The following is a 261,118-nucleotide window of genomic DNA, read 5'->3' on the forward strand; positions in this document are numbered from 1 at the left end:
CTTTCTTGAAGGAAGGAAAAATAAACCACAACACGTAGATTGCTTAGAAAAAAATTTTGGTCAGTTTAAAGTGCTATATACCTGTACCTATAAGGTAGATCTGCAGGTAAATAGCAGCACATAATTTGCACAGGAATAGCGAGGAATGTGTTGCACATCGAAAATACCTGCCCTTTCATTAGATACACAAAAACCACAAGAGACATTTTGACAGATATTCTTTTATCACAGTATAAATAATTTACAATGAAAAACCAAATTAATAAAGTGCTTTTCCGTGTGTCATCGCCAATATACAGACGTAGCCTGCCGCCTACAAGTATGATGTACAATTACACATGCATTTCAGAATCACTAAAAATAGCATTGCGTCAATTCATTAGGCCGTAGTAGTTTGTGCGCCATGCAGATGCTGTCACATTTCATGGTGGGTGCGGAACGGAGAGGATGGTTTGTTTAGCAGGCTGCATGAAGACAAGCATGGACAAACCAATAAATATAGAGAGTAGGGGGAGTAGTGTTCATTCGCTGCTATCGGCATGTTTAGTTCGGAGGTGAAGTGCTCAGTTGTCAGATTTCTCCGAGAATAAAGAGACCCTCTCCTCACAAGTCTGGGTCTCCACCGAGCTGAACTGAGACTCCATTGTATTCCATGCCAGGTCAGCCAGGAGAAAGTCGTCCATTGCAGTCTGGGTCTCGTTACTAGTCAAGAAGAGACTTCCGAGAGTATCAAAGGAGCTGTCCGTAGTCTGCGTTTCGGCACAGTTCAGCTGCACATTACTCTCGGGGCTGGGGCAAGGCAGCGATTTGCTGGTCGATGCCCCATCTGTGTGGCTCTCAGCATCTGAAGAGTCTGTGCTCATCGAGAAACTAGATTGCTTCAAGATGTTCCCCAGACGCAAGTGAGAACTATTGTCTAGAAAGTAGTTGAGGTCAGTTTGGGTTTGCGTATCAAACATTTCCATGCCAAGAAGGTTGGAGTTTCCTTTGTTCGTGAAAGGCTGGACTGAATCGTTGGAAAACAAGAAGTCCGTCTGCGTCTCGATATCCAAGTATTCAGAATTGAGGTTGCCCAACACACTTTCGTCCGTCTGCGTCTGGATGTTTGAGGCGGAAAAGAACTCATCTATGTCGAAATCTAGACTTGGGTTCTGGTTACAATTAGACGACAGGTTATGATCTCCGCCAGACATGGACTGGCCGGAAATGTTGTCCGACAAGATCTTTTCCAGATCACTCAAAAGTTCCATGGTTTGGGTTTGGTTATCGATCATGTTTTGTGGTGGGAATGTCCCATTTTGAGTGTTAAAATTCATGAAAGAGGTTGGCTTAATCTCCTCAACCCTTAGGTCTTTAAGGTTACTGGTTTCCAGAAGGTTTTGTCCCAAGGATCCTGAAATATAAGCTTGGCCCGCCTGGTTTGTTTGTGTAGATACAGTGTAAAGAGAGCTAGTGCTGGTGAAGTTACTGTCACACATGACAGACTGGTCCACCAGAAGAGGGTTGTCTCTCATCATAGAGTTAGTTTGGGTTTCCCGAGAAATTCCGTAAGTGCCACCAGGATTAATGGAGGCCTCCGAAAGAGATTTGGTGGGAAAAGCAGCACTTTCGTGAAGCGTCTGAGTCTCTACACTAATAGGTAGAGACATCTGGGCACTGATTGACAAGTCTGTCTGAGAAAAAGATGACACGCAAGATTCGGGAGAGGTCCAGGAGTTAGGAGAGAAGAACGACAAGTCGGTTTGGACATCAGACGTCGTTCTGGTTTTCGTAATCACAGTGTTGGAGATAGGGGGCTGTGATGCTTCAATATTGACCTGCACATATGTATTTACAGAACTACTCGATAAGGAAGTGTCGGTATCGATGCCAGACAGAACAGTCCCGTTATATGGCGGCAATATCTGTAATGTACTCATTACCGACCCTCGATTATTAACAGCCACCATCATGGGCTTCATAGAGCACTCTGCAGATGACACTAGGACAGGGAGATGGGCCAGTTGCACCACGGGTAGCTTAATTAAAGTCAATTTTGGTTTTGGTAAAAGAAGCTTTTGGGCTTGGTTTGACTGGATGCAAGGGATGTCGGTCACAGGGGAACTCTCGTATGTTTCATTTGTGGCAAGTGCCTTTATATCGGCCACCTGCTGGTTGACGTGTGTGTTGGCTGTGGACACGGTGGGCTGCTCTTCTAGCACAGTTTTCTGATTTTGCTTAGATGCTTCAAGTTTACGCTTCTTTACAGGTGGATCTCTGCAAGCAAACCAGAAATATATGTCATTGCCTATATTTTTCAATCAGCGGCATGTCACTTTCGTCTGTGAATGTAATGCAGGTTCATTACAAATTTCACTCAGTCAAGTATGGGTGGCTAAAATATACAAAAGTAACACTCAACAATGAAACTGCAACACCAAGAAGAAAAAAAAAAAGTTAGGGAATTCTGTAAATCATAGAATGGAGATATTAGTGATATACAAATTATGAAAAGAAAAAAAAAAAGTTTAAGAACATCTGGATTTATACAGCGAAGGGAATGAGCGCCACAAACAGAAGTCCCAGTACTTACAGCCTTGGTTGCCATCAGTGAGGTTAATGGTTGTCTGAGGAAGGTGCTGCCTCGCTGAAGGCACTTGGGCAAATCATCAAGATCCGCTACTGGCAGCTTCTGTGTCATCACAGACCAATAACGTCCCGCATGTGCTCGAAGGGAGACAAGTCTGGAGACGTTGCAAATTATAGTAGCACATTTAAGCTGCTGGCTACTCACACTAAACACAAGCACTTTGGCAGTGTCATGTTGAAAAATGGCTCCTGGAATACTTTGGATAAATGGCCATACAACTGGTTCAACGACCAAATCCATGTAATGCTAAAGGGTTCGTGTAATGGGTCTGAAGAAGGGGTCCAGCTATCGTATATTATGCCACCACCAAACACAGTCCTGGAGGCAGAACTGGTGCGATGTGCCATGGAGAAGGCATGGGTAAAACCAGTGGTACGGCCATTTCTCCAAAGTTTCCCAGATGTGTTTTAACATGACAACGCCAGGCCGCATGTAGCTTACTCTACTGTGAGTCGCCTGCGTGGCCTAAATATGCAACTGTGGCCTGCAAAATCGCCCATCTCGCATAGCGGGGACTTTGATGATTTGCCCAACATGGCAGAACTTTCCTCAAATCATTAATAACCTCATTGATAGAAGCCGAATATATATGTGCAGAGATATCAGCAAGTGCCGCTCATACTGCATAAATCCAGATGTTTTGCAAATTTTTTTTTTCCATTTTTTAATCATTTGCAGATCACCAACATGTTTATGCAGTCATGGCCAAAAGTATTGACACCCCTGCAATTCTGTCAGATAATATTCAGTTTCTTCCTGAAAATGATTGCAAACACAAATTCTTTGGTATTATTATCTTCATTTAATTTGTCTTAAATGAAAAAAACACAAAATAGAATGAAGCAAAAAGCAAAACATTGATCATTTCACACAAAACTCCAAAAATGGGCCGGACAAAAGTATTGGCACCCTCAGCCTAATACTTGATTGCACAACCTTTAGCCAAAATAAATGCGACCAACCGCTTCCGGTAACCATCAATGAATTTCTTACAATGCTCTGCTGGAATTTTAGACCATTCTTCTTTGGCAAACTGCTCCAGGTCCCTGATATTAGAAGGGTGCCTTCTCCAAACTGCCATTTTTAGATCTCTCCACAAGTGTTCTATGGGATTCAGGTCTGGACTCATTGCTGGCCACCTTAGAAGTCTCCAGTGCTTCCTCTCAAACCATTTTCTAGTGCTTTTTGAAGTGTGTTTTGGGTTATTGTCCTGCTGGAAGACCCATGACCTCTGAGGGAGACCCAGCTTTCTCACACTGGGCTCTAAATTATGCTGCAAAATTTGTTGATAGTCTTCTGACTTCATAATGCCATGCACACGGTCAAGCAGTCCAGTGCCAGAGGCAGCAAAGCAACCCCAAAACATCAGGGAACCTCCGCCATGTTTGACTGTAGGGACCGTGTACTTTTCTTTGAATGCCTCTTTTTTCTCCTGTAAACTCTATGTTGATGCTTTTGCCCTAAAAGCTCTACTTTTGTCTCATCTGACCAGAGAACATTCTTCCAAAACGTTTTAGGCTTTTTCAGGTAAGTTTTGACAAACTCCAGCCTGGCTTTTTTATGTCTCGGGGTAAGAAGTGGGGTCTTCCTGGGTCTCCCACTATACAGTCCCTTTTCATTCAGACGCCGACAGATAGTACGGGTTGACACTGTTGCACCCTCGGACTGCAGGGCAGCTTGAACTTGTTTGGATGTTAGTGGAGGTTCTTTATCCAACATCCGCACAATCTTGCGTTGAAATCTCTTGTCAATTTTTCTTTTCCGGCCACATCTAGGGAGGTTAGCCACAGTGCCATGGGCTTTAAACTTCTTGATGACACTGCGCACGGTAGACACAGGAACATTCAGGTCTTTGGAGATGGACTTGTAGCCTTGAGATTGCTCATGCTTCCTAACAATTTGGTTTCTCAAGTCCTCAGACAGTTCTTTGGTCTTCTTTCTTTTCTCCATGCTCAATGTGGTACACACAAGGACACAGGACAGAGGTTGAGTCAACTTTAATCCATGTCAACTGGCTGCAAGTGTGATTTAGTTATTGCCAACACCTGTTAGGTGCCACAGGTAAGTTACAGGTGCTGTTAATTACACAAATTAGAGAAGCATCACATGATTTTTCGAACAGTGCCAATACTTTTGTCCACCCTCTTTTTTAAGTTTGGTGTAGAATTATATCCAATTTGGCTTTAGGACAATTCTTTTTGTGTTTTTTCATTTAAGACAAATTAAATGAAGAGAATATTTCCAAAGAATTTGTGTTTGCAATCATTTTCAGGAAGAAACTGAGTATTATCTGACAGAATTGCAGGGGTGTCAATACTTTTGGCCATGACTGTACATCCTGTGATTTCCATAACTCCACCACTTTGATCTGAACCTTTTTCCAAATATGGTTCAAATCCAGAGGGAAATTTGCAGAAAAAAAGCAACACGATTTTGTGCAGGTCTGCTGACTTCTAGATTTGTTATGGAAAGTGTCTGCAACAAGTCTGAAATGTGTGAAGTTACCCCAATTTTTAAAAAAACAAAAAGTTTTAGTCTGGTCTTTACTGTATGGAAACCTGGACGATAAATAAACAAGACAGAAGAATCAACACCATCAAAATGTGGTGCTGGAGAAGGATGGTATCAATACCATGGATGGTAAGAAGGACAAAAATCAATATTGGAACAAATCAAGCCAGACATGTCACCGGAAGCAAGGATCACCAAGCTACGACTTGCCTACTTTGATTTCTTCGTATGATGTGTCCAATCACTGGAGAAGGACATCATGAAGACTAGAATGAAGAGGGCGAAGCGGAAGACCTGCAACCTGATTGCTTGATACTATCAAGATCACAGAGAAGATGGTGGACCTATCTAGGCTTGCACAAGATCGATCTTCCTACAGAGAGTGTTCATCCATCAAGGCGCCATGCCTCGAAATCGAGCTGAAGGCCATTAAATATTAATCTTACATATAATTCTTTTACCTGTGTTCAACAGGAATCTCGTGACCCATCCTGTGGGTATGTGATAACAGAGCCGTTCTGCTGGCATAAGGACAGCCACATGTGCAGCTGAACGTCTTCCCACAGTAGCCGATGTGCCGCTTCAGGTCCCACTCGGTGCCGTATGAATTTCCGCATTTGTCACATTTGTGCTTCTTTTCCGCGTGCATTTTCATGAAGTGCTGTGACAAGTAAGGTTATGGTAAGCTCAGATACAAAGGGAAAAAATATAAAATCCTAAAGAGAATCCCATCTGTAGTTTATTTTTTACACTGTGGTGGAAGGAGGAGTATCTACTGGACCTTTGGGATTCATGCTCTGACGACAAGGGGGGCACAAGTTTAACAATAAGGGGAGAGATTGCTTCATACTTCACCATATCCTCTTTCTTTTTTTTTTTTGGTGGGAGTGTTGGACATGCAAACCCTAAAAATGTGTGGTCCAATGCTTGCACATCTCAGGTTTTGTGTGAGCAGAAGACCTACCTGCTTTACACGGGAGAACTGTGAGAAAGGCCGGTTGGTTCCTCGCGGGCATCCTTCTATCGGACAGCAGTACAGCTTCTGTGAAGCCTTTAAATCTTTCCGTAATGTGGGATTTGTTATTCCATCCTGCAAAAGGAAAGAAAAAAAAAAAAAGTGTAAAGTATCGATCAGTAATAAGAAACATAGAACATAGTTTATAAAAATAAAATGCATCGTATTCAGCGTGGCATAAAATGTCACATTAAACGGCGCGCCCGAACAGATCTGATGGCACCAGGCAACGCCGTACACCTGCTCCCGAGAGGAACAGACTTAGGAGACTTCCGAAAGCACAAAGTAAGAAACTCCCTAGATGAGAAGAAGCAGCAGATGGTGACCATCAATGAGCTGAGACTCTTCAAGGACATCAGGAGGACAGATTTACTATGCTGGAGGAAAAATAAAAAATAATATAAAGTAACAAAGTCATAAGTCATCCCGTAACTTTCTAAAAAGAAAAAAAAAAAAAAAAATGCAAATTTGGAGAGGCTGTAAAGGGGGGGGGGGGTGCATTTTATAATCCAAATCTAGATTACCGAGGGAGAATAGGTGGGTGGCAGTAGTGGAGAGAAGGGTCACTGCTGCAAGAAACTGGTGGCGGTTGAGGAGGGAGGTGTCTGGCGGTGCGAAGCGGTGGCGGGATCTGGCCTTTCGGAAAGTGTTGGGGAGTCCCCGCACTTCCCAGCTATTTCACTGTGATGCACTTGGGGAAAAAGGCCATCAGAGGCGGAATACGCGCAGACTGATCTCTTGGAGCTGCCGCCAGCTTCTTACAGCAGCAACCCTGCTCCTGGGACCCCGCTCCACCGCAGCCGCCCTCCTGATAAACTACCATAAAAGCACAACACCATTAAAAAAAATGTTTCCCGTTTTGCTTCCCAAAATTTGGGGCGTGTCTTACGGTACTATAATGGGGGCTATACTAGACCTCCTTTCATAATCCACCCTAATTTCCCCATTATGTCCCATTTTGCCATATGTGTCTTCTATTCCCCAAAATATGGTAATTTGAGCTAAATAATTTTAGGGGCATTGGGTTTCATTCAATATTGTGCACCGTTTGCCTTCTACAGCCTGTGTCTCGCACAGTCTTTTGCCGGCTGCAGAGCGAGTTAACCGCGAATCTGTCCGAGCTGCTTTTGGATGGTCTGAAGGCGAGTTTGTAACTCTTATATCGGTCTTTTTCTGATCTCCTCTAATTTAATTTATGTCTATAAAGTTGAATGTGCAGCAAAAGAAAAAGTCTGTAAAAGCAAAACAGTACACCCTTTTAAATGAAACCAAATTCCATAAAAGTGATTTTTAAACAACACACGTCAGTAAAAATAAAGTCCCCAGAAGTGAACAACCCATATATTTAGTGAGAATCTCTAACATAGATCATCATGAGCACCATGCACTAGATCAGGAAAGCAGAACATATTTTTGGTCCGAGGGCCACATTGCCATACTGAACTAATCCCAAGGGTAGCAACATTTTTTTTAAATGGCTTGTTACATGAATACATCACCAGAAACACCATCAGTACATTAATACATCACCAGAACCAAATGGTGAGTATTTGATAAGGACTTGGAAAGTTTCTGCATTATAAATCAGAGTGAACACACCGAATTAAACTGATTTTTTTTGGACTATAGATGCATAAACGCACCAAATCCTCTTATAATCTCAAAACTCTACGTTCTGACACTAAGTTTTAACATGGCCAAGAAAGATGTTCTGAATTGCTACATGTATACAAGCTCAGAACCACCGTCAGCACATGAATGCAGCACCAAAAACAGTCAGCACTAGAGTTGAGCGACTTTGGTCGGAACGGGTTTCGTGAAACCCGAATGAAACAAAATAAGTTTCAGATGAAACTCGTCCGACTAGAGCAAAAAAAGTCGGAGTTTCGTCCGACTTTTATTTCCCATTGACTTGCATTGGGGGTCGGGTTTCGGACGAAACTCCGACTTTGTTTTGCTCTAGTCGGACGAGTTTCATCTGAAACTTATTTTGTTTCATTCGGGTTTCACGAAACCCGATCCGACCAAAGTCACTCAACTCTAGTCAGCACATGAACACAGCACCAGAACCACCGTCAGTACAGGAACACAGCACCAGAACCACCGTCAGTACAGGATGCAGTGAAAGAACCTCTATCAGTTCATGAATGCAGTGCCAAGCTCACTACAGTGATCAATTGTAATCAAATGTCAAAGCCATGTGGGTCGCCCTCCCAGGGCTGTGGGGTACTCGGTACCGGGCCGGTATCAGTGGGATGTGTCACAGCAGCGGTGACCCGGACAGTGGCCCTGGGCGCCCAAGTAATAGGAAGATGTGAATGGTGTAATGATGTTAATGGAATAGTTCGTGACGCCACCTGTGGTGTTCGGCAAGGGAGGTGTTAAGCCGACGCTGCAGACAGATCCTCCGGGACAGATGGTGTGGTGCAGCAAGGATGGTATAGCCCTCCACAGGCAGGGCTGTTGTCCCAGGGCAGTTTGGATATGGAGACACTTAGATGGTGTAGTGTCCGGCGCAGGGGATGTAGCAGTGCCAGGCAGACGGACGCAGGACACCAGGGCATGTAGTTCCAAAGCTTTACTCACAGTCTGTAGTGCCCGCTTCCGTGCCGTGTCCTCCGGGTCAGGGGCCCAGCCAACCTCCAGGCAAGATGGAATGCTCCCTTCCACACTCCGCCAACTTATGTGCCTTTTCTGAACGTCTCCTCTATAGCGCCTTTAAGTGTGAAGAGCTCCAGTACCGTGTTACACTGGAGTTCCTCCTGACTGATGTTCCCAAGAACTCTACTTGCACGGCAGACAGCTATAGCCTGCTTCGGGGACTCTCTACTCCTGAGTCCCGGCTCTCTATCCATGTTGCTGTTGTGCCCTCAAGTCTTAGATGGGAGTAGTACATTTACAGCCCACTACTCCACCGGTGTCTGCTGCAGAACCATTAGTGTCCATACAACCTCAGGGACCGGGCCCTGGCCTTGCGCTTATAACTTCTAGGCAGGGTTCTTCCTCTAACCCACGTCCTCGGTGTTCCCTTTTACTCCTATGTTCCGTACTTGTCTTTCCCTTCTATGGAAGCTCAGGCTTCAGGTCCTCATCCTTTTCCTTTCCCGTGCCAGTCGGCCCAGATCACTGAGGCAGCTGCAGCACTCCTTCCTCCATCCATTCTTCCAGGGATCCCCACTCCTCCCGAGGGGCTTCCTTCCTCACTGACCTCCTGTCAGACAGACCTGTCATCCTAAACCATCCCGCTCATATAGATATTCTGAACTCCACCCACCTCCCAGCACATCTAGTGTTCCAAGCAGGGAACCACAAAAGGTGCTCTGCTTCTTTCCAAAAGCAAGGATCCACAATGTGGTTGTGCTGAACTACTCTATTGTGTGGGGTGCGAGTGTTGGCGCGTGGTCAGGAGCCCCCAACTTACCTGGATGGAGGGGCACCACACCTTAGGAGAAGGTGCAGTACCTCTGTGGCAACTGAGCCTCAGGGGCGCCACACATGTACATCTGTATTGCATGAGCCCACATTTCCCAGCATGTCCTCAATAGCAAGGAGATGCAGGGAGCTTCATTTCTGTCTGAAAGACGTGAATACATTTCAATATGGGAAGAAGGAGCGGCGTCTCCAGGAGAGCTCTGTGGGCTGCACATCATCTGATGGGCCATATGTTGTGAAGGCCTGAACTAGATTCACCCATGCATGCTGCCAACATCAGTACCAGACTGCCAAGGATTTGTAATATTTCTAGCACACACCAGTAACATTTCCCATCTTCAAGTTCCTAGCTGGGGCCAGCGCCTTATTCTGCATCTGCTCTCCAAAAGTCTTTATAACTACATATGTAACATGCTCTTGAGATTCACCAGCGAGGACGGTAAAGATATTGATATGGACTCTAAAGCATGTGGGGAAAAGAAGACTTCATTCATTGGCCAAAAATCTATATTTTTTGTAGACTGGGTGGACCAAAATGGCCACCACCCTGCTTTCCAAGGATCTAACGTATAAACTTCTCCATAGCAGAGTCTTCTCAGCAATTCATTATGGTCACTGAACTACCAAAGATGACCGAAATGAGGATGCATGAACAGTAGGGGACCCCAGGGATACTGGAGCATTGAGCTTCATGATCATTCGCGCAGCTCCTTCTTCAGGTTTCTACAATGAAGAACAAGGTGGAAAGGGAGGTTATCCCCTACATGTTCTGGAGGGTCGCTGTGAAGAGCAGTCATTTCACGACGAAACTAAGAGTACAAAAGCTAACGGGGGATCCTGGGTATAACTAGCACCTGTGCACTACATAGGTGACAATTGCTGGGGTCTGACAACTGGGATACCCACAACCGAGGTCTCTTTTTCCCCCTTAAATGTAGTGGAGGCTGGTATGTCACTGGTCCCTATTTTAACCCCTTCGCGACACACGCCGTACTAGTACTGCTCTGCCGGAGGTGCGATTATGCCGAGAACGGTCCTAGGACAGCACAGCGATCGCACGGCCTCACACTGAGCGCCATGGCAATCGGGTGCAGATGTCAGCTGTATGTGACAGCTGACACCCCACAGCAATTCCCATGGATCGGTGCTATCACCGATCGTGGGAATTTAACCCATCTGATGCCGATGTCAGTAGTGAGAAGCATTGCGCAGTTAGGGGGCTCCCTGCGCACTCCCACCCCACCAGGATATCGTGATGCGATCACTTTGTTCTGGTGGTCTTCATGGAGACTCCCCGCCACCAAGGTGGCCACGGGATCCTTCCGGGTCCTGGAGGGAAGGTGGCTTGTGAGCGCCTGCTGAGAGGAGGCAGCCGGCATGCCTCCTTCCCTGCCTGTCAGATCAGCAATCTGATGTTATATAGTGATGTCCCATACTGGGACAATGCAATAAAGTGAAAAAAATAAATGTTAGAATGTGTAAAAAAAAAAAAAAAAAATTAAAAATCCCCAAAGGAAAAAAAATAAATATGAAAAAAGAGATATCCATCTCCAATAAATAAAAAAGAGCAATTTCTGAATTGCTGGTTTTTGTTCATTCTGTTTCCCAAAAATCGGAATAAAAAGCGATCAAAAAATGTCATGTGCCTGAAACTGGTACCAATAGAAACGTCAGCTTGTCCTGCAAAAAACAAGCCCGCACATGACTGTCCGACAAAATATGAAAAAAAAAATATGGCGACACAAACTAGTTTTCGCAATAAAACGCGTCTTTTAGTGTGTGACAGCAGCCAAACACATAGACCCCCATATAAATCTGGTATCGCTGTAATCGCACTGACCCGAAGAATAAAGTCGCCTAATCACTTATATCACAAGAGGAACGGTGTAAAAAAAAAAAATAAAACCAATTCTTCACCTGCTGTTGATTTTTTTCATTCTGCCTCCCAAAGATCGTAGTACGGCTCTGCGCTGAGCGCTTACACCAGGGTTCTCTCTTGAAATACGCGATTCAGACAGCACCCCCCGATGGAAAATCCCCTATAATGAGGCAGATAGAGGCATTGTGGGCACCACAGGACCTGTGATCTGGCGGTGTCTGTCTTTTTAGGATTGTATAAAACTGCCGTCAGCCAGTTTTGTGCACTTCTCAGAAGAAGGACACGGCTGAACAGAGGCCAGACGGAGTCCAGAGTAACTCTGCTGCCTCACTATAGGGAATGGATTTATCAGGGGTTTCATCTGAATCACGTCACTCAGATTTAGATGGAAACCCCGATGTAAGTGCTCAGAGTAGAGCGCAGGATAAATGTGATCCCAAACGTTATGTAAAATGTTCCCAATAAAAGCTTCCACTCAATCCACAAAAAAAAAAAACCAAGTGCTCACTCAGATCCGTCATCTGTTAATGGAAATATAGGGGGCTTCCACGTTACTGGTAGCACAATGACTCTGGAAAAGCGAAACAGCTCCTCACCCACCAAAAGAAATCCAGCAAATTCTCCACTGCCAAATCCAAATGCCCGCTCCTTCTGAGCCCCAGTGTGCCCAAACCGCATATAGTGCCCACATGTTTGGCATTTCTGTAGTGATGAGAGCCCCTATAATTTACAGGTGCTTGCCTCCAGAAGCATGAGCTGGGCATAATGCACTGGTCACTACAACGTACAGGTCACTACATTGTCAGATTTGCAATTTTCACTCAGCAACATCCACAGCTGATTGTTTCTGGAAAACAGCCATAGAGTCAAAATCATCACTACACCAGTAGATAAATTCCCAAAGGGGTATCATTTCCAAACTGAGGTCACTCGAGGGGGGATTCTGCTTTTCTAGCAATTAGGGGCTCTTTATATGGAATCGGCAGACTAGGATAATCGGCGCTCCAGGAGGGATATAGCGCTCTGTCCCTCCCGAGTCTCGCCGTGTGGCTAAGCAGTACTGTAAAGCCACATATGAGGTATTTCTACATACAACAGAAATTGTGGAACAAATTTTGGTGCCATTTTTACTGTTTTCCCAGTATGAAAATGTAAAGTCTGGGGCTAACACACCATATTGGTGGTAAAACTACATTATTTTTCTTCACTGCCCATGGGTATAAAATTCTGTGACACACCTGTGGAGTCAAGATGATCACTGCACCCCTAGATAAATTGAGAGACCTAGTTTGTAAAATGGGGTCACTTGTGGGGGGCTTCTGCTGTTCTGGCACCTCAGGGGCTCTGCCAATGTAACGTGGCACCCTAAACAAGTGCAGCAAAATCTGCGCTGTAATATGGCGCTCCTTCCTTTCTGAGCTTTGCACCGTGCCTCAAAAGTAGTTTTCGACCACATATTGGCTATCGGTGAACTCAGGAGAAATTTCTCCTTTTGCCCTTGTGAAAATACAAAGTTTGTAGCTAAAAAGATTTTTGTGGGAAAAATGTGACTTATTTTCACGGCTTAACGTTATAAATGTCTGTGAAGCACCTGGGGGTTCACGGTGCTCAATAGACATCTAGATAAGGTCCCTAAGGGGCCTAGTTTCCAAAATATTATGGGGGGGGGGGGTGTTTTCACTGTTTAGGCACATCGGGGGCTCTCCAAACGCAACATGGCGTCCGCTTATTATTCCATCAAATTTTGTATTAAAAAAAAAGTCAAATGGCGCTCCTTCCCTTCCAAGCCCCGCCGTGCACCCAAACAGTAGTTTTCCTCCACATATTGAGGCCTCATTAAGACCCCAAGATAAATCAGTATTTCTTGGAAATATTTTACACTATTAAAGGTGGATTCCCACCAACAGAACAGGTGTATGATAGGTGCTGGTACTAGCGGTGAGATCCACATCTGTCTCCTGTGGCTCTCTCCATTCACTTCAATGGAAGTCCTATGAAAGCAGAGATCAGCGGGCGTACGTCATTACCTCTCCACCATGGTGGTCTCTCCATGCCATACAGGGGATCCCAGTTATGGAGAGAAGAGCAGGTCTCGACAGAGGGGTCAGGGGTGATTGATCTGAAGGCTGGGACCCCCTGCCACCGGAGGGGATTCCAGATGTCGGACCCCCAGGAACCCTAAACTGATTTACCCTTAAGCCCCTTTTCTATAAAACTGCGCAACCCCTTTAAATCCCAGCTGTCAATGTATTTCCAGGAGGAACAACAGAGGAATGTAAAAAAAAAAGGCAGTTTTATTGCAAAGAAACAATGTATTCAGCAGGAAGGGAAAAGGGGCTTCAATGGGAGATCAACAGATGTCTGGTGCCTGGTGATGGCACGATGGATGGGCTAATAGGACCCCCGTGTGCTCCCGGCTTCCCACATCTGCAGACAATGCAGCAGCCATGAAATCACAATGTTACTCCTCCACAGAATTTGTGTTGCGATTATTACAAACCCCCCTCTTCAGTGTTGCTTTTTGGTACTTCCCAGAATTCTCTCACCTGCACTCCATGAGACTTCACCAAGTGCATGTTCAGAGCAGGGGGGTTAGGGAGCACTTTACCGCATCCATTCACTGTACACAGAATGTTTGTACGGACCTCCCGGGAGAGCTCACTCACCGACGGCTTCACAATCTCCCAGTGCTCGCAGGAGTACAGCGCCCGGACCCGGGGCACTCCGCGGGCCGCCATGCTACCGCTACAACGGCGCCGGCACCAAACACCTCCCCCCGCAGCCTAGGAGGACGCTCACTACCAAATCTACTTCCGGGGCGGGGCGAAGCGCGGGAGACTAACGCCATTGGAAGAAATATGATTCATTTGCATATGTAGGCGGTGCTAAGTCCTGGGCGTAGCTATCACTTGCCTGGTCGTGTTATGTGTGAGACGTTACTCCGCCCAGCGTGAGTAACCTTCCGCGTGGTGTTACTACACTGGTTAAATAGTTCCAACATTGCTATGTGCTTATTTTATTAGCCTTATTTACAGCCATTCAGCATAATAATCATGTATAGTGTGTCCTACATGATATATGATGGTATGAAGAAATAAACTGCATAGCTTACAGAAAAATGGATTTCCCCTTTAAGTGGTCTTACAAGTAGTTTATTGGGTGGTTCAGCCGTCCCTATCGCCCTAACACAAATATTTAATGGAAAAATGAGTATCCCCTCATGGTGAGGCCCGGGAGAGATCCGCCATAAGGCTCAGTCTTATGATTGGTGCTTGTCATGGGCTTAAAGGGGAAGTCACCACTACCCATCTCATCTATACTGTACAGCTCAAACTAAAGACTTCAAGTAGCATGCCTCTTCTTGGGGACAACTCTTCTGATGGAGGTCGTATAAGCTTAGCACAGGCCTGGCCTTTCACACACAACCTGTCCCAGTGTGTTAGGCATCAGGTTCCTGTCACTGCACAGCAGGAACCCCAAGCCTTGCCTTCGGCAGTCTCTCATTCCTCTCTGGCCACAGAGGAGGCTGCTCAGCAGACTCCTTGATCCCAGTGCTCTGCTCAGACCAGCTCTGTGGGTTTGGTTGCTGCTGCCACCTCTGGTACAGCTATACCAACGCATGCTGGTCAGCAGCGAGCTACTCCAGGGACTAAGTTCTCCTTTCAGTCCACTGAGCATGCCCGTGGGACGATATCTCATTGGAGATCTGAGGTCACATGCTCAGGTCCTTCTCCAGCTCGGATTGGACCATCAGGAGGGTCAGGAAGGTCCATGCGCTAATATAGAGAAAGATTTAGACCATGTGGAGTGAGAGTTGTATGCATGTATGAATGTGTGGCGCCCCCAGGAGTATGGCCGCCACAGAGGCTTTGCCTTTCTCCAGGGAAGGTAATGCCAGGCTTGGAAGCAGTGAAGGGTCTCTCTCGCAGTTAACCTATACATGCAACACAGTTCCACTCCAGGCCAGCAGGGGGAACTCTGAACCGGAATTGAAGGGAGGAGTGTTCTCTGAGGCCAGGAGGAAGGAGGAGTCAGTTAGTGTGAGGAGGGCCACGTATGCAGATGTGTGGAGAGAAGCTGGAGGTTGAGCTGAGGAAAGAGAGCTCCCTCACAGTGAGAGCGCATGAACTGGAGCCTGGTCTCTACGGTTGTACAGATACTAATGATCCTGCAACAGACACCAGAGGAGTAGGAGGCTGTAAATGCCCTACTCCCATCTAAGACTCGGAGGCACAACAGCACGGAGTGAGCCAAGAGAGGAATACGGCTACAGCTGTCTGCCATACGAGGAGTGCTAGTAGAAGAGAATTAGGAGGAAATTCAGTGTAACTCAGTACTAGGAGTACTTCACTCAAATAAGCGCTAGGAAGGAGACTGCACAGCCCATCTGCTGAGAGAGAATCCGTGAGTTGCTTCCAGGCTAGCCTGCTCCAATACCATCTGTAATCAGGACCCTGGACTGCATTTATCAAGTGAAGGTACATAAATTGCACCCCGCTGTGTCTTGTCTGCTTCCTACCCTTCCGGCACCGCTACATCCCCGTGCCAATCACATCTACATTGTCCTGGGACTATAGCTTCACCTGTGGGGAGCTTTTACATCTTTGCAGCACCCTACCATCAGTCCCAGAGGATCTGCATGCAGCGCCGGCTTAACATCTCACATGCCGAACACCACAGGTGGCGTCACAAACTATTCATTTAATACATTCCACCATTCAAACTTCCCCTATTAATTGGGCGCCCAGGGCCACGGACCGGGTCACCGCTGCTGTGACACATCCCGCCGACACCGGCTGGTACCGAGTACCCCACAGCCCTGGACGGGAAACCTAACTGTCTCTGGTGAATTACTAATTGGAAACCCCTACCCTACCTTTGGTACGCATGTGTTGTGCAGCCTAGCCTGTTAGCGCTCAGGCTGAGGAGCAAGTAGGATGCAGAGGCAGAGACTGGCATCAACGCCAAGTGGTGGCTTGGTCTGTACGCCACGGTTCACTTGGTCAACACTCCACGGTCGCCAGCGTCACTTAGTGGCATTCGCAGTTGTGACGCCGCACACTTAGTAGGTCTAGAGGGACTCTGACCCTGTGTCCTCGGGGCTGAGTTCTGTGACCTGATACTGAGCGCTTACCTTGCCGAGCTCTGTGAGCTTTAACAGGCTCCGGCATTTATGTTCAGCGGTAGTGCGGCTCTGTGAAGCAACAGAGTCCGCCCCTTTACACACCAGGTGACGTTAATGTGGCGCCCCTGAGGCTCAGTCGCCACAGAGGTACTGCACCTCCTCCTGAGGTGTGGTGCCCCACCATCCAGGTAAGTTGGAGGCTCCTGACCACGCTTCAACACCTGCATCCCACACAACACGGTAGTTCAGCAAAGCCACATTGCTTCTCTCTGCTTGGAGTGTAGCAGAGCACCTTTGGTGGCTCCATGCTTGGAACACGAAAAGTGCTGGGAGGCGGGTGGAGTTAGAATACATAAAAGAGCGGGAAGGGTTAGGATTTGTGAGGTCAGTCAGTCGGAGAGGCACTCAGAGAGAAGTGAGGAAAGGAGATCCCTGAGAGAGGGATGGACGAAGGAGGTGCTGCAGCAGACCTCAGTGACCTGGGTCTGCTAGCACGGGAAAGGAAAGAAGGAGAAAGACATTGAACCGAAAGCTGATCTTCCATGAGAAGGAAAGACTAGTAAGGAGCGTAGGAGTAAACGGGAACAGAGGACGTGGGTTAGAGGAAGAACCCTGCTAGAAGTTCTAAGCACAAGGTCGGGGCCCGGTCCCAGAGGTTGTATGGATACTAATGGTTCTGCAGCAGACACCGGTGGAGTAGTGGGCTGTAAATGCACTACTCCCAACTAAGACTTGGGGGCACAACAGCAACCTTGATAGTGAGCCGGGACTCAGGAGTAAGGAGTCCCCGAAGCAGGCTACAGCTGTCTGCCGTAAAAGTTAAGTTCTTGGGAACATCTGTCAGGAGGAACTCCAGTGTAACTCAGTACTGGGAGTACTTCACACTTAAAGGCGCTATAAGAGGAGACGTTCAGAAAGGCACATGTTGGCGGAGTGTTGGAAGGGAGCATTCCATCTGGCCTGGAGGTTGATTGAGTCCCTGATCCGGAGGACACGGCACGGAGGCGGGCACCTTTGTGTTTGCTACAGACTATGAGTAAAGCTTTGGAACTACAAGCCTGGTGTCCTCCATTGATTCTTGCGCCAACACACCCAGCACCGCTACATCAGGGTACCAGTTTCTACACCGCTTGTGCCTCTCCTCTACCCCTACATCTACACTGCCCTGGGGCTACAGCTCCACCTGTGGGGAGCTTCACCATCTTGGCTGCAACACACCACCAGCCCCAGAGGATCTGCAAGCAGCGTCGGCTCAACATCTCACTTGCCGAACACCACAGGTGGCGTCACAAACTATTCCATTAAATTCATTCCACCATTCAACTTCCCCTGTTAACTGGGCGCCCAGGGCCACAGACCGGGTCACCGCCGCTGTGACACATCCGGCCAACACCGGCCCGGTACCGAGTACCCCACGGCCCTGGGAGGGCGACCCATTAACCCGCATGTGTTCCTCTATTATACTGCCATATAGCATCCGCCATTACTGAGCAGCAGTTTACCATTCCTGCACGGTGGACCCTGGGCTGTGAACGCACCTTATTACCATCTTTATTATTTGGTGCGTTCCGCCAGCCCTAACATTATATTAGCGCCAGGGTCTGGCTAGTAATGGCGGACGAACAGCGATTGCAGCGGTATATCCAGCAGCTGGAGGGTAGGTTGGCGGCTCTTGAGCGCAAAACCTCAGCTGTGGATGCTACCACAATAGCTGTTCGGGCTGCTAGCACGGCTGCAGCTACTTTGTCCACTGCCACCCCTGTTCCGATATTATCCCGCCTCCCGCTGCCAGATAAATTTTCTGGCGATAGTAAGGCATGTAGGGGATTTCTGAGCCAGTGTGCAATACACCTTGAGCTCCTGGCTGCACGTTTTCCCTCAGAGCGGGCTAAGGTGGGGTTCATAATATCCCTCCTGTCGGACAGGGCGTTGGAGTGAGCCACGCCATTATGGGAGCGCGACGATCATGTGGTACAGAGTGCTCCACGGTTCTTGAGCACTATTAAACAGGTCTTTTTAGGACCTTGGGTCACCCATGATACGGCCCTCCAACTGTTGGCATCGACACAGGGCTCATCCATGGTCAGTCATTTTGCCATCCACTTCTGGACCCTAGCATCTGAGCTGGAGTGGCCGGATAAAGCCCTCATTCCTGTATTTTGGAGGGGGCTGGCTGACCATGTGAAGGACGCCCTGGCCACTAGTGAGATTCCTGCCACACTGGAAGAGTTAATAGCAATATCTACTCGCATCAACCTCCGCTTTAACGAGCGAAGGTTGGAGCGAGCCTAGTGTAGGCAGAGGTTTCGGTTGGCACCCACCTTCGCCAAACCTCTGGAACCACTGGTCCAGGCGTTCGAGCCACATGAGGCCATGGAGACGTCTCGAGGGGGATCCAAGTCCCGGACCGCTCGGGCACGCATGGTCTGTCATGTCTGCCGGCAGTCAGGACATCTCGCCTCCAGATGTTCTCGGCAACTGGGAGAGCGTCCCCGTTTGGTGACCTTGGGAGCTGGCTCACTAAACGCAGCGGTGTCTTCTTCTAAGTTGACCTTTAAGGGGACAGTTTCTATTCGCCCATCCACCCATGTGGTAGAGCATTGCGTGGATTCCGGGGCGGAGGGCAACTTCATGCCCTCTGCCTTCGCCCGACGGCACACAATTCCACTAGTTATGCTCGCCAAGCCAGTGACCATACAGGTGATAAATGGGTCGACACTACCATCACAGATAACCCATCAGACCATCCCTTTTACGTTATCTATGTCTCCTTCCCATCAGGAGATCATCTCCCTGCTAGTCATTCCAGAAGGAATTGACGAGGTCCTCTTAGGGATGCCGTGGCTATGGTATCGTTCCCCTCATATAGAGTGGTCCTCAGGGAGAATTCTGGGATGGAGTAAATCTTTTGTTGGTAGATGTCAAAGGGAGTGTGTTCAGGTTGCTACTACTGAGGTACCCGCAGATCTCTTATCCCTCCTCAAACACTATTGGCCCTATGCGGATGTCTTCTCCAAGAAGGTGGCGGAGACCCTTATAATAATAATAATAGTACATTTTATTTCTATAGCGCCGACATATTCCGCAGCACTTTACATTTCAGAGGGCGACCCTTCCACCTCATCGCCCCTATGACAGTCCTATCGACCTCTTGTACGGTGCTGAGCCTTCTCGGGGTCGAGTTTATCCAATCTCTCTCCCGGAGACGGAAGCAATGTCTCAGTATATAAGGGAGAATCTGGCAAGAGGCTTTATTAGGAAGTCAGTGTCACCTGCAGGGGCGGGGTTTTTCTTTGTGTGGAAGAAGAACGGAGAACTACGGCCATGCATAGATTACAGGGGTCTTAGCGCCATCACCGTTAAGAACAAGTACCCTTTGCCCCTGATATCGGAGCTTTTTGATAGGTTGCGGGGAGCTAGGGTCTTTACCAAACCAGACCTGCGGGGTGCTTACAACCTGATTCGCATCCGTGAGGGGGACGAATGGAAGACAGCATTTAACACCAGGGATAGGCACTATGAATATCTGGTGATGCCCTTCAGGCTCTGTAATGCTCCGGCCGTCTTCCAAGACTTTGTGAATGACATCTTCCGGGATATGCTCACCACCTCGGTTGTAGTCTTTCTGGATGATATCCTCATCTACTCTCCAAATATAGACTCCCACCGGAGAGATGTTTGCAAAGTCTTCAACCTCCTACGGGCAAACTCACTCTACGCCAAGTTGGAGAAGTGTGTGTTTGAGCAGGAGTCCTTACCATTCCTGGGCTATATCATCTCCGCCCAGAGATTGGCGATGGATCCTGCCAAGCTACAGGCAGTTATGGATTGGCAGGAACCTCATTCCCTCAAGCCGGTGCAGCGCTTTATGGGATTTATTAACTATTACTGCCAATTCATTCCTCACTTGTCAACCTTGGTAGCTCCCTTGGTAGCCCTCACCAAGAAGGGAGCAAATCCTAAATTGTGGTCAGAGGAGGTCTCCAAGACCTTCCTCTCTAATAAGTCTCATTTTGCCAGCGATCCCATTTTACATCGCCCCGATGTAGATAAACCGTTTATTTTAGAGGTGGATGCCTCATCCTTCGGTGCTGGAGTGGTCCTGTTCCAAAAGGACACTAAAGGTCTGAAGCACCCTTGCTTCTTCTTTTCTAAGACCTTCTCACCGGCGGAGAGGAACTATTCCATGGGGGACAGGGAGTTGCTGGCCATGAAATTGGCCTTTTCTGAATGGAGACATCTCCTGGAGGGGGCCCGTTACCCCTTCCAAGTCTACACTGACCACAAAAATTTAGTGTATTTACAAACCGCCCAGCGGCTAAATTCTCGCCAAGCCCGATGGTCTCTCTTTTCTCCCGTTTCGACTTCACCCTACATTTTCTTTCCGGTGAGAAGAATGTCCGGGCTGATGCGCTCTCTCGCTCTGTAGTGTCTGCAGAGGAGGAGGAGCCTTGGTTAATTGTACCATCTGAGAGCCTGAGGACGGTGGCTCCGGTCACCCTTGACTCTGTACCCCCGGGCAAGACTTTTGTCCCTACCTGTTTGCATCCGGAGGTCCTCTCTTGGGCTCACGCTTACAAGGCGGGTGGACACTTTGGTACAAAGAGGACAGTTGAGCTTTTGGCGAGGACGTACTGGTGGCCGCATATGGCCCGTGACGTCAGGGACTATATTCAGGCGTGCGTCTCCTGCGCCAAGAATAAGTCTTCCCGGCAATGACCCGCTGGGTTACTTTACCCCTTACCCATGACAGGCTCTGGGAGATGGCTGGCATGGACTTTGTGGTGGGTCTACCCAAGTCCAGTGGCAGCACAATTATTTGGGTCGTCACCGACCATTTTTCTAAAATGGTGCACTTGGTGCCTCCCACTTGGCTACCTTCCGCACGGGGCCTAGCAGTGCTGTTCGTTAAACACATTTTCCAGTTACACGGCATGCCAGACAAGATTGTCAGTGACCGGGGTCCCCAGTTCGCGTCTCGATTCTGGAGAGAGCTCTGTCGCTTGCTCAGTATTGAGCTGAATCTCTCCTTGGCCTATCATCCTGAGACAAACGGGTTGGTAGAGAGGGCCAACCAGACCCTGGTCACATATCTCCGACATTTTGTCTCAGCCAGGCAGGATGACTGGGCATCTTTGTAGCCGTGGGCAGAGTTCGCCTTGAACAACACTGTGGCCGATTCCACCGGCCAAACCCAATTCATCCTTAACTACGGCCAACATCCTTGTGTCCCGGTCCCCATACACGTGTCTTCCACCGACTCTAGGGTGGCAGACTGGGCGGTGGAGGCACGCGATATTTGGGACCGCACCCAGGATGCTATTCGGGCCTCTAAGGATAGAATGAGGGTCTCCGTGGATGCACCCCAGCGTCCTGCTCCAACCTTCTCCCCTGGCGACTTAGTGTGGCTCTCCACCCGTAACATCAGGCTGCGAGTCGAGTCCACTAAGTTCGCTCCTCGCTACATTGGTCCTTTAAGGTCCTTGAGCAGATCAGTTCTGTGGTCTATCGGCTGGCCCTTCCACCACACTTGGCTATCTCTGACACCTTCCACATGTCTCTTCTTAAGCCGGTTCACATGTCTCGGTTCTCTGAGTCATCTGCCGGAACATCAGACCTGTCCTCAGATGAGTTTTAGGTTAATGCCATCGAGGGATGCAGGGTGGTTTATGGAAAAAAGTTTTATTTGGTGGACTGGAAGTGTCATGGTCCAGAAGCTCGGACCTGGGAGGGGGCCCTAGGAGGAGGGGTAATGTTAGGCGTCGGGTTTCTGTCGCTGCACAGCAGGAATCTTGAACCTTGCATTCGGCAGTCTCCCATTCCTCTCCGGCCACAGAGGAGGCTGCTCAGCAGACTCGTCGATCCAGGCGCTCTGCTCAGACCAGCTCTGTAGGTTTGGTTGCTGCTGCCACCTCTGGTCCAGCTATACCAACGCATGCTAGTCAGCAACGAGCTACTGCAGGGACTAAGTCCTCCTTTCGGTCCACTGAGCATGCCGGTGGGACGAGCTCTCATTGGAGATCGGAGGTCACATGCTCAGGTCCTTCTCCAGCTCGGATTGGACCATCAGGAAGGTCCTGGAAGGACACGGAGGTATAAAAGGTTCGCATGGCCGCTCGGCCATGCGCTAATATAGAGAAATATTTAGACCATGTGGAGTGAGAGTTGTATGCATGTATGAATGTCTCTGGTGAATGACTCATTGGAAACCCCTACCCTTGGTACGCATGTGTTGTGCATCCTAGCCTGTTAAGCGCCCAGGCTGAGGAGCAAGTAGGTGGCAGAGTCAGAGACTGGCAACAACGCCAAGTGGTGGCTTGGTCTGTACGCCACGGTTCACTTGGTCGACACTCCACGGTCGCCAGCGTCACTTAGTGGCGTCCGCAGTTGCAACGCCGCACACTTAGTAGGCCTAGAGGGACTCTGACCCTGTGTCCTTGGGGCTGAGTTCTGTGACCTGATACTGAGCGTTTACCTTGCTGAACTCTGTGAGCTTTAACAGGCTCCGGCATTTATGTTCAGCGGTAGTGCGGCTCTGTGAAGCAACAGTCCACTCCTGTACACACCAGGTGACGTTAACCCCCATGTGTTCCTCTATTATACCGCCATATAGCGTCCGCCATTACCGAGCAGCAGTTTACCACCCCTGCACGATGGATCTCGGGCTGCAAACGCACCTTATTACCATCTTTATTATTTGGTGCGTTCCGCCAGCCCTAACACCCAGATGCTCTCATCCTCCCCTACAACAAGTTGAAACTGCTTCTGGTGTTCAGTATGACCAGGAACTGCCCTGATTCCTGATTGTTTTTGTCCCTCATTTTCATCTTTATGAAAGTTGGGCGGTATGGTTTCACCCTTAGCTTCATCTGGGGGTGACAAGGTGTGAAGCGCGCGTCAAGGTCTGAGGGGCTGCAGGTCTATAATTTTTGGTGGCGTCAGGATAGTTACGATTTACAAATAGTCATTCGCTATTGTTTTTGTGTTGCACGCTATACATTTTAGGCATTCCATTGCACATATTTAATGGTATTTATAGAAGAAAATGTTAGTGTTTACATATATTTATTAACTAACATTTAACAATATCTTCTGATCTTTCTCAGCATGGACCAGTTATGGTGTCAGCAAGGCTATTATATTGCCAGTCTTATAAAATGCATTTTTTTTCACTAGCACCCCCTGTGGCCCATTGTGTGTATTACATTCTCCTTGTGCAGTAATCCCACTGGGCATCTGGCACCATCTAGTGGCGCTTAGTGGTATTGTTAACACAACATCAGCTGCATGATACTTCAATCCAGGCTGGTTTTTTTTTCTGCCAGATCATTGATCCAGTCCTGATCACATACCTTTATCTTTTCCCTCCGGAGGTGTCACCTTTTCTTTCCTGTTCTGTGATCCCATTTTGATTTGGTTTAATCATGTTGATATTTCCTTACATGGGGACTCACTGAAAGGGATAATAAAGCTTAACTTTTATTCAAAATATAATCATAAATCGCCTAAATGACGTACAGCATGGTGCACTTGTGTGTATCATATCCCATAATAACGAGACACAGCAAAAAACACAAAGAAAACAAATATTTTCCCAAATGTGATCTATTACATTGCATAAGAACACGATGTGTCTGACTCGACGCGTTTTGCCCTTGCATGTCCAACATCAGAAGGTCACTTCAAGGGAGGGTCGATTCAACCAGGTGGTCCTAGATTTCTCAGACATAAGGTGACTACAGACTACATGGTCCTGGAGGTTTCCGCCTCATCAATAAGTGAGCGAGGCATGTATAGTAATTATCTTTCCAATATCCTCATCAATTTTGAGATTTTTTTGGGGGGATTGATGCTAGTGTCACTTTACATCTATGTTCATAGATAATGTGCTGAATTTTCAATACTTAAATACGCCTTGGTGTTAACACCAGCAGGTACCTCATATATACAGCTAAATACAGTACAGACCAAAAGTTTGGACACACCTTCTCATTCAAAGAGTTTCCTTTATTTTCATGACTATGAAAATTGTAGATTCACTCTGAAGGCATCAAAACTATGAATTAACACATGTGGAATTATATAATTAACAAAAAAGTGTGAAACAACTGAAAATATGCCTTATATTCTAGGTTCTTCAAAGTAGCCACCTTTTGCTTTGATTACTGCTTTGCACACTCTTGGCATTCTCTTGATGAGCTTCAAGAGGTAGTCACCGGAAATGGTTTTCACTTCACAGGTTTAATAAGTAGGATTTCTTGCCTTATAAATGGAGTTGGGACCATCAGTTGTGTTGTGCAGAAGTCTGGTGGATACACAGCTCATAGTCCTACTGAATAGACTGTTAGAATTTGTATTATGGCAAGAAAAAAGCAGCTAAGTAAAGAAAAACAAGTGGCCATCATTACTTTAAGAAATGAAGGTAAGTCAGTCTGAAAAATTGGGAAAACTTTGAAAGTGTCCCCAAGTGCAGGGGCAAAAACCATCAAGCGCTACAAAGAAACTGTTTAGGCGTCTGGTTCCTGCAGCGGTTCAGCAGGAATCCAGAGCCTCACATTCTGCGGTCTCCCATTGTCTTTCGACCACAGAGACGATTGCTCAGCAATCCCAGCGTCCCAGACTCGCTGCCCAGACCTGCTCTGTGGGTCTGGCTATTGCTGCCACCTTTGGGTCAGCAATGGCAATGCAGGCTGCTCATCAGCAAATCGCTCCAGAGGCTAAGTCCCTCCGACGTTCTACTGAGCATGCTCACGAGACAATCTCCCATTGGAGATCGGGAGTCACACGCCCAGGTCCTTCTCGTGAGCTGATTGGTCTATCACTGGGATCTGGAAGCTTCCAGAAGGTCCCGGCTATAAAAGGTTCGCATGGCCGCTCAGCCATGCGCTAGTGTAGTCTCTAGTTGCTAACTGTGTGAATGATGATGGATGCATGAACCTGCGAATGACTCATTAAGATCCCCTCCCTCTGATATTACGAATGTGTACAGGGACTTAGGCTTAGAGTCAGTGCCAGCCAGTGGCAAGCTACCAGCCACAGCACCATCTTCAACAGTGCTAGCGTCCGACAGTGCGCCTGCTACCGGGCATTGTCGCATAGCGGCTGTGTCAGTTGCTGCGCTGAAGTCTGCAGCTCCCCTTGGCGTCCGCAGTTGCGACGCCGCACACACGGTAGGTCTAGATGGACTCTGACCCTCTGCCTTGGGCCCAGCTCCTGTGACCATATACCGTGCGTGCACTTCTCTGAGACCTGTCAGTCCAGCAGGCTGAGTATTTAAGTTAACGCTTTAGCATCTCTGTGAAGTTTAACAGAGTGTGCAGACTGGATGACGTTCAACCCGTGTGCGATATACCGCCACATTCAGTGTCCGCCATTAGCTAGCAGCAGTGTTTACACCTTCTGCACGGTGAACCCCGGGCGGCGAACGCACTTTATGTTATTTTAGATTTAGTGCATTTCACCGTCCTTAACAGAAACTGGCTCACATGAGGACCGCCCCAGGAAAGGAAGACTAGAGTCACCTCTGCTGCGGAGGATAAGTTCATCCGAGTCACCAGCCTCAGAAATTGCAGGTTAACAGCAGCTCAGATTAGAGACCAGGTCAATGCCACACAGAGTTCTAGCAGCAGACACATCTCTACAACAACTGATAAGAGGAGACTTTGTGCAGCAGGCCTTTATGGTAAAATAGCTGCTAGGAAACCACAGCTAAGGACAGGCAACAAGCAGAAGAGACTTGTTTGGGCTAAAGAACACAAGGAATGGACATTAGACCAGTGGAAATCTGTGCTTTGGTCTGATGAGTCCAAATTTTAGATCCTTGGTTCCTACCACCGTGTCTTTGTGCGACGCAGAAAAGGTGAACGGATGGACTCTACATGCCTGGTTCCCACCGTGAAGCATGGAGGAGGAGGTGTGATGGTGTGGGGGTGCTTTGCTGGTGACACTGTTGGGGATTTATTCAAAATTGAAGGCATACTGAACCACCATGGCTACCACAGCATCTTGCAGCGGCATGCTATTCCATCCGGTTTGCGTTTAGTTGGACCATCAGTTATTTTCCAACAGGACAATGACCTCAAACACCCCTCCAGGCTGTGTAAGGGCTATTTGACCAAGAAGGAGAGTGATGGGACGCTACGCCAGATGACCTGGCCTCCACAGTCACCAGACCTGAACCCAATCGAGATGGTTTGGGGTGAGCTGGACAGCAGAGTGAAGGCAAAAGGGCCAACAAGTGCTAAGCATCTCTGGGAACCCCTTCAAGACTGTTGGAAGAACATTTCCGGTGACTACCTCTTGAAGCTCATCAAGAGAATGCCAAGAGTGTGCAAAGCAGTAATCAAAGCAAAAGGTGGCTACTTTGAAGAACCTAGAATATAAGACATATTTTCAGTTGTTTCACACTTTTTTGTTAATTATATCATTCCACATGTGTAAATTCATAGTTTTGATGCCTTCAGAGTGAATCTACAATTTTCATAGTCATGAAAATAAAGAAAACTCTTTGAATGAGAAGGTGTGTCCAAACTTTTGGTCTGTACTGTACATAGAGGCGCACTTCTGATTTGCTTTGGGGTTATGTACCTGTGTACTTCCCCTTCGGCTCTACCATTGGCTAAGTGAGCCAAGCCCCCTGTGGATGCACCATGGGGAAATCCTGACTACCTAGTTCCTATTGGTCAATACTGGAGCAATTGAAATGCGGCCAGGCTTTGAGTCACTGTGTAGGCGTGGCCAAGTCTTTAATTAACCGGCGTTTCAGCGGAGCCACATTGTAAATACTTATGCTTTAGCAGGACTCACCACGTATCCTACTGACTTGTGTATCAGGGGGAAGAAATTTCTGCACTAAATTAGAATATCATCAATAAGTTAATTTTTTTCAGTTCTTCAATACAAAAAGTGAAGCTCATCTATTATATAGAGTCATTACACACATAGGGATCTATTTCACGTGTTCATTTCTGTTAATGTTGATGATTATGGCTTACAGACAATGAAAAGCCAAAAGTCATTATCTCGGTAAATTAGAATACTTTATAACACCAGCTTGAAAAATGATTTTAACATCCGAAATGTTGGCCTACTGAAATGTATGATCAGTAAATGCACTCAATACTTGGTTGGGGCTCCTTTGGCACCAGTTACTGCATCAATGCGGTGTTGCATGGAGGCGATCAGCCTGTGGAACTGCTGAGGAGTTATGGAAGCCAAGGTTGCTTTGATAGCAGCCTTCAGCTCGTCTGCATTGTTGGGTCTGGTGTCTCTCATCTTCCTCTGGACAATACTCCATAGATTCTCTATGGGGTTAAGGTCAGGCAAGTTTGCTGCCAATCAAGCAGTGATACTGTTGTTTGTAAACCAGGTATTGGTATTTTTGGCAGTGTGGACAGGGGACAAGTCCTGCTGGAGAATGACCTTTCCATCTCCAAAAAGCTTGTTGGCAGAGGGAAGCATGAAGTGCTCTAAAATGTCCTGGTAGATGGCTGCGCTGATTTTGGTCTTGATAAAACACAAGACGAAGGTACGCCGATACGCGCTTCGGGGCTGGCACATCCCGGGAACCATAGCAGCAATAGAGGTATAGCACCGTGCCTGCACATTTAAACACTTTTGTTTTGCCTCTAGAGTTCTTTTTATTCATTTACTTACTCCATTAATTGTTTATCACTGCACTCTATTTGTGGTTATGTGTTCTGTTATGAATGAGTCACCGTAGGAGGCAAAAACAGAAATACTAGCTAAGTCCAGAAAACCAGAGAAGTTGGCAGCTATCGGATTGCAGACCCCTGAACCTAACAACAACAACTAGCAGTAGCCGTGGGGGGTTCCTACGGTGCCCTAGACCCCTCGATCACAGCCGGAGAACTACAGAGCCTAAAGACAGAAAGGGAAATCTAAACTGCCCCAGAGCAGACCCCAAAGCAATAGGCAGCCCCCAACATATAATGACGGTGAAGCAAGATGAAAAAACACTCACACAGATAGAAAGAAAGGCTGAGCAAATGATGGGGCCCAAGCTAACTAAGTAGGACAGAATAGAAAAGCTGCTGTCTGCAATCCGCCAAAACCCTCTCAAAAACAAGAGCCAACAGACTGATAGGGAAAAAAGCCCTGAAGACGCTAGGCTTCAAAAAGACTATATCAGTACTTAGGTATTATCTGAAGACAGAGCAAAAAGGAATTCAGCTCACCCAGCAGGGAAAGGCAGAAATCCAGAAAAACAAGGCAAAACAAAACCAAAACACAAATGCAAAAAGTAGAGCAGAAAACTTAGCTTTTGAGGAGCAGGAATCAGACTGGTCTCCAAGAATCCCTCTGAGTAATCACCCGCAAGGCAGAAGGGCGTCGGCTGCCTTATATCCAGTCAGCAATCCCAGTCACCCAGTCATCATCATTCTGCTCAGGTGCTTTGTAATCAGCCTCACTACCTTCCTTCACCAGAAGAGGGAGTTCATCAGACCTCAATGGTGAAGGGGAAAATGAACTCACAACAGTACCTCCCCCTTGAGGAGGGGTCACCGAACCCTCATCCACGCCACCAGGGCGATCAGGGTGAGCCCGATGAAAGGCACGCACCAATCTTTTGGCATGAATATCAGAGGCAGAGACCCAGGAATTATCCTCCTGACCATAACCCTTCCACTTAACCAAATACTGGAGTCTCCGTCTAGCCAGACGGGAATCCAGTATCTTCTCTACCTCATATTCCATGTTACCTTCAACTAATACAGGGTCCGGAGGTGCCACCCCAGGAACAACTGGTTCAACAAACCTCTTCAACAAGGACTTATGAAACACATTATGAATTTTAAATGTGACAGGAAGAGCCAAACGAAAAGAGACCGGATTAATAATCTCCAAAATCTTGTAAGGTCCAATAAATCTAGGCTTAAACTTAGGAGAAGCCACCTTCATAGCGATATTTTTTGATGATAACCAAACCATATCACCAACCTTAAACTGGGGACCAATGGTCCTATGTCGGTTGGAAAACCGCTGGGCCTTTTCCTGGGAGAGAGATAACTTATCCACCACTTGGTCCCAGATCTGGTGCATTCTCTCCACCACAGTGTCAACACCTGGGCGGGCAGAAGGCTCCACCTGCCCTGAAGAAAATCGAGGATGAAACCCAAAGTTACAAAAAAAAGGTGACATCAAAGTGGCAGAACTAGCTCTATTATTTAAAGCAAATTCGGCCAAGGGCAAAAATGAAACCCAATCATCCTGATCAGCGGAAATAAAACATCTCAAATACGACTCCAAGGTCTGGTTTGTTCTCTCCGTCTGCCCATTGGTCTGAGGGTGAAAAGCAGAGGAGAAGGACAACTGAATTCCCAGCTTGGAACAGAAAGTCCTCCAAAATCTAGACACAAATTGAACTCCTCTGTCAGATACAATGTTCTCTGGAATCCCATGCAAGCGAACCACCTGTTGCAAAAACAGGGGCACCAACTCAGAGGAAGATGGCAACTTAGGGAGTGGTACAAGATGAACCATCTTAGAGAACCTATCACAAATCACCCAAATAACAGTCATTCTCTGAGAGACAGGCATATCAGAGATGAAATCCATTGAAATATGGGTCCATGGCCTCCTGGGGACCGGCAAAGGCATCAACAACCCACTAGAGCGAGAACAAGGTTTAGACCGGGAGCAAGTCCCACAGGACTGCACAAAATTCCTGACATCACGAGACAAGGCGGGCCACCAAAAAGACCGACTCACCAGATCTCTAGTACCAAAAATACGTGGATGACCAGCTAATGCAGAGCAATGAACTTCGGACATCACTCTCTTCTTCCACTGGTCAGGAACATACAACTTTCCACTGGGACAACGCTCAGGTTTGTCCTCCTGGAACTCTTCCAGAGCACGTCTCAAATTGGGCGAGATGGCAGAAAGAACTACCCCTTCGCCTAAGATAGTAGCAGGCTTGGTCACCACAGGAGAATCAGCAAAGAAGCTCCTAGAGAGGGCGTCTGCCTTGACATTCTTAGTGCCAGGAAGAAAAGAGACCACAAAATCAAAACGTGTAAAAAACAAGGCCCACCTAGCCTGTCTAGGGTTCAAGCATTTGGCCGACTCCAGGTAAATCAAATTCTTGTGGTCAGTGAGGACCACGACTTGGTGTTTAGCTCCCTCCAACCAATGTCTACACTCCTCAAATGCCCATTTCATGGCTAACAGTTCCCGATTCCCCACATCATAGTTACGTTCAGATGGAGAGAACTTTCGGGAGAAGAAAGCACAGGGATTCATTTTAGATGTTACAGGATCCTTTTGGGACAAAACAGCTCCTGCACCAATCTCAGAAGCGTCCACCTCTACCTGGAACGGGAGTGAGACATCAGGTTGCCGCAAAACCGGGGCAGAAGTGAATCTTCGCTTCAGCTCCTGAAAGGAAGAAACAGCCTCCGGAGACCAATTCAACACATCAGCACCCTTTTTAGTCAGATCAGTCAATGGCTTGGCAATACTAGAAAATTTTGCTATAAATTTCCGATAAAAATTAGCAAAACCCAAAAACTTCTGGAGGGCCTTCAAAGAAGTGGGCTGAACCCAATCATAAATGGCCTGTACCTTGGCCGGGTCCATTTCAGTAGTTGACGGAGACAAAATAAATCCCAAAAATGAAATCCTCTGTACCCCAAAAAGGCATTTCGATCCTTTGACATACAGGGAATTCTCCCTCAAGATCTGGAACACAGTCCGAACATGTTCCACATGAGAATCCCAATCCTTGGAGAAGATCAAAATATCATCCAGATAGATAATCAAAAATTTATTCACAAAGTCTCGGAAAATGTCGTTCATGAAGCACTGGAAGACAGAAGGGGTATTAGTGAGCCCAAAAGGCATCAACAGGTACTCAAAATGTCCCTCCGGAGTATTAAACGCCGTCTTCCATTCATCCCCATGCTTAATGCGGATAAGATTATACGCCTCCCTGTGGTCAAGCTTGGTTAACTCTGGAGAATAGATCCGAAATCAGGGGTAACGGATACTGATATTTATTAATAATTTTGTTGAGGGCACGATAATCAATACAAGGCCTTAATGAACCATGCTTTTTGGCCACGAAAAAAAACCCGGCACCTAAGGGAGAAGAGGATGGTCTAATATGACCCTTCTCCAACGACTCCTTAATATAGGATCACATAGCCTCGTGCTCGGGTACAGATAAATTGAAGAGCCGACCCTTAGGAAATTTACACCCCGGGCTCAGTTCAATTGCACAGTTATAACTCCTATGAGGAGGCAAAGACGCAGACTCATTCTCACTAAATACATCATAAAAGTCCGCCAAATAGTCAGGAACATCATGCGACTGAGGAGAGGTGGAAAAAACCGGAGCCTCACTAAGGGCACACCGACAACCCCAACTCACCACAGACACAGATTTCCAATCCAAAACTGGATTATGAATTTGCAACCAGGGAAACCCCAGAATAATGGTATCATGCAAATTATGCAACACCAAAAATCTGCAATTTTCTTGATGGTCTGGGGCGACCCGCATTACCACCTGGGTCCAAAACTGAGGTTTATTTTTCACCAAAGGAGTAGCATCAATCCCCCTCAAAGGGATAGGCGTCCGCAGAGGTGTCATCGGAAATCCACAACGTTTAGCAAAATCCAAGTCCATTAGATTCAGGGCTGCTCCCGAATCCACAAAAGCCTTGGCGGAAAATGTGGACAGGGAGCAGATCAGAGTAATTGCCAGAAGAAACTAAGGTTGAACACCACCCACAGAAAACGTGTGTGCAAAACGTTTCTCTTGTTTAGGACAGACAGAAATAATATGCAAGGCATCTCCACAGAAAAAACACAGCTTATTACGCCTTCTGAACTCCTGACGTTGCTCCCTGGACAAAACTCTATCACATTGCATAGGTTCAGACACTTGTTCAACAGGTGGCAACACCTCTCGTGCAGTCCTGCGTTCACCAGAGGGAACAGGAAATCCCACCATAGTATCTTTTACGGCTTCTGACAAACCCTTCCGAAAGAGAGCTGCCAAGGCATTATCATTCCAGGTAGTAAGGACTGCCCACTTTCAGAATTTTTGACAGTACAATTCCGCAGAATCTCGACCCTGGTTCAATGCCAACAGGGTCTTTTCAGCCTGATCAATAGCATTAGGTTCGTCATACAACAACCCCAAGGCTTGAAAAATTGCGTTCACATTAGTCAGCATAGGATCATCTGGTTTCAAAGAAAACGCCCAATCCTGGGGATCGCCACGCAGCAAAGAGATGACAATTTTAACCTGCTGTGCGGAGCTCCCTGACGAGTTAGGCTTCAAGGCAAAAAATAATTTACAATTATTTTTGAAATTCAAAAATTTAGACCGATCCCCAAAACATACATCAGGTGTAGGAATCTTTGGTTCAGCAGCATGTGAATGAGCAAGGTAGGCGGAAATTCCCCGCACTTCCGCAGCGAGCTGCTCCACACAATCAGACAATTGCTTTATCTCCATTGAGAGAAAAAAAATTCCCCCTACGGCCTCAGAGATATAGAGGAAAGAATATACACACTTTTTTTTTTTTTTTTACAATTCTTTCCTGCTATTGAGTACCCTAGGATCTATGGTATGGTGGGTGATTCTGTTATGAATGAGTCACCGTATGAGGCAAAAACAGAAATACTAGCTAAGTCCAGAAAACCAGAGAAGTTGGCAGCTATCGGATTGCAGACCCCTGAACCTAACAACAACAACTAGCAGTAGCCATGGGGGGTTCCTACGGTGCCCTAGACCCCTCGATCACAGCCGGAGAACTACATAGCCTAAAGACAGAAAGGGAAATCTAAACTGCCCCAGAGCAGACCCCAAAGCAATAGGCAGCCCCCAACATATAATGACGGTGAAGCAAGATGAAAAAACACTCACACAGATAGAAAGATAGGCTGAGCAAATGATGGGGCCCAAGCTAACTAAATAGGACAGAATAGAAAAGCTGCTGTCTGCAATCCGCCAAAACCCTCTCAAAAACAAGAGCCAACAGACTGATAGGGAAAAAAGCCCTGAAGACGCTAGGCTTCAAAAAGACTATATCAGTACTCAGGTATTATCTGAAGACAGAGCAAAAAGGAATTCAGCTCACCCAGCAGGGAAAGGCAGAAATCCAGAAAAACAAGGCAAAACAAAACCAAAACACAAATGCAAAAAGTAGAGAAGAAAACTTAGCTTTTGAGGAGCCGGAATCAGACTGGTCTCCAAGAATCCCTCAGAGTAATCACCCGCAAGGAAGAAGGGCGTCGGCTGCCTTATATCCAGTCAGCAATCCCAGTCACCCAGTCATCATCATTCTGCTCAGGTGCTTTGTAATCAGCCTCACTACCTTCCTTCACCAGAAGAGGGAGTTCATCAGACCTCAATGGTGAAGGGGAAAATGAACTCACAACAGTGTTCTTTGTTTGCTGCACTGATTTATTTGCACTTTATATGACATCATGAATTATTCCTATTTTTGCTGTTTGCACATTATTAATATTATATTGGCACTAGCACTTTAAATATTTTTTTATTAGGTCTTACTCTGTATTGTGTGATATTATCCCAATATCCAGTATTAGTGCTTACTGTTGTCCCCGGTTGTGCCTTATCCATGGCATTGGCCTTCCCCTATTTTTTATTACATTTTATTATTTGATATTTATCTAATAAACTTTAATTATTGGACATATTCTCGGTTTCCTCCGTTGTTTGACTTGATAAAACACAGTGGACCTACACCAGCAGATGACATGGCTCCCCAAACCATCACTGATTGTGGAGACTTCACACTAGACCTCAGGCAGCTTGGATTGTGGCCTCTCCACTCTTCCTCCAGACTCTGGGACCTTTATTTCCAAATTAAATGTAAAATTTACTTTAATCTGAAAACAACACCTTGGACCACTGACAACAGTCCAGTTCTTTTTCTCCTTGGCCCAGGTAAGATGCTTCTGGAGTTGTCTATTGGTCATGAGTGGCTTGACACAAGGAATGTGACACTTGTAGCCCATGTCCTGGATACGTCTCTGTGTGGTGGCTCTTGAAGCAATGACTCCAGCAGCAGTCCACTTCTTGTGAATCTCCCCAATTTTTTGAATGGCCTTCTCTTAATAATCCTTTCAAGGCTGTGATTATCCCGGTTGCTTGTGCACCTTTTTCTACCACACTTTTTCCTTCCACTCAACTTTCCATTAATATGCTTGGATACAGCAGTGTGTGCACAGCCTGCTTCTTTGGCAATGACCTTTTGTGGCTTACCCTCCTGGTGGAGTGTGTCAGTGACTGCCTGCTGGACATCTGTCAAGTCAGCAGTCTTCCCCATGATTGTGGAGCTACTGACACAGACTAAGGGACCTTTCTAAATGCTCAGGAAGCCTTTGTGGGTGTTTCTTGTTAATTATTCTAATTTGCTGAGATAATGACTTTTGGGTTTTCATTGGCTGTAAGCCATAATCATCAACATTAACAGAAATAAACACGTGAAACAGATCACTCTGTGTGTAATGACTCTACTGTATATAATGTATGAGTTTCACTTTTTGTATTGAAGACCTGAAATAAAGTCACTTTTTGATGATATTCTAATTTAGTGAGAAGCACCTGTATAACACAGTGGATTTTACTGCATAAATGCCTCAATCGTATCTGCCCAAGACAGATTTGCTTTGCTAATGGTGACATCAACAATACTCTCCACTCAAACATAATAATAATATGGTGTGGATTTCCGCAACACGTCGATCATAGAATCATAGAATCGTAGAGTTGGAAGGGACCTCCTGGGCCATCTGGTCCAACCCCCTGCTCAAAGCAGGATTCGCTAAATCATCCCAGACAGATGTCTGTCCAGCCTCTGTTTGAAGACTTCCATTGAAGGAGAACTCACCACTTCTGGTGGCAGCTTGTTCCACTCATTGATCACTCTGTCAAAAAGTTTTTTCTAATATCTAATCTGTGTCTCCTCCCATTCAGTTTCATCCCATTGCTTCTAGCCTTTCCTTGTGCAAATGAGAATAAAGATGATCCTTCTACAATGTGACAGCCCTTTAGATATTTGTAGACAGCTATTAAGTCTCCTCTCAGTCTTCTCTTTTGCAAACTAAACATTCCCAAATCCTGCAACCTTTCCTCATAAGACAGGGTTTGCAGACCGGTCACCATTCTGGTCGCTCTTTTCTGAACTTGCTCCAGTTTGTTGATGTCTTTTTTAAAATGTGGTGCCCAAAACTGGACACAATATTCCAGATGAGGTCTGACCAAAGAGGAGTAGAGGGAAATAATGACTTCACGTGATCTAGACTGTATGCTTCTGTTAATACATCCTAGAATTGCATTTGCCTTTTTTGCTGCTGCATCACACTGTTGACTCATATTCAGTCTGTGATCTATTAGTATACCCAAGTCTTTTTCACATGTGCTGTTGCTTAGCCCTATTCCTCCCATTCTGTATATGCTTTTTTCATTTTTATTGCCCAGATATAGTACTTTGCATTTTTCCCTATTAAAAACCATTCTGTTAGTTGCTGCCCACTTCTCCAGTTTATTTAAATCTTTTTGAATCCTCTCTCTCTCTTCTCTAGTATTAGCTATCCCTCCTAGCTTTGTGTCATCAGCAAATTTAATCAGTTTAAATTAGTAGATGCGACTAATAGAATCGTATCTACAGTACTTAGTGCGAATGTAACCTAACTCTTAATACCAGTATATGAACAGCCTGGTAGCATTTGCTTTAAATAAGACATTCCAGAAACCCTGTTTTTCAGGAACCCATTGTGACTTTGTTCATCTTCAACTCCCTCGTTTGTATTTCAGACCTCACAGTGGTGTCTCCTCTACCAGACTTGCCCTCATTTCTGCCGCTCCAGGTAATAGAAAACTTCATTTATTCAACCATTATATTATTAATATGGGAATACAGCTTGTAATACGAAAAGGGTATTCTGGTCGGAAGAAGATATCACCTATCCAGTAGAGACGTCCACAAGATAAGCGATAACTTATAGATCAGTGGGATCTGAGCAGGCTTAGACTGGCCCATTGGAGAACAGTAGAATCCTCCGGTGGGCCCCCTCTTATATGAGCAGTACTTGGCACAATATACCTGAATCCCTATGTACTGACAAAGGCGGCATCTTATTAATTTAGCAATCTACCCAGTTCATTGTTATATAAATTTGCGATGGATGATAATGTCACATTTGCATGTAGCTGAAAAGTGTGACCCTGGAGCTGGTAACTGGTGGGCCTTTGGATCCTGAGTCCCGCAGCAATCTCCAGAAATGGGCACTTTTATCCTTGTTAGAATGTAGCAGCAGGTCATAAGATTAAATACCCCAACGGGGACAGTGATGATAATTTCTGCAGAATATCATGGCCTTTTATAAGTAAAATGGTAAACTGTATAGGGACAGAGAGATTGTATCAATAGTTCGGTTCCCATACGTTTTGTACTGGTCTTCTCTATCATTCCCTATGGAACTGCAAAAGAAAGTGAACTATGGCGCTCGGAAATCCCCTCGAGATTGAATTCAGCGGTGGTAGTGCATACACACTGTCGCGCCTTTCTATCAGGGGTAAAAGTGTCATATTCTGGTGACGGGTGCTGGTCCCATTCTTCGGGCCCTCGCTGATCTAGATCTAGTATTTATCACCTATCCAGTGAGTAAGTGATAGCGACTTCCAATTAGAATACCCTTTTAACTTTAGAAAGCTCTTGGCCAAATGACGGTTAATTCAAACGTTCGGCTATATCTCCCAACATTTTAACACACAGGAGCACTTGTTCTTGACAAGCGCTTCTGTGTTTTTTATGAGAAAGCCGCTGCCAGGCTCTTCTGGCGGTGGCTCATGTTGCCTAGAGGAAAATAATAGACAGTAGACAGTAAATGTAAGGGCATCGCTCATGTGAACCATGCAAACCCATTCAATATTGGCCCCAAAGAGGAGGAGGAACTGCGGGCCAGGGATTGCATTTCTAGTGATTGTGGTAGTTACCGCATTGGTGGATGAGAGCAAAACAGTGGCCGCCGTACATGTGATGAAAACACAAGAATTATAAATGGAACATTGTCCAAGGGGCCCTTGTTGCAGATTTTAAGTTGGGGCCCTAGAGCTCCAAATTATACCTTTGCTGATAAAGCAATATGATTTGCAGTTACAATTGAGTCTACGTCTTGTCTACCCATGAACCATCCTAATATATGAAGGACCACCTCCGTCAATGGTTATTTTAGTAGCTCCTAAAGCCCCCCATGCACATTAGTCTAATGTCAGCCAAACCCACCAATGTTGACGGGATTGGACGACAGTCTAATGTGTATGGGGGCCCTCGACAGGTGATGTTGGAGGACTGGAGAGGATAAGGATCCAGCTTGTCGAATTTTGGCTTTCGGAGAGATAAGCCACCACAGTGGCTCTCTCAAGGAGAACACAGCAGAGTCCGGGGGGTGATAGCTGCCGGTTGAAGCATCATTTGGCTGACAGCAATCTAAAGTGCTTGGGGAGCTGTAGGGTCCAATAGATATGTTAATTATGGCAGTAGCTTATCTAGGAGGATAAAAGGATTTGGCATTTGAATTCGAACTACTTGATCCTTCTCCTCTCTATGTCATCTATTGCCTCCATATACACTTGATGGTTGGCAGATTTATCCTACTTTAATACGTATGGGGGCCTTTTATAAGGCATTCTAAAAGGAACATCTCAGGGAAAAGCGATACTACTGCATGGTCTGACACGGGGTGCATGGAAACTGGATTGGATTGATCAATATTATTTTTTTTTGTTCTGCAGGAATCACAGATCAAAAAACAATGAGAAGATCCCTAGTGTTATTTTTCATAATTGCCACATTGATTGCCCTCCAAACGATTCACCCATTACTCATGTATCTGAGGACCAAATTTATTGCCACAAGCTCGGAACAAAGACCAAAGAAAAATCATCTCATCATTCTTTCCACCTGGAGATCTGGATCATCTCTGGTGGGTCAGTTCTTCAATCAGCACCCGGATGTCTTTTATTTGAAAGAGCCGTCTTGGCACGTATGGAAAACCATGTATCAAAACGATGCAAACACTCTTCATATGTCAGTAAGGGACTTGGTTCGATCAGTCCTTATGTGTGACATGTCTGTATTTGATGTCTACATACAAAATAAAAGGAACCTGTCAAACCTGTTTTATTGGCAGGCTAGCAGAGCGCTCTGTTCTCCTCCCGCATGTAGCTCCTTCTCCCGTACAGATATTGTGGATGAAACTGCTTGTAAGAAGACTTGTGGCCAATACCCATTTCAAAAAGTTGAAGACACCTGCATTACCTACAGTCATATTGTTCTACAAGAGTTTCGGATATTCGATTTGTCTGTACTTTATTCACTTTTAAATGATCCATCCTTGAACCTAAAAATCTTACATGTTGTGCGTGATCCTCGAGCCATTGCCAGATCTCGGAAGGAGCTAAAGGTTGATCTGAACTTTGACAATAGTATTATACTCCAATCCGAAACAAATGACTTGAAGGTGTTGCAAAAAATCTGTGAAAGTCAAGTTCAAATATACAAGACGAGCAGTTCTGCCGCCTTTCTGTTTCCTCAAGACCGATACATGTTCCTTAGGTATGAAGATCTTGTCAAAGAACCTCTTAAAATGGTCAGAGAGATATACTCATTTGCTAATCTCGAACTGCCTAAAAACCTAGAGCCTTGGATCGATAAAATGACTCGTGGGCCAGAGCAAAAGATGAGGAAACTTTACATTATTAACCCAAGGAACGGTCTGTACATGGCTCGAGCTTGGAGGACAGTGCTATCCCTTAAGATGATAAAGGAAGTACAAGCTGTATGTAAAGAGGCCATGGAAATTTTCAATTATCAAACTGTAGACTCGGAAAAGGAATTGAGAAATTTGAGCATGGATATTGTGCTACCAAGACGTAGCGATGATTTCATATGGGATATTAGATAGAGGGTATTTTTATAGAGGATGGTGCCATGCCCTTTTAGAATCAACAATTGCAAATCGAGCTTACGATACTTTCACTTCTCCAGGGACCAAGTAATCAGAAGATTCTAATAATTGTCTAATTGGTTAAATAATGCCCCATAATGTTTTTGAAATTTAGATAAATTTCGTTTTTTTTTCTCATCAAAACATCCTGATTTACACATGAAATCAGCCAAGTAAACAGCTGATACCACTGAAGGAAGAGTGCCCTACCAGAAGAGTGTCCTATGAGAAGCACATCCCATCAGAAAAGTGCTCCATCACAAGAGTGTCCCATGAAAAGAGTGCCCTGTCAACAGAGTGCCCAATCAGAAAAGGGCCCTGTCAAAAGAGTGGGCCATTAGAAGACTATCCTGTGAGAAGAGAGCCCCATGAGATGAGTGTCCCAATAGAAGAGTACCATAAGAATGTCCAAAGCGCATCCCGTCAGAGTGCCCAATCGGAAAAGTGCACTGTCAAAACAGTGCCTCATCAGAAGAGTGCCCTGTTGGAAGAGTGCCCCATCAGAATAGTGCCCTGTCAGGAGGGTGCCCTGTTGTAAAAGTATACCATCAGCAGACTCCCCTGTCAGAAGTGTGCTCCATTAAACAACACCTATAAGAGGCGTGTCCCATAGAGTGCCCAGTCGGAAGAGTGTCCCACCAGAAGAGTGCCCTGTCGAAAGAGTGTCCCATCGGAAGAGTGCCCTGTCAGGACACACATTCATTGTCTTTGGGACTGATGGAGAGTACTCTGCTTTATCCGTAAGTCACAAAGACAATGAACAAAGAGGTGGCAGAGCTCCATTCAGTGGTGGTATGTCTGAGCCCAATTCCTGGGATTAGTAGCGTCCCCAGTAGTCAGACCCCCAACCAATTCACAAGTTTTCAAATTATCACCTATTTTTTTAATGGTTGGAATAACCCTCTAAAGGGGGCTTTACACATAGCGATATCGCTAGCAATATCACTAAAGCATCACCGATTTTGTGACGCAGCAGCGATATTGCTATGTGTGATACTTACCTCCGACCGGCTCCCCCGCTGTCTGTCGCTGATCGCGCGAGATCACACAGCTCCATTTCTCATTGGGCGCTTCCTGCTGGGCTTCCTGCTGGCGCCGTCAAGCGACGCATGGACGCGGGCAGGAGGACGTCAGGATCGCCGCGTTTGAAGGTAAGTAACGACCGCTGCTGCATCGCTACATCGCTGGTGAGATCTGCCTGTGTGACAGCTCACAAGCAACCATTTAGCGATGCACCAGCGATCCTGACCGGGTCGTATCGTGGTCGGGATCGCTGTTGCATCGCTAAATGTAAAGGGGCCTTTAGACCTTGTAAAATAGTACATCCCCTATGTAAAATATTAAATGGCAAGCAAACATTCTATCCTTTGGCAAATCAAGTCAATTGTAAAGATTGGTATTTTAGCCTACAAATATTATCTACTGGATAGGTGCTGATTGTTAGATCAGTCAGGGTTCTCTACTAGCTGCAAGACTGTGACCAGAAGTAGTTGGATGGAGTAGTCCAACACTCCATTCATTGGGTATGAGAATAAAAGCCAGTTAAGAGCTGCCAGGTTCCATTAACTATTCTTAAAGGGGTGGGGACAATTTTTTATACTTAAATGCATGTATTAGGGCTAAAAATAATTTTTGTTATTTGGTTGCATAAAAAATGTGCACTGCTTACCTTCTATATTCTCTTTGTTGCACTATCTATTGTTGGCTGAAGAATGAGTTAGCTGATGATCTGTCAGTCAGCTCAGTCTGATAGTCCAATGGGAGAATTCGTAACTTTTGCCTATGTTTTTTAGTTCCTCTCTGCTGATTTATGACCAGAAGACCAGATAAAAAGTTATATGTGCAGGAAAAAAAAGAGCCTGTAAAAGTAAAACAATGACACATTTTTAATAGAAACCAATTGCAAAAAATTTTTTTTAGACCCAGATATATGCATTTAAGTAAAAAAAAAAGTCCCAGAGGTGAACCATCTCTTTAACTGAACACGTATATATTATCTAGTCCCCCATTTAAGATTTATTGTTCCCTTTTCATTAGTCCTTGTAGTAATAATAATTAATGTACCCAACTCTTTCTGCACAGCATCCCCACAGAACCTGGATTCCAATACCTCTCACGCCTTAAGTTCACTTTCCATCTTCAAGCCCGTCCCAGAAGAAGTAGTGACCAGGCTCCATGCTTATTCTTGTCCTACAACCTGCACCAGTGACCCTATTGCCTCACATCTCCTCCAGTCCCTCTTCCTGGCTGGCACTACCTTCCTAACTAAAATATTTAGCCTGTCCTTCTTCCGGTATCTTTCCGCCTTCATTCAAACATCATCATAAACCCTTAACTTAAAAGAAAAAACATCCCTCGACCAGAACTGCGCTGCTGACTACAGACCCGTCTTCCCTTCATCTCTAAACTCCTGGAACACTTGGTCCACTTCTGTCTCATCTGATATCTCTCTGATCACTCTCTTCTTGACCCTTTACAACCTGCTTACACTCTACTGAATCTGCTCTCACTAATACCAGGGATTGTCTGTCTGCTGTCTATCACCATGTTCTCCTTCTATCTGAAACTGAATCTCTCCAAAACTGAACCTCTAGTTTCCTCCCTCTACTAACCAACCTATACCCGATACTCCGATTGTCTTGGGTCATTCTACCATAACTTCCAAGGAGCACCCCCGCTGTCTTGAGGTTATATCTGACACAGAACTTTCCGTCATTCCCTATATGTAATCACTTACTCTTGTTATATGCATCCTAAGAACATCTCCAGAATCCGACCTTTTCTCACCTTTGCAATTCTAACTGTCACTCTTATTCATTCTCGTCTGAACTTCTGAAACTCTTGTGATGGGTCTCACTCTAATCAAATTTTCTCCTCTCCAATCCATCCTGATTGCTGCCATTTTTGTTTTTGCTGTCCAGTTGCTACACCGATGCCTAGACCTTGTGCCAGTCACTGCACTGGTTACCCATTCATTACAGAATACAATACAAACTTAACTCTCACATCCACCAAGCTCTGCACCCCCTACATCTTCTTCCTTATCTCTGCCTATCACCATACCTATGCCTTCCATTCGGTAACTGATCTAAAACTAACATTCTCCATAATCCGAAAGTCGCATCTCCGTCTAGAAGACTTCTCCCGTCCTGCGCCAGGGTCCTCAAATGCACTACTCCAAACGATCCGACTAACATCTTGTCAACATGTTTTTAAGTGTGTGTTAACACATCCTTTAAGGACAGGCTAATCTCCTCAACTCAACAACCTAACTCTCCCCTGTTCCCTTCTTCTAAATGTCAATCATAATGTGCTCCCTTGTATTCATCTGTCTCCACATCCTCCATGCCCCCCAATAGCACACGGTAACTGCACTTAAACAGGTACAGGCTGATGACGGATCCTGAAGCTTTATATGAAAACCCTTATTATAATGATTGACAGATTGTACATAACAGCACATCCTACCTGTTGTGTCCCCCTATTTCCTTATAGATTGTAAGCTTGTGAGAAGGACCCTCACTCCTCATGTAACTGGTGAACTATGTGTCACTTTTCTGATGTTTATTGTTAGTACATGCCCCCACTTAACTGTAAAGTGCTGTGGAATATATTGCTATAGAAATAAAAATTATTATTATTATTATTATAGCATGGCTGTATATCTTTCCCACCTCATTTACTGATGGCACATAGTCCAGAATCAGAGATTTTGATATGTCCAGTGTAATCTAGGAAGACATTACCAGGCTTAAAGACATCTTCCATAAATATGTACTTTTTACCTGGTGTAAATGCTGATGTTCTCCTGAATCCGGCGCTGTTTTTCTTTTGTTCCTGTGCCTCTCCATTCCTGAGATATGGCCTCCTCTTCCTTATATGTAAATCTGGTCTTTTTATCAAATTGGGTGTGGTCAGCAAGGACACGCCCACATAGAGAAGCTAAGGGCCACACCCACTTAGACTAAATTTTAATATAGGGAAGAAGGGGCCATATATCAGGAATGGAGAGGCGCAGAAACAAAAGAAAAACATTGCCAATTTCAGGAGAACAGCGGCATTTACATCAGGTAAAAAAAACCCAAACCATTTATGACTAGTGACAGGTCCTCTAAATTGTCACTGGAGAAACATTGTAAGCTTATAATACATGGCAATTAGATAAAACTATTTCACATAGAACAGATGGAGACACAGACCCTGATTCCAAAAATTTGCTATTTACTGGGCTACTTGCTGTAGTTTTGATATAATCAAAGTTTTATTAGCAGGAGATTATCATTAGAGGACTAGTAAACCTGCTGCCAGGTAGACAGACATATTCATGAGCTCAGTATACCACCGACCCCAACACTGATTGGCAGCTGTGAATAAGATCCATGGTGGATCGAAACGTGTAGTTGTTTCTAGTGCCCCCCAGCGCATCCTTTGCTGGAGAGGAGAAAGCTGATATGCTGTTATTTTAAATTTTCTTCAATAAAGCAAATTTTTTTAGTAGCTGGAATGATCCCTTTTTTTTTCTACTACCAGGAAGTTTCCACTTTTTACTAACACTAGTTCCCACCCACTGGGCTAGTTCTATACATTAACTGCATCCTACCCTATAGAATAAACCTATTGTCCTTCTCTTATGTCCTGTACCGTTGTTAAGCCACTTAACTATATGAACTACATTGTACATGAACACTTGAGATTACTTACACGCTATACATTCTTATCACACAATATAAAAGACGCACATCACTATTAACATTATACGGAAAACCGCATGATACTGTACACATAGCGCGATTGTTGCCTTCAGGGGCAGGAGCACAGCAGAACAGTCCATCAATCTTAAGATCTGCGAACAGAAAACACCAAAGTATAATAATAATAATGAAATTCAGGAAACAAGATCTGTACATGACTGTGAGCTCTACTGCATTGCAAATATTGTGCTCTGGCTTTGTGGGAATCATGTATGGATGTGGACTGTCTTACCCTGTTCCTGCCTCTAAAGATAACAGACGCACTATGTGAATACCGTCGTGCGATTTTATATGTAAAAGTAATGTGTGTCTAATGTAATATAAGTTCAAGGTAGTGGGCGGCCAAATGGAGTTCCCTAATGGACATTCCAACGTCTGGAGCCTAGGACCCGGGATAGGCACCATGGAGCGCGCCTGGTCTTCATAAGGTCGTTGGACATGGAGTTACATGGGGGGGGCAGAAGGCCAGTCCTGTGTGACCTGCCAGAGTGGATGAGTTCCTGGGGTTAATGGAGTCAGCGGGCTTGGGGGTAGTCCAGAATGAATGGGTGGCAGAACAGAATTGGAGTTGTGCTAAGGAGAAAGGAAGTCTGCATTGCTGTGCCCAATGCCATCTGTACCTGTGGCACCCCTGAGGGTTCAGTCGCCAAAGAGGTACTGCACCTCACCCAGTGATGTGATATCCCACAACCAGGTAAGATGGAGACACCTGACCACATTCCACACCTGTATCCCACACACCCATAGTATAGCAGAGCACGCTTTATGGCCCCTGCTTGGAACACAAAGGGTGTTGGGAAGTGGGCGGAGTTTAGCTGAAGAAGGGAACAATTATAGGATGTGAGGAGAGTTCCCTCAGAGGGAGGGAAGGAGAAGGACGTGGAGTTGCTGGACGGATTGGCTTTTACAGAAAGCTCCTTGGAAGTAAAAGTGGTTCTTCTGGAGGCACGGTTGGAGAGTATCAGTATCATGCGGTCCGTCAGCGTGGAGGAAGAACCAGGTCGCAAAAGGGTCTCAGCCCCTAGCCTAGTGGAGTGGACACCTAACTCAACTAGCAAGCTGACAGGTGTGGTCACTTTATGGGCCACAGCAACATACCACGGTTATTACTACCAGAAAGGCTAAAACCAACACACAAAAGATAACACAACGACCATAAGTCCCAATATAGAGTACAATGTTTATTGTTACAATCAGATAAAATCAGGTATTAAAACAGGTATCAATATATGGAATATGACAATTTTTGTACATATATTGAAGAAATATACAAATATTTAAAATTATATCTAGAATATGGGCAGTACCACCCCTATAGGACATACATTCACCTAGCAATGTAAAAATTGTAAAAAATGTGCATATGATTAACCCCTTCACCCCCAAGGGTGGTTTGCACGTTCATGACCGGACCAATTTTTACAATTCTGACCACTGTACCTTTATGAGGTCATAACTCTGGAACGCTTCTATGGATCCCGGTGATTCTGACATTGTTTTCTCGTGACATATTGTACTTCATGTTAGTGGTAAAATTTCATTCAAATAACTTGCGTGTATTTGTGAAAAAAACGGAAATTTGGCAAAAATTTTGAAAATTTCGCAATTTTCCAACTTTGGATTTTTATGCCCTTAAATCACAGAGATACGGCACCCAAAAAACTTGATAACTAACATTTCCCACATGTTTACTTTACATCAGCACAATTTTGGAACCAAAATTTTTTTTTGTTAGGAAGTTATAAGGGTTAAAAGTTGACCAGCGATTTCTCATTTTTACAACACCATTTTATTTTTAGGACCACATCACATTTGAAGCCACTTTGAGGGGTCTATATGATAGAAAATACCCAAAAGTGACACCATTCTAAAAACTGCACCCCTTAAGGTGCTCAAAACCACATTCAAGAAGTTTATTAACCCTTTAGGTGCGTCACAGGAATTTTTTTGAATATTTAAAAAAAAATGAACATCTAACTTTTTTTCACAAACAAAATACTTCAGGTTCAATTTTTTTTATTTTACCAAGGGTAACAGGAGAAATTGGACTGCAAAAGTTATTGTGCAATTTGTCCTGAGTACACTGATACCTGATTTGTGGGGGGAACGACTGTTTCGGCGCATGGCAGAGCTCAGAATGGAAGGAGCGCCGTTTGACTTTTTCAATGCAAAATTGGCTGGAATTCAGATCGGACGCCATGTCACGTTTGGAGAGTCCCTGATGTACCTAAACAGTGGAAACCCCTTACAAGTGACCCCATTTTGGAAACTAGACCCCCCAAGGAACTTATCTAGATATGTGGTGAGAACTTTGAACCCACAAGGGCTTTACAGAAGTTTATAACATACAGCGGTACAATTAAAAAATCATATTTTTTCCACAAAAATGATCTTTTCACCCCAATTTTTATTTTCCCAAGGGTAGCAGCACCCTAAAAGTTATTGTGCAATTTGTCCTGAGTATGCTGATACCCCACATGTGGGGGTAAACAACTATTTGGGCGCATGGCAGAGCTCAGAAGGGAAGCAGCGCCATTTGACGTTTTTGCCTGGAATTGAGATCGGACATCAATGTCGCGATTGGAAAACCCCTGATGTACCTAAACAGTGGAAACCCCCCACAAATGGCACCATTTTGGAAACTAGACCCCCCAAGGAACTTATCTAGATGTATGGTGAGAACTTTGAACCCCCAAGGGCTTCACAGAAGTTTGTAACGTACAGCCGTACAATTAAAAAATCATATTTTTTCCACAAAAATGATCTTTTCACCCACAATTCTTATTTTTCCAAGGGTAACAGGACCATAAAAGTTATTGTGCAATTTGTCCTGAGTACGCCGATACCCCACATGTGGGGGTAAACCACTATTTGGGCGCATGGCAGAGCTCGGAAGGGAAGCAGCGCCATTTGACATTTTTGGCTGGAATTGAGATCGGACATCATGTCGCGTTTGGAAAGCCCCTGATGTACCAAAACAGTGGAAACCCCCGATAAATGACACCATTTTGGAAACTAGACCTCCTAAGGAACTTATCTAGATTTGTGGTGAGCACTTTGAACCCCCAAGGGCTTCACAGAAGTTTATAATGCCCGGGTATGAAAATGAAAAAATCGTATTTTTTCCACAAACATGATCATTTAGTCCCCAATTTTTTTTAATTTCCCAAGGGTAACAGGAGAAATTGGACCCCCAAGGTTGTCCAATTTGTTCTGAGTACGTTGATACCCCATATGTGGGAGAAAACTACTGTATGGGCACACGTCGGGGCTCGGAAGGGAAGTAGTGACGTTTTGGAATGCAGACTTTGATGGAATGTTCTGCGGGTGTCATATGCGTTTGGAGAGCCTCTGATGTGCCTAAACTATTGAAACTCCCCACAAGTAACCCCATTTTGGAAACTAGACCCCCCACGGAACTTATCTAGATGTGTGGTGAGCACTTTGAACCCCCAAGTGCTTCACAGAAGTTTATAACGCCCGGGCGTGAAAATAAAAAAAATCATTTTTTTTTCCACAAAAATGATATTTTTGCCCCCAATTTTTTATTTTCCTAAGGGTAACAGGAGAAATAGGACCCCAAAAGTTGTTTTACAATTTGTCCTGAGTAGGCTGATACCCTATATGTGGGGGTAAAACACTGTTTGGGCGCATGGCAGAGCTTGGAAGGGAAGGAGCACCATTTGACTTTTTCAACGCAGAATTGGCTGGAATTGAGATCAGACGCCATGTCGCATTTGGAGAGCCCCTGATGTGCCCAAACAGTGGAAACCCCCCAATTATAACTCCAACCCGAACCCTAACACACCCCTAACCCTAATCTCAGCCCTAGCCCTTACCCTAATCTGAGCCCTAACCCTAGCCCTAACTCTAGCCCTAACCCTAATGGGAAAATGGAAATAAATACATTTTTTTATTTTATTATTTTTCCCTAACTAAGGGGGTGATAACGGGGGGTTTGATTTACTATTTATGGTGGTTTTTATTTTTGGCGGCTGTCTCACGCTAAAAGACGCTTTTAATTGTAAAAATAGTTTTTGCATCACCACATATTGAGAGCTATAATTTTTCCGTATTTTGACCCACCGAGTCATGTGAGGTCTTATTCTTTGCGGGACGAGTTGACGTTTTTATTGGTATCATGTTCGGGCACGTGACATTTTTTGATCGCTTTTTATTCCGATTTTTGGGACGCAGAATGAACAATAACCAGCGTTTCATGAATTTCTTTTGGGTGGTGCGCTTACACCGTTCCGCATGCGGTAAAATTGATAAAGCGGCCTTATTCTTCGGGTCAGTACGGTTACAGCGATACCTCATTTAGGTCATTTTTTTATGTTTTGTCGGTTTTATGCACTGAAAACTATTTTATATAAAAACTAATCATTTTTGCATCGCTTTATTCTGCGAGCTATAACTTTTTTATTTTTTTGCGGATGACACTGTATGGCAGCTCATTTTTTGCGGGACAAGATGACGTTTTCAGCGGTGCCATGGATATTTATATGCGTCTTTTTGATCGCGCGTTATTGCACTTTTTGTTCGGCGGTATGATAATAAATCATTATTTTTTGCTTCATTTTTTATTTTTATTTTTTAAGGGGTTCGCTAAAGGGGTTAACTAATGGGACAGTTTTATAGGGCGGGCCATTACGGACACGGCGATACCAAATATGTGTACTTTTATTGTTTTGGTTTTTTTTTATTTCCAAAAAATGAATTTATTAGGGAATATTTTTTTTTTTTAATTTATTTAGCGATTTTTAAAAAATTATTTTTACACTTTTTTTAACTTTATTACATTGTCCCAGGTGGGACATCACTGTCCTGTGACAGATCGCTGATCTGTCACATCACAGATCACTGTGACAGATCAGCGATCTGTCACAGGCACTGCACAAGGCTTCCTCCTTGCCTGCGCGTTGCAGGCACTGAGGAAGCCGGCTCCCTGCAGGCCCCCGAAGGTCGCTGTCGCCATCTTGGATTCGGGGACCTGCAGGGATGGAGCCCCCTGCAGCAGCGCTGCACATTACGCTGCTGTGGGGGGCTCAGGGAAGCATGGAGGGAGCCCCCTCCCTGCTGATGCTTCCCTTTAACCCCCCGGTACACCGTGATTATGTTTGATCGCGGTGTGCAAGGGGTTAACTTGTCGGGGGCGGTCCGTGACCGCCCCTGACACATTGTGCCGGGTGTCAGCTGTGATAATCAGCTGACACCCGGCTGCGATCAGCGGCGTTCACCACGTGGGCGCCGCTGATCGCGGTAGACGTACTATCCCGTCCCTGGGATTAAGTCCCAGGGCACATGGATGGGAAAGTACGTCACATGACAGAAAGGGATTAAATAAAGTGCAGTGCCCAGTGCAACTGAAAAATAGGTGTCAGTATGCCTATGCAGATCATACAAGTGATACTCAAAAAACCGTAAAGGTGTCACAGAATAATCTGTATGTCTGCTGACCAGGAAGACGGTATACCATAAACAAAATTAAAAAAGTAAATAATACATAACTTACAAAGTGTACTGTGTCAATTGTCAATTGACCCCCTGATGAAGGCATAGCGCCGAAACGCACGTTGGGGCTGGGCGTCTATCCCAGGAGACCAGGAACAATTGCCAAAAATTGTCATATTCCATATATTGATACCTGTTTTAATACCTGATTTTATCTGATTGTAACAATAAACATTGTACTCTATATTGGGACTTATGGTCGTTGTGTTGTCTTTTGTGTGTTGGTTTTAGCTAATTTACGACTGTCCCCATTTTATTTCCATTTTACTGGCAATAATCATATTTGTAACTTGATTTCATATCATATTATATTATTAGATTATTATTTCTTTGATTGAATTGCCAGCTCTCCTTACCTCTTTCTTTGTCTACCAGAAAGGCGGCTATATAGGATCAAAGAAACGGATTGTACACGTTGTCTGACAGGATTCGCAGCTGCTGGCCTGGGACATTAACTGTGAGGTGCTGGAAAAGAAGGAAAATGGAGAGCAGCATTGTGGAAACGGTCAGGGAAGGAATATACTGACAGGGAGTGCTGGAAGGGTGTACTTCATTTTAACCTGGAAGTTGGCTGGACCCCTCGCCTGGAGAATACAGCACTGAAGCGGGCATCCATCTGTACTGCAGACAGAACTGTAAGTAAAGCATTGGAACTGCATGCCACTGTGTCAGCTACCTTCTTTCTGCGCCTCCCACCTTCATACTACAGATGGACAATGACCCAAAACATAAAGCCAAAGCAACCCAGGAGTTTATTAAAGCAAAGAAGTGGAATATTCTTGAATGGCCAAGTCAGTCACCTGATCTCATCCCAATTGAGCATGCATTTCACTTGTTAAAGACTAAACTTCAGACAGAAAGGCCCAAAAACAAACAGGAACTGAAAACCACCGCAGTGAAGGCCTGGCAGAGCATCAAAAAGGAGGAAACACAGCGTCTGGTGATGTCCATGAGTCCAAGACTTCAGGCAGTCATTGGCAACAAAGGGTTTTCAACCAAGTACTAGAAATGAACATTTTATTTACAATTATTTAATCTGTCCAATTACAGGGTGGCACATGTTAAGGAGCTGAAACTCCTAGACCCTTCATCTAATTTTAATGTGGATACCCTCAAATGAAAAGTGAAAGTCTGAACTTCAACTGCATCTGAATTGTTTTGTTTAAAATTCATTGTGGTAATGTCTACAACCAAAATTAGAAAAATGTTGTCTCTGTCCAAATATATATGGACCTAACTGTACAAGTGTCTCCCCCGCACTGAGCCCCTAAGCACAGATATGTACCCCACCACCAATACGCTATTAGACATGCACCATTCAAAATACAAAACTGATAAGCAGCACTGTTCCCCCATTACCTATAGTCTCCACCACCCAATAATATGAATTATTCAGTCTGTGACTCTCCCAAATTAACTGTAAGGCTATGTGCACACGCTACGTTTTTGTTACGGAAAATACGCAGAGTTTTACAGTACAAGCAGAGCAAATGAGATCCCTGAAGTCTCATGCACATGTTTCTTATTTTTTCCTTGCAGATTTGTAGCATATTATAATCTGCTTAAATAATGTCAATTCTTGCAAAGTATTTCATCCATACTAATGAGTGGGGAGAAAATACACAACAAAAGCATGTAAAAAACGTGGCAAAAAAAAATTACGCAGCGTTCGTCCTGCCAATACATTAGGACATGCAGCAGAATTTTCTCCTGCAAATCCTGAACGTGTTCACAAAGCCTTAGTCCCTGTCCTGTGCCCCCGTCCCAATTCATTATAAATTTTTGATAGCATCATAATCAATTTGGGGAGAAGACGCTATCAGGTACTGAGCATCCTCCATCATCTCTCAATTCATTACAAGTCCCTGGTAGTATCTTGTATCTGTTCCCACCTTTCATCTCATTATAACGTGTCCTATGCATCTTACCCCCTCCTTCCCCCAATAAATTTGAAGTCCCTGATAGTGTTATAATGAATTGTGAGATGAGGGGAGGACGCTATTAGGGGCTTAGCACGCTCCTCCATAACCCAATTCATTTTACATCCATATCTAATTACTCCTCCCCCTCTCCCTGTCCATTATAAGTCCCCCTATTACCCTCATTGTCCTCTCCCCATCCCTTTTTGTCACCTCTTTCTGCATCCCATCATTGCCCTCTCCCCCACCTCCATCATTGTCCTCTCCCCACCTCCATCACCTCCATCATTGCCCTCTCCCCACCTTCATCATTGTCCTCTCCCCCACCTCCAACATTGTCATTTCCCCCACCCCCATCAAGTTACCAACAGCAGGCAGATAAAACCATGGAGCAAGTACAGACGATGATCGTTTCGCGCTTACATTGCGCTTCAACAGGTCATGACCTGTTGAAGCGCAATGTAAACGCGAAACAATTGTCGTCTGTACTTTCTCCATGGTTTTATCTGCCTGCTGTTGGTAACTTGATGCCACAATAAAGGATTATTTTGCACGGGACGGAATGTGCCTATCCACTTTCTTCTCTATGGATATACAGTTGTGGCCAAAAGTATTGACACCCCTGCAATTCTGTCAGATAATACTCAGTTTCTTCCTGAAAGTGATTGCAAACACAAATTCTTTGGTATTATTATCTTCATTTAATTTGTCTTAAATGAAAAAAAACACAAAAAGAATTGTCCTAAAGCCAAATTGGATATAATTCCACACCAAACATAAAAAAGAGAATGGACAAAAGTATTGGCACTGTTCGAAAAATCATGTGATGCTTCTCTAATTTGTGTAATTAACAGCACCTTTAACTTACCTGTGGCACCTAACAGGTGTTGGCAATAACTAAATCACACTTGCAGCCAGTTGACATGGATTAAAGTTGACTCAACCTCTGTCCTGTGTCCTTGTGTATACCACATTGAGCATGGAGAAAAGAAAGAAGACCCAAAAACTGTCTGAGGACTTGAGAAACCAAATTGTGAGGAAGCATGAGCAATCTCAAGGCTACAAGTCCATCTCCAAAGACCTGAATGTTCCTGTGTCTACCGTGCCCAGTGTCATCAAGAAGTTTAAAGCCCATGGCACTGTGGCTAACCTCCCTAGATGTGGACGGAAAAGAAAAATTGACAAGAGATTTCAACGCAAGATTGTGCGGATGTTGGATAAAGAACCTCGACTAACATCCAAACAAGTTCAAGCTGCCCTGCAGTCCGAGGGTACAACGGTGTCAACCCGCACTATCCGTCGGCGTCTGAATGAAAAGGGACTGTATAGTGGGAGACCCAGGAAGACCCCACTTCTTACCCCGAGACATAAAAAAGCCAGGCTGGAGTTTGCCAAAACTTACCTGAAAAAGCCTAAAACGTTTTGGAAGAATGTTCTCTGGTTAGATGAGACAAAAGTAGAGCTTTTAGGGCAAAGGCATCAACATAGAGTTTACAGCAGAAAAAAAGAGGCATTCAAAGAAAAGAACACGGTCCCTACAGTCAAACAAGGCGGAGGTTCCCTGATGTTTTGGGGTTGCTTTGCTGCCTCTGGCACTGGACTGCTTGACCGTGTGCATGGCATTATGAAGTCTGAAGACTACCAACAAATTTTGCAGCATAATGTAGGGCCCAGTGTGAGAAAGCTGGGTCTCCCTCAGAGGTCATGGGTCTTCCAGCAGGACAATGACCCAAAACACACTTCAAAAAGCACTAGAAAATGGTCTGAGAGAAAGCACTGGAGACTTCTAAGGTGGCCAGCAATGAGTCCAGACCTGAATCCCATAGAACAACTGTGGAGAGATCTAAAAATGGCAGTTTGGAGAAGGCACCCTTCTAATATCAGGGACCTGGAGCAGTTTGCCAAAGAAGAATGGTCTAAAATTCCAGCAGTGCATTGTAAGAAACTCATTGATGGTTACCGGAAGCGGTTGGTCGCAGTTATTTTGGCTAAAGGTTGTGCAACCAAGTATTAGGCTGAGGGTGCCAATACTTTTGTCTGGCCCATTTTTGGAGTTTTGTGTGAAATGATCAATGTTTTGCTTTTTGTTTCATTCTCTTTTGTATTTTTTCATTTAAGACAAATTAATTGAAGATAATAATAATACCAAAGAATTTGTGTTTGCAGTCATTTTCAGGAAGAAACTGAGTATTATCTGACGGAATTGCAGGGGTGTCAATACTTTTGGCCACAACTGTACAGACTATTTTTCTTGGAAGTGGCACCCGTGTTCCCTGATGTGTGTGCAGCGTCATTAACCCGAGGTCATACAGCTGTGCCTTTGTCCTGCTTTTTCTCTTCTATGGTATGTTATTTGTTTGTGTGTTTACCAATTGGGGGAATTATTTTGCACGTTATTTCACTTTCTCCACATTGTATCCTCCATTGTCTCTGTTCTCGCTCCTCTCCCTCTTCTCCATTTACTTTCTGTTCATTCCCTTTCAGTTTCGTTTTCCAGGAATGCTTCCACAGAGAGGTAAGACTGCACTCTTTGTCATGTATGATGGGTCCCTATGGGCGCTGCACTCTTCTCTGGGGGACATCATATGAGATATTAACCCTTACAGCTCGTCAGACCCTTTTCCCCGCTTAAAGCCGTACTGTGTGACCGTCACCTCCCGTCTGTTCCTTTCCTGGAGGATCTGTACATTTTTCAGCTCGCATGGCTCCGTCACTGACTCATAGCAGATTTATATATTTCTGCACCCATACAAAACTATAAAGGGAAACTCTACCAGAGCGTGTGAATTTGGGACTAAAAATCTGCATGAAATTCTGAAAAAACTTATCTCACGTTACATCTTTTTTTTTTATATATATGTAGATGTCTAAAGTTTAGGGGAAGTTGTGCATTAATGGTCACACCTGAGAATCGCACCTACCAGAAGAATGGGGTCTTCATCAGAAAGGGAAGAACTCTTCTAGGGCAAAGCATTTTTTTCAGCACATTTGTAACCATTTTTTTGCTATAGGAAAATATTAAACACAATACACACTACTAGTTTTTTTTTCATGGCATGTCTTATAATTTACAGTCACCAAACCCAGAATCCTCCATCAGATAGAGGAGTGTGATCCGTCACTGCACAGAACACATTTCCTCCAGAGTGCAGTGGTGGCGGCTTTACACCACTCCTTCCGATGATTGGCATTGTGCTTGGTGATGTAAGGCTGCATGCAGCTCCTTGGCCATGAAGCTCCTGTCAGGGGCGCAGTGTTTGTGCTGATGTTATACCAGAGGAGGTCTGGACTCTGCAATTATGGAGTCAGCAGAATATTGGGGGCTTTTCTGCTCCTCAGCACTCGGTGACCCCACCCTGTAACATTACGGGGTCTCCACTTCATGGCTGAGTTGCTGCGGTTCTTTCCGCTTCTCAATAATGTCACTCACAGGTGATGGGGAAGAAATGTCCTGAACGGACTTGTTACACCAGTGACTCCTATTACAGGATCAGTGAGCTTGTTACTGTTGGCGCTGTGTCTCCTGGCGGTCATGTAACATTGTTACCGCTGCAACCTATCAGCAGTCACTGATGGGCTGCAGACTTCACAGTTCCCTTAGATATAAGAGTGAAGGCTACAGCTGATCAGCAGCTACTAATTGGTTGCAGCAGCACCAACATTGCTAGAGCAGTATCAGTCCTTGAGGTGTGAAAACACATGAAAAGAAGAAAGTATATGCACACAAATAGGGATCACCACAAAGATATGAAAAAAGTATCAATTTTATTAATGGACACAACAAACAGACACTTTGTGGTTAAAAACAATTAAAAAGTCTGAACAACCAGACATTAATAACAAAACAAAGACAATGGGTCATTTTGATAAATAGTTAAATGCTATGGGTCCCAAGACCAACCATTCAGTATAATGCCAGGTATCTGCTAGTTACCATAACCTAGTTTCTATCAAATCAATTGTTATGACAATCATGACCTTAGATCAAAAAATACCATATTATCAATAACTACTATGGTTACATAGAAATTCTACATATACCATGGACAGAAAATTGAATGCTTATCATGTTGCCAACACAAATAAACATACATTAATAAGTCCCTTTCCCTAGCATGATATCACCTGGTTTCTGAGGATGAACAAGCTACCGGGTAGGTTACATGGGACCCCCAAACCCACGCGTATCGACACAGTGATGTGTCTTTCTCAAGGTCCCTTGAGGTCCTTGAGGTGTGTATGCGTCTTTTTATCTGGGGCACTTTGCCATTTAAGATGGCGTTGTCAGGTGGTGCATAATCCCTTTAACAAATTTTGTGAATTACCGCAATCGATCTTTTAATTGCTCACGTCATGCAATCAATGTCTAGTAGATGCCCTCAATGATATCCCAGGGTTCTCCCTCCTGCGCCTTCCCCCATGCTGGCCATGACTCCTGGGAGCTGAAAATGCAAACCTGTGTCGGGAGGCTGTGTTATATAATATGGGGGGGGCTACATTATATTCTATGGGGAGGTGGGCTGTATTATATTCTACTAGCTGAAGAGCCCGGCGCTGCCCAGGCATAGTAACTAACTGTGGATAGTTATAACAAATTATAATTATCCTCCATCCCATAGTCCCGTGCCCATATACCCAACATACCTATCCTCCATCCCATAGTCGAGTGCCCATATACCCAACATACCTATACTCCATCCCATAGTCGAGTGCCCATATACCCATCATACCTATCCTTCATCCCATAGTCCCGTGCCCATATACCCAACATACCTATCCTCCATCCCATAGTCCCGTGCCCATATACCCAACATACCTATCCTCCATCCCATAGTCGAGTGCCCATATACCCATCACACATCCTCCATCCCATAGTCCCGTGCCCATGTACCCATCACACATCCTCCATCCCATAGACCATGCCCATAAACCCATCACACATCCTCCATCCCATAGTCCCGTGCCTATATACCCATCATACATATTCGCCATCCCATAGTCCCGTGCCCATATACCCAACATACCTATCCTCCATCCCATAGTCGAGTGCCCATATACCCATCACACATCCTCCATCCCATAGTCCCGTGCCCATGTACCCATCACGCATCCTCCATCCCATAGACCATGCCCATAAACCCATCACACATCCTCCATCCCATAGTCCCGTGCCTATATACCCATCATACATATTCGCCATCCCATAGTCGAGTGCCCATATACCCATCACACATCCTCCATCCCATAGTCGAGTGCCCATATACCCATCACACATCCTCCATCCCATAGTCCCGTGCCCATATACCCATCACACATCCTCCTTCCCATAGTCAACCATTATGACATCATGAGTGGCGGGGCTTGCAACCTATGATGACATCAGCGTCGCCATGGCAACCATTATAACATCACAATGAGGGGCGGGGCTTGATACACACACTTTTTCCCCATTATGTAGACAGGTGCAAAATTGTTTGGTGAATTGGAACATGCGGGGTTAAAATTTCGCCTCACAACATAGCCTAGGACGCTCTCGGGGTCCAGACGTGTGACTGTGACAAATTTTGTGGCTGTAGCTGCGACGGTGCGGATGCCAATCCCGGACATACATACCCACATACATACATACACACACTTGAGCTTTATATAATAGATTTGGGGCTACATTATATTCTATGGGGGGGCTGTATTATATTTATTATATTCGATGGGGACTTCATTATACTATATGAGGAGGGCTACATTGTATTCTATGGAGGGGCTACATTATACTATATTAGGGTCTGCATTATATCCTATGAGGGGGTTGCCATATATTCTATGGAGGGGCTGCATTATACTATATGGGGGTGGGGCTGCATTATATTCTATGGGGGGTTACATTATATTCTGTGGAGTGGCTGCATTATACTCTGGGGTAGCTGCATTATGCTCTAAGGGGTGGCTGCATTATACTATAAGAAGGGGGCTGCTTTATACTCTATGGGGTTTACATTATATTGTATGGCGGGGCTGCATTATACTCTGTAGGGTGGCTGCATTATGCTCTATTGGGTGGCTGCATTATACTATATGTGGGCTGCATTATACTGTATCGAGGACTACGGGGAATACATTATATGAAGAACTATGGGGTGCATTATGCTATGGGAAGGGAATTGTACCACATGGGTGACTATGGCGGTGCATTATACTATATGGAGAACTATGAGGAGTGTATTATACTATATGGAGGACTGAGGAGTGTATTATACTATATGGAGGACTATGGGGCAGATTATATTATATGGAGGACTATGGGGTGTAAACTGTAGAGGTGCTGCTGATAACATGATACTGTAAAGTAATCTGTTAGGGTGTGCGCAGACGTTGCGGATTAGTCTGCGGATTTCTCTGCAGAGAATCCATATCTCTTGGCAGAAACCGCAGGGTAAAACACATGCATTTTTCCTGCGGATTCCTAGCATGTGTACAGCGGATTTGATGCAGGTTCTAGTGCGGTTTGGCAGTGCGGATGAGAGAGAGATTGATTGATTTGTATGTCCCGGAACGTACACTGCAGCTGCGGTTCCGCAAAAAAGAAGTAACATGCAGCGGAAAATAAACCGCAAAAAATCTGCGCGGAATTTTCCGCAGCATGTGCACGGCGGATTTGGTTTTCCATAGGATTACATGGTACTGTAAACCGCATGGAAACTGCTGCGGATCCGCAGGACCAAATCCACTGCGGATCCGCAGCAAAAACCGCAACGTGTGCACACACCCTTAGTGATCCATTAGTGATCGTTCTGTCCCCATCATTCTTTCTCAGACGGTGGAAAGAGGCCGGGAAACAAATGTTGAACGACTTCTTCAATTTTGTAGATCATTTAGCGGCCTAAACTCAGCGCATATAAATACAATCGAAATGCTTCTGTGTGATGTGCAATATGTTAGCATTTGGGGCCCCATTTTAAACTTTGCCTAGGGCCCCACTTTGCCTGAAACCGGCCCTGCCTGTGTGTGTAAGGGGGTGGCGGGGACCCTGAATGGTTTTCCCTCTTCCGAATACTTTTCCCCCTGTGCCACATGCGGCTTACCGATGTTTATTCAATCTTTTATTACTGTGTGTATTGTAAAGTACATGTATTGTTATGTGTCTTATATAAGCTTAGGGATAGAAAAGAGTGTTAGCAAGGTATGAGCACCATAGGGCTAAGCAGCTGGGATGAGTTAGGGTGTGACAGTGCAGAGCCACAGGGGTATAAGGGAAGCATTTCCCGGGTAGTGAGAGAAGACCGGGCAGTCTTGCCCAGGGCAGGACATGTACATCAGTGTGCAGAAAGAGTTCCCCACTCGTGGGGGATACAGATGCTCCAAGCCTGGAGAGCAGTGGGAACGAGCATCAGCTCAACGGGATCGTCCCCAGAAAGAATTCGGGGTCTGATACCAGGACAGGAGCTGATGACGCATAATGAACAGATGGGACCCAAATGGTCCGTGGAGACGGCAGGGAAAGCATAGGAAATGTTGACCTGTGTGAACTGCACCCCTGGATGTGATGGATATCTTGACATTTAGCAAAGTTTAACCGTTGGAACAAAGACTGCGACTATGGTGCTTCATGGGACTAGAATTCCAGCAGACACAATGAGCCATGTGCAAGGTGCCGGGGTGCGGATTGACTGTTGCTTAATGAATTCGCCCACGACTACCACCCCGTGCCACCTTGTTACATGTGTATTCAAGAATAAAAAATATGATTTAAAGGGAACCTGTCATCAACATTTAATCCAAACCATGTACATGTCTATGTAGGCCTTTAAAAGACAAGGCAGTCATTCCATTTATGACCCCAGATCTGCTCCAAAAGCAAGAAATCGTGCTTTGAACTTCAGTTTGTAAGTGCAATAGGGCATGATGATGATGCACTTACAGCTTCATGCTCTATTTTCGAACTAGTAGCACCCTTTCTTGCTTGATTGGTCTTTATATTTGGTACACTGTCAGCCAGAGGAGGATGCTACTAGTTCAGGAATACAGCAGAGGCTGAGAAGTTGTAAGTGCATTGGGGCATGACGATGCACTTACAGCTTCTCAGACTCACGCTATATTTCCAAACTAGTAACACCATTGCCTGTTTGATTCACAGTGTACCAAATCTAACAACCTATCAATCAGCCAGAAGAGGATGCTACTAGATCAGGAATACAGTAAAGACTGAGAAGCTGTAAGTGCATCGTCACGCCCCAATGCACTTACAGACTGAAGTTCAAAACCTGATTTCTCAATGCTAGCATCGCACTTTGGGGTCATAAAGGGATCGACTGGCTTTTGTTTTAAATGGTGAAGGGGTTGGTGGGGGCAAGCAAAAGTTGTGACATGTTCCCTTTAAAGGGGTAAAGTCTCTGGCCAGACAAGTCTTTATAAAACATCCAAAATACAGTGGAACGTGGCATTTATTAACATGTTAGCATATGTTTTAGTATGTTTATATCCATTACATAGCTATTATTTCCTGGACAGAAACACTTTGCGTAAATATTTTCTTAGGAGTCTCTTATACACTTTCAAGTCGCGTCACATATAAAATAATAGAGAACAGCACATCAGCCAACTTCCTGTGTGGGAGAGAGGGTCCCCGCCGAGTGTCCGGGTCGGAACCAAGGGGACCGTCACCTGGGTTCCAGGGGAAACTGTTTCCGGGGGACAGAGTTCAGGGTCGGACCGTGGAGACTGACAGGTGGGCTGGGGGAGGAGCCAATATAAAAGGGGCGGGGAACACGAGTCACAGTGAGTCAGCAGAACCAGACAGAAGAAGCAGGAGACCGTGGGAGTGACTGAGAGCCAGAGCGACTTACCGGAGCCAGGAAGGAGGCCAGAGACAGGAAAGACACTCCCCCTGGACAACAGTGGGACGGCGCTGAGACAACCATCCGAGAACTGCTGCCCCGCGTCGACCAACGGCCACTGCCGCCTTCCTCCAGCCCGCAGCAGTGGCCTGCCTGCGGTCACTCGCCGCCGTTGCCGCCTCGCTCCTGCCCGCGGCTGTGGCCTGCCCGCGGACACCAGCGGCCATTGCCGCCTCGCTCCTGCCCACGGCTGCGGCCTGCCCGCGGACACCAGCAGCCGCTGCCGCCTCACTTCAGCCCGAGGCTGCGGTCTGTCTCCCGCCATCCGCAGCCGCCCCGCTTCTTCCCGTGGCGGCGGCTAGTTCTGTGCCGTCGGCGGCCACCACTGTCCCGCTCCAGTCCGCGGCAAGGGCCGGGCCGTTGCTTGCCGCGGGTCCTCCGTTGCAGTCGCTGGCTGCGCAGGTGGCCTGCCAGCCGCCTCCCCACATCGCCGCTGCTTGCCCCTATCCAGGGGCTAACGACCCATCTGTCTAAGGACTCCTCCAGGGCCTGTTGTGCCCCTGCTTCACCGGAGCGTTGGAACGCTCGAAGACTACGAAAGATCTTCAGTGGCTGGGCCCAGCGGCTGCTACGCCCGAAGAACCTTCGTCCGTGACACCAAGGGACGTCAAGCCAGTTAAGTGACACTATATAGTTAAGGACCTGTAGTCGGCCGTACCGCGGCCCTATAGTGACCGGCTTTGCCGGACTTAGTCGTGTTCTTAGATTTCCGTGTTGACTTGTATTGAGTCCCTGCGAAGACAATTCCTGTTATTTTGGTCGGTTGCTTAGACTATCCCTGCGGATAGTTACCTATATACCTATAAAAGTTGTTACCAAAAACACGAAACCGTCTCGCGTCTCGACACTGCATCCTCCATACCTGCTAGTACCACACCTGCAGTGTGCACTATAAATGATTTCTACTTATAGAGAGCGAGTCTTAAAGGAGCAGAAAGCTTTTGTTTCTGAACTAAGCTTGGTTCATTAGAGAAGGGGCATGTAAGCGCCTAGGATAGGAGATCTGCAGGGTGAGTAGATAACATTGTATCAATTAGTGATATAGTCATTGGTACCTGTCCTGTGAATATCTGGCACCATCAATGGTGGCCTTGACACAATTGGCACAATTAATATTGGGACTTTGACAAAGTTTATGCGCCCCCTGATTGGCATTATTTAGAGGGTACGCTCCTGGTCACTTTGTCACTGTAAATTAGGGCTGTCTAGCATGGTGCATCCACGCAGATATCTGAGTCCGCTGCAAAATCTTCTGATTTTTTTATGCAGATTTTCCAGTGAAATCCTGTGCATTACGAAGGGTTAATTGCACAAAAAGCCACATAAACTGATATGCTGCCGTTTCAGAGCAATAGGTTAAGACAGAAAAAGACAGAGGTGGCAGAGGCATTGAGACTCCTCCATCTCCTTTGTTGTGTACTCGACCATTTCTGATACCTGTGCCGTCGCTTACACTGGTGCGACTTGAAATTTCGATAAATTGCACCATAAAGTTACCGCATCCAGAAATGAACCAGTTAAGTATATTGGAACTTGCTCAACTAATCGTCTAAGTGAAACTGAAAATGCACCGAGTCTGGCACATTGCCAGGGCACGCCGGGGCCGCCATTTATCGCTTTATATTTTAGGAAGAAATTGCAAAAAAACCCACAGAATAGAATAATAAGCGAAAAACTTTTTATCGTTGTAGATTTTATGAGACTGGATTTTTGCCTTTTGGATAGTACCGAAGGTCACAGCATTTATGACCGGGAAGGGGCTTTCCATCTATAACTTACTTTCTCTTTACTTGTGATATCAAACTGGCAGCAAAGATAGAGACGGAGTTCACAGACTTCATAAGAAAATGTAACAGTAAGTAAATATTCTGTATAAATATGATATATTAATATATATATGTTTACATATAGTATATGCAGGTATCTGTGTGTATGTAGATATACAGTATATATATATACACACACACAGTGTTACGAAAAGTATTCAGACCCTTTGCTCAGACACTCATATTTAAGTCACATGCTGTCCATTTCCTTGTGATCCTCCTTGAGATGGTTCTACTCCTTCATTGGAGTCCTGCTGTGTTTAATTAAACTGATAGGACTTGATTTGTAATGGCGCACACCTGTCTATATGAGACCTCACAGCTCACAGTGCATGTCAGAGCAAATGAGAATCATGAGGTCAAAGAAACTGGCCAAGGAGCTCAGAGACAGACTTGTGGCAAGGCACAGATCTGGCCAAGGTTACAAAAGAATTTCTGCAGTACTCAAGGTTCCTAAGAGCACAGTGGCCTCCATAATACTTAAATGGAAGAAGTTTGGGTCCATCAGAAGTCTTCCTAGACTTGGCCATGCAGCCAAACTGAGCAATCGTGGGAGAAGAGCCTTGGTGAGAGTGGTAAAGAAGAACCCCAATATCACTGTGGCTGAGCTCCACAGATGCAGTACAGAGATGGGAGAAAGTTCCACAAAGTCAACTATCACTGCTGTTAGGCGACGGATTCCTGCAGCTACACAACAGGAATCCAGAGCCTCACATGCTGCTTTGCAGCAAGTCATTCCTGAGGCTAAGTTCCTCTGCCGCTCCACTGAGCATGCTCACGAGACGGCCTCCCATTGGAGGTCGGGAGTCACGTACTCAGGTCCTTCTCCAGATCTGATTGGTCCACGGCAGCGCACGGCTATAAAAGGTCCGCATGGCCGCTTGGCCATGCGCTAGTGTGGGGAAGGTGACTTGACGGATAGACGTGACTGGTAGAAGGAGGGGACGGTCTGTGCACTAGGGACAGAGATTGACAGGTTAGAAAGGTAGCAGCAGGGAAAGACAGAAAAGGGAGTGCAGTACTGTGAAATGACCACAAGATGGCAGGGGAGAGTAGTACAGGACTTAACATCAGCTTAGGGCTTAGGAATCCGCTTAGTCATGGGGGGCGGGCAGATAGGAGCTCGGGTGGGAAATTCCCCTGTGAGAGAGGGGATAAATAGAAGAAGGCGGGGCTCCAGGAGAGGTTTAGTCCCGGGAGGAGCTCAGAAGAAGACGGAGAAAGTGAGAAGAGCTCGGCCAGAGGGACGGACCAAGGAGAGACAGTCGGGGGTGGCCCTGACCTGACGGACTGCAGGACAGGCAAGGAGAAGAGGCAGCCAAGGGGGAGACCCTGACTCGACGTACCGCAAGACAGACGAGGCCCCGGGGGTACCGATTGGGAGACGACCTCGGGCAGGTGAAGCGCTGGGGGTAGATTGGTCTAGGACAGCCTCCAGTGAAAGATCCGCGAGGTGCGTTACTGCGACTGGAGCTGAAGAATAGGTACCCGGGCCTGGCGATACAGTGGTGTAAAGAAGCTGCGGTGCGTGTTTGGTGGTCGTCAGGAGGATGACGAATAAATCTGGAACTGTTACAAGTGGAAGCTGTCTCCGTCTCATCTTTGCCTCATCTGGTAAGCAGTGGCCCACCCCCCTAGCCCGGCCCCCTACCACACTAGTATAGTCTCTAATTGCTACTGTGTGAATGATGATGGATGCGTGTGTGGATAGGGACTTAGCCTTAGAGTCAGCGCCAGTCAGTGGCATGCTACAAGCCACAGTGCTCATCTCCACAGAGCTAGCGTCCGACAGTGCGCCCCTCCTGGGCATTGTCGTATATCGGCTGAGTCAGTGCCGTGCTGCAGTGAGCAGCACTTGTGGGCGTCCGCGGTAGCGACGCCACACGCACGGTAGGTCTAGACGGACACCGACCTTGTGTCTTTGGCCCGACTCCTGTGACCATAGACCTGTGAGGTCAACAGGCTCGGACTTTATGTTTATGCCTTAAGGCGCCTCTGTGAATATAACAGAGTACGCCCAGTGCACACCGGGTGACGTTCAACCCGTGTGCGATATACCGCCATATTGTGCGTCTCCCATTATATAGCAGCAGTTTAACACCTCTGCACGGTGGACCCAGGCGGCGAACAAACTTTCTATTTCATATTTAGTGCGTTCCGCTGTCCCTAACATTATACTAGCGCCAGGGTCTGGCTAGTAATGGCGGACCAGCAGCAGCAACAGCTACGGCAGTACATTCAGCAGCTAGAGGGCAGGTTGGCGGCCCTTGAGCGTTCCACCTCAGCTGCGGATGCTACTGCAGTTGCTGCTCGGGCAGTCGCAGAAGCTGTCTCGCGTGGGGCCACATCCACGCCTGCGCCGACAATATCCTGCCTCCCATTGCCCGATAAATTTTCTGGTGACAGCGCCACCTGTAGGGGTTTCGTGAGCCAGTGCACTATCCAGCTCGAGTTACTGGCCGCGCTATTCCCTACAGAGCGGGCTAAGGTGGGGTTTATCGTCTCCCTCCTGTTGGGCAGGGCGTTGGAGTGGGCTATGCCACTATGGGAGCGTGATGACCCTGTGGTACTGAGCGCGACTCAGTTTCTAAAATCACTAAAGCAGGTTTTTTTGGGGCCCCGGGTCACTCACGATACCTCTCTCCAGATAATTGCGTTAACGCAGGGATCCCTGTCGGTCAGTCAGTACGCCGTCCATTTCCGGACACTGGCTTCCGAGCTCGAGTGGCCTGAAAAAGCACTCATCCCTGTGTTCTGGAGAGGGTTGGCTGAGCATGTCAAAGATGCTTTATCTACCAGGGAGGTCCCCACAAGCCTGGAAAAGTTGATAGCGATCTCCACCTGTATTTACATCCGTTTTACGGAGCGCGGGCTGGAGCGTACTCAATCCAGACAGAAGCTTAGGTCGACTCCTGACTTCTCTGCATTACTGGAACTCCCTGATTTGGAGTTTTTACCTCCTGAGCCCATGGATGTGTCTCGTACCGGTCCGAAACCGCGTCCGGCACAGGGCTCCACTTGCTGCTACCTGTGTCGACAGTCGGGCCACCTGGCTAATAGGTGTCCGCAGCGGTCGAAAAAACGTTCACCTCCAGTGGCAGTTGGTGGAGATCTACCTAATATGAAAACTTTCTCCTCCAAACCGGTATTCCGAAGGACGTTAGATAGCGGTGCGTCCTCTTGGGAGGTAGAGGTCACTGTGGACTCAGGGGCAGAAGGAAACTTTATGTCCTCAGCCTTCGCCCAAAAGCACGCCATTCCACTGGTGCCACTTCCTCACCCCGGGACCCTTAGAGTGGTCAAAGAATCTACCTTACCGTCTCAGATTACCCACCAGACAGCACCCCTGGGGTTCTCAATCTCCCCGTCTCATCGCGAGACGTTGTCCCTGCTCATTATGCCTAAGGGCATCGACCAGGTGCTTCTCGGACTCCCCTGGCTACGTTGCCATTCCCCTCATATTGAGTGGTCCTCGGGGAGTATACTAGGCTGGAGCAAGGACTGTGGGAAGGTGCATGGGGGGCAGTGTTCAAGTAGCCTCTGAGGAGGTGCCCGCGGATCATTCCGCACCCCTCACTGGGAATCTGAAGTTCATGGTTCCAGTCGTCCCTGAGCCAGTGCCGCCGAGCAAGACCTTTGTCCCGCCTCATCTGCGGTCCAAGGTTCTCGTGTGGGCACACGCGTCCAGGGTGGGTGGTCACTTTGGTTACAAGCGGACCACAAAACTCCTGGCTAGCTCTTATTGGTGGCCGCACAGGGCTCGGGATACTAAAAAATATATTCAGGCATGCGCCTCTTGTGCATGGAGTAGCTCCTCTAAACAGAGGCCGTCTGGGTTACTGTATCCCTTGCCGGTGGCAGACCGGGCAGTGGAGGTCCGCGACAGTCTGGGTGGCACCCCGCATGTCACTCAAATCTCTAAAATGAGAATGAAGACGCCCGCCGACACACTTCGGTGCCCCACTCCAACTTCGGCTCCTGGCGACTTAGCCATCCCTGACGCCTTCCACGTGCCCCTTCTCGGACCGATTCACATGTCCCGGTTTTTCAAGTCATCTGCTGGGGCATCAGGCTGGTCTTCGGACGAGCCTGAGGCCTACACCTCTGTGGGTCACAAGGTGGTACGTGGCAAAAAACTTTACTTGGTGGGTTGGAAGGCTCAGGAGGGAGGGGGCCCTACGAGAGGGGGGTAATGTTAGGCGTCGGATTCCTGCAGCTACACAGCAGAAATCCAGAGCCTTACATGCTGCTTTGCATCAAGTCATTCCTGAGGCTAAGTTCCTCTGCCGCTCCACTGAGCATGCTCACGAGACGACCTCCTATTGGAGGTCGGGAGCCACGTGCTCAGGTCCTTGTCCAGATCTGATTGGTCCACCTCAGAGATCTGGAAGGTCCCGGCAGCACACGGCTATAAAAGGTCCGCATGGCCGCTTGGCACACCGGGTGGCGTTCAACCTGTGTGCGATATACCGCCATATTGTGTGTCTGCCATTATATAGCAGCAGTTTAACATCTCTGCATGGTGGACCCCGGGCGGCGAGCGCACTTTCTATTATTTTATATTTAGTGTGTTCCGCTGTCCCTAACAACTGCAGCCCTCCACAACTCGGGCTTTTATGGCAGAGTGGCCCGACGGAAGCCTCTCCTCAGTGCCAGACATATGAAAGCCTACAGAGTTTGCTAAACAACACATGAAAGACTCCCAGACTATGAGAAATAAGATTCTCTGATCTAATGAGACAAAGATAGAACTTTTTGGTGATAATTCTAAGCGGTGTGTGTGAAGAAAATCAGGCACTGCTCATCACCTGCCCAATACAATCCCAACAGTGAAACAGTGGTGGCAGCATACTGTTGTGGGGATGTTTTTCAGCTGCAGGGACAGGACGACTGGTTGCAATTGAAGGAAATATGAATGCGACCAAGTACAGAAATATCCTGGATGATAACCACTTTCAGAGTGCCCTGGACCTCAGACGGCCGAAGGTTCACCTTCCAACAAGACAATAAGAACACCTAAATCACATACAAATGGGTATACTCAGTTGAACCACCATAAAGAAAAACCCTATTGGTACTACCAATTATGTGGTCTCTGTAGCCTTTTATTTTAATAGGACTACTTTTATATATATTTGTATAATAAAATTATTGGTTTTATTGGTATTCAAGAGGGTTCATTCTGATACCCCCCCCCCCTTTTTTCTGAGATGATATGTACCGTATTTTCAAAACCTACCTTGTTCTAGGTGCTGTCAGTTATTATTTGTCTATATATATTTAACTTATTCTATCAAAGTTTTCAAAAGGTTTTGGGTTTTTCTTTATGGTGGTTCAACAAGACAATGACCCTAAGCACACAGCTAAAATAACAAAGGAGTGGCTTCAGAACAACTCTGTGACTATTCTTGACTGGACCAGCCAGAGCCCTGACCTAAACCCAATTGAGCATCTCTGGAGAGACCTAAAAATGGCTGTCCACCAACATTCACCATCCAACCTGACGGAACTGTAGAGGATCTGCAAGTAGGAATGGCAGAGGATCCCCAAATCCAGGTGTGAAAAACTTGTTGCATCATTCCCAAGAAGACTCATGGATGTACTAGCTCAAAAGGGTGCTTCTACTCAGTATTGAGCAAAGGGTCTGAATACTTATGATCATGTGATTTTCAGTTTTTCTTTTTTTAATAAATTTGCAAACATTTCTACATCTCTTTTTTTCAGTCAAGATGGGGTGCAGAGTGTACATTAAAGGGAATCTGTCACCCCATTTTATCCTTATCAGCTGTCCAGTTTTGGTCCGATGGGTGTCGCGGTCCGATCCGGCGTCTCCCATCTTCTAATGGTGACATCCTCTTCTTTGCTTCCGGTCGCGGCTTCTGCGCAGGCGCACTGCTCTGCCCTGTTGAGGGCAGAGCAGAGTCCTGCAGTGCGCCTGCGTACTGCAGGACTCTGCTCTGACTTCAACAGGGCAGAGCAGTGGGCCTGCGCAGGAGCCACGACGGGAAACAAAGAGGATGTCACCATTAGAAGATGGGAGGCGCCGGACCGGACCGCGACACCCATCGGACCAAAACTGGACAGCTGATAAGGATAAAATGGGGTGACAGATTCCCTTTAATGTACACTCTGCACCCAATCTTACAGAATGCTGTGGATAAGCCCCTGATGGCGGTGCCGGCAGCTGATAGGGCAAAAATGGTGTGACAGATTCCCTTTAACGAGAAAAAAATTAACTTTTTTTGAATTTACCAAATTGCTGCAATGAAACAAAGAGTGAAACATTTAAAGGGGTCTGAATACTTTCCGAACCCATGTGTTTCACATCAAGCTTCATCAGGGGGAGTTTTGTTATCACTCACATAACTTTAGTTTCTCATATGTCTGACTTTTGTATGTCTATTTTTATGCTTTTAATTATTTTGCTATCCAAAAAAGAACACTTTTATTGGATTTTGAGCCTTGCACATTTCCATATAGTTATTCTTGAATTTATTGGTGCATTTTGGCCCCTTATATATAGCTCCTTATACTCAAATAGGTGTTGTTTTAAAAATGTACAGTATATACATTAAGAGTACATAATCCGGGGTTTGCTAAGATTCCTTTATAAATCTTGGGCTTGTGAGAAGGTTCTTGGTCTAGTGTGATATTATTTAACACTTTCCATATGTCACTTTATACTAGAAATAATGATACAATAAGGTTAAAATGCTTAAAATTCTATTTTTTTTTCTTACAGTATCAGGATGGAAGACCCGAATGCACAAGATGAAATAGATAACATCATGCCGCAGCTGGTGGACTTTCTTTGCCAAGATGTAGACTGGCTGATCGGCAAGGTTCAGACCTTGGTGCCTAAAGTAGACCTTAGTCAACATATGCCAATAACCAACGATGACAAAGAAAGAGTCTATGCAGTTATTCTCATGCTCAGGAAATCTCACCATGCTGCGTGGAGGACACTTATAGAGACCATTTGCATGGAGTGTGCACTTCCTATGGATCTTGAGGTTCCATTACTTAGTCTAACAGGACAAGGTTAGCAGATAAAGCTTACGTTTTATTAAATATGATCTGTTGGCTCTCTTGACTTTTCTGGTGTAGTAATTACTTGTTTTCTTTATAAAATAACAATTCTGGGTAATCTTTTCTTAGAACTCTGCTTTGTACCGATCCTCTGTTATTTTTCTTAGAAATGTATGAGTAAATTGACAACCAGGTGTGGCCATTTCCCTTATCAAGGGGGTGTGTCCAGACACTCCTACTCATCCAGTACTGATTGGACAGTGTCAGACTGGGACACACCCTCTTTGACAGGGAGAATAAAACACACTTTTTCAAAAATGTCTATGCTGAATAATAGAGGAACGGCACAACAAAGAGTTATAAGAATTATTATTATAATTATTTTCTAAAACATACTGTAGTAGATCCAGAAAGGACAGGGTTAAGTCCTAGCTTTGCAAGATTTGATTACATGCACCTGTCTAGCTTTTTTACTAGAACCAGGGCCTGTGTTCACTAGATGTGTCAGTCTGCTGGATGGAGCCGAATCGAGTGTGCTTCTGGTGAGTTACCAGCCAAAATGTGAGCAATAGCTTGGAGAGAGACAAGCCAGAATGGAGACTGCATGGGTCAGCTAGAAAAGCTGAGCAGTCTATGTGTTGGTGCTGCATAGAACCGCGTGGAAGTTGCAGCCTGTTCAGTGTGAATTGTGCACAGAGTTGAATACTTCTGTTTGGCACTGGAAGTTGCTGAAACTCAGGCTGAAAGGGTTTCCGAGGCTGGTGGGATCGTACCTCCTCTGTGTATGAAGTTTGCTACAGGAGAAAGGACTGTAATCTGTTTGGGTGAGCCTGCACAGGCAAGTGTGCCTGCAGAATGAACTGTTTATTTGCCATGATACCTTTGTGCCCAGAAGAGGCTGCTTTTGCTTTTGAATAACTTGGATTCTTAATATAAGAAATCTTTCAATCTTTTCTTTTATAAAATAATGTGTTTGACATAAAGAATCTCATCCAATTCTCTTAAAGGGAACTGGTCACCTCATTTTTCGCATATAAGCTGTGGCCCCCGATGTAACCTGAAAGATAAGAAAAACAAGTTTTATTATACTCACCGGTCCGATGGGTGCTGCGGGTCCAGATCTGGCGCCTCCCATCTTCATGCGATGACGTCCTCCTCCTTGCTTCTGCCGTGGCTCCTGCGCAGGCGTACTGATTTGCCCTGTTGAGGGCAGAGTAAAGTACTACAGTGCGCAGGCGCTGGGCCTCTCTGACCTTTCCCGGCGCCTCCGCAATGCAGTACTTTGCTCTGCCCTTAACAGGGCAGAGAAATACGCCTGCACAGGAGCCGTGACAGAAGCAAGGAAGAGGACATCATCGTATGAAGATGGGAGGCGCCGGACCTGCGACACCACTGGACCGGACCTCCTCAGTTGAGTTTAATATACCTTGTTTTTCTTATCTTTCAGGTTACATCGGGGGCTTATCTACTTCATTACAGAATGCTGTAGATAAGCCCCTAATGGCGGTGGCCACAGCTTATATGCGAAAAATGAGGTGACAGGTTCCTTTTAAGGAGAATGTATCATCAGAAAATGACCTATTATTGAAACTAGTTTTTTTGTGCTAAATATTTTTTAATTTTTCACTTTTTTCATACTCCGATCAGAAAATTATTTTTTGTTTAAATCAGGTTTTTTTTTTAGCTCAATATATTTTGTTCATTTGATATTGTTTTTGTTTTCAGTTCTACATTTCATTTTCAATATAAGAGAAAATCAGAAATCTTGCAATTTTCTCACTAGACACTAGGCCTTACACGAGACTCATATTTCCTGTCCTTTACAGAAGACTTTTCAGAAGTCTCAATATGATGATAACAGTGACAGGTAATGTTAGGGCTGGCGGAACGCACCAAATTATAAAATAATAATAATAGGTGCGTTCGCATCCCGGTGTCCACCGTGCAGAGGTGGTACACTGCTGATAAGTAATGGTGGAAGAATAAAGCAGCGTAAAAACAGTCACACGTTGGTTACGTCACCCAATGTGAACAGGTGCGAACTCTGTTAATGCACAGAGCCGCACAACCGCTGAACGTAGATGCCGGAGCATGTTTAGCTCACGGAGCCTGGCCAAAAGAGCGCACAGTGTACGGCCACAGAACTCTACCCCAAGGACACGGGGTTAGAGTCCTTCTAGGCCCACTGAGCGTGCGGTGTCGCTGCCGCGAGCGCCGCTATAGACGCTGGCTATGAAGTGGAGCACGTGCACTGAGGCGTGCCGAGTCCCTGCTGAGGACTGATGCCCGACTCAACCTCTGTCCTACCTACACCTAAGCCTGGGCACTAGCAGGCTAGGCTGCACAACACATGCATACCAAGGCTCTACATAGTCAGTAAATACTGTCTATCCTAGCGCATGGCTGAGCGGCCATGCAAACCTTTTATAGCCGCGAGCGTCCGGGACCTTCCTGGCTTCTCGGATGGGCCAATCCGAACACGATCAGGACCTGAGCACGTGACCTTCGATCTCCAATGGGAGATCACTCTACGGGCATGCTCAGTGGCCTGACATGGGGACTTAGTCCCTGGAGAATCTCGCTGCTGAGCAGCATGTATTACCATAGATGTGCCAAAGGTGGCAGCAGCAAGCAAACCCACAGAGCTGGTCTGGGCAGAGCGCCTGGACCGATGAGTTTGCTGAGCAACCTCTTCTGCGGCTGGAGAGGAATGGGAGACCGCTGGAAGTAAGGCTTGGGATTCCCACTGTGCAGCGACAGAAATCTGACACCCAGCAGGTAACACAGGATCCACCAATCACAATAGACCATGTCACAGCTTCAGCTCCCTTCACAATAAACCTTCAGTATGCTCAGTAGATGCTTTAATATAAAACATAGGGTCTCATTCAATCTATTGGCCAGTGTGAGAATTGGAAAGAGACTAGGGTAGCCCCGGTGGCCAGTGTGAAAATTGGAAAGGGTCTAGGGTAGCCCCGATGGCCAGTTTGAGAAATGGAATATTGAATTTTTTATTTTTTAATATATGGTAGATCATAATACAGACGATAACAAAAAAAAGAAAAACATTATCAAAAAGAATACTAAATTTCACACTAAACAGTTCATCATTTTCTGATAAAACATTCGCTTTAAGCTAAGTAGATGTAAGGATACACAAATACCAATATACTTGAGCAGAGCACCTACTTAAAGCCTCAAAATGGGAACAATCCATTAGAAGTAGCACATGCCTCATATAGAACTTACAGTGTCATTGTAAATTGTCAGTGTCACCTTCATACTTTCGATCCATCCTTTAGGGTCAAGCGAAGTGAAGTGGAAAAGCTGTTTGTCACAGGAAGAAAGCAGTCAAAGGAGACTACAAGGTAATTCTTGAACATCTAGGTGCCACCAGCTCAAGGCAATTTAGAGGATTTACACATGCTCAATGTTTATAAATATATATTTTTTTTACTTTTAGCTTCAGCAGAACGTTACAAGAAGCAAATACAAGATTCCTTGTTGGAAAAGCATGAGTTTAAAGACATAAAAGAACCTCGAGGACAGTGCAATCCAATGTTTGTTGAGCCATTGATCAAAGGAGCCAAAATGGGCAAGGAGAAACATAAAAGTAGAGGTGACCACGAAAAAACCTCAGTTATGGTGGAAATCTTTGACACAATTAAGACAAACAACCTCTTCAGGAGAACCAGTTTTCTTAAGACACACGTTATTCTGCTGGTGGGAATGCCTGGCACAGGCAAGACAATGTTGACTCGTAGGATCTGTTATGACTGGGCACAAGGAACGTTCAGCCAGTTTATGTTGACTTTTCTATTTGAGTTTCGACAGCTAAACCTCATCAACAGACATTTTACTCTCAAGGAACTTCTTTTTGATTTATTTCTAATGCCAGACCTATACCCAGATGAAGTATATGATTACATCATCAAGAACCCCATGAAGGTCCTTATCCTTTTTGATGGCTTGGATGAGTTTTTAGGTTATTTTACAGCCAACTCTCCAACTACTAAACATGACATTTCTCAAATTTCTTCCATCTCTCAACTATTCACAAACATCCTTCACAGCACAGTTCTAAATGGATGTACCGTTGTCGTCACGTGCAGGTCAAAAATAATATCCAGCCTCCCGACAGATTCTGTAGACCACGTGGCCGAAGTTGTAGGCTTCGACAAAGAGAGAGTCGAACAATACATTGATGGCTATTTCTACTTGAATCCCATGAAAGATAAAGTCTTATCTTATGTAAGAGACAATACTAAGTTAATGCACATGTGTTTTGTTCCTGCCTTGTGTCACATTATATGCGTCTGCTTGGAACACTTACATAACCCATTGTCCAAGACGTCCCAACTTCCGCAGACGATGACGCAGTTCTACGTGAAAATGCTGATAGTTTTCATTCAGAAAAAGATGCCCCAACCTACGGAGGAAGCTACCATATTGAAAACATTCAGACCTCTCATCCTTGAGTTGTCTTCTGTTGCCCTTTCCGGACTTGATAATAACAAGTCTGTTTTTTACACTGGTGAAATTTCCGCGGATCTTCAGCGTTTTGCTGCAAATCACGGACTTCTGTCAATTTTTGATGTCAAAAAGTTTGACAGCTGCACTGATGTTGGCTATTCCTTCGTACACCTTAGTTCCCAGGAGTTTTTTGCTGCATTACATTTGATGATTAGCGAGACAAGCACAGAGGAAAAACTACAAAAAAGGTTGTCTCTAAAGTCAAAGTGGTCTTCAAAGCTAAACACTAAGGATGAGCTCGCGGAAAATCTTCATATATTCCTTTCTGGGCTTTCATCCAGGGATTGTCAAATGTTTCTGTCTGACTTGGGGGCCCCCAAAAATCTGATAATAAAGAAACAAAACACCATCGTAGAATTTCTCAAGAGGATGTCAGACACCCAACTCACCGGGCCCAAGGTGATCGAATTATGCCATTGCACATATGAAACTCAGAATGAGAATTTAGCTCAAGAAGTTGGAAAGTTTACAGCTATGAAATATGAGCTCAAAAATTTTAGGATTTCTCCGGTTGATATGACTGCTTTGGTATTTGTTGTTAAACATGGATCGTGTTTAGTTTCGTTAGATTTTGCTGGATGTCCAATGGAGCCGGAGTGCTTAGATATTCTGGGAACATGCGAGAACATACAAACTCTAAGGTAAGGAGACAAGTGGAGATCAAAAGGAAAATTGCCTGAAATTAGGGAGACCATCTAGGTATGAGGTCTTATTGGCAATACACTTTGAGGAAATATGCAAATTAGCGCTTCCCCAAAAAAAAAAATCTCATTAGTGCCACCTATTGGAGGTTGCTTCCCTGTAAGTCAATGACCGAGACCTGCAATTTGTATAACCCAAGCTGATATGTTTCTGATTTGACTAATATCTCTACCGCTAAAAAGGGTCAGACATTGACTTACAGGGTAGCCACCCTCGATAGGTGGCAGTTTTCTTTCCTTCCAAGAGAGAGCTATTTTACATCATATATATAGTATATCATATATATAGTAACACAGCTTTATCACATCATTACACAAAAATTGAAAAGTTATCATTGTTATAATAGATTTTTTGAAACTTTTTATTACATTTCTATATGTAACTACTTTATAGCCTTAGCCCTTGTTCTGACCCTAACCCCAGTTCTAGCCCTAACCCTAGTTAACTTTTATTGGAATGCTGATATTTTGTTTGTTTATGGGTTGGGGACACTAAGTTTTTGGACGGCTCTCCCCATAGCTCGCCTTGTCCCCGCTGACAGAATTACAAGTGAGAAGAGAGGTTAGAGAGTCATGGACCATTTGATTTTGGGAGTAGGGTATATATTTTGCTCCCCTGCATTGATATATGATATGTGTTCAATGCCTTCTTCTATATAAAGTATGTTGACTTGTATATTTTGTATTAGTTTCAGACACCAAAAATATGGTGAAATTTTTGCACAAGCTCTTTCCCCTGTTATATCTGGCATGGAAAACATGAAGAAAATCAGGTACTTTACAGATCGCGTGCCTTTCATCTTACTATGCCCGCAGATTATTTATTATTCTTTCTGCTTTCTGTTATTATCAGATGGAAAAATACATTGCTTGTGTATTCATCGGTGCAGTAAACAGTGATATATTGCTTTACAAGGGGTAATTCCACTGTAAAGTGAAGCAATGTAATGTTTGCATGCAGTGTACATTTAGACAGTACTATAGATTAACCAGTTAAATGATAATCTAAACATAGTATAATATATTGGATTTATCTGTGGGGGGTTTTTCTGTGGATTATTCCCCAAATCATAAAAGGGTCTCAGTTTTCTGTACGTACATATTATTTAATCATATATGGCAATAGAAACTATATTAAAATCTGTATAGATTTGTAGGTATCACCCCCATAATGATGACCCCCCAGGGCTCTCTTTACCCTTTGTTGCCACTGGATTCATCCATCCTCCAATTGGTCTAATGCTATGTTGTCTGTTGCACATGTACAGATGCACCTAATGGCCCTGTCTGAAATTTTTTTTTTTTTAAAAGCATCCTCATTTCCTCATAAACCTGACATCTGAGTAGTAGCACAGCTCAGCTATGCTATGCTCAGCTCTGAAGATCCCACTGTAATTAGCGTCAGATGCACTAAATGGCCGTGTCTAATCACTGAAAAACAGATGCACCTAATGAACCTTTCTTATAAAACATCTGACAGCCGGGTTTTAGCTCAGCTCAGCTATTATTAATATTTATTAATATTTATTTATATAGCACCATTGGTTCCATGGTGCTGTACATGAGAAGGGGTTACATACAAATTACTGATATCACTTACAATAAACAAGCTAACAATCACAGACTGATATAGAGGGGAGAGAGGACCCTGCCCTTTCGGGCTTACATGCTACAGGATGGTGGGGATGGAGACAGTAGGTTGGGGGGCTGCGGCAGCTCCAGTGATGGTGAGGCGGTGGCTCCAGTAGTGGTGAGGGGGCAGTGGGGATCATTGCAGGCTGTAGGCTTTCCTGAAGAGATGGGTGTTCAGGTTCTGTCTGAAGGATCCGAGTGTGGTTGATAGCCGACCGTGTTGGGTCAAAGAATTCCAGAGGATGGGGGCTATTCGGGAGAAGTCTTGGAGGCGGTTGGGTGAGGAGCGAATAAGTGTGGAGGAGAGAAGGTGGTCTTGGGAGGACCAGAGATTATGTGAGGGAAGATATCGGGAGATTAGTTCAGAGATATATGGAGGAGACAGGTTATAGATGGCCTTGTAGGTCAGTATTAGTAATTTGAATTGGATACGCTGAGGGAGTGGAAGCCAGTGAAGAGATTTGCAGAGGGGAGAAGCGGAGGACTAGCGAGGAGAGTGATGATTTAGTCGGGCAGCAGAGTTAAGGATGGACTGGAGCGGTGCGAGGGTGGTAGCAGGGAGGTCACAGAAAAGGATGTTGCAGTAGTCGAGACAGGAGATAATGAGGGCATGCACAAGCATTTTAGTAGAGTGAGGGTTGATGAAGGGACGGATTCTGGAAATATTTTTGAGCTGGAGGCGGCAGGAAGTGGAGAGAGCTTGGATGTGTGGTTTGAAGGACAGGGCAGAGTCAAGGGTTAAGGCCCTTTTACATTTAGCGATGCACTAGTGATCCCGACCACGATATGACCCGGTCAGGATCGCTGGTGCATCGCTAAATGATCGCTAGTGAGCTGCCACACAGGCAGATCTCACAGCGATGCAGCAGCGATACAGCGGACGATACTTACCTTTCAGATGCGGCGATCCTGACGTCCTCCCGCCCGCCTCCACACGTCGCTCGTCGGCGCCACAGGAAGCCTAGCAGGAAGCGCCCGACGAGAAATGGAGCCAGCCGATCTCGCGCGATCAGCGTCAGACAGCGGGGGAGCCGGTCGGAGGTAAGTATCAGACATAGCGATATCGCTCGCAATATCACTATAACGTCACAAAATCGGTGACGTTATAGCGATATTGCTAGCGATATCGCTATATGTAAAACCCCCTTTACTCCGAGGCAGCTATGCTGAAGATCCTACAGATACCGGCTTCACCTAGAAGATGCAGGGTGGTGCTGGGAAATGCAGTATTAGCAGATAAGAAAGGGACCGATCTTTCAATTCTGTGAAGCTGAATGCACAGAAGGGCTGAAGGGGATGAAAAAAGATCATCACAATGGTACAAGAAAGAAACTTTATGCTGGGATTGCACTGTATATTAACAGTAGTCATTCAGAGCCTGAGCATTGTAAAAAATAATGCTTTGTGGGAATAACCTTTTAATTCTTTTAAGAATAAATAGGGAAATCTAGCATTTTTTTATCCTGATCCATACAGTCCAAAACATAAATTGACATTTCCTTTGTACATTCCTCCAATTACCAGAATAATAATAATAGAATGTTATTAACAAGTCATGTCATTACCACTAGATAGAGGGGTTACATTAACTACTAATTAAACTACTGCAAGAGACTAGATAAGCAGGCTTACAATGCAGACAATAAATGTACATTTAACCCCTTATGGAGTTCTCTGACAAATGTTTCATCGGGTTTTTTTTATATGAAATGTATTTATCAAGGGGATATTGCGACAGAGTGGGGTCAGACAATCGCAGTGTCTGGTGACACATACACCGTATGTGCACTTATGCGTCTTCATCTTCCTATTATCAGTTCTGCCTTCTCTCGCTCTGCAAGGGTTCGTGACACTCCTGAAGTTCTCTGTCTTATTGTATCAGCTGTTCTGTGTTTGTTACTCCCTGCAGGTTTAAGAACTCTCCTCCTTGCTTTTTTCCTTGCCAGTGATAGCTAACCACTTCCTGGTTTGGAGATGGACAGTTCAGAGTTAGGAGCAGTCGGTTGGAGTTGCTTTCAGGAGATTTCTGCGTGGTTTTGTCTGTGTGTATTTCTCCTTATCCTCGTTCCATTTAGTTTGTCCCACCTACTCCTTGCATAATTCCCACTCGGTCATTTTGTGTGTATATTTGTATGATTGTGGTTTTCTTTTATCCCTGTCTGTTTCCCATGTCTATCAGGTTTGTATTATTCAATACACTTCTGTCCCATACCTCCCTGGGTGGGTGAGGAAACAGATAAGCGTGCATATAGAAGCATAGCAAGGTATGAGACCCCGGCATTCCCACCATCAGGGGTAATCTGGGGATAGTAAAAATATAGAGTCCTCCTATGGAAGGAGCCCTTTTTCCCTGGAAATCCTACTTTAGTATTGTAACATTATGTTTATTTAATTTTTTCTAAAAAATGTTATATCACTATATTTGAAAAAAAATTCTTGCAATTTTTATATTTTACACTAAGACCTAATATTAGACTCCTTCTTCCTTTTGGTCACATTGACATTAGCAGCAATAGGCAGACTCAGAACCTACTAAATTGTATTGAACTATATAATAAATGTACTGTCATCAAGGCAAAAATCATTTTGAAGGGAGGGGGAGAAGGTGAGCTGTGACATCACCTATTGGGAATTGTTTATCCTGTGTCATATATTGTATATAGAGGTGTTGTCTCTCATTGTAATCCTGATTGTGATTATAAGGAGAATGTTGAAAAGTCTTCTGTATAGAACAGGAAAAATGAGTCAAGTATAAGGCCTCATGGCCATTGTGAAAGTTTTTTCTTTAATATTTAATATGGAAAGGCTCAGCTAATATTAAAGGGGTTGTTCACTACTGGACAACCCCTACTAAAACACTTCAAGGCCCCATTCAAAATAAAACCGTCTCTACTCCCTTCAGCGACACAGTTCCTGCCATACCAGAACTGCTATTCCCAAAGGGGCGACAAAATGATATTTTCAAGTTTTTATTTTCTATGGCGGTGATGAACTGATTAAGTAGGGGATGTCTAGTAGTGGACAATCTCTTTAATATTGAATATTATCTGATATTGAAAATCCCTGTCTGTGTAATCTGTTAGCGCATATGGATATCATAAAGGGTCACCGTGCAGAATAAATAACACCTACCTGTACATAAAAGGACAACATCTATAAGTATAAGCTCAGTAATCTTTATTATTCATCATTCTATGGACTTCCATACTTCTATTTCTCTCTTACCCCACTACCTCCCAAATTAGGATCAATTTTTGAAAAGGACAACAAAGGGAATAAAAATCCCAAACTGGTCCTTCACTTGTTTGATCTTCTTTTCTGATCCATTCCAATTTTTGTTTAAAAAAACTAAACTTTTTGTTAGTAAAATATAATTATGTTCAAAATGATTCTCTCGTTACATTTTCTGGTTTGGAGAATCAAATTAGATAGAAATGATGTAACAATATAAACTCTCTGTGCTTTTTTTCACCACAGGGTGACAGCGGGGCGGCTCACGCCGGCCACAGTCAGAGCTCTGATGCAAGCTTTCCTTCTCTGTTCTGCGCTACAGGAAATCAAGTAACTGCTCTCTGTACTCTGTGAAATATCTGTTGTCATTTGTAGAAAACTTTTGTGCTAAAGTAAGCCATGCATGCCCTTATACAGTAAGGATATGAGATCTTTGTGAAGTTTTTTTGGAGGGGCTCTGCTTAAAAAAAAATCTTGAAAAATCACATATTCAATATAAAAAGACTCTTAAACTTTATTTTTATTGTAAAACGACTTGCTAGTCCTATGTAGTATAAGATAGTATAGCTTAAAAAATGTCACAAGAACGGCGGCAACACCGCTTTAATAAAATGAGCGCATCTTAAAAATGCTCTCGGTATTGCGAAAAAGTCACTGGCAAAATGCTGGAGGGGAGATACGTTTCACTGAAGCTATTAGCTTCAGTGATTTAAAACCCTGAAGTTTGCTCCAGCACACTATGTATTGAGAGTGGTTAATAAGTCATTTTAAGGGCTGGGTTTTTGTGGACAACCATAGAGCGGGAGGGAGGGTGTCCACCTTATCTCCACCCCAGAGTGTGGTCTAGTGTTTAAATAGTCGGCTCCTGAGGTGTTTGTTGTTCAGTGTGTCTAGAGAGGCTACCTCCAGAGAAGTGTTCGTGCTTAATCTAACCTGAACCTTGTGTAACTTTGTGTTATCGCTTTGTTTTGATGCGTTTGCACCCTCCAAAGAAGGAACATTTCTTAAAGTGGTTTCTGTGGCACCCTTGAGGCTCAGTCGCCACAGAGGTACTGCACCTCCTCCTGAGGTGTGGTGCCCCACCATCCAGGTAAGGTGGAGACACCTGACCACACTCCAACACATGCACCCCACACCACAAAGTAGTGTAACCGAGGTCCCCGAGGTTGTATGGATACTAATGGTCCTGCAGCAGACACCGGATGAATAGAAGTAGTGACCACTTTATTCCCACACCAGACTTGGGGGCACAACAGCAACTGAATAGTGAGCCGGGACTTAGTAGCAAGGAGTCCCCGAAGCAGGCTACAGCTGTCTGCCGTACAAGTAGAGTTCATAGGAACATCGGACAGGAGGAACTCCAGTGTAACTCAGTACTAGGAGTACTTCATTAAAGGCGCTTTAAGAGGAGACGTTCAGAAAGGCACATGTTGGCGGAGTGTTGGAAAGGAGTATTCCATCTGGCTTGGAGGTTGACATGAGTCTCTGACCCGGAGGACACGGCACGGAGGCAGGCACCTGTTTGTACAACAGACTGTGAGTAAAGCTTTGGAACTACATGCCCTGGTGTCCTCCACTCATTCCTGCGCCAACCTGCCCAGCACTGCTACATCCCTTGCGCCGGACACTACATCATCTACGTATCATTTCACCTACTCTGCCCTGGGACTCCAGCCCTGCCTGTGGAGGGCTATAACATCCTTGCTGCACCACACCATCAGTCCCAGAGGATCTGTCTGCAGCATCGGCTTAACATCTCCCTTGCCGAACACCACAGGTGGCATCATGAACCACTTATAAACTTTATTCCCAACTCAATTCCCCGTTTACATGGGCGCCTAGGGCCACGGGCCGGGTCATTGCTGCTGTGACATTCCCCATTGAGGTCAACGGGCCCGGTACCGAGTACCCCACAGCCCTGGGAGGGCGACCCATTTCCATTAGAAAACTTGTGTAGCCTAGATGTCTTTTTGACAAGCACTAGGTTTTTTAAGGCAAAATCACTTCTGGAAAACAACATCTTTCAAGCATAGTATATTACTTCTTTTAACCCCTTCACGATTTCCAAACTCTGAAACGCTTAAAAAACATGACGTAAGACTGAACACGTGCAGAGCAATGTCGTTTTAATATTGCTGTGCATTATGTTTATTTTATAAGGAGCTTTCTTTCAAGCAGATTCAGGACAGAACCCGCCTGAAAAAGATGTTGTGTGCACAAAGTCTGGTAGAGTTTCCGCTCAGTTTATGCTCTAAAAACTAGTGTACTTTTTTTTGTATTTTAAGTGAATTTTTGACACTTTTTAGGCAAAATATTTTTTTTTACTTTCTTCTAGCTTGCAAAACAATAATCTGAAAATTGATGACATGACTTCATTAGTTGAATTATTTTTGAAGATGGAGCACTTGAGACTCTTGGAGTAAGTGAAGTGTAATAATATTCATGTTATATATTGCCTTGAATTTGCAGTATGTGATTTATATAGGGTCAAAATGGTCTGAAAGGAGACAGTCTTTCTTGCAGCTGGATTTCATCCTGGAAGGGGTGGTCTGTTTAGGAAGACCAGTAATATTAGGCCCCATTGATCATAAAATGTTGGTGTATCCTAATGATATTCCATCACTATAAATGATAAAATAATATATTTATTTTTCATTTCAATCCCCCAGCCTTAGCCACAATGACATGAATATGATGGGTATTCTTAAATTGCTCAAGTCAGCTATTAATTGTCCCAGCATAACGGATATCGAAATAATGTGAGTAGTATCAGCTTTTAACTAATTAAACTGAGTTAACTAATTAAAATAAATGTGACCATATACCTTGCTTTTCCATTGTTGTTCTACAGAGGGGACCCTGCCACCGCCATCTTCTCCTCGAAGACTCTCCTAGAATTAACAAGGTAGACATAAAAGTCAAACATATATCTCATTACCATAAAAGATGTTGGAAATCTCTATAACTAGGCTACACTTTAATTATTAATTATAAACCAGAGTGATAACTTCATTCATAGACGTAAAAAAAAAGAAAAAAGAGCTTTAATGGGAGTTTCTGTCAAGCCGTGACGATCTTCAGTAATGAAGCCTCAAACTGTTACTGGAACTGGGACCCTAACTATACCTGTCCCGGGGTACTCTTAAAGGTAGAGAGGCCCGAGTCTCCGACTTTACTATGTTCCTGCAAAAACCTTAATCTGTCCCCTCACTCACCAGGCATGGGACAAATTAAAGGTAAACCAGAGAGACAAAACGGATAACAGAAAACCTCTATCATACAAAAGCACTAACAAACAATAGGGAGGAGGATAGGGACAGGGAGGAATAAACTAAATGGGAACAGGGACCAGGAGATAAATACACACGTCCAACAGTAAACTACAGAACACTACAACTCCAACTCCAAAATTCAACTATGTAGCTTTAGACCACAGCACAGGAAGACAAATCTTTCACTGGCAGGGACTAAAGGCCCAGAGCCTGTATATATACAGGGAGTAAAGGGTAAGCAGTTGCAGCTGGGAAAAAAACAGGCTGTATGGTCTCAACCAGCATGGAAATAGTCTTAACACTCTCAGCACTGAAGTAAAAGGAAATCCATTTAAATTAGGACATGAATCACAACATCTCTAAAGAGAACTGAGATCCATTACCCAACGTGACCGTCTAATCCCAAGTCTTTCAGGGGGGACGTGACCCCTTAGTGACCGTTTCTAGTAATTGAAGATCCTTAGTATATCATAATAAATAACAGCCAGTCTCCACCCACCAGCTCAGCGTCAAGTTGCAAATTAAAGGAAACCTGCCATTAGATTGATTCTACCCAAACATAGGGCTGAAGGGATCAGAACCTTGCTGCTCAATTGCAGCCAGATATATTTACTAAGGCATTTTAAAGAAAGCATACATTGAATAGCCGGCTGGGGACTCTATGCTTCAAAGCGATCCCAAGTCAGCTTTTCCCCTCCCCAGTTCAGTTGATTGACAAGTTCCTCCCTATGTACACACAAGTCTTCTCACCCACCTGCTCAATTTGATTGACTGATCTCTAAGTATTTACATACAGTCATGGCTGAAAGTATTGGCATCCTTGAAATTTTTCCAAATGAAGTATTTTCCCTGAAAATTATTGCAATTACACATGTTTATTTCCTTTGTGTGTATTGGAACAACAACAAAAACAGGAAAAAAGGAGAATTATAAATCATTTCACACAAAACTCCAAAAATGGGCCACACAAAATTGTTGGCATCCTCAACTTAATATTTGGTTGCACCCTTTGGAATAAATAACAGCAAACAATCACTTCTTATAACCATTAACAAGCTTATTACACCACACAACTGGAATTTTGGATCACTCTTGTTTTGCAAACTGTTCCAGGTCTCTCATATTTGAAGGTGCCTTCTCGCAGCAGCAATTTTAAGATCTCTCCACAATGGGATTTAGATCCGGACCCATTGTGGGCCACTTCTTAATTCTCCAGCGATTTATTTCCACCCTTTTCTGGGTGCTTCACAAAGTATGTTTGAAGTGATTGTCCTGCTGGAAGTCCCATGACCTAGGATGCAAACTCAATTTTCTGGCACTGAGCACTGCATTGCCACCCAAAATTCTTTGGTAATCTTCAGATTTAATGATGCCTTGAACACAGTGAGGACACCCAGTGACAGGGGGAGCAAAAGAACTCCAAAACATCTTTGAACCTCCACCATATTTGACTGTAGGTACTTTGTTATTTTCTTTATAGACCTCATTCCATTTTAGGTAAATAGATTGATGTGCTTTACCAAAAAACTCTATCTTATTCTTATCTGTACACAAGACGCTTTACCAGAAGGATTTTGGCTTATTCATGTACATTTTGGCAAATGAAGGCTCGCTTTTTTATGTATCTGTGTCAGCAGTGGGGTCTTACTGGGTCTCCTGCCATAGTGTTTCATTTCTTTCAAATATTAACTGATTGTTTGCGCTGACCCTGATGCACCCTAAGCCTGCAGGACAGCTTGACTTTCTTTAGAACTTGATTAGGGATGTTTATTCACCATCCGGACTATCATGTATTGCAGCCTTTTATTGTTTTTTTTCTGCCGTCTACATCTAGGGAGATTAGCTGCAGTGCCATGGGTTGTAAACGTCTTGATTATGTTGTGCACTGTGGACAAAAGAACATCAAGATCTCTGGAGATGGACTTGTAACCTTGAGATTGTTGATATTTTTCAACAATTTTGGTTCTCAAGTCCTCAGACAGTTCTCTTCTCCTCTTTCTGTCCTCCATGCTTAGAGTGGCACACATAGACACACAATGCAAAGATTGAATCAACTTCACCCCATTTTATCTGGTTTCAGGTGTGTATTGCCCACACCTGTTACTTGCCACAGGTGACTTAGAACCAGCATCACATGCTTGAAACAAAGTTGTTTACCCACAATTTTGGAAAGGTGCCAACAATTTTCTTCATCCCATTTTGGGTGTTTTGTGTGAAATGACACCCAATTTGCCTTTTTTTATTCCCATACACACAAAGGGAATAAATGTTGTGAGAATCATGTGGGAATAGTGGATGAGGGCAGGTATATCTCGCCCAGATACCTTTCCTATGTGGCCTAGTCTGGTCAGTATCTCACCTGGTTACTAATGAATAATGGGAGGGCGGATATAAAAAGGATGCCAGGTGGTGGTGTGAGCGTCTCAGCCTGGGAACACAGAGATCCTGTCTGTGTGAGAGACACACGTGAGTGAAAGCAGTGCCCACTGCAACTGTGGTTTGGCTGGACGGGAGAAGCCCGCCAGTTGGTAGTTAGGTTGTACTTTGTTTAGTTAGTGCCGGACAGGCAAGGATTTGTTTTATGGTTTTTTTCTTTATGCATTGCTTTCACCTTTAATAAACCTGACCCAGTGTCAGTTATACCCGGACCCCGGCTCTGCGCCTGAGTTTCATGCTGAACGCACGTGACCTTTGACCCCAGCAAAGGCGATCCCGGAGTGTTTTATCACATTGTGGTGCAGAATGTGGGCAATCACGTGGGAAGCATGAGCATGGAGGACGTGGTGAAAGCGCTGGTACAGTCCACCGCCGTCCAGCAAGAAGCTAATCGGGTGATGATGGCCCAGCTGAAGGAGTTGGTGGACATGACAGCTACCGATCGTTCGCTTCTCCAGCAGGTGGCGCAGCGCCTGGCAAGTTTACCTGAGGTTAACCTGGAAGCCGAGTCGAGAGTGATTCACGTGAGTCGGTACTGGCAGAAGATGACGACCGAAGATGACGTCAAGGCATACATGACCACGTTTGAACGGACGGCGGTGCGAGAAAAATGGCCGAAGGCACGATGGGCCGGCCATTTCTTTCCGGTGAAGCCCAAAAGGCTTATTATGACTTAGAACCTGAAGCCGCGCAGGACTTTGACAAACTGAAAGCCGAGATCTTGGCCCAGCTAGGAGTGACGACCGCTGTCCGTGCACAGAGAGTGCATCAATGGACTTATCAGCCGGATAAACCACCGCGGTCACAGATGTTCGACCTGATCCACGTGACGAAGAAGTGGCTACAACCCGAGGTGTTGACAGCGCCAGAGATAATCCAGAGAGTCGTCATGGACAAATACCTGAGAGCTCTACCGCCAGCCCTGAGGAAGTGGGTAAGCCATGGAAATCCTACGACGGGAGATCAACTGGTGGATCTGGTTGAACGTTACTCCGTGGCGGAAGGACTCCGAGACGACGCTACCCCACCTCGTTCTTCATCATCTCCATGTGGAACCGGTAATACTGTTCCAGGGAGTAGGGGAGAAGGAAAAATCCCTAAGACAGTGGGGGAGGAAAACGGGACTGCCCGCACTGCGAGGCCGAGAGTAACGAACTATGGTCTAAGCAAGGGGCCTGTTAGGTGTTTCAGCTGCCAAGAGATGGGACATATTGCTGTGAACTGTCCGGTCACTACTGAACCCATGCAGTGCGACGTCACAGACTCTAAAAACCGCAAGTCTATGGTTGCACGGGTAGTGAGTGTGAATGCCGGTCAAAAGGATGTGGAAAAACACTTGTGTGATTTAACTGTTGATGGCAAAAATGTGGTGGCATTGTTAGACTCGGGAAGTGTGGTGACTCTGGTGAAGGCCAGTCTGGTGTCAGCCCCGACTGGACCATCAGACAAATTTTCTGTAACGTGTGTGCATGGAGACACCTGTTCGTACCTCACCACGATCATATGCATTACTACTTCCTATGGGTCTGTGCAACATAAAGTGGGACTCGTCCCTGCGTTATTGCATGATGTTATCTTGGGCCGGGATTTTCCCCACTTCTGGCAATTGTGGGAGAATCAGTTGATACCCCAGGGTAATAGTGTACATGATTCTTCTCCCAGGGCGCATGTGGGTCCCGAACTCCTGGAAGAGGTCTCCCCGGAAGACTCGGGGGAAGAGTCTGCTGGAAATTACCTGCAGTTCCCGTTTTCATTCATGGCGGGTGATACGGAGGAGACCGACAGCCATCCACCTCCCCGTTTGCTAGATTTGGAAGTTCAGAAAGATGACTTCCAAAGCGAGCAAATAAAGGATCCTACCCTTTCTCAGGCTAGGACAAATGTAAAAGTGATAAATGGGGTACCCGTAGAACCTGGCTCTAGGCTGGCATATCCTTACATGGTCCTGGAGAATGATTTACTCTATCAGACAGAGAAAAAGGGGGAAGACACGGTGCAACTATTAGTCGTGCCAAAACCCTACCGGCGGCAGGTGCTGGACCTGGCCCAAGGACATGTGATGAGAGGTCACCTGGGAGTTCAGAAAACCACCGAAAGGATATTACACTGTTTTGTTTGGCCAGGCATGCATCACGATATTCGTGTATATTGTGAGTCTTGTCCTGACTGCCATGCCTCTGCGCCTAAGCCCCGGTTCTGTAGCCCTTTGGTACCCCTACCTATTATTGAGGTCCCGTTTGAGAGGATTGGGATGGATTTAGTTGGGCCCCTTCCACGGTCTGCACGTGGACACCAACATATCCTGGTCATCTTGGATTATGCCACTCGTTACCCGGAGGCCATCCCTTTGCGTAACACGGCCACCAAGACGATTGCCAAGGAACTGGTGCATGTGTTTAGTCGGGTCGGTATACCAAAACAGATACTCACCGACCAGGGGACCCCCTTTATATCCAGGGTAATGAAGGAGCTCTGCCGGTTGTTACAAATCGAACCGTTACGCACATCCGTGTATCACCCTCAAACAGACGGGTTGGTCGAACGGTTCAATAAAACTCTGAAGCAGATGCTGAGAAAGGCGATAGACAATGATGGGAAGAACTGGGACTATTTACTTCCGTATTTGCTTTTTGCCATCAGGGAAGTGCCCCAGTCTTCCATGGGATTCTCGCCTTTCGAGTTATTGTACGCCCGACGTCCTCACGGACTGTTAGACGTCGCCAAAGAAACCTGGGAGGGTCAGGTCACTCCGTTTAAAACGGTGATAGATCACGTATCCCAAATGCAGGACCGTATTGCGGCTGTTATGCCTATTGTCAAAGAACACATGATGCAGGCTCAAGGAGCCCAAAAAAGAATCTATGATAGGGGTGCCAAGATCCGTACGTTTGCTCCCGGAGATAGGGTGTTGATCCTGGTTCCCACGGTGGACAGTAAGTTCCTAGCAAAGTGGCAGGGCCCCTTTGAGATTAAGGAAAGAATTGGTGAAGTAAACTACAAAGTATACCAGGCAGGTAAACGGAAACCTGAACAGGTTTATCGTGTAAATCTGATAAAACCCTGGAAAGATCGGTCTGCCTTGTCAGCGGAGCTGGCCCGTCCCATCTGCTCGCATACCGTACCGGAGGTACGGGTTGCAGAGACTCTCTCAGAGCGGCAAAAGACTGAGGTCAGGCAGTTTCTACTTCACAACCAAAAGTTTTTCTCAGAAAAACCCGGGCAGACTACGCTAATGAAACATGACATCGTAACGGAACCTGGTGTCACAGTTCACGTGAAACCCTACAGAATTCTGGAAGCGCGCCGTGAAGCCGTTTTCCGAGAAGTGAAGGCAATGTTAGAGTTAGGTGTCATTGAGGAATCGCACAGTGCTTGGTCCAGCCCGATTGTGTTAATTCCTAAACCGAACGGCACCATCCGGTTCTGCAATGACTTCAGGAAACTGAATGCGGTCTCAAAATTTGATGCCTACCCTATGCCCCGGGTCGAGTTAATAGATCGGTTAGGAAAAGCCCGGTATATTACGACCCTAGATCTAACAAAGGGGTATTGGCAGATCCCTCTGGCGGAGGCTGCCAGAGAAAAGACGGCATTTGCTACACCGGAAGGTTTATTTCAGTATGTGTATATGCCGTTTGGACTGCACGGGGCACCGGCGACCTTTCAGAGACTGATGGATCGAGTCCTGAGGCCACATAGGCAGTACGCTTCGGCCTATTTGGATGACATTGTCATTTACAGCTTGGACTGGGAGACTTCTCCAGAAAGTACAAACTGTGATTGACGACCTGTGGGAGGCAGGTCTAACCGCGAACCCCAAGAAATGTCATATCAGGCTAGAAGAAGCCCGGTATTTGGGATATGTGATTGGGAGGGGTATTGTTAAACCCCAGCTCGATAAGATTCAGGCGGTTCAGGCCTGGCCGCAACCTGTCAACAAGAAGCAGGTGCAAGCCTTCCTGGGGATCCGCCGGCTATTATCGCTGGTTCATACCCAATTTTGCAGCCATCGCTACCCCCCTGACGGATCTTACAAAAGGGAAAGACTCCGTCATGATTAAATGGAGTTTAGGGGCTGAAGAAGCCTTCCATAGCCAAAAATGGGCACTTTGCTCTCAACCTGTACTGGTGACTCCGGACTTCTGCAGCGAGTTTGTGGTACAAACGGTTGCCTCTGATACCGGTATCGAGGCCGTACTGTCACAAGTGAGGGACGGAGTGGAACACCCAGTCCTCTATCTCAGCAGGAAGCTGAATAAACATGAGCAAAAGTATGCAGTCGTAGAAAAAGAGTGCCTAGCCATTAAGTGGGCTCTAGTGGCCCTCAAATATTACCTGGTGGGCCGAAAGTTCAGGCTGATCACTGACCATGCCCCTCTCAAGTGGATGCACTTGCACAAGGAACGGAATAGCCGGGTGACCCGGTGGTTCCTTGCCCCGCAGGCCTACACTTTTACGGTGGAGCACCGCCCAGGGGTACAGATGGGGAATGCAGATGCCCTGTCCCGAGTGCACTGTTTGGCGGGTGTCATTGCTCGACCGGAGTGGTCTGAGCAGAGGGGGGGGGGGTATGTGAGAATCATGTGGGAATAGTGGATGAGGGCAGGTATATCTCACCCAGATACCTTTCCTATGTGGCCTAGTCTGCTCAGTATCTCACCTGGTTACTAATGAATAATGGGAGGGTGGATATAAAAAGGATGCCAGGTGGTAGTGTGAGGGTGTCAGCCTGGGAACACAGAGAGTCTGTCTGTGTGAGAGACACACGTGAGTGAAAGCAGTGCCCACTGCAACTGTGGTTTGGCTGGATGGGAGAAGCCCGCCATTTGGTAGTTAGGTTGAACTTTGTTTAGTTAGTGCCGGACAGGCAAGGATTTGTTTTATGTTTTTTTCCTTTATGCATTGCTTTCACCTTTAATAAACCTGACCCAGTGTCAGTTATACCCGGACCCCGGCTCTGCGCCTGAGTTTCATGCTGAACGCACGTGACCTTTGACCACAGCAAAGGAGATCCCGGAGTATTTTATCACAACGTGTATATCAAAACATGTTACATACATAGGTTGAAAATAGGTCCATCAAGTTCAGCCTTCGTTCGCCAATTGTACATTTCGTCACTAATTTAACTATAACCCACAATGTTATATGTAAGTCCAATAATTTTCTAGGAGAAATACTTTATTTTCTGGAATAATTTAAAGGGTGCCATAACTGTACATAGAGAGAAATATAGCTGAGACATATAGATGTATTTTCAAAGTCTGTTTTCTCTCAGAGTAAAACATACCGAGGTGCAATCGCTCAGTCAGACTTTGATTCATGCTGCCTGTGGTCGGGGCAGCTTGAATCCAATAACAGGATCCCTTTAAGACTCCCTTTAAGATATTGAACTTGCAAATAGGAAAACTAGCGGAAATGCTGGATACAAGTTACGGAATGGCCACATAAAGTATTATTCTTCATATACATACAGGACAGTTTATTCTGAAAAGTTACTTGAAAGTACAGTTGCCCTTAAAGCTATTAAGACATAACATTATATCTCGTTTCAGTTCCCCAAAGATCAAAAAAGCCAGAGAAGAAAATACTGGGATAAAAGTAAAAAAACTAAGGTGAGTTATCAGAACCGTGTGAACGTATTAGACAACCATTATGTGAAATTTAAAGGTAGCTTTTGATGTATAACGTAAGGGCAGAGAGATAGAACAGAAGTCGAGAATAGAGTTGAGCGAAACAGGTCGGTCAGATTCAAAAGTCACTGACTTTCGCCAAAGTCGGGTTTCATGAAACGAAACCCAACCACAGTGTGAAGTCGGCCATGCTGTCGGCGACCCAAGCGCCAAAGTCGGGTTTCGCCGAATGCTTGCACGTGACTTTTTTCAGCCAATGAGAGAAGCGGAGCGTAGCGTAGCGGGAGCGTAACTAGAGTGGGAGAGAGAGAGGGGGAGAGAGAGATTTCGCCCCGTCTAGGGTTAAAATTCATGCCAGGTGTGTTTACAGTCCTCCACTCACTGCCGACTTTTCTCCCCATTGACTTGCATTGGGTTTCGCGTTTCCCGACTTTTCCCGACTTCTCCCTATAGTCGGCCGATTTCGTTCGATTCGACTTTTGAGAAAGTCGGGTTTCATGAAACTCGACTCGACCCTAAAAAAGGCAAAGTCCCTCATCTCTAGTCGAGAAGATTGATGTAAAGGTTTTTGAGAAAAGATTCGGTATACCTTGCATTCTACAGTACTCATTAAACTCTTCGCTCATTGTAGGCATAGGAGTCCAGTGGGAGGTCCTAATCATTGATTGGCAGCCTTCCTTATATCATTATGCATACATAACTGTCAATCACAGATAAAGACCACCCACTGCACCCTGAAATCCAGAATGGAGAAGGGATTTTAAAGAATAAAATCCAAGTTCTGATGAATCTTTTGGAAGATTCTAAGTATCAATCTACCCGACGTCTCGTGTTCTATAATATTCTGGCCCACAGATTGCACAGAATTTCCAGGTATTCCAAGTCACTTTGTGACACACTTAAAGTGGCGATTGAAATCTGACCATTCGATCCATATTGGAGGTCCCCCATATACATTACATGGTTGGCCGATCCCACCAAATATGTTGGGTTTGGATGACTTTTACCTAAAGTGTACATTGGTGGTTTACAGCTAATGTTATCAAAGCCCCGCTGCATGGGTATAAATTATACCAGCACTAAATATAAATACTTATTTTTTTTCATAATTTATACTTTCCAGCCTTGAAAACTGCAACCTGACCTCTGAAGATGTCCCTCAGCTGGCTGAGATACTCACAGGCCCCCGATTTTCTGACGTAAAGTATGGAAATAGCACCATTTTCACCATTTTTTTTGCCGTATTTGCAAAATAAAAATTCTGTTCAATTGTTTCTTTCTTAGTTTTTTTTTTTTTAATTATGGTTTTTGAAAAAAAAAAATCAGGAATAAGGGGGGCGTGGCCTGGATCGATTGCAGGGAAGACATGCTTTGTTGCAGCTCCCGCTGGCAGCCACAAAATATACCCCTTCTGACCACAGCGAAAGTGACAAAATACCCCTCAAAGAGAGCTGGGCTTAGAGGAGGGGGTGAAGGACGGTGAAGAGATGGAGAATCGCGGCTCTCTGCACGGACGCCGGGACACAGAACAATCTCGGGGAGTGGGCCTTGGCGCCAGCGGAGGTCAGGCGCCATCTTTACTGCTTCTTCCTGCGGTGTTTACCCAGGCTGCTGCGCCGGAAGGTTTCAGAGTCCGGTCCGGTGTCCGGTGTTCCTGCGGCCAGAGCCTGGACAGCAGTCTGCAGAGAGCCCTTGGAAGCGGTGGGGGGCCCGTGGCCTCTGCTGGAAGAGAGACAGCTGAATAATAAGGAACGGATTCGCTTACCGGAGGAGAGGGAGGTGAGCCGGTCGAACGCGCACTGGTAGAGATTCTGAAGACACCCGAAGGGCTCTCTGCCTGGCTGGTAAGCGGAGGGTGACCGCGGTGCTAGGTGCTCCTGGTACATTGCCCGGGGAATCTGAGGTGGACGCTCCTGCTGCACACAGTGACGGGCATTAACTCTGCCTGGGTCCGCAGAGCTTGTCTGATGACGGTCTTGTCTCGCTGAGGGAGACGTCTACCTGAGAACTGGGGCGACCTGGGGTTTGGGGGTACTACTCTCCCCTTTTAGAGGTGCTGAAACCGGCCTAGTCTTGAGACTTTTTATATAGTGCACCACATTAGAGCGCTGATACCGCCCTATCCCCACGGATATCTACTTATGTCAGCTCATCATCTTTCAAGAAGCATGGGGTTATCTTCATCTATGAACATGCATTAGTAGACTTTTCCTGAATGCACGAGTGGTGATTCAAACGCTCGCTTTAATTGAGCAGTATGGTTAAATCTAATAAAGAGCGTGCAAAACTGCTGGCTACTGGTGTACATCAGGGCAGGCAGCGTGAAATGGAGAAATTTCTGAAAAATAAACCAGTGTCAGCTAGGTCCACACCTAAAAAGCTGCATACAAATGCTGAGGTGGAGGAACATGTCGAGGATTCGGACTCAAGTGACGATGCCTCGGGCAGTGATATTACCCAATCAGACTCTAGGAAGTTATCTAGATCAGTCTTCAAAAAATTACTGGCTCAAGCTTTAAAACCTTTGGTCACGGAGATATCTGGTATGAGAGCAGATTTGTTACATATTGGTAATAGAGTGGAGTCCCTGGAATCATCTCAGTCCTCTCTCATTAGCCACTCCAACGCCATGAGAGATCATCTGGACTACCACAGAACACAGCTTAATAACTCTCTTCTGGCTTTAGAAGATCAAGAAAATCGGAGTCGCAGAAAAAATATAAGAATAAAAGGTTTGCCTGAAAGTGTCTCTACAGAAATATTAGAAAAATCCACGAAAGAGATCTTTGCCCTCTTAATCTCGCAAGAAAAATGCGACCAAATTGTAATAGAGAGGGTCCATAGATCGCTCAGACCCAAGCCTAAGCCTTCTGAACCCCCGATGGATGTGATCTGCGGCTTGTTGAGCTACTTGGACACCAATATTATTTTGTCTGCCTCAAGAGACGTTAAAAATCTCTCCTATGAAGGATCTGCTATCCAACTTTATCAGGACATTGCGCCGTCGACCCTTGCAAAAAGAAGAATCCTAAGGCCCCTCTTGGAAGTGTTACGCTCGCGTAAAATCCTTTACAAATGGCTATTTCCGTTTGGAATATCTGTACATGGAGACGGCAAACAAATAACGGTAAGGAGCCCCGAAGATTTAACCAGAATATGGGACACATTCGACATTGCCCCTATTGATATTCCTTCATGGTTACCTTTAGACATGGATCTTCGCACGCCTCTCCCTATCAATGCTTATGCAGGAGGTCAGGGGGACTGGGCCTCAGTGAAGAGACGCACGCCCCCTAAACGAGGGAAATCTGGGGAGAGGAAAGAGATGCCCCCCTGAGATCTCTTGTGCTCCGTCTAGCCATATTTTCTCACACATAGACCTGGAAATTTTTGTTTAACTCTGCAATGTTTTAGATCACTTTAGTTTGCCTTGATTGGCACCTGCTTATGTGTTGCTGTTTTCATTTAACTGCCTTATAAGCTAACATATACCACTGGTGTATTGGTAATGTAATTCCCTGCTCTGCTATGGGAGGTATGTTTGACCCCCTACCCCTGCCGCAGGCAGGTAGTTGGTTATTGTTATATATATGTTACTTTATCTTAATAATTTTTAGGGTATTTTGTACTTTTTGTAGTTCGTTGGCATGGAACACATATTCATTTATTTTTTTGCTCCACCTATTATGCTATGGGTGATAAAGTTAATTTCGCCACTATGGTAGTGGCTTCATACAATGTAAAGGGCTTACGTTCCCCGTGTAAGAGGAGCCAGGTATTGAACCTCTTATATTCAAAAAAGGCTAGTATAATCTTCCTGCAGGAGACACATTTTAAAGTGGGGAGAGTCCCAGACATGTCTAGATCCCGTTACCCGACCTGGTATCATAGTACAGGTGCTTCGGCGTCTAGAGGAGTAAGCATTGCTATTAAAAAGAAAGTTCCTTTTGTCTTACATGATTGCCTATCAGATTCCGAAGGTAGATACATTATAATAAAGGGCCTTATAGCCAATACTAAAGTTACTCTGTGTAACCTATATGCCCCAAATAGGAATCAGATTGGATGGCTGTGCAAAACAGTGAATACCTTAAAACTATTTACTGAGGGTTTGTTGTTGATGGGGGGGGACTTTAATGTGTCACCCATCCCTAGATACCTCAACGGGCAAGTCGACCCTTTCTCAAAGGGCACTGAGAAAATGACACCTTTCTTTACAAGAATTGCAATTGATAGATCCCTGGAGGACGCTCTTTCTTTCGGGCAGAGACTACACTTTTTATTCCCACCCGTGCGGTAGCTATCACAGAATTGACTATCTATTGACACAAACAGCTACGGTAATCTCCCATTAGTTAAAAATGCGACTATAGACATCATCTCTCTCTCAGACCACGATCCTATTTTTCTCGACATAGGCATAGTAACTCTTCCGCGGCCAGCCAGGTCATGGTCACTTAACGAGACATTATTAGATTCTGATTCCCACATTACGAAACTAACTGGCACTCTTGAATTCTTTTTCCAGACAAATTTACACTCAGGCCCGCCCTTACCTGTGGTGTGGGAATCACATAAAGCGGTAATGAGGGGAGAATTTATAGCTTTGAGTTCCCATCTCAAAAAAGAGAGAACAAAACAGGTTGTGTCTATTTTGCACCAAATTAATTCCTTGGAAAGATTGCACAAGAGATCTCAAGTAAATAAGATACAAACTGAACTGACGGATCTAAGGAATTCCCTAAAAAATCTTCTAAATATTCAATCGGCCAAAACTTATATGAGAAGTAAACAGAGGTTCTTTCTCCACGGCAATAAAAGTAGTAAGCTTATGTCTTCACTACTTAAAAAGCAGCAAGACAAGACGTTTATTAGACAACTCAAAGCTCTGGACGGCTCTTCAATTTTCGAGACCGCAGATATTGCCGAGGAGTTTAGATCCTTTTATGACAATTTATACAATTTAAACATACCAGATAGCATGCAAGACCCAATAACAGCTATAGAAAAAATCAAAGAGTTCCTGATTCCACTAATCTCCCTAAAATAACCCCGGAAGGCCAATCTTTACTGACTGCTCCGGTTACCCCTAAATAAATTTTAGACACTCTCTCTACCATTACAAACACAAAGGCCCCAGGTCCAGATGGTCTTCCCAATGTATACTATAAAAAGTTCATAAAATCATTCTTTCCCCATCTGGTGTCCTTGTTTAATTCCTATTTGGAGGGCCAGCTCCCCCCTAAGCAATCCCTGGAGGCATACATCACAGTTCTCCCGAAGGAGGGTAAGGATCCCAATTTGTGCACCAGCTACAGACCAATCTCATTGCTTAATGCTGACATCAAAATGTGGGCTAAAATATTAGCGGGCAGAATAAGTAATTTCTTACCCAACCTAATTCATGTGGATCAAGCGGGCTTTGTGAGGGGTAGGGAAGGGAAGGACAACTCCACTAGGGCCATACAGTCTATAATATTTGCCAAGACCCAGCAGGTTCCCTTAGTACTCCTGTCAACGGATGCCGAGAAGGCTTTTGACAGAGTGTGCTGGAGGTTTATGGGACAGGTATTGATTAAGTTTGGCTTCCCTCCTCAATATATAACAGCAGTTCTCTCTCTCTACTCTCAGCCGACGGCGAAGGTCAGGATTAATGGCACTCTGTCAAACAGCTTTGAGATTCACAATGGGACTAGGCAGGGATGCCCTTTGTCTCCATCCTTGTTCATTTTAGTTATAGAAACTTTGATACAAAGCATCAGACAAGAACAACGCATAGAGGGGTTGTCGGTGGGTCGGGGGATACTCAAAACACTAGCTTTCGCAGACGATCTGCTTTTCCTCATTTCCAACCCGTCTCAGGCATTCCCGATCATCCTTCAAATTTTTCAACAGTTTGGCCTCCTCTCTAATTTTAAAATTAATTTAACTAAATCTGAAGCGTTAAATATTACTCTCCCTCATTCTCAATTCTCCATCATTCGTACACAGACTCCCTTCTCTTGGGCTAATAACTATTAAATATTTAGGAATATTCATAACTAGAGACCCCACTAACTTATTTCAAAGTAATTTCATTCCTTTAATTAAAAAGGTTACAAACCTGATGCATAAATATAACCTACCCACTTTATCCTGGATGGGTCGCATTAATGTGTTTAAGGCGTATATCATGCCTATCATATTGTATGCCATGAATATGGTTCCGATTCAGATACACCTGACCTTCTTCGGGTCGTTAAAATCACTAATAGGAAAATTTATCTGGAAATCTAAACCGGCTAGGTTGCCTTATAGGCTTCTCTCTTATCCAGTCTCCTCTGGTGGTTTGGGAGTCCCAGATCCCCTCTTATATTATAAAGCAATTCATCTTAGCAGATGGTTAACATAGTAACATAGTAACATAGTTATTAAGGTTGAAGGGAGACTTTAAGTCCATCTAGTTCAACCCATATCCTATCCTAACTTGCCCTAACATGTTGATCCAGAGGAAGGCAAAAAAAACCCATGTGGCAACAGTAAGCTTCACATTGGGGAAAAAAATTCCTTCCCGACTCCACATACGGCAATCAGACTAGCTCCCTGGATCAACGCAATATTAAGGAGACTAGTGTATATACCCTGTAATATTATACTTTTCAAGAAAGGCATCCAGTCCCTTCTTAAATTTTAGTAGGGAATCACTCATTACAACATCATATGGCAGAGAGTTCCATAGTCTCACTGCTCTAACAGTAAAGAATCCGCGTCTGTGAGTATGCTTAAACCTTCTTTCCTCAAAGGTGGTGTCTTGTGCTGAAGGTGGGGAGGGAATTAGTGTTGACCTGGCTCTATTGGGCCCGAGGGGTTTACCTTATCTCTGGACTAAAGCTAAACCACCAGTCACTCTTAGGCTAGACGAGATAACTTCAACTACATTACGTATTAAAAGATTGGTGCTGGGGGAACTCCCGGGGAACACTTTTCCCTCGACGTTGACGCCGATTGGCTCAATACCCTATCTAATAGATCTCGATTTTCAGGATCCATATAATTTATGGTCTACCCTTCCTAGAGAAACATTGAGTAGCTTTTATGGTAATAAAATATTACAGAGAGGGGTTTGGCCACCAAGTGCAATGACTCAACCAACTAATTTTCTTCAGAGCCAGCACATTCGACGTACACTTCTACAATTTAGGAAGAAATTCCCGACCAAATCCAATAGGTCCTGGTTAGATATTATGATCAAACTTCCACCTCCACGGCTAAAAATTTTATCTCGTATTTACTCACATCTTATCTCTCCGAGAGCACATTTTAAACCCTCATTTATTTACTCCTGGGAAATGGAACTCAACACTACGTTCACAGAGGAACAAATATCTAGAATGCTATCCAGTGCTCGGGGATTTTCTAGGTGTGTACTTTTGCAGGAAAATTCTTATAAAATATTAACCAGGTGGCATTTGACTCCCGCAAAGCTCTTTCAGATGGGTCTTGCTGATAATGATGCTTGTTGGAGATGTTTCAACTCTGGAGGACATCACTCACATATATTCTGGGACTGTCCTAAACGGAGAAATTTTTGGGATGGCGTTGAACTAGTTCTCAAAAAATTACAACTAATAAAGACTAATCTTAGGGCTACGGAAGTTCTTCTTTCATGCCCGTCAAAAGATTTCTTACCAAAAAAAGCATGGTCTACTCCCATTGATGCTAAGTGCTGCAAAACAGCTGATAGCTGTACACTGGAAAGATGTTGCCCCCCCCACATTGGAGGAGTGGAACGTTAAGATAAATCAGGTTTCTCGTCTGGAAGAGCTGTCTAGCTGGGAGATAGATTTTTAATCATAGATCTTATGTGTCGACCTGGGCCCCGTGGACTAAATATCTAGAGGATAATCCTCTTGGTGAGAAATCTAATGTCGCTTGAAGTCTTACTTGACCTGACGGCCTTTATACTAGGGTACCTGTTCCCACTGTTGCTTACAGAACAGTCCACCCATGCTATTTTCTTAAGTACACCCATCGAATGTTTGTGACCATGCCGACGGCTACTTTTTGTTGTTATCGTTGATACTGTTCATTATTATGTATCCCCCTTTATCCTTTCCTTCCTTTTCCCCCTTTTTTTTTTTTTCTTTTTCCTACCCACATTTCCCTCCCCTCTTTCCTTCCCTTTCACCCTAGACCAACTCCTAATCAATACTCCGCCAGCTGTATTTGTGAAATGGTGTTGTGTTCAATGGTGTGGTTTAAATTTGAAAATAAAGAATTTAAAAAAAAAAAATAAAAAATAAAAAAAAAAAAAATCAGGAATAAAAGAATAATTCAGGAATAAAAAAAAAGAAAAAAGAAAAAGAAAAGAAAAATTCAGGAATAAAAAAAACTCTTCCAAAACCTTTGAAGGTTAGGTGCACATGACATTTTTAATTTTTTTTTCCTATATCCTCTATTAAAGAGAATGGGCAGCTTCCAAACGCCATGTGTGTAAACGTTCTCACTTTTTTTCACTTTATTTCAGTTTATCCGGTAATCCTTTTGGAAATTCTGGCTGCAAGAAGTTGATTGACAGCCTTCCAAACATACATATTTCGGGGAAACTAGAGTAAGTTACATTTAGTTTAAAAAGTATTTTTTCTTTATGATGTATAATTCAGATACACAAATCTCCTATTATTATTATTATTAATAACCTGAATGTGTATACTTACAATTTCCCTACAGCGGTACTGCAAGAGTAATGAGGAATTACACAGTTTCCTTTAAAATAATGATACCGGGTCATTTTTCCTTTATAATGATGCCGAGTCCTTTATCCTTTATAATTTATTGTATATACTTTATCCTTTATAATTATGCCGGTTCCTTTATCCTTTTGCCTACATCCTTTATAATGATGCTGAGTCCTTTATCCTATATAATGATGTTGCGTCTTTTATCCTTTATCATTTATTGTATATACTTTATCCTTTACAATGATGCCGGGTCCTTTACCTTTTATCCTATATCCTTCATAATGATGACGGGTCCTTTATCGCATAAATAAATGCTCTTTCCAGCGGTTCTCTGCTCTGGCCAATAGAAGAGGGTCCTAAATATTACTGTATTTTTGCTGAGTTTTTGGAGCCGAAACTCAAGTTTTGTGAGAGGTTTTGAGATTTGGAGGAGGATTTGGAGTGTTTCCACTTAGTTTCTGCTCACTGTGGAATAACATGGATATGTCATATCTTTACCCTACAGCGCCTTTTCTTTTAGCGTTACGTATTCAGATGTTTTAAACGTGATATATTTGTATATTTAGTTCATGTGACAAGACTCAATACACAGAATCCATATTATATTACTAGGCTTAATAGGACCGTGATATCCGAAGAAGGGCTGTCGCATCTTGTTAGCTCCATGGTGACCTGCCCTAATGTAAAGCATGTCGCAGCCAGGTAAGGATTTTCTAGGCAATAAAATTAGTGCCCTAGTTTTTGAGGGGTGAGTAGTGATTTATAATTCTACAGTATAATTCTTATAACATGATTCCTTAAAGGGAATCTGTCAGGAGGTTTTTGCTATATAATCTGAGAGCAGCATAATATAGGGTAAGAGAGCCTGATTCCAGGGATGTGTCACTTACTAGGTTATGTGTTGTAGTTTAAATATATAATCAGTCTTATATCAGCAGGCGATTATCGCTGTAGGACTAGGTGTGACATGCACAGCAGTCAGTCTAATCTGTGTAACACCGCCTCCATAACTGATTGGCTGCTTGCTGACAGTGTACACAGGAAGCTGCCAATCAGTGGTGTGGGCGGGGTTATAAGGGCTCAGCATCTGCAGCAGAGATAATAGTGATTTTATCAAAACTACACCAAGCAGCCCAGTAACTGACATCCATGGAATCAGCGTCTCTACCCCTATATTATGCTTCTCCGAGATTCTATAACAACAACGCGCTGACAGATTCCCTTTGATTTGTTGTATTTTTTGCACATTCTTGAAGTGGTTTGCATCAGACGACGGAGATCCTTTTCTTCACTGGTACCGATGACTTTCAAAGAGAGATCAGGTAAAACTTCTATATTGCAAATGTGAACAGGATACTTGGATGCAACAATGCAGACAATTAGCATGCAGTAGTAGTCAGCTGACACCATTTATTTGTCTAGCACAGAAAAAAAATAAAGCTCTAGGTAATGGAGGGGTTGACTCAATCGGCTGCTTGGAAAGGTTAACTCCGGAACAACTCTGCTGGTTTATTAAAGCACAGCAAAAACTGTAGCAGGTTTGAAAAAAGAAAATGTGGCCTTTCTGGCCTAATGGAAAAACAAAAAAATAAAGTCCAAAAGAGTCCTTTCCCTGCAGGATTCACCCGCAGGTAACACATAAAGTCCTCAGCTCCTCTTGGAGCCACGTTGGAGTTTATCCTCTCCCAAGACACACACCAGACTGTCTCCCAAGTCCCGCTTTTTACAACCCAGACCCTGTGGCTCTGCAGGTGGAGATATGGTGGACACCTTACCACCCACTCTACAGATGTCCACCTAAAACCAGCCCATGTATGAAACTTTAATTTAACTCTCCCAACACGTAGTGTTCTGGAGGAAAATATCCTGGTTTCACATCACTGATGCCATTATGTGCAGTGACATCTCCCCTCATATACCATGTCACATATTCCCTCCCTCTAACCAAAGCCCAGGGTTTTGGCACCTTCAGACAACAAACAGGGGATTTGGGAGAAAGCATCTGTGTAACCATGTAACTTCCCTGGCCTATGCTCTACGTGGAAACTGTAATCTTGAATGGCTAAGAACCACCTAATCATCCGGGCATTCTTACCCTTCTCTCTCAACCATCTCAGAGGGGCATGGACTGATACTAGCTTAATCCTACGGCCTAGCAGGTAATATTTCAGTGTATCCATGGCTCACTTTATGGCTAAGCACTCCTCAACAATTGCATAGTTTTTTTCACAGGATGGGATGCTCTTCTGCATTTATTTCCTGAGACAGCACAGCTCCCAACTCAACTTCTGAGGCATCTGTCTGGAGCACCAATTCTTTGCTAAAGTCTGGTGCGACCAGGACCAGCTTCAGCTCCTGAAATGCCCCCTTTGTGTCAGAAGTCCATTTCACCATTGTCAACATGATGCCCTTGCAGAGATCCGTCAATGGTGTGGTAATTAAGGCGAAACTTGGGATAAACCGCCGGTAATACCCCACAATTCCAAGAAACGCCCTCACTTGCTTCTTGGAGAGGGGTTGCAGCCACTTCTGAATTGCCTCGATCTTGTTTAACTGTGGCTTGATTTCACCTCTCCTGACTATGTAGCCTAAGTACATGGCCTCTTCTTTCCCAATGGCATACTTTTTTGGATTTAAGGTGAACCCAGCTATCCTTAACGCATCCAGAATCACCTGTACCTTTGGGAGATAACTACTCCAGTCAGGGCTGAAAGCGACAATGTCATCTAGGTACGCTGCGGCATATTTCTTATGCAGAGCCAAGTTCCGATCCATCGCCAGCTGGAAGGTAGCTGGAGCCACCTGTATACTGAAGGGCATTCTGGTGTACTGGAAACATCCATCAGGTGTCGAGAAGGTCATCATCTCCTTGGCACTCTGGGACATGGGAATCTGCCAGTAGCCCTTCATCAGGTGGAGGGTTGTGATGTACTTCGCAGGCCCAAGTCACACAATGAGTTCGTTCATGCAGGGCATTGAGTACGCATCAACAATGGACACCTCGTTCAATCTGTGGTAGTCGTTACAAAATCTCCACTCGCCGTCAAGCTTCGGCACAAGGATGATGGGACTCGACCATCCACTTTTTGACTCCTCTGTCACACCGAGATCTAACATTCTCTTCACCTCCTTTGATGTTATCTTCCAGCCTGCTTTGGGGATTCTATAGGGCTTGAGGTTCAACCTTACATGCGGCTCTGTTAACACATCGTGTTCCACGACCTGTGTACTACCTGGCAAAACTGAGAACTGGTCATGGTTCCGCTGCTGCAGTTCTCGACACTGTTGCTTCTGGGTCAGCGTTAGAGTCTCCATGATTGTGAAAGCCTTCACTTTGGCTTCGGGACAGGCCCCCAGGCAAGAAGCTTCCAGCGATTCCCGATCTTGTCATAGAATCATAGAATCATAGAATCGTAGAGTTGGAAGGGACCTCCTGGGCCATCTGGTCCAACCCCCTGCTCAAAGCAGGATTCGCTAAATCATCCCAGTCAGATGTCTGTCCAGCCTCTGTTTGAAGACTTCCATTGAAGGAGAACTCACCACTTCTCGTGGCAGCCTGTTCCATGGTTTAAGCAAGTTCACATGGTACACCTGGTGCGGCTTCCTGCGTCCGGGCTGGTGTAATTCGTGCCACCAAGTTTTTCCAACACCTTGTATGGGCCTTGCCACTTGGCTAGGAACTTGCTCTCGACCGTGACGATAAGCAGTAGCACTCGGTCCCTGGTCTGAAACTGCCTCAGCCTCACTGATCAGTTATACACCCTCGCCTGTGCTTCCTGTGTCTGGAGAAGATGCTCCTTCACAATAGGGATCATGTGCGCCATCCTCTCCTGCAAATGGGCGACATGCTTAATGACACTCCGGTGGCGTGACCTTGGCTTCCCAGGTTTCCATGACAATGTCCAGGAGCCCTCGCTGATGTCAACCGTACAAAAGCTTGAATGGCAAGAAGCCAGTGGAGGCCTGTGGGACTTCTCTGATGGAAAAGAGCAGAAATGGAAGCAGATAGTTCCAGTCTCGACTGCCCTTCTCAATGACCTTCTGGAGCATGGTCTTCAAGGTCTTATTGAAGTGCTCCTCTAGGCCATCGGTCTGCGGATGGTAAACTGAAGTTCGCAACCGGGCAATCTGGAGGACTCTACCCAGCTCCCTCATCAGTTTGCTCATAAAGGAGGTTGCCTGATCCGTCAAAATATTTGGCAGGCCCATCCTAGCAAGCTCCCAGGCGATTCTCTTAACCAAAGAATTCCTTAGTGACACAGATTCAGGGTCCTGGATCCCATAGTTCATGAGCACTAGGATGTAACGATGGCCCCGTGCAGATTTAACTAGGGTACCTACTAGGTCCATGGCATCTATTATCTATTTATCTATCTATAATATCTATCTATCATCTATCCATCATCTATATCTCTATCTAGTATCTATTATCTATCTATATTTTTATCTATCTATATTTCTATCTATCATTATATTTACTTTTTCACATCATTTTTAGGATAACCGGCTTCAAAAATGTCCAGAAAGTGTTGGAGAAATTGTGCACAGTTCTTCAAGAATGCAAATCTTTAGCACATTTAGAGTAAGTTGTTTTCTGAAGATCTTTATAATGAACATTGCGTAGTAAATCGATAATGATAATGCTTCTATAAAAATACCTTTTGGTTTCTTGCAGTTTATCTGACAACAGATTGGAAAATGATGGAATTTCTGAAATAACCAAGATTTTTTCTGAACTAAAATGTATTCTTTCAGTCAAGTAAGTTACTGTGAAGCTTTAGTTTTTGGATTTCACGCCTCCCATTATGCCAGTCAGAATATCACCAGTGTTCCATGCTAATTAGTATCTGTCAATGTGTGCCAATTAATTGAAAACCACACACTTAATTACTGGCTGACTTTAAGCTGGAGAGCGGCGAAACAATGCCCTTTACATTGGACACGGCATTTGGATACAAGGCAAGTGCAGCATGGGCAGACATACCATTGGTGCAACCTGGGGCCCAAGATGTAACGGGGCCATTACTACCTCCAAAGCAGGTGGAATGGTTTATTATGATGAGTTATTGGATTGCCAAGGGTCTCTATAGTGTTATAGCTTAGGGGCCTCTTATGTCTATGTCCATGTCGTGAAGGGCAGAGGACTGACTACACCTTGGCACCTAATGAGCTATTGCTCTCCTTATGGGAGCCCATGGAAAAAAAAGTCACAGTGGACCTCCTGCCAGCTAAAGAAGTGTATAAAACATTTTAACTGAATAAATTCTCCCTTTGGCCCTGTGGATCTTGGCATTTGTCTTGGCTGGCACTGCGCTGGAGCTCGATCTGCTGCAGCTTTGATGCACAGTGCCAGGCAGTGCGATGTGAGCAGCCCCCATATATCACTTCCTATGTCAGTATTTTGCTTTATCAGTAGAGGTCCAAGCTAGGACACTGTCTTGGTTAAATGAATATTCAGGCAACAGATCCCATATTTGCCTAGAACCACTGGCAAATATGGGATTTGTTGGGTTGTGTTGCCTAGAACCTAAAAGGTCTCCGTTTTTTTGTGAAGCTCACTGAAATCTGAGAAGGTTATTAATGTTGTAAAATATATTGTGGCCAATTTCGTAAAATATATGGCCTAACTTTGGCTTAATTTGTGTCCAAAAAATTGCGTGGACCATTGGAAATTAGGGGGAGGAAAGGAACTTGGCCTAAACCAGCAGTCTAATGTATATGGGGACCTCCTGATTCTACTCAACAGGAGATGTTGGGGGGAAAGAAGGATCCGGCATGCTCAGTTTCCAAGGGAAAGAAGGATCTGGCACATTGGGTTTCCTGGTGAAAGAAAAATCTGGCTCGTTGGGTTTCCTGAGAAATGAAGGATCCTGCACATTGGGTTTCCAAGGGAAAGAAGGAACTGGCACATGGTTTCTCGATAAAAGAAGGACTTAGCATATTTGGTTTCTGGGGGAAAGAAGGATTTGGCACTTCGGGTTTCCTGGGGAAAGAAAGATCTGTCATGTTGGGTTTCTGAGAAATGAAGGATCCGCCACATTGGGTTTCCAGGAGAAAGAAGGATCTGGCACACAGTTTCTCGATAAAAGAAGGACTTAGCATATTTGGTTTCTGGGGGAGAGAAGGATTTGACACATTGGGTTTCCAGGGGAAAGAAGGATCTGGCCCATTGGGTTTCCTGGTGAAAGAAGGATCTGGCATGTTGGGTTTCCAGGGGAAAGATGGATTCAGCATATTGGGTTTCCAGGGGAAAGAATGCTCGAGCATGTTGGGTTTCCAGGGGAAAGAAGGAACTGACACATTGTATTTCTGAGGGAAAGAATGATCAAGCATGTTGGGTCTCCAGGGGAAAGAATGCTCCGGCACATTGGGTTTCCTGGGAAAAGAAGGATCCGGCTCATTAGGTTTCTAGGGAAAAGAAGGATCCGGCGCATTGGGTTTCCAGAGAAAAGAAGGATCCGGCGCATTAGGTTTCCAGGGGAAAGAAGGATCCGGCTCATTAGCTTTCTAGGGAAAAGAAGGATCCGGCGCATTGGGTTTTCAGGGAAAAGAAGGATCCGGCGCATTAGGTTTCCAGGGGAAAGAAGATCTGGCACATTGGGTTTCCAGGGGAAAGAAGGATCCGGCGCACTAGGTTTCCAGGGGAAAGAAGGATCTGACACATTGGGTTTCCAGGGGAAAGAAGGATCCGGCGCACTAGGTTTCCAGGGGAAAGAAGGATCTGACACATTGGATTTCCAGGGGAAAGAAGGGTCCGGCACATTAGGTTTCCAGTGGAAAGAAGGATCTGACACATTGGATTTTCAATGGTCAATAATGGAAGATAAGCGGCTGCTAGTGTAGTCTGACAGCGGTTCTCTCATAGAGAGAAAACTAGCATTCCATGTATGCAGGATTCAGGGCTAATAGCTACATGATCATTTGTCCAGCAGCAATGTACAATGTGGATGTGGGCTTATGACTAGACAGTCTAAAGATGTGTCAGATTTTATCAACCAGCAAAGGGCACTATGATCATTTTAGGGTATTGCAAGACTGTCTAGCCTAAGTTTGCAATTAGTGATGAGCAAGTATACTCGTTACTCAAGATTTCCCGAGCATGCTCGGGTGATCTCCGAGTATTTGGATGTGCTCGGAGATTTAGTGTGTCACTGTAGCTGCATGATTTGCAGCTGCTAGACAGCCTGAATACATGTGGGGTTGCCTGTTTGTTAGGAAATCCCCACATGTATTCAGGCTGTCTAGCAGCTGCAAATCATGCAGCTACGGCGATAGAAACTAAATCTCCGAGCACAACCAAATACTCGGAAATCTCGAGTAACGAGTATACTCGCTCATCACTATTTGCAATGTGTAGAAGTTAGACAGCTTCAGTAAGTCAGCCCCAGTGTTTTCTGTTTGTTTGTGTCTTTTTTTCCTTTTTGGATTGTTTACACATATATAATTTCTTTTGGAACAGTTTGAGTAGAAATCGAATATCTCTGGGTGGCATTATGTGCTTAGCTGAGTCTTTGTCTCTGGTGAAGAACCTGACCGAAGTCACCATTAGGTAAGTTCATGATCTATTATCGCCTTATTTTCTGGTTAATATCCAGTTTAAAGAACTTAACAAATGTTTTTCTGCTCTGTAGATTAGGAAGACAACAGAAAGTGCTGCTAACATTTCAGGAATCCAACAGGTAAATATAGAAAGCTTATATGGATCATAAGCATGGCATAATTGGCTGAATTACATAATTGATATGTGACAAGAATAGGTAGGTATATATAGATATATAGATATATTATTATATATAGATATATTATATATAGATTATATAGATTATATAGATTATATTAGATATAGATATATATTATAATATATATTATATATATTATATTATTATATTATTATTAGATATTATTATTATTATATTATTATTATATATTATATATATAGATTATATTAGATATAGATATATATATTAGATATATAGAACGCACCGTTAGATGGTTGCTAACTACTTCCGTGTTCTGCCCTGTGACGATCTGTTCTGTGTCAGGTGGTAATTCTCTGCTTCATTTGACCTCATGTCAACACAGCGGCTCTTCCTCTTCCAAACTGCTCTGTCGACAGGACGTCATGGTGACTGACAGCCAACTTCCAGCATTTAGGCAGGGCAGAGATGGAGTTCAATCAGCAGTGACACCCCATTGACCGAGTAGAACGGAAGTGAAGAAGGTGCTCTGTTGACGTGACATCACCAGAAGCAGGAGACCACTCAACCAAAACAGATCTTTGCAAGGCCGAATAAGCAGGTGGTTAGCAACTACCAAAACCAAGCCTCTTCTGGGCACAAAGGTGTTACAGCAAATAAACAGTTCACTTAGCAGCACATATGTCAGTGCGGGCTTATCGGAACAGATTACAGTCCTTTCTCCGGGAACAAACTTCAAAACACAGAGGAGGTACGATCCCACCAGTCTTGGTAAGATAAGGTACAGTCCCACCAGTCTCAGTAACATGAGGTACGATCCCACCAGTCTCGGTATCTCTTTCAGCCTGAGCTCCAGCAGCTTCAATTGCCAAACAGAAGTGTTCAACTCCATGCACATTTCACACTGAACAGGCTGCAGCTTCCATTTGTTACTCTGCAGCTCCAACACAAAGACTGCTCAGCTTTCCTAGCTGACCTGTGCAATCTCCATTCAGAGAGAAACGCTGCCTTGTCTCACATTTTGGGTGGTCACTCACCAGCTTCAACACACTCCAGTCTTCTTGACTGGAGAAGAAGGACACAAGTTGAACCCATATTCTAGTTCTTAGTCAAAGCTACTATATTCTGTGTATAGGGAACACCCTGAGAAATGAGATCAGGAATCAAAGAAAATCTCGGAATAATTACCAACCCCATCCAAAGGACACCACAATAATATGCTACACAAGTTTTCTTCCTCAAAATGATATTGGGGTTTGCTGTGGATTGTTGGCAATAATCCAGGGGCTTGCCCTGATTTTGTTTTCAGAGGGATCCTCTGATAATGGGCCACTGCACACATACAATGGTGCAAATTCAATGGAATAAAGTGCAGACTGACTGCTTGTTTTGATACTTAAGTTGTACCAGATCTCCAGTGCACAGGTAGGAAACGGGGCTGACTTAGCAATTAAATCATGCAATCAGCAGCCCGTGCTGAAAAATAAAGTGTTTTGAGTTGAGCACAGACCTGGAAAAGCGGCAGGGGCAAGAAAAAATTATATCAGTAAGTTATGTAATTTTCTGTTCCAGGTTGCACTAACTATTTTGTGTTCCTGGGAAAACTTATTTTATGTTGTTTAATTTATAGGGAAGGATCTTTTATGATCCAGAATGAAAACAGATCTGCATCACTTCAACCATCAAAGTCTTTCAGGTGAATAGAGATGACGACTATGCCTTTTGTGCATTCACACTGGGCAATTTACGTTTACATTTTTGCGGAAATCATAATGAATGTGTGCTAATAGAAACACCTGCTTCTGTATTAGTGTGATGGTAGTGCAGTGTTCACTAATTTCACCCACAAAGAACAACCCGATGCTGGGATTGGCCAGCGCCAGGACATAATCCTTCATTGTATACGCTGCCGTATTGAGTACTGAATGCTAGTGTTAGTGGGAATTAAAGGACCAGCAGACATCAAAACGGGGCTGCCAGCCCAAGCACTGCGGTCCCCAGGAATCTGCCCAGGGACCAGAGACAAGGACATCTCGGGCCGCTAACATTCCACTGGCCAGCTTTTCCCCCATCCCTGCTCTGGTGGACTCTGCATTAAAACTGGTATACAAATCGCCCATCTTGATGAATTTTCCCCTTAGTGTGTATATTCTCTGGAGGTACAACATGGAGTTGTCTTTTAGCCCCTTCCATCCTGCCCCCACTGTAATTACATGATGACGAATATGAGAACAATAAAGCTGTCACCATTGTTTGGCTGCATATTCAGGGCCTAACGATTCTGTATCATTCTTCTCTCTGTACGTGTTTCTTTGAAGTCTGACAGATTACCCCATGACTTCCAGGAAGCTAAGGCGGCTCTTGCTGGCACTGATCAAGTGTTCTGATCTCGCACGGATAAAGTATGTACTCGTTTCACAATGTTCTGTTCTATTGCAGCATAATATATTATAACACTTCACAAGACATTAAATAATTATTGATTAATACAATGCTTCGGGTTATATGTGTCATTATTATGACATGGACAGACTTTGGCAAACATAGAATAGAAAGATTTCACAGCCGTTATTGGACTCAGAAGCAATTTGGTTGATCAGAGCGTCCCTTTTTACGGATCAGGCCTGGCCACTAAAGTTTATGGGGATTTGTTCAAAAACGGTTCAAGAATGGAAGACAGACTTTATACTTCATTTTCCATCTGCGTTTCATATGTTTTTAACTGTTCCATTATTAAGAGTTAGGCCTCTTTCACAGGTGTTTCAGACCGTTGCACTGTGTCTGGCTGCAGAGGGTCTCAGCAGTTTGCTTTGCAGACTTCTTCCTGGTCTTTCTGACTCTAGAACCCAGTGTCAACCTTCCCCCGGCTCTAATGGACACACCTGGATCTGGGTGTTTATAACTCACAGCTTTCTGCAGGGAGTTGCCGATGATATTTCCAATTCCCTGTTGAAGCTTAGAGCTATAGCAGTCGGCGATCTTTCTCGTTAATATTTGGAGGATGTCTGTGTTCCTCTCTGAGTCTACTCAAGCTATGTGTTCCCCTTGTTTGTGTATCCCATCTGTCTTTAGTTATAGTGGGGAGTGACCAGCGCTAACCCATCCTTCCCTAGACATCTGTGTTTCTCTCTGTCTACTCAAGCTAAGTGTTCCCCTTGTTTGTGTATCCCATCTTTCTTTAGTTATAGTTGGGATCGACCAGCACTTACCCCGTCCTTCTCTAAGCAAGGCTTACTGCTAAGGTCAGGCAGGGATTAGGTATCCTGCTCGGCGATAGGTGCAGAACCTACATAGGGACGCTTCCCTAGTGTTGGGTTCCCTTCCCCTTATCCCTTTGTGATGCACTTAGTCTTTCCTACACCTTGCGTGACAGCCTCATTCACATGTCAGTGATTTTCTGAAAAGAGATAATCAGTCCGAGTTTCATCAGTGTTTCATTAGATTTTCATCAGAGTTTGGTCAGAGTTTCATCCGTTTTTCTATGAGCAGAAAAAAAGTTTCTCCACTTTCTCCCATCAATCAGTCCATGAAATGGACAGCACTCTGATGGCACCCAAGTGCTGTCCAATTTTTTTTTTCATGGGCCCATAGAGTTTGATCTGACACTTGGATCACAGCGGACATGTCTCCGAGATTTTGCACAGACCACTAAGTCCGCAAAAAAATCACAGACATGTGAAAAACCCCATAGACAGGTAACACTTGTATGAGAAAAACTGACATGTGAATGAGCCCTTAATTGATAAAAAGGTCAGACAATCCACCAGGTTCAATTTTTTAAAATGGGTGAGAATAAACGGATGCAACACGGAGGAAAAATGGATGATACATAGAAGACAAACATTTAATTTAATACAAATGTAAAATTGTAAATAAATGTGTGAATGAAGCCCAGATGTCATAATACAAGCTGCATACATGACGAATAGATATCTTACACCTAATAAAGATGCTGTAATATCAATGTCAGAATGGCTGTGTTATCTTTTATTAAAGTTTATCTCAATCTCTGCCAACTTAGCCTGATTGACAGCTCCTCAGTGTCCCTCCTGTATGCTGCAGATGATCCTCTGCCCACCTAGCCTGATCGACAGCTCCTCAGTGTTTCTCCTCTATGATGCAGCTAATCCTCTCCCCACCTAGCCTGATTGACAGCTCCTCAGTGTCCCTCCTCTATGATGCAGCTGATCCTCTCCCCACCTAGCCTTATTGACAGCTCCCCAGTGTCCCTCCTCTATGATGCAGCTGATCCACTCTCCTTCTAGCCTGATTGACAGCTCCTCAGTGTCCCTCCTGTATGGTGCAACTGATCCTCTGCCCACCTAACCTGATTGACAGCTCCTCAGTGTCCCTTCTCTATGATGCAGCTGATCCTCTCCCCACCTAGCCTGATTGACAGCTCCTCAGTGTCCCTCCTCTATGATGCAGCTGATCCTCTCCCCACCTAACCTGATTGACAGCTCCTCAGTGTCCCTCCTGTATGCTGCAGCTGATCCTCTGCCCACCTAGCCTGATCGACAGCTCCTCAGTGTTTCTCCTCTATGATGCAGCTGATCCTCTCCCCACCTAGCCTGATTGACAGCTCCTCAGTGTCCCTCCTCTATGATGCAGCTGATCCTCTGCCCATCTAGCCTGATTGACAGCTCCCCAGTGTCCCTCCTGTATGCTGCAGCTGATCCTCTGCCCACCTAGCCTGATTGACAGCTCCTCAGTGTCCCTCCTGTATGCTGCAGCTGATCCTCTGCCCACCTAGCCTGATCGACAGCTCCTCAGGTGTTTCTCCTCTATGATGCAGCTGATCCTCTCCCCACCTAGCCTGATTGACAGCTCCTCAGTGTCCCTCCTCTATGATGCAGCTGATCCTCTGCCCACCTAGCCTGATTGACAGCTCCTCAGTGTCCCTCCTCTATGATGCAGCTGATCCTCTGCCCACCTATCCTGATTGACAGCTCCTCAGTGTCCCTCCTCTGTGCTGCTGCTGAACCTCTGATCATTTAGCTTAATTGGCAGTCCCTCAGTGTCCCTCTACGCTGCAGCTGATCCTCTGCCCACCTAGCCTCATTAACAGCTCCTCAGTGTCCCTCTATGCTGCAGCTGATCCTCTGACCACTTAGCCTGATTGATAGCTACTCAGTGTCCCTCTTCTGTGCTGCTGCTGAACCTCTGCCCATCTAGCTTAATTGACAGTCCCTCAGTGTCCCTTCTTTGTGCTTCTGCTTAATCTCTGCCTACCTAGCCTTATTGACAGTTCCTCAGTGTCCCTCCTCCTTGCTGCTGAAAACTGACATTGCTCAGTACAAGCTGCATCTGTCAGTCAGGACCTGGGAAACTGAATCCTCTTGTTTTCATGACCTCTATCAGTGGACTCATAAAATATTCATCTTATTATAATATCAGAATTGTACAGCCATTATGACATGGATCTTTAAAGTAAGTACACCAACCTCATCAGGTCAAATAGATCTAATTATTAATATATACACATATATTATGGAGAAATCTGGTGACAAAACTTCTTTAAATTATTATCCAATGACCACAGACAAACAGCGGTATCACTAATCTTTTTTTTATCTCTTTCTACAGTTTGTCCAACAATGCACTGAATTGCCAAATGATTGAAATCCTGCTGCATCACTTCCCACAGCTTCCCCACTTGACGAAGCTTAAGTAAGGCAACACTGTAGATATTTGTCTGTGGATGCCCCATAATGTATAGCCCCAGACTAATGTGCCTGGCAGTGACTAATTACCTTTCCTCCATTGAAAACATATGCACGCTCACCACAACTAAGCATGCATGTGCATGGAAAGATCAAGATGAATAGTTTGCAGCTGAATGAGAGTTTGGTCTGCACTTTGTATATCTTAAAGGGGTTGTCCATACTTGTCATTTTAAGTCTGCAATCTCTCTATGTGACTGCAGACTTGTGAATCTTCTCAGCACGCACCATGTGCGCTGTCAGGATTCTCCGGGACCTGGCGGTCTTGTGTGCAATTTGCATTCAGGTGGTCACATGCCGACTAGTTGTGTATGGTCTCTCTAAATACAAGCGATACGTCTAGTCGGCATGTGACCGTATGAATGCAAATTGCACCAGCAGCGGAGAATCCTGACAGCGTGCAATGTGCATATAGAATGACTGCAACATGAGCCCAAAACCTGGACAATCCCTTTTAGAGCACAACAGGAGCATCAATTTTTCTTACTATTTTTTCCCCGTCCACGGAACCAAGCATCCAGTGTGAACATAACCTTATATGTGTAAGACCGTAGCTTCTGGATGATTCACGGGGCAATCATTTCTTTCTTGTGCTCTCAGCATCATTACAGGCGACCTTTCCCTGGGCTGTGTGATCCTTCTGGCCAGCTCTATCAACATCTGTGACCGCATTACAGAAGTTGACGTAAGGTAATCAGCGACTTCCGCTACTACATCGAATATTCTAAAAGGGGTTCTCGAGTCTTGAAACATCCTTGTTCCCCAGATGCAATTTAAGAAACAAAATAAAAAACTGTGCTTTACTCACCGTCCTCAGGTCCAACACTCAATCATGGACCAGGGGAGGGTGAGTAGTGCTAGTTCCCTTTTTTTTTTTTTTTTTTTTAAACAAACGGCAACCAGGAGACAGGGATTTTCTGAAACTAACATTTTTGGAACAAAACCTTAGATATTTAGAGCTATTTACATGGGTCCCAACCAAAAAAATCTCGATTCATATTATAAAGTATTTTTTCACATTTCTAATGCTGGCAGCTTCTTACAATGGCTGCAATTTATTTTTTAACGAAAGTTGTTTTCCTCTTTGGTGACAATTTAAATTCATCTATTTTGGGCTTAAAATCATTATTGTAATTGGGTTTCATTGAAAGTTTTGTATCGTTTGGCTTTTACAGCCTCAAGGTGTCCCTGGACATTGATGCGGTCTGTGGTCATCAATCGGTCCAGAGGTGCTCAGAAAAGAGTGTCAAACTCTCCTTCCAGCCTGCCAAAACGCGCTCACTGATAGATTCTCAGTTAACTCATTCTGTAGCCAGCAACACAGAAGCTGTAGAAGGCAAAGAGTGCAACATTTGTAATAAAACCCAATTGCACAAATAATTTTTAGCCCCTAATTTGTGCTTTAAAGTAAAAAAAGTAATAATTTTCTTAAAGGGTGGGGTTTATAATTAAATAGATTTATGGAATACTAATAGAATATGCCATAAATGTCTATTTAATAGCAGACTGGATGCAGGACCCTGAAGTGTTTGATGAAACATGTTATCATACCACATAGGAAGTATCAGGGTCATAATTAGCTATAAATTAAAAAATGAATGTTTGGTTAATCTCATGCATATGATAACGAGTCTCTTGCTTGCAGATCTCCTAAGTATATCTGCTTCCATTTACAAAGGCAGCAGAACGCCAGCAAGGTTTTTTGCAGGTATGTAACAGTGGAATATATCACGCACGCTTCTGTAGAAATGCTGTGAAGACCCCCGCAGCATCGGTGGCGGACCCTACGGGCAGCACTATATGCCTCCATTATTTGGACTGGCAGCAATCTGGGATGTGTTCTCTAGGAAGCATGCTTGGCAAGCAGTTTTTTCAGTGAATTTGCAAAACAAGATGTTCCATTATCTCCTGAAATAATCTGTAGCAGCGACTTGAAATCAGCTCATGCTAAATATTTCCCATATTTTTAGATGATTTCTTTTTGTGCATTTTTATTTGCCTTTTAATTTTATTTATTAAAAATATTCTTGATGTGTCACATGACAACCACTAGAGGGGGCTATATGCAGTTTATACTTTTACAACAACCATAAAGCAAAGTTAGGCACACAGTGTACGAATACATATTCAACTGCAAAAAAAGACTAAATTTATATATATTATATATATATATATATATATATATATATATATATATTAATGTACAGATACATGTGTATAGAGCAAGTGAAAAAAGTGTTAAACACGTGACCTATATTCTATGTAAGTATACTTCTAAAGATGATATTGGCATGAAATTCTCACCAGATGTTGGCAGCAACCCATCCAATCCAAACAGACAAAGATATTAAAACATAGATGTCCATAAATTAAGTTGTGTGTAATAATGAGAAATGATGCAGGACAAAAGTATTGAACACATGAAGAAATAGAGGTAAGAAAAGCCATGGAAAGTCATGACACCGGCTGAAATCTGTCAGTATTTAGGAAACAATCCTACCACTTAGTGACAAATATTATCAGTTGGTTCACCTGATGGTCTATAAAAAGGTATCTCATTACCAAGTTACCACACAAGAAAACATTCCATGAGGGGTAAAGCCAGTGAACTGCATCAAGACCTTTGCAACCTTATTGTTGTAAAACATACTGATGTTCTAAACTACTGAAGGTTCCAGTGAGAACCATTGGGGTCCATCATCCGAAAGTGGAAAGAACAAAATTTCACCATAAACCGGCCATAGCCAGATGTTTCCAGCAAGGTTTTCGGCAGAGGAGTGAAAAGAATTATCAGAAGAATTGACCAAGAGCCAAGGACCTCCAGACAGACCTGAAATCAGTAGTTACAATTGTTTCTAAGAAAACAAAATGTAATGCACTCACCCCTCCATGGCCTGTATACACACGCTCACCATGCAAGACTCCAATGCTGAACAAAAAGCCTGTACAAGTGCATTTAATGTTTGGTCAATAACATTTAGACAAGCCTGTGAAATACTAGGAGAATATAGTCTGGGCACATGAGACCAAAATTCAACTCTTTGGATGTCAAAACACACACCATGTTTGGAGGCCAAGAGGCACTGCACATCACCCCAAAAACACCATACCAACAGTGAAGTTTGGAGGTGGGAACATCATGGTGTGGGGCTGTATTTCAGCATACAACACTGGCAAACTTTATGTAACTGAAGGAAGGATGAATGGATAAATGTACCGAGACACTCTTGATAAAAATCTGTTTCCGTCTACCAGGATGATGAAGATGAAACGAGGGTGGACATTTCGTCAAGACAATGATCCCAAACACACAGCCAAGGAAACTCAGTGCTGCTATAATGGTCCAGTGAATCACCGGATCTGAAGCTAATAAAAAATGTATGGAAGGAACTAAAGCTCAGAGTTCATAGAAGGGACCTTTAGGACGTAGTGTTTGTGTGGAAGAATGGGCCAAAATCACACCTGAGCAATGCCTGCGACTAGTTTCTCCATGCAAGAGACATCTTGAAGCTTCATCACCAACAAAGGCTTTTGTACGAAGTAATAAATACATTTCAGTAGCGTGTTCAATCCATTATCTCGGTGTCATTTCTCATTATTACACATAATTTATGGACATCTCTGGTGATTTCTTTTCCTGTGTGGATTGGATGAGCTGTTACTGACATCTGGTGAGAATTTCATGTCAATAGCACCTTCAGTAATAGATTAATTTAGAAAATTGGTGACGTGTTCAATTCTCATTTCACCCGCTGTATATTCTGTTATCTTATATTACACCAGATGTAAAATTTTGTTTGTAAGTTGTAAAATTGTAACTGCATGAATAAGCTGCCGAGAAGCGCAGTAGTGTTACATGTCAGAGCTGTCAGTCAGCGTGACAGCTACAAGATGTATTATAACTACAATGATGATAAAATTGTTCTTGTCTTTCAGATTTAACAATTGTAACATTGGTATGAATGATATCACAAACCTCATGAGGATACTCCAGCAGAACCCTCGCCTGTTTGAAGTCAGGTATGTCTCTTGAAATCCCTTTGCTTTTCTTGTCTTGCGCACACAAAAGAGAAGAAGAAAATGGTAAATTTTAACTATGTTTTTTTTTTATTTAAAATACTCTTCACAGCCCTTATAATTCTTATGATTTGCCCCTCATCGCATATACTTCAATCTATAAAGTATATATTTTTTAAAGATTAATATTAATATAGGGAATTTAGATAGTGAGCCCCATCGGGGACAGTGCCAATAATGTCTGTAAAGCGCTGTGGTATTAATGGTACTATATAAATTAGTAAAATAAATAAAAATTAACTAAATAATATCACTATGCAATGATAAGGAGCACAGTAGCTGAAGAAATATGGCCATTCATTGATTGGATAATGCCACCATAATGTCACAAGTGTGTCATATCCTCCTGGGAGATCTGGGGTTAGAAGATCACTACGAAATGTGAATCGTAGATCTTCCATTTAGCCTGTGTGTTTGTGTCACAAATTATATGGATTTGGTTTCCTTTGGTGCTAAAGAGGTTAACGATCCTTTCTATGCTGGTCAGGAGCTTACAGCTCCATTTTCAGCTGCTTCTGATCTGGTCATTGCCTCTCTCTATAAAAACTGTCCAGGCCCTCTCTGTCTTGCTAGTGAAAGGTTTGCTTCCTAGCTCCTTGGAGACGCTGTGCTGTTGTTGCTACTGGGGATTGTTGCGTGCTGTTCTGGGGTGTATGCTTTCCTCATTGTCCTATTCCAAATTGGTTGGTACGTTCCTATCCTTCCCTATATACTTCTTAACCTTTGGTGAGTGTTTGTATATTTGTTGCTTTATGTTATCCCTGTTTCGCCTTTTTGTCTTGATCACATTACATTTCTGCTCCAGGCCTCATGGGGTGAGGGACGGGTTCAACAGGAGCATAGTACAGTAAGGTCGGAGACTCAGACCTCTCTACCTTCAAGAGTACCCCCGGGACAGGGATAGTTAGGGTGCCAGTTGCAGGGACAGTTTGATGTCCCCTTCCTTACCGAAGACTGTCATACCGTGACATGTAGAGTAACCAAATAATACCAGCATACGACTGAGCAAAACCACCATGCCAAGTAATATATCTATGTAAAGCCCGAGTAATACCACCAAAGAGTGACAGAACAATATTGCCATATAGTGACAAAATAAAATTACCGCATAGTGCCTGAACAGTATTGCTATTATTATTATCTGAATAATATTGCCATATAATGACAGAATAATAATAATGTTATTATTCCATCATTATTCCATTATTACAAATTGAATAATATTGCCATATAGCGATTAAATAATATTGTTTTATAGTGCCTGAATGAATAATATTGTCATATACTGTATCCTCCCCCATCCCTTGTAGACTGTGTGCCCTCGAGGGCAGGTTCCTCTCCTCCTGTGTCAGTCGGTAACTTGGTTTATGATTACTGTATATGTTTTTTATTATGTATACCCCTTTTCACATGTAAAGCGCCATGGAATAAATGGCGCTATAATAATAATAATAATAATAATAATAATAATAAATAGTGAATTAATAATAATGCCATATAGTCAGGACCCAGGTTTATACGTGCCTTTGAACAACAGAGTCCCTGTGCCCCTCTTCACTTTCCTAGTCGCCTTCCAAGAGGTGGAACTTTTTTATTTCTCATTAGTGTTGTATCAGGGCTTGCTCTTTGCGGCATGAGCTGTTTTGATCATCACCATGCTCCATACAACTTTCTGATCTCTTACTATTCCATTTTTGGGGGGATGGGAGGTGACCCGAAAAAAAAATGTTTCGGCATTTTCTATACTGGTACTTTTTTTTTGTTTTGGCGTTCACCATATAAAATAAATATTATAATATTTTAGATTTTATTTACATTGGGGGAAATAAGTATTTGATCCCTCGCTGATTTTGTGGGTTTGTCCACTGACAAAGACATGAACAGTCTATAATTATAAGGGCAGGGTAATTTTAACATTGAGAGATAGAATATCACAAAATAAAATCCAGAAAATCACATTGTATAAATGATATACATTTATTTGCATTTTGCAGTGACATAAGTATTTGATCCCCTGCAAACCATGAGGCTCCAGGTAATCCACACAGGACTGTGCTATCCACCATCTTAGGTAACATAAAATAAGCACTCGGTGGGTATACCCCGATATGAGGGGGACTAGATACAGAAACAGGATGGATATATCAGGCAGGACAGCATGTAACATCAGAGGACTAAAGGCGGACATAACTACAGGAATAAAGCACTGAACTGGAAGTCATGTCCAGATTATATGTACAGCCAGGAAAACCTGTTTACACAGGATCTTTATACACAGCATGCTCCGTATATAGCGGAGTGAGGAGTGATAACACGTTACCACAGGTCTGTGTACGTGATAAGTGTACAGCACAGGAATGGAGCCTTTATACAGATGCCACATACCGTATATAGTGAGAGTAACCTGGCTGCACTGGATCTGTACACCCAGCATCATCAGTATGTAGCAGAGACGAGGTCACATACAGGTCACCAGACTCCATAACTGGGAAGGAGGGATATAATCAGCACACAGCAGGGTCATATACACTGCACAGACATGATACATGTACCATCCAGTGTCTCTAATACCGGTGACTTCCCACTTCCATTATAGCAATGGCAGACACTGTATGTGTCCATGCTCTGTCCCATCATACATATAGCCAGAACTCATGAGGACTGGCAGAAATGTGATATAACAGCCATGTCTGCAGGGAGGTCACACAGAAGCTGCCTATGCAGTGTGTGAGGCAGACGCATGAAGGAACATGGCAGCTACCTGAATTTCTGAGGTAATGTTGCTCACAAATATAATCTAGGCGCTGATACTACACTAGTACCCGATATCTGAGGTGAATATGGAGCAGTATCTCAGCCACGTCTGCAGGGAGGTCACACAGGAGCTGCCTCTACAGTGTGTGAGGTAAAATGTAGCAGACACCTGAAGGAACATGGCAGCTGCATGAATTTCTGAGGTAATATTGATCCCATATATAATGTAGTAGCTGATACTACACTAGTACACGATGTCTGAGGTGAATGTGCTCCTATCATCTGTAATGTGAGGTGATAACCCCAGTATAATACTCCCTGAAACTGCAGACATGTTTCCTTCAGTTCATCCTCACAGTAACACACTTTAACATCCCTGCCGACATCACTGCATGGTTTCCCATCTTACTCACCACTCCAGGAAAGGCTGTGCATTCTGTCCTCTGCCTGCCCCATGCTGTGGGCCTCATGTCCTTGCTTGCTGCATACTTCCTGGCTGTATGCTTAGGATGGAGCTGGCACTTCCTGAGTCTTATAGAAAGAGAGTGCACACCCCTAATTTGGTCTCAGCCTATTGCCAAGAGGTATTGTGTACTTATGGCATCTCCACCCTCAGGGAGATGTCTGAGCAAAAAACTCTGTCAGCCTGTACTTTGCTGCTGATGTGCCAGTGTTATGAATGAGTCACCGAAGGAGGAAAAAACAAAAATACAAGCTAAGTCCAGAAAACCGGAGAGGTTGGTAGTTATCGGATTGCAGACCCCTGATCCTATCCACAACAACTAGCAGTAGCCGTGGGGGGTTCCTACGATGCCCTAGACCCCTCGATAACAGCCGGAGAACTAAATAGGCCTAAAGAAAGAAAGGGGAAATCTAAACTGCCCCAGAGCAGACCCCCAAAGCAATAGGCAGCCCCCAACATATAATGACGGTGAAGCAAGATGAGAACACTAACACAGATAGAAAGATAGGCTGAGCAAACCATGGGGCCCAAGCTAACTAAAAAGGACAGGACAGAAAAGCTGCTGTCTGCAATACGTAAAAAACCTTACCAAAAAATGTCCCAACCGTCTGATAGGAAAAACAGGCCCTGAAGTCGCTAGGACTTCAAAAAGACTATATCAGCACTCAGGTAAATTCTGAAGACAGAGCAAAGAGACAAACTGATCAGAGACAAAAATGGAACTCAGCACACCCCCGACCGGGGATGGCTGAACTCCAAAAAACAAGGGAAACAAAACTAATAAGTTCAATAACAGAGCAAAAACTTATCTTTGGGAAGCAGGAATCAGACTGGTCTCCAAGAATCCAGCAGAGAAATCACCAGCGACTCAGAAGGGCGTCGGCTGCCTTATATCCAGTCAGAATTTCCTGTTACCCAGTCATCATCTACCAGATCAGGTGTTTGTTAATCAGCCTCACTACCTTCCTTCACCAGAAAAGGGAGTTCATCAGACATCGACGGTGAAGGGGAAAATGAACTCACAACAGCCAGGTCTTGTTCTGATTTCTGCCTCTCTGGGGGCCGCATACCCAGACCTGTTTCTGTGCTCATTTTGTTTTGTGTTCCACCTCCCTGAGGGCTGCATACTCAGGCCTGAACTCAGTGTCTTGAGCTTGTTTCTGTATCCGTCCTTGTCTGTACCTAGTTCATTCTTTGTACCTGTTCATGTTCTTGTCTGTTTCCTTCCCTATTCAGCTTTGTGTAGCCTTGTGTCTGCTCTTTGCTCGGCACCCTGCGGTGCTGCTCTGCTCTTTGCTCCGCACCCTGCGGCGCTGCTCTGTTCCCGTCCTGTGGGTCATTGTCCTTCTAGTCTAAATTGATGCTTAACATTCCCTGTCCCTCCAGTCTGAAATGGTTCCTACCTGTTCTGTTATACTACTCATACCTGCCTGTGTTCCTGCCCTACCCGTCACGGTTCCGGTCCCTCTTGTCTGAGCTGGTTCCTACCTTTCTCTTATCCTACCTGTGCTTGCCTGAGTGCCAGCCGTGCCCGCCTGCCTGAGTGCCAGCGGTAACCAGCACCTGTCATTAGTATTCTGTCCCCAGTGGGATCAGCTGCTACAGCCAGACACCGCCCTGGAGTGGTATCTGGCAGCTACCTGCCGCACATGTCTAACCTCACCATCAGTGGCTACAGTGAACAACAAGGTAGCTGCTTAGTCACGCCCTTCCATGGTAGTCTGGTTTGTGGCTCAGTGGGGCCACAATCCTCGCTCACGCCAACCTGTCAGAGCGCGAGCGTTACACACACCAGGCACAGACATACTGAGCTCTTTCCTTTTAAAGCAACATCACTCTTGCTTAAAATCTACACCTCTATACAAACAAAGCTGCAGGAGTTAAAGGTCCAGCCCTCCCAAAGTCATGTCCTTCTCTGCCTGGTGCATCAGTGGTTTCTAAAGGAGTGGCTCAAAAAGAAGAACATTAAGGTCATGGAGTGGCCTAGCCAGTCTCCAGACGTAAATCCCATAAAAAACTTATGGAGAGAGTTGAAGTTCCGAGTTGTTAAGAGACAGCCTCGAAATCTTAATCATTTAGAGATGATCTACAAAGAGGAGTGGACCAAAATTCCTCCTGACTAGAGTTGAGCGTCTTTGGTCGGATCGGGTTTCCTGAAACAAAATTTGTTTCAGATGAAACTGGTCCGACTAGGGCAAAAAAGGTCGGAGTTTTGTCCGAAACTCGACCCCCAATGCAAGTCAATGGAGAATAAAAGTTGGCATTGAGTGGATGAATGTCATCCGCTCAATGCCGACTTTTATTTCCCATTGACTTGCATTGGGGTCGGGTTTTGGACAAAACTCCGACATTTTTTGCCCTAGTCGGACCAGTTTCATCCGAATTAAGTTTTCTTTCATTCGGGTTTCACGAAACCCGATCCGACCAAAGTCGCTCAACTCTACTCCTGACGTGCGCAAACCTCATCAACTACAAAAAAGTCTGACTTGCCAACAAGGGTTTTGCCACCAAGTATTAACTCTTGTTTGCCAGAGGGATCAAATACTTATTTCTTGCTGCAAAATGAAAATAAATGTATATAATTTATACACTGTGATTTTCTGGATTTTACTTTTGATATTCTCTCAATGTTAAACTTAACCTACCCTTAAAATTATAGACTGTCCATGTCTTTGTCAGTGGGCAAACTTACAAAATCAGCAAGGGATCAAATACTTCTTTCCCCCACTGTACATTATGGGAGAATGTCTATCTTTTAGGTCTTATTACTTCCTGTCCATATGGGATAAATATTGTGAAATTCTATTCAGACAGTTATACACACATACCAAATATGTTATTTAATTTTTTTCTATTTTATATCACTCCGGAAAAAAGTTTCTTTTTTCTATTTTTCACCATTTTTTTTTTTGGTTGTTTTTTTTACATCTTTTTTAATTGATCCTTATAGCGAATTTGAACCTGCAATGGTCGTACTGAATTGCAGTGTATTGTAAAATTCTGCCGTTTCTTAATACCGTTTTTTTTTTTCCAGCATGTGCTCAAACAATCTATCAGAGGACGGCATCCTGCAGTTACTTATGTCTATAAAAAATGTGACGGAGATGAGCGCCAGGTAAGAGAGAAATGACTGAAGTGTAAAGCATGGATTTATACAGTTAATACATAGGAGATTTATCAAAATCAGTGCAAAGGAAAAGAAGAACATTTAACCCCTTTCTGTAGACCACCACTCATTTTTTTTCTCTTTCTTCCAGCTCCCAAATTGCAAAATACTATTTTTTAATATTTTGTATTTTTTTTAGCGTTTGCTTTAGTGAGGTGCAGTACTGTTTTGGACCTAAAGATGTCAGCGTTGTAACTGTTATCGCAGTATAATTGCCATATATAGAAGGGACAATATTCGCGGGGTATAAATTATAGGCTTCATGTAAATGATGAGGGTAAGAGAAGTATTTTTGCAAAAGGATGGTAAAAATTCATGATTCAAATGCAATAATTATAATGAAAGCGCAGTGTGCGTGAAGGTGGTCCGAAGGTCCACAGGCTTCGAGGTGCTATCCATGTGCTGCGTTGATATAGCACAATACAATGGAATTTTTTTAATTATGTGGAAACTGATAGAACAACCTCTGCATAAGAAACGTAAATTGCTGCATAGCAGATCTACAGATCTGTGGGGGTCTGACTGCTGATTGAAGGGGCCATAGCTCTCCAGTGAGAGCTGCATCCATCCCCCTTACTGGTCAGGGGTCTGTATATATTGTTATGGCCGTACTGGGTAGTGCTGCTCACTACAACTCAATGCCATCCCGGTGAATGGGACTGCACTGCAGTAATACGGCTCTTTTTGGTGAGATGGATCATTTGGCTCCACTTACCAGAAAGACCCGGCTCTTTTGGATCCCAAACTGATCCCTATTAAATGTGTATTCATGCCCGGGTGAACATGTAAAATCACCGCAGTCCTCTTTGGTCACGTCGGAGGATGAGCATTGTTGTTTTATTCCCAGTAAATTGCAAGTGGCTCTCACTGGGGTTCAGGCTCCCATTGTGATCAAAAGGGAGTTAGCTCTTTGTGCCGAATCACTCGCAAACGATCCATCATTGTTGAAGAGAAGTTGCCTAAGTAGCCAGAAGGGCAAAAGTTAGGAACCGTCCAAGTGTGGGCGTGAAGGTGTCGGTAGTCGGCTCTCTGTGCCGGACCAGTTGCAAATGCCCCATCATCGTTTAAGAGCACCTGCCTAAGTAACCAGAAGGGCAAAAGTCAGGAACAGTTAAAATGTGTATGTGAAGGTGTCGGTAGCCTGTTCTTTGTGTCGGATTAGTCACAAATGACCCATCATCATTCAAGATAAGTTGCTTAAGTAGCTGGAAAGACAAAAGTCAAGAGCAGTCCAAATGTGGGTGTGAAGGTGTTGCTAGTAGTCTTTTTGTGTCGGATCAATCTCGAACACCCCATCATCGTTTAAGTGAAGTTGCCTTATTAGCGCGAAAGGTCAAAAGTTAGGAACTGTCTAAGTGTGGGTGTGAGAGATTTTGATAATGGAGGAAAGTCTTAATCAGAGTATCAAAGTGTGAGCAGAAAGAAGCCATCAGAAAACAGATATCCCATTCTATTCACCAAGCGAGAACCTAAAGAGTTTACAGCTGCCATGTGTTAGGCCAGTGTATGTTGGGTATACTATTTTTGATGTGTGGTATAGCAGTGAAACGAACAGATAACTGCAGTACACTTTTTTTTTTTAGAATGGAGCCTATTGCGTTGCGATGGATGCCGATGCTTGTCTTGTGTTGCGATGAATGCCGATGCTTGTCTTGTGTTGCGATGGATGCCGATGCTTGTCTTGTGTTGTGATGGATGCCGATGCTTGTCTTGTGTTGTGATGGATGCCGATGCTTGTCTTCTGTTGCGATGGATGCCGCTTCTTATCTTGTGTTGTGATGGATGCCGATGCTTCTCTTGTGTTGCAATGAATGCCGATGCTTGTATTGTGTTGCGATGGATGCCGATGCTTGTCTTGTGTTGTGATGGATGCTGATGCTTGTCTTCTGTTGCGATGGATGCCAATGCTTGTCTTGTGTTGCGATGGATGCCAATGCTTGTCTTGTGTTGTGATGGATGCCGATGCTTGTCTTCTGTTGCGATGGATGCCACTTCTTGTCTTGTGTTGCGATGAATGCCGATGCTTGTCTTGTGTTGCGATGGATGCCGATGCTTGTTTTGTGTTGCGATGGATGCCAATGCTTGTCTTGTGTTGCGATGGATACCGATGCTTGTCTTCTGTTGCGATGGATGCCGCTTCTTGTCTTGTGTTGCGATGGATTCCGATGCTTGTCTTGTGTTGCGATGGATGCCGATGCTTGTCTTGTGTTGCGATGGATGCCGATGCTTGTCTTGTGTTGCGATGGATGCCGATGCTTGTCTTGTGTTGCGATGGATGCCGATGCTTGTCTTGTGTTGTGATGGATGCCGATGCTTGTCTTCTGTTGCGATGGATGCCGATGCTTTTCTTCTGTTGCGATGGATGCCGATGCTTGTCTTCTGTTGCGATGGATGCCGATGCTTGTCTTGTGTTGTGCTGGATGCCGATGCTTGTCTTCTGTTGCGATGGATGCCGCTGCTTGTCTTCTATTGCGATGGATGCTGATGCTTGTCTTCTGTTGCGATGGATGCCGCTTCTTGTCTTCTGTTGCGATGGATGCCTGCCGCTTCTTGTCTTGTGTTGCGATGGATGCCGATGCTTGTCTTGTGTTGTGCTGGATGCCGATGCTTGTCTCTCTGTTGCGATGGATGCCGATGCTTGTCTCTCTGTTGCGATGGATGCCGATGCTTGTCTTCTGTTGCGATGGATGCCGATGCTTGTCTTCTGTTGCGATGGATGCCTGTTGTGAGTTCATTTTCCCCTTCACCATTGAGGTCTGATGAACTCCCTCTTCTGGTGAAGGAAGGTAGTGAGGCTGATTACCAAGCACCTGAGCAGGATGATGATGACTGGGTGACTGGAATTGCTGACTGGATATAAGGCAGCCGACGCCCTTCTGCCTTGCTGGTGATCACTCTGAGGGATTCTAGGAGACCAGTCTGATTCCTGCTCCTCAAAAGCTAAGTTTTCTGCTCTGCTTTTTGCATTTGTGTTTTGGTTTTGTTTTGCCTTGTTTTTCTGGATTTCTGCCATTCCCTGCTGGGGTGAGCTGAATTCCTTTTTGCTCTGTCTTCAGAAAATACCTGAGTACTGATATAGTCTTTTTGAAGCCTAGCATCTTCAGGGCTTTTTTCCCTATCAGTCTGTTGGCTCTTGTTTTGATAGGGTTTTGGCGGATTGCAGACAGCAGCTTTTCTATCCTGTCCTATTTAGTTAGCTTGGGCCTCATCATTTGCTCAGCCTATCTTTCTATCTGTGTGAGTGTTTTTTCATCTTGCTTCACCGTCATTATATGTTGGGGGCTGCCTATTGCTTTGGGGTCTGCTCTGGGGCAGTTTAGATTTCCCTTTCTGTCTTTAGGCTATTTAGTTCTCCGGCTGTGATCGAGGGGTCTAGGGCACCATAGGAACCCCCCACGGCTACTGCTAGTTGTTGTTGATAGGTTCAGGGGTCTGCAATCCGATAGCTGCCAACTTCTCTGGTTTTCTGGACTTAGCTAGTATTTCTGTTTTTGCCTCCTACGGTGACTCATTCATAACAGAATCACCAGCCCTACCGCAGATCCTAGGGTACTCAATAGCAGGAAAGAATTGTAAAAAAAAAAAAGTGTGTATATTTTTTCCTCTATATCTCTGAGGCCGTAGGGGGAATTTTTTTTTTCTCTCAATGGAGATAAAGCAATTGTCTGATCGTGTGGAGCAGCTCGCTGCGGACGTGCGGGGAATTTCCGCCTACCTTGCTCATTCACATGCTGCTGAACCAAAGATCCCTACTCCTGATGTGTTTTTTGGGGATCGATCTAAATTTTTGAATTTCAAAAATAATTGTAAATTATTTTTTGCCTTGAAGCCTAACTCGTCAGGGAGCTCCGCGCAGCAAGTTAAAATTGTCATCTCTTTGCTGCGTGGCGATCCCCAGGATTGGGCGTTTTCTTTGAAACCAGATGATCCTATTCTGACTGATGTGAACGCATTTTTTCAAGCCTTGGGGTTGTTGTAGGCATAATAAGCTGTGTTTTTTCTGTGGCGATGCCTCGCATATTATTTCTGTCTGTCCTAAACGAGAGAAACGTTTTGCACACACGTTTTCTGTGGGTGGTGACCAAGCCTGCTACCATCTTAGGCGAAGGGGTAGTTCTTTCTGCCATCTCGCCCGATTTGAGATGTGCTCTGGAAGAGTTCCAGGAGGATAAACCTGAGCGTTGTCCCAGTGGAAAGTTGTATGTTCCTGACCAGTGGAAGAAGAGAGTGATGTCTGAAGTTCATTGCTCTGCATTGGCTGGTCATCCAGGTATTTTTGGTACTAGAGATCTGGTGAGTCGGTCTTTTTGGTGGCCCGCCTTGTCTCGTGATGTCAGGAATTTTGTGCAGTCCTGTGGGACTTGCTCCCGGTCTAAACCTTGTTCTCGCTCTAGTGGGTTGTTGATGCCTTTGCCGGTCCCCAGGAGGCCATGGACCCATATTTCAATGGATTTAATCTCTGATATGCCTGTCTCTCAGAGAATGACTGTTATTTGGGTGATTTGTGATAGGCTCTCTAAGATGGTTCATCTTGTACCACTCCCTAAGTTGGCATCTTCCTCAGAGTTGGTGCCCCTGTTTTTGCAACAGGTGGTTCGCTTGCACGGGATTCCTGAGAACATTGTATCTGACAGAGGAGTTCAATTTGTGTCCAGATTTTGGAGGACTTTCTGTTCCAAGCTGGGAATTCAGTTGTCCTTCTCATCTGCTTTTCACCCTCAGACCAATGGGCAGACGGAGAGAACAAAACAGACCTTGGAGTCGTATTTGAGATGTTTTATTTCTGCTGATCAGGATGATTGGGTTTCATTTTTGCCCTTGGCCGAATTTGCTTTAAATAATAGAGCTAGTTCTGCCACTTTGATGTCACCTTTTTTTGTAACTTTGGGTTTCATCCTCGATTTTCTTCAGGGCAGGTGGAGCCTTCTGCCTGCCCAGGTGTTGACACTGTGGTGGAGAGAATGCACCAGATCTGGGAGCAAGTGGTGGATAAGTTATCTCTCTCCCAGGAAAAGGCCCAGCGGTTTTCCAACCGACATAGGACCATTGGTCCCCAGTTTAAGGTTGGTGATATGTTTTGGTTATCATCGAAAAATATCGCTATGAAGGTGGCTTCTCCTAAGTTTAAGCCTAGATTTATTGGACCTTACAAGATTTTGGAGATTATTAATCCGGTCTCTTTTCGATTGGCTCTTCCTGTCACATTTAAAATCCATAATGTGTTTCATAAGTCCTTGTTGAAGAGGTTTGTTGAACCAGTTGTTCCTGGGGTGGCACCTCTGGACCCTGTATTGGTTGAAGGTAACATGGAATATGAGGTAGAGAAGATACTGGATTCCCGTCTGGCTAGACGGAGACTCCAGTATTTGGTTAAGTGGAAGGGTTATGGTCAGGAGGATAATTCCTGGGTCTCTGCCTCTGATATTCATGCCAAAAGATTGGTGCGTGCCTTTCATCGGGCTCACCCTGATCGCCCTGGTGGCGTGGATGAGGGTTCGGTGACCTCTCCTCAAGGGGGAAGTACTGTTGTGAGTTCATTTTCCCCTTCACCATTGAGGTCTGATGAACTCCCTCTTCTGGTGAAGGAAGGTAGTGAGGCTGATTACCAAGCACCTGAGCAGGATGATGATGACTGGGTGACTGGAATTGCTGACTGGATATAAGGCAGCCGACGCCCTACTGCCTTGCTGGTGATCTCTCTGAGGGATTCTAGGAGACCAGTCTGATTCCTGCTCCTCAAAAGCTAAGTTTTCTGCTCTGCTTTTTGCATTTGTGTTTTGGTTTTGTTTTGCCTTGTTTTTCTGGATTTCTGCCATTCCCTGCTGGGGTGAGCTGAATTCCTTTTTGCTCTGTCTTCAGAAAATACCTGAGTACTGATATAGTCTTTTTGAAGCTTATCGTCTTCAGGGCTTTTTTCCCTATCAGTCTGTTGGCTCTTGTTTTGATAGGGTTTTGGCGGATTGCAGACAGCAGCTTTTCTATCCTGTCCTATTTAGTTAGGCTGAGCAAATGATGGGGCCCAAGCTATCTTTCTATCTGTGTGAGTGTTTTTTCATCTTGCTTCACCATCATTATATGTTGGGGGCTGCCTATTGCTTTGGGGTCTGCTCTGGGGCAGTTTAGATTTCGCTTTCTGTCTTTAGGCTATTTAGTTCTCCGGCTGTGATCGAGGGGTTTAGGGCACCATAGGAATCCCCCACGGCTACTGCTAGTTGTTGTTGATAGGTTCAGGGGTCTGCAATCCGATAGCTGCCAACTCCTCTGGTTTTCTGGACTTAGCTAGTATTTCTGTTTTTGCCTCCTACGGTGACTCATTCATAACAGATGCCGCTTCTTGTCTTGTGTTGCGATGGGTGCCGCTTCTTGTCTTGTGTTGCGATGGATGCCGATGCTTGTCTTGTGTTGTGCTGGATGCTGATGCTTGTCTTCTGTTGCGATGGATGCCGATGCTTGTCTTGTGTTGCAATGGATGCCACTGCTTGTAAAACAAACCTTATGAAGTTACTATATACCCCTTCCCATATACTGGATACTGGGAAACTTGGGTTACAACCCTCATGGAAACTTTTCCAGAAACTATTGTGATAGAAAGTGTCTCTAAGGCCAGGGTCATGTATGCAGCTGAACGCTCCGATCCAAGTGTCAGCGGCAGTGCCGGGTATTGACATGCGAAACTCATGTCTGACCCCGGCCTAATAAGAATATAGACAGGATTGATATATAAATGTACCACGTTCTGCCAACAGTCCATAAAGCTTGGACCCCTTTGGGGCTAAATCACACTGTCGCTTTGAAAAATACATTTCAGTCCTGTTCCTTCAAACCCAGTGATATAGAAGTTAAACATCACTCATCTTGGGTATAACTGAGAAATAAATATCCTGCCAGGCCCATCTGTCCCCTAATGTGAAGCCTGCTCAAGACAATACAGACACATCGAATCTTTGGGCTGATTCAGCCCGTGACAGCAAACACGAGTGTTCTCATCAAGCAGATGGGTGTGATAAATATGCACATACTGCACTTATTTAATATCCTTTTTTGCTGAAACCGAGACAGCTAATTAGCTTGGTAAAACTCCATAAGTTGAAAAAAAAACAACCTTTGCATTGATACTGGTAATGGGTGGTAGGCACGGCACATGGAGTAAAAGTGCAGGCTTAGTGATGACGTCATGGCGTCTGTGGGGTTACTGCTTCTACTTACGGCACGTACATACTCTGATGTCCCTTATATTCATCAAAGATTATAGTCTGGGTGTCGCGGTCTGGTCTGGCACCTCCTATCTTCTAGAGATGACGTTCTTCTTCTTACTTCTGCTGCGACGCCTGCGCAGGCGTACTTTCTCTGCCCTGTTGAAGGCAGAGTAAAGTACTGCAGTGCGCAGGTGCCGGGAAAGGTCAGAAAGGTCCGGTGCCTGTGCACTGCAGTACTTTACTCTGCTCTTAACAGGGCAGCTATAGTACGCCTGCACAGGAGCCGCGGCAGAAGTGAGAAGGAGAACGTTATCTCTAGAAGATGGGAGGCGTCGGACCGCGCCGGACCGGACCGCGACACCCATCGGACCAAGACCGGACCCCGGGGTGAGTATAATCTAACTCTTTTTTCTTATCTTTCAGGTTACATCGGGGGCTTATCTACAGCATTACAGAATGCTGTAGATAAGCCCCTGATGGCGGTGACCGCAGCTTATAGGCCGAAAATGAGGTGACAGATACCCTTTAACATAGCATGCTCTACTATCATCAAAAATGAAGAAAAATGTATAATAAAAATCTGATTTAGACAATATGTCGTTTTCTGATGATACTTTTCAGTTAAGAAAGGACATATTTTGGAGACTGCATAGTTTTGTTGTGCACAGATTAATCTGGGTTGGTAGCCTGTTCTAACCCCTCTGAATTTACCGGACTGTCCCTCTACTTTGCTGCCTGGCCAGTCAATGTAGTCAGTGACATCTTACTGCTAACATATAAAAAGTTTCTCTTTCTGGATGAGCCATGCGTTACCCAGAAAATCAGCACCGTGTAATACTGCCCTTCTCCTGCGGGAGTGCTGTAGGGATATTGAATGTTTACTGAGCATCGCCATGAATGTACTTTTTGGCTATTAATAAGGAATTGGATTTTAATATCCCCTAATAGATATATTTTTTATTTTTTTTAAGTTTAAAACTAAATGAAGCGATCCATATTGTTTTCTGTTCTTCTGGAGACTCGCCGTGGAAAATAAGGTAATTATTTAGTCCTATTAGATATATTCTTTGAGGTTGATTTTGACTTTTTGACACATGATGAATGGCATTTCTTCTGGTCTTTTTTGTCTTTTTTTATGCCGCACATGATTTCTGTGATGTTGCTGCTCGCTTCTCAAAAGCTATTGCCAACATCAAACTACAAGGGTCATCATACTTCTGCCGCTTCGACTTTTTAGCACACCGTTTTACTGACACCTTTCTTTGTTTTTATGCAGACGTTATTACATTTCATGATCATGATTTCTGTGCACTTTCAGCACCAAGTCCTAATTTGCATTATATCTCCAAATTGCTCAGATTATCCGGATATAACTTCCGTGTAGATCATCTTAAGAAGCTTTGTGCTTTGCTGGAAAATACTGACCATGTGAACCATATAAAGTGAGTTTATCAAACAAAATACTCTTGCGATCAGGGTTGGACTGACCGTCCGGAGAAGCGGAGAATCCTTAGGTGGGCCCTAGCTTCTCTTTCAGGGGCATCCATAGCGACAGATCTCTCAGAAATTAATTGGTTTTGTATAGAGGTGGGCTCTCAAAATCAAGTCCTCTGATAGGCCAAATATTGCTCAGTCTGACACTGCAGGTGATCCAAGTGGATGTACCCTGGGGGGCGCTAATGAGCTACTTTGCCCTGGCTAGGGTGTTTAGATACAGAGTTCGGGCAGCAAACACGTATTTTTTCAGATATTGGTCAATGCAAAATTATACGTTTTTCTATGGGGCAATGTGGTAACTGGTTGCGTATTATTGGGCATGTGAATATTTTTTCGTAAAAAAATAAAAATGCATTTTATAGGAAAGTTTGGGATTATTGGTATCTATTAATATAATGTTTACGTGCAGATTAAAGAGGAATTACATTTCTTTAGAAGCAATGAAGGAGATTCTCGCAGTTCAGTTAAGAAAGCCTCATTCGTTCTCCTTAAGGTAAGAAAAAACATTTTGAGGAATTTATTAAGGACTGCGCCACTTGATTTTCTGATGGTTTCTCCATTTCTCATAAAAGTAGGCAAAATTTAGCGAAAGGGACCTCCAAAGACCCAACAAATATGCAATAAAATTGTGCAAAAAATTTACGTAAATTATAGTAAAAACCTACACCTAACTGTATCTAGCATAGTTTTTTTTTTACTTTCTCGAGTGCTGTACGCCTAAGAATAGGCTTAGCACATCTTACATTACCGCAATGTTCACACTGAGATAATTGAAGAGTTCGTAAACCTCAAATTTTTCAAGCAGAAAACTGTTTTTTGGAGGACGTTTTCCTTTACCTGAAACAGTTTTAGGCTATGTGCACATGGAGTCTTCTTGCTTAGTTTTTGGAGCTGTGCGCACAAAGTATTTCAAGGAGTTTTTGGAGCAAAAAAACTGAGAGGAAACTCTTCAAATCCTCCTCTAAAAAATGCAAAATTCCTCAAAATCTTAGAATTGGTGCTCCATTTCCTACAAGAAAATACGCTGTAAAAAGGCTCTCTGTACTTATACCCCTTGAGCGGAAACTCAAAGTTTTTGAGAAAGTTTTGGAAATTTCTTTTCCTGAACTGTTCTTTGCAGACTTTTGATTCGACAGGGCCTAGTTTAGAAAAGTTTCTTTCTTTATACAAGTGGCATGTACTTTATTTTTTCCACCAGGCGTTTAGCAAAATTTCTTCGAGAAAGGAAAAAATCAAAAAACTTCTATGAACAATTAGACTACTTGCACTTGGAACCATTTAGACGCTCTGTGTGCACATAGTCGATTTCCTGAGGCCACTTTGTCAGCGGCTTGGCTGCTGCTTTCACTCGACACTGTGAAGTATATAGAGTGGGGAGGAGATTCCCAGCGCAATCCATGTGAAAAATAAGCATGTCGCTTCTTATATCTGCTAGTTTCCGAACCCTAAAATTAGGTCATCAATCTCCATCAACGATACCATAACTGTCTGTTGCTGGGCCTTTATCTAATGATGTAGGTACTTTTTGTGTTTCAGAATCGATGAGGCCTGGGTGGGCGGAGAACATTTAATGTCAATTTTCCATCATTTGATAAACGCACCTTCAAGAATTCAGTGCATCAGGTAAGTGATAGAAATGAACAGGAGACATCATTTGCGTGCTAGCTCCCATAACGTACAGCCTCATTCAGACAACCGGTTATTCTGATCAGAGTTTAATCAGAGTTTGATCCGAGTGTCATCCGATTTTCTCATAAGTGAAGAAATTTTTTAAAAAAAGTCTTCACCTTTTCCATTCTGACAGTACGGTCCGATTTTTCCTTGGACCCATTGCCTTGCGTTGCCGATTTTGATCCAACCGAACATGTCTCTGATATTTTCTGCAGACCTCTCGGTCTCATGAAAAAAGAATCGGACATGTGAATGGCCCCACAGATTATAACAGGTACGAGTGATTTCCCTGAAAAACACGGATAGTACTGTGGCGCCCCTGAGGCTCAGTCGCCACAGAGGTACTGCACCTTCTCCTAAGGTGTGGTGCCCCACCATCAAGGTAAGTTGGAGGCTCCTGACCACGCTCCAACACTCGCACCCCAACCAATAGAGTAGTTCAGCAAAGCCACATTGCGGCTCCTTGCTTAGAGAGAAGCAGAGCACCTTTGGTGGCTCCCTGCTTGGAACACTAGACGTGCTGGGAGGCGGGTGGAGTTTAGAATACATAAAAGAGCATCCCGCTTAGGATTACAGGTCAGTCTGAGGGAAGAAGTCACTCAGAGAGGAGTGAGGAAAGGAGATCCCTGGAAGAGGGATGGAGGAAGGAGGTGCTGCAGCTGCCTCAGTGATCTGAACCAGCTGGCACGGGAAAGGAAAGAAGGAGAAAGACATTGAACCGAAGCCTGAGCTACCATAGGAGGGAAAGACAAGTATGGAACGTAGGAGTGAAAGGGAACACAGAGGATGTGGGTTAGAGGAAGAACCCTGCCTAGAAGTTCTAAGCGCAAGGCCGGGGCCCGGTCCCCGAGGTTGTATGAACACTAATGGTTCTGCAGCAGACACCGGTGGAGTAGTGGGCTGTAAATGCACTACTCCCATCTAAGGCTTGGGGCCACAACAGCAACATGGATAGAGAGCCGGGACTCAGGAGTAGAGAGTCCCCGAAGCAGGCTACAGCTGTCTGCCGTACAAGTAGAGTTCTTGGGAACATCTGTCAGGAGGAACTCCAGTGTAACTCAGTACTAGGAGATCTTCACCCTTAAAGGCGCTATAGAGGAGACGTTCAGAAAAGGCACATAAGTTGGCGGAGTGTTGGAAGGGAGCTTTCCATCTTGCTTGGAGGTTGACTGAGTCCCTGACCCGGAGGACACGGCACAGAAGCGGGCACTACAGACTGTGAGTAAAGCTTTGGAACTACATGCCCTGGTGTCCTCCATTCCTTCCTGCGTCCGTCCGCCTGGCACTGCTACATCCCCTGCGCCGGACACTACACCATCTAAGTGACTCTTCACTTATCCTGCCCTGGGACAACAGCCCTGCCTGTGGAGGGCTATAACATCATTGCTGCACCGCACCATCTGTCCCGGAAGATCTGTCTGCAGCGTCGGCTTAAAACCTCCCTTGCCGAACACCACATGTGTTTTTCCATTAACTACATTCCACCATTTGCGTCCCCCGCCATTTGCATGGGCGCCCGGGGCCACGGTCCGGGTCACCGCTGCTGTGACACATCCCGCTGACACCGGCCCGGTGCCGAGTACCCCCCGGCCCTGGGAGGGCGTCCCAGTACTTGTACGGGAAAATCAGATGTCTGATTGAGGTTTTCCACTGACACATATCTCTCCTGACCTGCCCATACCCAGGAAAGCTCTCTTACTCAAGGGCTCTTGTGTCCCCCTATTATCTTCATGATGAACAAAAAGATCAGGCATTGAAACTCCGATTGCTGACTCCTTCTTTCCCTTGCCATTATACACTCACTGGCCACTTTATTAGGTACACCTGTCCAACTGTGTGTTAAGACTTAATTTCTAATCAGCCAATCACATGGCGGCAACTCAGTGCATTTAGGCATGTAGACATGGTCAAGACAATCTCCTGCAGTTCAAACCGAGCATCAGTATGGGGAAGAAAGGTGATTTGAGTGCCTTTGAACGTGGCATGATTGTTGGTGCCAGAAGGGCTGGTCTGAGAATTTCAGAAACTGCTGATCTACTGGGATTTTCACGCACAACCATCTCTAGGGTTTACAGAGAATGGTCCGAAAAAGAAAAAAAATCCAGGGAGCGGCAGTTCTGTGGCCGGAAATGCCATGTTGATGCCAGAGGTCAGAGGAGAATGGGCAGACTGGTTCGAGCTGATAGAAAGGCAACAGTGACTCAAATTGCCACCCGTTACAACCAAGGTAGGCAGTAGAGCATCTCTGAACGCACAGTGCGTCGAACTTTGAGGCAGATGGGCTACAGCAGCAGAAGACCACACTGGGTACCACTCCTCTCAGCTAAGAACAGGAAACTGAGGCTACAATTTGCACAAGCTCATCGAAATTGGACAGTAGAAGATTGGAAAAACGTTGCCTGGTCTGATGAGTCTTGATTTCTGCTGCGACATTCGGATGGTAGGGTCAGAATTTGGCGTAAACAACATGAAAGCATGGATCCATCCTGCCTTGTATCAACGGTTCAGGCTGGTGGTGGTGGTGTCATGGTGTGGGGAATTTTTTCTGGGCACTCTTTGGGCCCCTTGGTACCAATTGAGCATCGTTGCAACGCCACAGCCTACCTGAGTATTGTTGCTGACCATGTCCATCCCTTTATGACCACAATGTACCCAACATCTGATGGCTACTTTCAGCAGGATAATGCGCCATGTCATAAAGCTCGAATCATCTCAGATTGGTTTCTTGAACATGACAATGAGTTTACTGTACTCAAATGGCCTCCTCAGTCACCAGATCTCAATCCAATAGAGCATCTTTGGGATGTGGTGGAACGGGAGATTCGCATCAGGGATGTGCAGCCGACAAATCTGCGCCAACTGTGTGATGCCATCATGTCAATATGGTCCAAAATCTCTGAGGAATGCTTCCAGCACCTTGTTGAATCTCTGCCACGAAGAATTGAGGCAGTTCTGAAGGCAAAAGGGGGTCCAACCCCTTACTAGCATGGTGTACCTAATAAAGTGGCCAGTGAGTGTATGTCAGACTATCTGGCTCCCGTACACATTAGACCAGGTGTGCACAACAATTGTTTGGTCCAAGGGCCACATTGCCATATTGAACCAATCCCAAGGGCCGCAGAAAAAATGTAAAAGGGGTAATTACATGAATACATAACCAAACAACCATTAGTACATTCATATAGCCACAGAACCAAGCTTTGAGTATTTGAGAAGGATTTTGAGATTATATGGTCAATCAATCCTGCAAAAATCAAAAACCTGTATTTCCATGCACGGGGGTCTTTGTGAATGGGGGCTTTAAAATGTCCTACACCAGCCACAAGGAGAATAATATTTTCCAAGAGGTAAGAAATGTTGTAGCAAACCATCCTAGGGAAACATGGAATGGATTGCGAGAAGGGTTTTAGATGGATAATGCATGCAAGCACAAATTAACCTGTAAAGTTAGGGTGGGTAGAACTTAAAGGAATTGTCCAGCTGTGCTTACCCCCTTCAGTGCCAAGTCTCCACTGCTGCCGCAGTGATGTCACAACAGCATCATGTGACCGCTGCAGCCAATCACTTTTCTGCTTTCTGATGTGTCCTATGCTGATGAGAAGAACACAATCAACATTGACAATGAGGGAAAATTATATGCATGTTAACAAATATGATTATGTAAGAGCAGAAATGAATCATCCCTAGTCAAATCCATATATTAAAATGTTTTTTTCCGTCCTTCCAGTGTATTTCAGAGTAAGTTGACTATTGATGTGAATGGTGCAGACAGTCGTGATGAAAGGTAAGAATCTCTCCTCAGATAAATTTATTGGAGGTTGTCCAGTTTGCAAAAAAAAAAATTGTGACGGACAGAACAATCCCCACATGTATGGCCAAGTTTTGGCTTCCTCAGGGGGTAACATTGATTTGTGCAGGTTTTTAATTGGTTTAAGCTCATTATAATTTATGGCGGGGGGGGGGTGGTTTGTATATCCAAAATTTTCCTTTTATAATCTCTAAATAAAAATTGCTTATTTTAGTCTATCTCCTTGAGATGTGCCTTTTTCTAGCATAGTTCTCTTTTTTTTTTTTTTTTTTAACTATGTATTGTGTAGTACCACTATTTTGGTGGTTCCCACATTCTCAAATTATCTGTGTTAAAATATATAACTTGTCCATATACTTTGCTTATCACAAGTGTTGCGCCTGTTGAACAGCCGGCCTCAAACATGTCTTTCGAGCACGCTGAGAACACTCGGTTAGCACTCAAGCATGCTGAGATAACACCTTACCCGAGCACATTCTCTCATCACTAATAGCATGTCCTACGTGCTAATGCCTTGAAAAACTGGTTCTTCGTTTCGTTAACTAGTCGCTTCTTTTATATTTCGATTTCAGCGTTGCTGCAAGTTTCCAGGCTCTGAAATCATTAAGGTAAGAACCGAAACTCCAACCTTTTTGCATTTTTTTTTCTTTACCCGAAAAATAAAAATAAGTTTCTATTTGCTGCGCAGCGTTGTCTTCTCAGTCCCCTGACCGCAAGCTAAAAATACACTGCGGAGCGGACATATTATGCAGAAATCATATTATCAGATGGGTTGTCACAAATGTTGTGCTGGTGCTTCAGGTTTAATGAATGCAGCCGGGAAATTGAGAACTCGGAGTCTGTAGATCTTGTGATTAAACACAGCACAAATCTTACCCAGCGAACTCATCATGGTGAAGAAGCCTCAGAGAGAGGGGCTTCACCCAAGGATAACATCTTATAATTAGCAAGAGTATCCTGGAAGGTTATACTGGTGATTATACATATCTACGTGTCCAGCAAAGTTGCTATATTTCACCGCTCTGCAGATTATAAATATACTGCCCCCACATTAAAGCGGATCTGTCACCAGATTTCACAAACCAATCTGCATACATTATTAAATCGATTTTTTTACGCTTGATGAGACTGATGTACTTACTTTGAAAAAATGATATTTTAACCCTCCTTGCCTGATTGACGTCTCGTCAGCGTCCCTCCTCCCTGCTGCTGTCATTGTCTCACCCTGCTCTGTACAAGCTGCAGCTGTCAAAGATTGAATAAACTTGGGCTCACATTTTTAATTATTTTTTTTTTTATATCTGTATTCTACAACCATTCAAATATGGATTTTCAATGTGAGTACAGTAGTCTCATCAGGTATGAGGGCTTTCTTTGTGGGATAGGTTAAAGTTTTGATCGACACCATTCAATTCACTATATAACGTACCGAAAAAATCCCTAAATAGTCTGAAACGGTGCAGAATTTTTTTTTCCCCTTTATTGTTTGGATTTTGTTTTTGTAGTATTAATTGTGCAGTAAAAGTGACCCGGTTACTCGATTTTTTTTGGGGGGTCACTAGGGTTAAGGAGATGCTCGATAAAATTTTTAAATATTTTACTGCATCTAAAAAAAATTCAGAACCTTGTAAAAAAAATAGTTTGTGTCACCATTTTCTATGTCCCATAAATTTTTTATTTTTCCATGGAAAGCCTGTTTTTTTTTTCAAGGTGAGCTGATGCTTTTATTGGTACCATTTCAGGGTACATACAACTTTTTAAATACTTTTTATTTTTTGAGGGGTTACGATGTGACTGAAAAAACATGTCTCCTCCAATTGGGGCTGCTCTGCTGATTCTGGAACAGTTTTTCTTTTTCTTCTGTACCTCTCCATTCCCCAGTTATGCCCCTATCCCCACCCTGGGAAAAATGGTGCAAATTTTCCCTTCAACAACTGGGAGTAAACTACAGAACTTCTCTGTGGGCGTTGGCTTTTTCTCCCCTGGCGCTGGCCAATGAGAATATGGCCACACCCACGGAGAAGTTCTGTGGTTTACACCCAGTTGGCTGAAGAGAAAATTTTCACCTTTATTAGTAGAGACATAACTTTGGATCTGAGGGACACAGAAATAAAATAAAAACTGTTTTGGAACCAGTGGAGCAGCGCCGATTGGAGGGGAGTACTCAGTTTAAGTTAAAAAATCCATTAAAAAATCCAATGAAGGGTCTTTTTGAAAATATCTGAGCTTTCTATTGTAACGAGCCATATATCTGTGACCACTCGACACAAAGAGGATGGAAGCAAGAATGTGCCATTTCTCTAACAACAAGCTGGGATCTTGTATACAACGTTTTTGTAAGGCTGAAGGTTCAAAACGCAATCACGGGACACTCTTAAAGGGAATCTCTTGCCAAACTTTTCTGTTTTCTGAGAGCAGCATGACGTAGGGACAGAGACCCTGATTTCAGCGCTGTATCTCTTACTGGGCTGCTAGATACAGTTTTGATGCAATCACTGTTTTCTCTGCTGCAGATCTAGCAGTTCTCTGAATGGACAGCCATGTATAACCCCGCCTACACCCCTGATTGGCAGTTTTCTGTGGACACTGTGCAGTATTCAGGCAATCAGTGCGGGAGGCGGAGTTACCCAGATCAGTTGACTAAGAGGCACGAGACACCTAGTCCTTTAGTGATAATATCCTGCTGATAAAACACTGATATTATTGAAACATCAACACAGCCTAATAAGTGACACATCACTGGAATCAGGCTCTCTGCCCCTATATCATGTTGCTCTCGGATTGCATGACAAAAATCTGATGACATATTTCCTTTAAAGCGGAACTCACACTTCAGTTTCAGTTAGTAGACAAATTGACTACAACTTGAGAAAACTATCACTGAACTGTCAATGAACAGTCAGTTGTGGCATCAGGTGCCTCTGCTTATTACTGGACTCCTGTGTAAACAGTGTAAGTATTAACCTATTCCTCATTGTATCTCTGTGTAAAGAATTGTTTCTAAGCAGGAAATGTTCCGGTCATTATCTTTTATCACAGTTTATCGAGAACCATGCTGGGAGATACGGGAGTTCACTTTATTTCCGGTTTCTTGTCTTCGCTTCCAGCGCTAAAGATTATTAAGTGAGTAATAATTCTTCAGTCTAAATCTGAGATGTAATCAGTTACAGGCATTGTGGTGCTATGTTCCTAGAATTCAGGTTTACACAGCTATGCAGTGAGATTATATTTCCATCTGTTAAAGTGGTTATCCAGGACTATTTTTTTTACCGTGGGCCTAAGAACTCACAGGCAGTTAGTCGCTAACTATCAGCATGTTGTACCCGATGCCGGTTATAGAATTGTCATAGATCGCTTCAGCTGCTCCTGCTCACATCACATCTGTAGAGCAGCGGCTTCTCTTTCGCGCTGCTCTATTGACATCATGCTGATTGACAGTCGGTCCCGCCCACGAGGAGCTGGATGTCAATAAGCAGTCATGCCCAATCGGAAGAGCAGCACAGAAGAGGAAAAGCTCCTCTATTGATGTTGAGCAGCTGAATCGCCGGCAGGAGCGGTTGGTGACCACTCTGTGCCGGTGCTGGATAGAAAGTTCGTTAGCAACTACCTGCCTGTTTTTTTTTGCTCTGGGCCTAAAAATTAATAATCCTGTACTAACTCCTTTAAGTCTAGAAGTAAGTGGTGGATGTTATGATAACGACATATGGCCCGATTAATCAAAGTTTTTATACTAGTACTCTGGCTGGGAACCTCAGGCCCACAGGCCATTTACGGCCCTCAATGACCTTTTATCTAGCAGATTCCCAGGGACCACAGTACTTGGGCCGGCAGCTGTATTTTCATATCCGCCAGCCCCTTAATTTCTTCTTGCTCTGAGTATGGGCATGCAGTGCTCAATACTGAGTGCTGAGGCGCGTGCAATGAAATTTTACGTCCTGACACCAGGTCTAGCGTCAGGACGTACCTCGTGGGTGGAGTTAGTAACTTGTACGGCCCCCAAAGGATGGTATAAATATCCAAATGGCTCTTGGGAGAAAAAAAGGATTCCCCACCCCTGCTTTAAAAGGTTACATACTTTTGGCATAACTGATGGCTCCGCTGAAATTATGCGACTTTTGGCATTCTCACGCCATTTTTGAATAGCTCTGACCAACTAGGCGGATCTGGGAAGAGACAAGGGCAGGAACTGGAGTAGGATGTGTGGCGAGTTGCACACAGGTGTATGTCTCTCCACCGCATACGCCTCTTCGTAAATTAGGAGCATCAGACTCCAGCCCATATCTGAATCAAGACCAGTGTGAAGAACGCCGGTCTTGATGTATCGGGCCCATACAGTGTGGATACATACTTGAGTATGAAGCTTACATCTTAATCTACAATATAACTGTGGGATGCGGCCATGAAGCTGTTGTGGGGTCCATGGATGAGGGAGCCTCCCAACTGCACATGATCGTCTTATGAAACTGTTAAAGGGAGCCTTTTTTTATACAGAAGTAGTGGCATGGCTGCAATTGTGCTGGTCTTCCAATAATAATTATACCTTTTTTTGTAAAGATCCGATGTGCCAACCATGAGAAATCTAGCCTAAATCAGGCTGGAAGTGCACTGGGGCGTACCAATGCACCCAAACAGGTTCTTCCAAGTGCATCAACATGCCACGATGCACTTACAGGTTTATTTTTATGTAGGTTCAATACTAGATTTCTCACGACTGACACATCAGATCTCTACAAAAAAGGTATAATTTTTAGTGGGGGAGGTGAGTGAGCACCTAAGGCTGGAGTCACACTAACCTGCGTAAAATACGGTCAGTATTTTACATGCGTAATACGGATGACAGACCCCTAAACAGTGCTCCGTATGTCATCCGTAATCAAGGTGTGGTCGCGTATTTTGCGCATGTCAGCATCCGTATGTAATCCGTATGGCATCCGTATGGTGAGATTTTCTCGCAGGCTTGCAAAATGGACATATAATGGAGCCCTATGACAGTTTTAATAAAGAAATGAAAGAATAGATATAGACACTATATATATATATATATATATATATATATATATATATATGCATTCTATGTGTCTATATCTATTCTTTCATTTCTTTATTAAAACTGTCAGTGTGAGTTTACTGTATAGCGCACTGAATTGCCGGCTTTGCTAAAAGACACCGGGTGCGTATTTCTCGCAGGTCACATGTGTGCTCCGTGTGTAATCCGTATTTTTTGCGCACCCATAGACTTGCATTGGCGTACTACGGCCGTAGTACGCTGACAATCGCAGCATGCTGCGAGTGGCACGGAGCGTAGGATACTGAGGAGAAATATACGCCTGGTGCGAGGTACCCCATAGAGAATCATTGGTCCGTGTCTGATGCGTGCTTTTTGCGCCTCTCACGCACCCGTATTCCTCGCCAGTGTGACTCCGGCCTAAAGATTCTTTCCAATGCTGCCTTATATGAACAAAATGTGCTGAATAATGTGCAAAATTAAGCAAAACTTCCGTCTGCTGCTTTGTGAGTGAGTATGTCCAATATGTCTCCTATGCCAACACTGAAGGCATTGATTTTTTTTTTTTTTAACAGATTGACATTTGTAAATATGTCCCATATCGGCGTAATGCATCTTACCAAAAGCCTACAGTACTGCGAATCAATCCAAGATATTGAGTAAGTACTATCACTCCCTAGTCTTAGATTTATAAAACTTTGCATATTTCTTAAGTACGAAAAACATTCTTCTTTCCTTACCAAAAGACATAATTAAAACATCACTTAAGGATCACTTTGAGGTTCAAACTCTGTGAAACCCGCTGATACTGAGACTGAAGGGACCTTTTCTGTTATTGTGTGCTTTAGATGATCAGATTTTGGAATAAATTCTCGGACTTTTTGTGCGCTACCAGATAAATTCACCAATCCAATATTTAGGAAAAAGATTAATCCATTTATTTTCCAACGCGTTTCGAAATGTGTACCATTTCTTCTTCAGGGGATGACATCTGAAGAAGAAATGGTACACATTTCGAAACGCGTTGGGAAATAAATGGATTAATCTTTTTCCTAAATATTGGATTGGTGAATTTATCTGGTAGCGCACAAAAAGTCCGAGAATTTATTCCAAAATCTGATGTGTAAGCGGTCGCAGAGCTGACCTTTGGACGTGCAGCAAACAGATTACTGATCCTACATGCTTGAACCTCTCCTAAAAAGGGTGAGTATAATCTAATCTACTTTTTCAGCATTAACCCGGATAAGACCCTATTGCGCTCTTTTGTTCCTCTAGTTTTGACACATTGGTGCTTTAGATGATGGAATATTCAAAATATCTGCAATTTTACATTGAGCAACATTTTTCTGAAATTGTTCCTCAATTTTTAGAGGAAATTGGTTGGTGACCTTCGACCATCTTTGCTTCTGGGAGACTCTGCCTCTCTAACATGCTTTTTTTTTTTTATACACAGTCATGTGACTTAGTTGAAAATTGACTTCCACCTATGTTTCCAGCCTCTTGTCAATCCTGTCCCAATTTTTTGTGGTGTGGTGTGTTGCTGCCACCAATTTCTAAATAAGTTTTTGTTTTGTTTTTTTTAATGGAAAAATGTCAAGCTTTCAACTTCTGATATGTGTTTTGTTGTGAATAAAATATGACTGTCAAGCTGTGACGGTCTTCGTTAAGGAATGGTGGCCTCAAACTGTCCCTGGAACTGGGATCCTAACTATCCCTGTCCTAGGGGCACTCTTGAAGGTAGAGAGGCCTGAGTCTCCGACCTTACCATGCTCCTGTTAAACCCTGCTCAGTCCCCTCCCCCACTCCATGAGGCATGGGGCAGAAATGTAAGTTAAACCAGATACAAAGACAAAACAGGGATAACAGAAAACTTCTATAATACAAAAGCAGTAACCATCAATAGGGAGGAGGATAGGGGCAGGGAGGAATAAAATAAATGGGCACAGGGACTAGAAGATAAACACACACGAACTACAGCAAACCACAGAATACTAATACAACAACTCCACTTCAACCGCTTAGCTTTAGCACACAGCACAGGAAGACAAATCTTTCACCAGCAGGGACAAGTAGGTCTGGCCAGTTTATGTAGGAAGCGGTAACTACCAGATCAGAAGCAGCTGAAATGGAGCTGCGTGTGTCTTACCAGCATAGAAATGGTCGCTAATCTCTTCAGCACCATTTAATGGAACAGAAATTAGATAATTTCTAAAGAAGACCTGCGATTCATTACCGGACGTCTAACTCCAGTTCTTTCAGGAGGACGTGACACCCTCATGACGGGCTATAAGGGATTTCTAAATTATTGAATTCTTGATTTCTTTACATTTTACACAACATCCCAACTTTTTGGGAGTAGAGAATGTACCGTATTTATTCTTCGTTTTATAGCATTATACTGTGATCTTTTTTATTTAGTATTCATGTATGTGTATTTTCTCAGCTTGTCCAATAATGCTATTGGTGAAGAGGGAGCGAAATCTGTGACACATTTACTAACACAGAAGCGGAATCTCTGTGCCATCAAGTAAGTTTCATGAAAAAGGAACTTAGTTATAATTAGTGATGAGCGAGTATACTCGTTGCTTGAGTCTCCCCGAGCATGCTCAGGTGACCTCCGAGTATTTTGGCGTGCTCGGAGATTTAGTTTCTGTCGACTCAGCTGCATGATTTGCGGATGCTGGACAGGCTGAATACATGTCAGGAATGCCTGTTTGTTAGGGAATTGCCACATGTATTCAGGCTGGCCAGCAGCTGCAAACCATGCAGCTATGCAGAAACTAAATCTGCGAGCATGCCAAAATACTCGGAGGACACCCGAGCAACGAGTATACTCGCTCATCACTAGTTATATCTCATTTGACATAGAGATAAACTGGCCCAGATTTTAAATCCTTTCTGTTCGCTCAAATTTAGATTGTAAGCTCTTGGAGGGAGGGGTATTCCCGAATGTAAATCACTGGAATAGCGTTATTCTAGATAAAGCTTTTTCTTCATGGTCCATCATGCCATGTAGAGCCTGGCTGTCCTCAATAAGCAGACTCTCCTGATTAATTATCTGTCCTGTTTTCTGTCAATATTTCTGTGATAGCTTCCATCACGCCTGTGTCTCGCTGTTCTATTTCCCGACAATTCATTTTATGGATTTCTATAATAAGACATTATGAGTCTGGGCAATTCTGGTTTAAGTAGGAGTTCAGATTTGACCCGGTCAAGACTTTATTTGATGTGAACCACAATGGTCAAAAATTTACTGGATCAAGGCTGGTCTAGTTGTATCTGACAGCATTGATTCACCTGTCTGGTTTACATGACAGAGTAAAATGAAAATAAATGATGTAGTGTATCCTCTGCAAAAACTCATAAAATTGAGCTTCAATCATCCTCTCAATAAACTCTCCCCTCTCCAATCTAACCTGAATTGAGCAGCCATGGCCATATTTCTCTCCAGCTGCTACACTGATTCCCCCACCCTGTGGCAATAGTTGCACTGGTTACTCATCTGCCACACAATACAACATGTACATAGTACTCACCCACATTGCTGCAGCTCCCTACATCTCCTCCCTCATCTCAACTACCACATTACTCATTTGCTCAGATCTGGTAATGATCTGAAACTAACATCTGCTATAATCTGAACATCCCCCTCAAGTCTTCAAAACTTTTCTCATGCTGCACCACTTCTCTGGAATTTACTACCCCAGGCAATCAAGTTAATTCCCTGTATACACAATTTTAAGTGTGTCCTATGTGGTGTAGTAACCACTGTGTCTACTAGGGGGCGCTGTGTGGGTGTCCACAAAGGATAGAGAAAGGATGAGTGGCAGAATCCTGAAGGATGGTTATGTATCTCAAAGTGGGTGGCTTTGAGATGGAGACTTAGTTATGCGTATTGATCAGCAAGGATATTGCTGAGCTGTTGTTTCAAGGTATAAGGGAGAAGTCTCCAGGTAACTCGGGAGTTGGGCGGGCCGGTTACCTACAAACCCACCCAGGGGTGTGTCTGAAAACACCTGTATTAAAAGGCTATGTGAGTGTGTGAAGGACCTGTGATGAGGTCATAGTCACGTGACCCGGTGGGCGTAGCTATAGACCATATAATGTGGCCAGAGTAGGTCACATGTGGTGAATGCTGGGACCTGGTTGGTCCAGTATGGAAGGTCCAGCTGAGATGGAGCTTCCTGCCTGACAGCACATGTGAAGTGGCTGTGAGTAATGGCGACGCGTGCCTGTTAGTCCCTGGAGGGAATGGATGCATGCAGCATGGAGGAACAGCATGAGAGAACCCTGACGTGGGTGAGATAATTAGGAAGTCTGAAGAGCCTGTGTATGCTGGAAACTCTGTAATGGACGCTATGCTGGTAATGCTGTTAAGTGAACTTTCTGTTGCTGCTGTGGTTTATGAGGCGTGAATAAATCGCATGGACTGTTTTGATTTGATGAAAATCCTGTGCCGGATGTGATTTTTGTGGCTGCAAGCGAGAATCCCCTACTAGATGACAGCGCTACCTCACATTTAAAAATATATATATTTTTAGGTAGGTCGATCACATTACCTCATTGAATTAAATTTTCCTAGTTGTTCCTTCCTATATTTATCCTCTGAATCTGGTGCCTACTTTCATCACTGTTCCACACACTCCATGGACTGTAGTGTATCTTCTGCAAAACTCATAAAAATTGAGCTTCAATCATCTTCTCAATAAACTGTCCCCTCTCCAATCGATCATGAATGTAGCAGTAAGGTTCATATTTAAGTCCAGCTGCTACACCGATGCCCCTACCCAATGCACTGGTTGCGTAGCTGCTACAGATTATAACATATAACCATTACCCACAGTTCTGCAGCTCCCTAAGTCTCCTCTCTCATCTTGTCTACCACCTTACTCATGAGCTGAGATCTCCTAATGATCTGAAACTAGCATCTTCCATAGTCTGAACCTCCCCTTCCTGTGTCCAAGACTTTTCTCATGCTGCACCGCTTCTCTGGGATGCGCTACCCCAGGTAATTGAGTTAATTCCCAGTATACACAGTTCTGAGTGTGTCCAAAAAATATATCTTTTTAGGTAGGCCTATGACATTACCGCGCCTAACTTGGGGAAGACCATGTGGTTCATCATATACTATGGATATAAAATATGAAATTTGTTCAATCTGCATTAAAAGAAATCAGCACAAAATAGCAAATCTTTGCTTTTTTTTTTTTTAGTGTATGTGGTTGTGGCTTCTCAACGACTTCAGAAGAAGGAAGACAGTTTATCACAGAGTTATCCAAGTGTCCTGATCTTCAGGAGATAAAGTAAGAAAACACATTGGATAAATGTCATAGGTATTATGGGGAACTTAATGGGGAAATAAGGATCAGGCATGTTCTATGTCAACATGTCCAATCCTTTCTTCCCCTGTACATTTTTATAGTAAAATTATCAAATGGCTGATTATGTGACTACAGGATTATATGTGTATGGGGATGTCAGGGTAAGGAAGGATCGAGCATGTTGGATTTCAACATGCCCAATACTTTTGTTCTTACAGAAGATATAGTAAGCCATGACTATTCGGCCAACATTGATTTAAGGTGTATGGCCAACGTGACATACCTAAGATTAGGACAATGTCTTCTGCTTTACCAGTCTGCAGGATATGTCGCTGGATGACGACTCCCTTCTAGTTCTGTGTCGAGCACTGCCACAGATGCTATCAATAAGGAAACTAATGTAAGTATGAGAGATTGTTATTCCTGTTATTAGAGTATACTAATACTTAAAGGAGTTGTCTGGTGAAAACATCCATGAGTTAGGTGATAACTTATTGATTGGTGGGGGTCAGACCGCTTTGACCTTCACCGATCGGCAGAAAGGGGAACTTTTATCCCAGTAAGAATAGGGCACCACTTCCCAAGTCCGTTCTGCTCTCCATTCATTCCCTATCGGTCTGCCGAGCGTTTCGCTTGGCTTTTTCAGGCAGTCCCATAGAGAATGAAGAAATAATTTCCCAGAGGCGGATCCTAACGGTGGGATAGCCACAGATCAGCAAATTATCACCTATCCCCGAGGATAGGTAATAACTTGTTTTCATTTGACAACCCCTTTAAGTGACATCTTTAAAAGGAAGAAGTTTAACAGTAGATTAAACACTTTGTATTGCGTGAAATAATTAAAAAGAAGAGTTACAAAAACTAAAATAATTGACTTTGGTGATACTTGCAGTAGAGTATTTTTTTTCAATCGATGCATATTTGAGACACACAAAGCAGATCACACACCTAGCGGTAATTATATATTTTGGGTCCAGCAGAGGAAGAATTGTTGAAAACCAAAGTCCGTCACTGACCGTATATCTCACATGATCACGCCAGCCAATCACTGGCCCTAGCGTCTAGTGCTGTATATTGCTGACAACAGTGATTGGCTGCAGCGGTCATGTGAGGTATGCAGTCTGTAACAGTAAGGTCCAGGGAGGTGTGAAATGTTGCAATATATCTTATTTACGTAATTTAAAAGAGTTGCTGCCGATGAACAGTAACTCGATCAGACCCCTTAAAGGGAATGTGTCATCAAAAATTGACCTAATGAACCTGTTTAAATAAGGTTTTTATGGTAAATGGATTTTCTTGTAAAAAAAATATTTTTCTAGTAATATCACAATCTTTGTCAAAGTTAAAATGTATAAATCTTGCACTGGGGCTTTTTTTTTAGACTAACTTCCTCTTGTTTCATGAAACAACACATGTACATTAGCAGCAATGATCAGACTCGGACCTTGTCATTTTGTACTGAAGCATCTAATGAGCGTGTGCAAAAGTGATTGTGAAGGGAGGAGGAGCTGATCAGCTGTGGCATTGATTATTGTGATTGGTGGATCCTGTTATCAACTGAGTATGGAGGTGTTACCTGTGATTGGAAGCCTCTGCTGATAAGGAGCCTGCTGAAAACACTTCCAGAAAAACAGGAAATATTAGTCTAAAATAGCCCAGACGGACAGTGTGAAAATTGCTTGATTATTAATTCTTTATTTTGTTTCAGAGCATGATATTAAAATAACATTGCCAAATTTTTTAGAAAAAAATACCTGCTTTAAACTATAGGTCATTTTCTGACTCCTTGATCCCTTTTAGCCCCACCCGACCTCTTTTTCTGTCCCCAAGTATGTTCTGCAATGTTCCATTAAGCCCTTTGTGATACAGGAATGGTCAATACACCTGTCCTGTATTATTTTGCCAAATTTTCAGTTTGGGGTGATTTCACAGTGTGCTTTGTCCTACTTTCATTGACTTATGTCCAAATCTATATTTATAACATATAAGCAAGTTTTATGATTACATTTAACCAGAACTCATATATTCTATCTTTTCTTTCTTTAGGCTTGCCAAAAACAAAATTACCTACAAAGGCATTTTCCACTTGGCCGAAAATATCACCCAATGTTCTACCATAGAGAGTATAGAGTAAGTCTGGCCACCACTAGTGGGAAAGATAGAACAGCTAATGGTTGGGGGTCCTGGGTGTCGCACCCCCACCAGTCAGACATTGATGACTTATCCTATCCCAGTCAACCCCTTTAATCCAGACAATTTGCAAAGTTACTTTTGACTTCTTAGGTATTAATGCGTTTTATCAGCTTCTTACAGAAAACACTAAGACAGTCTTTTTATTTTCCAGTTTGAGCTGCAATAGCATTGGTGATCTTAGTATGGAAAAACTTGCAATCTTATTGCCAATTTTAAACAGCTGGAAGAAGATAAAGTAAGTTCCAGTCCATTTATAGCCCTTTTTATATAATACTGTGTGATGCAGCGGTGTCCACGTTGTGCAGGAATGAGGCAGTGACCCAAGCAAGTTCAAAACCATAATGTGTTGGCGCAAGAATAAATGGAGGACACCAGGGCCTATAGTTCCAAAGCTTTACTCACAGTCTGTAGTACACACAGGTGCCTGCCTCCGTACTGTGTCCTCCGGGTCAGGGACTCAGTCAACCTCCAGGTCAGATGGAATGCTCCCTTCCAACACTCCGCCAACATGTGCCTTTCTGAACGTCTCCTCTATAGCGCCTTTGGTGTGAAGTACTCCTAGTACTGAGTTACACTGGAGTTCCTCCTGAAAGCTGTTCTCATGAACCTTCCTTGTACGGCAGACAGCTGTACCCTGCTTCGGGGACTCCTTACTCCTAAGTCCGGGCTCACTATCCAAGTTGCTGTTGTGCCCCCGCAAGTCTTAGATGTGAATAGTGCATTTACAGCCCACTACTCCACCAGTGTCTGCTGCAGAACCATTAGTGTCCATACAACCTCAGGGACCGGGCCCAGGCCTTGCACTTAGAACTTCTAGGCCGGGTTCTCTTCTAACCCACGTCCTCTGTTCCCTTTTACTCCTACGTTCCGTACTAGTCTTTCCTTCCCATGGAAGATCAGGTTTCTGTTCAATGTCTTTCTCCTTCTTTCCTTTCCCGTGCCAGCAGACCCAGGTCACTGAGATCTGCTGCAGCACCTCCTTCCTCCATCCCTCTCTCAGGGATCTTTACTCCTCCACTCTCGCCACTCAACTGACTGACTGACCTCAAATCCTAAACCTTCCCACTCTTTTATGTATTCTAACTCCACCCGCCTCCCAGCACGTTTCGTGTTCCAAGCAGGGAGCCACCAAAGGTGCTCTGCTACACTCCAAGCAGGGAGCCGCAATGTGGCATTGCTGAACTACTCTATTGTGTGGGATGCAGGTGTTGGAGCGTGGTCAGGAGCCTCCAACTTACCTGGATGGTGGGGTATCACACCTCAGGAGGAGGTGCAGTACCTCTGTGGCAACTGAACCCTCAGGGGCGCCACATAATGTCCAAAGAAAAAAACTCACGCAGTGCACCGCACGCTGTATCCTCGGATCGCAGCCGGGAAATCAAAGACAGTCCGGGACAGGTTGCCGTGAGGGACCGCACCTCCGTGTACGCAGGGAATGCAAGACTATTTGGCTCTGCTGGTCTGTAACCTCACACAGGGAGTGCTCTGCAGACCGACTGCTCTATCTGCTTGCATGACCTAAACTGATACACCCAAAACCCTCTTGCAGGGTTTTTTTCCTTTCCTCTAGACTCTGTGACTATGGGCCACTTATAAGACCTGGGCTGGAGGAAATGGACCGGCCCCACTACCTTCCTGCAATCCGTTTAAAACATAAAAGCCCATACCGGGTTTTACTGAACAATTCCTTGGTCAAATAACTTGACCAAGTTCACACTCACTTTTATTCTGCCTTGTGACTCACAGGCGTCCTGCTGTGACCACAAGGCACTCCAGCAGATCTAATACTCTTCTGAGCACATCCTGGGGGACACATAGCGACCCTCACATATGACACCGGTCACTGCCTCACAACTGCTAGTTTTCAAATACTATGCCATCCCATTATAACTCATTAGTGAGGGTCAGCTCGTAGCTCACCATGACTCCTAAGGTGCACTTATTTTTTTCCTTTGGCATCAATGTAGTAAAGGCCAGGTCTACGTGATGCTTTTGTGTTCGGATAATGATATGTTCTCACGGAAGGTATTGTTTTTAGGAGTTTTTGGAGCAGAAACTGAGTGGAAATTCTCAAAATTTTCAATTTAGTGGCTACGTACCCACTATGTCTTACTCAAGCGGATTCTGCTCGGAATCCATCTGAAAAGGTGCTGAGTAAGGCTAGTTTCACACTAGCGTTTATTCCACGCAGCGCACGGCGCCACTAAGCCCCGCCCCCTGCCGGCTCCCTGCCCGCCCATCCGGTCATCGCCGCCTACTATCACACATGGACGCTTGCGATCTGCGCACCCTATCTTTAGCATAGGGTGTGCAGATCGTGCGCTAGCCGTGTGCTAGTAGGATTTTGGCGTGCGCTGCGCATTTTTGAAGGTGCGCCAAACGCAGCATGTTGCATTTCGGCGCGCTCGGCGCACCTTCAAAAGTGCGCAGCGCACGCCAAAATCCTACTAGCGCACGGCCAGCGCACGATCTGCGCGTCCATGTGCGATAGTAGGCGGCGATGACCGGATGGGGCGGGCAGGGAGCCGGCAGGGGGCGGGGCTTAGCAGCGCCGTGCGCTGCGTGGAATAAACGCTAGTGTGATACTAGCCTTAGGGCTGCAAAAGACGGACATAATACAAAGCATTGTCATTGAAGATACAGGCAAAAGACGCCACTGCAAAAGAGAACGCGGCTTTGAGAAGAAAACTCTTGCAGCGTCACCATCGGAATAAAGACATTGTGTGCACATAGCCCAGTTCCAAAAACTCACGAAAATGACAACATGTGCACATACCCTTAGGGTATCTTCACATATGGCATTTTGGTGGTGTTTTTTTTTCTCAGGAAGTCCATAGTGTCGACAGGAAAAGCGCTACTCAAAATATGGTTTTCATAGAATCATAGAATGGTAGAGTTGGAAGGGACCTCCTGGGCCATCTGATCCAACCCCCTGCTCAAAGCAGGATTCGCTAAATCATCCCAGACAGATGTCTGTCCAGCCTCTGTTTGAAGACTTCCATTGAAGGAGAACTCACCACTTCTCGTGGCAGCCTGTTCCACTCATTGATCACTCTGTCAAAAAGTTTTTTCTAATATCTAATCTGTGTCTCCTCCCATTCAGTTTCATCCCATGTTTTCATGTTTTGTTTTTTTTCCCATTCATTAGAAACTGGAAAAATTGACATGCTGCGGATCTCAAAAAATCTCTCAGCAGTTTAAAAAAAAAAAAAATCAAGGAAAAGGAAAAAAAAAAAAAACCAAGAGTGTGTACATGAGAGTTTTGAAATCTCAGTCCTTTTACTGGTATCGTAAAACGCAGCGTTTTTGCAGTAGAAAAAAACAAAATGCAGCGTAAAAATGCCACGTGAATATATTTTTATTATTTTATTTCTATTTATTTATTTTACTCATTTATATAGCGCCTCTAAGGCTATGTGCACACGTTGCAGATTCTGCTGCGGATCCGCAGCGTTTCTGGCTCTGCGGGTCCGCGGCAGTTTCTGCTGCGTTGTACAATACCATTCTTTGCAATGGTAAAACCAAAAACGCTGTGCACATGCTGTGGATTTGCTGCGGGTTACAATCCGCAGCATGCCAATTCTTTGTGTGGATTCCGCTGCGGTTTCACACCTTCACCTTATATTGCTACTTTTATGGCAAAATAAAATAAAGGAGGAAAAGACGAAAGTACAAAAAAATAAAAATGGCTCATGAAAATGTTAAAAGTGCTAAGGGATTATCTTGGCTTCGCTGTTATATAAATATATGATTGAGCCCAAAAACTTAATATCCCCAGGTTTATGCAAATACTGTATACATTTTTTTTTCTTTCAGACTACACCCTATTATTATGTAAATGATAGAGTGTTATAGACCGTGCTCTGTAAATGCGTTTCTGATAATGTTGGGAAATGTGGTTTGTCATAAACAGAAAGTCGTTATATCTTCCAGACTCTCACAATGTAACATCAGCTCAATGGGAGAATTAAAGTTTGCAGAAGAGCTAAGACAGCGCCCACTTATAGAAGAGATCGAGTGAGTCACCGCAGATTTGTATTGAACTGTGTCCTATTGCGAATATTTTGACTTTTTCAAATAAGGATCTAATGGTGGCCAACTGATTGTCAAAGATTTCAGCTTTCGGACATGAGACAATCAACTTTTATCTATCTGATGTCACATGGCACATACTCACATGAGAGACCGACAATGTAGTAAATCAGTAAATGGTCAGGCTACTTGTCCTATAGATTAAAAAACACATGTGACATGCACACATATGAACAAGTCGGTAAGACACTGTTCAAACCACCCACTGACTCAAACACAAACAGAGAGCACAGAATGACAATTGTGCAGAAATATCCTGCTGTAAAACATATAACAGTAGTCAGCAAGTGCTGATGAAAAGATGATAACAAATACAGGGTATTTAGTCGATACTTTTTTTTGCAAAAAAATGTATACCAAGCTGCTTCACCGCGTCAAGGTAACCCTATTGAAGCAGCTTGGTATACCTTTTTTGCAAAAAAAGTATCGACTAAATACCCTGTATTTGTTATCATATAACAAATAAAAGTCAATAGGGTTACCTTGACGTGGTGAAGCAGCTTGGTATACATTTTTTTGCAAAAAAAAAACACGTATCGACTAAATACCCTGTATTTGTTATCATCTTTTCATCAGCACTTGCTGACTACTGTTATATGTTTTACTGCAGGATATTTCTGCACAATTGTCATTCTGTGCTCTCTGTTTGTACTTGTCCTATAGAGCAGGAGATGCTCTTCGCAGGAGCTGTACATACTTTACCCGTAGGATCTAGCTCAGGGGTACCACTAAGGTGTCCTGTGATAGAAATCCAAACTGATTTTAAGATTACAGCCACAGTTATACAATGAGGTCCAAAGTCTTTTTAATTCATTCTGTCATTAGCCCCTATACCTGTATAATTCAGCTAGTATTACTTTATATAGTTGCTCTTTTCAATCTGAAAATTAATGTTACCCTTCTCAATTCGGTGATCACACGGTGACACTGTGAGAGTGTCTTGTCTTTATTTTCTCTTCAAGGGGACCCCATCTCAGTCACTCGACGTTCCAGAAGCATGATAAATTGAACTGTAAATAGTAACTCTGATATTTTATCACAGGAGGAATATAAGCTCCTATCATAGTTACTGATGATGATTACACGGCACTTGTCACACAGTTATAATGGTTAAGATGGCAGTTTAGCCTCACTAACTGTAAATATATAAGCTATTAGTTTGTTTTAGAGAATATAGAGGAAAGGATGATCTCAATGTCTGTGTGATGCTGTACTGAAGCATATTGGGATTTTTTGGAGAGAACAGAGAATTAAATACTTTCAATACTGAAAAAAATTGAGAGGGTTTGAAAATTGTATTTCCATTTTCACATCACTAATATGTTTAACCATCTTATGGTTTCCATAATTCCCACCTTTCCTTCTTAATGTTGCAGTGTCAATGTTGAGGAGCGCGCGTGTGTGTGTACATATACAGCTCTGTCAAAAACTAAGAGACCACTGCACAGTTTTATAAAAATCAGCTTTTCTCCATGTCTGACATCCATTCCATTCCAGTGTCAGTTGAACTCCAACCAGAGTACACCTCATTCTATTTAATGTGCTTCTGATTAGGTGATCACCTTGATCATTCTTGTTTAATGAAGGAAAGTATAAAAAAACCCTGCTGTGGTGTTCACAATCCTCTTGCAATAGGACAAGCTGGATGGCAAAACAAGTGCTAGTAATATCCCAAAAAGCTGCTGGGTTGTTGCCCTCCTACGGCCCCCTCCACGTCTCCTGGTGTACTGGCCTGTCTCCTGTCGTCTCTGGACACTACACTGACAGACACAGCAAACCATCTTGCCACAGCTCGCATTGATGTGCCATCCTGGATGAGCTGCACTACCTGAGCCACTTGTGTGGGTTGTAGAGTCCATCTCATGCTACCACGAGTGTGAAAGCACAACCAACATTCAAAAGTGATCAAAACATCAGCCAGAAAGCATTGGTACTGAGATGTGGTCTGTGGTCCCCACCTGCAGAACCACTTCTTTATTGGGTGTCTTGATAATTGCCAATAATTTCCATCTGTTGTCCATTCCATTTGCACAACAGCAGGTGAAATTGATTGTCAGTCAGTGTTGCTTACTAAGTGGACAGTTTGATTTCACAGAAGTTTGATTTACTTGGAGTTATATTCTGTTGTTTAAGTGTTCCCTTTATTTTTTTGAGCAGTGTGTGTGTATATATTGTGAGGTAGCGCTGTCATGTAAGTAAGGGGTTCTCGCTTGCAGCGATCGAAAAACACATCCGGCACAGGATTTTCCAACAAATCATAGTCTATGAGGTTTATTCATCCTTCATAAACCTCCAGCAGCAATATACACAGCATTACAGGAGAGCGTCCATTATACAGGCTATTTAGCCCCAGGGTTATCTCACCCACGTCAGGGTTCCCATATGGCTGTTTCTCCAGGCCGCAGAAGTCCACTCACTCCTCAGGGACTCTCAGATACTGGCCGCCATTACACACACAGCCGCTCCACAGGCTGCTGTTAGTGAGGAGATCCTTCTCCTCACGGGACCTTCCAAAAACTGGACCAATCAGGTCCCAGCATTCACTCCATGTGACCTAACCTGGCCACATTATATGGTCCATAGCCACGCCCACCGGGTCACATGACTATGACCTCACCACAGGTCCTTCACACAGACATATATACTTTACAATAGCATTCATAAACATACATATGTCTCTATCTCAAGGTCACCCACCTTGAGATACATAATGGCTCTTCAACCACTCACACTCTTGGGACATCCACACAGCGCCCCCTCGTGGACACAGTGGTCATTACACCACAATATATATATATATACATACATACATACATATATATATATATATATATATATATATATATATATATATATACATACATACATATATATATATATATATATATATATATATATATATACACACACTGTTTTATATTTGTATTACCTATAAATTGATGTACTATGTATTGGTTTTCATTGAGTTTTTCCGGAAATAATTTGCGTATATATATATATATATATATATATATATATATATATATACACTCACTGGCCACTTTATTAGGTACACCTGTCCAACTGTGTGTTAAGACTTAATTTCTAATCAGCCAATCACATGGCGGCAACTCAGTGCATTTAGGCATGTAGACATGGTCAAGACAATCGCCTGCAGTTCAAACCGAGCATCCGTATGGGGAAGAAAGGTGATTTGAGTGCCTTTGAACGTGGCATGATTGTTGGTGCCAGAAGGGCTGGTCTGAGAATTTCAGAAACTGCTGATCTACTGGGATTTTCACGCACAACCATCTCTAGGGTTTACAGAGAATGGTCCGAAAAAGAAAAAAAATCCAGTGAGCGGCAGTTCTGTGGCCGGAAATGCCATGTTGATGCCAGAGGTCAGAGGAGAATGGGCAGACTGGTTCGAGCTGATAGAAAGGCAACAGTGACTCAAATTGCCACCCGTTACAACCAAGGTAGGCAGAAGAGCATCTCTGAACGCACAGTGCGTCGGACTTTGAGGCAGATGGGCTACAGCAGCAGAAGACCACACTGGGTACCACTCCTCTCAGCTAAGAACAGGAAACTGAGGCTACAATTTGCACAAGCTCATCGAAATTGGACAGTAGAAGATTGGAAAAACGTTGCCTGGTCTGATGAGTCTCGATTTCTGCTGCGACATTCGGATGGTAGGGTCAGAATTTGGCGTAAACAACATGAAAGCATGGATCCATCCTGCCTTGTATCAACGGTTCAGGCTGGTGGTGGTGGTGTCATGGTGTGGGGAATTTTTTCTGGGCACTCTTTGGGCCCCTTGGTACCAATTGAGCATCGTTGCAACGCCACAGCCTACCTGAGTATTGTTGCTGACCATGTCCATCCCTTTATGACCACAATGTACCCAACATCTGATGGCTACTTTCAGCAGGATAATGCGCCATGTCATAAAGCTCGAATCATCTCAGATTGGTTTCTTGAACATGACAATGAGTTTACTGTACTCAAATGGCCTCCTCAGTCACCAGATCTCAATCCAATAGAGCATCTTTGGGATGTGGTGGAACGGGAGATTCGCATCAGGGATGTGCAGCCGACAAATCTGCGCCAACTGTGTGATGCCATCATGTCAATATGGTCCAAAATCTCTGAGGAATGCTTCCAGCACCTTGTTGAATCTCTGCCACGAAGAATTGAGGCAGTTCTGAAGGCAAAAGGGGGTCCAACCCCTTACTAGCATGGTGTACCTAATAAAGTGGCCAGTGAGTGTAGTTGTGTGAAAAAAGTGTCTTGCCCCTTCCTGATTCTCTATTCTTTTGCATGTTTGTCACAATTAAATGTTTCAGATCACCAAGCAAATATATATAAGTATTAGACAAAGATAACAAGATAACACAAGTGATCACAAAATGCAGTTTTTAAATGAAGATCTTTATTATTAAGGCTGTGTGCACACGATGCAGATGTCCAGCAGATCCGCAGCGGATTTTTCCGCGCAGAAACGCTGCATATCCGCATTGTGATGTACAGTAGCCTTAAAATCAATGAAAAAAAAAACGCTGTGCAGACGCTGCGGATTTTTCCGTGCGGTTTTCCTGCGGTACAAAATACGCAGCATGTCACTTGTTTTGTGCGGTTTTCCACCTCCCCTGTCTCCAAATCCGCAGGGGGGAATCCACAGTGGAAAACCACACAAAAACCGCAAGGAAACCGCAGGAAAAATGGAAGAAATCAGCAGGAAAAATGCAGGTCATTTAACCTCCGGATTTCTTCCATTCTGCACAGAAAAATCCGCAGGGCTAAAAACTCCGTCTGCACTCAGCCTAAGAGAAAAAGAAATCCAAATCAAACCTACAGGGCTCTGTGTGAAAAAGTGATTGCCCCTTCCCTCCTTAAAACATAAATTATCTGATTTAATACATCATTGGGAAGCTGAGCTCAATTTCCCTAGCCACAGTAATTTCTGCCAAACCTATTTTCAATCAAGAAATCACTTAAATAGTACCTGCCTGACAAACTGAAGTAGACCAAAAGAGCTTCAAAAGCTAGACATCATGCTGCGATCCAAAGAAATTCTGGTGCAAATGAGAAACAAAGTAATTGAGATCTATCAGTCTGGAAAAGGTTATAAAGCCATTTCTCAAGCTTTGGAACTCCTGTGAACCACAGTGAGAGCCATTATCCACAAATGGCAAAAACATGAAATAGTGGTAAACCTCCCCAAGAGTGGCCAGTCAACCAAAATTGCCACAAGAGCGCAGCGATGACTCATCCAAGAGGTCACAAAAGACCCGTCAACAACATCCAAAGAACTGCTGGCCTCACTTGCCTCAGTTAAGGTTATTGTTCATGACTGCACCATAAGAGACTGGACAAAAATAGCCTGCATGGCAAAACAAAAACCACTACTGAGCAATAAGAACATAAAAGCTCTCCTCAGTTTTGCCGGAAAACATCCCCAAGACTTTTGGGAGAACACTCTGTGGACTTACAAGACAAAAGTTCCACTTTTTGGAAGGTCCCATTACATCTGGCGTAGAAGTAAGACAGCATTTCAACAGTATACTCTGGTGGTGGTAGTGTGGTGGTCTGGGGCTGTTTTGTTACTTCAGAACCTGGAAGAATTGCTGTGGTAAATGGAACCATGAATTCTGCTGTCTACCAAAAAATCCTGAAGGAAAATGTCTGGCCATCTGTTTTTGACCTCAGGCTGAAGAGCTCTTGGGTTATGCAGCAGGACAACAATCCTAAACACACCAGCAAGTCCACCTCTGAATGGCTTAAGAAAAACAAAATTAAGACTTTGGAGTGGCCTAGTCGAAATTCTAACCTTAATCCAATTGAGATGCTGTGGCATGACATTAAAAAGTTGGATCATGCTCGGAAACTCTCCAGTGTGGCTGAATTACAACAATTCTGCAAAGAGGAGTAGCCAAAATTCCTCCAGAGCGATGTAAAAGACTCATTGCCGGTTATCGCAAACGCTTGATTGTAATTGTTGCTGCTAAAGGTGGCCCAACCAGCTATTAGGTTTAGGGGCAATCAGTTTTTCACACAGGGTCCTGTAGGTTTGGATTTCTTTTTTTCCATATTAATAAAGACTTTTATTTAAAAACTGCATTTTGTGATTACTTGTGTTATCTTTGTGTAATATTTACATTTGTTTGGTGATCTGAAACATTTAAGTGTGACAAACATGCAAAAGAATAAAAAAATCAGGAAGGGGGCGAACACTTTTTCACACAACTGTACATATACACACACTGTCTTATTTCTGTATTACATGTAAATTTCTGTACTATGTATTGTTTTTCAGTTTATCCGGAAATAAATTTGAAAACAGGGCTGCATGCCATTTATTCGCTTCTCTGTCCCATTTGCAGCAATTAAAGGTTCTTCAGTAAGTAAAATTATATTATTATAATTTCATTTATAGTGCCCTTAATTCCACATCGATGTAAATGTGAAAACTGGATTTACATTATATAAGAATCAACTAAACGTACATAACAATATACGTGCAAAAACTATAACGAATTAAGGTAGTAATGATCGTTCACAATCAATGCCTGCAGTAAACATGTGCAGCGATCGAAAAGTGAAAAGTAATGTGTTCATTTGCCGCTTATCACACCTGCACATGATAATTTGTCTGCAAAATATCCACAAGGCCGATTCCTTTTTATATATCTATATAAAAAAAGGAATCGACCTGTCAAAATTTGGCATGTTTACTGGAATACTAGAAAAGGAACTTTGTCATTTCAAGGTTAAAAAGTGATAAAGCAGGTAGCAAAGGTAGAGAAAATCGCATACAGGTAGCAAAAGTATGGGATACCGCATGGAGGTAGCAGAGGTCCTGGAGACCGCAGACAGGTAGCAGAGGTCCTGGAGATCACAGAAAGGTAGCAGAGGTCCTGGAGACAGCAGGCAAGTGGTAGAGGTCTTGGAGACCGCAGAAAGGGAGCAGAGGTCCTGAAGATCACAGACAGGTAGCAGAGGTCCTGGAGACCGCAGGCATGTGGTAGAGGTCTTGGAGACCGCAGACATGCAGCAAAGGTACTAGAAATTGTGGACATTTAGCAGAGTTCCTGGAATCTGCAGGCAAGTGGTAGAGGTCCTGGAGACCACGTACAGGTAGCAAAAGTATGAGAAACCGCATGCAGGTAGCAGAGGTCCTGAAGAACGATGACAGCTAACAGAAGTCCTGGAGACCGCAGACAGGTAGCAGAGTTACTGGAAATTGCAGGCAAGTTGTAGAGGTCCTGGAGACCACGTGCAGGTAGCAAATGTATGGGAAGCTGCATGCAGGTAGCAGAGGTCCTGAAGAATGATGACAGCTAACAAAAGTCCTGGAGACCACAGACAGGTAGCAGAGTTACTGGAAATTGCAGGCAAGTGGTAGAGGTCCTGGAGATCACGTGAAAATAGCAAATGTATGGGAAGCTGCATGCAGGTAGCAGAGGTCCTGGAGACCAAGTGCAGATAGCAAATGTATGGGAAGCTGCATGCAGGTAGCAGAGGTCCTGGAGACCGCAGACAGGTAATGCGCAGGTCGTGGAGACCACAGACAGGTAGCAGAGGTCCTGGAGACCGCAGACAGGTACTGTGCAGGTCCTGAACACCACAGACAGGTAGCAGAGGTCCTGGAGACTGCAGACAGGTAATGCGCAGGTCATAGTGCACATTCAAACTAAGTGTCTTAATACCGAGACACAGGTGTATGTCTTGGTGGGCCTTATATAGACCTGGGTAGATAATCGCATGGGAGCACGCCTGGCTACTTGCAAAGCCTGACATAGAGCACAAGAAGGTTTAGCGGAGCGGGGTGAAGGGAGCAGGGTCCGGACCATGGACCATATACCTACAGGAGCTGTGTTTTTTCTCAGAGATCGGTCTACTGCTTAGCATGTCAGTAAGATGTAAGGATGCTACAGAGAGGTGCAGTCCGTGACCGGTTCTACATAAAATACAATTTACATGTGATGTAGGTGAAGATGTGGACTACAATCAGTGACCCCTGGAGCACAATAGGGGGCGCTAGCTGCCACTGAATATGTAACCCACACACTTCCTCACCACTCGCCCGTGTCGGCTGCTGTTTGTTTCTCGGGCTCGTAGTCCTGGGGCATCGGATGACGTCACCGGTGAGGCGCATACACAGACTGGCACTGACAGGTTGCCATAGCAACTTCCTTTTTTCGCAGCGAGTGAAAAGAACATTTTATTTTGTTAGCTGTGCATGCCAGAGCTAATATCCTGTGTGCTGACCTATGTTATTGCCAAGCGCAGGCTGCACCCTACACCAGGCGTCTGTCATTGTGGCTTACATCTCTCGCGGAGAGTGAGGCTGTGCAACATCGGGGGGGAGCGGACGCCATATTGATGCTACTTATATAACAGAGATACATTCTTCTTTGATAAAATAATGAATACAGATTGCCAAAGCTGCAACCTGATGACAAACTCAGCTCTACTGCATACAGGCATATACGCGCACTATAGGCCTCATGTATCACGTGTCTAAGAGAGACTGCCCATAGCAACCAATCAGAGCTCAGCTTTCATTTCTTAAACAGGCCTGGGAAAATGAAAGCTGCGCCGTGATTGGTTGCTATGAGCAACAAAGACATTTTCTTTTAGACACTTTTGCTAAATATTCTTGTAGGTGCCATGACATAATAATGATATAATGAACAATGGACAACTGTACTGAGCCTCCATAGACTTCTGGAGGCACTGTTGACCCGCAGTACTAAAGGGCACCATGTACTAGACACAAACTATTCATAAATGTCTGTCACCTCAGGGGATTTTTTTTGTCTTAACTGCATGTATATTTGGATAAAAATCGTATTTTCAACAAGGTTTCATTAATAATGTTGCCCCGTTTGCCTTCTATAGCCTCCGTGTTGCACTGTTCTGCTCGCTGCAGAATGAGTTAACTGGGAATCTGTCAGTGAGCTCATTCTGATCGTCTGACAGGAGAGTTTGCAACCCTTATCTGTCTTTTTCTGAGCTCCTCCCAGCTGATTTATGACCACATCAAAGTTGAATGCGCCAAAAATCCTGTAAAAATAAAAATGATGCAAACCGAGCTTAAAAATGGTGGAAAACTGGCAGTACCAGGATTTTATATATGCATTTTATATATATATATACTGTATATCAAGTGAGCATCTATATTATAACCAGGAATCGCAGCTGTGTGGTGTGCCACTATTAGCGACATGCCATTGGCTGGGGGCCCTAGGCTGCTGCCGACCCTGTATTTCAGCAGATGTTAGTGCCAGGGCCCACCAGAGAATCCTCCGGCTCACCGATGGGCCAGTCCGACCCTGCCCAGGATGTATATTCATGACATATGTTTATATGTAACATATATACATGTATACGTAGCGCATTATATATGTACAAGGTCATTTATCTGGCACCTTGGGGCTTGTTCACATGTAGCAGTTTTTCTTCAATTTTCTACACATGTTTTTTCATAAGTAAAAAATCCAAAATGAATATTTCTAAAATCTCATTCACACGGTGCTTTTATTTCTTGCATTTTTTTTTTTTTTTTACTTGCGATGCTTTTTAAAAAACTGCACTATGCTAAATTTTTAATAGATCCTTATTGAAAATACGATTTTTATCCAAAAATACATAAATTTAAGATAAAAAAATTGTCTCCGGAGATGGACAACCCCTTTATGCAGATGAGATCATTGACCTTTATGAATAGGTAATGTCTGGTGCAAATTATTTCGGATGCTTCCGCATTTTTTTCTCATTGAGATCAGAGCTGATACTGGCAGGGCTGATTGGACAGTGTAAGGGCTCATGCACATGGCCATATTTTGCGTTCCGACAAAATGTCGAATCGCACTCTGACCCTTGTTAATCCATGGGGCCGTGCACATGTTTAATTTTTTTTTTTCGGACAGAGAAAAAAATCACAGCATGAAAGATTTGCATCCGATATTCGGATGAAAAACATCAGACTGCACTCGGATGACATCTGAGTGCAGTCTGATTTCCACGGACTGGCAGAATGGAGAAGATGGAGACATTTTATTGAGCATTTAGTAGGGAGTATGCATGGTGCACAAGAGGCTGAGGTTGCCTTTATTACAGCAATAGCTTTAGAACTACAAGTATCCGCATGCACTGCAATGGCAGAAGGAGAAGGAAGGGTTACTTGGATCTCGTGTACTATGTACCAATACCAGTTTATGAATGGAGTGTTTGTGCTTAGAGGATGTGTGGGTGTAAAATGGTAATGTAATGGATAAATTAAAATGTGTATGTAGTACGCTTATGGCGCTTCTGTGGGTACATGATGTTGGCACACGGTGTATAGTATGGTGCACAAAACATGTTTGCTTAACAATTGGAGATGCCGGGTCCCGGAGGTCTGTTTTGCAGAAATGTGTTTCTTTGTACAGAAATGTTTTTCTATGATCATCTAATATGATGACATCTAATTTCCACCATTATATGTGATTACACAGTCTGCGCTCATGCGGTTTGGGGGTGAAATCTGAGAGTGCACTTATGGAAGCTTTGGGCTCATGTCAACAAATGGAAGACATCAGGTAAACGCAAGAAATGCTTTTTGTTCTGGATTTTCTAATACATAATTTAGCAATCCGATCAAGAGAAAAGGCTGCGAACACCAAAAGATATTAGAAAGATGTATCCGCCTTTTATCACGCGAGGTCCTGTGTTATGGAGATGATAGCAGTAGAGGTCCAATTCTTTATTGCCTGGGGTTTACGAATTTGGTGCAATCTGAAAAAAATGTTCGTTATCTTTGTCTGCAGGTAGTTTGGAGATAGTGGAATCAGGCCAAATTATTGGTAGTGTGGTTTATTCTCGACCGCGTTTCGACGTTTTTCAACTTCTTCAGGAGGACAACAGATAAAGCTCCTGAAGAAGGTGGAATAGCTCGAAACGCGTAAAGAATGAACCACACTATGAATACTTTTGCCTGATTCTGAATCTTTGAAAAACTCCAAAAAAGGAGCCCAAATGCAATAACGAATCAAGCCCTAAGCTAATCATTCACATGGGCTCCGTGTGTCCATTTTTGACAAAAAAAAAATAGAAAAAATAAAAACTTTCCCAATGATGGTTTTATTGTAATTTTTGCAACGGGCAAATGAAAAATGGATGTCACATGGGCTCCATTTTCTTGTTATAAATGAATATAGTCTGCATATCGGACCTGCCCAGTTTTTTTTACATGGATCCTGTAAAAAACATTCATCTGAATTGTATCATTCACATAAATTAGGTTAGGGACAGTCCAAAAAAAAAAACCAAAAGTGGTCTTTGGAAAATCCGAGATGGAATTGCACAAATGTTATTCAATTTCTCTTATTGTGTTTCTTTTGTATTTAAACATTTTATTATTAATATTATTAACGTTTCGCACAGTTTGGCAGAAAACGCATTCTCGGAGCCGTTCTTGATGAAACTTGCAGAACGACTGCCACATTTTCGACTGCTAAGGAGGCTTGAGTAAGTACTCTCTTGCTTAAGTAACTGTAGTTGCTTTCTCCATTCTCGAAATCTCTTTATAGCGCGTCACAGAGTTGCTTCAATGGATCCCATAGAAATAAAACATTACACCCCTGATGAAAATCATATAAAGATTGCCATACATTACTGTCCCGCCGTCCAACAAGTAAACTATGCCTAGTTTCTATGTGTGGCCAAATCGACTTTAACCTCTTCTTCTGTATTTTCACAGCCTGAACTGTTGTGGAATATCTGACAGTGTTTGCAAATCCCTGGCAGAAGCGCTTGGATGCTGTCAGAATTTGGAAGAGATCACGTAAGGATGCAATATGTGTGGAGATCTAAATAATACCTTGGGATACTATTATATAGGAGTTAAAAGGGCTGTCCAGACTTCCTGAGTGAAAGACCTACCCTGTGAAGTGGTTCTCAATATCGGAACCAATTTCCAAACTGTTTTCAGTTCTGAATGTTCCATAACTCAGCTCCTATTGAAGTGAATAGGAGCTGATCTCCACTAACCGATAAAGCCCCTGCACAATGTACAGTTTGAGGTACTGGGTGTCAGGACACCACTAAATCTATTAATGATGACTTAATAATGCCATGGATGGCAAAGAAACCAATTATGGAACAAATCAAGCTAGACATGTCACTGGAAGCAAGGATCTCCAAACTACGACTTGCCTACACGTCATAAGAAGAGAACTATCACAAGGACATGATGGTCGCAAGAATAGAAGGAACAAGGTGAAGAGGAAGACCAGAAACCCGATGGCTTGATACTATCAAGATAACGGCGGTGAAGACCCTGGTGGACCTATCTAGGTTTATTCATCAAGCCGCAATGGCTCGAGATCAAAGTTTAAAGATCCGAGATGAGAATAGTCCGGTGCTGCCCTGGCCAACTTCTAACTGCATCATTCAAGTTGATTGACAGGTCTCACACCCATGTGAAAGACCTGTCAGTCATTTGAGGATTCCTGGGGGAAAAGCTGGCCAGTAGCAGTGCCGGACTAGTCTCATCTCTGCCTGTGGACCCAGGGCGGATCTTTAAAATATGTTTTATGTGAAACACCAGAATGTTTGGGCGTAAGACATACTTGGCTGTAATCGTGCAACAAGGCTTTGATCCATGTTTCCCATAGTTTAGGTAGCATGAATCCGCTGAGAATTTCCCTTTAAGGGGTTGATTACTGTATCTTTATTTTAACAAATGTGTTTGGAAGTGGAACACTATTTATCTATGAATGTTTTTCACCCATGAATTAGGAAATCGGGAGACAACTTCTATGAGTGCTGAAATATTGGTGATTATAGTTCATATCCAAATGTTTCTAAAAACACATCTTAGTTTTATTTTTATAGTCTGATGGTAAAAATCATTGACACTATAGTACCACAACGGATCGCTCTTCTCTGTCTGCATCTGCTGGATAAGTCTGGGTTTAACAAATGCCAGGAGAACGTGTCCTGCTTGACTGCTTTGTGCCAATTGGTTATTTTTTTCAGTGGTCGGCCTCTGTCCCTTAATTCCAGTGAAGAGAAATCTTAATTCTTCATCACACAAGACATTTAGAACAGTTGTCACTACCAACTTTGTGGGAAGACCCTTTTCTGTTTCCTATGTCCGTGCCCAGTGCACAAGGCCCATAAGGAATTTGGGGAGTTTGGTTTGGAAGATCATGAAGGGCGGCACAAAGCCCGGAACTCAACCCCATCTAACACCTTTGGGATAAACTAAAACAGAGATTGTGAGCCCAGCCTCTCCCAGTATCAGTGTCTGACCTCACAAATTGATGAAGACGTGAAAATTCCTCCAAATTCTAGTAGAAAGTCTTCCCAGAAGATTGGGAGCTGTTGTACCTTCAACTAGGGACCCAACTCTAGATTGAGAATAGGATGTCCTTTAAGCTCTTGTAGATGTCACAGTACTTTTGCCCATGTGGAGCAGGAACACTATGTGTAGACCTAGGTTGTTCATGTACGTTGATTCTAATTAATTAATAAATGAATATATTATTGTAGATTATCTTGGAACACAATCGGAGACGATGGATCGTGTTCTCTGTCCTATTCATTAAAACAGATGCGAAGACTAAAGAAGCTGGAGTAAGTGGAAAGTTAAAATATTGGATTCATTTGATTTTCTTAAATCTTTGGATATAAATGTTATTACTATTAAGAGAAAAGGAGATAAGTAAAAATCCCAACTTAATCCAATGAGAGACATTGTGGGAGTTATTATTTTCCCCAAAACCGTAGCATTTGGATGAAATAGATCTGATATATCCAAATTATCCTTTCCTTGCAGTCTTGAGAAAAACAAGATACAAATGAAAGGTGCAGAAGCAATGGCTCAAGCATTAAGTGTCTGTCTTTGGATAAAAGTGATAAGGCAAGTAAGAAATGCTGATTATAATGGAATAGCAGTGAAGGTAACATATAGGTCTCAACATGGAAATCGAGTGAAGATACAGTGGGTACGGAAAGTATTCAGACACTTTGAATTGTTTCACTCTGTGTTTCATTTTTTAATTTTCATTTTTCTCATTAATGTACACTCTGCACCCCATCTTGAAAAAATACACAGAAATGTAGAAATTTTTGCAAATTTATTAAAAAAGCAAAATTGAAAAATCACATGGTCATAAGTATTCAGCCACTCATATTTAAGTCACATGCTGTCCATTTCCTTGTGATCCTCCTTGAGATGGTTCTACTCCTTCATTGGAGTCCAGCTGTGTTTAATTGAACTGATAGGACTTGATTTGTAAAGGCACACCTGTCTATATAAGACCTCACAGTGCATATCAGACCAAATGAGAATCATGAGGTCAAAGGAACTGGCCAAGGCGCTCAGAGACAGAATTGTGGCAAGGCACAGATCTGGCCAAGGTTACAAAAGAATTTCTGCAGTACTCAAGGTTCCTAAGAGCACAGTGGCCTCCATAATCCTTACATGGAAGAAGTTTGGGACCTCCAGAAGTCTTCCTAGACTTGGCCATCCAACCAAACTGAGCAATCGTGGGAGAAGAGCCTTGATGAGAGAGGTGTTTCATGTACTTGTTCTACCTGTGTATTTCACAGATAAAAGATGTGCCCAAGTTACTTATTCTAAAAAGAAAACTGAGACATGTCCAAGTTTGGTCCAATCCGGTGATCAAACTCATTGAAGTCTATGCATGATTCGTGATGTAATAGACTGGTTGGGATCAGGGACTTGTGAATACTCAGAATTTATTTTAAAAATGCCACCTCCTGATTATAAGGCTTTAGAAGAATCTGGCCACATGAGGTGAGGATTAGGGAGGAAGCCGAGTCCATATTGTTCAAGTCCATTATGTCTTTTTCTTTGGTATCATCCGCTTATGTTCTAGGTGCGGTGAGGCAAGGGTTAGCAGTAATGTCTTCATCCAGCGGCCATTATTGCTTTCATTGATTCTTTCATAATTAACAATAAGCACAATGTTGATTTAACATTCTTGTGTATTTTTCAGCTTGTGGGGCAATCTAATAACAAAGGAGATGGGAGAGAAGCTGCACAAAGAAAATGCAAGGCTCAACTTTTGAATAGACTTTAAAGGCTTGAAAGAATCGCATCCTCGAAAAGAAATAACGAAGCAACTTTTCTAAATGGCCTTGATTCAGAAATGCTGCCGCCTCATGCCGGTCCCCATTTTCTAAGTAATTAGTAATAAAGGGGTAATCGGCAGAAAATAACACGTGACAGCAGGATCAGACTACAGAGGGTACATTTGTAGTCTGTAACTATGGAAGCGGATAGGTTCTATCATCGGGAAGGAATAAAACTTCAAGGCTTTAGTTAGTAATCCGCAGGAAATTCATAGTCGGTGTATAGTGACGCGTTTCAGAACACAAAAGGTGATGTGTCCGAAACGTGTCGGCGGCAATGCATTGTACATCCGCTATCGGTGACTTATGGCATTTTAATTAAAGCTTCGCAGGAGGGACCCTACCCTACTTAAATTCTCAGAAATGTACTGTCTGCTGACACTGGTCTGTGCATTATTTTTGTGATTTACTTAAGATGAAACTTAGGTCTGCACAAAATACTTGAATTTTTCAATCAAGGCTAAAAGTTGCTTCATCCTTGAATGGTGGCAAAATGCACTTTGCCTTTAAGGCTGTCGATCGTAGAATTCATAACGTTTTATTTCCATGAAGTAAAACAAATTACAGTTTGATTAAAAAAAATAACCAAAACTCTAAAAAAAATAAAAACCCCTCACCTGTTCAATCCACCATCGACACTTCGATGATGCGCAATATACGTGATCGCTGCATCCAGTCACTGGCGTCAGTGGTCAACAGACTGGGCGTCATAGGACTACTAAAGCCAGTGATTGGCTGCAGTGGTCACGTGCATAGCCAGTGATTGTCTGCAGTGGTTGAGTGCATGTACAGCAAGTCATCGCTGTAGGGCAAGTAAAGCAAAGACCAGTGGAAGAAGATAATGTTTTTTTGGTTGGGGATTTTTTTGTGTGAATCTTCTTTCTTTTGGAGAATAACCCTTTAACTTATTTGTTCTTCCTACTTAGCCATTTTTTTAAAGACACGCCAGTAAGTTTACCTTTATTGATTTTTTTTTTTACTGTAGTTACTTTTCTTAAATCCTGTTCACACACATTTTGCTTAAGATATCAAATTCTTGCCATTTTTATCCATATGTTTTTGTTTTTTTTTACCAAGCCCATTGCTGTACAGCAAAATGTGAACAGGGCTTTACGGCTTTATTTTTCATCCATGTTTTTTGACACCGTATTTATAAAGGGCTTCATTTAAAAAAAAAAAAAAAATAGTGTAGTCAGAAAATGGAAAGTGTGAGTCATAGCAAGTAGTCAAACTTTATCAGCCATTTCTGTAATGTCGTGAATGATCTAATCGTCCATTATGAAAAGCATTGATTTGATCAGCAATTATAAAAATTGTGATAAGATTAAAATGAGCCTTAGGCAATTTGCAAATAAGATTACTATGAGCCACCCATCCACTCTTTGCCTGCACTAGTTTTCATAAATGAGGCCTATATGTTTACATCAAATTTGTATATTACTTTTTTTTTTATGTGATGAGACGGCACATGTACAGAATATAATATTGCAAATGTTGATCAAGTCGCAGCTATGAACTCTCAGGTCGGAGTGAACAAGCACTTTTTCTGGATGTACAGTTTAATGATGTGGATAATACTGATTTAGTATGAAGCTGTAAGTGAATCTTTCAAATGCACCCTGGGGGTTAGGGTTAACCCTAACCCTAAGTTGGACATCTCAAAGGTGATTGGCTGTTTTCTTGTGGCTGCTGGTCCTGCCCTCGAGGAGCTTCAGAGAAATCTTGATTTTTTAGAGAATTGATAAGGCTCCTTTCCCTAAAGAAAATCAGCTCCATCTGTCCACACACAACAGGTAGTGCACTACCAGGCAGCTTATTAAAAGGAAATGTTTTTATTTTGTTAAATTATTGGATTGCCAAAAATACAGGAAACAATATTTTTTAAATATCACATTACTTGTATCCTTTTGGAATTTTAGGTAAAGCCGCAACTTTAACTCCCCTTTCCCTGGAATTCCTTATGAAGTTTTTGTGCCAGTTGTTTGAGCCAAAGTTAAGAGTTGATCCAAAAATAACAAAAAAGTATAAAATTATACTCTTCCTGTAGCCACCCCTGTGTTTGGGACAAAGAACTGCATAAAAACCTGCATGTGTGATTCCAAGAGAAGGATTAAAGGGCTTGTCCAGGCAAAATAAAACTTTTCCTAGAGGCAGGGTAAGTAAAAAATATCCTGCCTGGACAACCCCTTTAGCGATCTTCATAGTACCACCATGTAAATGTCATCTTCTTCATCTGACCCATGTAAATAAATGTTTTATTTCTTCAGAAAGTGTCTGATTCTTAACTACATATTATTTGGTATAAATTGGGTATCAGAGTCATTTGGGGCTTCTTCTGCTCCATGTGATCAGAAGGACCAAACAGCATCTTGCGTGAACTGGAAGATGCCCATACACATTAGATGGCTAACGGCTGAACGATACTTTGGCCGATTGGCCAACAGCCATTTCAGCCGCCTCTCCCAATCACCGGAGCGTTCACTCGGCCGAGCACTCTTGTGTTCTCTAGGAGAAAGACACATCGTCCAGCAAATTATCTCCGGTAGAACAATGTGATTGACAGCCCAAAATTGAATATGAGTGATTAATGTCTCTCTCCCGACTATCAGATCAGTCGGTTGTCGCCTCCATACAATTAGACCGTCAGCCGAACTCATCGAAATCGGTAGATTCAGCTTCCAATAGTATGATCAATGGGGTGTTGCTCACACAAGTTATTTTGCGGGGCAGCCTAACTACACAACCAAGAGAGAATCGTCTGAGCACCGCCCCCTTGACAAAGACTATTAAAATTAACACTAAATAAATTGGCCCATGGCACCATATATCGGATTACAAAAAAAAGTAATACTCAGGGGAGCAGTGGGAATAAAATAAGAGCAAAAACTGGACACTTTGGACCTGCTGACAGCTCCTCTTTAAAGTCTAAAAAAGCCTAGTGTGAATTTTGCAATATTTTAGTGGAAGTTTATGCACTGTATGCCTATTTTGGGAAACCCTCCTGACACATGGCTCCAAAATTTTTTTTTACTGTATCTATTGAAATAAATATGGAGGTTCGACCAAGGTAAGCAAGCTGGGAAAGGGCTTCCATGAACAGACTTGGCCCATAAAAACCAGGGCCTAGAAGTGTCTTTTTACTTCCATTAAAGGTAACCCGTCACTTGATTACTGCTGCCCAAACCACGGCACGGCAAGGACATGATTGTAGCTAGGTGTTAGGCGTCAGGTTTCTGCGTCTGCTCTGCAGAAATCCAGAGCCTCACATTCTGCGGTCTCCTGCTGTCTATCTACTGCAGAGAAGATTACTTTGCAGCAGATCGCTCCAGAGACTAAGTTCCTCTGTGCTCCTACTGGGCATGCTCACGAGACGATCTCCCATTGGAGATCAGGAGTCGTGCCCAGGTCCTGCTCCAGATCTCATTGGTCCATCTCGGAGATCTGGAAGGTCCCGCACGGCTATAAAAAGCACGCATGACCAGTCGGCCATGCGCTAGTATAGACTTTTCAAGCTAAATGTGTGAATGGTGACGGACGTATGACTCTGGTGACTGACTCATTTGAAACCCCTTCCCTCTGATATTACGCATGTGGAAAGGGAATTAGTGTAGCAGTCAGTGCCAGTCAGTGGCAAGCCTTAGGCCACTGTGCACACCGCACCTCTGCTCTAGCGTCCGACATTGTGCCTGCTTTGTAGCTGTGTCATCCTGCGGCAGTGTCCTACGCCGCGCTGCAGTTGCAGTCCTCCTTGGCGTCCGCAGTAGCGACGCCGTACACACGGTAGGTCTAGACGGACGCAGCTCCTCTGCCTTAGGTCCTGCTCCTGTGACCTGATACCGTGTGTGCATTTCAATGAGGTCTGAGACACTAACAGGCTCAGCATTTTTGTATGTTTTTGTTGCGGCGCCTCTGTGTGTGAACAGAACCCGGTCTGCGCACTTCGGGTGAAGTTGAACCCGTGCGCATTATACCGCCATATTGCTCGTCTGTCATTACCTAGCAGCGGTGTAACACCTACTGCACGGTGCACCCCGACCGGCGAACGCACTTTATTATTTTTATTTGGTGCGTTCCGCCGTTCCTAACATTATACTAGCGCCAGGGTCTGACTAGTAATGGCAGATCAGCAGCAAGTCCTTTAGTGCATTCGCCAGCAAGAGGGCCGGTTGGCTACTCTTGAGAGTATTATCTCAGCGGCGAAGTCTTCGGAGGCTGCTGTACAGGCGATCGCAGAGGCGGTTTCACGTATGTCCACGTCCTCCCTTGCACCGACAGTTTCCCGCCTCCTGTTGCCCGATAAATTTTCTGGCGATGGTGCCTCTTGCAGGGGTTTCGTGAGCCAGTGCTCTATCCAGCTGGAATTACTGGCTGCGCAATTCCCTACGGAACAGGCTAAGGTGGGGTTTATTATTTCCCTTCTGTCGGGCAGGGCGTTGGAGTGGGCCACGCCACTGTGGGAGAGTGGTGACCCTGAGGTTCGGACCGCTGCTCAGTTCTTAACATCTATCAAGCAGGTTTTCCTGGGACCACGGGTCAAGCACGATACCTCTCCAGCTCCTTGCATTAACTCAGGGATCCCTCTCGGTCAGCCAGTTCGTTTTCGGATACTGGCTTCCGAGCTGGAGTGGTCTGATAGAGCCCTCATCCCTGAGTTTTGGAGAGGTTTAGCTGAGCCTGTTAAGGATGCTCTGGATGCCATGACTAAGGAACCTTTGCAGTCCAACACATAGCTATGTCCTCCGCATCCTCTCATTAAATGGATCTAACCTTTAGGCTATGTTCACACGTGGCGTTTTTTTCGCGGCAGCTTTGCCGCGAAAAATAAGCATCCCATGCATTCCTATGGGATTCCGCAATGCTGTGCTAATGCTGCAGCTTTTACCGCGGCGGAATCGCTTCGCGGTAAAAAATGCAGCATGCTCATTAATTTAGCGGAATCGAGGCGATCCCGCACCCATAGGAATACATTGTTCTGCTTACTTTCCGCATGTGGCTGTGCACACCATGCGAAAAGTAAGCAGAACATTTGCGGATGGTATCCACGGTCTGGAGGAGAGGAGACTGTTCTCCGGGCTTTGGGTGCTGTGAGAATCATGTGGGAATAGTGGATGAGGGCAGGTATATCTCGCCCAGATACCTCTCCTATGTGGCCTAGTCTGATCAGTATCGCACCTGGTTACTAATGAATAATGGGAGGCGGATATAAAAGGATGCCAGGTGGTTGTGTGAGTGTCTCAGCCTGTGAACACAGAGAGCCTGTCTGTGTGAGAGACACACGTGAGTGGAAGCAGTGCCCACTGCAACTGTGGTTTGGCTGGACGGGAGAAGCCCGCCAGTTGGTAGTTAGGTTGCACTTTGTTTAGTTAGTGCCGGACAGGCAAGGATTTGTTTTATGTTTTTTTTTCTTTATGCATTGCTTTCACCGTTAATAAACCTGACCCAGTGTCAGTTATACCCGGACCCCGGCTGTGCGCCTGAGTTTCATGCTGAATGCACATGACCTTTGACCCCAGAAAAGGCGATCCCGGAGTGTTTTATCACATTGTGGTGGAGAATGTGGGCATCACGTTGGAAGCATGAGCATGGAGGACATGGTGAAAGCGCTGGTACAGTCCACCGCCGTCCAGCGAGAAGCTAATCGGGTGATGATGGCCCAGCTGAAGGAGTTGGTGGACATGGCAGTTACCGATCTTTCGCTTCTCCAGCAGGTGGCGCAGCGCTTGGCAAGCTTACCTGAGGTTAACCTGGAAGCCGAGTCGAGAGTGATTCACGTGAGTCGGTACTGGCAGAAGATGACGACCGAAGATGACGTCGAGGCATACCTGACCACGTTTGAACGGACGGCGGTGCGAGAAAAATGGCCGAAGGAACGATGGGCCGGCCTGATTGCCCCGTTTCTTTCCGGTGAAGCCCAAAAGGCTTATTATGACTTAGAACCTGAAGCCGCGCAGGACTTTGACAAACTGAAAGCCGAGATCTTGGCCCGACTGGGAGTGACGACCGCTGTCCGTGCACAGAGAGTGCATCAATGGACTTATCAGCCGGATAAACCACCACGGTCACAGATGTTCGACCTGATCCATGTGACGAAGAAGTGGCTACAACCTGAGGTGTTGACAGCGCCAGAAATAATCCAGAGAGCCGTCATGGACAAGTACCTGAGAGCTCTACCGCCAGCCCTGAGGAAGTGGGTAAGCCATGGAAATCCTACGACGACAGATCAACTAGTGGATCTGGTTGAACGTTACTCCGTGGCAGAAGGACTCCGAGACGACACTACCCCACCTCGTTCTTCATCATCTCCACGTGGAACCGGTAAGACTGTTCCAGGGAATAGGGGAGAAGGAAAAATCCCTAAGACAGTGGGGGAGGAAAACGGGACTGCCCGCAATGCGAGGCCGAGAGTAACGAACTATGGTCTAAGCAAGGGGCCCGTTAGGTGTTTCCGCTGCCAAGAGATGGGCCACATTGCTGCGAACTGTCCGGTCACTACTGAACCCATGCAGTGCGACGTCACAGTCTCTAAAAACCGCATGTCTATGGTTGCACGGGTAGTGAGTGTGCATGCCGGTCAAAAGGATGTGGAAAAACACTTGAGTGATTTAACTGTTGATGGCAAAAATGTGGTGGCATTGTTAGACTCGGGAAGTGTGGTGACTCTGGTGAAGGCCAGTCTGGTGTCAGCCCCGACTGGACCATCAGACAAATTTTCTGTAACGTGTGTGCATGGAGACACCTGTTCGTACCTCACCACGGTCATATGCATTACTACTTCCTATGGGTCTGTGCAACATAAAGTGGGACTCGTCCCGGCGTTATTGCATGATGTTATCCTGGGCCGGGATTTTCCCCACTTCTGGCAATTGTGGGAGAATCAGTTGATACCCCAGGGTAATAGTGTACATGATTCTTCTCCCAGGGCGCGTGTGGGTCCCGAACCCCTGGAAGAGGTCTCCCCGGAAGACTCGGGGGTAGAGTCTGCTGGAAATGACCTGCAGTTCCCATTTTCAGTCATGGCGGGTGATACGGAGGAGACCAGGGAAGAGGAGGAGGCCGACAGCCGTCCACCTCCCCGTTTGCCGGACTTAGAAGTTCAGAAAGATGACTTCCAAAGCGAGCAAATAAAGGATCCTACCCTTTCTCAGGCTAGGACAAATGTAAAAGTGATAAATGGGGTACCCGTAGAACCTGGCTCTAGGCCGGCATATCCTTACATGGTTCTGGAGAATGATTTACTCTATCAGATAGAGAAAAAGGGGGAAGACACGGTGCAACTATTAGTCGTGCCAAAACCCTACCGGCGGCAGGTGCTGGACCTGGCCCACCGACATGTGATGGGAGGTCACCTGGGAGTCCAGAAAACCACCGAAAGGATATTACACTGTTTTGTTTGGCCAGGCATACATCACGATATTCGTGTATATTGTGAGTCTTGTCCTGACTGCCAAGCCTCTGCGCCTAAGCCCCGGTTCTGTAGCCCTTTGGTACCCCTACCTATTATTGAGGTCCCGTTTGAGAGGATTGGGATGGATTTAGTTGGGCCCCTTCCACGGTCTGCACGTGGACACCAACATATCCTGGTCATCTTGGATTATGCCACTCGTTACCCGGAGGCCATCCCTTTGCGTAACACGGCCACCAAGAGGATTGCCAAGGAACTGGTGCATGTGTTTAGTCGGGTCGGTATACCAAAACAGATACTCACCGACCAGGGGACCCCCTTTATATCCAGGGTAATGAAGGAGCTCTGCCGGTTGTTACAAATCGAACCGTTACGCACATCCGTGTATCACCCTCAAACAGACGGGTTGGTCGAACGGTTCAATAAAACTCTGAAGCAGATGCTGAGAAAGGCGATAGACAAGGATGGGAAGAACTGGGACTATTTACTTCCGTATTTGCTTTTTGCCATCAGGGAAGTGCCCCAGTCTTCCACGGGGTTCTCGCCTTTCGAATTATTGTACGCCCAACGTCCTCGCGGACTGTTAGACGTTGCCAAAGAAACCTGGGAGGGTCAGGTCACTCCGTTTAAAACGGTGATAGATCACGTATCCCAAATGCAGGACCGTATTGCGGCTGTTATGCATATCGTCAAAGAACACATGATGCAGGCTCAGGGAGCCCAAAAAAGAATCTATGATAGGGGCGCCAAGATCCGTACATTTGCACCCGGAGATAGGGTGTTGATCCTGGTTCCCACGGTGGACAGTAAGTTCCTAGCAAAGTGGCAGGGCCCCTTTGAGATTAAGGAAAGAGTTGGTGAAGTAAACTACAAAGTATACCAGGCAGGTAAACGGAAACCTGAACAGATTTATCATGTAAATCTGATAAAACCCTGGAAAGATCGGTCTGCCTTGTCAGCGGAGCTGGCCCGTCCCTTCTGCTTGCATACCGTACCGGAGGTACGGGTTGCAGAGACTCTATCGGAGGGCCAAAAGACTGAGGTCAGGCAGTTTCTACTTGACAACCAAAAGTTTTTCTCAGAAAAACCCGTGCAGACTTCGCTAATGAAACATGACATCGTAACGGAACCTGGTGTCACAGTTCAGGTGAAACCCTACAGAATTCCGGAAGCGCGCCGTGAAGCCGTTTCCCGAGAAGTGAAGGCAATGTTAGAGTTAGGTGTCATTGAGGAATCGCACAGTGCTTGGTCCAGCCCGATTGTGTTAATTCCTAAACCGGACGGCACAATCCGGTTCTGCAATGACTTCAGGAAACTGAATGCGGTCTCAAAATTTGATGCCTATCCTATGCCCCGGGTCGACGAGTTAATAGATCGGTTAGGTAAAGCCTGATATATTACGACCCTAGACCTAACAAAGGGGTATTGGCAGATCCCTCTGGCGGAGGCTGCCAGAGAAAAGACGGCATTTGCTATGCCGGAAGGTCTATTTCAGTATGTGTATATGCCGTTTGGACTGCACGGAGCACCGGCGACCTTCCAGAGACTGATGGATCGAGTCCTGAGGCCACATAGGCAGTACGCTTCGGCCTATTTGGATGATATTGTCATTTACAGCTTGGACTGGGAGACTCATCTCCAGAAAGTACAAGCTGTGATTGATGACCTGTGGGAGGCAGGTCTAACCGTGAACCCCAAGAAATGTCACATCGGGCTAGAAGAAGCCCGGTATTTGGGGTATGTAATTGGGAGGGGTGTTGTTAAACCCCAGGTTGATAAGATTGAAGCGGTTCAGGACTGGCCGCAACCTGTCAACAAGAAGCAGGTGCAAGCCTTCCTTGGGATCGCCAGCTATTATCGCCGGTTCATACCCAATTTTGCAGCCATCGCTACCCCCCTGACGGATCTTACAAAAGGGAAAAACTCCGTCATGATTAAATGAAGTTTAGCGGCTGAAGAAGCCTTCCATAGCCAAAAACGGGCACTTTGCTCTCAACCAGTACTGGTGACTCCGGACTTCTGCAGCGAGTTTGTGGTACAAACGGATGCCTCTGATACCGGTATCGGGGCCGTACTGTCACAAGTGAGGGACGGAGTGGAACACCCAGTCCTCTATTTCAGCAGGAAGCTGAACAAACATGAGCAAAAGTATGCAGTCATAGAAAGAGTGCCTCGCCATTAAGTGGGCTCTAGAGACCTGGTGGGCCGAAAGTTCAGGCTGATCACTGACCATGCCCCTCTCAAGTGGATGCACTTGAACAAGGAACGGAATAGCCGGGTGACCCGGTGGTTCCTTGCCCTGCAGGCCTACACTTTTACGGTGGAGCACCGCCCAGGGGTACAGATGGGGAATGCAGATGCCCTGTCCCGAGTGCACTGTTTGGCGGGTGTCATTGCTCGACCGGAGTGGTCTGAGCAGAGGGGGGGGATATGTGAGAATCATGTGGGAATAGTGGATGAGGGCAGGTATATCTCGCCCAGATACCTTTCCTATGTGGCCTAGTCTGGTCAGTATCTCACCTGGTTACTAATGAATAATGGGAGGCGGATATAAAAGGATGCCAGGTGGTTGTGTGAGTGTCTCAGCCTGGGAACACAGAGAGCCTGTCTGTGTGAGACACACGTGAGTGGAAGCAGTGCCCACTGCAACTGTGGTTTGGCTGGACGGGAGAAGCCCGCCAGTTGGTAGTTAGGTTGTACTTTGTTTAGTTAGTGCCGGACAGGCAAGGATTTGTTTTATGTTTTTTTTCTTTATGCATTGCTTTCACCGTTAATAAACCTGACCCAGTGTCAGTTATACCCGGACCCCGGCTGTGCGCCTGAGTTTCATGCTGAACGCACGTGACCTTTGACCCCAGCAAAGGCGATCCCGGAGTGTTTTATCACAGTACCATATCCCTGTAAAAAATAGAATTTAAAATAAAAAATATTGTTATTCTCACCTTCCAATGTCCCGCGCAGCCTTCCCGCCTCTCTCCACGCTCCCGGTCCCAGTAATCCTTTGCGAGCAATGACGTCCGTTCTCGCAGGATCGCGACGTCTCATGGTCATTCGTGATGACGTCACGAGAACGGACGTCATTGCTGTAATTCTCGCAAAGGATTACTGGGACCGGGAGCGTGGAGAAAGGCGGGAAGGCTGCGCGGGACGTCGGAAGGTAAGAATAACAATATATTTTTTTTAATTATTTTTTGACATCCTATCTTTTACTATTGATGCCGCATAGGCAGCCTCAATAGTAAAAAGTTGATCACACTCGTCAAACACTATGTTTGATGAGTGTGACCGACCTGTCAATCAGTTCTCCAAGCGATGCTACAGATCGCTTGGAAAGCGCTAGCATTCTGCAAGCTACAAACGCTTGCAAATCGCTAGTTTTTCCGTGGAAAAATCGCGGGAATTTAAAATGCAATTTTCCCGCGGAATGGAATTTGGAATTCTCGCGGTAATTTCCGCGAGAGTTCTGCTACGTGTGAACGCAGCCTCACAATACCTGGTCATCTGCATACAAGCATGATCATAAAATCGTTAGTGAGACAGTCGCCCTACTGTAAACTTGCTTTTAATAAACCCTCCCTTGTGTTTTTAGTCATAGTAACATTTGGAGTGTTTTTTTTGCTGACTTTTGCAAAAGTTCTAGGAAACCCTTTCAATGAACTATCTTGGAAATTTAAAAAAAAATGACCAAGTGCACTACGACCATAATTTAGCTTTTGCTGCTTTGTAAACTTTATCTGTTACTTTGTGTGGCCCATTTCCAGCAATTGTAATAACTGGCTATAACCCTGTGCCCCTTCCTAACACAAAGGAAATGTGTAGTTTCCTGTGTTTTTTTATGTACCTTTTGGAGCACTAGAAGCAGATCTCACTATCTGCCTCTGTGCAGATCCATCATCATGTGGCCACTGATCCTCTTCACTATCTACTTTCTCGGAGTTTCATCAGCCTTTGAGTTTACTCCATCATCCAACAGAGGGGTTCCTGCAAGTCTGGAGGAGCTGATTGCCATTGCCACCCGCATTGATCTCCGTTTCTCGGAGCGCGGGCTGGAGCATGCTCAATCCAGACGGAGGGTTACTCCAGCTCCCAACCTCTTTGAACCTCTGGAATGACCCGAGCCAGAGTGTTCACTCCCAGAGCCCATGAAGGTGTCTCGCGCCAGTCTCGAGGCGCGTCCGGCACTAAGCTCCACTTGCGGCTACCACTGTCAGCACTCTGTTCCCCAGGATAACGGGGCCCCGCAATGGCCAAACTCTGTGCCGCCAGGCAAGACCTTTGTCCCCCCTCGCTTTCGGCTGAAGGTTCTCGCGTGGGCACACGCATCCAGGGCAGGTGGTCACTGTGGCTACATGCAGACCACAAAACTCCTGGCAGGGTCGTATTGGTGGCCGCACGGGGCTCGGGACATTAAAAAATATATTCGGGCATGCGCCTCATGTGCTCGGGATAGCCTCCTTAAACAGAGAGTGGAAACGTCCGCCGACACACCGCGGCGTTCCACTTCAACCTATGCTCCGGGCGGTTTTTTCCACTTCAACCTATGCTCCGGGCAATTTTGCCGCTCTCATTGTCTCCCACGTGTCCCTTCTTAAACCTGGCGATCTTGCCGCCTCTGATACCTTCCGCGTGTCCCGGTTTTCCTTGTCATCTACCGGGACATCAGACTTGCCTTCGGACGAGTCTGAGGCCTATGCCTCTGATGGGCACAAGGTGGTGGATTGGGAGGCTTAGAGAGGAGGGGGCCCTAGGAGGGGGGTAATGTTAGGCGTCAGGTTTCTGCGTCTGCTCTGCAGGAATCCAGAGCCTCACATTCTGTGGTCTCCTGCTGTCTATCTACTGCAGAGAAGATTACTTTGCAGCAGACCGCTCCAGAGACTAAGTTCCTCTGTGCTCCTACTGGGCATGCTCACGAGACGATCTCCCTTTGGAGATCGGGAGTCATGCGCCCAGGTCCTGCTCCAGATCTCATTGGTCCATCTCGAAGATCTGGAAGGTCCCGCACGGCTATGAAAAGCGCGCATGACCAGTCGGCCATGCGCTAGTATAGACTTTTCAAGCTAAATGTGTGCATGGTGACGGATGTATGACTCTGGTGACTGACTCATTTGAAACCCCTTCCCTCTGATATTACGCATGTGGAAAGGGAATTAGTGCAGCAGTCAGTGCCAGTCAGTGGCAAGCCTTAGGCCACTGTGCACACCGCACCTCTTCTCTAGCGTCCGACATTGCGCCTGCTTCCTAGCTTTGTCGACTAGTGGCAGTGTCCTACGATGCGCTGCAGTTGCAGTCCTCCTTGGCGTCCGCAGTAGCGACGCCGCACACATGGTAGGTCTAGACGGACGCAGCTCCTCTGCCTTGGGTCCTGCTCCTGTGACCTGATACCGTGTGTGCATTTCCCTGTGGTCGGTGACACGAACAGGCTCAGTGTTTTTGTATGTTTTTGTTGCGGCGCCTCTGTGTGTGAACAGAGCCCACTTTGCGCACTTCGGGTGAAGTTTATCCCGTGCGCATTATATCGCCATATTGCTCGTCTGCCATTACTCAGCAGCGGTGTAACACCTACTGCACGGTGGACCCCGAGCGGCGAACGCACTTTATTATTTATTTTTATTTAGTGTGTTTCGCCGTTCCTAACACTAGGTATATTTTTCCCTGAAACCCTCTGGATTTTTCCAGGTGATTGATAAATCTCCCGGTAAGGTTCTTCCAACTATATTTTTACGAATTTTTCTCTATGTTTCAGAGAAAAATATAACTGTATAACTGGCTGCAATTGTGCAAACAGAATGCGATTCATGCTGACCGGGGCTTGGACCACTGGTGGGCACAGATTGAAAAGGTTTCTTGTGGGCCCTTCACAGTCAAATATCTCCTCATAATGCACAATTCCACCTGTGTTGGAAGTGGAAATGGGCTGCACAGACTGCACATATGATATGTCCGCCCTGAATATGGGCAGCAAGAATCAAGAGACAGGTCCCATTTCACTCTTGTGCAAGAATATAGCCCTCATTGCAGGGGCTCCTAGGTTGTGTCTGTCAAGTAGCTGCTGACTGGTGGAGGAAAGCTGAGGGACAAGGACAAAATTGGATCCAAAATTTGTAACACACGACAGGGAATAGGGGATTTCAATCCAGAACCATGTGAAGGGTTTGGTTGCTGATTGGTTTACAGAACAGCTACTTTGATTGCTCAGTGAGCCGGATCTATTGTGGCGGCGCGTGGCGATCAGAATAGGGGTAGGTCACTATGTATGTAAGTGGTCATATACAGGAACAATAGCTATCCAATGAATTTGCGAAAACATCTTCAGTTTTATTTGCTCATGCCAAAAAAAAATTTTTATTTTTTTTTCCCCTTCCTGCCTTGAAGTCCTTGACATAGAAATGTCAAGATTAAATATTGCAATCTGCGGCGACGTTAACCCATGATTCAGACAGAAAGTTTCTAATCCATCTAGCTGTAATTATATTCTGATCCCAACAAGAAACATTTACAGATCTCCCTTCTTTTAACTCTAATCTCTTCAGAATTTCAGATAATCACGTGCTGCAGACACAAAGTAAAAGAAAACTGGACGCTGCACAAAGTATGTAATTTCTGAATGTGCAAATCCTCAAATGCCGGGATCAAGAAATGAAGGTAACAGTTTAAATCTGCCTGACGTCAGTTTGCTAGAATGAATGGAGACACATGCTGGAAGATACTCCATATAGACACCTTTAGCAATGACAAAATGATTTTTACATGTGTGATTAACTTTAGTTTATGAAATTGCACTGTTTCAGTTTGCAATCGTCATTCCTTCCAGACCCTGTGATATGCAGTTTTCAGCCTAATCCAAATTTAATTTTTTTGTCCTGTGGGAATGTCTCTCGGTAATACATGTTGGATGCGAGGTCTATGTGTATCCAGGATACTGAGGTTTTTAGTAGCTCAACTATCAGCACAGCTTCTATCCTGCGATTTCCTCTTCATGCACTTTCCTTCTTTTTGGTGACTGTTTTCTTAGTCCAACTTTGCTGTATTTGTTTTGTTAGGCTTCAGCTGCACTCGAGGTTGCCATGGAGCATGGGAATCAAATTTTTCTGGCTTCCAGTCAATATGAGGAGTGTAGTGTCTGCATAGGTCCAAACCCTAACACTAATGTAGAGTCAGCATTATGGCCGCTGAACTACCATGAGGATGGACTAGCAGGAGTTAATATAAGAGGCAGTACCTTGAGGGGGGACTAGGAGGAGTTAGTATAAGGAGTCAGTGTCATAAGGAGGACTTAATATAAGGAGGCAATGCCATGAGGAGGGACTAGGAGGAGTTAATATAAGGAGGCAGTGTCATGAGGAGGGACAAGGAGGACTTAATATAAGGAGACAGTGCCATGAGGAGGGACTAGGAGGAGTTAATATAAGTAGGCAGTACCTTGAGGAGGGACTAGGAGGACTTAATATAAGGAGGCAGTGTCATGAGGAGGGACAAGGAGGACTTAATATAAGGAGGCAGTGCCATGAGGAGGGACTAGGAGGAGTTAATATAAGTAGGCAGTACCTTGAGGAGGGACTAGGAGGACTTAATATAAGGAGGCAGTGTCATGAGGAGGGACAAGGAGGACTTAATATAAGGAGGCAGTGCCATGAGGAGGGACTAGGAGGAGTTAATATAAGTAGGCAGTACCTTGAGGAGGGACTAGGAGGAGTTAATATAAGGAGGCAGTGTCATGAGGAGCCATTAGGAGGTGTTACTATAAGGAGGCAGTGCCAGTGTGTGGCACAATCAGTGATGTGTTAGTATCAAGCCCAATCCAGCCAATGTCAAACACATGAGAGGCAGGTGTAAGGACAGTATGGGGGAGGACTTCAAATGCAGAATTTTATGTATGCCAAGGTATAGAAGTATCCTGCAATGTCAGATTTTAAACAGATGTTCCTTTTGTTTTCTGGGAGATAGGCCAGAGCTAGAGGAATCTGACAACTGCTCTCATAAAGAACCCAGGAGTTCTCAGATGAGCCCACAGGTCTTGTGCATGGCCAACTCCAGAGGGATAGCTGTTGGCCAAATGATCGCTCAGCTGATTTATCTAATGTGTTTGGCGGACTTTACCCCATGGGATCCTCTTAGAAGCAAGGTTCACGGCATTAAATTTTCTTTTTTTCTGGACATTTTATCCTTTGTGTCAGCATTGCTCAAAATAGATGGAGCAGAGGTCCCAGACTTGACTGCTCAGACGCTGTATCGGCTCATTTCTTTGGTGTTGCTTTAGGTTTTTGTACTTTATACAAACAGGGAAGTGGCTTCCCATTTTGGGCTTTGCATTTTGTCTCCACCACTTCCCGTGGGCTGGTGTCTGAACATTCGGGTCTGGGTCCTGTTCTGCCCCCCCATCTATTTTGAGCTCTGATGACATATAGAGAGGTTTAATACTAGAGGATAGGATCGTCTCGGTTGGGTTCACCTTGTTGCGGTGGGATGGTTTTTATACTTTTTTGATCAAACTAAGTCCCCCATGTTATTTACATATGCTACTAGTATTTATTTACTTACTACGGGGTATATGCTCATTTTCTTTCTATTAGGTTTAATTATAATAATAATCAAGTGCCACCAAGCTAAAAAAAAAAAAAAAAATCATGGACGCGTCCATTTTTTTTTTTTTAATGGACAGTGATAAAAAGTTACTTTTACAGACGGTCCAGGGATTTACTGACAGTTAGCAACACTGCTTACAAGTAAACAGTGCAACATATACCGTACATGTCAATCAAACAAATGGAGAATTATACTTTGAAGTTATACAAAATCAGAAAAACATGACTCCTTTCCTCTAGAAACAGCAGAATAGACCCCAGCTCCATACGTATCTCAGAATAGACTTCATTAGGAGGACACCATAATGCATAATACAGCTTTATTTTAGGCATATTTGCCAAATGTAGACAGACGTAACATAATCTATATGTATAGAAAAACTATAGGAAAAAAAGGGAGCGCAATAGGGTCTTATCCGAGTTGATATTTGAAAGAAATAAAAGAAATACACTCACCCTTTCCAGGAGAGATTTAAACACATAAGATCAATTATCAGCTTGCTGCACGTCCAACGGTCCACTCCGTGACCGCCATAACATTAAGCTTTATAATGGAACAAAAATTCATGGACTTAAGTGCGCTGCTGAACAAATATAGAATCCAGATTAGATAAAAGGTTTAACCATTTATTTCCCAACGCGTTTCGAAGCAGATAACACTTCTTCCTCAGGGGATGACATTATAAAGCTTAATAATCTATTATGTTCTGTTATATTATGTCTACTGCATGACTTTACGGTAAGAAAACACAAAATGACAAATTTGCAAAAATACTCTGCAGTAAAAAACATGACAGTAATCAGCAAGTGCTGTATAACAAATACAGGGTATTCAGTCGATGCGTTTTTTGCAAAAAATGTATACCAAGCCGCTTCACCAAAAAACGTACCCTGTATTTGTTATACAGCACTTGCTGATTACTGTCATGATTTTACTGCAGAGTATTTTTTGCAAATTTGTCATTTTGTGTTTTCTTGTTGTGTTTCAGCCATTGGGTGGTGTGAGCAGTGTCTGACTGACTTGTTCACACTTGTGCATGTCACATATGTTTTTAATCAGTTTTTTCCTTGCTCAGCATGGTTTGGGAGACCCCACCCCTCTCCTGTGTGACATGCACATAAATGAGCTGTCTTACACCACAAGCCCATATGCTAGGAGGCGCCTGTCTGTATCCTGTTCATTTAGACACTGTTCACATGTTCAGGTTTTAAATACATTAGATAGGGACTGCTTCGTGAAGGGTTACGGCGACGTGGTGGAGCAGCTTGGTATACATTTTTTGCAAAAAACGTATTGACTAAATACCCTGTATTTGTTATACAGCACTTGCTGATTACTGTCATGTTTTTTACTGCAGAGTATTTTTGCAAATTTGTCATTTTGTGTTTTCTTGTTGTGTTTTGGCCATTGGGTGGTGTGAGCATTGTCTGACCGACTTGTTCACACTTGTGCATGTCACATATGTTTTTAATTACTTTACGGTAGTAGTATTTTGTGTTGTGACATTGCAGTGCATTGATATTGCTATACTGTGATACTAGACTGTGCATTGTTCTTGTAAGGGGCATTACTGTGTGCATTAATTATATTCTGATATTAGTATGGACATTGGTATTGTGATCTATCAGTGCATTTTTCTTCTGCACTGAAATTGCTATTTTGTGATATTACAGTGTGCATTAATCTTGAGCCATGACATCGCTGTGCCTTAAAGGGGACCTATCATCAGGCCAAAAGTGTCCATTATTTGCTCCTATTTTATTCCCGGTTTGCCTCTGAGTATTCCTATTTTTTCCGTTCTAAAATACACCACGCAGTTCCAGAGATATGGCCCTTTGTATTAAGTGCTAATTTTTATGGTCTTTACCAAAGAGGAGTGACTCACATGGTAATTATGCAGCCTAAAGACACGCCCCAGAGGATCCTGTGAGCCACGCCCCCAAAATAAAAAAAGGCTCTATCTCTGGAACCGTATGGTGGATTTAAAAAGAGAAAAAAATAAAAATACTCAGGAGAGCAGCGGGAATAAAATAAGAACAAAAGCTGACCACTTTTGACCTGCTGACAGGTTCTCTTTGAAGGGGCTATGCAAATCCCAAACAGAATTTGCAAGGAATTGCAACATGCTGAATTCTGACATTGTGTTAGGATTCTGCTCTGTTTCATGCTTACCACTCATATGCAATTGCTTTTTCCTATCTGACTGCTTTTTCTTCTGCTTCTCTCAATGCTGTTTCCGAAACTTTCACTGACTGCGATTTCTCAGGCAACCCCTTTAATTCTGCAAAAGTTGTGGTAGCCTGCACAAATGGATACGAACAGGACCAACTTGAACTCAGGTTTCCTTAATGTTGGCCCCATATTAGCTGCCAAAGCTCACTGTATGGTATGTCCACCATTGACCTACGCTGAAATAATGGCAGCAACAATGTGTAGAGCACAGGTAAACTTTGAACAATTGGCCGTTTTAGACACATTTCTACATATTCACCTTAAAAATATAAATACACAGATCTATTAGCCATATGGACTTGCTTTTCCCCCACGCTAAGTCTTATTTTTTGGCCAACCTCAAGCGAATCTAATATCTGCTTTCCCAGTTCTCAAATATGTAAGGATACAAAAGACCAGCTTGCTTTATCAATGTTGGTTTGGGGCTGAGATGGGTTTTTTTTCATTTTGAAGAATAAATATTCTACAAATGACATTTTGTGGCAGAGGAATAAGGAAGACATTACTCTGTAATTCATGATGTGTCAAGTAAACAAAATATGATTTTTGAATTGGAAAATCTATCTTTATTTTTTCCTTATTTGCATCCTACTTTTGGTAAAATTTTGAGAGAAAACAACTTGATGTCAATTATTTTGTAAATTACAAAATGTAAAAAGAAAATTCAACCATGTTGTCATTTTCCGGAGCCAGGGTGAAAGGTCCGTAGGGTGGCACATAAGTGTGACGGCGGTGGGTGTGGACCTACTGCACCACTGGCCCGGGATTACCCTGGAGGGGAATAACTAAGTACCGTAGCTACCTGGTCTTGGCTAGAGCATGTGATGGTGAGGATAGCCTTGGGCCGTTACGGCAGTCACCAGGTGCCACACCAGGGCAGTGCCCAGACCTGCAGCAGCTGAACCACGGGTCAGAGGCACAACATGAAGCACAGAAGGCATAGCCAGAGATATGGTCAGACAGTCTGAGGTCGGCGCAGGCAGCACAGGATCAAAATATAAAGTCGGGGGTAAGGAGTGGAGAGGTCACACAAAACGACTTAACAAACCTGGTTGGTAGCAGGAGAGACAAAACAATAATACACCAAGACATGATACTAGGCAGAAACTGCAACTAGGAACCTAAGTTCAGGCAAGGTGTGGAGGTAGGACTCACCTATTATATACCCTGCTGGCAGAGGATAGGCCAGAGAAATAAATCACTGGAGGGCATAGCTTGTTAAATTCCTGCAGAGTTTGCCAGCGCCTCTTTATAGCTAGGTGAAGGCTCTCCAGCAACATCAGGATGAAGCAGTGCTGGGAATGCAGCAAGAGGCAGTTCAGCGTGATGGCCTGACACTGGGAGAAGCAGAGTGGTGAATGCAGTGAGTAGAACATCACTGAGAATATGTGCAAGCTACCAGCATGACAATAAGCAAGGATATGCTCTATGCTGAAGGCTAGAATGGGGCTCACTTGTCCTGAAACACTTGTCCCACTGAGTACCAACTCCAGTTATACTTATGCTTCTTCCTTCTTCTTCTTGAACTGTAAACAAAATTCTTGCAACGTTCCTTAGTGGAGCCACCAGGAGATGTATGCTAATGTTAAAATATCTAACTCCAAGCAACTGAATTTGCAACTGGCTCATTTGTCAAATTGATTAAACCCAAATCAGAACCTGATGTTACACCATGAAGTAAAAGATATCTGTCACCAGTTTTTCGGTACATTATCTGAGAGCAGCATAATTTAGGAGCAGAGACCTTGATTCCAGCAATGTGTCAGTCATTCTGCTTGCTCGCTGTAGTTTTTTTTTTAAATTGTTGTTTTAACAGGGGGGTATGATCACTAGAGCACACTTGGCCTACTGCTAGGTTGTCCAGCCATGCCCAAAACACCTATTGGAGCTTTCTGCCTATGCACAGTGTACACAGAAAGCGACTAATCAGTGGTGTGGGAGGGATTATCCATAGCTCAGCATTCATAGAACTGGTAGATCTGCAGCTGATAAAGTTTTCAATCAAGACTGCAGTAATCAGTAAAGAAAGTGATACATCACTGGAATCAGGATCTCTACCACTACATCTTACTGCTCTCAGATGAGGTAGCAAAACCTTGTGACATATTCCCTTTAATAGGCAGCTGTAATCTGATTTTACCTTAGTAATACCTTAGTATGCTGGCAGTCCATCTTGTCCTGAGCAGATGGTTATTAGCAGTTTTTCAGAGTGAATGATGAGTTCAGGAGACTGTGGTGAGGAAAAGAAGTTTCTCATAAGTGGAAAAAAATATAGTTATATGGTAAAATGTATTAGAGAGTTTCGTATATTCACTTATGCTATTAAAGAAGTCCTCCTCCTCCTCCCATCAAAATTGTTATCCTCTTAATATATTGCAGTCATCATATTATACAGCACTGTGGACTTGCAATTGCTCATTTTGCCTTTCTACCCAGATAATTCTTCTCTTCTCCATTAGGTCTATGATATTACATGATTAATAACTGACTACTGCAGCTGAATCCTTCTTAGCTCTATGTAGAAACAGAAGGTCAATTTTCCCTGTATGAGTCACGAGTCGCTGCAAAAGTCACTGACGGGGAGGAGGGAACAGTTAGGTCAGGAGATGAAGAGGGGAATGATAAATGCAGGGACAAGAGACTTTCTCTTTCTACATAGAGCAGAGAAAAGATAAAAATTATCTGGGTAGAAAGACAAAATGAGCAATTGTAAGTACACAGTGCTGTATAATATGATGACTGCAATATATTTACCCCTTCACGACATATGACGTATAGGTACGTTGTATGTCGTTTATCCCCCTCCGGCGCTGAGTCCTCATCTTTTAAGGCACATGACAGCTGATTTGATAAGCTGTCATGTGCCCCTATCAGCCGCGGGTGGAATTGCGATCCACCCACGGCTGTTAACATGTTAAATGCCGCTGACAATATCTCACAGCAGCATTTCACATATTCGCGCCAAAAACACATCACTAACCCTGCCCATCCGCGCCCCTAACCCTGCCCATCAGCGCCCCTAACCCTGCCCATCCGCGCCCCTAACCCTGCCCATCAGCGCCCCTGTTGCATGAATAAGAGGAGCCGATGGGTTGGTAAGACAACTGGGTTTCTGCAGGAGACCCCAGGGGTTGTCATTGCTGATCTTCTAGGAGCGCTGCCCTGTGAACGGCGTTCATAGCAGATGAGCATTTCTGCTACACATATGAGGGCTGAAGCACGAGCGATCAGATGATCGCAGCTTCAGGTCTCCTAAGGAGACTATTGAAGCAAGTAAAAAGAAGAAAAAAATGTTTAAAAAAGTTAAAAATAAATAAATAAAAGTTAAAATCACCCCCCTTTTGCCCCATCAAAATAAAACAATAAAAAATAGCAAAAATACACATATTTGGAATCGCTGCGTTCAGAATCGCCCCATCTATTAATATATAAAAATAATTAATCTGATCAGTAAACCATGCAACAATAAAAAAAATCAAAGCCCCAGAATTACTTTTTTTGGTCGTTAACACATTGCAATAAAATGGAACATCAGGTGATCAAAACATCATATCTATGCAAAAATGGTATCAATAAAAATGTCATCTTGGTGCGCAAAAAATAAGCTCTACTGGTCTCGGAAAATGGTGCCATTTTTTTTTTTTTTACAAACTTTGGATTTTGATTTCACCATTTAATTAAAAATTAACCTAGACATGTTTGGTATCTGCAAAGTCGTAATGACCTGGAAAATCATAATGGCAGGTCAGTTTTAGAATTCAATGAACATGGTAAAAGAAAACCCCCCCAAAAAACTATTGTGTAATTGCACTTTTTTTTTTACAATTCACTTCACTTGGAATTTTTTTCCATTTTCCAGCTCACGATATGGTAAAATGAATGGTGTCATTCAAAAGTACAACTTATCCCCCCTAAAATAAGCCCTGACATGGCCATATTCAAGGAAAAAAAAAAGTTGTTGCTCTGGAAAAAAAGGGAGCAAAAAACTAAAACTAAAAAAAAAGAAAAAGGAAAATGGCCTGGGAGGGAAGGGATTAAAAGGATAAAAAAAAAACTGTGATTGGGGTACTTCTTTAATTTCTGCAAAGTTTGTTGGAATGAAAGCGATTATTATAATAATTATTGAAGTAGAACCATAATGTCCATTTCAGTATGAAAAACTTCCTGCAGCCGAGTGGAAACAACAATGCATCATGCTGAGATACTGTCCGTACAGATAGAGGCAGGTTTTGTTTGGAATGCCATCCAGTTCCATATTTTGCTAAATGTATCTGACAGTGTGATATGAAATAATATACTCCATTCACATTGTGCTGTTCCATGCATGTTTCTAGTTAAAGAAATGTATTTATGTTTTTTCGCTTGTCTCTGCTGCCATCTACTGGCCAGACCATTTAGTTCCTCGGTCTTTCCTTGTTCAGCCTATGGGGAGGGGCTTCTCTTCAGCCTCTTCTCTTCCTGTTTGCTCAGTCATCGGCAGACATCTTACCTGAGAGAACTGTTCTCCCTCATGAGCTGAGGAAGCAAAGTCTTTTGACCCGCAAGTAGCGACTCCAGAGACAAGCTCCATGCAAGAGACTCAATGTAATGTTTGAATCGTTATCTACGGAATAAACCAACATTGTTCTTCTACACAACGCGTGTATGCTTATCTGAGAAGCTGCTAAGGGTCATGTCTGCCTCGCTTATTGGATACACAAAGGTAGGAACTTCTCTCGCTTACATGTCTGCATACCTTTAATCGCCATTAAGTGGGGACAGAACAGTCAAAAGACTAGCTTGCCGGCCCATACAAGTCAGAAGACTACTTTTAAAGCTCATAAGCAGCTAGAAAACCTCCTTATAGCCCAGCACCCCAGCTACAGATCTCCATCTGCCCCGTCTCCCTATGTGTAATCTGCCCAGCAACAAGCCTCGCACACCAGTCTGCCTGCAGCAGTGCACGTCTGGACAAGCCTAGAAGTAGCTCCACCACCTTCCACATCTTGCAATAACTCTGCTCGTACTGTTAATGAGGACTGTCTATGCACCTGCTGTTTCCTTCTGGCCACATCGCTCCTAAAGGCCTGCAGTACTCCATACCTCATTACCGCGCATCAGCGATTCGCGAACCCCCAAGTTTCGCCAAAGCCACTCTGGGAATCTCATCCGGGACCTCCCGCAGAGCCGCACAGCGATTTTCGGACCCCGATTCAAAAGTTGAATTTTTTAAAGAGACAGTACACCTTTATTCAAAATGGCCGAAAAAGACCTCGGACAGGTCCCTACTGATGAAACAGTGCAAATACAACCTGATACCGTCCACGATGAAGCCCAGGAGGCAGACCCCACATCTCAAGCAGACCAAGTCACCCGACCAAAACGTTCTGCCAAACCAACTATAAAGGTGCTTGAAAACTATCACAATATGAAAGATGAGCTATGTGATCACCTGGAAGAACAGTGGGAATGCGTCACCTCTTATATGTCAAGACTCGAATCCTCATCAGGCAACGCCGCAAGCTTGCAATCCGTCATGGAGCGGCTGAACACCGCCCGTGAAAGGTACAAGAGACTATCAGCAAAGTACATCGCTCTTCTAAAAGATTTTAATTCTGATGAAGCTCTTCCAGACCTCAGTGAGGCGCTAGAGACGGACAAGGAGAGAGACGCCAAGGTCCAACATGCCATGAACAAGGCTGAACACCGTATCTCTCACCTGCAAGAAACCAGGTCACACCGATCGACCTCATCTAAACGTTCCTCTCGGTCATCCAGGGCATCGTCCTCAAGAAGTTCAACCATGAGCGACAGGATACTAGAGGCCCGCATAAAGGCAGAGGAATCCAGAGTGAGACGTTCTTTCACTGAGAGAGAAGCTAAGGCAGAGGCAAAAAGGGCAGAAGCAGACATGGAAGCAAAAAGGGCAGAAGTGGAAGCCAAGAGAGCAGAAGTGGAAGCAAAAAGGGCAGAAGTGGAAGCCAAGAGAGCAGAAGCAGAAGCGGAGGCTCAGCTGAAGATTCTTCGGTCACAGATGGAAGAGGAGGTCGCATTAGCTAAAGTGAGACTACTTGAGCAGGCGTTGATCCAAGGTCCTGATGCAGCTAACTTGCCACCACTGGAATCAGACGATCCAGTCAATCGCACGAAAGACTATGTACTAAACCAGCTACCTGTAGCAACCCCGGTCTACAGTACCGTCCAAGTCGACGACACCAAAACCTCCAACGTACTTCCAGAGGTGCCAGTACCCTCGAAGGCACCCGAGCTAATTAATGACAGTCACCCAGAGATACCTTCTCAAACACAGTCACCACCACAAGATGGCAACCAAGTGTTTCCTGACCCACCTTCACAGCTCAAGCGGTATTCGTCAGATTCTTCAAGGGCTAAACCACAGCTCAACCCTGCAGCAACATCATTCTATCCGGGAACAGCTCATCCATTCACACCAGGCGGCCCATACGCCCCAGGGGCATCACGAGTCGTCGTGGCAACGAGTGGTGAGAAGTTGGATATGTCCGAGTTCGCCAGGTTCATGGTGAGCAGAGAGCTAATCAACACCAGTCTTACGAAGTTTGATGATCGTGCAGAGAGCTACAGGGCCTGGAAAGCAACCTTTAAGGCAGCCATCGCCAATCTCAACCTAACTGAAGAACAGGAACTTGACCTCCTGATAAAGTGGTTAGGTCCAAGCTCTTCAACCCGCGTCAGGAGCCTCAGAGCGGTCCACGTGGAACAAGCAGAAGCAGGTCTCGCTGCCGCATGGCAAAGGCTGGAACGCACCTTTGGCAGCGCAGAGGCAATAGAGAAAGCCCTATTCAAGAGACTGCAGGATTTCCAAAAGATCAACCTTAAAGACGTCCACAAGCTGCAAGACCTAAGTGACCTGCTAATGGAGCTGGAGCTCGCCAAAAGAGACCCTCGTCTGTCTGGGCTGTGCTATCTGGATTCAGCCCATGGAGTAAACCCGATCGTGGTGAAGCTGCCATACAGCCTGCAGGAAAGGTGGGCAATGTCAGTATCAAGATACAAAAGAGTGAACGACGTTACCTTCCCTCCATTCATCCACTTCTGCAGGTTCATCGATGAACAGGCCCAGATGAGGAATGACCCCAGCCTCGACTTCCTAGAGTCCAACGCTTCGACAGCCGCACCAACTCCTGCGCCAAGGTATGAAAACACCACATACAAACGCAGAGACACTAAGAGAGCTGTGAGCGTTAGGAAGACCGAGCTACCGTCACCTGCAACGCCCACAGACGAACAGAACATCGTCTCATCACGAGATAAATCCTTTAATCGTGAATGTCCCATCCACAAGAAGCCACACTCGTTGACCAAGTGCAAAGGGTTTAGATCCAAAACCCTACAGGAGCGCAAGGAGATCCTCACAGAGCTCGGGGTTTGCTTCAAATGCTGCACATCACTTGAGCACATGGCCAAGGACTGCAAATCCACAGTCAAGTGTGGGGAGTGCCACAGCGAAAAGCATGTTTCAGCCATGCACTCAACCCGAATAGCTAGAGACACACCGGCTGCAGTCACCACTGCTCCCGCTCCAAGTCATGGCGGGGAGCCACAGAATCAGACCGACACCGCCACAACTGTCTCCTGCTCATGCTCAGAAGTATGTGGAGAGGGCCGCATGGAGAAATGTTGCGCCCGAATATGCCTCATCAAGGTTTACCCCGAAGGACATCCAGAAAAGGCAATGAAGGTGTATGCCATCATAGACGACCAAAGAAACCGGTCCCTGGGAGGAGCCAAATTCTTTGAAGCCTTCGGAATTAGTGGACCATCAGAGCCCTACACCTTGAACACCTGCTCAGGCCGCATAGAGACTAGCGGCAGAAGAGCCCAGGGATTCATCGCTTCTCCTATCAACGGGAAGACTGAAATACCTCTGCCAACGCTAGTTGAATGTGACCAAATACCCAGCCATAGGAGTGAGATTCCTACCCCAGAAGCTGTACTTCATCAGCCGCACCTGAAGCACCTCGCAAGCGTCATCCCACCTATGGACAACAACGCGGAGATTCTACTCCTGCTCGGCAGAGACAACCTGAGGGTACACAAGGTGCGACAACAGTGCAACGGACCTGACTACGCACCATACGCCCAGAGACTGGACCTCGGATGGGTAGTCATAGGAAACGTGTGCGTTGATCGATCAGAAATCGACTCCTTCAGGACCTACGTCCATGGAGACGGACGCACAACCTGCCTAAGGCCATGTCCTCATCACTATGAAGTGAAAGAGAAGCCCCCAGACTCAATACAGCTGCCTGACATCGCTTCTTCTCTGCGTACCGACAACTTGGGAAGATCAGTCTTTCACATCACCAAGGACGACGATAAAGTAGCCTTGTCAGTGGAGGACAGAGAATTCATCGACATAATGGACCGTGAGTTCTCTAAGGACAAAACCGACCACTGGGTCTCTCCATTACCCTTCCGATCCACCAGGGTAAGACTGCCAAACAACCGAGACCAAGCTCAGAACAGATTCAACTCTCTTCAACGTTCAATGAACCACAAACCTGAAATGAGGGAGCATATTGTCGCCTTTATGGACAGAATATTTCGCAACAACCACGCGGAACCCGCTCCTCCCGTGAAGAAGAAAGAAGAGTGCTGGTATCTGCCTTCATTTGGTGTCTACCACCCACGGAAACCGAACCAAATCAGGGTTGTCTTTGACTCCAGCGCCAAACATGGAGGCGTATCACTCAACGATGTCCTCCTCACAGGTCCCAACCTGACGAACAACTTAGTAGGAGTGTTGCTGAGGTTCAGGAAAGAACTCGTCGCCATCACTGCCGATATCGAACAGATGTTCCACTGTTTCCTAGTCAGGGAGGACCACCGGAACTTCCTCAGATTCCTGTGGTTCAAGGACAACGACACCAACAAAGAGATGGTGGAATACCGTATGAGAGTCCATGTCTTCGGGAACAGCCCTTCACCCGCAGTAGCAACCTACGGTCTCCGAAGGACCGCATCAGAGGGAGAGTCTGAGTATGGCACAGACGCAAGAGACTTCGTTGAAAGAGACTTCTATGTAGACGACGGGCTCAAATCACTGCCCACTGAAGAAGCAGCCATTGATTTGCTCAAGAGGACCCAAGGTATGCTGGCCCAGGCAAGGCTCAGGCTTCATAAAATCGCTTCAAACAGCCCGACCGTAATGAGAGCCTTTGATTCGGGTGATCACGCCCCTGGATTCAAGGACATTGACTTGGGGCTAGACAGCCCACCCGTGCAGAGGAGCCTAGGCATCAGATGGGATCTCGCAGCCGACTCCTTCGGGTTTCAAGTGAATTGCTCGGACAAACCATTCACAAAACGTGGTGTCCTCTCCATAGTGAACAGCTTATTTGACCCGCTGGGGTTCGTGGCGCCCATCACCATACAAGGCAAATCCTTGTTGAGACAACTATCTGAAACTGTCAAGGATTGGGATACCCCGCTCCCCTCCGACAAAGAGAAAAAATGGGAAACTTGGAAACAGTCGTTGTGCGGATTGAACAATATTCACATCCCGAAATGCTACACCAAAATCTCCCTTGCCTCTAGCGGAAGGAAAGAACTCCACGTCTTTTCAGACGCCTCCACAGAAGCCATAGCGGCGGTTGCATACCTGAAGGTGATGGACGCCAGCGGGCAAAGCTACGTCGGATTGGTGTTCGGCAAGGCGAAGCTAGCCCCGAAGCCCGACCACACCATCCCCAGACTCGAACTCTGTGGAGCCGTCTTGGCAGTGGAAATTGCTGACTTCATACTACAAGAACTGTGTATCGAAATAGATGAGGTCCAATTCTACACCGACAGCAAGGTCGTTTTGGGTTACATCTACAATACATCGAGACGATTCTACGTGTATGTCAGTAACCGCATCGAAAGGATCAGGAGATCCTCTAAACCGGAACAATGGCGTTACGTACCATCGGAGCTGAATCCAGCAGATCTTGCAACCAGACCCATGTCTATATCTTCTTTCGTTAACTCTTCTTGGCTTACAGGTCCAGGGTTCCTGCTGAGACAGTCAGAAGAAGGTGTCCAGGAAGACTTCAGCATCCTAGATCCAGACAACGATCCAGATGTCCGAACTGAAGTCCATACCCTGACCACCAGTGCTGAGAAAACATCCAACCTCGGCTGCCAACGTTTTGAACGTTTCTCCAGCTGGTTAAGACTCGTCAGGACTGTTGCCAGGTTAGTGCACATCGCCAGATGTTATCGTGCAGACTTTAAAGACAAGGACTGTCATCGCTGGCATGTATGCCACAGACCTCTTTCTGCTGAGGACATCTCCCATAGTGAGTCCCTCATTATACGCCACCTCCAACAGAGCGAATTCGCCACCGAATGGAAGTGCTTAAATAACAAACAGCAGATTCCATTAAGAAGCCCCCTCGCCAATTTAAACCCAGTAATGGACAGCTTCGACTTACTGAGGGTTGGCGGTCGTTTAAGCCAGGCTCGTTTCGGTGTCGCAGAGCAAAATCCTCTCATCATTCCCAACAAACACCACGTTACAGTCTTACTGATCCGTCATCATCATGAAAGGGCTGAACACCAAGGCAGGCAAATTACAGAGGGCACTCTACGGTCTGCAGGCCTCTGGATTGTCGGGATGAAGAGACGTGTAGCACAAATACTTCACGATTGTGTGCACTGTCGCAAAGTGAGAGGAAAGCAACTGTGCCAACAAATGGCCGACCTACCTACAGATAGACTTTCCATGGAACCACCTTTCACCTATGTGGGCCTAGACGTTTTCGGACCATGGATGGTATCCACACGCAGAACTCGTAGCAGCCGTGCGGACAGTAAGCGGTGGGCTGTGCTATTCACCTGCTTGAGCATCCGAGCCGTTCACATCGAGGTGTTAGAGTCCATGGATACCTCCTGCCTGATTAACGCCTTGAGAAGATTCCTCGCCATCAGAGGACCAGTAAAGCAGCTGAGGTCCGACCGCGGCAGCAACTTCGTCGGTGCATGTAGAGAGCTGAACATCGACACCAAGCCAATCCAAGACCAGCTGGCAGACAAGGGTTGCACCTGGATCTTCAATTCTCCTCACAGTTCTCACATGGGAGGCTCCTGGGAGAGGATGATCGGAATCTCACGCAACATCCTGAACTCCATGCTAAAGGACGTCAACTCCTCGAGACTCACGCACGAGACTCTAGTGACTCTTTTAGCCGAAGTCTCAGCCATCATCAACTCGAGACCCCTTGTGCCGGTGTCAATGGATCCAGAGGTACCAACCATGTTGACTCCCAACATCCTTCTTACTCAGAAGATCGACAACGCGGTAATTCCCAGCGGAGACTTCACTCATGCCAACACCTACCAAAGACACTGGAAACGAGTCCAATATTTGGCCGACTACTTCTGGAACCGATGGAGGAAGGAATACCTTACCATTCTTCAAGGGAGAAGGAAGTGGCGACATCCCAAGCCGAATATCAAGGAAGGAGATCTGGTCCTCATGAAAGACCAGACCACTGAAAGGACTGACTGGCCTCTGGGACTTGTTACCAGGACACTGCCTAGCCAGGACGGCAACGTACGGAAGGTGGAGCTGAGGGTCTTTAGGAAGGGTGAGACGAAGATCTTTGCGAGGCCAATCCATGAACTCGTCCTCTTACGGCCTATCGAGAGCGCCACTACGGGATGAGCGTTCTGCACCCGAAGTTTGGCCGTTTTTCTGATTTTTTGAACTTTAATTGTTGCATTTAACATGCCCTTTCTTTTAGGTTTATTATTATTATGGACAATAGTGGAATCCCCATAGTGAATTCCAGACGGGGAGTGTGCTGTTCCATGCATGTTTCTAGTTAAAGAAATGTATTTATGTTTTTTCGCTTGTCTCTGCTGCCATCTACTGGCCAGACCATTTAGTTCCTCGGTCTTTCCTTGTTCAGCCTATGGGGAGGGGCTTCTCTTCAGCCTCTTCTCTTCCTGTTTGCTCAGTCATCGGCAGACATCTTACCTGAGAGAACTGTTCTCCCTCATGAGCTGAGGAAGCAAAGTCTTTTGACCCGCAAGTAGCGACTCCAGAGACAAGCTCCATGCAAGAGACTCAATGTAATGTTTGAATCGTTATCTACGGAATAAACCAACATTGTTCTTCTACACAACGCGTGTATGCTTATCTGAGAAGCTGCTATGGGTCATGTCTGCCTCGCTTATTGGATACACAAAGGTAGGAACTTCTCTCGCTTACATGTCTGCATACCTTTAATCGCCATTAAGTGGGGACAGAACACACATCACAGTGTGCTGCACATCGTCTCACATTGATCCAATGGATGTGAGTTACTGCGTCCAGAAGTCTGCCTTCAATTGGAATATTGAGTCTCGGATAATAACTGAAAGAGCACGTTGGAGATGTAGTCTGAACTTTTCTGCTGGTGGCCTGAATTGGTTGTCCATTGTGGCCAATGCCTATTAATCTGTAAGCTTCTCATACTTCCATTGATTGGGTGGGGGAGGGAGGTGAGATGGCCATAGATACTCTCTTCAAATGACACTGATCAAACGCTGGTCAGAGTAAGCAGAGTGTTAACCTAGTGATATCTGATTATCTCGGATGAGTGACTCAGAACATACTGAATAGAAGAAGGAGAATTAAGTTTCTCCATCTTCTCCATTGTTGAGGCCGCATAATATACATTTAGATATTATATACTCTCCTTGGGTATTAATTCTCTTTCAACAGACTACAATCTTGAAAACTTTTGTAAAGGGAACCTGTCACTCAATTTATGTTACCCAAACCGCGGCCATCATGAATCAGAACCTAGCTGTCACAATCCATTCTTAGATCTGTTGCAGAGTCTGGATTCTCTTTTATAAGCCTTTTTCCTTTCAGGCCCTCTGGGGTTAATATGAGTTTTTGCCCCCCGGTGGCCGCTGGTGTTACTACAACTGTAGTTGGTTGGCTGCTGGGTTTTCCCCCTCCGGTGGCCACTGGTGTTACTACAGTTTTAATTAGTCATCAGGTGGTGACCCCCCATCCTTCCTATAAAAGGTTATCAGCTGCTGCTGCTCCCTGTTGGTAATATTGGTCATTCACTAACCAACCTTTCTGAAGAGAGGAGCTATCTGGAGCAGTGCTGTTGCAGCTTATCTGGAGCCTTTGTGTTTCTGCTGGAGGCGGTGTCCGGGTGCCTTTCTCTGCGGTCCGGTCCATGATTGCAGAGCAAGCTAAGTGTTGCTTGTTTTTCCCTGTCTGTTGTTTTCCCTGGTGTTTTACTAGTACAGTGGTGAGGACCAGTGTACTCACTTGCCAGTTCCCTAGTAAGGGATAGGTGCAGGGTAAGTGAGGGACTGAGGTACCCTGGTCAGCGACAGGTTGAAAGAACCTGTATAGGGAACGTGAGAATTCAGGGCTCTTCCTTAGGAAGTTGCAGGAGGTGTCCACTTCCCCGTTCCCTATTATAGGGCCCACCTTTGTAATTGTTTCCCCGGTGTCCTCTTGTCTGTCTTGTAGTTTTGTGACCGACCGATCGTCGGTCACGCAGAGCCAGACATACCGTGACACTAGTTGCATGATTGCGGCCAGGTATATTTGAGAAGATTTAGATTGAATAGCCAGGCGGTGGCGAAATGCGTTAGTTTAATAAAAACCTTCAATTTATATAAGATTCTTCAGCCCAGGTACCGTGATTTCTCCATTAAAGTGAATTGCTATCTGGAAAAAAATTTCCTACAGCAAAGGGGTTGCAGTCGTGGATTCTTAGGCTCTTATTGGTGATTTGTCCATATACAACCTCCCCAGGTGAGCTCTACCATCACTCTTTCTTTTGTCTTGCAATATTATTGTGCGCTTCTGTCCCAACCAGGTGTCAGTTGAGGACTGCAGGCAGAGACAAGATGTCACGGGTGTGTCAGAGGCTGCAGACAGTCACACTGCATCTGGCTACAGAAGGTCTCTGCATTTGGCTTTACAGACAACTTAAACCTTCTGGCTCTTTGACCCACTGGCAACCTTTCTCCTGCTCTAATTGATACACCTGGACCTGGGTGTTATAGACTGCTGGCCTGCGGCTGGGAGTTGCTGGTGATATTTCCATTTCCCCCTGTTGAGGCTTGGAGCAATAGCAATCGGCTATCTTCCTCTTTGGTGTTGCTGGAGGACGTCTGTTACTTCTGTGAGGCTTCTGAAGATAAGTATTCCCCTCGTTTGTATACCTCAGCTGTCTTTAGTGGTAGTAGGGATAGACTAGTGCTCACTATGTCCTTCCCTATGCAGGGCTTATCGCCAGGGTAAGGCAGGGATTAGATATATGCTCGGCGATAGGTGCATAACCTATATAGGGACGTTTAGGGCAAACAGGGTGACGTTAGATCTGCCTATGGATCTCCACTCCCCTCTTCCCTAGTGTTGGGTTCCGTTCCCCTTATCCCTTCGTGTTGCACTTAGTCTTTCCTACATTGCGGGTGACACAAGACTAGTTCAGTGCTGTCTTCAGTCGGTTTTTCCCAGTACTGCTCCAGGTGATTGACAGGAATGTCCTATGTGTGTGCTTAGAGACCTGTCAATCACCTGGGAGAAGCTGGATAGGGAATAGTCAGATGTCTCCCTATGGTCCCTGGCTGGATCTTTATTAATGTGATGCTAAGTAAACGCCTCACAAAGAAAGCGTGAGGCAAGTTAAGGAGTCCAGGGAGCATGTCAAAGGCAAAAGGGTAAAGCAAAAGAATGGTTAAAAGGCAACGTCCAAGGTCAGGCAGTAAACGTCAGAATATGTTAAAGGCAATACAAACAAATTATTAAAATGCAAAGTTTGAGGTCATGCAAAGGTCAGAGTATGTCAAAGGCAAAGGGGCAATACAAAAAAATAATCAAAAGACAAAAGTCAGGCAGCAAAGGTGTTAGGCGTCAGGTTTCTGCATCTGCTCTGCAGGAATCCAGAGCCTCACATTATGCGGTCTCCTGCTGTTTATCTACAGCAGAGGAGATTGCTCTGCAGCAAATCTCTCCAGAGACTAAGTCTCTCTATCCTCCTACTGGGCATGCTCACGAGACGATCTCCCATTGGAGATCAGGAGTCATGTGCCCAGGTCCTGCTCCAGATCTCATTGGTCCATCGTGGAGATCTGGAAGCTACTGGAAGGTCCCGGCGATAAAAAGCGCGCATGGCCGTTCCGCCATGCGCTAGTATAGTCTCTAGTTGCTACTGTGTGAATGATGATGGATATATGATTCTGGTGACTGACTCATTAAGATCCCCTCCCTCTGATATTACGAATGTGTACAGGGACTTAGCTTAGAGTCAGCACCAGCGCGTGGCAAGCCTCAAGCCACTACTACATCATCCACAGTGCTAGCGTCCGACATTGCGCTTGCTTCCTTGCTTTGTCGACTAGCGGCAGTGTCCTACGCCGCGCTGCAGTTGCAGGCCTCTTTGGCGTCCGCAGTAGCGATGCCGCACACACGGTAGGTCTAGACGGACGCAGTTCCTCTGCTTTGGGTCCCGCTCCTGTGACCAGATACCGTGTGTGCAGTTACCTGAGACCTGTGACAATAACAGGCTCAGCCTTTTGTGTTTATCTCTGCTGGCATCTCTGTGAGCAAGCAGAGATTGCTTAGCACACCTGGCTGACTTATAACCCGTGCGCGTTATACCGCCATATTGCTCGTCAGTCACTACTTAGCAGCAGTGATATCACCTTCTGCACGGTGGACCCTGAGCGGCGAACGCACTTTATTATTTATTTTATTTAGTGCGTTCCACCGTTCCTAACAAAAGGTCAGACTATGTCGAAGGCAAAGGGGCAAGACAAACAATATGATCATAAGGGAAAGTCTGAGGTCAGGCAACAAAGATCTGAATAGCTGAACACAGAGCTTAAGGGGCCTGTCACACTAAGCGATATCGCTATAACGTCACTGGCTTTTGTGGACGCGGGCGGCGAACGCACTTTATTATTTATTTTATTTAGTGCGTTCCGCCGTTCCTAACATACTAGTGCCAGGGTCTGGCTAGTAATGGCAGATCAGCAGCAACTACTACAGTACATTCGCCAGCTAGAGGGCCGGTTGGCTACTCTTGAGAGTGCTAGCTCAGCTGCGAAGTCTACTGAAGCTGCTGTACAGGCAGTCGCCGAGGCGGTTTCACGTATGTCCACATCCTCCTCTGCGCCGACAGTTTCCCGCCTCCCGTTGCCCGATAAATCTTCTGGCGATGGTGCCTCTTGCAGGGGTTTCATGAGCCAGTGCTCTATCCAGCTGGAGTTACTAGCTGCGCAATTCCCTACGGAACGGGCTAAGGTGGGGTTTATTGTTTCCCTTCTGTCGGGCAGGGCGTTGGAGTGGGCCACGCCACTATGGGAGCGTGGTGACCCAGAGGTTCGGACCGCTGCTCAGTTCTTAACATCTATCAAGCAGGTCTTCCTGGGACCACGGGTCACGCACGACACCTCTCTTCAGCTCCTTGCATTAACTCAGGGATCCCTCTCGGTCAACCAGTATGCCATTCGTTTTCGGACACTGGCTTCCGAGCTGGAGTGGTCTGATAAAGCCCTCATCCCTGTGTTATGGAGAGGTTTAGCTGAGCATGTTAAGGATGCTCTATCTACCAGAAAGGTTCCTGCAAGTCTGGAGGAGCTGATTGCCATTTCCACCCGCATTGATCTCCGTTTCTAGGAGCGCGGACTGGAGCGTGCTCAATCCAGATGGAAGGTTACTCCAGCTCCCAACCTCTTGAACCTCTGGAATCACCCGAGCCAGAGTGTTCACTCCCAGAGCCCATGGAGGTGTCTCGCGCCAGTCTCGAGGCGCGTCTGGCACTAAGCTCCACTTGCGGTTACCACTGTCAACACTCTGTTCCCCAGGATAACGGGGCCCGGCAATGGCCAAACTCTGTGCCGCCGGGCAAGACCTTTGTCCCTCCTCGCTTTCGGCTGAAGGTTCTCGCGTGGGCACACGCGTCCAGGGCGGGTGGTCACTGTGGCTACATGCAGACCACAAAACTCCTGGCAGGGTCTTATTGGTGGCCGCACAGGGCTCGGGACATAAAAAAATATATTCGGGCATGCGCCTCTTGTGCTCGGAATAGCCTCCTTAAACAGAGAGTGGAGATGTCCGCTGACACACCGCGCTGTTCCACTTCAACTTCTGCTCTGGGCGGTTTTGCCGCTCCCGTTGTCTCCAGTGGCGGATCTTAATAGGGGCGGATGGGGCGGTCGCCCCGGGCCCAAGGTTTTTAGGGGGCCCACCCGCCCAGGCAGGGGCCAATCCGGTCGGTCGGCATCGCATCGCATATGATCTGAGACTGTCATGTCACTGCTCACTGTGTGAGCCGCCCGCCGCCGCCCAGTGGCGTAGGAACTTGGAAGGGGGGCGGGCAGTCCCAGGCAGGAGCAGAAGTTCCTTCCTCCTCTCTCTGTGTGCTGTGGGCGGTCAGGACTGAGAAGCGTGGAGGCGGCGGCCGGCCGACTGGCAGAGCACAGTGAGGAGGACTCGGAGAGAAGAGAAGAGGCGGCAGGGAGGTGGGTCACTGACAGTCTGACTCTGACACTCGCCGTCGGCGTCACCATTTGGGAGGAGGATGCTCTGCCTCTCCCCAGCCTCCCTGGCTGCTCCCTCGGCTCGGCTCGGCTCCTGGGGCCTGTATATGATGAAGGGGGGGTGACTGGGGCCTGTATATGATGAAGGGGGGGTGACTGGGGCCTGTATATGATGAAGGGGGGGTGACTGGGGCCTGTATATGATGAAGGGGGGGTGACTGGGGGCTGTATATGAAGGGGGGGTGACTGGGGCCTGTATATGATGAAGGAGGGGTGCCTGGGGCCTGTATATGATGAAGGGGGGGTGACTGGGGGCTGTATATGAAGGGGGGGTGACTGGGGCCTGTATATGATGGAGGGGTGACTGGGGCCTGTATATGATGAAGGGGGGGTGACTGGGGGCTGTATATGAAGGGGGGGTGACTGGGGCCTGTATATGATGAAGGGGGGTGACTGGGGCCTGTATATGATGAAGGGGGGGTGACTGGGGGCTGTATATGATGAAGGGGGGGTGACTGGGGGCTGTATATGATGAAGGGGGGGTGACTGGGGCCTGTATATGATGAAGGGGGGGTGACTGGGGGCTGTATATGATGAAGGGGGGGTGACTGGGGGCTGTATATGATGAAGGGGGGGTGACTGGGGGCTGTATATGATGAAGGGGGGGTGACTGAAGCCTGTATATGATGAAGGGGGGGTGACTGGGGTTGTACAGGATGAAGGGGGTGAGTGGGGGCTTCACAGGATGAAGGGGGGATGAGTGGGGGCTTCACATGATGAAGGGGGGTGAATGGGGCTGCACATGATGAAGGGGGGGTGAGTGGGGCTGCACATGATGGTGGGGGTAAAATTAACTGCACATGATGATGGGGTAGTGGGGCTGCACATGAAGTTGGGGGGGAAGGGGACTGCACATGATGAAATGGAAGGGGGGATAAGGGGCTGCAAATGATGAAGCGGCACTGCAGATGAAGTGAGTGGGTGATAGGGGACTGCAATGGATGAAGTAAGGGGACTTCAAATTAAAGTGGGGACATTAAAGTGGATCCCCTATGGCCAGGATCACGTTGGGCGATTTTGTGCGTATTGGCCGTAGGCCTACAGCTTATGTGCAACGTCTTTTTAGGCCATGTCCACACGTGGTGGAATGGTGGCGGGTTTTCCGTATGGACCCGCAGCAAACCAAGTGCTGCGGTCCGTACGGCTGTCAATTCCCGCACGGGGACAGCAGCGCTCAGGTGGGAAGGGGGGTACAGGGGCCCAGGTTTTATGAACAGCCCCGGGCCCATAGTCCACTTAATCCGCCACTGGTTGTCTCCCACGTGTCCCTTCTTAAACCTGGCGATCTTGCCGCCTCTGGTGCTTTCCACGTGTCCCGGTTATCTGTGTCTCCTACCGGGACATCAGACTTGCCTTCGGACGAGTCTGAAGCCTATGCCTCTGATAGGCACAAGGTGGTGGATTGGAAGGCTCGGGGGGAGGGGGCCCTAGGAGGGGGGTAATGTTAGGCGTCAGGTTTCTGCATCTGCTCTGCAGGAATCCAGAGCCTCACATTCTGCGGTCTCCTACTGTTTATCTACAGCAGAGGAGATTGCTCTGCAGCAAATCTCTCCAGAGACTAAGTCTCTCTAGCCTCCTGCTGGGCATGCTCACGAGACGATCTCCCATTGGAGATCGGGAGTCATGTGCCCAGGTCCTGCTCCAGATCTGTTAGGAGTGGTGGAACGCACTAAATAAAATTATAAATAAAGTGTGTTCACCGCTCGGGGTCCACCGTGCGGTAGATGGTAAGACCACTGCTAGGTGGTGGCAGAAGGTATCTGGCTGTAGAGTGCACAGGGTTCAGACTTCACCCAGATGCACTGAACAAGCTCTGTTGAACTCAGAGCTGCAAGGATAACCACATGAACATATAACGCTGGAGCAAGCTCTGTTTCACTCACAGAGCTGCAAGCATGCACAAGCTATGTTGCACACACAGAGCTGCAAGCATACACAAGCTCTGTTACACACACAGAGCTGCAAGCATACACATGTGCAATAACGCTGAGTCTGTTTAAATGTCACAGGAGCTCAGCGACACAGACGCGGTATCTGGTCACAGGAGTGGCCCTAGCTGACGGCACCAACTCCATCTAGACCTACCGTAGACGTCTGGAAAATAGGGCGTTGCACGTGTGAACACACCTAGTGCTGCAACTGCAGCGCGGCGATAACTAAGCCGCTGAAGAAACGCCGCTGTCAAGCAGGCGCAAGCTGACGCTAGCTGCTGAGCGCTGGAGCAAAGGCGCGCTGGCGCTAGTACTGGCTCTAACTCAAACTCTCACACATTCGTAATAACCAAGGAATGGGGGTTTCAAATGAGTCATTCACCAGTCCATGCATCCATCAACAAACATACAGCAGCAAGTATGACTATACTATCGCATGGCGGAACAGCCATGCGCGCTTTATATAGCATACGGGACCCGCCGGAAATCTCCAGAACTCCAATCGGAGCCAATAGGATTCAGAGCAGGACCTGAGCACCTGACTCCCGAACTCCAATAGGAGCTCGTCCTGTGAGCATGCTCAGAAGCTGGCACAAAGGACTTAGCCTGTTATGAGTTCATTTTCTCCTTCACCTCTGATGAACTCCCTCTGCTGGGGAAAGGAGGTAGTGAAATTGATCTGGATGGGAAGAACCTGTCATCTGAACAGGTGGAGTGTGATTGGACATCCGGAATTTCTGAGTGGATATAAGGTAGCCGACGCCCTGCTGGGTTGCTGGTGATCCTTTCTGCTCTGAGCTCTGGCATCCAGTTTAGTTCCTGTCTACTAAAAGCTAAGTTTTTGCTCTGCTATTTTTCCATGAGATTTTGTCTGTTTACTTAGTGTTTGTGTTCAGCCTGCCCTGGTTTGGACAGGCTGAACTCCATTTTTGTCTCTGATCAGTTGATCTCTTTGCTCTGTCTTCAGAATATACCTGAGTGCTGATATAGAGATTTTGAAGTCTAGTGACTTCAGGGCCTTTTCTATCAGACGTGTTGGACATTATTTTTGGCAGGGTTTTTTGCGTGATTGCAGTCAGCATCTTTTCTGTCCTTTCCTATCTAGTTAGTTGGGCCCCATCATTTGCTCAGCCTGTCTTTCTGTCTGCGTTTGTGTTTTCATCTGTTTTTCAATGACAATACATGTTGGGGGCTGTCTATTGCTTTGGGGTCTGCTCTGGGGCAGTTTAGATTTCCCCTTTCTTTCTTTAGGCTTATTTAGCTCTCCGGCTGTGACGAGGGGTCTAGGGCACCGTAGGAACCCCCCACGGCTACTGTTAGTTGTGGTGAATAGGATCAGGGGTCTGCAATCCGCTAGCTACCAACCTCTCCGGTTTTCTGGACTTAGCTTGTGTTTTTGTTTTTTCCTCCCCCGGTGACTCGTTCATAACATAGCCTCTGGAGATAAATGTGAGGACCTGGGTTTCTGCATAGGTATGGCAGAACTCAGATTCCTAACAAGATCTCATTGGTCCATCATGGAGATCTGGACGCTACCGGAAGGTCCCGGCTATAAAAAGCGCGCATGGCCGTTCCGCCATGCGCTAGTATAGTCTCTAGTTGCTACTGTGTGAATGATGATGGATATATGATTCTGGTGACTGACTCATTAAGATCCCCTCCCTCTGATATTACGAATGTGTACAGGGACTTAGCTTAGAGTCAGCGCCAGCGCGTGGCAAGCCTCAAGCCACTACTACATCATCCACAGTGCTAGCGTCCGACATTGCACTTGCTTCCTTGCTTTGTCGACTAGCGGCAGTGTCCTACGCCGCGCTGCAGTTGCAGGCCTCTTTGGCGTCCGCAGTAGCGACGCCGCACACACGGTAGGTCTAGACGGACGCAGTTCCTCTGCTTTGGGTCCTGCTCCTGTGACCAGATACCGTGTGTGCTGTCACCTGAGACCTGTGACAATTACAGGCTCAGCCTTTTGTGTTTATCTCTGCTGGCATCTCTGTGAGCAAGCAGAGATTGCTTAGCGCACCTGGGTGACTTATAACCCGTGCGCGTTATACCGCCATATTGCTCGTCAGTCACTACTTAGCAGCAGTGATATCACCTTCTGCACGGTGGACCCTGAGCGGCGAACGCACCTTATTATTTATTTTATTTAGTGCGTTCCGCCGTTCCTAACAAAAGGTCAGACTATGTCGAAGGCAAAGGGGCAAGACAAACAATATGATCATAAGGGAAAGTCTGAGGTCAGGCAACAAAGATCTGAATAGCTGAACACAGAGCTTAAAGGGCCTGTCACACTAAGCGATATCGCTAGCAATATCGCTATAACGTCACTGGTTTTTGTGGACGCGGGCGGGAGGACGTCAGGATCGCCTCGTCTGACAGGTAACGACCCCCGACCCCTGCGATGTTGCTGGTGAGATCTGCCTGTGTGGCAGCTCACTAGCGACCACTTAGCGATGCACCAGCGATCCTGACCGCGTCATATCGCTGGTCGGGATCGCTGGTGCATCGCTAAGTTTGACACTACCTTAAGGCACACACACCACCGAGCAAAGCCACAACTGGCAAAGGTCTGACCATTGTCAGCTAGCTAAATAGCCAGGTAATCACCCAGAACGGGTGACACCTGGAGGAAACCCAGCAAGCCCGGTCAGATTGGGTGGCCAGGTTGTAACTCACAATAATGACAGCCCAGCACGTCCCTGATTCTATAGGGTAACAAATCCTATGGAGCTTTTTTTGGACTTTGTGCGCTGCTTGATATAATGCACAATTACTGTTGTATTAAAAGATCAATGTTTTTGTTGCCAACGCATTTCGAAGTATGAACTATAGTAGTTCGTACTTCGAAACGCGTTGGCAATAAAAACATTGATCTTTTAATACAACAGTAATTGTGCATTATATCAAGCAGCACACGAAGTCCAAAAAAAGCTCCATAGGATTTGTTGTGTCGGCGGTCACTTGTTTGACCCTTGGATGTGCAGCAGCTGATCACTAACTCTGTGCTTTAACTCCCCTACAGCAGGTGAGTAGGTTCTATATATGTTTATAACTTTATCATCGGATAAGACCCTATTTGCGCTTCTTTGTTCCTATAGTGCAAAATATTCATTCTATAGGGTGACAGACCTGTCACTGGCTGCATCCCTAGGACACCATGAGTGGTGGAATAGTGGCAATTACACTTGGCTGCAATCGTGTAGCTAGGCTGCCATTCATGCTGACCGTGGTTTGGGCTGCATGAATTACGTGACAAGTTCCCTTGAAGTATCAGAAATCTGCCGCATCCGTTTTATCTATTCTGCACAGATAAAGTCAGGAGTTATGGTCACTTCCGATAGCTCTGAAAGCAATATATATTCCACACATCTTCCAATTAATTCCAGGTTAATCACAAGAGGTACTGGTGATTTTTAAGCATGATAAGGCATACCCAGAATTTTTTTTTTATTGTATCCAAATCCTAACCTCAGCTGCTTCCTCTGAAAAAAAAAATACATTTAATTGGCTCTCGGCTAAAAGAGACGCTTCCAAATCTTGAGTCATCAATGTCATAATCTGAGATGGATTTGTAGAAGCACTGGCATATTTTTCTGTAAAAATAAACAGGGGAGATAATGAGCAAGGCAGCAGGGCTTAAAGCATTCCTGCCGGTATTACGACAAGTTCAGCAGTGAGTTTTTGGGGGGATTCTGAGCCATACAAGCAGGTTAAGAGGCTCACTGATCAGATAAGGGACAGTGCTGTAAATTTCCCCTATCAACATGTGTATTTGGGCTATAGAGCTTCTCCCCATACCTGTTTACATCAATCACTGGGCGCAAGAAAATTAGCCACATTCTTGCCCTCCTCGGAAGTATCTAAAGTTTCCTTTTTATTGCCATTTGTGATGAATTGAACAGGATTTCCTCAGTTACGGTAATGCTACAACTTTAGAGCTTGCAGGCAACCAAGGCTCATTATAAAGCTCTCTAGTCATGGCCGAAAGCGTCGGCACCCTTAAAATTGTTCCAGAAAATGAAGTATTTCTCCCAGAACATTATTGCAATTACACGTTTTGTTATAAATGTTTATTTCCTATGTGTGTATTGTCACAACATAAAAAAAAAAACAGAGAAAAAAAAAGACCAACTGGACCTAATTTCACACACAACCGCAAAAATGGACCTGACAAAATTGTAGGAACCCTAAACTTAATGTTTGGTTGCACACTCTTTGGAATAAATAACTGCGACCAACCGCTTCCGGTAACCATCAATGAGTTTCTTACAATGCTCTGCTGGAATTTTAGACCATTCTTCTTTTGCAAACTGCTCCAGGTCTCTCATATTTGAAGGTGCCTTCTCCCAACAGCAATTTTAAGATCTCTCCACAGGTGTTCAATGGGATTTCAATACGGACTCATTGTTGGCTACTTCAGAACTCTCCCGCACTTTATTCTCATTCATTTCTGGGGGTTTCTTGAAGTTTGTTTGGGGTCATTGTCCAGCTGGAAGACCCCATGAACTAGGACGCAAACCCAATTTTCTGACACTGGGCACTACATTGCCACTCAAAATACTTTGGTAATCTTCAGATTTCATGATGCCTTGCACACAGTCAAGGCACCCAGTGCTATAGGCAGAAAAAACAACCTCAAAACAACTTTGAACCTCCACCATATCTGACTGTAGGTACTATGTTCTTTTCTTTGTAGGCCTTGATACATTCTCCGTAAACAGTAGAATGATGCGCTTTAACACAAAATTCTATCTTGGTCTCATCTGTCAACAAGATGCTTTCCCAGAAGGATTTTAGCTTACTCGTGTACACTTTGGCAAACTTTTTTAGCACTAAATACATACATTTAAGTAAAAAAAAATTCCCAAGAGTGGAAAACCCTTTAACCCTGACGTAACTATAAGTCAGAGTAAGGCTGGACCTGTGGCTGAGTTTTATAGCAGAACATTAATATCCTTTTTCCTTTTATACTGTAATACTGTATAACTATAGTCTACAGAATAAGCAATTAAACAATCCACTAAAAATAATAAAGTAAAAATGAATAAAACAATTGTTTAAAAATATTATAAAAATAAATATAAAACTTTAAAACACCCACCTCAATTTTCTCAATAAAAAATAAATGAAATCAAAGAAAATTTTTTTTGTATCATTGCATTATAAAAGTTTAATCTATCAAAATATAAAATTATCTAACCTGTACGTTAAACACCAAAAAGGAAATAATTCAAACCTCCTACGAAAAAATGCAATAAAAAAACAATCAAAACATTGTATGTACCGCAATATGCCATCAATAAAATAGAAGAGTCATGCTGCCATGTCATTTTTACTGCACAATGAATGTTGTAAAAAGGGAGCCCAAAAAATCATGGCAGAATAAATGAATAATTAACTTTTGTCCTTTAGCATGACATGTACTAATAAAACAGGACTAGTTCAGTGGGTCGTCTCTTCCCAGAGGCTAGTCCTGCATTATGATAAAACCATTATGTAAGGAGGTCGCAGCTGCCAGATATGTTGGCTGGAGACAGGCTTAATACATAAATACATGACATGCAAGAAGGAAAGAAACTGTTGGTCAAAATTATTGGTACCCCTCGTTTAATGACAGAAATAACTTGAATCTGACAAAAGTAATAATCAAAAATCTATGAAATTGAACAAATGAAAGTCAGACATTACTTTTCAGCCATGCTTCCACAGAATTTAAAAAAAATCAAACTCATAAAATAGGCCTGGACAGAAATTATGGTTCCCTTAACTTAATATTTTGTTGCACAACCTTTTGAGGCAATCACTGCAATCAAACGATTCCTATAACTGTCAATGAGACTTCTGCATCTCTCGACAGGTATCTTGGCCCACTCCTCAAGAGAAAACTGCTCCAGTTGTCTCGTATTTGAAGGTTGCCTTTTCCAGATGCATGTTTCAGCTCTTTCCAAAGATGCTCAATAGGATTTAAGTCAGGGCTCATAGAAGGCCACTTCAGAATAGTTCAATGTTTTCCTCTTATCCATTCTTGGGTGTTTTTAGCTGTGTGTTTTGGGTCATTATCCTGTTGCAAGACCCATGACCTGCGACTGAGACCCAGCTTTCTGACACTGGGCAGCACATTTCTCTCTAGAATTCCTTGATAGTCTTGAGATTTCATTGTACCCTGCACAGATTCTAGACACCCTGTGCCAGATGCAGCAAAACAGCCCCAGAACATAACAGAGCCTCCTCCATGTTTCACAGTAGGGACAGTGTTCTTTTCTTGATATGCTTCATTTTTCCGTCTGTAAACATAGAGGTGATGTGCCTTGCCAAAAAGTTCCATTTTTGTCTCATCTGTCCATAGGACATTCTCCCAGCAGCTTTGTGGCTTGTCAACGTGTAGTTTGTCAAATTCCAGTCTGGCTTTTTTAGGATTTTTTTTCAACAATGGTGTCCTACTTGGTTGTCTTCCATGAAGTCCACTTTGGCTCATACAACAACAGATGGCGCGATCTGACACTGATGTTCCTTGAGCTTGAAGTTCACCATTAATCTGTTTAGAAGTTTTTCTGGGCTCTTTTGTTACCATTCGTATTATCCGTCTCTTTGATTTGTCATCAATTTTCCTCCTGTGGCCACGTCCAGGGAGGTTGGCTACAGTCCCATGCAGCTTACATTTCTGAATAATATGTGCAACTGTAGTCACAGGAACATCAAGCTGCTTGGAGATGGTCTTATAACTTTTACCTTTTAACATGTTTATCTCTAATTTTCTTTCTGATCTCCTGAGACAACTCTTTCCTTCGCTTCCTCTGGTCCATGTAGAGCAGTGTTTCCCAAACTCCAGTCCTCACGGACCCCACGGGTCATGTTTTCAGGATTTCTATAGTGTTGCACAGGAGAGAGAATTTCTGATGCCTTGATGATACTTCCACCATCTGTGCAATTCTATGGAAAGCCTGAAAACATGACCCGTGGGGGCCACGAGGACACGAGTTTGGGAAATACTGATGTAGAGTGAGATACACACCATGTCACCAAACAGCACAGTGAGTATCTGTAGCCTCTATACAGGCCCACTCACTGATTCCAAGATTGTAGACACCTGTGATGCTAATTAGTGGATACACCTTGACAGTGGCGTAACTACAAAGTTATGGGACCCGATGCGAACTTTCAAATGGGGCCCCCCATTGCAAAATACATACAAAAAACAAGATACGGCGCACTAACTGTGCAATATAGCATGTTATATATAAAGGACAGGTGCTGCAACAGTGGCCTTACGAAGCGCTTTAAGAAGAGAAATTATCCTAAGGGTAGCATCTCGCGAGCATACCAACGAGCAAGTGGATGTACACAGGATTCGCTTTTGGCTACACGAGTTAGGACGGGGGGTTCGGGGCCCCGGTTCATCACACAATACAACAGCCAATGGTCACAGGTGAGAGAAGTACTTGGGAGGCATTGGGGCATTCTTACAACAGACTTACAGACAGCTGCCCTTGTGCCGGAGCAGCCTTGCATAACAGCAAGAAGGGCCCCAAATTTTAGAGACATCTTAACTAAGAGTCACTATATGAGACCAACCATTGGGCTGGATAGGGGAATGACGCTTAGGGGTTCCTTCGCATGTGGCGACTGTAATGTATGCCCCTATACTGTATGTTGCCCACTTGAGATTACTTTGTTAATCCAGGGGATGGTACTAGGCATAGGTTAAGGTCATACATTAATTGTAAAACTAGTTGTGTGATCTATGCGTTGATCTGTCCATGTCATCAGGTTTATATCGGGCAAACCTCCCAGGAGCTACGTCGAAGGATACAGAAACATTTGTGAACTATTAACTTGGTGCGAGTCGATCAGGCCAAGGACAAGGCCTTGACGTCTGTGGCAACCCATTTTTTGACCCACCACGCTGGTAAGGTTACTAATACTAGGGTGGTGGGATTGGAGAAAATATCAGTGTCCATTAGGGGGGGGGCTCGCCTAGGAAATTATTATTACAATTGGAGTCACGATGGATTTTCAGTTTGAACTCATTAAGTCCAGGAGGCTTGAATGAAGAGTATTCTGACTCATGGATATGTAGAACGTATGGTGCCTGGATAGACCTCTTTTTCTGGGCCCCTTCCGTATCAACCTGTACTCACGTTCATACCGATTAATCAGACAGCTTAACTCAGCCACGATCTCATGTAAGAAGACACCAGGAAAAGAGGGATGCTTTAACTGAAATTCTTGTATTATGATGAAAGCAGCAGGTAAAAAGGAATATTCTTCAGAGGACATGTAACAGGATGCATACAGATGGAGGGACGATCACAAAATGGAGAATGAAGGAGGGAACAAACATACATCACAGGACTACAGGGAGAGAGTTGGAACAAAATACAGGGAAAGGCAAACTTCTGCCTAGCAACAGAGATGCAACACAAACAATGCAAATACTAAATGATTTCCCAAGTCGTGGGACATGACACTCCCCGTCTGAAATCCTTGGATTTCACGATGTCCGTAATTCTTCGAAGTCGTTCGAACCTGAAAAACAAGAGAAAAGAGAAAAACATGTATGCAATAATAAACATCAAACATTTTTAAAGTCCAACTCGTTGTTGATAAGATAAGAACTAAGAACTTCAAGGACTTCTTCCATGTCTCCCACCTTTGCTGTTTCTGAGTCGGAAGCGGGGTGTCCCAATCAGTGTTCTCGGCAGTGAGCTGTCTTAACAGTATCTTGCCTTGAATAGTGATGGATGCTACAAACCCGAGAGGATCGTAGATGCTGTTTATGACAGATAGGACTCCTCGTTTGGTAAAGGGTTTGTCACAGGGCGACACTTGGAAGGTGAAGGTGTAATGTTTGATATCCCACAGTAGACCAAGGCTGCGCTGTGGGGGAGGAACATCAGAACCTAGGTTGAGGTCCTTTAGGTTCGTGGCATGGTCCTAAAGATGGAAACGCGCTCATTACTTGACTGTTAGAGATGATCTTGTGGAGTCTGAGGTTTGATGTGGATAGCATTTCCTGTGTCCTGGAGAGTAGGTCAATTGCCTCTTCACTTGTGGGCAAGGACTTGAGCCCGTCGTCTACATAGAAGTTTTTCTCTACGAATTGACGAGCATCGGATCCGTACTCTCTCTCACCTTCCTGGGCTGTCCGTCTCAGTCCGTAGATCGCCACAGCAGGTGAAAGACTGTTGCCGAAGACATGGACCTTCATCCGGTAGTCTATGACTTGATTGTTGACATTGTTGTCTTTGTGCCATAGGAACCTAAGATAGTTTCTGCTGTCTTCCTTCATGATGAAGCAATGAAACATCTGCTGGATGTCGGCCATTATAGCAACAGGTTCTTGTCTGAAGCGGATCAATACTCCAAGGAGGCTGTTGTTCAGGTTGGGTCCAGTTAGTAGCAGGTTGTTGAGAGAGAGGCCTTCATACTGAGCACTGGAGTCAAACGCCACTCTGATCTGGTTAGGCTTGCGAGGGTGATAGACACCAAAGGATGTAAGGTACCAACATTCTTCTCCTTCCTTCAGTGGTGGCGCAGGTTCAGCATGATCTTTGTCAAAGATGTTCTGCATAAAGTCAATGAAATGCTTCTCCATCTCTGGTTTCCTCTTTAGGGTACGTTTTAAGGATGAGAACCTTGCAGTTGCTTGCTGCAGGTTGTTTGGCAACCTCGCTCTTGGGAAACGAAAGGGTAAAGGAGCTACCCAACTGTTGGAGTCATCTTGAACAAATTCTTTGTCCATAACCTTTATGAATTCTTTATCTTCCCTTGTGGGTGCTAACTTGTTGTCTTCACTTGTGGAATCGAACACTGTTGACCCGAGGTTTTCGTCCCAGGGCTGGAGCATGTTCATGTTGTTGAAGGATTCCTGTTGCCTCTTGGTGTTGCTCACTTTCTCTTTCACCCAGTAATGATGTGGGCATGGCTGAAAATGAGTGCTCGACCATTTGGCAAGATGTGTGTTTTGTAAGAGGAGATGTTATTAGGTCTCTTCATCTTGTGTATGCAAACATCGCCTATAATTACCCAGCCTAGATCAAAGCGTTGGGCAAATGGTGCGTCGTGTGGTCCGTTAATTTGCTGACGTACCTTGTGCAGCCGGAGAATGTCTCTGCCAAGCAGAATCAGGATATCTGCGCTGTTGTTGAGGGCTGGTATCTTGTTTGCTATCCCTTTGAGATGTGGATGATGAAGAGCAGCCTCTGGCGTTGGGATCTCTTCTTGATTGGATGGAATCTGGTTGCACTCGACAAGTGTGGGTAAGGGTATCTCAACGGTGTTGTCGAGAGATGTCGCTATAAGACCACTGGCCCTTCTCCCAGAGACCTCTGTAACACCGCTGCAGGTACCTAAGGTGTAAGGGTAAGCATTTCCCTTTAAGTTAAAAATATCAAAGAGTTCTGACCTTGCAAGTGATCGGTTGCTCTGATCATCCAAGAGGACGTACACCTTCGCGGCTTTCTCTGGGTGACCGTTGGGATATACGTTCACCAGGCAAATCTTCGCACAGGACTTGTCCCAGAGACCTTCTCCGCAGACTTCTGTGCATGAAGAAGATATTGTGGTATGACTTGCAGTTTGAGCTGCGTCCTCCCCGCCATGGCTCGTGGTGGGGGAAGGAGTACGTGTAGAGTCAGGACGATATGGGTGGAGTGCTTGTACGTGATCCTCACTGTCACACTCCATACACTTAATTGTAGTTTTACAGTCTTTAGCAAGGTGTTCAGTAGAAGCACAACATCTGTAGCATACCCCGAACTTCTTTAGAAGTTCCTTGCGTTCTTGGAGCGGTTTCTTCCTGAAGCCGATGCACTTTTTTAAGGGATGTGGCTTCTTGTGGATGGGACACTCACGATTTGGGTTCTCTATCTTTTCACCCTTGTTGCTCTTGCCTGGGGCTGATGTTGGTAAGGGAAGAATATCCGTCTTCTTCACTGACACTGGACCCCTGCGGTTTCTGTCATTCGAGCGTGTGCTCACGTATTTAGAGGCAGGTGAAGCTGGGCCACTGGATTCTCCGTAGGAAAAGCTTGGGTCGTTCTTACGCTCTGCAATGTCTTTTATAAACTCACAGAAGTAGGAGAACGGAGGAAATGACACTTGATGGTCTTTCTTGTATTTTGACCCTATTGCAGTCCACTTCTCTTGTACATTGTATGGTAGCTTGGAGATAATGGGGTTTACTCCACGAGCAGTGTCCAGGTAGCTAAGGCCAGGTAGGTGGGTGTCTGCCTTGGCCAGCTGGAGCTCTAACAGCAGGTCACTGAGCTCTAGGAACTTTCAACTGTCCTTGCTGGATATCTTTGGAAAACTCTGTAGTCGCTTGAACAGTGCATCCTCTATGGCTTCTGGACTGCCAAAGTTTCTCTCTAGCCTTTCCCATGCAGCCATGAGACCAGCCGTTGGATTACTGATATGTACAGACCTGAGTCTCTTGACACGCTCTGTGGATTGTGGTCCTAACCATCTGATCAGCAGGTCCAGCTCTTCCGCAGCAGTGATGCCGAGGTCACCAGTTACGGTTCTAAAGGCACTTTTCCAACCTCTGTAATTTTCAGGTTGGTCGTCGAACCTTGTGAGACCGGTTTTAGTAAGTTCACGGCGAATCATGTACCTTGCGAAGTCGGACATGTCTGTTCTTTCTGACTTAGGATGCACAATTGTAGGCTGAGCGGTGTTGAACATAGAGGTGGAGACGTCTTGGCCTTGAAACATGGGGAAGTATGGAGTGGCATATGCATTTAGTCCAGCAACTGGTTTGGTGGGTATAGTTTCTGCTACATGTGGAGGTGGCACTGTGCGGTTGTCGAGGGTATAATGACCTTGAATGCAGGATTCTGTAAGTGGATCGGCATCCTGGTGCTCTAGAGAAGCGTCAACACCATCAAGAGTGTTAGTGATGATCTGCGGTTCGCCATCTTGGCTTAGCACGTAGTCTCTTGTGCGTTCAATAGGGTCTTCTGCCTCCATTTCACACAAACTGACGCTGTCTCTTTGACTCCCACTGACAGCCTGCTCGAGTACCTTTAATTCTGCCATGGCTGTTGCATGCTCACATTCCTTCTCTAGAGCTTCCTTTTCCGCTTTCACGCGTGCCGCTTCTGCATCCATTTCTGCTCTATTTTGTGCAGCAGCTGCATCCATTTCTGCTCTCTTTTGTGCAACAGCTGCGTTCATTTCTGCTCTCTTTTGTGCAGCAGCTGCATCCATTTCTGCTCTCTTTTGTGCAACAGCTGCGTCCATTTCTGCTCTCTTTTGTGCAAAGGCAGCTTGTACCTTAGTAGTTTCAGCCTTAGCACGTGCTCTTATAAGCTGCTCAGTAAGAGTAGAATATTTTGATGAACTTGACCTAGATGAACGTTTTGAGTGCTTACACGATTTGGATGAGCGAGTTGATGCATCTGGTGTTCGTGCGATTCTAGCCTCTATCTTGGCTTTAATGTCACGTACAGTGCAGTCTCTTTCAGAGTTAAGCTGCTGGAAACCTTGCAATTCATTTAAAATCTCTGGGAGATTCAGTTTCTTCAGGAGAATAATGTATTGGTCACTCTTCTCCATATACATTTGGTATGCTGTGCATAATTGTTCTAGGACTCCCTCTGGTGGTAACTCATGAGAAGCAGGCCTTGATGCAGTGTCTATATGACTCAGCACTTTCTTCCATACTGAAGACACATCACCATATAATTCACATTTTGCAGTCTCTAAATTCTCCATGACTTTCCATGTGGGTTAGACTGTACGTTTTCCCCTTTCTCTATATGGTGGATGGGGGTCTGGGTCTCTTTCCTGTGCTTGTAAGTCTGGTAGGGACATTGTATTCCTTGCTTCAGACATGATTAGATTGCAGGCAGGAAGAGTTGATGATGGGGGTTATACTTCCCACTGTTCAGCAACAGGAAATACACAGAGACTCTGCACAGAGTTGATACTTTGTATCTAATGCTGGAGCAGCTGCAGGGTCCTGTGTAATGATGGGAGTTATATTCCTCTCTGTTCAGCTGCAGTGTGTGGCTTCTATGCACGCTGGGGTCTGGCTGGAACTGGGTTACAGTCTATCTGGGAAATGTCCTTTTCCACTGAGATTTAGCACAGACCTTGAGTTACTGTCTCTGAAGGCAGGTTATTCCTTTTTACTATTCTGACTCATGGATATGTAGAACGTATGGTGCCTGGATAGACCTCTCTTTCTGGGCCCCTTCCGTATCGACCTGTACTCACGTTCATACCGATTAATCAGACAGCTTAACTCAGCCACGATCTCATGTAAGAAGACTCCAGGAAAAGAGGGATGCTTTAACTGAAATTCTTGTATTATGATGAAAGCAGCAGGTAAAAAGGAATATTCTTCAGAGGACATGTAACAGGATGCATACAGATGGAGGGACAATCACAAAATGGAGAATGAAGGAGGGAACAAACATACATCACAGGACTACAGGGAGAGAGTTGGAACAAAATACAGGGAAAGGCAAACTTCTGCCTAGCAACAGAGATGGAACACAAACAATGCAAATATTAAATGATTTCCCAAGTCGTGGGACATGACAAAGAGCTTCTATTTACGGGGTTCTTAGGCTGAATATTTACCATGTTCCTTTTTCTCTCTTAGGTGATTGCCCTCTTTGAAAATCACCACCAACAGGAATTATGGCCATTTTGTGACCTTATTGGACTCATGCCAAGGATGTATCTTGTTTTGGCTTCATCTTTGCTGTTCATAAAGTTAATAAATCTCGGCATATTTGACTTGAACCATCGGATGTACGGGGTATTCGTCTTATGGCATTTTCGGATGTACAGACTAATAAAATCACAAAATGATTCTCTGGGGTTTTCTCTTCTGGATTGATGTTTATTATTGTCATCAAAGGTTCTTTAGGGATTATAGTGGTACTGGTCAATTAAATGACTTTACACATCCTCAAATTCTATCCCTTGGGTAGATTACCCGTTTTCGTTTTTGGTCTGACTTGATCTGTATGGCAGGCTTTCAGACACTGGGCTCATGGGGACCACATTCCAGGGTGCCGTATTGATGCAACTGGATATTGGAGTGGCCAGAATTAGGATAAATGTATGGTTGGCTAAATATGAGGATTGAGGTCATTGTCTCTGGTGGGGTATACTTAACCAGGTTGGATATCCTCAATTGGAATTTTTCATCTACTGTTGGGTATCTTTATATATGTACATTGGCCCCCATGTACTTTGGGGGAAGGCATGTATTGTTTAATGGCCGATTTATGGTGTCCGTTATGGAACCATGGCATATTTGATGCCTATTAACATTTTATTATTAATTTTGCATACTACTGTATTCATATAACTCAATAGACGTTGTGACACAGTGTATCTAACAGAGGGTATGCTGAGCTTGACTCTTATAAATGAACTAACCATATCTGTGGCATTTTTGTATAACAAGTTATGCCTTATCCTTATAGCTTTTGGTATTTGGGGGACCATTTAACCCTATGGATGTTCCTCTTTAACCCCATTCTTCAGGTTGAGGGCCTTCTCAATCTCTCCTTTTATCCAGGTCCATTTTCCCTTGTTATGGTTTCATAACACGTTTTGGGTCCTCCCTCTGAGATTCTGATTTCCATTTATAGATTTTACATCTTTGAATATCGGATATCATTGACCAAAATAGATGATGACAGGTGATTAGGGTTATAAATGGCCTCTTTTTCACATTATCTAATATGTCATGATTATTTCACTTTCATTTATGTGTTTTGTCCTGTGTTGCTTCTCTCTCGTATATATCTATATATGTTTGTATTGTTTGTTTGTCTGTTATATGTACCATGCTCCCGGGAGCGGCGCGCGCTTTATTCTATGGTTTGGTGTACACGCAAATACCAAGTAACATATGGCTTTAGGGCGCCTTATATAGATTGGCGTGTGTCCTGTTGGATGCAGACATGGTGATCAAGCGTTTCATGGCTTGGTCATGTGCGTTCCACTGGACGCAGGCGCAGTGGAGCCACTTTATCTGGCTGAGACAGATCACACGGCGCATGTGCGGCGGCCATATTTTTTGTCATGTGACCGGGACGCCGGTCTCTATGTTGTTACCATGGTTTTTGAATGGAGTTGATTTTCACCGATGCGCGCGTACTCTCACCTGGACTCCAGCAAGGTATTTAAAGCACCCCGGACCGCTGTCAGTTCACTTCCTCTGACAAAGCCGCACAGGTTGCGGCGATACGCGTGGGGTATGGTCCTGTGCTGGACGCCCACTTGTCTGCTCCTTACTACAGCTCTTAACCTTTTGGGGTGACGTATGCATTGTCTGGCTTGATTATTTTTGGGTATTACCCTATTATAGGGTGTTCTATCTATTCTGGGGTATTGTCCCGGTGGCTTATTAGGGCCTATATACCTTTACCAGTCAGCAGGGATGGATGCATGTTCCATTTAATTATTGAATAGTATTGGGGCCTCTTGGTCCTCATGAGCCCAATAATAGGGAGGTTATGCATATATTGCTTTAGTTAGAGTGTTATAGGCAATTATATTATATGCATTTGAGCGTTATATTTTATTGCCATGTATTGTGGGATGCCTGTCATGTTTTTATCATGATTTTATGTATAACTCTTTTGTATCAATAAACATTTTCTATTGTCATTATATGGGTTCAGTGTGCGTTTTATACAGTGGTGCTTTTCTTTCCCCCATTGCAAAATACACGCACATCTCCACTCCGTACACCTCATACACATGCGGCTCCGCTCCGTACACTTCGTACACACACGGCTCCTCTCCGTACACCTTGTACACATACGGCTCTGCTCCGTACACCTTGTACACACACGGCTCTGCTACATCCACCCTGTAAACCCCTCCTGACCCCACACATATACATACCCTCATCCAAAATCATGACAACCATATCATGAGACCTGTGCACTTCACTGTGCACTATAGAGCCATATAGAGAGACCTGTGCACTTCACTGTGCACTATAGAGCCATATAAAGAAAGAGACCTGTGCAATATATATATATATATATAGAGAGAGAGAGAGAGAGAGAGACCTCTGATGCAGAAGCTTCCGCCACTTCTCACCCCGGCACCGAGCGGCTCCTAATAACAGGTCCCACAGGACAGGTGCAGATCTGTGGGAGTCGGACCCTTGGCCAGCAGCAGGAGGGTGCAGCACTCACAGGACATGTGCAAATTTGAGGGACCTCACCCTTTGCCAGCAGCAGGAGGATGCAGCAACTGCTTGCAGCACACACACTCAAGCAGCGGGGCGGCTGAAGGACCTGTGGACACGCCTCTCTCTGGATCTTGTGACCTGGTGACTACATGTAACTAGAGGACCTGTGGTGACGCCTCCCTGCTGCGGGTCACATGGTTCGGTGACGTCCTCCTTCTCCTTCACTATTGGTGGACGGACGGGCCCCTAAGCAGTCGGGCCCCGTGGACCGCTATTATGTCCCTGCACCTTGATTTAACATGTCTCTTTTGTCACATTATTTTCAGGGGTACCATCATTTCTGCCCAGGCCTATTTTATGAGTTTTATTTTTTTTTAAATCCTGTGGAAGCATGGTTGAAAAGCAATGTCTGACCTTCATTTGTTAATTTTCATAGATTTATGATTTATTATTACTTTTGTCAGATTCAAGTTATCTGTCACCATTGTGGGTTTTCCTGTCATTAAACGAGGGGCACCAACAATTTTGACCACGCGTGTATAGAAAGGATATATAAACCTGTGTGAATCCAGAAGAAAGTACCCTGACACGTTTTGTGTATTACTACTTCCAAATTTTATATCAGAGGACCTGACAGATTGCCTTTAAAGGAGCACACCCATCAAAATTGTTATCCTCTTAATATATTGCAATCCTCATATTATATGGCACTGTGTACTTACAATTGCTCATTTTCCCTTTCTACCCAGTCAATTCTTCTCTTTTCCATTAGGTCTATGACATCACATGATTAAAAACTGACGAGCTGAATCCTTCTAAGCTCTATGTAGAAACAGGAGGTCAATTTTCTATGCATGAGTCATGAGTCACTGTAAAAGTGTTTGGCAGGAGGGAGCAACTGGGTCCAGAGTGGAAGTGGGGAATGATACATTCAGAGACAAGAGATTTCCTGTTTTGATATAGAGCAGAGAAAAAGAGAATAATTAACTGAGTAGAAAGGCAAAATGTGTGTTATGTTAATGTAGTAACTCACTCAGGAAAAAAAGATAACACACTAAAAATTGCAACTGACCCTGCCTGTTCCAGCAGAGACTGGAGATTCCTAGTGGTTCCTGCATAAGCCGAGGTAGCTCTAACCTTAGACTAGATGATGGCAACTCGGACCTCAAATGCTGTTGAGTTCTTCACAGAGCAGAGTGTAAATTACCTACAGAATCAAAAGTGTTGTGAGCTCATTTTCTCGTTCACCTTTGATGTCCGATGAACTCCCTCTGCTGGTGAAAGGAGGTGGTGAAACTGATTTGGATGGGAGAAACCTGTCACCTGAACAGGTGGATTGCGATTGGACATCCGGAATCTCTGAGTGGATATAAGGCAGCTGATGCCCTGTAGGGTTGCTGGTGATTTCTCTGCTCTGAACTCTGGCCTCCAGTTCAGTTCCTGTCTTCTAAAGCTAAGTTTTGCTCTGTTATTGTTCCATGAGATTTTTTCTGATTTGCTTAGTTTTGTGTTCTGCCAGCCCCGGCTGGGGCTATGCTGAATTTCCATTTTTGTCCCTGATTGGTTTAATCTCTTTTGCTCTGTCTTCAGAATATATCGGAGTGCTGATATAGGGATTTTGAAGTCTAGTGACTTCAGGGCCGTTTTTCCTATCAGACGTGTTGGTACATTTTTGGTAGGGTTTTTGCGGATTGCAGCCAGCATCTTTTCTGTCCTTTTCTATCTAGTTAGTTGGGCCCCATCGTTTGCTCTGCCAGTCTTTCTGTCTGTGTTTGTGTTTTCATCTGTTTTCACCTACAATACATTTTGGGGTCTGTCTATTGCTTTGGGGTCTGCTCTGGGGCAGTTTAGATTTCCCCTTTCTTTCTTTAGGCTTATTTAGTTCTCCGGCTGTGAAGAGGCATCTAGGACCACCGTAGGAACGCTCCACAGCTACTGTTAGTTGTTGTGAATAGGATCAGGGGTCTGCAATCCGCTAGCTACCAACCTCTCCGGTTTTCTGGACTTAGCTTGCATTTTTGTTTTTTCCTCCTCCTCCGGTGACTCATTCATAACACAAAAGTGTGCTGAAAAAAGGAAAGATCCCAGACTGAGTAAAACAAACCAAGAAATACCAAATAAAGGATTAAGAATGTACTAAAGTACTAAAATAAGTTGCTTACTTCCTAAAAATAAACAGAAGATAGGTGCAGGGTAAAGAACATAAACAGTAAAGAGATTAACCCAAGCTGGTCTTTTACCGACTGGCTTAAAGTAGAGCAATATGGCTGGATAGCCATATGAGACTATCACCAGCAGGAAATACCGGCAAGGGTAAAGTTTATAAAGCTGCACCCAAAAGGTGATAGAACAGACAAACGAGTACATGAAAACACCTGTTACCCTAAAAAGAGTGAAGCAAGGATAACAGAAACTAATCACCTAGAGAAAAGGTGTATCTGCTGTGGCTCGGCGGACAGGGACGCTGACCACAAAGTACAGGCTCAAGGGTTCGAAGCCAGACGCATGAGAATGAGCAATTGTAAGTACACCGTGCAATATAATGTGATGACTGCAATATACTAACATGATAAAGCTTCTTTAAATAACAGAAAGGAGTCTAATAATAATATATTACATTACAAAATCACTTTATTATGGCCAAATAGACTGGGCTATGCATAAATAAGGCAGGATTTTCAATTTTTCTTACTTGATCGTACACCTAAAAATACACATACGCCTCACCTAACAGGAGATATCAGAAGGAACCGATGGGTACTGCAAACCAAAAGTAAATCCCTATTGTCAGAATACAGTCCGACATAGAAAGTGCTTGTTACTTGCTGATGAAACCTTCAAGAAAGTAATTTCCCCACAATCCTCCCACTCACCCATGCTTAGCAATGAAAGGTATTTCTATACATCTGAGATGGTGTTACATACTGAGCCTGTTCTAGGAGTCACTCAGTAAACTGATAGGACATGGGATTTAAAGAGAACCTTTTATTTGATAAAAAAAATGAGTTTAATATATTTTAAAAATGGCTACAGAGACTATCACGCTGGAAAATGTGATCAAAGGACTTCCTGATATGTTAGAAGGACAGATAGATCTGGGACAGTTAGGACCACGTGGACAATGTGCTCGAAATTAGAGGCTAGTGATACCCACAGATGAGTGGCACAATTGTGGCACCCCATAAATTATGGCCAATATAGTACATAAATAATATATATATATATATATATATATATATAAAATATAAATAATTATTTTATATATTTATATAAATAGTAGATAAATATTTAATAATTAATCATTAATGGAGAATAAATGAGCAAAATAATCATTATAAAAGTTGTAATGATATAAAGAAGCAATTGTAGCAGTGGTATTAATGTATTGAATAAACATGTAACAGAATAACACATTCCAATAAGGTCAGTGCTGTCCCGATGCGCAGAACGCTCCAGCCGTTAGTGATGCTGGGTATTAAGTATAAAAATTGAAATAAACAGGGGATTTAAAAGGGAAATGTATCTGGTAAATGCATGTATAAAATATGTATAAAAATATGATTAAAAGGGCATAAAAATAGATGGTATGTGATCTGTTGTGTTATGCAGACAATATGCAAGAAGACCGTAGAAAAAAACCCCACAGGAATTGTGCATAGAATTAAAAAAATACATATAAAACGGGGGAAAGAGATGATGATGGCATTGTGTACAATCAAGGGAGTGCGGGGTAAGCGGTAATTGCTGCAATGACTAATGTTGAAAATCAGTAATATCTAGGCTCAGTTCAGACTGAAGAAAATAAGGGGGGAAAAGGTGTGGTGGAATTAGTGTTTCAAGTGAGTGAAGTCCTAATTGAACTCGTAAACAAAACAATAGAATAATAAAACAAGAAAAAGTGGAAAGTAGGAGAAAAAGAAGCTAATGGTTTTTAGGGTGGTTTTACAGTTACCACTTTTTTTGGGTCCGTTATTGAGGCCCGTTTTTGCGGGTCTTATCGCCACATTTTTCGTGGCAATAACGGGACGCAAAAAATGTTTGCGGATCGCCATTTTTTCCCCCCCAATACTATGGAAATAGTATTGCAGAATAAAACGGTGTTCCGCAAAACCGGAAGTGATGGCGTGCCGCAAAAACAAACTTCCATTTTGTTTTTGCGGCCCCATTGATTTAAATGGGCGCTGTTATGGATGAGTCACCGAAGGAGGAAAAAACAAAAATAATAGCTAAGTCCAGAAAACCAGAGAAGTTGGCAGCTATCGGATTGCAGACCCCTGAACCTATCCACAACAACTAGCAGTAGCCGTGGGGGGTTCCTACGGTGCCCTAGACCCCTCGATCACAGCCGGAGAACTAAATTAGCCTAAAGACAGAAAGGGGAAATCTAAACTGCCCCAGAGCAGACCCCAAAGCAATTGGCAGCCCCCAACATATAATAACTGTGAAGAAAGATGAAAAACACTAACACAGATAGAAAGATAGGTTGAGCAAATGATGGGGCCCTAGCTAACTAAATAGGACAGGATAGAAAAGCTGCTGTCTGCAATCCGCAAAAACCCTATCCAAAAATGTACCAACAGACTGATAGGAGAAACAGGCCCTGAAGTCACTAGGCTTCAAAAAGACTATATCAGCACTCAGGTATATTTTGAAGCCAGAGATCAACAGATCAGAGACAAAAATGGAAATCAGCTCACCCCCGGCCGGGGATGGCTGAACTCCAAAAAACAAGGCAAACAAAACCAGAACTAAAGTGTACAAAAGGCACAGCAAAACTTAGCTTTGAGAAGCAGAAATCAGACTGGTCTCCAAGAATCCAGCAGGAAAATCACCAGCAAGGCAGCAGGGCGTCGGCTGCCTTATATCCAGTCATCAGTTCCTGTGACCCAGTCATCATCTACCTGCTCAGCTGTTTGGTAATCAGCCTCACTACCTTCCTTCGCCAGAAGAGGGAGTTCATCAGACCTCACTGGTGAAGGGAAAAATGAACTCACAACAGGGCGCCGTGTCCGTACGTCGTGAAAAATATCGAGCAAGCTCGATATTTTTTCACGGCCGTACGGCACACAGCGCACCGTTGAATTTTTGGGGGCTGATTTTGCGGCCCCATAGAAAGCTATTGGGGCCGCAAAATTGGCCCACAAAAATACAGTAAGTGTAAAACCTTCCTTAGTCTAGAGAGAAAATGCCTATTCCTCGTAGATACACCATTTTGAGTCACAGAGGGATGGAGGATAAAAAAAAGAGGACTACCAGTGCTTCCGGCTGTAGCATGCATACTCTTGGCCCTTCCCAGCCTATTAATATCAGCTCACAGCTGTCTGCTTTGACTTTGCTGGTTATCAAAAATAGGGGAGATTTTTTTTAGTGTCCATAATATTTTTTGTAACCAGCAAAGGCAAAGCAGACACCTGTGATCTGATATTATCAGGCAGGGAAGGTTCATGGTTATCTGGCCCTTCCCAGCCTAATAATAGCTCACAGCTGTCTGCTTTACCTTTTCTGCTTTTCAAAAATAGGGAGGACCTCACATCATTTTTTTCATTGATTTATTAACAAGTACAGTAAATTACACATGCAAGGCACTGCTCCACTTCTCCACTTGTACCTCCGCCTCCTAGTTCAAGATTATTATTATTTTATGTTATTTTAAGTAATTTCCTTATCCACATTTGTTTGCAGGGCAATTGTCCTGCTCTTACTCTCATTTTGCTTCCTTTTGCAGCCCCCTAGCCCTTACTTCAACCATTTTACAGCACTAAAGTTTGCGTCCCCGGTGACTTCTGTGGTGTTCATGGTCAAGTTATGTTTCACGAACCAAACTTTGGAGTACAGCTCGATTGAACCCGAACGTCCATGGATCCGCTCATCCCTACCCCATACCCCAGCGCTGCCAGGCTGTAGTGATAACGACTGAGCCATCATGCTGCCCATAAATACTGTATATGAGAAGATTTTCTCACTGGGAAGACAGATGCTGAGCTTCAATAGGGACAGTGAGTGGTGACTGACAATATCTGTACAGCGCTGTAGAATATGTTGCCACTATATAAGCCACCATATGAAATAAATGACTATATATATTGCACATGTAATGGCAATAGGCTACACATCTCGCATATGTGGGCTGTTTCCTAGAAAATGTAATATACTCTCATTCTTGTTTTTTGACTTTCACGGCATCCATCAGCCTACAGAAACAGATGGGAGCATTATTCTGCCATAAACTGGCATCGTGCACTGAACTAATTGGAACCAGACTCTGCTTTATAGCACTGGATACAATCGCCCATTATGAGCTTACTTGTGAAATTTCCAGCAAACCACTTGACTTAGGAAGAAAAAGGGGAGAGTTATTCCCAGTGACTAGTTTGTGGAGAAAACATCATTTTTCAGTCAATCATTACTTTATTAATTATAACCCTTATACCATTTATTAGGTAACCATCCAGACAGACTGTTACTGTTGTAACAGCAAAGAACCCTTTCCAATATTTGATAGTATTAGGGCATTCCGTAGCTTTACTACTCTAACTGGAAAGAACCCTTTCCAATATTTGATAGTATTAGGGCAATCCGTAGCTTTACTACTCTAACTGGAAAGAACCCTTTCCAATATTTGATAGTATTAGGGCATTCCGTAGCTTTACTACTCTAACTGGAAAGAACCCTTTCCAATATTTGATAGTATTAGGGCATTCCGTAGCTTTACTACTCTAACTGGAAAGAACCCTTTCCAATATTTGATAGTATTAGGTGTGGCAGGGCTAAGGGTCGTGTAATTGATGGGAGATATGTGTCTCATAAATGGCTTATCTCCATAATGTAAGGCAGAAGTAAAGCATACCAGATATTGTTATTGTTTTTGTTTGAAGGACCTATGGTGAGGTCACAGTCATGTGACCAGTCAGCTGCTGGGAACGTGGGTGTGGCTACAGCCTTATAATGTGACCTGCTCCTGAACCAGGGAGCTGTATGTGGGGAGGACTACACCTCCCAGCATGTGCTAAGACTCGCGGTCTGAGTCTGCAACCACGAAGGTTTATGTTTTGTTTGCCTAAGCTAGAGGCTATTTTTGGTGATACGCTGTTTTATGGTTTATGACAGAAATAAACCTCATGAACTTTGGAAGAACCGGTCTCCTGATTGTCTCCCGCTGCACCTGAGCGAGTCACATCCCCACAATTGGTGGTACACGTGCGGGCAGCGGTCCCAGCAGAGACTTGAGACAGTTGCTGCATGTCCTGGGTGAAGTTTGCAGCGGGGCAACAAGCATTGCCTGGAATCATGGAGGACCTCATGAAACACCTGGTCCAGTCCCAGGCACTGCAGCAGGAAACCAACAAGCTGTTGTTACAGCAGATCCAGCAAAGCCAGCAGGAGCAGCAGCAGCAGTTCCAGCAGAGCCAGCAGGAACAACGGCAGCAGATGCAGCTTCTGGCAACCGCCATCCAGGAGGGCAGGACGAGCGCCCCAACCCCAGGTCGGGCTGATGCCACCGACGTCGAGAAGGCGGTAAGACGCGCATTACAAAAAATGACCCCTGAGGATGATGTGGAGGCCTTCCTGACGGTGTTTGAGAGGGTGGCTGAGAGGGAAAAACTTCAGCCAGAGCGGTGGGCGGAGGTACTGGCCCCTTACCTAACGGGGGAGCCCCAGAAGGCGTACTTTGACCTGACGGTACAAGATGCCAGAGAGTATCCCAAATTAAAAGCGGAAATTCTCGCACGCTTGGGGGTAACAATGACTACCAGGGCACAGCGAGTTCATCGCTGGGCCTATCACCGGGACAAACCCCCGCGCTCCCAAATGTTTGACCTGTTGCACCTGGTCCAGAAATGGCTGCAGCCAGAGTCGGCTTCCCCTGCACAGATGGTAGAGCGAGTTGTGATGGATCGGTTTGTGCATTCTCTGCCGAGACCTCTACAGACTTGGGTTGCCCAGGGTGATCCCCAAAATGCTGATGAACTGGTTGGGCTGGTCGAGAGATACCAGGGGATGGAAGGTTCCTTGGGGAAGCAGCCCATTCCATATTGGGGGTCCCAGCAGGGGGCGGAGTCACAAAAAGGGGTGGTGCGTCCAAGGTCAAAAGGGGCGGGGGAGGCGGTGCCCAAGGTCCCCTCGGGTGTTATTTGCTGGAAGTGTCATGGGCCAGGACATATAGCGGCCCGTTGTCCCCAGACCACCGAGCAGATGGACTGCAGCATGGGACGCCGTAGTTCATACTACGCATATCCAGCTTGCAGTGTGAACTCGCTACCTAACAAGGGGCCACAAGCGTGTCCCGTGAAGGTGAACGGTCGAGCAGTAATGGCGCTTCTGGACTCCGGGAGCTTGGTGACCCTTGTGAGGGCCAGTTTTCCTCTAAACATACTCCCGGGTAAAAAGATTGGTGTTCGGTGCATACATGGCGATGCAAAGGACTACCCTATGGCTAGGGTGAAGATTGAAACGGCGCATGGCACCGAGTCGCATGAAGTTGGCGTTGTTCGAGACTTGTTGCATCCCATAATTATTGGCCGGGATTTCTGTCTGTTTTGGGATCTGTGGGGGATGGGTTCTGAGTGTGCTAGCAAGAGCAGGGAACCAATCCACCCCACTGAGGTATCGCCACCACCAGAGGCAGACGAGTTCCCTTTATGTGTCCTTGTTGGGGATGAAGAGGAAGGGTCCCCTGTACCTGACATCCTGGAGTTAGGGGTGGCCGGGGAGAATTTTGGGACTGCCCAACATAGGGACCCCACACTAAGGGAAGCCTTTAACAATGACACCGTCATTAATGGGGTTGCACAAGAGCCGGGAGCAGACACAAGGTTTCCCCATTTTATGTTGAGTGGGGAATTGTTGTACCGGGTCACGAAAATAAGGGAGGAGGTGGCAGAGCAGTTAATAGTACCAGGCCCCTATAGACGAAAAGTGTTGGACATGGCCCATTCACACATCTTGGGGGGACACCTGGGGGTGGAAAAAACCCAGGAACGGATTGTACAGAGGTTCTATTGGCCTGGGTGTCACCGGGAAATAGTAAACTATTGCAGGTCCTGCCCGACATGTCAGTTAACTGCCCCCACATCTCATTTTCGGAACCCTCTTGTGCCACTGCCCATTATTGAGGTGCCATTTGAGAGAATTGCCATGGACTTGGTCGGTCCCTTAGTTAAATCAGCTCGGGGCCATCAGTATATATTAGTCATCCTGGACTATGCCACACGCTATCCTGAGGCCATTCCCCTGAGAAACTCCTCTGCGAAGAGTATAGCCCGTGAGCTGGTCCATGTGTTTTCCCGGACGGGTTTGCCGAAGGAGATCCTGACCGACCAGGGGACACCTTTTATGAGCAAGGTGATGAGAGAATTGTGCAGAGTCTTGCAAATTTCCCAGCTGAGGACTTCAGTGTACCATCCACAGTCAGATGGCCTTGTTGAGAGGTTTAACAAGACCCTGAAGAGCATGCTGAGAAAAGTCATAGAGGAAGATGGTAGAGACTGGGATTGTCTCTTACCGTATTTACTGTTTTCTATCCGTGAAGTTCCCCAGGCCTTCACGGGGTTCTCCCCCTTCGAGCTTCTGTACGGCCGGCATCCGCGAGGTCTCCTAGATATAGCCAAGGAAACCTGGGAAGCCGAAGTCACGCCCCACAGAAGCGTCATTGAGCATGTGGCACTGATGCAGCAGAGGGTTGCGAAGGTGATGCCCATTGTTAAAGAACATCTCCGCCAGGCACAAGAGGCTCAGGCCAGGGTCTACAACCGGTCAGCCAGAGTGAGGCAGTTCAATCCGGGAGACCGAGTTCTCGTGCTAATACCGACGGTGGAAAGTAAGTTCTTGGCCAAGTGGCAAGGGCCATATGAGGTGGTGGAGAAACTGGGAGACGTAAACTACAAGATCCACCAACCCGGAAGACGGAAGCCATACCAGGTTTACCATGTTAACCTTATCAAGCCGTGGCAAGATAGAGAGCCAGCGGTAACTCCGTGCTTGCTGGGCAACCTAGAAGGGGAGGTTGGAGCCGTTACCATAGCGGAGACTCTATCGAAGGCCCAGAAGCAGCAGTGCCGGGAGTTACTTCAGAAAAATCCCGACCTGTTCTCAGAGTTGCCGGGGTGCACGAAGGTGGTGGAGCACGAAATTCTGACCGAGCCACATGTGCGGGTGAACGCGAAACCATATCGTATTCCTGAGGCCCGGCGAGAGGTAATCTCCAAGGAGGTGCAGCGTATGTTGAAGCTCGGGGTCATTGAGGAATCCAAGAGCGGCTGGTCGAGCCCGATTGTCCTGGTCCCAAAACCTGATGGTGAATGGAGGTTCTGCAACGATTACCGGAAGCTGAATGAGGTCTCCAAGTTCGACGCTTATCCCATGCCACGCGTTGATGAGCTCATCGAGAGACTTGGACCTGCCAGGTACATAACCACTTTGGATCTGACCAAGGGATATTGGCAGATCCCCATGGCACAGGAAGCCAAGGAGAAGACGGCATTCTCCACACCAGACGGGTGCTTCCAGTATGTCCGGATGCCGTTTGGCCTACAGGGAGCTCCAGCAACCTTCCAGAGGGCGATGGATAGAATCCTTGCACCTCATAAGCTATACGCTGCCGCATACCTGGATGATATCGTCATCTTTACCCCGGACTGGGAGACTCACCTGGAAAAGGTCCAAGTAGTGTTTGACGCTCTAAGAGAGGCGGGGTTTACAATAAACCCGAAGAAGTGTGCCTTGGGGAGAGAAGAAGCCAAGTACCTCGGATATGTAGTGGGGCGTGGCGAGATCAAACCCCAAATCAATAAAGTGGAGGCAATTCAAACATGGCCGAGACCTCTGTCAAAGAAGCAAGTTAAAGCCTTCCTGGGGATTGTGGGATATTACAGGAGGTTTATCCCAAACTTCGCCACAATGGCTGCGCCTCTAACTGATCTGCTTAAAGGGACAAAGTCAGTGATGGTCAGCTGGTCCGAAGAAGCAGAGTCAGCCTTCCAAGAAATGAAGGGAGCTCTTTGTAAGCAGCCCGTTTTGGTGGCCCCAGACTTTAAACGTGAATTTGTCCTCCAGACAGATGCCTCAGATGTCGGGGTAGGAGCTGTCCTTTCCCAAGAGATACGTGGGGAGGAGCATCCTGTTCTCTACTTGAGTAGGAAGTTGACTTCTTGTGAGAGAAATTACTCAGTTGTAGAGAAGGAGTGTTTGGCCATAAAATGGGCAGTGGACACATTACGGTACTACCTGGTGGGACGGAAGTTTAGGTTAATATCCGACCATGCCCCACTCAGGTGGATGATGGAAACCAAGGGCAAGAATGCTAGGGTCACCCGCTGGTTCTTAGCCCTACAAGACTTCAGTTTCCATGTAGAGCATAGGGCCGGGAAGCTACATGGGAATGCCGATGCCCTCTCCAGAATCCCTTGCCTAGTAGGTGAAAGTGCCAAGCCCCACGGCTTTAGGCAGAGGGGGGAGGTATGTGGCAGGGCTAAGGGTCGTGTAATTGATGGGAGATATGTGTCTCATAAATGGCTTATCTCCATAATGTAAGGCAGAAGTAAAGCATACCAGATATTGTTATTGTTTTTGTTTGAAGGACCTATGGTGAGGTCACAGTCATGTGACCAGTCAGCTGCTGGGAACGTGGGTGTGGCTACAGCCTTATAATGTGACCTGCTCCTGAACCAGGGAGCTGTATGTGGGGAGGACTACACCTCCCAGCATGTGCTGAGACTCGCGGTCTGAGTCTGCAACCACGAAGGTTTATGTTTTGTTTGCCTAAGCTAGAGGCTATTTTTGGTGATACGCTGTTTTATGGTTTATGACAGAAATAAACCTCATGAACTTTGGAAGAACCGGTCTCCTGATTGTCTCCCGCTGCACCTGAGCGAGTCACATCCCCACATAGGGCATTCCGTAGCTTTACTACTCTAACTGGAAAGAACCCTTTCCAATATTTGATAGTATTAGGGCATTCCGTAGCTTTACTACTCTAACTGGAAAGAACCCTTTCCTCTATTCCATGGTATGAGGACACTCCGTAGTATTAACCCCTTCATGACTGGACGTATTTTCATTTTTTGCGTTTTCTTTTTTTTTTTTTTGCACCCCTTCTTCCCAGAGCCAATTTTTTTAAAATTTTTCGGTCAAAATGACCATGTGAGGGGTTGTTTTTTTTTTTTTACGGGACGAGTTGTACTTTTGAACGACACCATTGATTTTACCATATTGTATACTGGAAAACGGGAAAGAAAATTCCATGTGCGGTAAAATTGCAGAAAAAAAGTGCAATCCCACAGTTGTTTTTTTGGTTTTATTTTTTTTTACTATGTTCACTAAATACTAAAACTGACCTGCCATTATGATTCTCCAGGTCATTATGAATTCATAGTCCTCAAACATGAAAAAAAAAAAATACAAACTTTGGTAAAGAAAAAAAAGGCACCATTTTCCGAGACCTGTAGCGTCTCCTTTTTTCGTGATCTAGGGTTGGATGAGGGCTTATTGTTGCACGCTGAGCTGATATTTTTATTGATACCATTTTGGTGTAGATATGATCTTTTGATCGCCTGTTATTGCAATGTCGCTGCGACCAAATAAACGTAATTCTGACGTTTTGACTTTTTTACTCATTACTCCGTTTAGTGATAGGGTTCTTTTTTATATTGATAGATCTGGCAATTCTCTACACGGCGATACTAGATATGTGTATATTTGATTTTTTTTTTCTTATTCTTTTATTTTGAATGGGTCGAAAGGGGGTCTGCTACATACAGGCAATCTGATCTGTAGAAGAAATGTTCATTTACTATAACAATCATAGAGGTCTGCAGAGACCTGTGGTTGTCATGCCAACCCATCTGTGACCTCGCGATCACTTGATGGGGTCACCGATGGGCGGGATTTCCAGCGCGCTTCTGGTAAGCACAAGTTAAATACCACTGTTAGAGATTGACTGTGGCATTTAACAGGTTAACAGCCGCGGGTGGATCGCAATTCCACCTGCGGCTGTTAGAGGCACATGTCAGCTGTTCAAAACAGCTGACATGTGCCGGGAAAGATGTGGGCACAGGGCCGGAGCCCATTTTGGAAACTAGACCCATCAAAGAATTCATTTAGGAGTGTGCTGAGCTTGTTGAACCCATAGATGCTTCACAGAACTTTAAAAATTGTGGATGTGAAAACAAAAATTACATTTTTCCTGGTAATATGTAGTTTTAGCCCCGAATTTGAAATTTTCACAATGGATAATAGGAACATATGGATCCTGTAATTTGTTACACAATTTCTTACAAACACGAAGATGCCTCATATGTGGTAAAAAAAACCTGCTGCTTGGGCACATGGCAGGGATCAGGAAGCAAAGGGCATTTTTTTATTTTTGGATCGAAAATTTGTCTGGAATAGATTGCACATTCCATGTCCATTTACAGAGCCCCTGACATGACAAAACTGCAGAAACCCCCCACAAGTGACCCCAGTTTTAACCTACAGGTGATTCACAAAACTTTATAACATTGGGATGTGAAAACAAAAATACTGTTTTAGCACCAAATTTATAATTTCCACAAAGGGTCATAGGAGAAAATAGACCTTAGAATTTGTTATGCAATTTTTACTGAAGGTGGCAGTTCCTCATATGTGGTTTCACACTACTGTTTTTGTGGCACCTCTGAGGCTTCAGTCGCCACAGAGGTACTGCACCTTCTCCTAAGGTGTAGCGCCCCACCATCCAGGTAAGGTGGGAACTCCTGACCATGCTCCACACCTGCAGTCCACACACAGGATAGTTCAGTGGGGCCAGCTAACAGCTTCAGGCTGGGGGTTAGCAGAGCACCCCTCGTGGAACCCTGCTTCGTAACACGAGATGTGCTGGGAGGCGGGTGGAGAGAGATGATACAAAAGAGTGGGAAGAGTGAAAGTTGGTGGTTAGTTGGTTGGAGGAGAGAGAAGAGAGAAGATGGGTGTCTGAATGACGTGCTGCAGCAGGTCCCAGTGATCTGGGCTGCTGGCACGAGAAAGACCAGAGAAAGAGACTGATGAGATTGATAACCTAACCTTCCATAAGAGAGAGAGAACAGATCGGAACGAAGGAGAATAGAAGGACGGTGGGAAGCAGGTTGAGAAAGAGAGAGAACCCTTCCAGTCCAGAGAGCGCAAAGGCCGGGGCCCAGTCCCCGAGGTTAATTGGATCTTTATGTCCGGCAACAGACACCGGAGGAGTAGTGAGCCGCTAACGCCTTGCTCCCATCATTGACTTGGGACACAACAGCAACTGAATAGAGAGCCGGGACGCAGTGAGGAGTCCCCGAAGCAGGCTACAGCTGTCTGTCATACAAGTAGAGACTAGGAACACCTAGAGAGAGGCATTCCAGGGTAACTAAGTACTGGAGTGCTTCGCACCTAAAGGCGCATTGGAGGAGTCGTTCAGTAAGGTACATGTTGGCGGAGTGTGGAAGGGAGAATCCTATCCTGCCTGGAGGTTGGCTGGGGCCCTGGCCTGGAGAACACAGTACGGAGGCAGGCAGTTGAGTGAACTGCAAACAGTGAGTAAAGCTTTGGAACCGCATACTCTGGTGTCCTCCAGTTATTCCCGCACCACTACACCTGGGTACCAGCCTCCATACCATTCTGCGCCTCTCCTCAGCCATTGCACCTACACTGCCCTGGGAGCTATACCATCTTTGCTGCACCACACCATCAGTCCCAGCGGATCTGCATGCAGCGTTGGCTTACCATCTTACTTGCCAAACACCACGGGTGGCGTCACAAACTATTCATATAAACTTTAACACCATTAACATCACCGCCATTGATATTGGGCGCCCAGGGCCACGGACCGGGTCACCGCTGCTGTGACACATTCCCGCCTTGACACCGGCCCGGTACAGATTAACCCGCTGCCCTGGGTGTGCGAGGGCGACCCATTTTGAGCTCTCGTTAGGAAGGAGCGCTACTTGGCTTTTAGAACGCCGATTTAGTTTGAATAGATTGTGGTCTCCATTAGCCTGAGCCCCTGAGGTGCCAGATCAGGAGAAACTCCCCCAGGGGACCCAATATTGAAAACGTCACTGCCTAAGGAACTCATCTAGGGTTATAGTGAGAATTTTGAATGCACAAGTGCCTCATAAAATTTTTAACATTCGGACATGGAAATATAACATTTTAGTGGCAAAATTATTGTTTTTTATTTGTTGCAAATTTGTCACATATACAATGATTAAAAGGTGAAATTGGACCCCACAATTTATTGTGCAGCCGTCACCTTCGGAAATTGCGCATGCGGGGGGGGGGAGGGCTCTATGCACTTTTTCCTTACCGCCGCTTTAAAAACGGAAATCCGGATTAAGGCCCCTTAACGGACGCTTTTTTAGTTTCAATAAGTTTTATTTGAAACATATGAAAACACAAAAACAATAATCACTCTCCCATGCAAGGGAGCATATATTGTTATATTTATAATAAAAGATTAATCAAAAAGAAAGACAAGACAAGGGTAGGGGTAGGATAAAACAACAGGAATTTAGCCATACAAAACTCCATAACAATATGAAGAACCAATTCAGGATATCTGTCCCAAATATATAGTCACACACCCAATGTTTCTTATGAATTCTAGTCAAGACTTATCTATAAATCAAGAATGGCCAAGGGGAAAGCCGCAAAGCCAGGTCCAGTTGTGCATTTGGGTGTAATTCTATCCAAGGATTCCACACCTTGAGGAATAAGTCCCACGTATCAGATCTAGTAGATTCTATTCACTCATATAACATAATAGTATTCATTCTTTCTTTTACCAAAGATATCGACAATGTGGGGGTTTTCCATCTTGCGGCTATATGAATCTTTGCTGCCATACACAGATCATTCACCAATTTATGTAAGCTTTTTGAGAACCGCGAAGGCCTAGTTCCTAACAAAAGGGCAGAGGGTTCTAGATCGATCTGTTCCCCAAACATTTGCTCTACTAGACGTTTCACTTTCCTCCATAGCTCCGAGACCACTGTACAAGACCACCAAATGTGTTTCATGTCACCCGATACCCCGCATCTCCTGAAACAATCACCAGAGATATTAGGGAACATGTTATGAATTCTTTCTGGAACGTAGTAGGATCTATGTAGGACCTTCAAAGAAGTCTCTACCAATGATGTTTGATAATTACCTTTAGATAATATCTCACTACTTCGGTACCAGTCATCAATCGACATAACGAATCCAAAATGTTCCTCCCATTGTAACATATAATCTAGTTTTCTTTCATCATATGGTGGGCTAATAGTAGAATAAATCAACGAAATCGTTCCTCTACCCAATGGATCAGGCAAGCATTTGTTCTCAAAACCCGTTGTCAGGAGAGGAGTCCTTCCTGGGAGAATTTGCTTAGCAAAATGAAATACCTGGTTTATATGCATCATTTCCCTGGCTGGAGGTGTAAATTTTTGAATAAATTCTTGTCTGTCCAACAGAACACTAAATGGAGAGCAGAGATGCTTGAGTAGGTAAATCCCCTTAATCAACCACCACGAGAAAAGTTGTGGTTCCAACCCTGGTTGGAACATAGGGTTGTGAAAAATGTTGGTCAGTGGTGAAGGGTTGGATTGCAGCTCCTATTTAAATCTAACTTTCCACCAAAGCATTAGCGGATGAACCGTATAAGGGGCCATATTTATTAAATTCTGTGGCAGTCGCTCTGTGGACCACCTTAAGCCTGATAATGAGTATGGTCTGGATAGTAAGGGTTCCAGGAGGACCCATCTTGGTGTACTACCGTGTGAGCAGGTATTGATTAGTTGGGCAATCTGGGCTGATTTATAGTAGAGTGTGAAATTAGGTAATGACAAGTCTCCCAGTTTCCTATGGAGGAACTTTGTCCTTTACGCAATTCTAGGTCTTTTCCCCAACCATAGAAATGTAGACATCATAGAATGTAGATGAGGAAACGTTCTGGTTGGAATTTTTTATAGCTGAGATAACATTGAGTGACTCTTGCCTTAAGCTTCCGGGCTAACATCCTATTGGATTTGTTAGCATATTTGTAGAATGTAGCTTTAGTCCAGGTCAGGGCCCTCTCTGTTTTAGTAGTAAGAATAGCATCCAGCTGTAATTTGGTATCATAAATTTGTTTAGTTAAATATATGGATGGAGAAAGTTGGTTAGCCAGTTCTAACTGTAGTAATTTATTTTCTAATCTAGTCTGAAGTTCAGACCTTTCTTTTTTTGGTGGTTGAAAGTTTAATTAAGGAGCCACAGATATTTTTTTTTTGTATTTGTTAGCCATAATATTCCAGGAGAGGGATCCCCTTTTTGTTAGATTAAAAAAATTTGCTAGATCGTCCTTAATATAGGTACTATTAACCGGATCCACCAAAAGAGATTCGTTTAATCTCCATCTATATAACCTGGACGTGGTTATGTGAGAGAATCGCATCATGATCTGACTATGAGGACGGGATATGGCGTGTGTATAGAATGGCTGGAAGTGTGGCAGCTGTTATCAAATGCTTGTCAGTCCTAGAGTATGTTTTTTGCACTGGGGAGAAATACATAAAACCCTTTGATGACCCATGTAACTCCCTCCAGAGATCTGCTAAATGATACTCCCTTCATAAGACTAAGAATTTTTCTCCTCTCCGAGACATCAGACCGCCTCACTGCACCACTATCCAAAGACGGGTTAATAGTAAAGTTGAAATCACCACACCAAATTAGGTGATGGTATGAGAGCGCGTTGAGTTTTTGATATAATCAGCGTAAAGACGTAGAATTGAGCAGAGGCAGGGAGATAACTGTTTACAATACACATATTTTGTCCTTCTAGTGTTCCTTGTAGGATAAGGAATCTACCCTCATTATCTGCGTAAGATTGGACGGGTTGTAATGGAAAACTATTCTTAACAAAAATGGCTACACCTCTCGTCTTGTGCTCCCAGTTGGACGGGAAAAAACGGGAATAGGCCGAATCAAAATACTTTGGGCGAGAAGAATTAGAAAAATGGGTCTCCTGGAGACAATGTCAGGGCTATTTTTTCGGTGGTCCAAAAAGGCCTTTTTACGTTTTAAATGGGAGTTACAACCCCTAAGATTATGCGACATAATCTTACACATAATTAGTTAACTCTTTAAAGCTAGATAATAACTCACCCCAAACCTTCCCACCAAAGAGTGTCTTGCAGAGCCTTTATGAGCTCTGCTGTGTGGACCGTGGCGTCCCCCTGAGGGGAAAGATCATCTGATCCAGCTGCATTGTTTGCTGACATGGAGGGAGCAGAGAGGGCAGGAGACGCCACAGCAGCAGCGGCGGCCATCTTGGAAACGCTGCTTCCAGCAAAAAGGTCAGTGATCGGTCTATTCACCTGCTGTGCAGGGCCGCCTTTCTTTGGCATCGCGCTCCGGGGGTCTCCGGTATGTGCCCGATGCACCGACGTCCCGCCTGCCGTGTCCCGAGTGCTGAGAGGAGCTAAAAATAGCCTGCCGGGGAGTGGAGCTCAGAGGCACGCGTCTGTCCTCATCGAGCCCCGCGCATGCAACGGACGCTTTTTTAATCCGCATTGATGCTCATTAAGGGGTTAAAGTTTTTTTGTTTCATGGTTTCAAATCTTTGTGAAATAGAAAATTCTGATACCACTAGGGGGAGCTTAGGAGCTAACTGAAGACAGACTTACTATTGAGTTCAATGGAAGCAGTAGAAATCTATCTCCAGTGAGGTCCCCCTGGAGATGGCTGTAGGCAGCCATCATTTTGATGTATTACTAGGGAAGATAAATAGGAAAAAGGCAATTGGAATGAGGAATTTTCCATTTTGAGGCCTTTGCTAGCCAACAGTCAGACTTATTCTTGTAGGCTTACACTATTGGACCTTAAAGGGGTTATCCAGACACCCCCATTCATCAGTTGGAATTTGTAAGCAATGTACAAGATGGAACACAACAGCTTGGTACATTTCGTAGTGACTGCTGTGGCCAGGGCCGGTTTTAGACAAAGTGGGGCCCTAGGCAAAAGTTTAAAGTGGGGCCCCAAATGCTAACATTGTAAAATCATACATTTAGGTTACATTACATGAACAGTTGGCAGAGGGGCCTGGAGCCAGTGCTGGCACTGTGGCCCCCATAGTCAGGGGCCTTATATCGGCCGACGGGTCTGCCACTATTAGCATTACCCAGGAGCGTTGCTAGGGTAAGAAAAGATTGGGGGTTCCAAGCCGCAAAGACAAAAAGTTGTCCCCCAACCCCCTCTTAATTTTTTTTAACACTGCAGATAACACAGCAGGGCTCCCAACCGTCCTGGATCCAGCGGGACAGTCCCGATTTTGACACTCCCACCTGCGGGATTGTAGTTTTCCCCGCATTGCAAATCAGCCGCCACGCCCACCTGTCATTTCAGAAGGGACTGTGTACCGATTGCCATACAATTCCCTCTATGCACAGCACACTCCAGAACCGAAGCCCTCCCGACTCACGTGACCAGTCACATGACTGTGACCTCATCCTATGTAACACCAGAGAGAGCAGTAATAACTCTCTGAGAACAGATAATGTAGTAGATGTCACCTGCAGTCCTATGTAACACCACAGATAGTCTTACTCTGAAACGCTACGGCTATGTTCACATGCATTTTTTTCAGTGCATTGGCAGTAAAAATGTTGCGTTCAAAACACCTGTTTTTCAGCCTGTTTTCTGGTGTTCTTTACACTTTTTTCAGCTTTTCTTAAAGTGAGGATGTTTGCTTTGTCTACAGAATGTTCAAGGCCACGTTCACACGTTGAGTATTCGGTCAGTATTTCACATCTATGTGCAAGTCAAAACCAGGAGGGTGAGAAATCCAGAAGGGGTGCCGTGTTCCTACTATACTTTTCCTCTGATTGTTCCGCTGCTGTTTCTGCATTACAAATCCTGATGTGAAATACTGACCAAATACTAAACTTGTAAACGACACTTAATAGTTTAATTCACCAAAACCACTTAAAAAAATTGCAGCGAAAAATGCCGTTGCAATATCTGCAGCTTTCTTTTTTATATTCTTTCATTGCTTTCTACGCGTGAAAACACACTGAAACAAGTGACACGCTGCAGATTTAAAAAATGCTACAGTCCTGAAATTCAGTCAGGAAAAAAAACAAGCGCATGCAGGAGATTTCGGAAATCTCATATGTTTTGCTGGTACTTTAAAAAGCCGCTTTTGGCCACGTTCATAGGCAGAAGTTTTGCAGCTTTTCCTTCTGCAAATAAGAAGTTTACAGCATTTTACAGCACAAGCAAAGACTGAGATTTTCGGGAATCTCCGCACACCCTTTTATTTTCTCCTGTCTGAATTTCACAACAGCAGCGTTTTTTTAAATCTGCAGCGTGTCACTTTCAGCAATTTTTTTCACCTGTAGAAAGCGATGAAAAAGTTTTAGAAAAGCTGCAAATGTCGCAACGTTGTTTTTCGCTGTGTTTTTGGGGAATAAAACGAACTTTATTAAACCTGTACTGTAGACAAAATGAATACTATACAAAAAAAAAAAACAGCAAAGCTCTAAGTGTCTGTGTCCACAATCAGTAAACTCTGGAGGTTGCGTACATCCACAGCACCCAACCCGCAGCGGCCAGCTGTTACTGCATAGTGGATGGGATGAACACATGTGGAATCACCTGCGTAAGATGGCAACACTGTAGACGGAGCACATGTCCGCTGCATCCAAAGTGCTGCCATTTCCGGATCGTCTGCACATACCCTAAAAAATGGGTGTTTTGAAAGCAGTGTTTTTACTGTCAAGAGAGCCGGCTTTTGTAGCAAAAAAAAAAGCACCAAAAACGCTGATTCCTACGCTCACCTGTACTGTATATGTGTATGGTTTACCCTTATTATTTCACATGGAAATTCATTTATTTGTATATCATAAATCCCCGGATTCAGCAGACAATATCCCTGTCTTGTGTCATCCAGACAGCAGTGACAGGAGGTCGCCCTGTCACATTACAAGCAGTGATTAGTGACTGTGGTCAGAGCTGATGCTGATCGCTGCTGTATGTGGCTGTGAATCCTGATCCTGCAGCAATCAGCACAGAGCTCTGGGACCACAGTGAGTAATCACTGCTGTCTGACCTGCTATTGCTGCTCTTACCAGGTTCTGCGGCTTCACTTAGGCATATCCATTCTCAGGACAGTGCTAGGAGCAGCCATGATAAGGACTCAGGAGGAGACATACAGAGCTGCAGGCATCTTCCTGGCTGTCACTGTGATGTAATTGGCCCCTCCCCCTCACTCTCAACTTTTAACCTAACTGCAGGGAGAAAGAGACAGGGGGGCTCAAGGGGCTTTGCGAGAGACACTCCAAGACTTCAGAGCAATGCACAGCATTATTCACTGCTGTACACCCTCTGGGCACTTGATAAATGGGCTGCAGATGCCAGGGGCCCCCCTTTGTAGGTGGGGCCCCAGGCATCTTCCTGGTATGCCTTTCCCAAACGCCGGCCCTGGCTGTGGCACAGTACTTGGCAATAACCACTAGGGGATGTACAAGATTTTTGTGTTCTGACCCATACATTGCTTACATGTGGATGCTGCCAGAGTAGATGTCAGCTAGTTGTTGGAGGTGCGTGATGTTGGACCTCTGCCAATCTACAACTACAATCCCAAAAATATTGGGACGCTATAAATATTCACAACGGGAAACAGATCAGAAGGTGAACGTTTTAAATTAAACTGATGGCAGCAAATCATCTAAATAAAAGTAGGGACAACGTTAACAAAAGGCTGTAATAGTAAGTGGTACTAATAAAAAACAGCTGGAGGGTCAATATTCAATTGTCGTAGAACTGTGTATAAAAAGCATATTAGAGAGGCAGAGTCTCCCAGAATCAAAGATGGTCGGAGGTCACCATCACCAAGCTTGCGTTCCTGCTCTTGTAGTTTTATTGAGGGAAAGGATGAGAAGCTGGTTGTTACGTGACAGCAGGTGCAAATCGCTCACTTCGGGTCACGTCATTGCCCAATTTATTTGGAAATACAGGAGAATCCTGACAGTGTGCACATTGCAAAGTGATTTCACATAGAGCAACTGAAGAAATGTAATGTACGTCTGGAAAACCTCATTAAATTAGGATGAGTGCATTGGTATGGATGAAGATTTATATAGTATTGCTTGGCACTATATGCTACCCACTGTTAAAGGGAACTTGTCACCAGTTTTTCAATGTTTGAACAAATGCCACCACCTTTTACAATTCCTGTACTCCATTCCACAAAGGTGTCTATTGTCTCCTGACTTCACCAGCTCCCGCGAAGTATGTAAATCAAATGGTTCGATGAGTGTAATGGTTGTGGTGTTGGTGCCTCCTTTCTGCTCCTAATGACCTGGTTGATAAGGATGACAGGGTGTCCTGTGTCATCCACATAGCCCAACGGAATCCCGCTCATTGTCGGCTCGCGCAGGTGTTCCTTGCTCTGCCCTACTGGCTCAGGTATATTGGGGCTGGAATTGCATGTCTTGACGCACACGCAGTTATGTTTTCTGCTCCGCCCACTATAAGGCAGAGTAAAGTGCACCTGTATGACCCGGCAATGCACCAAATTTCATTGGGCTAAGTGGATGACGCAGGACACGTCATCCTCATCAATCAAAGCCGGAGGACAGTAATTAGGAGTAGAGAAGAAGCACTGACCCCGCAGCCATGACGCCCATCGGACCATTTGATTTACACACAGCAGGAGAGCAACTGAAAAGTTATTTTTGGGGGCGTACAGGGGGAGTCAGGAGACAATAGACAACTTTGTGGAATGGAGTACAGGAATTGTAAAAGGTAATAGCAGTTGTTCAAACACTAAAAAACTGGTGACAGGACCCCTTTAAGGCTTATTCACCAATTATCAATCTTGGGTTTGAGTGTATTGTGTGAATTGACCTATATTAAAACACTGTGTGGGATGTGGTACTGTAAAATAGGCAGCCAGAGATACAATTCTGACATTTCTGTATGTTTACAGCTCTTTGTGTCTATACTTCCCTTGCAAAAGTAAAAGGAATTGTCCTGACCTTTACCAGGTAAGTTCATGGTATCAGCCTGTGCGGTGATAGGTAGACTCTCCTTTCTGTATCATCATGCTAAAAGAATGTGGAGGAACTAGGACTAGAGCTTTGTGATGTTTCATTGCGGTCAGAAGAGAACCCTGGCTCTGCTGCCTGAGTTACATTGTGGTCAGATGAGATCCTCAGCTCTGCTGCCTGAGTTACATTGTGGTCAGATGAGATCCTCAGCTCTGCTGCCTGAGTTACATTGTGGTCAGATGAGATCCTCAGCTCTATTGCCTGAGCTACACTGTGGTCAGATGAGATCCTCAGGTCTGCTGCTTGAGTTACAATGTGGTCAGATGAGATCCTCAGCTCTGTTGCCTGAGCTACACTGTGGTCAGATGAGATCCTCAGCTCTGCTGCCTGAGTTACATTGTGGTTAGATGAGATCCTCAGCTCTGCTGAGTTACATTGTGGTCAGATGAGATCCTCAGCTCTACTGCTTGAGTTACATTGTGGTCAGATGAGATCCTCAGCTCTGCTGCCTGAGTTACATTGTGGCCAGATGAGATCCTCAGCTCTGCTGCCTGAGTTACATTGTGGTCAGATAAGAACCTCAGCTCTGCTGCTTGAGTTACATTGTGGTCAGATGCGATCCTCAGCTCTGCTGCCTGAGTTACATTGTGGTCAGATAAGAACCTCAGCTCTGCTGCCTGAGTTACATTGTGGTCGCATGAGATCCTCAGCTCTGCTGCCTGAGTTACATTGTGGCCAGATGCGAGCCTCAGCTCTGCTGCCTGAGTTCCATTGTGGCCAGATGAGATCCTCAGCTCTGCTGCCTGAGTTACATTGTGGTCAGATGAGATCCTCAGCTCTGTTGCCTGAGCTACACTGTGGTCAGTTAAGAACCTCAGCTCTGCTGCTTGAGTTACATTGTGGTCAGATGCGATCCTCAGCTCTGCTGCCTGAGTTACAATATGGTCAGATAAGAACCTCAGCTCTGCTGCCTGAGTTCCATTGTGGCCAGATGAGATCCTCAGCTCTGCTGCCTGAGTTACATTGTGGTCAGATGAGATCCTCAGCTCTGTTGCCTGAGCTACACTGTGGTCAGATGAGATCCTCAGGTCTGCTGCTTGAGTTACAATGTGGTCAGATGAGATCCTCAGCTCTGTTGCCTGAGCTACACTGTGGTCAGATGAGATCCTCAGCTCTGCTGCCTGAGTTACATTGTGGTTAGATGAGATCCTCAGCTCTGCTGAGTTACATTGTGGTCAGATGAGATCCTCAGCTCTACTGCTTGAGTTACATTGTGGTCAGATGAGATCCTCAGCTCTGCTGCCTGAGTTACATTGTGGTCAGATAAGAACCTCAGCTCTGCTGCCTGAGTTACATTGTGGCCAGATGAGATCCTCAGCTCTGCTGCCTGAGTTACATTGTGGTCAGATAAGAACCTCAGCTCTGCTGCTTGAGTTACATTGTGGTCAGATGCGATCCTCAGCTCTGCTGCCTGAGTTACATTGTGGTCAGATAAGAACCTCAGCTCTGCTGCCTGAGTTACATTGTGGTCGCATGAGATCCTCAGCTCTGCTGCCTGAGTTACATTGTGGCCAGATGCGAGCCTCAGCTCTGCTGCCTGAGTTCCATTGTGGCCAGATGAGATCCTCAGCTCTGCTGCCTGAGTTACATTGTGGTCAGATGAGATCCTCAGCTCTGTTGCCTGAGCTACACTGTGGTCAGTTAAGAACCTCAGCTCTGCTGCTTGAGTTACATTGTGGTCAGATGCGATCCTCAGCTCTGCTGCCTGAGTTACAATGTGGTCAGATAAGAACCTCAGCTCTGCTGCCTGAGTTCCATTGTGGCCAGATGAGATCCTCAGCTCTGCTGCCTGAGTTACATTGTGGCCAGATGCGAGCCTCAGCTCTGCTGCCTGAGTTCCATTGTGGCCAGATGAGATCCTCAGCTCTGCTGCCTGAGTTACATTGTGGTCAGATGAGATCCTCAGCTCTGTTGCCTGAGCTACACTGTGGTCAGATGAGATCCTCAGCTCTGCTGAGTTACATTGTGGTCAGATGAGATCCTCAGCTCTGTTGCCTGAGTTACATTGTGGTCAGATAAGAACCTCAGCTCTGCTGCCTGAGTTACATTGTGGCTAGATGAGATTCTCAGCTCTGCTGCCTGAGTTACATTGTGGTCAGTTAAGAACCTCAGTTCTGCTGCTTGAGTTACATTGTGGTCAGATGCGATCCTCAGCTCTGCTGCCTGAGTTACAATGTGGTCAGATAAGAACCTCAGCTCTGCTGCCTGAGTTCCATTGTGGCCAGATGAGATCCTCAGCTCTGCTGCCTGAGTTACATTGTGGCCAGATGCGAGCCTCAGCTCTGCTGCCTGAGTTCCATTGTGGCCAGATGAGATCCTCAGCTCTGCTGCCTGAGTTCCATTGTGGTCAGATGAGATCCTCAGCTCTGTTGCCTGAGCTACACTGTGGTCAGATGAGATCCTCAGCTCTGCTGAGTTACATTGTGGTCAGATGAGATCCTCAGCTCTGCTGCCTGAGTTACATTGTGGTCAGATAAGAACCTCAGCTCTGCTGCTTGAGTTACATTGTGTTCAGATGCGATCCTCAGCTCTGCTGCCTGAGTTACATTGTGGTCAGATAAGAACCTCAGCTCTGCTGCCTGAGTTACATTGTGACTAGATGAGATTCTCAGCTCTGCTGCCTGAGTTACATTGTGGTCAGTTAAGAACCTCAGTTCTGCTGCTTGAGTTACATTGTGGTCAGATGAGATCCTCAGCTCTGCTGCCTGAGTTACATTGTGGTCAGATAAGAACCTCAGCTCTGCTGCCTGAGTTACATTGTGGTCGCATGAGATCCTCAGCACTGCTGCCTGAGTTACATTGTGGTCAGATGAGAACCTCAGCTCTGCTGCCTGAGTTCCATTGTGGTCAGATGAGAACCTCAGCTCTGCTGCCTGAGTTACATTGTGGCCAGATGCGAGCCTCAGCTCTGCTGCTTGAGTTACATTGTGGCCAGATGAGATCCTCAGCTCTGCTGCCTGAGTTACATTGTGGTCAGATGCGAGCCTCAGCTCTGCTGCCTGAGTTCCACTGTGGCCAGATGAGATCCTCAGCTCTGCTGCCTGAGTTACATTGTGGCCAGATGCGAGCCTCAGCTCTGCTGCCTGAGTTCCACTGTGGCCAGATGAGATCCTCAGCTCTGCTGCCTGAGTTACATTGTGGTCAGATAAGAACCTCAGCTCTGCTGCTTGAGTTCCATTGTGGTCAGATGCGATCCTCAGCTCTGCTGCTTGACTTACATTGTGGTCAGATAAGAACCTCAGCTCTGCTGCCTGAGTTACATTGTGGTCAGATGAGATCCACAGCTCTGCTGCCTGAGTTACATTGTGGCCAGATGAGATCCTCAGCTCTGCTGCCTGAGTTACATTGTGGTCAGATGAGATCCTCAGCTCTGCTGCCTGAGTTACATTGTGGCCAGATGAGATCCTCAGCTCTACTGCCTGAGTTACAGTGTGGTCAGATGTGAGCCTCAGCTCTGCTGCCTGAGTTACATTGTGGCCAGATGCGAGCCTCAGCTCTGCTGCCTGAGTTACATTGTGGTCAGATGAGATCCTCAGCTCTGCTGCCTGAGTTACATGTGGTCAGATGAGATCCTCAGCTCTGCTGCCTGAGTTACATTGTGGTCAGATGAGATCCTCAGCTCTGCTGCCTGAGTTACATTGTGGTCAGATGAGATCCTCAGCTCTGCTGCCTGAGTTACATTGTGGTCAGATGAGATCCTCAGCTCTGCTGCCTGAGTTACATTGTGGTCAGATGAGAGCCTCAGCTCTGCTGCCTGAGTTACATTGTGGTCAGATGTGAGCCTCAGCTCTGCTGCCTGAGTTACATTGTGGTCAGATCTGAGCCTGCGCTCTTCTGCCTGAGTTACATTGTGGTCAGATGAGATCCTCAGCTCTGCTGCCTGAGGTACATTGTGTTCAGATGAGATCCTCAGCTCTACTGCCTGAGTTACATTGTGGTCAGATGAGATCCTCAGCTCTGCTGCCTGAGTTACATTGTGGTCAGATGTGAGCCTCAGCTCTGCTGCCTGAGTTACAGTGTGGTCAGATGAGATCCTCAGCTCTGCTGCCTGAGTTACATTGTGTTCAGATGAGATCCTCAGCTCTGCTGCCTGAGGTACATTGTGTTCAGATGAGATCCTCAGCTCTGCTGCCTGAGGTACATTGTGTTCAGATGAGATCCTCAGCTCTACTGCCTGAGTTACATTGTGGTCAGATGAGATCCTCAGCTCTACTGCCTGAGTTACATTGTGGTCAAATGAGATCCTCAGCTCTGCTGCATGACCATCTCCGCTCTCATACATCTAATATACGGCATTTTTGCTCATTTTCAACCATTTATCATATCTCAAGGCCCGGAAATGTTTTGCTTAGTTTTAATATTTCGGCCAAAAAATTTTCTAATTTGCATATAACAACAAATATTGAGTGGGCCGGGCCATATGACACACACACACTGGGCTGTAATGGCTGGATTTTGGCACGCGCAAATTGTCACTTCTTTGTGCCTCCAAGGCTGGGGAATCATCCAGCCTGAATTTCTGGACTAAGAAACAGGTTTCACTTCCAGCAATTTCTTATGCTGGAACATTGGTGAAATCCACTTGTAAAAACAATATACAGTATGTTAAAGGGATTGTTCACTTATGCATCGGAAGTCAGCAGCGCTGATGATGTTGCGACCCTAAGCACCTGACGAGAAGCATAGGTAATCAGCAGGTATCGTGCATGTGTCCTGTTTACTATGATGGGACATATAGATGATACCTGTTGATCATGCATGCACCTCGACGGGGGTGTGAGGTCGTATCATCACCATCTGTATTGCTCACATCCGATGTAGAAGTGGCTGGCAGTGGAATAATACTGTATCTGGCTCTCTAGTCTGCGTGATGATACTTTTCAGATAGAAAAGTGCATCCATTACTAAATAGATCTAAGACTAGAAGAGGCCGGTGTACTTACTTTGAACATTTATGCCACAATGGCTGTGTAATCGTGAAAACGAAATGAGCATTTACTGGCATCAGCTAGCATGGACTAAAAAATGTGAGTTTCATTATCAGACTTTTGAACTTTTAAAAAGAATGATATAGCCGTTATAACATTACCTTTCAAGGTAAGTACACCAGCCTCTTTAGATCTAAGAGATCTATTTAATGGGGCTGTTCCGGACCATCTTATTTTTTTTTCAATGTTGGTCTAAAACAGGCAGGTAGTTGCTAACAGAGGCAGTTACGTGCCTGTTCCACCTGGTACCGGCTCAGAGACATCACCGACTGCTCCTGCTGGTGATTCAGCTGCTCACTGTCAACAGAGCAACTCTTTTTCTTCCGGGCTGCTCTGTCAACGGGGCGTGACTGTCGGCGTCATGCTGATTGACAGCTGGCTGGCTCCCTGCAGTTAGGCAGCGAGGAGCCGGCTGTCAATCAGGATAACATCTGCAGTCATGCCCCGTCAACAGAGCACAGTGGAAGAGAAGCAGCTGCTCTGTCAACATGACGTCAGTGGAAATCGCTGATTTGCCGGTAGGAGCAGTCTGTGACCGTTCTGTGCCAACAGAGATCAGTGCCAGGCATCGGTGTTAGTTCTTCAGACTATAGTGAAAAAAAATTGTATTATGAAATCTGGTGACAGATCCACTTTAAGAGGAGATTCTCTTTGAAAAAATGATTGAGAAGTCCCAGAGAATACTGTACCTTACATCCTGGATTCTCAAAGTGCAAGAATCATGCAAAGCCTGGAGCTGAAGACAGGCTTATTTAGATCGGTTTATGGGAGAGGGTTCGCTGTTTCTAATATTAGATGCTTAATAATATCCAAAACCACAAGTTGCTGATCTTCTCAAACCATCCGTTTTAAAGGGAATCTGTCATCCTTTTTTTGGGCTTGCAGCTGCCGGCATAGACATCGGGGGCTTATCTACAGCATTCTGTAATGCTGTAGATAAGCCCCCAATGTAACCTGAAAGATAAGAAAAACACGTTATATTATACTCGCCGGGGTGGGCGGTCCGGTCCGGTGGCCGTTGCGGTCCGGTCCGACGCCTCCCTTCTTAATGCGATGACGTCCTCTTCTCCCGTCCTGTAATGGCTGCGGCGCAAGCGCACTGCTCTGCCCTGTTGAGGGCAGAGCAGAGTCCTGCAGTGCGCAGGCGTTGGGAGAGGTCCAGCGCCTGCGCACTGCAGAATTCTGCTCTGCCCTCAACAGGGAAGAGCAGTGCGCTTGCGCCACAGCCATTACAGGACGACCACTGAGCGGTGGCTCATTGCTGCCCACACATTAACAGTTCCCATCACCATATCACACACATAGCCAGCAGATTTTTTAAACCACTACCACGACAAGGTAGACTCTTTTGGCAGCGCCCTCCAGTAACCTATTAAACATTTCTTAAAACATCCAATACTCTTTTAGGTATATTTTTATTTTTCTGTAAGGAAATGTGTTGCAAATATTTTTTAAAATGATAAAAATACCATCTACAAGGCACAAATACCGTCACGCCATGGCAGGACCACATATTACCACCACATAGTGACCGAATAATAAGACATACGAGGAACAACACAGAAGCTCTGTATACAGTGCATTGTGTACAGGTAATACAGTGATCACCAGTGATATTATACACAGGAGCTCTGTATATAGTTTATAGTGTGCAGGTAATACAGTGATCACCAGTGACATTATATAGGAGCTCTGTATATAGTGTCAGTGTACAGATAATGCAGTGATCATCGGTGACATTATACACAAGAGCTCTGTATAGTGTCAGTGTACAGGTAATACAGTGATCACTGGTGACATTATACACAGGAGCTCTGTATATAGTGTCAGTGCACAGGTAATACAGTGATCACCAGTGACATTATACATAGGAGCAATGGATATAGTGTCAGTGTACAGATAATGCAGTGATCATCAGTGACATTATACACAGAAGCTCTGTATATAGTGTCAGTGTACAGGTAATACAGTGATCACCAGTGACATTATACACAGGAGCTCTGCATATAGTGTCAGTGCACAGATAATACAGTGATCACTGGTGACATTATACACAGAAGCTCTGTATATAGTGTCAGTGTACAGATAATAGTGATCATCAGTGACATTATACACAGGAGCTCTGTATATAGTGTTAGTGTACAGGTAATACAGTGATCACTGGTGACATTATACACAGAAGCTCTGTATGTAGTGTCAGTGTACAGATAATAGAGGGATCATCAGTGACATTATACACAGGAGCTCTGTATATAGTGGTAGTGTACAGGTAATACAGTGATCACCAGTGACATTATACACAGGAGCTCTGTATATAGTGTCAGTGTACAGATAATAGTGATCATCAGTGAGATTATACACAGTAGCTCTGTATATAGTGTCAGTGTACAGGTAATACAGTGATCACCAGTGACATTATACACAGGAGCTCTGTATAGTGTCAGTGTACAGGTAATACAGTGATCACCAGTGACATTATACACAGGAGCTCTGTATATAGTGTCAGTGTACAGGTAATACAGTGATCACCAGTGACATTATACACAGGAGCTCTGTATATAGTGTTAGTGTACAGGTAATACAGTGATCACTAGTGGCATTATACACAGGAGCTCTGTATAGTGTCAGTGTACAGGTAATACAGTGATCACCAGTGACATTATACACAGGAGCTCTGTATATAGTATACAGTGTATAGTGTCAGTGTACAGGTAACACACTGACTCACCAGTGACATCTCTAGTTGAAGTTCTTCGTCTTCACTTTTGTTCCTCATCTAGCGCAGACTACCATTACTTCTTCCAGCCAGGGCTCGTCTCTGCATAAAATTACACAGTTATCTAGAACCCCGCTTCCTGAGCATATTCCCCACTTTTTCCCCAACTGCTACACTACCCCCATCTGAAGTCAGATGTGCACCCACCAATATGAGCCGAGTGCATGCATAGAAGAAATACATTGGACACAAAGTCAGAAGTGTTCTCCTCTCTCAGCAAAAGCTGGCACAAAACTGATTTTAATAGCACAAAACAAAAGATCATGTAGCAGGCAGGAAGAGGGTGTTGTACATCTTCTGAGCAGCCATGGTGTCAGTCTGTGATACAGTTGTGGCCAAAAGTATTGACACCCCTGCAATTCTGTCAGATAATACTCAGTTTCTTCCTGAAAATAATTGCAAACACAAATTCTTTGGTATTATCTTCATTTAATTTGTCGTAAATGAAAAAACACAAAAAGAATTGTCCTAAAGCCAAATTGGATATAATTCCACACCAAACATAAAAAAGAGGGTGGACAAAAGTATTGGCACTGTTCGAAAAATCATGTGATGCTTCTCTAATTTGTGTAATTAACAGCACCTGTAACTTACCTGTGGCACCTAACAGGTGTTGGCAATAACTAAATCACACTTGCAGCCAGTTGACATGGATTAAAGTTGACTCAACCTCTGTCCTGTGTCCTTGTGTGCACCACATTGAGCATGGAGAAAAGAAAGAAGACCAAAGAACTGTCTGAGGACTTGAGAAACCAAATTGTGAGGAAGCATGAGCAATCTCAAGGCTACGAGTCCATCTCCAAAGACCTGAATGTTCCTGTGTCTACCGTGCGCAGTGTCATCAAGAAGTTTAAAGCCCATGGCACTGCGGCTAACCTCCCTAGATGTGGACGGAAAAGAAAAATTGACAAGAGATTTTAACGCAAGATTGTGCGGATGTTGGATAAAGAACCTCAACTTAAGGCCCCGTCACACATAGCGATCTCGCTAGCGAGATTGCTGCTGAGTCACAAGTTTTGTGACACAACAGCGACCTCACCAGCGAGATCGCTGTGTGTGACAGTGATCAGCGACCGGCCCCCCTGCCGGTATCGCTGATCGCTCTGGGAAATCTCTGGACATTTCTTTCATCGCTGATCTCCCGCTGGCTAGCACGCATCGCTGCGTGTGACAGGCGGGAGACCAGCGATCAAATAAAAAAAAATAAAAAATATTGTTATTCTCACCTTCCGACGTCCCGTGCAGCATTCCCGCCTCTCTCCACGCTCCGGTCCCAGTAATCCTTTGCAAGAATGACCGCGAGACTTTGCGATCCCGCGAGAACGGACGTCATCACGGTAATTCTCGCAAAGGATTACTGGGACCGGAGCGTGGAGAGAGGCGGGAATGCTGCGCGGGACGTCGGAAGGTGAGAATAACAATATTTTTTATTTTAATTCCATTTTTGACATGAATCAGCGCTGAACACATTGCTGTGCTAAGGCATCAACATAGAGTTTACAGGAGAAAAAAAGAGGCATTCAAAGAAAAAAAACACGGTCCCTACAGTCAAACATGGCGGAGGTTCCCTGATGTTTTGGGGTTGCTTTGCTGCCTCTGGCACTGGACTGCTTGACCGTGTGCATGGCTTTATGAAGTCTGAAGACTACCAACAAATTTTGCAGCATAATGTAGGGCCCAGTGTGAGCAAGCTGGGTCTCCCTCAGAGTTCATGGGTCTTCCAACAGGACAATGACCCAAAACACACTTCAAAAAGCACTAGAAAATGGTTTGAGAGAAAGCACTGGAGACTTCTAAGGTGGCCAGCAACGAGTCCAGACCTGAATCCCATAGAACACCTGTGGAGAGACCTAAAAATGGCAGTTTGGAGAAGGCACCCTTCAAATATCAGGGACCTGGAGCAGTTTGCCAAAGAAGAATGGTCTAAAATTCCAGCAGAGCATTGTAAGAAACTCATTGATGGCTACCGGAAGCGGTTGGTCGCAGTTATTTTGGCTAAAGGTTGTGCAACCAAGTATTAGGCTGAGGGTGCCAATACTTTTGTCTGCCCCATTTTTGGAGTTTTGTGTGAAATGATCAATGTTTTGCTTTTTGCTTCATTCTCGTTTGTGTTTTTTCATTTAAGACAAGTCAAATGAAGATAATAATACCAAAGAATTTGTGTTTGCAATCATTTTCAGGAAGAAACTGAGTATTATCTGACAGAATTGCAGGGGTGTCATTACTTTTGGCCACAACTGTATCTCCAAAGAAGGTGGAATTGTGAATTATGAACTACTGGACTGCAGAGGGCCCCTATAATGTTCCCGCACAGGGGCCCTCCTCTGTCGGTGTCCTTCCCTGTACGCACACACACAGGACAAACAACACAAAGGACACACATACACACAAGACACACAGGGCACACACACGGGGAACACAGACACACAGAGGGCACACACACGGGGAACACAGACACACAGAGGGCACACACACGGGGAACACAGACACACAGGACACACAACAAACACACACATACAGGGCATACACACACACAGGGCTAACACACACACAGGGAACACACCACACACACAGGGCACACAACACACACAGGGCTCACACACAGGACACACAACACACACAGGGCTCACACACAGGACACACATACATAGGGAACACACCACACACACAGGGCATACACACAGGACACACAACACACACAGGGCTCACACAAAGGACACACAACACACACAGGGCTGACACACGACACACATACACAGGGAACACACCACACACACACACTGCAGACACACAGGGCTCACACACGGGACACACAGAACACACAGGGCTCAAACACAGGACACACACAGGACACACAACACACACACAGGGAGCACACCACACACAGGGCACACACACAGGGCTCACACACAGGACACACAACACACACGACACACAACGGGAACACACCACACACACAGGGTACACACACCACACACACAGGGTACACACCACACACATAGGGCACACACAGGGCTCACACACAGGACACAACACACACAGGGCTCACACACAGGACACACAACACACACACACACACGGCACACAACACACAGGACACACAACACACACAGGACACACACAGGGCTCACACACAGGACACACCACACACAGGGCTCACACACAGGACACACAACAAACACACACATGACACACACATACAGGGCACACACACAGGGCTAACACACAGGGAACACACCACACACACACAGGGCTCACACACAGGACACAACACACAGGGCACACACACACACAGGGCACACAACACGCACAGGGCTGACACACAGGACACACCACACCCACACACTGCACACACACAGGGCTCAAACACAGGACACACACAGGGCACACACACAGGACACACAACACACACACACAGGGAACACACCACACACAGGGCTCACACACAGGACACACAACACACACAGGGCTCACACACAGGACACACAACACACACAGGGCTCACACACAGGACACACAACAAACACACACATGCCACACACATACAGGGCACACACACAGGGCTAACACACACAGAACACACACACAGGGAACACACCACACACACACAGGGCACACAACACACACAGGGCTCACACACAGGACACAACACACACAGGACACACACACAGGACACACAACAAACACACACATACAGAGCACACACACAGGTCTAACACACAGAACACAACACACAGGGCACACACACTCAGGGCTCACACAGGACACACACACACAGGGCATACACACAGGACACACAACACACACAGGGCTCACACACAGGACACACAACACACACAGTGCACACACAGAACACACACAGGGCACACACAGAACACACACAGGGCACACAACACACACACAGGGCACACAACACACAGGGCACACAACACACAGGGCACACAACACACAGGGCACACAACAAACACACACATACAGAGCACACACAAAGGTCTAACACACAGAACACACACACAGGGAACACACCACACACAGGGCTCACACACAGGACACACAACACACACACAGGGCACACACACAGGACACACAACACACACACACAGGACACACAACGGACACACAACAAACACACACATGCCACACACATACAGGGCACACACATACAGGGCTAACACACACAGAACACACACACAGGGAACACACCACACACACAGGGCATACACAGGACACAACACACACAGGGCTCACACACAGGACACAACACACAGGGCACACAACACACAGGACACACAACAAACACACACATACAGAGCACACACACAGGTCTAACACACAGAACACACACACAGGACACAACACACAGGGCACACACCACACACACAGGGCTCACACACAGGACACACAACACACACAGGGCTAACACACCACACACACACAGTGCACAAACAGAACACACACAGGGCACACAACACACACAGGGCACACAACACACACAGGGCACACAACACACAGGGCACACACACACAGGACACACAACAAACACACACATACAGAGCACACACAAAGGTCTAACACACAGAACACACACACAGGGAACACATCACACACTGGGCTCACACACAGGACACACAACACACACACAGGGCACACACACAGGACACACAACACACACAGGACACACAACACACACAGGGCTCACACACAGGACACACAACAAACACACACATGCCACACACATACAGGGCACACACACAGGGCTAACACACACAGAACACACACACAGGGAACACACCACACACACAGGGCATACACAGGACACAACACACAGGGCACACACACAGGGCACACAACACACACAGGGCTCACACACAGGACACAACACACAGGGCACACAACACACAGGACACACAACAAACACACACATACAGAGCACACACAGGTCTAACACACAGGACACAACACACAGGGCTCACACACAGGACACACATACACAGGGAACACACCACACACACAGGGCATACACACAGGACACCCCACACACAGGACACACAACACACACACAGGACACAACACACAGGGCTGACACACAGAGGACACACACACAGGGAACACACCACACACACAGGGCATACACAGGACACAACACACAGGGCACACAACACACACAGGGCTCACACACAGGACACAACACACAGGGCACACAACACACACAGGACACACAACAAACACACACACATACAGAGCACACACACAGGTCTAACACACAGAACACACACACAGGACACAACACACAGGGCACACACCACACACACAGGGCTCACACACAGGACACACAACACACACAGGACTCACACACAGGACACACAACACACACAGGGCTAACACACCACACACACACAGTGCACACACAGAACACACACAGGGCACACAACACACACAGGGCACACAACACACAGGGCACACACACAGGACACACAACAAACACACACATACAGAGCACACACAAAGGTCTAACACACAGAACACACACACAGGGAACACACCACACACTGGGCTCACACACAGGACACACAACACACACACAGGGCACACACACAGGACACACAACACACACACACAGGACACACAACACACACAGGGCTCACACACAGGACACACAACAAACACACACATGCCACACACATACAGGGCACACACACAGGGCTAACACACACAGAACACACACACAGGGAACACACCACACACACAGGGCATACACAGGACACAACACACAGGGCACACACACAGGGCACACAACACACACAGGGCTCACACACAGGACACAACACACAGGGCACACAACACACACAGGACACACAACAAACACACACATACAGAGCACACACAGGTCTAACACACAGGACACAACACACAGGGCTCACACACAGGACACACATACACAGGGAACACCCCACACACACAGGGCATACACACAGGACACCCCACACACACAGGGCACACAACACACACACAGGACACAACACACAGGGCTGACACACAGAGGACACACAACAAACACACACATACAGAGCACACACACAGGTCTAACACACAGAACACACACACAGGACACAACACACAGGGCACACACCACACACACAGGGCTCACACACAGGACACACAACACACACAGGGCTCACACACAGGACACACAACACACACAGGGCTAACACACCACACACACACAGTGCACACACAGGGCACACAACACACACACAGGGCACACAACACACAGGGCACACACACACAGGACACACAACAAACACACACATACAGAGCACACACAAAGGTCTAACACACAGAACACACACACAGGGAACACATCACACACTGGGCTCACACACAGGACACACAACACACACACAGGGCACACACACAGGACACACAACACACACACACAGGACACACACACAGGACACACAACACACACACACAGGACACACAACACACACAGGGCTCACACACAGGACACACAACAAACACACACATGCCACACACATACAGGGCACACACACAGGGCTAACACACACAGAACACACACACAGGGAACACACCACACACACAGGGCATACACAGGACACAACACACAGGGCACACACACAGGGCACACAACACACACAGGGCTCACACACAGGACACAACACACAGGGCACACAACACACACAGGACACACAACAAACACACATACAGAGCACACACAGGTCTAACACACAGGACACAACACACAGGGCTCACACACAGGACACACATACACAGGGAACACACCACACACACAGGGCATACACACAGGACACCCCACACACAGGACACACAACACACACACAGGACACAACACACAGGGCTGACACACAGAGGACACACACACAGGGAAC

The 261,118-nt window shown here is 45.0% G+C and overlaps 3 protein-coding genes and 1 long non-coding RNA gene across 5 annotated transcripts; 2 read left to right on the forward strand and 2 right to left on the reverse strand.

Annotated features, from left to right (window-relative positions):
- Positions 1-205: 205 nt before the first annotated feature.
- Positions 206-14,299, reverse strand: ATMIN (ATM interactor). Of its 2 annotated transcripts, none has more exons than XM_073582447.1 (4): positions 14,013-14,299; positions 6,105-6,230; positions 5,602-5,801; positions 206-2,256 (listed from the first exon to the last, which is right to left on the reverse strand). In XM_073582447.1, the coding sequence occupies exons 1-4, from the start codon at positions 14,202-14,204 to the stop codon at positions 564-566; spliced, it is 2,211 nt and encodes a 736-aa protein (XP_073438548.1). In that variant the 5' UTR covers positions 14,205-14,299; the 3' UTR covers positions 206-563. The 2 variants fall into 2 exon arrangements, with proteins under 2 accessions (XP_073438548.1, XP_073438555.1); XM_073582454.1 differs by having other exon boundaries at positions 14,133-14,297.
- Positions 14,300-23,955: 9,656 nt separating this feature from the next.
- Positions 23,956-162,450, reverse strand: LOC141096077 (uncharacterized). Its single transcript, XR_012233567.1, has 9 exons — positions 161,170-162,450; positions 148,351-148,447; positions 137,424-137,524; positions 117,086-117,162; positions 82,457-82,522; positions 50,226-50,334; positions 44,344-44,447; positions 41,274-41,463; positions 23,956-24,044 (listed from the first exon to the last, which is right to left on the reverse strand). It is a non-coding gene; the product is annotated as an uncharacterized lncRNA (long non-coding RNA).
- On the forward strand, positions 38,411-39,690 carry LOC141095428 (carbohydrate sulfotransferase 5-like). The gene has a single exon (XM_073581421.1). The coding sequence runs from the start codon at positions 38,411-38,413 to the stop codon at positions 39,560-39,562; it is 1,152 nt and encodes a 383-aa protein (XP_073437522.1). The 3' UTR covers positions 39,563-39,690.
- On the forward strand, positions 62,274-171,751 carry NLRC5 (NLR family CARD domain containing 5). The gene is made up of 46 exons (XM_073582465.1): positions 62,274-62,534; positions 69,248-69,546; positions 72,837-72,902; positions 72,998-74,708; positions 75,458-75,541; positions 79,878-79,961; positions 81,967-82,050; positions 82,301-82,390; positions 82,483-82,536; positions 90,892-90,951; positions 92,093-92,173; positions 99,476-99,559; positions 100,302-100,391; positions 100,946-101,011; positions 104,188-104,271; positions 104,365-104,448; positions 107,149-107,238; positions 107,321-107,368; positions 109,017-109,082; positions 109,705-109,788; positions 112,973-113,056; positions 113,710-113,799; positions 114,755-114,817; positions 117,046-117,129; positions 123,438-123,518; positions 131,737-131,802; positions 132,124-132,207; positions 132,672-132,755; positions 133,799-133,885; positions 137,661-137,717; positions 138,314-138,349; positions 140,781-140,864; positions 143,322-143,405; positions 145,190-145,273; positions 147,960-148,049; positions 148,384-148,467; positions 150,114-150,197; positions 150,412-150,495; positions 154,194-154,277; positions 160,648-160,731; positions 164,834-164,917; positions 165,762-165,845; positions 166,078-166,161; positions 167,874-167,957; positions 168,160-168,243; positions 169,346-171,751. The coding sequence occupies exons 2-46, from the start codon at positions 69,255-69,257 to the stop codon at positions 169,416-169,418; spliced, it is 5,373 nt and encodes a 1,790-aa protein (XP_073438566.1). The 5' UTR covers positions 62,274-62,534; positions 69,248-69,254; the 3' UTR covers positions 169,419-171,751.
- Positions 171,752-261,118: the final 89,367 nt, after the last annotated feature.

Source organism: Dendrobates tinctorius, unplaced genomic scaffold (assembly GCF_039654945.1).
Source record: "Dendrobates tinctorius isolate UK_male_01 unplaced genomic scaffold, ASM3965494v1 ptg000009l, whole genome shotgun sequence".
In the NCBI taxonomy this organism is placed as follows: Eukaryota; Metazoa; Chordata; class Amphibia; order Anura; family Dendrobatidae; genus Dendrobates; species Dendrobates tinctorius.

Coding starts and splice junctions, on each gene's coding strand:
- ATMIN (XM_073582447.1), bottom strand. CDS start 14,204: ATGGCGGCCCGCGGAGTGCCCCGGGTCCGGGCGCTGTACTCCTGCGAG. Junction 6,231..14,012: donor TGAAGTCTCATGGAGTGCAG/GTGAGAGAATTC, acceptor TTCCTTTTGCAG/GATGGAATAACAAATCCCAC. Junction 5,802..6,104: donor AGTTCTCCCGTGTAAAGCAG/GTAGGTCTTCTG, acceptor TACTTGTCACAG/CACTTCATGAAAATGCACGC.
- LOC141095428 (XM_073581421.1), top strand. CDS start 38,411: ATGAGAAGATCCCTAGTGTTATTTTTCATAATTGCCACATTGATTGCC.
- NLRC5 (XM_073582465.1), top strand. CDS start 69,255: ATGGAAGACCCGAATGCACAAGATGAAATAGATAACATCATGCCGCAG. Junction 123,519..131,736: donor GTGACGGAGATGAGCGCCAG/GTAAGAGAGAAA, acceptor ATTTTTTTTAAG/TTTAAAACTAAATGAAGCGA. Junction 150,198..150,411: donor TCTACCATAGAGAGTATAGA/GTAAGTCTGGCC, acceptor TTTATTTTCCAG/TTTGAGCTGCAATAGCATTG.